Genomic DNA, 234,338 nt, shown 5'->3' with positions numbered 1-234,338 from the left:
TTAACGTAAGAGCAGTCTGCTCCAAACGCGCACTGCCGCATAGTCTCCCAGGTTGCACACGTATATTAAACAGTCCTCTTCGATCCATGATTCCACCGGTAAAAGCCCACTTGTCTCCTCCTCTCTCAACACTAACCTAAAAGGCGCGTCTTGCATTCCCAGTTTAGCAACATCAGCATTTCAGCGCGATAATTCTGTTCAATCAGTGAGTAATTATTCATGTCTAATTAGCATGTGTTGTTTTTTTTATCCTTGTTTGGGTTTGTCATAGATTTGCAAAAGCTCTTCAAAAACAAAATGCGATAGAACCAGCAAGCAGGGTTAAGAATTGTATTCCACTAATCTAATGGAAGAAAACCTATTCTCCCTCTCTATGCATTCATTCTCTGCTGCCATGTATATAAAATCTTAAAACATGCTGTGCTGTGTATCTAACCTAAGCTGTCAGCAATGCCAGATTTTCAGGCAGGTCGAAGGAATGTTATGTTTGTAGACCTGTATTTCACAGGCAGTGAGGTAGGAGATGGTTGGCAACTGTAATTAAAAAAGAAGGATTTTGGCACTGGCACTGCTTTTTTCACCATTCTACTTGAAAGCTGAAATGCATATTGCATGAAGAGCAAAAAGGCAATGCGACTCCCATTGCATTTCAAAAATACATCTGCAACCCCTGTAAACTGCATAAAAACATAGCAAAAGCCTTTAATTACACCTCATAGACCAACAGAAAATCTTTGTCCAACCCTCATGATAATGAAGACGGCATGAATGTCACAGTCTTTAAATATAGTGGAAACCACGAACAAAGCACATTAAAATGGTCCAAAAATCTCAACTGCGCTTTTCCAGTGGATCACTGTGGTCACACGGAAGATGTTATTGTTGGTCAAGTAGGAAACAGAGGCATTATAATAGATTGGTTCAGTGAAGCAGCTGCTGCTCACTCTGTGTGTGTGTGTGTGTGTTGCCTGTGAGGGTGGAGGTGGGCTGAAATGACTTTGTGCTAGAATTCCAAACGAAACACAGAAGACAGCACAGTCCTGTACAGTGTAGGAGGGGATTCCTCCACTTCATTTAGAGATGGTCACGAAGCTGACACAAATCACTGATTTTTTTGCCTCTTTATGTGTTTTGCATTCTAAATGCTGTCCAGTTCTCACAGACCGTGCAGGAGTGAGATAGCATACAGTATAGTGAATACTGCAGGAGAGTAAACATGAAAAATGTCACTCCGTGCAGCTGGCATATCTCATCATCTCATATCATACAAAAGATCCTTGTCATGTCATACAGGTAGACATTGGCATGTATTGTCTTCTGAAAAAGCTGTCTTTGCACGCAGCAGTTCAATTCAACAGCCAAGGCAGTACATGCAGCTGTATTATGGGTTTAATCTGGTCTTTAATTCTCTTCTTTTCACAAGACTCTTTAAATCTTGTTCCCACAAATCACAGGGTGAAAACAAAGGAAAATAAAATTAGCTTTTTTTAAGGAAACCAACCAACCCACTAATTCCAAATTGTCACTAAAAGTGGTCTTCTTCTCAAAGTGTTTCTCAGAAAAGCTCTCCAAAGCCTACTATTTACTAGAAACTACAAAAATAATTGTTCTAACTAGTCATCATTAACACTATAATATAAAATAGGTATTGATCATATAATACACAGATCTGAGTATATATGTAAATGTATGGTTACTGCGAGGGTAAGGGGAAGGCGGAGGCTTCTTTAGGGATAAAGTTAGGCATGAAATGCCATACTCCCATATCATACTTATACAGTAAAAGTAGAAAATGATGAAAATAAAAAATACCCAGTGATTCTTGTGCTGCCTTCTTGGTGTGTCATTTCAGGAATAACTAGCTGAAAAATACTTGTTGCAGATGGAAAGACGGTCATTAAAAAAGCATGTACATCAGGAGTGGATTCCAGAACAAGACTTTGGACCTTGACAGGGACTGCTAGTATCCACAGGGACATTTTTTGTCTTTAACAAGGATACTTTGTCTTCACATATAGGCATTGCCTTGGGGCTTTCCATCCAGGCATACTTACTGAGGCAACTGCTATGTGCTTTGTATTAGACATGGCTCACAAACCCAGGACATGTTTCCAACCCGGCCTCAAGGAATTCACTGTACAGTGACAGCTCTCGTAGCATCACTAGTGCCCTCTAGAGTTCATTATGGAAACTACAATTATCATAATTATTTAGAGGAAAATGAGCAAACAAATGGGGCTGACCACAGAAGTGTTTAAGATGAGGCACTTTGAGAACATTCAGCAATTTTTCAAACCATGGAAAAGATCCCAATGGAAATAGCCAGAGAACAGAGCTGTTGAAGAGTGAGAAAACCCAAATGAGAACATTAAGACCAATGGTCTAGATTGGTCTCGCTTTTAAGAGCGGATGGGTTCCAGAGTATGAGCATTGGGTTTATGATTCAGGAAATGGTCCTGAGCAGAAGAATTAAAAATCAGACTAAAAGGATCACAACATTACCACCCTGTATCTAATCTCAACAGACCTCAAAAGCTCAGCAAGGAGACATCGAAGACAAATCAGGCATTGCTGTGTTAGTGGTGTTGGTAGACCAGAAGGTGGTGCTCTTCACTTTCTGACAACTTTCCAAACCAATGCACCAGTATAGTTATGGGACACTGTGCTGTATCTGTTACAGATCCAGTGCTGCAGTTCTGAAGATCTGGTTAACTCCAGTGTCTTGAATGGACTTGTACAACCTGCCCTCTCTTAAATCAATTTAGGACAACATTTCTCACTTCTCTACCTGAGCTGCTGCTAAGTGGGGTTAATGGCACCGAACAGCTGCCACGCACCACCCAGGCAGGTATCCAGCTGAGGATAAAAAGTGTTATATAAATGGAAGGAATTATAAGAGTAGAACAAGGGAGAAAGGAATAAAACAAGGAGAGAGAGGCAATAGACTCCTGTCAGGAGGCAAAGTGAGGACAAGTTAAAAAAAGCTTGTGAAAGCGTAGCGGAGCTAGTTTGGGCACGGTGACGTCATCGCCCTCCCTGCGTATAGCAGGGACCTCAGCCTCCTGGGCTGGGGGAGGTCTCCTTTAGCTCACTCGGCTGGTTCCCTGTTGCGTTACGCCAGAGACCCGGGTTCGCGCCCAGGTGTTGCGGGACGAACCGGTGGGGTGGAGCGGCAAGGGCACGAGCGACGGTCACAAAAGCTTCTGGAGAAAAAGGAAGGAAGCAAAACCAGGATAACCTGGAAGCAGGGCTTTTTCAGACCAGATGAGAAAGAAGAAGAGCTGATTTCTCCTGCTTCCTCGTGGCAGGATTCTGTTAAGTGCGGGCTGAGTGCTGAGCAAGACAAGAGTCAGGGCTGAGAATAAAGAATCGAGTGGATAGCTGAGGCCAGGGAAGAAGACAGATTCAAGACAACATAGTCAGTTGAATATCAAAAACATAATTTTACGTACAGAGGCACGTGTGCCGTATTGATAGAATCAGAGCATGACTCTAAAGCCTGAAATCAACCAGACTGCCTGTCAGTGCCCTGGGCCAGACTGGAATGACAGCTCCTTGAGAATTTATCCTTAAGATCAGGAAAAACAGTGACAGACAGTTGCTGATCTCAGCTACTGTTGGGTATTTTGCTGACTGACAACAAGTCATCAACTTCATCAAAGTATAAGCAAGAACTTGTCCAGGATAAACCAACACAGCATTATGCCTTTGTTTATACCAAACAGCTTTCTGTGAATAAAAGTTCTGATTGACTCCTCTTATCTGTTTCTTTCTCCATCATGTTTGCGGCAGCAGCACACACACACACACACACACACACACACACACACACACACACACACAGGTAGCTTTCATTCTAGCTGGGCTCTTTTACTTAACTGAACAAACAAGGTACCTGAACTTCATTACACAGAAGCTGGAAGCTACTTTGGATGCAAAATAGATGGAAAAACAACCAACAACATGTTAAGGAACTGAAAACAATTGAAGAGTCCAAATTAATCCCACTGTTAGGTCAGTTAAGAACTTAACCATGTAACTAAGAGCCCAGCTGGAATAAAAAGCAGCAGGTGTTTTGTGAACACCACCCAAGGCCTTTCTGCTAGAGTAGGTCCACTTACAGTATACTGTATATACAGTAACATAACTGTTTATACTGTGTATATATATTACATGTATATATTCTGGCAAAGTGCTGAAAAGTGTCTACCGGTGTTCATGGCAGCTAGACTCTCAGCTGGAAGAATATACGTTCGGATCTAAGGTAGGGACTTCTGTTCTGCTGTTTTAGCAAGGCATTTAAGATTGCTTCAGTTCACCCAACTGTACAAATGGGTACCAATACAAATAAAATAGAAGATAACTATGAGTGATTCAAGAAAACAGTAAAAATCAGTACGTTGTGGTAAAGAAATCATTAAGTTACTAACATGTAACTTGCCTTTCCTAGTTAAAAGGCAAAAAAATCATTTCAACACACTTGCAAAATTCTGTTTATTAAACAGCCAGCAGCTTCACATACATTTTATCATTGTGCTGTTTCCACACAGTTCAGACCAGTACAGTTCTAGAATTCTTACTATCTGCAGAACTAGATGAGATCTGCTCATCCTGCAACAAATATTACTCCACCTGCTATTTTATTAATTCAATGCTTATTAAATGGTGGAAAACAGGAGTGGTTAATACAATAAGTCTGATGAAGCTGTATCAGATCTCTCAGGAGTGACGAAGTCAAAATGTGTGTGTAGCAGCCAGCTTCCTGCAGCAGGAATGCCATTACGTCAGTGACTGTAGATCAGAACAGCTAACACGCAGCAGAACCCCCATTACGATTCACTAAGAATTAGAAACTATAAACAAGGCAAGGGAAGCTCAAAGACATATTGGTGCTGACTCTTAAAATTAAAGGGTATATGAAACTATCTCAGGTTAAGAGGAGGTTAAAATACTCAGGGAAAATGAACTTGTGCTTTATTATACTTCTTGCTGACTTCATTCAAAAATGATGAGGTACTGCTAGTTCCTGAGCCCTGAGCTGCGTTAGTTGGAGGGTTGTAGGTGGAATATAGCTGTATCGCTCTCCACACTGCACTGGAAGTACCACGACTAGTGAGGGGGTGGAGGGAGGTTCTGAAGAACAGGCAGGCTTGGTGAGGGGGGGTCCTGGGTGGGAGTGGGCGGATTGGTTTGCGCCCCCAGGATATCATTAGCAATCCTCTTTATAGCTCACTTTACAAAAGAGCTTTCAGGAAATGCTCCATTCCTGCCTACAGATTTCATTTTTTTTCATATAAGGTTAAAATCTTGTATTGTGATTCATGAGCTGCAGTCGTGCTGTCACTGTTATGTCTTGGCAAGTCCGCCAGCCTAAACACTACCACTATGGCACAGGAAGTGCGTTTTAAATGCAGCTGTCACATTAATTGAAATGGACTCTCAAGTCCCTGCTTAATACACAAGCTGAAATAAATGGAGATCTAAAATTCTGTAGTCTATATGCAAGTCTGGCCCCAAAGTCATTCACATTAAATTGAATTTGGATTTGTGGCTTAAAAACCCACAGCTTAACTATTCATCCACCCTTAGTTCAGTTTAATATTGACAGTCTAAGAAGGAAATGCAAAATAGTGACCAGCATCCTTTTGTGGGGACTGCTGAAGAAAAAAATCATAGCTCTTAAAACTAATTCCAGTGACAAATTGCAAGTTAAACAGAACAATACCAAAAGAAAACTGAGCATTTCTACATCATGCCTCCACTGCAATCTGTCTAACCCAATCCTGTCACATTGAGCGAAGTCACAAACTTTGCTGGATCTTACTGAAAAACTATACCTTGAAAAAATAAAGGAAAATCCTTTTTGGTATGTTTGGCAGCACTGCTCTGAGGATCTAGCAATAATATAGACAATGACTCCAAGACAAGATGATTAAAAGTATAAAAGTCTTTTCAAACACCCAATTAGAGAATTTTCTTCACATAACCTCCATTGTTAATTTAGTTCTTACTATAGAAATGGTTGCCGAGACAAAAAAGCTGTGATTAGTAAAATGCTTATTTTGCATTATTTCCTGTATATACATAAGACCATGTAAGGGTAAAACAGTGATTATAAAAAATACATGAGCTCTTTCCTGGTACAGCAGATACATCATAGAAATTGTTACATGATGCTCCCTTGTGGCTAATGATATTCATTACACCAAGCTACTGATGTAAAAACCAATGCCATTCAAGTTAAAGACCAGGAGTTATCTGAAACAATTAAAAATACTTTTTTATTGTTGAAGCATACTGAAAACCACAACACAAAACTCACCATCCAGTGTTTTATCTCACTTTGTTTTACATTTTTGTGAGGTACCGTTGTTAACAGGAGTATAGTGTGACATGATTTTATACAGAAGTATTAGGAACCTGCGATTTTTTATAGAATCAAGGGAGATTCAATGGATCGAGGGGCAGAATTGATCAAATTGCCCCTGACAAGTTAAAGAACATGTGTTCACTGATTTTAATCTTGCTTTGAAAAGTAGAAATTGCATGGGACTGCCAGTTAAAAGTGCTCTATAAAACCGGATGAGTTTGGACTTTACAACTACTGTACAATCCCACTTCTCTATGAAGATACCCTGTTAAAAGCAGATCTCATCTTCTGCTCAATACAGAATGGAAAGTGAAAGGCATTAGAAACTGGAGTGCTTAAGGGATTAGGAACCTTATACTTCTAGTCTTGCCAACTACTCTTCTTTTTTCTGTATTTCTGGAAACCCTGTGTGATGACACCGGTGACCTCACCTACAGTAACTCCAGAAAAAAAAACTGAACTACAAACTTGAAAGAAACAGGTCAAAGCAAGAATGTCACACTGCTAGGGGCAACAATGTACTATATTCCAAATTCGCAACCATCAATGGAATATTTAGTGTATTTCAGAAATGACTATTTTCAGAGATTTCCAGAATGATGTAGGTTTGAGCAACAGATTTAAAAGGAGGCTAAATCTTGAATCAGCTATGCTACCCCTCCCCCCTTAGGAAAAAAAACTCAGGAGAGCCCTTTCATTGTATCTTTTATAGAGAGGATACGCCTTGCAGACACACCTCTGTGCTTCATAGAACAATGGGTATTTATAATGATTCTGCACACTGCTGGACGAACTGCCAGGAAAACGGTACATAATGGAGAACATGTATCAGGATTCTACCAGCCAGGAAACTACCCTGTTTTGAGGACAACGAAAAGCCCCATGGTGCTAACAAACCCTTATATCTCTTCTGAGCTCTGCTGCTAATTTCTGGGCAACTGCAGAAATCCTCCTTAGAGGATCTCAAAACAGGGACAGAAAAAAACTGCACACCTGTTCCATATAGCTCAAACCAAGCTGTTAAAGCCAATACCTTGGCATGAAACCCAGGATTTTTTGAAGCATATACTCTGGTTTTAAAACCTTAATGAATGTTGTCTGCGAGAGTGCTGCTAGTTAACAGTGACATTTTATAGCAATGCTGTCCAAAAAGATCATTAAGCCAAGGCAAGCAGAGTGGCTTCAACAATACAATCCAGCATGACAAATCTACATTCTGATATACAGCTGCAGTTTTGCCTGAGGTATGGTGGAAGCACCAGTACTGATTCCATTGTTTAAAAGGATGTGATAATTTGCCTTTGCAGTTCAAAGTAATCTAGTGGTGAAAGGGTTAGGGACTATACAGACTGGCAGTGGTTGTAATGCAGTCTCTGTTTCAGGAGATTGAAGGGAAGACATTGTAATCACTAAAACGAGTTTAAATACTAACAGTGTTCAGTGTCAAGTTAAACTGCATTTTTTTGACATGATTAAGAAATTATCAACTGGTAGCCAACACTGAAAAACAAATCCACTGTTTTGCACACTGGGGTTTTGTGGATCCAGGCCACACTTTGGGTAAGTCGTACAACCCGATACTGGACTGAAACGGATTACACAAAAGCTACACATATTCATATATTCTAGGCTTTGATAGCAGGCTTCTACTTGTCCCGGAAAAGAACAGGAAAAAGATATTTGACCATCTAAGAGGGCAAATAAACTGGTTCTGAATATCTGCTTTAAAATAAAGAACTTGGATAACCTCCACATCATGGAAACACCATGTATAAATTCCTTAGACTTGTCATCAGTTTTTGCTCAGTTTGAAATTAAACTGTGTCATTAAAAAAGATCATTAGTCAGTAATCCTCTCAATTAAAAATCACTGATCCAATTCAACGGTAGGCAACTGTGCAGTCTATCACTTCTAGACAAGCTCCAGAATGGTAGCAAGTTTTGAAACCTGTTTCTCAGTGCTGCACCACAATCATTAGAGAGAAACATCTGAGGATTGTGTAGTCCAGTAGTCCAGGTCAGTCCAGTAGGTGCAAGCCTGGCCATTCCCAGATAAGATGAGCGACTCCTGGGACAGTCACGAAGAAAAGAAAAGAGTGGGGCTGTAGCAACATCCTGGGAATTGATATGGAACAGGGCGAGGATGCCGGGTGGATACTTGTTATGAAGCTGGCACCAGCTCTGGTCTGGGTTTGTTTTTGACCCTTTCCTTCTCTGAAAAACAAAGAAATAATGACTCAAAGTTGGAATCCACAGTGAGCAGTATAACAATAAAACCCAAACACATCAATAACATTCTCAGCAGAATAACAGCCAGTTCCTAAGGCACTTGTAGATAAGACACTTTCTCATTTCAACAGAAATACATCTGCAGCATCCTCCGGGCCCTGAATCTGTTCCCACAGTATTTCACAAGGAGTCGTTATTCTCTTTTGATTTTATTAACATAACACAAATTCAATGCGACAGTCAGTTACAAACTCCAAGCCATGGCGGATTTCTCTGCTAGGGCCTAATTCACAACACCAACATTCTTTCATTAAGGAGTTTTTTTTTTTAAATTCGGCCCACTTTATAACCTAACCCCAGCCCCTGGGGAAATTAACAACTATTCAACATTATAAGTTAATTTAAGAATTCTGACTGGAGAAATTGATTTCCTCTCCACTCTTCATCTGAACAGAGGACTGTTTTAATTTTTTCTTGTGCCAGATATTAACAAATGAAATCAAGGCAATGAAATGCAGACAACAGTGAAGCAGCCCACTTCTAGATTTGTAATGCTACGGCTTTAGAAAGTGCATTTAGGTGCATTTGTTCACGATTTATGGTGCAATGAGTGGCTTGCTGTAAAAGGTTTTGAGTACTGGCACCCAGTGACAGTCGACTGCTGTGATACCTGGCTCTTTTCCTGGCACCTCGGGCAGGCGTTCTGAGGGCACATCTGGAAGCTCCACTTCTTCATCCTGTCAAGATGCCCACAGCCTTGAAAGTTACAATCGGCTCCTCTACTCAATTCAATAATCTGGTTATGCATATCCTACCTAGCCTGTGTCCACAAAACCCTCACAGGGTTTCCAAGCGGTCAGCTGAGTTTCTATTGCAAGCTTCCTGAATACTGCTAAGCAGGTGCCATGTCTACACATATGTTCTCTAGATAAATGTTTTGATTTATGTTGTGCTTTATTATCCTTGGGGGCAAATTTGTTTAATGGCTCTTTTAAAAAAAACAAGGGAAACAGACATTAGCAACAGAGAAGAGCTTACAATAGTGTTAATAGTGATACAAGAGATAAAAAAAAGTTATTTTACATTGTTTGAGACTACTACTTTTATATCTGGGTACACAGAGGCATCACCCAGAAGGGAGTAGTGTAAATTCACAAAGGAGGGGGTGAGACACACCCTCCACAATGTTGCTGGCCTTTTTTACAACCCTTTGCTTGAAGAGAATATGTAAATGATGACATATAGTCTTAAAAAGATGTAAAACTTTTAGTAGTAAATATCGGCCTTGCACGACTAAAACATCAGAATATTTATCATGAAGTAATATTTAAATTTAATTTAATTTGCAATTATTGAGAAAACTGTGATGACAAAAGAAAGGTCTTCAATTTCAGTTGTTCTTTAGTTGCAGCTTTAGTCCTGAAGCCTCTGACAAGTTCCCCCACCTCACAATGTGAAGTCTTACAGAGACACAAGCTCTGCACTTAAGTCATGAGTAAGTCTTAAAGATATGAATAGACAGACCTGAGTAATAGCCTCCAGTTCTGCCAGAACTGCATCTTCATCTTCTTGGGTGAAAGAACCTGCCAACATGTCATCAATTTGCTGTAGAAACAAAGACATGGGAAAGCACCACATGGTTAATATGAAATATATTTTTTGTATTAGACATAAATGCAAGTACTCATTTGGTCCCCAGAATTAAGGCTGCACTTCAAGCCGTATTAAAAAAATTAATACTTCTATAAAAATGCAACTTAACTTCACCAATAAATCCATCCAGGATCTCCATTACACACACTAATCGCTGTAATGAAGTGTCTAAAAGAACTAGTTCAAACAGAACAGCTATACAAGCAATAGTAATATTAGCAATATTAATGTAATACCTTGTAATTCAAATTAATGTCAGGCGCTAAGCCATTTTGGTTCATTAACAAAAGGAGAAAAAGAAACAAAAATATTTCACAATAGCAAGAAGCACCAAGACATGTTTTAAATGAGCCATCTGCTTTTTAACTTCATGACAGGGTAGGGTCTTAATAGCCATGCTAATTTTACCCGTTGATAATCGATACTATCTTGAGTCTCATCCATAATGCGTTCCACCTCTTCTATAGACATCACCTGGAAAACAAATCAGTTTGTCAGGTGTGTTTAAGCAGTCATTTTTATGTACAGCAGTGTGTACAAGTACACATTTGATTTAACTTTGAAGGAGGACTCTAATGCTGGAACTCCAGCTATGCTGCAGTGACAAAAGAGATTTACAGTGTAATCCTTTAAGCTCAATGAGACAGTTTGTGTTCTTACTGCAAATGCAAATATACATAGAACCTTATGAAAACAATCAGCTTGATAGAACAGAATGTACTTTCTGGTACAGTAAACAAAATTAAATGCTCAGTGTGAGGTAGTCAATACTGTTTTACCAGGACCAAAGTTCCACCTTGACAGTGCCTTAATTAGGTTAACTTGCATCACAAATTTCAAAACTCAACGTGAACACAATAAGAATCATATGTTCCTATTAAAAATGACATTTTATTGAACAGAGGCCTCTTTGTTATCTCTTTAAAAATCTCCGTCAGACAAACTTTGATAAAAAGCTTTATAAAGAATCCCTTTTTAAAATATTTTGCACATTTACTACTTAACAGCAGATTACAACAAGAAGTGGCCATTTTAGATGCAGGAGGAGAGAGAAATAGCCTTCATTTTCTTGCAGACATGGCAGATGTGTGGCATCTTGAGACACAGAATGCAAAGTCAGCATCTTGCGCCTGCTGGAGTCCAACTGCACTAATGAACACGTTCAAACTGCAGACCCAGACGCCATTATCACCTCAATCACATACACTGGGAATTAATCATTCCTTAAAAGCAGGAACCTTGCACTGCTCAAAATCCTAAATGACTACCCAAAAAATTGTAAAACACAAAGCATAGCATAGGCTGGAATGTTAAAATAAAGTCATTTCTATATAGCAACATTAATGTCTTTTTTCTTTTTCTGCAAATACAAAGACACTTTGGCAGAAAACTATCCAAAACCGCATATAATCCCCTTTTTTCATCCCGGGTCAAGAACCAGGACATGGATATCAGATAAATACCTCGTGCATCTTCTTCAGACACTCATTGCCAACCTTCAATCCTTCGATAACTTTCATTTCAATCTGGGCAAATTCAATGTCTTGAACCTTTGGAGAAAAAAAAGTTCATCTTCATTATACAAATGAAGATTCAGCTTTTTCACAGCGGTCTGCAATTTCTAAATGAAGAAATTTGTATTCCTTTCACTAAAAACATGTACATCATATAAGAAAAACATTTTTCGAGCTGAGATCAAATGAACACGGATTTGATCAAGTTTGACAGTGTCGTAATTTTCCTTTAATTCCACTGAGAGATTTAGGAGTGAGTCACAGTGGTGTACTTACCATGTGCTCCAGATTGCTTATCTGGTTTTCCGTCTTGTCCAGGAGCTGATCCTGGTATCGCTTTTTCTTAAGCAAAAGCAAAGCCTTCCTGAAACAAAATAAGGCAGTATAACTTTATTATTGCTGTATGCATACTAATATATTGTATGAATACATTCTAATCAACAGACAAAACAACAATTGTAATTCATTAAGAATTAAAACTGGATCACAATTTTAAAAACACTATACACAAAAAGGTGCAGCCAACAGGAAGAAACTACATGGGATGAATAATCTACTAACACAGAACGGCTGTAGCTGTATAGCTGCCTTTCATCTGTAATCCTTCCTGTGCTTTTAGTCACCACATATTTTAAATAGGTACTGTAAAAGACAGCCAAACTAAAGCTTTAATATCCCAAAACAAAAGTACCTGTTTGTTATTGGCTTTACTTATCTAAAAATGAACATACTTTGATAGGAAGTTTTACAAAGTGAATAAAGTTTAATCATCAATGTCAAAAGTAAAGTATCTGCACTTTCACTTAAAAATTCACCTCCAATCAGAATGTCCCACAAGAGATCCTCCTAACAACTCCGAGTTTAATATAAAATACTGTGCACTCACTCCTTCTTTCCATCTCTAAGCAGTTGCTTTGCCAGCAGCCTCTCTTTCTCCAGCTGCAGAGAGATCCTCTTCTGGTACTGTTTCAGTTTATCTCTCTGTTGCTTCAGTTGCTGCCAGTGGAGAGAAGTGACACACAGTTGTCAGACACACATTAAGCACAGCTCCCCTTCCTAGGAGCTGTCAATTGACAATCTGTTCTCGGAAAGGCATGATTCCATGATTCGATTTTCAAAATCAAGACAGACTCAACAATATGCAGGACATTGAATTTAGGGAGCAATGTAGTAGAGATGCCAGTCCTCAGTTCTTAAAAATACAGTATTTTTTTAAGCAGAGATTAATGGTCGAAAACCATTTTCTATAGACAAGAAATTATCAAGGGGCAAAAGACAGGCATAATCAATGTTCTTATAAGGCACTTTATGAAACTGCATAAAGTAACATGACAGGCTTTATAAAATATTTAACGCAAAGCAAATTAAATGTCCGATTATGTTGAAGTAACGATGTGAAAACTCCAAAGGAACTCGGACCCTTTCAGAGATCGTTTCAATTACACCAAACTGAGACCTTGGCATGAGGTGGACTCAGCTCCTTTGGGCAAAATAAGTGAGTTCAGTCCATTTGACTCTGAAGAATCTCAACAAGCTGCATTCTTTGGCACCCTCTTTGGAGGAACTGTATCTGAAAGGGAAGGTGTGTGCACACTCTTCCATCCACATGGAAAACACAGGATGGGAGACAGCATGGCGATATCGCAAAGCATGAGGTGGTATTGTAGGCCAAAGAGATGAGGGCTGTAGTCATCTGCAAAGCACAAACTGAATGATCACCCGACACTTCCTTTAATGGATCACAAAGTCTCCAGTGTCCTTAATTGTTTCTTCAGTAGAGACATCTTTGTACAGTTTAATGCACTTTTTTTATATTTTTCACTAAATCTACCTTTTTATGATTTCTTATCTATTGCACATCTCCAGTCATTGTTTACACGTCTGTATTGTTTACATTCAAACTGTCTACATGTTTACTTGCACATTGTCTATTGTTTGTTTGTATATTGTCTTGATGCACTGTTTGCACTTTGTTTTGTTTTTTACACTTGTTTTACAATCGAGAGACTTTCTGTCAGTAAGAATTCCATTGTACCAGTACCGGTTACATATGGCAATAAAGTTCAAGTTCAAGTTCAAATGGTGCCAGAGGAAAACAAGGCCACAAAAATGTAGATTTCTTTGGCAACAGGATGCACTAATGTCCTGGACGCACTGTCTGGTGGCAGGTGATTGAACAGTTCTACATCTGAAAGGCACTTAAATGGAAGAATGAATTCAATGTTAGAAAAATGCAAATTGTTCAACATTATGAATTACACACACCACATTCCTCTGTGAACCGACTTATTTTTGCCGTAAGGTTTATGCGCTAACACCTAAACGAACTAAATTCATTTTCAAGTGACCCAAGTTCGGTTCGGTTGAAAAAGAAATGAATGAAAAGGGAGTCTTAGAGAAACAAGCTGTCAAAACGGCCTGGCAAGATATCCCTAACACAATCCAATTCAAAACATTTCTCCACCTGCTGAGAAATGAACAGCCATTTCGTCAAAATTTGAAATCCAACACTTCAATGCATAAACCTCTTTTAACTGGTCCGTCGGGTTCCTCCACTACATTCTTATACTTCACTATTACAATACTGCATTTCAGCAATACCGGTGTAATTGTCAAGCATGCTAACGCGGTAGTTCTGCGACAACAACACAAGTCTGTTCCGAAAAAAATACATTGCTTTCATCGTCTTTTTTATAAACCAATGATCTATTTATAACGAACACCTAAATCCGAAGCTACCGCCCTGTAAACAAACTAATAAACATAGATAATACTTTAATCGTATTTGTCCTTCATTATTTTGGTCGTGATTGGAAGCCCAACCCAAATCATCTCAGGTCTGTTAACTAATGCTTTCTGTTACCGATCTCTGCAAACTGCCTGACGATTTGTTATGGGGGAGACCTCCACGGCTCCCACTGATTATATCAACAGACAGGTTATATTACTGTAACATCTTCAGCATCTCACCAACACGGCTCTGTCCTGCTCCGTCACTCGAGTGCGTCTCTTTCTGCCGAAAATGTTTCCCATTGCAAAGCCGCATCCCCGCCGCTCTCAGCCCGCCCACGGAACGATTTATAACCGCTAAAGTCCCCCCAACGCTCTCGGTTTTAATTTCATATTAACATAAAAATCAGAAAATCGAGACTTTATTCTATTGTTTCGTTTCAGCAGACTCAGAAACTCCACAGAAGCCGCACCCCTAGCAACAGGAAGTACGGTAGCCGTAGAGTGCGTACACCTCAAATTGAAAGCCGAGAAAAGCAAACTCGAAATACACTGCTTTGCATCCCCGCCAAAGGACCGATTACATAACGTGCTTGCGTTTGCTAACGTAAAGCAAGTTGCTTGCTAAAGCGAACGTTTATTTTTCCCATCCTTCAGCTATAACGTCTGAAAGTTGTCACAGTGGCCTAGTGGTTACTATTGCAGTTCTGAGCAGGTCTGGATTTAAAAAAGAGGGACCCTCTCTACAGAATTTGCAAGTTCTACCTCACAGAGACATGCTGACTAGGTTTACTGGTTGTTACTGTGTGTACTGTATATGTCCTGCAATGAATGTCAGGATGTTTCCTCCTTTGTACCCTTGGCTTCCAGGACAATCGTGGGGTTAGTTTAACGCTTAACAAGAATGAACATCTTTATCTTCGTCGAGCTGGTGAATTTAAGATCTCTGGAATGAACTGGATAGTGGCACTGTGCAAGGTGTACTGCATACACTGCATGAGTATGTCTATTCTTGTCTACTAACCTAATGCCTGATCTTTGCTAAATCTGGCTTTTCCGTTTCCGGCTAAATCAATTCAGTAATATATGAAAACAGTTCTAAAATAATATGGTCTTCATTCCACTTTAGCTCAGTTTAGCACTGAACTGTGCTACACTTTAGCAAAATAAGCCTTATTCCTCTTTATTAAGCTGAAGGTACTGTAATTACCATAAACCCTGACAGACTGAGGAGGTCTGTGATCAGCGTCCCAGTGCTCTGAATCAGGTTTTACACCTCATTAGCTTATGTACAGTACTAGCAACAACAGGGGCTTCTCATGTTTCTGAAAGTTGTATTCTATGAGGACTCACCCACCAGGTTTTCATTCTGCTTTGCTTTCCATTATCTAATGGTCAGCTTCACTGAAGCCAAACATTTAAATAATATTTACCACTGAAAAAATAACAAGAAGAGAGCCTGGTGCAGCACATTAGCAGTGGTTAAGATACTGTAACTCAAGAGATCGTTTGACGGGTAGCAGTAGGTAGGTAGGTCCCTTTCCTGGCCATAAACGCCCATGAGGAATGGGGGGCAAGGGACACCATTTTTCCTTGACCATCCGACACTGGAGGTGGATTAACCCCTGGTACTCACTCGGAAAGCAGGCTGAGTGGACCTGGGGGCCGTGTGGAAGGAATTAGAGCAAGCTACCCCTACCTGGGATTGAACCCAGGACCTTCCAGTCAGGAGCTAGACGCCCTTGCCGACTGAGAAGGGTAGCAGTAAGGTGTAGTAATTGAAAACTAAAAGAATTCTCTAAAACAATATCTACATTGCTTAAAAAAAGAGAAAAATATTTCTATACAATGGTATAGTCACACAAATTAGAAAGAGAGACAGAAAACGTCTGGGTGATTCCAGTAGTCTTTATTAAAGGTATACCATGTATTGTTTTTCCAGCATTGAGAGCACTGACTAGTTTCTGAAGAGAACAGAACATACAGTACACACCCATTTAAAGGTCACCCAGAGAAACCGTGAAAACAAGAGCTTGTGTGCAGTTAAAACAACAACAACAACGATAATAATGGAAAATAAAAACCTATACTGTGTCATATAGGCTATGATGCAGCAAACAAGGCAGTGGAATATAGAACTGTCAAACAGCACAAAGATTTAAAAAATGTTTAATGTCTTAAAATGATAACAATGAAAGATAGATAAAAGCATAACAGCAAAAAAAAGTGTGTTGCTTTTGTAGATGCATATTCCAAGAGCATTTAAAGGCTTACACAAAATTTGCTTTTTTGTTCTCAGGTATCAGTTGTGCACTGCAAAACTACAAAATAAAATAATTTAGTAATCATTTCACAATCCAAAACTGTGTTGTTTGCAAAGCAAATTAATTAAGGTTTAAGGGGCGTTTATTTATCAGTGGTGTGCAATTAAGTAACTTTGCTAATTTTGAGGCACAGAAATATTAAGTTTTGTGATGGATATATGAGACAAAGATCTAGCATTGAGACCTAACCCAGATTTAAACTAAAGGAAAGTTAGCAAGGCAATACAAATAAAACATAAATAAACACAAATAACATTAATACAATCTGGGAATAAAATGCAACATTTAGCTTGCTTAGATGGTGGTGCTATGAACAAAAAAATTCAGGTTGTGAACACAAATAAGTTGCATTTACAAAATAAATCTAATTAAAATCTACAATTAACGAAAATCCTCCCTCACTAAAATATATGAAAGGAAAATACTCACATATATCATGTACAGCAAGATCTTAGATCTTCGATATCATAAAGCAACCAGTTTGCAGGTTTCAGACTGACCACAATCTGCATTCAACACCTTTTCTGCAATGAAAGTAATAAGCTCGGCTCCAAAGACAGACTTGGGGAGGGCAGAAAGCTAAGATCTTAAAATTCAGAGTACCCAAGATTCCAACACTGACACCCAAAGTCCAGCAGACGACACATCCCTCTAACACCGAAAGTGTTATAAATATGAAGGCTTCTCATCTTTGCTTTTGGGAACTCTGGTTCTTGTTGATGAAAAACTGTATGGCAGTCAAAAGGAGGTCATTTCAGTTTTTCATATGCAGTCTAGTCTATTTTTGGGATTAAAAGAAACAGAATAAAGGCTTTCAAATACAGTCAGGCTTGACAGAATGGGAAGATAATATGTGAGAAAAACTCTCGGCTATCTACACATTTTACAGTAGTTGCTCAAATAAAATCAGATGGAGTTTAATGAAGAGTTTTTAAAACTCTAAATTAAATATGCATCCAGTGGAGGCAGTTCAGTTCAACTGAGAAAAACTTTCAAAAATGAACATCTGTCAGCACTTTCAAAATAACCAGAGAAATATATTGAATAAGAGATGAGTTACTGTATGTACTGTGATGTAGAAATCCCATGATGCATCCGTTATGAAGAGAAAGTAGAAAAAGTATCAGTGTTTATATGCCTTAAAATTCTAAATCTAAAAACTCTATTAACAGTAAGATTATATGAAGAGATTGGTATTGTGGGAAAAACAGCAAACATAAAATGCTGGAGTTTTTTTAATCATATAAATATTTTTGCACCTATTTATATTAAAATCCAAAGTCAACATCCTATAGCTGGATGAAAGTTTAGAGATTTTAGCTCATTGGTCCAAAAAATGCAAGGTGATCTTGATGGATAATAAATTGTAATATAGTCACTCAATAGAAAAAATACTACAAAATAAATCACAGGCAAAATGAAATTGAAAGTCTTTACCAAAGCAATATTCTTAGTTCTATTTAGTGCCAACCAAGAATCCAATGCCAATAAATGTTATGCAGCTCTTATGTCTTATGCTACATGTTTTATATAAATGGACATTTTATTTTTATTGATAAAAAGTGATCAGTGCAATTAGAGTTTAACCTTAAGAAATACAAGACTTTGATAATCTACCAAATTTAAATAAATGGCATGAAAAAATGTAAAAAAAAGTGTATCAACAGTATGTCTTAGACATATAGTATGACCGGTTTCCATTAGAATGCACAGGACTAGCAAAAGCTAGCGAGAAGAGAGCTTAGGAATAAAAAGAATTCCCATGACAGAAGCAAGAGAATTAATTCTTGTCTGATTTCACAGGGCTTGTCAGGATGGCTTTTTCAATAAACAACCTATTTCACAACTTTTGATACAACCACCACCAATGTACAAGAAAAAATCTGATCCACTCACTAAAATAAGGACTTTTCCCAGCCAGATAACAACCCTAATTATCAATACATCAAAATTTCAAAACCTAACACTGGATGGGAAAAATAAGTAAAATCTAAAGGCAAGACCCATCTTCATGTTCTTTTTTTATCCCTCACAGGCATTGCAAATGCAGTTTGTCTCAGGTAAATTGTGGAAAAACATTTAAATTTCAGCAATTAAAATTCTAGGCATTTGAAAAATCTAGCGGGTGTGTGACTTTTGTAATGACATCCAACAAGTGATCCGAATATTGATTTAAGGACCAACAAATACAGTATAATTAAGGTGTCTTCATTTAATTGCAGCTATGAAGAAACATGATGGTACTCTGGCATCAAAGATTACGTGCTTTAGCATCATCACACTGCGGGAGGTGATATGATTTGCATGCATGTTATAAGTAACACAATATATTTGCTGGAGGTCTGATCTAAGAGTGACTGTTCCATTCCTAAGAACATTCAATCATCTTAATTGGAACACACTCAAAATAAAACTGCAGCACGCACACATAAGAAAGAGCAGTTTAACAAGACTGATCAGTGCTTGTACTTCCCAATGCTCCTGTCTACTTCCCTCTGTTATGATGGGTCGCTTCTTTCTGCAATATACATCACTTTCATATACACATGTACAAACGTATACATTTATATATTAATACAGCGGCTATACCCTTTGCAGCATATACATCTAGGGTACAGAAGGGTAAAATCACAAGAATTTCACAACAATGTTCCATGACTCAGAGTACAGCGCACAGTATCAAGAGCCACAAGCAACAGACCTGAAAGAAAGCCAGTGTTTGCGGACAAAACATTCACTCAAAACCCAGCTGTTAAAAACAGCTTTGTTTTTAAGATGCTCTTGAATTTCCAAATCAGATTAATTTCTCAGATACTGTATTTCCGTAGTGTTTCGACTGCTGATTAAAAGGTTGTGGGTATCAAGTGTCCTTGCAATTTCTTACTGTTATTTCATAACAGTGGCGTTTTTGTTTCTTGATCTCTTACACAGACCTGAAACATTACAGCAGTACAGGCTGTGGCCCCTTAAATACATGCTTTTTCAAGAGAATGCCTGTCCTCCTATTCTGGTGAGTGAAGAATTGCTTGAAATAACAATAAGAGCCTCCTAAAGCATGCTTGTTAATTTCTGTAGTAGCCTTGTCCTCATACTACAAGGCATGAATGAAGCAGAAAAGGTCCTGTCCTTCCAAGATTACCAGTTTGCTACTTGCATGCATCACTTGCTGTTACTGTATATACCACTGCACGACAATCCAATTAAAACTCAATCTGCTTGTCCCAGAAGCAAAACAGGATGACACTTGTGTTGCTTTTACTTGTGTATTTTTCTTCTCATGTTTGCTTGGGAACTTCTTTCTTGTTTAATCTTCATAACTGTAGAACCAGTTCCTTAGGGAATGACTGACAGACCAAGATAAGCACCTTTTCTGAGAGTGAGAAGTCTTCTTTTTGTAAGAGGCATGTTCAAGTGATTTTTTAGCATGGGAACTGAATATGTATATACGATCTGTTTACCATAGGACATGTAATGATCTAAGATTAAAAGATCTTCTTTTGAAAGTCATATTGTGTTACAAGTGCCATTGTAGTTTGATGTTATGCAGAGCTCCAGTGAGCCTTCATTTGCGAGAAACCTAATGAACAACAGATGACCAAACTCTAATAAAGTTGGGCGGGTTCCATTAATGATTCCAGATCAGGGTAAAAAAATAGGAACGCTAGTTGGCTGCATCATTTAAAAAAAATCTCTCCAATAACATAAGAGAACCAGGTGAAACAGGATCTGAGATAATCTTGGCTATTCAGTACAGATTTAAAGCACCAGGCGATGCAAGTGACTGAAAAATTCCAAAGCACTGGAGATCTAAGATCTGTAAGAACTCATCACAGGCTGAAGTACAACAGAGCTAGGATCCAGCGTAAGTGACAGAAGAAGCTCAGTACTGCAGCTGAGGGGTCACAGCTGATGCACAACGCTGTCTGCATGGTTTGCAGATATGGGCGTGTCCTGCTGAAGTCTCTGCCATTGGAAATGTGTGCTTAAGGACCCCACTTCCTGTTCCTCATTCTCCTGCTCTTTTGCAAGTTCCATGAAGACCTGCAGAGAAGGAAGGAGGACAGATCAGGAATGAAAGCACAGGCTGCATGCAAAAAGAATGAGATCTATAATATCCTATTTCTTCAAAACATTCAAAGTTGTGGAGGCCAAAGAGGGCAGGATTAAGTCATCATCCACTGAGCATCACACAAACGGTATTTCTAACTAGAATTTAAACCTGCTCTGAAGGCATCATCTACAGGAACTGCACACTATGAAATGAGAGGATAAGCTCATTGAGACAACTTCTTTGTACACCTTATAAAAATATAATGAAACAAAACAGCTCTTTAAAAATAAAAGTTTGCAAGAAAACACACCTGAGATTTAGGCAGAACCAAACCCTGAAGGGTTTTGAACTAATGTTGTTCTGCCCCTTTTGTGAATAAATTAAAAAACTAAGTAAATGGTCACTGTAAGAGATTATTCAGCTCATCAATAATTCCTTAAATGAAAGAATGATGAGTAACAACATTCCTAACATTCCTATGGACGGTCACATACCTGCTCAAGGGTAGATTGAGAAAAGTTGTACTCCTCAAATTTAAAAGTCTGCTTTGCTGTAAAACAAAAAAACACACCATTCAATACAAATGACCTAGCTAGTATTTAAATTATTAAAGGAAAAGAATAATGAAAAACTAGAAGCAGCAGATTGTGTCTATCGTATCTAGATGTTTACCTGTCTCTAACTGTAAAAAAGATTTTGCAAGTGATTTTACATCTTCCATGGGGATCTTGTACACCATCAGAGTGGCAAAGCTGCAGGGAAAAAAGAGACATGTTATTCAGCTGGTTTTCAAATGTATTGGACAACTTCTTCCAGTTATTAAGGGAGTGTCACATGGTTCTCTTCTTGGTCCAGCTCTTCTCTCCACATAACAACATTGCTCTGGTAAGAGCCTGCTCATATCTATCTATATGAGCATATAAACATGCTCTTAAACTAGACCTATTTCAGCATCACTAATGATTGATTTTCAGTTTAGAGTTAGCTTTCTAAATCTAAATCATCTTCTATCAAAATCTCATAAAGCAATGCATGCTATTTAATAAAGAATATATTTAAACTGTTCCCTTAGTAATGATCGTAAATATTTTATTGTTAATGAGACAAAGTTGGGAATCTGTCACAGTTTAACTATCTGTGTGAATTGTGAATTTACATCACTCTCCCATAAGGTGCATCACTGATGGGCGTCTATCACACTCATAGTTGTTTCCGTGACTGATTAGCCCTCTCAGTATAGTAGATGAATGTTAAGTTAATGTACGGTACATTACGTTACAGATCTTTAATTGGGAAAACACATTTCAAACAATAATAAAATGCAGTTCCTTTTGCCATACTAGAATTTAAGATGCAGTACTTTTATCAAAGTGAACCCCCGAAGAGAAACCACAGACTTTGGGCACAAGTCGATTTAATTTGAAGTGCCAAACAAGTTGAACAATCTGCAGAAAGGACTGAAAATGTCTACTTGTGTATCTCAGGGTACGTCCTGTTTTATGATTCAATCTTTCTCTGCCTGAAACTTGCACATACTAACATTACCATATCCCCTTAATGTTATGTATACGTTATTGATTGTCCTTAATGTTCTTCACTTAAGTTTCCAAGTATCAATGGTGTCATCCTCTCGGTCATTGTATTAGGTCATCACGAATAAGATTTTTTCTTCATCTGGTAAAAAAAATGACGCACATCTCTAGAAGCATTTTTTCTCATCACTGATCATGAAGGCAGCAGTCATAAAGGACAATAGTGGCTATAAATTATGATTTCTTCTACATACTTTCACAGTTGCATCCTGGGAGTAATCCCTCACAGGGTCACCTGACATGCAATATGGGTCACGTTGGTTTCATCACTGAATGCGATTAAATTCATTCAAGATGTAGGCACTGCCTCTTCCACCAGGACGAGGACATGCAGACGAACGGATCCTGGTGACCCAACAGATCACTGACATCAGCCAGTGGGTTCTCCTCCAGAAGGCCATGTGTCATCACAAGTGGGCCCTTTGTTACAGCGCAGTGTCTTACAGCACAGCCTACCTCTCCTGGCGCGCAGCATGAGGGAAGATTCTCAGGATCTCCTTGTGCAGTAGAGCCACCTGCTGCAGGCCGGTCATCTCCTCTCGGAGCTTCACCTCCAGACTATACCCCCGGCCATACTTCCCCTTCAGGTGCTGGATTGACCCAATACACCTGCAGGACCCCAGAAAAGAAAAGGCCCTAATGTAGTGCTTTTGGAAAACTTAGCTAATCTCTCATACAAAGACATCTACCCAGTGCAAACCTAGCATCCTGTCAGAACTTCTTGACAATCCCCAGGACAGTGCTAAAGTAACTGATGACAAATGATACAATATATGTCTAAAAACATAAGAATATTTAATCATGATAACAGTGAGAAAAAGTTATTTCTCTATTGGTGCGTAACTGTTTCAAGTCCCCATAAGTAAGTTCTTTTCATCTATAATGTCATGAATGACACTCTAAGTCCAAATACAATATAAGAAAACTCACAGTTCATGATAACATTTAGTTACAGTGGTCTTTTTTCTTTTCTATGCTTTCAGGGACAGATTGAATATCACAAGAAGATGTAAAACCCAGCCATGTGATGCATAGAGTGCCAGAAACCTGGAAATCAAGACTCCAGAATGGGAATGCCACACACTGCAGGCTTGTTTCTGTATTTCTAAGAACGGGCAGTATTTCTAGTGGCCCTCCTCAGTCTGTACTCAGTCCCACAGAGCTCACCGCAGCTGTCCTGACACCATGATAGCCACCCGGTCACACACTGCCTCAGCTTCTTCCATATAGTGAGTGGTCAGTATCGCCCCCCGCTGGCGGTTCTTGAAAGCTGTGCGGATAGCTCTCCTGTGGAAAGAACACTGCTCATACAACCGAAGTGCTCACAAGCATTTTAAATACAAAGGCTCGATAAACGTATAACCTCCTTGCCATCGTTAACTTTTTTTTACCTAGTTGAAACACAGATTTCCTTCGTAGCAAATCTGAAAAAATGCTTTTCCATTAACACAAAACAGTACATTTGTGCTCAGATGGACTCACCACATCCGCTGTTTGGATTTGGGGTCCATGCCTATAGAGGGTTCATCCAGAAGCACAATCTGGGGGTTTCCAAGCATACACAGCGCAAAGCACAGCTGAAATGAAAGGACAGAATTAATGGGCGTGCTTCTGCTGCACTGAAGAAACTTTCTTCTGCTTACAATGACATAATGAGGTTTAGCCAAGGCTATGAAGGTGGCAGTTTGAGATGAACTACCAAGACTTTAGAAACTGTATATGATAAAGTTAGTTAGAGCTTATCACTGCAAGGCACTGTGCCCTGAAGAATCCAGTAAACAACTTTGAAGTAATGAGAAAAACCATTAATTCAGGCAATGCAAGAGTTTGTTTTACAGTTCTGATCAGCGTTGACCCACACTCCATGCGAATCTCTGCCTACCTTCCGTTTTATTCCTGCGGAGAGATTCTTGGCCTGCTTGTGAAGATGTTCCTTCAGCTCTAGTGCATTCACAACACTACAGAGAAAACATGCTCTTAGCAGAGAATAAGAAAGCTGGACAAGCTACTATGAGATGATCTTCTACTTCAGTGTCATCTCCAGCACATGATGAAACAATGCTCTTTTCTGTCCTTATTTGTTGCCATTTTGATAATTCATTGGTTGCATTTATGTTCCCCGCCCTTCCCCAATGGAAACGGTTGATATGACAACCTTCCTCTGTTGTATTTGATATTTCTGGCCACTGCTACTGCAACAGCAACTCTATATAACAGTCAGGATTAAGAGCTGAACTCCCTGAAAGCACCGAGGGCAATGCAGGAAGTATGAAGCATACGAAAGGGTCAATTCTGCCCCTGGAGCTCTCCTACTAACACGGCACTGCGGTTGCCTAAACACAGTAAGTCATGGCATTAATGACTTTCACTGTTAGAAAAAATAACACAACATTTTTTCAATAACTCCAGTGATGTCCTCTAATCTAGTGCAATCCTAGTTTGTTTCCAAATGTATTCTGATTGTGAATGACACCCTCAACGCCAAAGGGTTACCGTTTGATGATGCCCGGGATCTCGTGGCAGTGAAGGCCCTTGATGGCAGCGTAGATCTCCAGGTGCTCCTGCAGAGTAATCTTGGGCCAGAGAGGACTGACCTGAGGGCAGTACCCAATGCGCTCCAGGGAGCTTTCCACCTGCCAAAACAATGGCCTGCTGTTAGACCTGCCTGACTGAAAATCATTCCACCACTCTATAATTTTATGTTAAGTAACTGATCAAGGAAAGAGGCCAATAAATAATCAGTAATGATCATCAGCTGTGAATATAATGATATAATATTATAGAATAAGAATAAGACCTGTCCTGCTGTTGGCTCAGTGTCTCCAGCCAGCATGTACATGGTGGTGCTTTTCCCTGCCCCATTAGGCCCCAGCAGGCCCAGGACCTCCCCTGTACACATAGAAATACATTTCCACTCAGGACACTGGCCTCTGTTAACAGCTTATGCAAAGCACACGTGAACAGAAATATGTCAAAATGCCAAAATAATATTCCTTCCTCCATAAAAAGGTAAAAAGAAAGCTATTGCTAAAAATGAACAGTTACCCTTTACATCTTACCCTCTTCAGATTAATGGTTTTATGCACACACATTAGCCAGCACAGTGCCTGAATGAGGGGAGCAGTACTAAAGGTGAAAGTTTATATGACAAAACATTAGAAATAAAGTAAGAAAGTGTTTAGAATAGCAAGATAAGGTTGCCAGGTGTGCACTGGCAATTCTACTTCTGTTGCTGTTAGCTTTAAAAAGTACGATACTGTAGCTGAACCCACCTTTGCGAACACAGAAAGAGATGTTTTTGTTTGCCACTTTCTTCTTCTTGGAGTTGAAATAAAAGCCTTCCCTCCGGCCTTTGTATTCTTTTCTCAGGTCGCTCACCACCACCACCGGCTTCTGAAGGACAACCACATGAGAACATGAAAAGTCCCCACAGATGGTGGCTCAGGCCAGAATTGAACCCAGGACCCAAGAGTTTTGAGGCAGCCGCTCCAACCATCACGCTATCTCCTTGTGAGCACACACCAATTAATCTGATCTTGAAATGTTCATGAAAAGACAGAAGGATAGAAGAAGAAGGCCTGCTTATTCTGGAAATGTAACAATACCAGTAAAGTCTTCACAGTTCACCATTTTTGTAACGGATTATCAAAAAAGAAGCAGCTCACCTTGACAACTCAAAAGCTTCTTACACTCTAAGATGCTCCAGTGAGAATTGTGTTTCAACCCCAACAGCATGGCCACAGAGAAATTTAAAAAACGCACCTCGTCACAGCTCTGACAGGTTAAGGCCTCTTTGACTCTCGCCCTCTCAGCCTGGACATCCTCGTCTTCATTCTCCAGCACCTCTGGGTTTGTGTGCACTTTAACCTTTGCTGTGCTGATCCTGCAAAAAAAAAATCCCAAACCAGAAAAGGAAGGGAAACATTAAACAAGACTTGTACCTCAAACAGCAATTGGCATATTATTTTTCCAAATGATGGGGAAAAAAAGCAAGAAAGGTGACATGAACAACATGAAGAAACCCTGAAGGGGCGATATTTTATTAGCACAATCAGCGCATTCCTCAGTGACACGTGCACTCAGTGCTGGTACCTGCAGAGTGGGTCATTCTTCATGGTGCTGCCCCCACAGTGGATCTCCAGCCAGCGCAGCAGGAGGAGCAGGAGGATGACATGCAGATAGGGCTGAAGAGAACATCAACATGAGCTTCTCTTCACACACACACTACATCAAGTTGCTTGCTTTCCTCAATCTCCAAAGCCCAATAGACAATACATCTCTGTCCACATAAACCATACCTGTATGCATATAAGTATTTCACATCCTCCTGTTTCTTTTATCACAGTGCATTTTAATGCACAGGTGAAACTGGTAAACATACTAACATGAGGACTCAGTGCCCCATTAATTGTTGGAAAGCAACTGCCTCAATAGACAGGAAGATGTCTTTTACTGACAACGAGCTACCAAATAACTTAAATTCAAACATTACATATTTTATTAAAAGAACAGTGGGTTAAAGATAAATTAAAAATGCATTCCTCACCACCACAACAGCTACGAGAAGGTTCTTCTTCAGAGCAGATACGTCTTCATTGGTGGTTACTTCTAAGAAGGTTTCCTACAAAATTATCATAGAGAGGAGCAATGGATCACTGGAAATCAGACATTACATAAACATTGGTAGTGGTTATACTGTACACAGACTGAGATACATAAATTTGGTCACTGAAAGAACAAAGTACAATGTAGTGCCCACCAAACTGAATGTAGCTTCTCAAAAATGGGAGTTTTTTTTCCCCCACCAAGAGCCAAGCCAGACACATTCCCAAGTTTTCATTTCATGCAAAAGCACTACTTTTCTGTTAGGACACTGTCTGTGTCTCCTGATTGAGCATTTGCCTCCACTGACTCACCTTGGTAATGCAGTTGAGACAGCCCATCAAGGGGTAGAGGGGGTTAAAGATGCAGAACGTGTTATGCAGCACTGTGGCCAAGGTCTGGTTCTCATTCACATAGGCCAGCTGCACTAGGGAGGCAGACACCACACACACCTAGGGCACAGCACAGGACCAGCTATTACCCAGCAGAAATCATCAAGTCCTTGCCATTAGATCAAAGACCTGCATCCACTTAGAAATCTACCTAGAAATAATGAACTAATGAACCATAAACCATCAACTAATCAATCTTTTCTTTAACTGTTAGTTCAGCTAAGAACACATTCTCATTTACAATGACAACTTGGAAGAGAGGCTCATTCTAGAGCAACAGAAAAGACACAACACTCGTCACAGAATAAAATATAAAGTTAAAAAATAGTTAAAACATGTACAACACAAATATAAAAAGTATATCCCATTTATTAATCTGACTGTTAATTAAATCAGCTACATACTCAAAGGAAACTTTAAAAAACCCTCAAACACAAGCACAGACACAGCCATAAGGCATGGAGAAACAGCAGCACCCTATGACTGCAAGTAAGAAGTCACGTAATGAACATTGGCACTCACCATCATTGACACAACAGAAAAGAAATCCCGATTGCTCTGAACTCGAGTGAACAGGAAAGAAACCATGTAGGTGAAGAGGATCATGGATGGACCATAGCCAATTAGACATAAAACCTGGAAGATGGAAAGGGAGGGAGTCAAACTGAAGTTATTTTATGATAAAAATCCTGAATCATATGCAAAAAGATACATTAAGCATTACAGCACTTAAAACTAAAGTCTGAGAGCTGTAGAAACAGAGCTACATTCCACACATTTCTGCCTCTCAGGGACCTTTCACTTTTGGTGAAAGTGAAGAAAGGTGACCACAGGTTCAACAAAAGTGACACTCTACTGGTGTGAACTGAAATGCACAAAGAACACAGCCGTCTCCATTTCCCTATCTTGAAGACCGTAATCTAACCTATAGAAGCCACCTATTCCCCCATGCAGATGTAAATTGTCATGGACTGACCACTGGGGCGACAGCTTTGGACTGCAGCAGGTCTGTGGAGTGGAAGGCAAACAGTGTGCTGGTCATGCTGGTGAGGATGAGGTAGTAAAAGGGAATATCAATGGCCGCCTGGCCACACCAGTATGCAGAAGGCAACAGGCCAGAGACACGCAGCTTGGAGCGGCACTTAATCTGTAGAGAGAGGGGGAGAAAAAATAATATGAGATATCATAGAAAGGAATGTGATGTAAAACTACAGGCAACAACAAACTATTGCTCACGGTGTACAGTCAGATAGGCCCTTATGATACAATATCTATAGTTTTCCATCTTTGGATACAAACAAATTACATGTTCATGCAATGGCTGTGCAGGCCTTCCTGGGCTCCAATGGTTACTCTAAAGCACAAGTGGACAATCCTGGTTCTAGAGGGCCTGTGTGCCTGCAGATATTCATCTCTTAACAGGATGAAGATGAATCCTAAACCAGCTGAGCATTGGTCTAATGGGACCAACTGAACAGCTTCACCCAGTCTGTCAGCAGCTGCTGCTGCTTTGAAGAGACCTAGAAAACCTGCAGACATGCTGGCCCTGCAGGACCAGTATCGCCCACTTCTGCTCTAAAGAGTCTTTCTTTTGAAAATGATGATAGGCAGACACTCTTACGGTACCTCACGATCCCTTGTGTTATCCATAGCAAAGTAAGCTGGCATTCCTGCTCCCAGCATTCCCAGCAAAACAGCCTCAATGTAAATGAGAGCATAAGATAGCGTCTCTGGCATTTTCTGATAAAAGAAGGAGGAACAAATTTCAGAAAAGTTATTTTGCTTTCCTTAAGATTTTATATAGATAGCAGTTAAAGAAGATGTTCACATATATTTATCAAAATTAAGTATTGACAACTTAAAAAGCAATTTGAGACAAAGTTGCAAAGTTGGCAAAAACGTTTCTTTCTATTTAGTTTTCCACTTCAGTCAAAGAACTTTAATATTACTCACAAAGTCAAAGGGTTTTGTCCAGGTACAAATTTTACTGGTGTTATCAAAAGCCCGCAGAAGAGCATTGCTCAGGATGTTGACCACGATGGGCAAGGAGTGAACAGTGGTGCTGTTAAACACTGCAGTGTACTCATAGCCCTGGGGAAAACAGAGAATCACACATTAACTGCTCAGAAACCCCAACAGCTAAAGCATCACATTTTTGCAGTATCTAGTTCAATACAAACATCTGGTCATCAACAGCAATTTTCAGTGCTATTGAACTTTAAGTGACATTGACTAGTGAGTAACTACTCCTAGCTGTTACAAAGTTTACTGTAAAATACATTTCTGTGTCTTGATTTATCATGGAAGATTAAACAAGCATAATAACAGATGGTGTGTGTTTACCTTGCGGGAGCCAGTTACATTGATTCCAGCGCTGTGTGGAGCAGCAGCTGTTAAGTTCCCATCTTTCATCAACTCCACTTTAATGTCCTGAGCTTCTAAGTTGTGGACAAAACCTCCTATATCGGAGTCTGTCCAAAGGACAACAACAAAACAGGATAAGCTCCTGCAATCAGCATACCATTACTAATTCAAACGTTTCAATATCTTTCTGACTCCTGGTCATAGATACATAGATGAATTTGAGGTCCTGGATTAAAAAAAAACATCTAAAAGACTTTCAATTAAGACCCCTACGACCTTAATGATTTAAGGTCCATCAATTTCCCTACGGGGTTAATAAAGTATTATCTATCCATCTTAAGATAAAAGAGTCCTAACAAGAAGTCCATGCTTCACTAAACAAGCACCAGATGATGTTTGAAATGAATCATGTGACCTAGACAAGCAGAGTTATGAAACTGAAACAGGGGCCTCATTCAACAAAAAACTATCTGCCTGACTGCTCTCTGATGGCTTCTATTGAGCGGATCCTTAGTGAGGCACGAGACTGGCCTCATTAAGGACACAGATAAAAATAAAATCAGAGGAGAAACATAAATAACTCTAATGCAGGAAAACGATTTCATTACAGCTTCAGATCGTTCTCTGCCCCCCCTCCCTCCTCACCAGTGGTGTTTTGGACCAGCAGGCTGGTGGTGTATTTCCGGGGGGCTTGGTTCGGCCGCAGCAGATAGACATCTGGAGAGAGCAGGCGAGGCACAGCGTTGATCTGGATATTCCCAGTGATCAGAGACAGGGTCAGCACCGAGGCCAAAAAGATCCCAAAAAGAGCTAGGCTGCAGCAGGAAAGGTGACACAGTTTTGAAACCGGAAGTGAAGTATAAGAACAGTCACCTGGACTAGCAGACTACATCATGTACATGAACAAGGAGGAGCTGTTTAAGAAAGCACCATTGCAGCGTGACAGTGTTGTTTCAAAACCAAAAGAAGAACACATACTGGGATGAACCCACTCTTCGGGTGGGTTTAGAACTTGAAGGATTTAACAGCGTTTTAAAACTGAATTAAAAAGTGGTTAAAGCTACTGGCAAGTTAGCCTAATGTCATCATCCCAGACGGAAGGGGGTGGACTCTCACATGTAAATGATGGGTTTTTTCTCCCTCTGCAGGTTGAGGACGTGCAGCCGGACAATGGTGCAGAACTGCTGCTTCCACAGTGCGTGGCCGGACAGCTCCTCAGGCCGGCCGTCGGAGAATGTGAGGAGCCTCTGGTCTGCGTCGTCCAGGGAGGACGCGTCCCCTTCCTCCTCCGCCTGCTCCTGGCTAAACACGCTGTAATCTGGCGGCACAGAAGAGCCGAGACCATCAACTTCCACTTTCAGGCGCAGGAAATGTGCTCATTAGACAGCAAATGAAATGCACAGCTGAGCTCAGGCCCAGCTGGCAACAGCTCAGACCTGCTTGATCCACCTCTGCCTCAGCCTCCAGTTTCAGGAAAACATCCTCCAGGGTCGTCATGGAAACCCCATAGTTAATTATTCCCAAAGAGGGGCAGCTGTCCAGCTCGGAGAACAGGCCTAGTGGTGAAAAGAGGCAGTGAGATGAAAGCAGCAAGGGTGGGTCTGCTACAAACTCACTGTCACTGAGGGGACATCCCTTGAGGGGGCATGTCAAAAGTAAGGTTTATCAGGGAAAATTAACATCCAAGTCTTGCTCTACTCTGGCACCTAAAACTGACCCCCCACTTTCATGCCTGCAAATCTGCATCTGCTATAATGTGTAGAAAACAGGAATAGTCAAGCCGTGGCTTGAGTTGCAGTTTTAGAATCTGCTGTAAAAATTACACTGGGCAAAGTGATGAGAATAAAAGTGATGCAAAGTAACTATGTGAAATTCACATGAAGTACTCCTTTCGTCCAGGTAATAGCTATCAGCACAGGCCATCACCTTAAAAACTCCAGTCTTTCCCCCTGTGAGCTGAGCAACAGAATCATGGGAGCCCTGACCTGAGAATGTGTTCATGTTCTCAAAGGGGAGGGTGTAGGTCAGCTCTGCCTCCTGTTGCCGTGACAACTGTGCTTTGGGAACATGTTGCTTGACCAATAGGGTGACTTGATCGGCTTCACATGTCTCGTTCACTGACATCCTAGACAGAGAAGGGGTGACCACATTACACTCTGCTTCTCTCCCGCAGTTCCTGGCACTGCATATAATGTTTTCTTGAACAATCTGCAAAAATATCAATATTGCCCCTAAGGATGGAAATTCAGTACTCAAAAGAAGTAATTTCTTCGTAGGCTAACCTATAATTTACAATTGTTTTATTCAGCAACCTAGTCAAGATGAGTCAGTCGCATGCTCCCTAACTAAAACATCAAAAGAGCAGTATAACTGAAAGTACTGAAAGTGGGCGAGTTATTTGTACACACCACTAGGAAGAAAAAAACACTTAGAGAAGTTCATTATGATCAAGCTGTGTGTGGTCAAGCCTGTTGCTGGAGCTGAAGTACCTGAGGTGATAGCCGACCCCACATTTGGTTTTGAGGTACAGAGAGGACCCCACACACTTCAGATGCCCGTGCGAAATCACAGCTTTGCGGTCTGCAGAAACAGCAAAAAAATGAGTGAAAGAGAGAAGTGAGAAATGACATCTTTAATTTAATTGGAACTTTTAAAAGAAGGTATGCTTCAGAACATCCTTCTCTCTAAGACGAGAAAAAAAAACTCTTAGGAAAGCTTGAGTTTTTAAAGTTTTAGAAATAAAGCATGATCTCACCACATCTTTCTACACAAGACATTCATTCACACCACCAGGGAATAACATTTTCTAATAGAATATTACTTGCCAACAAGAAAACTGTCTTTCTGTGCTGGAAGCTTTGAATATGTTCCTGTGTGGAGAAAGCTGGTAAATTCAGAGGTTTGCAGCACCAGAGTTCAGTACCTGCTAAGATGTCGGCCTCATCCATGTAGTGTGTGCTTAGCACAGTGACCCGCCCTGCCTGCCGGCTCTTCAACAGAGACCAGACCTGGTGCCGAGAGCAGGGGTCCATTCCAGCTGTGGGCTCGTCCAGCAGCAGAATCTGTTGCACACATATGGCATGGACCGAGTGAGCCAGGGGAATAAAGAGAATACCACAGACTAGAGGGATTAACCTTTAAAACAGCTGCAATGAATGTGAGTTTTCATAATTAAAAAGTCATGGGAATGCACAAAAGACAATGATTCACCCAGAGGAAAAGAGCCCTTCAGAAATGTCTTAGTCATTTGCCCCTAAGTGCACAGAAAACAATCTCATAAGCTAATAAACAGTAAAATCAATGCATAACGCATAACCCCCCCCCCCCCCCAGCCAATCAATTTCACTGCTCCCAGCAGAGTGAAACCTAATAAAGCTTACACAGATCTACTGCAAAGAACCAGAGAAGGTGAGGCAGACACACAGAGGAAAAGAGAGCGACAGGAGAGATAATGACCAGGATGAGATCTAGAGACGCTGATGGCTGATAGAACTTAGGCTTCCACAGCCTGTTTTACCACTCTGACAAGCCAACCTTTGGGTCCCCCAAGACAGCGATGCCCACACACATCTTCCTCTTCTGACCACCACTTAGGTTCTTAGCCTGAGCGTCCATGATCTTCTCCAGGTCCAGGTCCTTCAGCACCTTGGCCACCTGTGGGAGGACATAGACAAATGGACTGAGCTCGACCTGCTGCAATAAAAGATCTGTACAGACGGTCTTTCACCTACAGGGCCACCCCCTGCATTAACCTGTTGCCACTCACTAACCTGTCCAGTGAAATATCAAATGGAATCCTAAAAGAAAGGCTCAAGTTGTGTTGCAGCTCATCTCCAAACCTACATTTCAGTGACCCTCAGTGTAATCCATTTAAATTCAGTGACAGACTAAGAAAGGAATACTGACTGGCATACTCCTTCTGGACTCGAGATATGTTAGGACATGTTATAAAGGAATCTTTCTGTAGTTATTCACTAATTGTCTTCAAAACTGAACTATTAAACAAACGAAAACCAGTCTCTCTCGTCCTGTTTGCCCAGAGAATCTATGAATAGGCTGACTGCCTGTCTCATGCGGACTCTGACCTCCTGGTCGATCTGAGCTGGCGGGATGCCCTTGATGGCAGCGAAGATGTGCAGGTGCTCCTCCACGGTCAGAACGTCGAACATGATGTTGAACTGTGGGCAGATGCCCACCAGCTGCCGCATCTCCAGCTCCTGTGTGATCTCCGACACCGGCGAGCCATAGATCGTGGCCGATCCTTGGAAGACAAGGAAGCAGGGCCACGTCTGACTGATGCTATTAAAGTTTAAAATAAATACACCCTGTCCTTTTTCGCAGGGGAAGACATTCATTAACTATCCGCATATACTGGGAAAGAGCTCTCCCACACCATATATATGCACATACCTAATACATACATACAGTATCCCAACTAACAAAAGAACATGACAGAAAATACAGAATAGCACACTTTTCTTTTATATAAAAAGAATATTGTAAAAATGAACATAATATACCCTTGCAGTTACTGAGTGCAGTCATCTTCAGGAAGACGTGATAAGACTACAGCAATGAACATGACTAAACGTGATGCTGTGTTGATGGTTGCTGCTGAAGTTCTAGTGTCACTAAAGTGATACTTACCTTCTGGCATGGCTAGAAGGATTTGAACAAAAATGCCAACAGAAGGACTGTGTGCGACCAACGCAGATGAATAAAGAACTGGGAAGAGGTCTACAGTAACTGGTAACGTCGGAAAAAAAACATTTTGATTTGAACCTTGGAGACAGTCTGAAAAGGTTCAGGATTCTAAATATTCTAAAAGTTTTAAGAACTTCTCTCAGGCTAGACCTGTCCTGACACCACAAGTGTGTAAAACTGCAGATAAGGAGAAAGGGGTGTATTGCAGTCTGCATAATTGGAATACTACCTAAAATTTGCCAATGTTTAAAATCTAAAGCTATGGGGCAGGAGCGCCTTCCTGTCTCTCTCACCTTCAGTGGGAGGACAGATCCCACAAAGAATATTCATCAGCGTGGATTTCCCTGCTCCACTGTGCCCCAGGAGAGCCGTGATCTGGCCCTCATAGATGTCAAAAGTCAGACCTAAATAGTAAAAGAAAGATAAAAATATAAACGTTTTTCAAATCATTTTGTTTTTAATTACTTATACCCACACAACAACACTTTCTTTACACACTTTACTGAATATCCATATGGTGATTACTGGTGCAGTGACCGGAGAAAGGCTTCAAATCGTAACGCCCTCAAATCCCAGCAAAACGTACAATTTAAAGCACCAGAAAAGCATTTTACGTTCTCCTTGGAAGCAAATTGAAAGGAATATGTTATTGAAGTGATGGTGAGTTATGAAGACCAGAACAATAAAGGAAAACACTTTGTTGTGAGACTGCTATTAACCTCAAAGAGTCAAGCATCTTAGAGCTAGTCAACTGTCCCACAGTACCTCTCAGTGCCTCCACGTTGCTGTCCTTTTCCTTGTAAACCTTCCAGATATTGTTTATTCTGGCAGAAAAGGGAAACAAACCGATGATTTGTACAATCTCTGCAGCCACCCTTGCCCACCTAGCAGAAGGAACTGTACTAAATACATTGTAAATGCAGTCACGCTCTTGGTTTTCAGAGCAAAAAATAAATAAAATAAACTTAATAAAATGAAAAAAGGTCAACCTTAAGTAAAGATTATTTATTAAAAACTGTAAAATTATAGATATGCTATAAAAGATGTACAATGCATATTTTCAGTCTATACTTTGGTTCAGAGTTCTGCATTTCAGGATAAAAGCAAAACCAGCCATCATCATGGAACAGGAAAGCTGCCAAAGGGCTTTTACCTAATGGCCTCTTTCCCCCTGAACTCTGGAGAGACAGGCTCCACCGACTCCAGAGAAGAAGGGCCACCGTTCACCTCACTCTCGTACACAGAGCTCACTTCTTCGTACCGCTTGCCGCGTCTTGACCAATAGGAGGGCCTCAGAAAGTACAAAAAGGACCGCCGCTGCCCAAACTCGCCTGTGCAGAGAGAGATTCTGTGTGAGAGACTTTTGTCTCCTGTACCTTGTGCTTTTTTTCTGGTAACCATACCCTGGATTATTTCTAGTTCATTTGCAACAGAATATTCATTGTTAAATCCATTTGTTGGTGTCTGTTTTTTTTTAATAAAAATTGCATTCCTGTAGAATACTGTGGCTAATTGAAAAATTCTAATAAAAACACGGAAGGAAGGGAAATCACAGAAGGTAGCTCATCTGTTAATTTAAGACAGACTGCAGTTAGATAAGCTACAGCAGCTGAACAGAATGTTAGGGGATCTTCTGCTCTGAGAGACAGCAGCACTGCACTGACCTGGCAGGACCTGGTCCAAGTATAGAGCCAACAGCAGATAGATGAAGCTGTCCAGGACCAGCATGAGCACAGGTACAAAGAGTGGGTGGGGCCCACTGGTCAGGGTAGAGAACACTGCGCCATCACCAACAGCTTCCAGATATACCACCTGGTGCACAACACAGAGCCTTTACCAGCATCCTCACTGCACAACTCATTTACATGGAATGGAAAGCTTGAAATGTAACTAATACATGGACTGAGACTCAATAAATGCAGTAATAATGTGCAATTAATAAGTCAGTAATATGTAATTAAAATTGAATTATTGAATACAGTATTAATAACAGTGTATTAGATAGTCGTGTACTAGATGTGTCCTGTGTTTTCTTTGAACATTACTCAAGACTTTTACAGTCTAACTGTTGGAAGCCATGTTGGTGGACAGCTCTTTTGTCCTGACGATCATAGAGATTTTAATATAACCAAATCATTAGTCTCAAAATAAAAAGGATGTTGACAATGTAATACAAAGCTCTTACACTGCCACACTTAATGATTGAAGATTGATATTTGGAGATCCTGTAATACAGAAATATTCAATCTGTATTTTGCTAACAAAATGCCGACCAGATTAAATTTAATACTGTTAAAATGGTCCTTGTTCTTGGTGTATTTCAATGGAGAGTTTCATAGTGAACCCAAGCAGCATTTCTTTTGTGGTCCTGTTTAAATCAATCTGATGAACATGCTGCAAGCAATACCTGAGCAATGCCAATGGAGAAGGCACTAGGAGACAATAGGCACAGCATCCAGACCAGAGGCTGTGGAAAGTCTTTCATCAGCACAGTGAAGAGGGACAAACATCCAAACATCACGGTAAGCATGGATCCCACAGTGCTGGCAAACTTCGGTTTCTTAAATAAAGGAGTCAGCATGAAGGAGAAGAATATCTAGGGACAAAAAAAAAAGGATTATATAACCCGACTTGCATCGGACACTTCTTGCTGTTCCACAACTAAATATTAACAGCAGGCAGTACTTTATGGGAAATGACAAGTGTTTCTCCTTGTTTTGCTAAGTGCTCAAAAATCATCTACAGACGATGAGATGATTACTCACCGAAGAGATTCCATAGAGGAAGATGAGCAGAAAGATGACAAAGAAGCTGCTTTTGGGAAAGAGAGAGGTGCAAGTGGCGATCACAGCCATCAGGATGGACATGGTGGTGACCAGACCTGCATACAGTAACCCCCAAGACAACCTGCAAAAAAACAAGAACAAGTAGAGACATTATAATTCCTGCTGTGACACTAAAACAGTCATCATGTCATTACTATATGTCTCAAATCATGGTATGGACACCCACCTACTAACAGCAATGAGATGTATACTTGTTCCATACTTCCAAAACCTTTTACTCAGCTATGTGGTTGAAATCGATTTGGGTTTATTAAAAAAAGGCTGGATGAGATTCTCAGATCTCATCCTCATAACTACCCAATGGGCTAAATGGCTCCGTCTAGTTTGTTACCTTTCTTTTGACTCATTATAGATGTGTAACAATCCTAAAAACCTCAAACCAATAGTGATTTTACTCAGTCATGAAATCAAATAGCATCAAATAAATGTTTTAGGGAGCATTAGAATGTGATATCTGCAGACCCAAATGCATATAACAAAGTATATGCTACAAACTTTTCTTCACATGCCTGTAGACACTACAGTTTTCTTCTCATACAGGATGAAACCATGAATAAACAACGTCTCATCAGGGACAAAATTATCCTTGAAAGTCTAGAAGCCCTAAAACGGGAGCAGGTTGGAAGGTATTTAAAAAAAATAGTAGCATAACATATCCAGAATCAAATAAATTTAAAAGCAGTAAAAAAATCTAAAGTTACTAATTATCTATACAACAATTCTTGCTGTATTTCAAGACTGATTGAACGTTCTGGAGTGAAGACTCACCAGAAAGCACTGTCTCGGAGCCCCATCATGGCCATGGTGTCTTTCAGCCGGTGCTCCTTCTCCGCGGCCATGTTGACGATGAGGAAGGAGACGAAGGGCGTGAAGGCCAGCACCAGGTAAATGGAGATGAGGGCATGAGGGAACTTCTGCACCTCTACAGACCCGGGCTGGCCCATCATCACGACTCGCAGGCTGCTCATCTCCTCCTGTACCGAGTGCTGAGTCTTAGCCTGCCGACAGAGGCGCGGTGACGGAACAGGGTAACCAAGACACACTGCTGTAGCATCACCACTCTTCACAGACCTACACAGCCCTAAGAAATGTCTACCGCCGCAAACCCATATGGCAGATTTGCAGACCCCACCATGATTTTACTATGTACATCTTAATGGATTCTGCTTTTGTTTCCGACCATTTCAAGAAGCTGCATGCTTCATCATGCACTTTGTCATAATTTCACTGGCCTTTCTGAAGGATGATTTCAGAAAACACCTTTATATACTGTAGGTCTGCATATTGTGAATGCAGAGGACATTGTGTGTTTTACAAGAACCACTGCAAATGCAGTACATCTTTAAAATGTTCTTTGAAATGCTCTTTGAGTAGGTAGCTGTGTCAACATGCTTTGGCTGCAAAGGAGCCAAATGGTGAAGGTGAAGGCTCATCAGGTGAAGAAGGCTCCACAGCTGAATCATTGTTTCTCTCCTTTATCTTTCAGCATGGAATGAACCTTTATCTGTTCCTTTGAAATGCTATTTTAAGTCTATATTCTTCAACTTTACTTTTCATGATACCATACATGTAAAGGAAAATATCAATGATAAGTCCATGAGTGTCAGACCACTCCTCACCCGTATGATGGCTGTGTTGATGAAAGTCTGGAGATCAACAAACCCTGAGTACCAGTAGTTAGCGGCCCTGCATGACGTGAGGCTGGGGAAACAGCTGGCTGCAAAAGATAAACACTTCTTCAGCTGCAGTTCTGTTCCCTAGGGAACCCTAAACCCTCACTTCACCCTTCACCACATCCCAGGAAGAGCTACACCGGGCTGCTGCAAAACATTTCACATTCAATGTCATCATGTAATGCTAACTTTTATCCTGATCGCTTCCACTTCTGTATTATTGTGGTCACCATGAAATGGTTTTTCTGCCCTGAGATCAGTTAAAAATAAATAAATTCCTGATCTTAAAGGAATACCCTGCACTGACAGGCTAAAACAGCTGAACCTTTTTTGGTCTTAAACAAAGACGACTGTGAGAAGACTTCAATGACATTGGCATTGACATATTCAATCCAGTGGACTTTTTCAGAGTCAACAATGAAATACAAACTAGAGGACACAAGTGGAATACATGTGGAAGTGCATTAAAAACTGAGAACATGAGGCACATTTTTAGGCAGAGTGCTGTGGGAGTGTGGACAAGCCACCCAGCTATGTTGTCAAAGCTAGAATCATGGCTTCTGTAAAAAAAAGCCTGGATTAGAGCCTTAATTAGCTACTAACTACCAAGAGGCCTCTGCTCATCTGTAAACTGCCTTCTGTTTTTATAGTTTTGGGGCGCAGAAATCTGATGATTAAGGTAGACCCATATGTCCGTCCATGCACTTTGAAGAAGCTGCTTATCTTGGCAAAGGCTGCAGCAGACTGAAGCTTTTCCCACAAACATGGGACCCAATACTGGGCTAAGAGTACACAACGGCTCTACTTCTTGGACACCAGCCAATTGCAGGACCATGGAAAAAGTGACAGTTTAGTACACATAAAGCCCTGCTTTTACCTTCTGCACTTTTGAACTTTATAAGGTCAAGTAAGAAATTCAATAGATGGATCTTCCAAAATGCACTCTAAAATCCCACACCTACAGCCAGATTTTACGTCACACCTGCACAGACTGAAAAAGGATCTTTGCATTCGCCATAGCTGGCTTGAATGACCAGGTATATATTCAGCCATCCATTTTCTAACTGCTTCTACCAGTCCGAGTCGCGGGGGAACTGGAGACCATCTAGGAAGCAACGGGTGCAAGGCAGAGAACACCCTGGACAAGAAGCCAGTCTGTCGCAGAGCACACACAGACACAGGCATGCACACACTCTCCCAACAGAGTCAGTTTTCCCAGAAGTCTACCCGTATGTTTTTGGACTGCGGGAGAAAACCGGATAACCTGGTGGAAACCCACATGAACATAGGGAGAATATACAGTACAAACACCACCCAGACAGCACCCCAGGTCCAGAATTAACCGCAGCACTTCAATATTGCTGCCCTACACTGTGATGGAGCAATACTAACCACTGCACCACTGTACTGCCATAAGGTAAATTTCTTAGTTTGAAAAAGAGAATAAACAATACAAGCCGGACAAAATAAAATACTCCCTTACTACTGCACAGACATGAGTTCAGTCAAGTCAGTCACTCGGTTTTCAACACAGACTAGAAGGAGAGCAATACTTTTAGAGACCCATTTTGGGGTTGCAGTCTCTTAAATTCCTTTTTGGAAATACTTCTTTACCAGTGTCCTCATTTACTCGCTCAGTTTTACGGCATCATGTGAAGTTAGTACAATTCCAGTTCAGGTCCTTACCCATGTCAATCACTGACTTGTGAAAGGCAGCCACTATGCAATGGGGAATGAGTACATACAAATGATTCCACAAAAGAAAGCAAACTTTTCAGAGCAGATTTCAGAGTTCACATTATATCTGGGCGGCACCTCTGTACCCACTGGGAGACCTACCAATGGAGTCTGTGTAGTCACTGGGCAGAGGCAGCTGGTTATAGGGGAAGCGTAGCTGATAGGACATTTCATCCACAAAGACCACACCCACGTAGTTGTAGGGATCATACCGGCTGGCATTCTCCAGAGCAGCCTCAGTGTCAAACATCTCCATACCTGCAAAGAAACACATACAGCACCACTACTCAGACTGTTCATTCCATGCACAGCTCTTTCAAATGTTTTTAAGCAATGCTGAAAAACTCCATAAGAAAACACAGACCAGGAGAAGCCACAATTCCAGGGATACAATTTCACCCATATAGTTCCAAACAACAAGACATTACCCACAACAGCCAGTCAAGGCCAGTCGCTCACCCATGCGGAGGTTGCTTTCTACCTCCTCCATAATCTGAATGGTGTAGTTGGTGATGGGCGTGTACCCCACAGTCTTCTCCTGCAGGTAGGCATCATGCTTCAGCTCCGTAGTGCCAATGCCCTCATACGTGATGTGAGGGTTTAGCGTGCTGATCAGAATCAACAAACCCAGGAGCAGCAGTGGCAGGATCAGCTCCTGCAAGAGGAGAAAGAGACGATCTTTCGAAAATGACGAACACTAAAATAGCACCCACAAAAAACACAGAGGCAGCATTGTAAAACAAAATCCAACTCCGTACAGAAATGCAAAGCAATGCTTGTGTACCAGGAAGGATATGCCTTCAAAACATTGTTTATAAAGTTGTTATGACCAATACAATAATATTAACACAACACTACTGATTTGTGACACATAATGACTAGGTTCTATAAAACATTCCCAAGTAGCATGCTTGTTCCAGAAACATATGCACAATCCAAAACACTTAGGTTTTTATAACATGGCCTCATCAATATGTCTGAGGCGCAACCAAAGTCCACTGTTCCAGTTACACTGAAGCAACGTTTATACCTTGCTTAAGTGTTTGTCTAACAAACATGCACAACAACTTTCCAGCAAGATCTGGATATGCTGTGAATGGCACACAGTCCTCTTTAAAAAAAAAACTTTAGAATACATGTTCAACAACAATTGACAAAATAGTATCTGAAGAGCCTTTATTTCAGAAGCAGTCCCCAAGTCTTTGATGCAGCCTTTATTTAAATACAGACAGAATATATCAGACAGCAGTAAATGATAGCAATTGAGGCAGGAGGCGTTAATCAGACTTATTTGAACATCTAGTTCTTTAACCTGTACTGAGTTATAAAACACTACACCCTGGGAAAGAAAAATTGTGAAACCTATTACAATGCACAAGAGCTACAGTATATAAAGAGCTATAAAAATAATAAAAACTCTCTAAACTGTCTTCCATAATCTTAGTTACCTAAGCCTATATTTGGAGCTGGAGCAGCCTTTCAAAGATTTTGTAAACATCACAGTGCATCTTAGATTTGGATGAAAGTCAGCTCAATATAATAGAAAAATAGAAAACACTATTTTATGAGAAAATATGAAATTCGATTGGTCAGCTTCTAATATTTCATTAGATACAAGTCTGTATGCCCCTTTTCAGTTCAGAAAAACCACAAGCGAAACTACCAACAAGATCCTTTCAAACAAGTGTGATTCAGCCACTAAAATTCACGCCCAGACAGAAGTTAGACACAGAAACTAAAAATAACATCAATAGAATAAAAAAAATTCATGGTTAAGTAAAGGCATTTGTTTTATGTGGCAGATGGGTAACAACACAGGAAATGGCAAAAGGAGTATTGAGACAAGTCTCTTACAAAAGCATGGCAGCTCAGTGATCTGAAATACTCCTGGTTCACAGAGGGTTTACACCAGAAATTAAATAACAGTGAACTTTAATTTACAACTCACCTTTAAAATGAGTCATGTCAAAGTACTTTAAGATGGATAAAAAGTACTTAACACAAATCTCTCATAGAAAACATAGACACAGAAGATAGGAACAGTCACAAAATAGCATCTTATAATTCTGGGAAGGCAGCTTTTTAGGGTAGACCTAAAGGCACCCAATGTGACTGAGCTCCCAGTTTCTTTTGGGATGGCGTCTCGGAACTCTGGGAAACAGCCACACAAGGGCCTGTCACCTTGTCACACAACACAGAGGAAGAGCGGGTTGGTAAGCCAAGATCAGTGGAGCGCACGTCAGGGACTGAAACCGACCGCGGATCAGAATCACTTGCACAGCACCTGCAGGCTCTGCTGTTTGGTCCGCCACTTGATCAGCACGTTCTTGTGGAGCAGGCTCTTCGTCTGCTGCCAGACGCGGGCATCTCTCCCTTTTACGGGCAACATTTCTCTCGCATTCTCTCACTGGCCAAACGGGCAAGGAGTCGCGCTCACACTCGGCCCAGCTGCAAGAAGAAGAAAAAAAGGGGGAAAGAGTGAAGAGGAAAAAGAATTACACACACACTTGAGCCGCTGCATGTTATATCTCCATTGCCTGAACTTCAACACTGTGGCACGGGTGTAGCTTTCAATACCTCGCAGCAAAAAACCCAAAGGTACGAATATAAAAATCCGTACTGTAAAAATGTCATTGAATACAAAACCTACCATTCGTGGTTTTAAACCCGCCATCGCCTGTTATTAAAACGGGGCTCAGAACCACCGTAGCTGTAGTGCTAGAAACTGTAGTACTAGAAACGACAAGAAGTAACAATATGAGCTGGATTCTAGTGTATTGTGCACCTCGACCCAGGGGAAACTACATTCTCTTCTCTCTTGTACATCTGTATAAGTGCAGAATGACAATAAAGTGAACTGAACTGATCAGAAAACAAAAACCGTCCTCATAAATTATACGCCTAAAGTGCACGTGGGACACAGCGAGGCTCAAAGGTCACCCTAGCAAGACAGCTGTAACTTCTATCTCAAATTTGCCATTTATGGTTTGCTAGTGTGTTAAGTAAACGCAGCGCCATTGTACACAAAACAGCACCGGGACAAAAAAAATGTGTTTCACGAAGTGCGCAAAGAAAGAAATGAATTGTTAAGACAAGCTAAGGGCAGAGTATTGGTCGCAAAGGAAACAAAATGTTGTACTAGTACAGTATATACACTGACAGCATACTGTTTATCTCTCAGATAACAATGGTATCAAACCCGAGTGTAAAAATCAGAAAGATAAACTTACGGTCTAGTTATCCTTGATTAACCAGCAAACAACGAAAGGATGGGCCCAACTCAGTCCTCAAACTAAAAAAATATCCGATCCTCCTCTTTCAAAAACAAAGTAAGATTCCGAGGAAATTGCAACATTAAAAATGTAAGATGAGTTCGAATATCCTCTGTTGGGAAACCCTTCAAAATAGGTCCGATTGCGTCGGAAGGAAGCTGAAAAGTAAAGTTTGCATCCGAAACCAGCGGTTCGGGACAACGATATGTTCAAACACGCAAGTTAAAAAAAATAGCGCAAATTCCCGTCAAACTGGTATACCAACAAAACAAGGCAAATATTTGTAATATATATTATCACAGCAAGACAATTTGCTAGCTACAAGGAGTGAACAGGAATATGAACTCGATGCACACTACTTCAAACAGAGAAACTGAATTGTGTTCTGTCTATAAAAATTGGTTTAGTCAATAGTGGGGAAAAAGCGGCGATGTATGACATTTTGGTTATTTTAATGTAAACAAATTAGACTCAACCCAACCCTCTCCAGGCTGCACTTTACTTCCGCCTCTGCCATCGTCAGAGAGCCTCGCTCCGGCCAACCGCTGGTCACCAAACTCTTCTGGAGAACCTGATTGGTCGGTACAGGCTGCTGTCAGCCAATAGCTTTACTAGGAAGGGGCTGCTGGGAACTAAGGGAGGTATTTCTGCAGCAGGTTTCTCAACCCCCTTTGAAAAGGTCTTGTGAAGAAGTCTATTTCAGTAAACAAGGATTCGCAAATCAAGTGGAAATCAACAATTGTTATAGGTGACGCCACGATACATGATAAAATATTAGCATCTTTACGGCTGCCAGAACGGGGCCACCATTAGAGAAAGTCGTTTTTACACATATTGCCAGACCAGGTTTGGTTAACGGACGTGTCACTGTGTTTCTATGGACACCCTAAACCATGTCTTGTCCAGCTTATGTACTGGAGGGCCTAGTGTCATAGGGTTTTCTGTCAAGCTGCGTTTGTTAATTAAACAATTAGACGTCTTAGTTAATCACAATGATCAGAAAGGATTTTTTCCTATGATTTTTACAGTTTGGTGAAAGATTTGCCTTATTAAAAGTATAATGGCATTATGGCATACCTATATGGCATTTATGTAATTAAAGTAGACCCATTTTGTAACAGAGAGCTCAGTTATAACAAATAATAGAAGAAACGAGTTTAAAACCCCTACTCTAACCAGTCTGAGCAACTCCAGGTGTCACCGGAGCACTGATGTTAAACCTCTCTTCTACAGTATTTGCAAAACTCAGTGATTAAACTTTTTTTTTTTGCTTAAGTTGTATAAAACACAGCAAACAAAAACATGTCATGGTTAAGAAGAAGATGTTTTGTTATTGCTTTCAAGCAAGGTTAAAGCATTTCTTAAGAACCACCATACAGAGGTGTAATCCTTTTCTACTTTTAATTTATTTGACTGACGCTCTTATCCAAAGTAACCTACATTTTCATCCATGTGTACAGCTGTTTTTTTTTACGGCAGCAATGTGGGTGAAGCACCTTGCTAAAAAGTACAACAGCAGTGTCTCACCTGACTCCGAACAACAACCAGAGCCCTCCCCGTTGCTCCTGCTGCTCTGATTTGATATGTGTACAGATTAAAGGATAAAAAACCTAGTACAGTATTATCCAATTGTGTTGTGACACTCCTGAATGTTGTTTCCTTAATAGGCCTTAATGTTATAGAAAAAAAATTATACATACTGTACAGCCTTAATCAAAAATAAAACAATAATAAAATCTTTTAAAGGTCCCAGTATTATAGGTATTCCAGTATTGGCTTATTTACTCTGTAGGCCTTCTTGCTAGTTTACGTACTTAGAAGCTTTATACAGCTGTTGACCTCTCCAATCATTTTAGATAACTTCACTTAGCTATGATCAGATCATAATATTAGTGATAATATTATTATTTTAGTAGCATTATGAGCGGCACTGTTGGTGTAGGTTTCCTTCGGGTGCTCTGGTTTCTTCCCACAGTCCAAAGACATACTGGAAGGTTAATTGACTTCTGGGAAGACTGGCGCTGGTGTGATCACACTGATCTCTCCGTCTGCGTTCTCAAAGAAGGGTTTCTTAACTCCCATAGCAGAAAGACATCTGAAACAAAAATTATCCTGAAACCGGGTTCACGCCTTCCCCCTTCTCTCAACGACAGATTTGTTTTCGTGAAATCTTCTCTACTCTTGCAGGTTTTTGACTTCACCCCTCCCTTCACCTCTCTCCACTTCGCACCGCCTGAGTGGCCTCTCTGCCTCTGCCCTGCTCCCGCCTCCTCCCCTCTCCCAGCTTTTGTTCTCCTGTGCTGTTTAATCTCTGCTGTCTTCCCTGTCTTTCTCACACCCGAAGACGGCTCCACAGCCGAAACGTTGTGTTTTCTTTCTTCTCTTTTCAGCAGGGAATAAACCTTTCACTTGTCTCTTTCAGAATTATGACTGAAAGCAACTAGAACGGCAGTGTTTTCTAGAATCACAAATGACTCTGCATTGAAATGATTTAAAAAACATTTTCTTTATTTTAATAAGGAGAAAAAAATCACTGTTACAGAGTTTAATGAGGTGTTCAAATGATAAATAATGTACAAAGTAATTGCCAAGTTGGAAAAAACAGGCTTTAATTGCATCCTCTTTATCTATTCGAATATGGTTGCCTAAGGGGTCTGGAGCAGAATATGAAATTGTTAAGCCTCACACTTACATAGGACACTTGTGCAAGTTCAAGCTACAAAAAGTTGTTTTTGCTCTTAAACCAATTTATGAAGTGTGCCCAGACCATTCTGCATAGTTCATATTATGAGCAGGTAACACGTCCCATTGTTAACAACTCTGAAAATGGAATTTTCTGGTCCAAATAAGGGTTTTACAGCGACAAACGGTGGTTGTCCACAGAGCCCATCTCAGTTCTAAATGTTCCTCTTGTTAATCCTTGAGTCTTTTTCAAGGGATAATTTGGAATTAAATTAAATGCAGCTCTATAAAAATATGCTTTTGAGATAAAGCTCTCACACATTTGCATTTCCTGTACAGTTTCAATATAATGACGTGATATTTTTTGACTTTCACATTGACTCAATGTTCGTTACAATGAGCAGTATTACAAAGACAGAACTATGCGTGCTGTGTTTTGAAAGGTAGGCAGAAAGGCTTTGATCAGATTCTTGAATTCGGGAAGGCTTTTCTACAAGTTTTATTTGATTTTTTATTTATTTTTTACAAAATTTACAAAAGAAAGAATTGAAAAAAAGCACTCGTTTTCTAATTACAAAACCAGACAAAAATTGTGACTTCAAAACATTAAAAAAGGCAAAAGTTAAAAGTCAGAAGTGTACACAGTTGTCTGCTTAGGATGAGATTTAAAATCAGTTTATATTTTTGACAAATTTCATATTGCCCCTTAATTTTGTGGTTATTTAAAAATTGGGCTCTAAATTTAGCAGCACAATGACCAGCAAATGTAGAACGCGCAAAAACCTTTTGTCTTGGATATATCTGTCTCTGTATAACACTCATAATCATCGGACTTGAAAGAGAAATCAATGGGTTTGCTACCATAACAAAGTGCAATCAAAAGATTATTCTCAATAGTACTAGAAGTAGTTTCTACATCTTTGATTTTCTAAAATCTGCAGAACAGTTTAATGTTTTCAGCATCTTTGTCACTGCAAACCAGATAATTGTGAAAATGTTCTTACTGCAGTGGGCTGTTGTCTGCTGTTTTATTTAATGAACAAATCTATTGAATGGTTACAAAGGGAGTGAACGTACAGTAATTGTTTTGCATTTGGTTTCGATAAACACATACACGCTTACAATCTGAGCCATTTCAGTTTTATAACTCCACTTAATTGCTGTGTTGAAACAGCAACACCATTTACAAAAAGTCTCTGATTAAAAAGTCACATGTGAGTGAGAAAAGTGTCACATGTGAGTGAAAATGTGTGAAATGTGCTGCACAAACTAATGGAATACTCCCATAAGACAAGACCTTCATCAACAAATTGATATACCACTGCAGCTTGGAGAAACACACCTCTCTCTGACTCGTGAGTGATGTTTCTGAGATGCTGGCCAGGCAAATACTGAAAAGGAGAAGGCACAAGACCTCTGCCTTGAAGTGGTATGACAAGATGGTTCTTTTTTTCTTTTTCATTTGGAGAAGTGCCTTTTGTAACCTGTTTCAAAGACCAGAACCAGAGAGAGACCAGGTTGCTACTGTTTTCATATCTCATCTATGAAAATGTCCAAGGGGGTGCATCTGGAAGGTCTGGCCAAGTCCGTGTGGCTGACAGCCTCATTGACAGGTCTTGCTGAGTTTTAGTGTTTCCGTGTGCGCTGTCCCCCGGTCATGCTAATGTTGAGCAGATGCTGAGGCTGCCTGTGTTGAGCTCCTCGCTTGAGATTCCCAGGGTGGTTGAGGGGGAAGCTGGAGGAAGAGGAGTCAGAGGCAGCTGTGTTTGGCCCTGGGGAAAAAAAGACACAACAATGGGCCAATTTACTATGAGGTCTTGCTCTTTGTTTCTTATTTGCAATTTAGCAGAACAAATGGAGACTACATATTCTAGTCCCAGTACACTTGACAACCATGTGGATGATGGAGCGCTTACAAGCCACAGAATAGAAAAACATTTTCAGTGAAGCTGATTCACCTCTTTGTAATAGAGTAAGATCCACTGTGTAAGACAAAAACAATAAAGCATATAACACTGATACCATAAAATCAAATATACAGTATATACACACTGCAATACTTAGACTATATGTTTCCACTTAAGAAATACCTGAATAAAACTTGCCTTTTGAGGATGGATAAACTAATCAAGTCAAAACATTGAAAACGTCAGGAAAAACGTGGTTATTCAGCTAGGAATCAGGTTGTCAGTACATGAGCCCACCTGGCTGGTGGGGAAGCCTCACTTTGGACAAGGGAAGGACGCCCCTTGCCTGGGCCCGTGGCACAGGGGCAGGCTGCTGGCCGTTGATATGGAGGTGGGGGTCTGAGGTGCTGTCCAGTGGCCGAAAGCGCTGGGCTGTGCTCTTAGACTGAGGGAGCTGAGACAGCGAGAGAGCGACAGAGAATCATGGTGGGCAATGCCAGGTGATCTTGTGCAGAAATACTGTAGGCAACCCTGCTGCTTTACTGTTTTCACATTTCAGGTCTTCTCAGCTATTTCCAGTCACCATTCAGTAAAACTAGGATTTCACCACTGCAACACCCGTGATGCCCAAATTACTTAACCGAGAGAGAAACAGGATCTGCCAGGAACACAGAAGCCAGGCATTGTTGAGGGAGGGGAGAGCCACAGTTACTATGAATTGCACTTGGAATGGATCTATATCAAGATCAGAAATGTACCAAAAACCAACCACAATAAAAATGATCTTCAGAGTTTTGACTAAAAATGTTAACTGGACAGTTCTTTGTAAGTAAGAGGGGAGGAGGGGTTCACCCCTTTCCAATGATGTCCTGTTGTGTTGAATTACCAGTGATGTATAAACATTTTTTTTTCTATCAAAACTTGAATGCTGAAACGGAACCCCTTTTTGGTCAAAGAAGTTAAATGCCAGCAGGAAAAAAACGTTTCCGTGTCCGTTTTTCTGTTCTATATGTGCAGCACTTATATCTTTCTGGTAAGAGAAGGTGTCCCAGATGGAGCCTGAGCGTTAATTCAGTTCGGCCGAGAGGAAGGCTCACCGCTTGCCCCGTGACCTCGAAGGACCTGGACCTCCTCTTGCGGCGCCGGGCCTCGAAGTCGCTCTCCCTGGGGGCGGGCTTCTTCTCGCCAGGCCGGCGGTGCTGGGGCCGCGTCCAGGTGGCCCGCGGGCCTGGTCCCTCTCCGGTGCTGCTGGACAGGTTGTCCTCGGAGGTGGCGTGCTGGAGCTGCGGGCTGGGCCTCCTGTCCCGCCGGGGGGCTGGGCCACGGGGGGGCCCCTCGCTCAGAGACAGGTTGCTCTTGTGTTTGGGGGGGTCCAGGGGTGAGGGTGGCGGCAGCCGCAGCGCGTCTCCTTCCAGGACCTTGGAGCGGCGGCGGGCGGCTTTAACGGCGATGTTCTTCACCCCTTTCAGGATCTGCTGGCGCTCTGCGAGAGAGAGAGGGGTGACTTCTCCACGAAGACAACGGGTTTATTTCTCTGTTTTTAACCTGCACTTGAATTCACTGTAACTGTTATTCAGGGCCGGATAGTGGGATTCGTAGGCCCTCGGCACTTTCACTCCGAAATGTGCAAAAAGAGGGGTGAACGCCAATTGAATTTCGTCCATCGGCATGATGCACTTTAAACTATTCTAGTGCTAACCCACGTGATTGATGGAGTGACCATCACTTTGATACTTCTAGTTTCTAGAACAGCTGCTAAGTAGCGTATGATTACTGATTTGGAGCACCTAGAGTCGATCGCAAGCATGTCGTTTCAGCTAGTTTTTCGTTAGTCAATGGTGTTTCCCACGTTCGTAGGCCCTAAAAATGTTGTAGGCCCTGGGCACTGTGCTTACAGTGCCTAATGGGAAATCTGGCACTGCTGTTATTAATTTATTGACATGCATTGGTAATAATGGGTTCACAATTGCAACTACAGTACCCTTTCATATTAAAAATACCATCCACTAAACTACTGCATTTGACCACTTCTATCTCAACACAATTGTCAGCACATTAGTGTTTGCATCAGTGCCTGAAGATTTCAGCAGGACAGGCTTACAGGTACAGCTGTACCTGTGTTCACCTCCTTAAGTACTCGTTTTTGTGTCACATGTACGGTTTCTAATACAGCAGGACTTTGCACATTCACTTTGTGATGCCTGTGTCGAGACTCGCCTTTGCGGGACAGAGGGACTTCTGCCCCGTTCTCACTGCTCTCTGGAGAGGAATCCAGGTGACTGCTGACACTGTGGCTCAGAAGGCTGTAGCTCAACACCCCATCTTGTGGAGCTGGCTGGAACCAAGAGAGACAACAAGATATTAGACACAAGTGAAACAGAATATTTCAACAGTAATGAAGACCCAGCCTAGTCTGAAATGTTTAGGAGACAGGACATAGTGACTTACTACATAAAGACCACTCTCTATTTATATTCTAAAAATTATTGCTTTAACAGCAGAAAACTATAGTTCTAAGTATCACATTTCAAATGTCCAGGAATCTCTGTTTATAAAATTAAAAGTGAACAGTCTAGGATGAAGGAAAACTTGCTGAAAAAGGCAATACACAGACACTGTAAACTTATTTATCAACGTATAACTTACTTATCCCATTTTACGACACAGAACAAGCTAGAGTTTCCACACCTCTATTACCAACTGGCCTGTGTGTTTCTCTATAACCCTGCTTGAGCAGTCAGGCGAATACTGGATATTCTAGCACAGACGGGCTCACACCTCGCGGGTCCCAGGGCTGCTGATGTGAATTGGAGGTGGCATCATCACCATGGAGTGTTTCATCTGCCGGGCGTGAGGGCTGCTCTTGAACACCAAGAGGCTGTCACTGCAGAAGACAAGGCAGTGTCAGAGCAGCCCCCGTCCTGGCCACTGAGATGCACGGTTCACAAATCTTCCTTTCAGTGCAGAATTCGTTCTGTAATCTAACGAGGTACTTTTCTGTGTGGTATTTTGTTTAAAGAGCTGAATACATAAAACGTTTTGGGGGGATTTTTTCAGATCTGTATGGTACTTATTGGAAGAGCATGATACTCAAATGGTAAGTCAGCTCTGCAGTTGTGAATTCCTCCTTTCTAGAAAAGTCCTTACATTTTGAATCAACAGTGGGCAACACAATAACCTACGGTTTTCAATAGAAGCAGCTTTGGATTTGCAACCTAAAATAAATCAATTAAAAATAGGCAAGGGGGTTGGCTTTAAACCACAAGTGTCCCCTCTCCTTTCTAAAGCAGACAGCCCAGCGTTATCTCTGAGGTCTGTCCCAAAAGGCGGGCCTCACCTCTCAGGCTCGGGGAGGATGGGTATGGGTGGTAGGGTGTGCCTTCGTGACTTTGCTCGGCCGCGCCTTGTTTCAGAGCCCAGCGTGCGCACGCTCTCCTGGTCCGAGTCAATATCCTGTAGGGGGTCGCGACCTCTCCCGGCCAAGGGGATCTTGGGCAGGGACCCCTCCTAAAAAAGCAGAGGTGCTTTAGCCTGGGGGTGTAAAGGGCTGCCTAGACAGTTCAAGGGAGCAGAGGAATGGACCCTGTGCAGGTATGAAGATAATCATACAACATCTCCCAACGCAGTCCAGGAACAGGCTGAACTCAGCAACCAGGAAGGCAATCCAAGGAGAAATGAAACACAAAAAGCAGGGAAAAAGGAAACAAGGAGAGACCAGGAGAGAATAATGGGAAAAGAAGAACTAGAAAATGAACAAGGACTGAAGCACAACAGGAGTAAGAAGTAAGGAAAGAAGCAGGATACTAGGTTCAGGAAAAGCCTTCAGTAAAGGTTCAGTAAAGGTCCAGAGCTGAAACCAGAGGTATACAAGACTAAGTACTGAAGGGAATGAGAGCTCAGTTTATATAGAGCCGAGGAAAGGAGGTGTGGAGCCCTACTGTCGGTCCATGACTGGCTGAAGCTTAATCTGCGTGGTCTGGCCAGCAACCAGTGTTTGAGGTGCCCTCTGGAGGTGAGAAGATAGAACTGTAACATAAGTTTTGCGGAAACGGGCGTGGAGGGGTGAAAGGTGTGCACTCCTTTCAGCAGAGGAGGGGTCTGACCAGGTCAAAAGCTCATCACGGGGCACAGCAAATGAGTCTCAGTGTGCCATGCTGATCAGTGGACTTACTCTTCTATGACACGTTTGGAGGTGTGATCATCACATCCTGCCCTAGTTTTAATGGGTGTGCACTGTCCGAATTCATATTTCTGAACAAAGATGGAGTCCGAAGGATTAATGAATAAGCGCTGCTCAGTCGACTAAGTAAGAGCATATGTTGGCAGTCTACGAACCTTCTAACATATAAGTATACAATATATTTTACATTTTGTCTTTGTAATTTCATAAGAAGACAACAGAGGTCAATCAGCGTATTGGATACAGTATGTTACTAACAGGCAAAGTTTTTCAGGCAAAGGGTATTCTGCATCATTGTTGTAAATCTTCACTGCACTTTCCCCCTCCACAATAATACAACAGTGATGCATTGCTGAAACGCTGTGAAAATGACCTGTGAAGCAAACAGCAGTATGCCAGAGAACTCAGGTCAGCGATTGTCACAGAGCTGGAAACAGAGGTACCTTGAAAGTGCGCACGGTTACTTTGTCCAGGGCCATGACCCTGTCCAGCTTTCTCTCGTCCAGCTCCCTTGTGTACATCTCATACAGCTCCTGCAGGTGGGGAGGCACCAGCAGACTGTGATCTAGAACACAGTCAAAGCAACACCGTCTCAGTGAGTGCTGAAATGTACCGGACGTCTCACAAAACGAGTTTACAGTGTGTGTCAGAATGGACCTGTGTGGACCTGTGTGCCTCTGGACTGCATTCAATAGGCTGTTTGATTCTGAAGGTCTATTTATATGCAAGGATGCATATTAATGTCTGTGTTCACAACGGGGTGTAAATGCACCCTCTGCTATCCTATCCTGGAATCCTTTCAAGTTTCACGTTGACTTTACCTGTCTGAGTTACTATCTTCCTACTCCCCACTTCACAGCCTTCATTTGTCTAATTCTGGTTGTCTGTCTGTCCCCCATGATGACAGGGCCTTCTCTTGCAGAAAGCTCTTGAACTCTATCTGTAAGGATATCCGAGTCATCTTCACCGAGCTCTTCACATCTAGACTGAAACCCTTCTTTTTTAGAAGGGCCTTTATCTTACTGGTTCTGTATGTGCCCCCTTTGCTTTCCTACTGTATTCCGGCTGTGGTGTCACACCTGACGCAGGCCCCACAGCCAAAACGTTGAGTCTCTTTTCTTTTCAGCGCGGAATAAACTTTTACTTGTGCCTTTGCAGCCTGCACACGCTGGCACAGCTACCTACTTGAAAGTTTATTATGCTCTAAGGGTCTGAATGGAGGTTTGTCTTCGCAGGGATCGTGGGGTACCTGCGTTCATGTGCCTGTACGGACAGGACAGTTCCTTCCTGGAGGCGGGAGGCCCTCTCACCGTTGATGAACTGCCTCTGCTGCTGGATGATCTCGTCGCAGAGGTGGCGGTGCAGCTCGAACCGCTGCACCACGTAGTTCTTCTGCCGGATGACGTTGTCCCTGAGCAGGGCGTGGGACTGCATCTCGGCGTTCTCGATCTCCAGCTCGTGCACCTTGCACAGCAGCCCCAGCACCTCCCGCTGCTCCTCGCAGCTCACCCGGCGCGGGAGCAGCTCCTCCAGCCGCCAGGCCCGCTCCCGCAGCTCCCGGAACCGCTTCTCCAGCGCCAGCTACAGCACAGGGGGAGAGGCACCCAGCATGCAGTGAGATTCCGACTGCAGGAAGAAGGCCGTTTCTACTCTCAGCAATGGTGGACAATCGCCACACACTGCTACAGCAATTAGAATGTGCAATTCAAAAGAATAATTGCATTACAAACTACTGTGGGTGATACATACAGTAGTTGCATAAATGGAAACTTTTCATTACTGGATGTGTCAATTGTCCAAAGAAAAAATAAATAGCCAAAATGATTGTCTGGTTATTGTCACTGGTCCTGGTAAAATGATTCGGACATGACTAGAGAACGATCATTTTCACTGCGGTAGTGGGAAGCTATGGAGACGTACCTTCTGTTTCCGAATTTTCTTCTGCTCGGCCATCAGTGTGACCAGGTTCTCCCTCGCCATGGCAACCTCCTGCGTCTCCGTGGCATCAGGCAGCTCCTCGGGGGTGTCCGAGTCCTTCTCGCTGTCCTCCTTGTTGAAGCTCTCCTTGCGTCGTTCCGCGCGCCACTTCCGTGCCCGGCGGGAGCGCTCCTGCTCCCAGCTGTGGGGCGCGGAGAGAGGAGAGGGGTCAGCCAATAGCGAACAGGTGTCCTAATGATGGGAAAGATCACTCTATCCCACTGCAGGGGAGTTCCTGACCACTGGCAGTCTGATCTCATCATTAAATACTGTAAGAGCACTCAGTCACTCTGCTGGGTTTTTATGACAAAACACAGCATAACAAATTGTCCTACCCTGGTTCTGGATCAGATGGAATAGAAAAATAACTCAAGGTTTCCTTCTCATCATGAATGGTAGACCAGAATCTTGACCAGTGGTATAGATTAACCACACTCAGCACCTTAGTGTGTAACCTATTAAAGCTATCTGTGCTGTCACTGAAATGCTTCAATGAAATTTCTGTTAGATAACACTAGATCTCAGCAGGTATCTTTATAGAAAATGATAGGTTTGCAAGTAGAATATGGAGGTTGGGGAACATCACTGAAAATGGTAATGGTAATACCACAAGGTTTAAGTCACTTTCAGAGGGCCTGCTTTTTTAAGGTTTTGCATGATTGCATGAAACCTCTGTAAAGATTACCCTGCATTTCTGTGGAAATCACTTCTAGCCAGAGGTACAGTATTATCATACTTGGGCTTCCTAACCATTTATCTGCAGGGTTTTCACACAATTTGTAACTATAACAGCTTAATTCATCGACGGGAAACGAAGGGACTAGCTGTTGGAAGACCTGTCTCAGAATGGATTGGATTGGATGCTCCAGTATTCCACTACCCCTGATTCCAGGACTCCAGATCTGTCTAGCCTGGCACTGCAGGCTGGAGGGTACTGACTCTGCGATGGTGAGCAGGTGTTTGGAGGTGTCAATCTGGATCTCCATGTTGTTGTTCTCCAGCTCCATTAGGCTCTTGCGGACCTCCATCTGCTGCCGAAAAGCCTCGATGAGCTGCTCCCTCAGCTGCTCCATCTCCACCCGGCTCTGAGAAGAGTGCGCCTGGACCTCCGCTGGGGGCACATGCCAATTAATCGATCAATAACCTCACACACAGCACAGGACAGGACAGGACAGAACAAAACCACCGATCACTCAGCCACAGTCCCTGGTCTCTGTGAGTGTTACAGTGCTGTCACACCCCAGCACGCTCAGGAGAGCTCAGCCTCCCTGTGGTAAGGGACAGGCCTACTGGTCTAGAGGGTGTGGCCCTTGTGTGGGCTCTGGGCTGGGCATGTACAAGAGTGCGGCTCATGGTTCGAGTATACACACAGCCATCGTCCACTACAATCAGAAACGCCACCAAAAATTCAGAATTGTAAAGAAACATTCTACTGATGTTGAACTGTACATAAAACGTGATCAGTTTCAAGTTTATCGTCATTGTACCTGTGTACAGTGCAATGCAGATATACAGGTATACAAAGAATGTATGTGATGGCTGTTCGTCGTGTCCGTCGATGACGGTTGTACTTTGTGCAGCTCATCTTTGAGTTTGTTGTTACATTGATTTTTTAATTAAAGGCATTGATGACAGCAACAATTATAGTTTTGAACCAGCGCACGAATCAAAATCCTTTCTCAACTCAGCACTGTGTTCTGTACGAAATTTCTCTCAGAGGTAAACCTAAAGTAGAGGCTGTTAACCCCCGATCCTCCTGCCTTTCCGAGTGGGTACAGCACCTTTGCAGCTGCTGGGAGGGCAGCAGTGTCTCACCCTGCACGTTGCGGATGTCAGCCCGCTCTCCGGGGGCCTGTCGGCTGGCCTGCTCTGCAATCTTCTTCTTGAGACGCTGAATCTCGGTGCGCAGGTCGGAGATGATGTTGGTGTACTGGGCGATGTGGTACGACACATTCAGCAGGTTCTTTTTCACCTGCCGATCCACACAGCAGAGTTCAGCATTGCACAAAAGCCCAGTATTCCACATACTCAATGAATTTATTCAAAAAATGAACCAGTCCTTGGCCAGGTGGAACACATTGAAATTCTGCAGAAATGCATCTATAATTGAGCAGGAGACACTTTCTTAACACAATCAGCCGTGAGACTCTAAAACAAGCAAACAAGCCACGTTCATCTTTAAAGAAACAACTGAATATTATCCTGAAATAAAATAGCTACTACAAATGAGATACTACAGATACCCCAATCTTATTTTTAACCTTCCTTGTGTTCTTATGTAATAAAGAAACAGCTGGCTTTCTGCTTTTCTTCCTAAACCACATCATTCATGTCTTGACATGCCTCCAGTTTTTCAGGTAATGCGGAACAGACTGCAGAATCAGCACCATCACCACATGCCTGACTCAGGGATAGAGGAGTTCCTTTTAAATAAGCGCTGCAGAACTGCAATAGTCAGCATTTTATATATTACTGAGGGATACAGCAAATGAGCAAAAACAGCAGACATATGTCATAAATAAAACACCCCAGACCAATAAAGGGAGCTCTAATCAAATAAATGAAAAGCCAAAATTGGGCATGTTTGGGCAGAAGCATACCCGCGTGCGGATGCTCTTGGCGCGGTCGGCGTAGACCAGGGTGTTTCGAGATTCCTCAAAGGCGGTGGAGGCGGGGCTTATATGGGCGATCATCACTGTGCGGCTGTTCCCGCCCAGGGAGTCCTGTTGACCACAAAAAAAGGTGGGGATCATGGAAAAGGAGCAGGAGGAAAAAGAAGAGAACCACACAGAGGAGAGGGAAGGAAACAAGACGCGGGATTGAGACGAGGAGGAACAGGCAGTACTGAAGCCTGCCACTCTAGAAGCAAGTAGAAGCTCAGTACTGCACTGTAGAAGCGTGGTGGAAAAGAACTCCTGTATGTGGCACAACCAGTAAAACTCTCACATCAGGCTCAAGTTGTGCTGTACAATGCACTACTGTATAGTCCAGGCATTGCTGGTGCAAACCAGGGTTATACCACAATCTGACAGAAAGGAATCTCCAAGCAGCAATGCACAACTGTAAGTGCCTGATCACCAACATCAGTGATAGATGACGCCTTTCCTGTTAGATACCGTGGAGCTGGCAAAATGTCAAACAACGGATGCCTCCGCAGGTGTGCATGTCAGAGAGGTTTAATAGCACCCAAGCGGGTACAGGAGCCATTGCCTGGCAGCCCAAACTTAAAATAATTGGAGGGTATATAATGAAAACTAATTCTGGAAATAATTCTGGAAATTCAAGAAATGAAGAGAAACTGTAAGATGCACATTTTGTCACAGTTAAAACAGTATATAACTTTTTCTATATTATAAAGGAAGACTCAGTACCTTGAGCAGGCGTGTGAGCTTGCTGTCCCTGTAGTTCACATACTTGTTTCCAGTTTTCTCACTCAGGGCATTGATACAGTTTCCCAGGGCCAGAAGGGAGCGGTTGATGTGGGCGCCTTCCTTCAGCCTCTGGCCACGGTTCTGTGTCTGTGGGAGAGGGCAGGTGTTCACTTCTTTCGGTGCCGTCGTGCACATCACACTACTCAAAACACGAACAGCGGGGGGGGGGGGTGCTATACCACTGTCTCAATCTGCTTGTTTTTCACTTACATGGACACAGCCATTCTGTTTACTTAATAGTTGCATTTAAAGCCCATGGCATATATTCACTTTAACTTTAGAATCTGTCATTCTCACTTTTTGGTCTGTTCTCTTGGCAGTAGTCGATTTCTAAGCAACGGTATGTCTCATTTGCAATTTTGCAATCATTGTTCTTTTTTTCTACTGATGCAATTCACACAAAGCTTCTCATTAGTCATGTTGGAAACGGAACCTCCCAAGAGGCAGTGGCACTAAGGGTGTGAATACAACACTGACCAGAGCAGCTCCTACCCACTAAAGAAAGCAGATTTCCAGCTTAATACATATTTTATTGTTCATTTTGAGGTGCTAGACTTCTGAATTAAATTACCTCAAAAAGCACCCGCAAACCTACAGTAGAAGCATGTGGTACTAGTTTTTAAACTGAACTCAACAAACTTTAGGTCAGGAGGTTACAAATCCTGAAGTATTTGTTTACCAAGCCTTTGCAGGGCATGGAATACTGATTGCATTTGCAGATCAAGTTGATGTTTCCCAATTCAAGCATTGTTAAAGAATTTTCCTGTGGTTTGTCTAAATCTGCCTAACTGCTATAAAAGCTTTAGCCAACTAGCATTATGAATCACTTACAATGCATGATCACACTGGCCTGACAACTTAAATGCTGGATGAGAGTAATAATGTTTGCAGTGACAAGGAAATTTGCATCTCGATTGGCTACTTTCATCAGACTCATACATTTGTAAAAACAGACCTCTTGACCATGGAAGTGTGTAGTAACATGCATATACAGAAAATGTATTCAGTGTAATTGTTTTTGGCAACCCACGCACTCTATGGAATTATGGATTCTCTTCTGTCTATGCAAATATCATGAAAGGAAAAGGCAAAGGACTCGGTTTTATTTTGAATGTACATCTTTGTGCATCTTACTGTGAAGGATCCCCTTAGCCCATCAGCCCATCGTGAAGCCAAAAATCTGCTATCAGACATGTTTTATGATTTTAATGATGGTAAAAATTAATTAGAGCACCATTAATACCTTGATACAAATGAGCTTCAACTCATAACGCAGAAAGGAAAAAGGCAGTTCGCTTTCTGCCAAGCTCAAGGAAGAAGCTATAACCAGGGAGAGCCCCACAAACGTTTTTGGAAGCAATAACAAAACAGCATAATCTGTCCAAGTTCATGCAAATTCACACCTATGTACAACTAAAGGATTTAAACTCCTTTCACTGAAAAATGATTTACAATGTTTAAAGCTGGTAATTTGAGATTCATATCACTCTGGGAAGAAAGCATTTAACTGCTAAAAAACTTTGCATGTTCTAAACACCTTCAATGATGAAACCATGATGGTTTCCAAGATTACATGAATCAGAAAGTAAACAAGAGGCTGTCTGTTAGCATTAAAGCTAACGTTTTAATTCATGGCGATTTAGACAGTGCTACTGTCATGAGAGCCGGGTCAGACTCCTGGGAAATGCGTTGTAAAACACCCTATGCGGGACGGTATAATCCGGAAGTGACTGGAGAAGGACATCAGGGCGAGGAATGGACGGGATGATGGACAGGGGGGCGGAGAAGACTGTGATCTGGTGCATGAGGGGAACGCAGGCGAACGAGTCCAAACAGGGGAAGGCCAATAAGGGAAAACAGGGAGCAGTCCAGGGTCCAGGTACTGGAAGATCCATCCGAGACAAAAATAGGGAACGGGGATATAGGAACCAGGTACTATACATGGGAGATTAAAATTATAACGGGACAAGGCGCTCCGAGCCCTGGACTCAGAGGTCAGGACGCCATGGTGAAGCCTATGCCCTCAGGCCACTGCTGTGCCCGGTGGTAGGTGGGCTACCGGGCGTCCGTCTTCCAAAGCTGAGCTTTGAAAAAGGTAGGAGCGCCCTCTAGAGGAGGAGTGTAACAGCTACATTTGAGATATTCTAATCTGGAATCAGACAGTTTTATTCTGTAGCTGCCCAGAAACCTCTAAATAAATTGTGAGTAATAGACAAAAATTCTGCTGAGAGTGCTATCTTCAGCGCAAAAATGGATAATGAAGGAAGAATTCCCAGTTTACTAACACAATCAGAATGCACAGCAAGGATTTATCTGCAGGACGTGTAACAGGAATCAATCATCTGACCTCCTATAAACTGAAACCTTCCCTGGAAATGCACTGCACTGGCTTACATATTAGAAAAACACATAGAAAACTTGTGATTTAGAAATCTCTTTTTTAAAATGTTTTCTGTCTCATGAGAAGATAGCAGCACTTCAGCACTATGTTCATATTCTGTATTATTGACAATCTGGTAAAAGGATACTGGTTAAAGAATCAGAAGTATCTTTTTACTAAATTCATCCAGCAGGAGTCTCCCTTGTACCCTTTTTAAATACTTGATATATCTAAAACTCATTTGTCTTTCTTTGTCTTGGATCTCATAGAAAGATGCGCAAACTGGTTCGTTGGCTGAATAAACAATACATTTGGTTTACAAACTGGGAGCTGACTAGGGGACCCCAGGTCAGACACTTATCCATTCAACCAGAAAAGCGGAGAGACAATTAAGATTTTAAGATGACGCATAAGTGTAGTCATTTCCAGTGTCATTCTCTGGTTCAAGGAAACAGGGACGTAAATATACACGAGAATGTTATAAAAATGCATACACGTGCTAATCCTTTCAGGGATTCTGGGATTTCAGTTTACCTATAGGAAACTCAGACTCTGCTTATTAACAAAATGTGCAAGAATTGAAAACAAGAGCTGTTTTGTTCATTCCACACTTTATGCCAAGAGTCTCATAACCTCTGGAGAATGCAAATGACCTTTACTCATGTTTCAATGCATTGCATGTCCTGTACATGGAAGGGTCAGATGAGCTTTGAGCAAAACACAGCACTCTGCATTTGTGTTAATGCTCTGATTGCAAAAACACATGACCACATCCATAAAGTTCTGCAATCCATACAGAGTGGAGTCCATAAAGAGTGAATGTATTGGACATGTTACGAAAAGAGGACCTATCCGTGTAAAACACTGCCCTGTACTGCACTGCAGTACGATCTTCAACATTCATTTGCAAAAGCCTATCATGGTTTCCACAACGCTCAAGAGTCTGGTCACACAAAAAGTCCTCCCTGGGGAGAATCGGTGTACCTGCGAGGCGCGCTCGGAGCCGGCCAGGTCGATCATGAAGAGCCGGGCGAAGCGCACCTCCTGCAGGATGTCGCGACAGCGGCTCTGCTGCCGCACGGCGACCTGCAGGACCGCGTGGGAGCGCGAGGACGTCTGGTTGGCGGCCGTGGGCTCCTGCGTGCGCTGCTTGTTCCCCCTCATCAGCAGCTCCATGATCTGGGGAAAGAGACCGCCCTCGCTACTTTGAAAAGGAAACAGCTTTTGTTTCAAGGAGATAAGGAGGAAGAAGAAGAAAACTGAGGAAGGTCACTGTAGACTGCAATAATAATAAACTTTATTTTATATAGTGCCTTTAAAAGGGGCTTCTCAAAGCTCTAAACAGAAGCAAAAAAAAAACACAATGAGCAGAGACAGCAGAACTACACAGTTACAATAAGGGTGTGGAATACAGTAGGAAAGCAAAGGGGCAGACACAGAACCAGTTAAATAAAGACCCTAAAGTAGAAGGTTTTGAGTCTAGATTTGAAAGAACTCAGGGAAGGTGACTCTTTTATATCCATAGGGATAGAATTCCAGAGCTTTGGGTTGTAGCAGAAAAAAAGCCCTGTCACCAACAGAGGGCTTAGGGAACAGACAGGAGACCATAATTAGTCAATTAAAGTGAGGTGCGGAGTAGGACGAAAGTAACTCAGATATGTACTGAGGCGCCAAGACATGCAAACCACTATAAGTGAAGATGAGGATTTTGAAGTCGATACAAAATCTGATAGGAAGCCAGTGCAAGAACTCCAGGATAGGAGTTACTGTATGTGATCACTTACACTAGACCATGCAACTAGACCGTAAGGCTTTTCAATTAGTCTCCTGCTGTCTGTTCTCCTGGAACAGGATGAACATAGAATCTGTTTTTTTTTCTCTGATCCATGGATGTTTGTCCTTGACTATTTGTATTTCTCGTTAGATACATGAGTATCTCATGGTCAGCTGGTTTACAGCCCCCAGAAATGACGGGCAGTAGTGTGTCTAAAGAAGGAAGGGAAATGATATTTGTGGAAAAGTCGCACCTCCCTGGCATTGATGGTGGACACCTCTGTGATTCCTGCCACCTGGATAACTCCCTTGGAATCCTCCCGGAGATCCAGGAATCCTGAGGAGGGGTTCAGCAGGTCACGGATCATCTCATTGTAAATCTGTCAAACAAAAGATACTGTTCAAACAAGGGGTATTGGGAATGCTTCCTGGAAGACAGTCAGAGAGCCCAAGCCCTGAAGCTGAAAAATGAACACCTTCCAGTAAAGCAAGTCTCAGAAAATCAGTTTTTTTTTACACGATTATTGATCGTCTGGTAAAATGCAACATGATGAGACATGGTTTAAAAATAGGGGCTAAACTCATGAAAAATGATACGGTTGTTGGAGAGGAACAGGACATGTTTAAAATATGCTTTGGTCCTTTTTTATATGAAATATATTCTTTTTTAATTGTGTAAGTTCTTTTTTTGTGTTTGTTTCTAAGCACCTTTAAGTGTTGCTTTGACCACATTATAATTTGCTTTCCATTTTGTTTTACGAAAAAGCATTGTTCCTTTCAGCTATGAATACATTTCATTTTTGGACATTACCAGGACATTAAAACAATACAAACACACTTTCACAAGGAGGAGCCTTGTGATGGACCATTGACATCAGAATACAATTTTACTACTGTAGTGTCTTCCTGCCACTTTAAAACCAGCAACCTCCTACACCCAGTGCATTTTCTTTCAAAGCAATTATTCCACATCCACTTCCTTTCATTTCAAGTATATTCCATGCCACCACACTGTGCTTAATTCAAGGTTGATGTAACATAAACAAATCATAGGAAAGGCTCCCATTGGAGGAGCCACATGTTTAATTGATGCTGTGAGAAAAAAGGGAGATGGGAAAGGAGGAATAAAGAGACAAAGGGAAGAGAGGATGGAAAGGCTGCAGATTTGAAAGAGAAAGGAGCAGATGTTTTCCAAAGCAGGCAATAAAACGGCACTAAACTTCATTGAGCCACCAATGAAACTGCAGAACTGAGGCCCAGGAAACTTCAAAACCCAACCTCATGGCCTTAGCTGAGACAGCCACAGAAACCACAGCCTTCGCTGCTTCTGTACTCTAACTGAAATGTTGTCTGCAAACTCATGCAAGTACGTTTTGGGAAAAGAAAGGATCACAAAAGATCCAAATGGATTCTTCTTAAAGCCCATTAAAGAGCTCTCAAGCTCTACTTCAAACTCTATTCAATGAAATTGCTTTTATCCTCTCCTTCTCCCACATTGCCAAGCTCCTACACCTAATGCCCTCTCTTCTATGATGCATGTATCAGTCCTTCTTACACATACCATTCTGAAAACTAACAAGAATGTCATATAAGGCCTGCAACACATTTCCACTTAAAGAGTGTTTGAAGTGAATGAGGAGTAGAATGTAGTACAAATAATCTAAAGGACACCGTTTGGGAGATATTTGCATTTCAATGCTGTATATTAATGTGGAGATATTCACAGTGCCTAACAAATGTACAGTAAAAGGTGCATTGTACTCCTGCGTTACCTGCCTCTGCTTGCTGATAAAACGCAATAACTGCAAATATTGAAATAACCCACACAGTCACAATGTGAGGCTGACGTCTTGCTTTGTAGTTATTGTTTTCTGGCTCTCCTGTCACCCTATCACCTGTGGGGAGATTATCACCTTGTGAACAGGCGTTAGGTCCTCAAACACTGCACATATCACTAGACTATAGGTTGGACAAGCCTATTTAATATTCATCACGTGGATGGAGAAAGTTCAGTACTGACATTAAAGACACAGAGCAATCTGTGGGATGAGGCAAACTATCACACGGCATTGTATTGTAACAGTGGATGTCTTGAAATCATTCAGAAGAGTTTTTTAGACTCAGCTTTTGTAGAAATGGACTGAAAAGATGGTCTCAAAGCCACCACTTGTTTGCAATTTTTCATGCTCTTACAAAGTATCCTATGTACAGTAGCTAATCATAAAATCTGAACATTACTATAAAATCACAGTATCAAGTACAAATCTTATGTGATGACTATTGTCAGTTCTTAAAATAGTGCTAGTAAAACATCTTAAAGTGCTTTTACCTCAAGATATGACATGGAAACACTGTACTGCATGTCATCACTGGTCTCCTCAATGGCTCTGAACAGGTCATTCAGAGTGCGGACGTAGATCCCCGGCTCTTTGTCTGTGCCCAGCATAGTGTAGGTCTTTCCGCAGCCTGTGCACACACACATTTAGAGATCATTCAGAGGAGGAACACATCCGATTTACCCACGCTCACTTTTTCACCAATAAAAAACTTGGCCAACTTATAGTTTACAGTCCACTGTGATGGATTTAGTAGTTGGGCTTTAAATATTGCCACGGTTCCTGAAAAAAAATACTGCTTTTGCAAAATGAGTAAAAGACTAAAGGGGAAACAGAAGAGAGTAGGGGAGCTCTCATCTGTCAGTTTTATCTTGGGGTGAGAAAATGGTTTAGAAAAAGGGTTTTCCAGTTGCGTTCTTGGGTTGCAGCATGGAGACTGTTTCACCTGTGTTACAGTTGACAAAACGAATAAGACAAGAATACATTAAAACCATGATTTACAGCTTTACATTAAATGTTGCCCAGGTTATCCCAAACATATCTTGAGTAGTGCAAGGCAGGTCTTATCTGATCTATTACTGTTGGGTTATGATGGCAGAGATAAAGAAGGACAGCGCACACCTGTAATGAACTGTAATAAGATTTGACAGGCAGCAGCTGAATCAGAATGAGCAGTGAAAGAGCCTTAGTGCCAGATGGGAGAGGAAAATTAAGTCTGGTCTGCTGGTAGATAAATATTGCTGTATTTGAACAGAGCACAATAAAATCTACCGATAGTGCAATTAGTTCCAATTACTCTGACTTTGACCTTATATATATGGTTTGCTAGGAAGATCCAGTGTCCAAATATCAACGTTGTTATAGTTCCCTAGTGATGATGGCTCACGACTGTCACGAGTGTTCATAGAAACGCGGATTCACTACAGGACAGTGGAGCAAATAGAGAATAGAGAACTGGATGGAGGAAGAGATGGAGTTTTACTTTGCTTTCTTTTTTGTGTTCCTGAATTCTGCCAAAATTAAATACCTTTTGAGGGTACCCCACCTGTAGAGAAGCAAGACAAAAGCTAGCCTCTGTGTGAAAAAGATCCACTTTTTCAACCATAAAATGATCAAGCCTGAGAAATCCACAATAACAACACCTAGGAAGACAGAAAGAAATTATTTCCCACAAACCACTTCATTTTGGTTCATAAACCGGTTCAGAATGAGTGCCAATCATTCTACTGCTCAGGTAGCTAATGTCCCACACTAGGTTTCCTATAGTTATCAACGAATGAAACAACTGACTCTGATTTTACTGACTGAGATTGTAAAGAAACATAGTAAAACAAGACTAAATGGCATATCTCAACCACAAACAAAGTGCAAAGACTGTAAAAATGTTTATGGAAGATGTACATTTGGATAGTATTTATCCTATTCTTTTCCATTTAATAAGAACATAAGATGAGAGGAAGTTATTCGGCCCACTGGGTAGTTAGCAGCTAATTGATCCAAAGAGCTCATCCAGATATTTTTTGAAAGAAACCTGGGGATTAGCTTCAACAACATGGTTGGGTATGTTTCCATACTTGCACAATCCTCTAGGTAAAGAAGTGCCCCCACATAGTAGTTTGTGTTTCACTGCTCAAGCTGAAGAAACCCACTGAGATGTCATTGCCCTTGAGAATTTTAAATATTACAATCAACTTTCCTTTCATTATTCTCTGTTCAAGACTCAAACAGTTCAGTTCCTCAGCTTGCATGCCCAGGCCCAGAATGGACCTGGAAGCTCTTCTCCGGACTGACTGCAGAGCAGCAATGTCTCTTCATTAATGTGGAGACAAGCACACAAACACCATACCAAAGGAGAGGTGTTACACTGGGCTTGTGTGCCCTGCAACTTACCCGTGGGACCATAGGCAAACACTGTGGCATTGTAGCCCGAGATGAGCCCCTCGATCAGCCCCTTGGTGGTGGCACGGTACACCTCATCCTGTGAAGGGATCAAGATGATGTAAGAGAACAGAGAAGCACCCCCTCCCAAAAGCAAAGCACTTGCAAATCTAGTTTCTCTGCACATGCACTTGTGTATAGGCATAGGCACATCCAACTGTCTTTTCAATTCCAAACCCCCCCCTCTTGACTCCATCAATCAGAAAGAATGTCTACAATCAGAAGTTAAAGGGTCAACAGACATTATGAACTAGGCATGTGCCAGAACCAGCTCATTTTCTTATAAGACTGTGTCTGAATGGACACATAGACCTCTCTGTTGAGCGCAGGTAATCACAAAAACAGGTTCCGATGCGTGCAGTCTGCCATGCGCTTTCAATTTAAGACACACCATCTCTTTCAACTTTAAACTTTTAAACCCCAACAACTTTCTAACATACGTCCATGCTAACTGTAGGTAAGAGAATGGAAACAAGTGGAGGTTTACTCATTTTTCAATTCCCAATTTAAAACATAGGATTCCATTGTTGTTATTTTGCTTTTAAATGTGTAATACGTCTCTGCATTGGAGATGGTAATAACACTAAGTGAAATGTACCCGAGGACAGACGAATAGCTGACAATTTGTTTTTAATTGAAAACACTCTAGGGACCATGCACACCGCAGAGCCTGATGGTGTGATTTCAGAGTTTAATCATGTTTCATAGCAGCTTATTAGTTTAGAACTGGTCTTAAAAGATATATTATTTGGAAAAGCTGGATTCCTTTGTTTTATTATTTGAAAAACACTGTGACAGACCAAGGGTCAATCAAAAAATATGTAGCAATAACACAGTTTAGAGGTTAAAAGCACGTTAAACATTTTTTAAAATTCTGTAACAAAGATAAAGAGGAACTGCCTGAAATGGAACTTTGTCATAAACCACAGAAATTCAGGAGTGCAGGAGTCATATCTATCAAGGTATACTGTAAATGTAGAGTGCAGCAGATACTAGATACAGTAAAGTCAAGCTAAGATTCCAGAAACTGCCTTGTAACAAGATAAATGTATCAAGTGTCCAGAAGAAGCTGAGAAGGAAATGAATAGGGTGGTGGATCAATGGAACTCAGTGGATCTTTCTCACCTGAGTGGCAGAGTAGTCAAATGCCACGTCGAAGAGGTAGGTCTTCTCCCTGGAGCGATTGGCACGCAGGATGTCATCAGGATCTTCCATTGGATCCATCAGAACTACCATCTGGGGCAAAAGAAAGACAAAGGTCATCCCCACATCACAGCAGGGCTGGACTGACAAGAGGTGCAAAGAACCAGCTCCTGTTTCAAACATAAACAGATCTCAGAGAGGCTTTTCAGTGCCTGAGCTGTTGACACATACAGTAGCTGTACTGCAGAACAAAAGCAAATGCTGACAAAAGCTTTGTAAGACATGCATAATAAAGAAAGCCACACATAAAGAAATGTATTTAAAATGTGAAATGAATGTGCAGGCAAGCTACCCATCTCGACCCTCACAAGTTTAATGACTGCTATTTAATTAAGTGGCAAATAATATTTGTTAGTTTTCACAGAGCCATATCCATGAAGCATTAGACTGCTGGCAAGTGTGCAGAACTGGAATAAATGTACTCAGGAAATGTGGGAGTCAAAAGTGGAAACGGTGAATGGGTCACAGGGTTCAACCCTGGTGACTGAATGAATGTCCTGTGATTGGATACAACCGGCACATTTATGGACCTACTTACCAATGCTTTTTAAAAGCTATTAGTCCATTATCTGCACTTACTTTTAGCTTTACTACCATTAATACACTTGAGCAGAATGCATCTAATAACACTGTTAAGGCTGCAGCATGTCAGTACAAATGACAGGGTGAGAGCAACGTTAATGTTACACAATCCCACTTTCTGAATGCTTGACTGAAATGAGTGGTTTATTTTTAATCAGTTTCATCTTGGAAAAAAAAAAGATGAGCTGACCTTTCTCTTGATGAAACATGTACAAAAAAAAAACCCATTTACCAAATATGAAAATGAAGTAAAATCCACAGAGGTACAGAACTACTCCATACCTCCTTAGCCAAGAGCAAGCAGCCCTTCAGCTGTATAGCCATGGTGCTGTTTGATGACTGACAGAGACTCAGTGCTGTAGGACCTGTTCACTTTGAAGCTGTTCCATTTAAATTCATGAGAAGCAATCTGACTTTTAAAAGACCTCCATTAAACCAAGATACAATGCACACAGCGAGTGACACAAGCGCTAAATGGAAAGGAAAAAATTAAGAGTTTCAATACCAATTTCCAGGAGTACACATTTGAATGAGAAGAACACACAGCATCTACAGTGCAGTTTGCAGTGTGTTTCTTTCTTCCATTCCAAGAAATCAGGTGCAAAAGAGATTAGGTTGTACTTTTTCTGGCCATTTTACACATATGACAACACAGCGACTGTGTTACCTGAGTCACACAGTAAACGAACAAAAGTCAATGCTAGCGGGTAGATGTAAAATAATAGATCATTTCAATAAGTAAAGTGCTCCACACTCTGATCTGGCCACCTTTTCAGGTGGGAGAGATATCTTCTGAAGCAATCTTTCTCAAAAAATGATTGACAATCAAACATAAGTTTGAATATATAATTCAGCCTATTGCTAATTATGAGAGATAAAGAACACTGAAAGTCCATACTATGCAGCATCTCAACAGATCCACTTTCCACACACTACTTGAGTTAGAGTGAAAAGACAACCGATTACGATCACATCATGGCAAAATGGGGAATCAGAAGAACAGTTGTTTCAGGATGCACAAAACAATTTCACGAGGAATGACAGCAGCCGAAAGGTTGGGAGAAATTAGAATCGTTTATTGGGATGTGGAGATTTGGCGTAACCCGCTTGGCTGAGGGCCAACCTCCTGGCCGTTGGACGGGGAGGATAGGACCCCCATGCGACCAACTGGGCAGCTGCAAAGGTGGAGAGGGGGTGGAGGAGGGATGCAGTAAATGAACGAGGAAGAAGAGAGGGTGAGGTTTGATATTTATGGAGACCGGTTGCTTACGTCAGAATTAGTGGGAATTGCAGCAGCTGTGTCGAATGAGCTCGGCTGCCTTCATTCCTCACGAACTTTCATTAAAAACTCCATAAAATATAAGTTGTCCTAATGTAAGTTTCACACATTGCAATCATGTGTTAACATGTTTCAGATCAAATCATCCAAAATCAAGTGTTTTTAGACCACTGGCAGGAGCCCCCTGTACCCCCATAATCATAATGCAATTGATAAAGCTATGTAAGAAATTAAGGGGGAACTTTGGTAAGTTCGGTTTGTTCAAGCCTGAAGGAAAATTTAACCAGGACACTAAGCATAGCCCTACACGTACAAACAGTTCCATGGGATATGGAGATCAAGTAGTCATGACCCTCGTTAAACATGTCACCCTAAGAGTAGCAGCTCCTACAGCACAGTGTCCCTATGCACTGCCCTGGGCATTAGTTTAGAAATTCTGATACAGAGGAAAGAGTCCCACTTACTGGTCTACCAACACCACTGTTTTGTTTCTTACAGGTCTCCCATCCCAGTATTGACCAGACCCAGCCCTGCTTAATTTCTGAGATTTGATGAAAGCAGACTACAAGGCACCCATGCTTCTGAAAAACTAAAACAAGCAGAAAAGAAATGACAGAGGCCAGAGGCTTTAAGTGTTTGTACTGTAGGTCCTCCACTGGATTTGTCAAAGGTATCTTGCAAAGCAGTCAGTCTCTCTTCCTTAGCTGAAAGTGACACACACATTGTTGTACAGTGCTGTGCACAACAACAGGTTTCTACATGACTACAAAACAGGAAGGCGATGAGAGTGAAGTGCTCAAACAGGGGGGATCATTCCCAGGACGGCAGGCAGGGCTCAGACGGTTGCTCACGTGCGGGGCAGATTAAGGCTGGAGATACTCCTGCTCCTTGAAGTCTCCCCTGCCATCTGGTGCTCGACCTGCTTTGGGTTACCTAAGCCAGGGAAACGGGTGACAGATGGTGCCAGGAAGATTTTGTAACGCTAATTTTCTTAAGTGCTCTAATGAGCGCTACACTGTTATCTGTGTGAAATGGTCCATTAGAGTGGGCTACAGCGAGGGCTGATGAATTTGTCCCCACGGTGTGCCATCGGAAAACAGGAGAAGATGTGGTTCAGCTGGCTGTACCCGTTGAGTCCTCCAGTACGTCACAGAGGCCACAGATGGCATCTTTTAAGGCCAAGCAGGTGGTTCTCCAACCATAAAAGGGTAAGGCAGAGCACTGTGCTAATATGCTTTGTCCTTTTTTAATTTTGCAAGGGTAGCACTTAGCTGCTTTTAAATAAAACTTATCTCATGTGAAGGGTTTCATCCAGTTTTCTATTAACATCTCCTCGAGTCTCAGGAGGTTCCGTTAAAACTCTGAAGACATTTGTTATTACACCTAAATGGGTGACAAAACTACAGAAGATCCCTTCTCAGACTCACAGCTGTGGGCAGATTATTGTGTATCCACAACCTTGTCTGACCCAAAACAGGTCTGAACATGATGAATGATGGGCACCTTATTGTTACTCATCAACAGATTTCTGTATCAATATTCAAGTATCACTTTAGACAACTTGTTTTCTTCTCAATACCATCAGTCTGTGAAAAAAAAAAAGCTCCAGTAATACCTATAACAGGCAATCCAGTACAAAACCTAACTAATCCAAACTGCTGTTCTCCATGCCTCTGGTCTTTGTTTAATAATTTATGTTCCAAAACATCTGCATAATGCCACACTGCCAACACCTAAGCTAAACTGCAGCGCACGATTGTTGCAGGTCGGTGTCTCTTTTGCACTGGACTTCCTTTTCAAAAAAATAAATTTTCGTTTCCCAATTAACTGGCCAGATTCATCTGAGGAAGACCTCAGAGATCATTTTCAAATGTGGATTCTAAGCAGGTGGACGTTTTTTTTAGTCCCCCATTTCGGGACTATTTATTTATAAGAGCTATTTATTTCCTTCATTGAGATCCGCATAGGACCTCAGACAGGAAATCCTGTCAGCTGTGACAGACATGTTAGAACAAGCAGGCTGGAGCATGGCTTGGGTAACAGCAGAGGGGCTTCCTTCCATCTGATCGACCACACAGGACATACTGCATGACTCCCACACCCTGGCCTGCATGTCTCCGAGTTTCCACACCAATCCAGCCCACCAGCCATGGGAAAACAGCGGCCCAGACCTTCTCACAGTGCAGCCCATTCACATTCCCAGGGCATTCTGAGTCTTGCAGGCTCAACCCTGGCTTGGGAGGCAAGCTGTGATCAGACGCTACCCATAAGGTCAGGCATTCAGTCATTAAATTTTAAGAATACGAAATGTAATTCTGTCCGACTCTTACAGGAAATGTTTCAACATCTCCCACAGCATTACCAGATTCCAGTTAAGCATAACTGGACAGCAGTGGACTAACCACAATAGAGTAATACTGTACAGTAATTATAGGTGAGTATTTTCGGAGGCAAGATAAAATGATGAGATACATCAGATCCCTTCTCTTATGTTTTTATTAAAGTAACCCAAAAAAACACAGTATTTATTAAGGCCCAGTGAACGCTGTAGTCAGATGTTTTCTGCCAGAAAATGTATTTTGGACAAGATTTTGGCATAGATTATTAAGATAAAATGCGATCTAGTTTTACGAATTAATTTTTTAAAAATCACAATGCGTACGATGATTTCTTACTCTTCCAAACATATTGGCACCAATTCACAGCCAATAGGTGAACACACTGCACCACTAGAAAAAAGGCACATCTGCATAGGAATAAATGTGGTAAAGCTTTGCTCCAGAATTCATATTCACTTGGCAAAATGCTAATGGAAAGGTATTTCCCACCCAGGTGGGATTAAATGTGACCTAATATTTCCCCCTTGGAGGCAATCACAGATCACAGAAAGAAATGCCTGCTGCACCACAGATTCCCATTTACCAAACCAGTGCTCCCATCAGTCACACTCAGCTCAACAGAAAACAAAAGGCCAAACTTTCCTCGCTGTCGCTTGGGAAAGCCGTTTCAGATTTCCTCCCTGGCCAGCGCTCTCTGTAGCTGGCTGCCAGCACAGGTGCAGGCAGGTCTCTTTACTAATTTATGTGCTGAATAAATTGGACGTCAGCTGAGATGTGTGATCTTGCAGGGAGGGAAGATTAATGTGCTGTTGTCGATGTGAACATAAATGAAAAGCAATTTCCTGGTCCCTGGCTACGATAAATAGCTTTAGTTTTCTTTTTAATTAAAGCACTTTGCATCACAAAGCATATTACCTGATACCATATTATTTTTTCTTTTATGAAAAACAACAATGTTTTAAATCGTAGTAACTTGGAATCGGCGAAGGTCAACAGAGCTAAAGGAGCTATTGCACTTAACAGCTTTCAGTCGAGTGTCATGCAGCTGTGAGAATGTTCAGTTTAACTTACTTAACTTACTTACTACATGTAGTTTGGAGGGGTAAAGTCTGTTCAAAATACAGGAATACCCAGACAGACAGAAAATTACTGCCAGTGCACTACCCATTACAAAAATTATTTATAATATATATTATATATTTTTATTTATTTATAATCTTCTCAGGTTAAAAAATTAAGAATAACACAGAATAACACAGTTTTTGTTCTGTGATCTCCTTTACAAAATAACATTTTTCTATAAATGGAATAAAACCATTAATATGTGACACCCATGTTTGCATAACCAGAACCATTTGTCTAGCACAAAACAAATTCATTGAAAGAAATTCCTTACATTTCAGTACCTGCCGAATAACCGAGGTCATGTCATTTTTCACATTACATGTAGAATAATTCATGTTCACAGAGCTACCCAAGACTTCAAAGCACCTAAGTAATTGGAGCCATTATTCTAAACCAGTACATTAAATGTATTGGGTGTGTTAACACTTCACATTCAGTGTTTCAGTTTAGTTGCAGCCACTAGGCAGCACAGTATCATCAAATGCATTAACTCTTTTATAGTCTTATCTGGGGATAGTTTGACCAAACTTTAAGGTGGAGGAGAGGTGTGTCCGGAATTAGTGCTTTATGCTGTATTAGCATAACTTGCCCGGCTGAGAAGAAGAGCAATCTGTCCATGGGGATAAGGCTGTGGAACCCCTCCCTGCATTTCTTTTAAAAGCAATGAGCCAGGAGGCTGCTGCAAGGCTGAATATTGAGTAGATGTGCAAAGCAGGAAAGCCAGAAATGTGATATTTATAAGTAAGTAGGTGACAGTGGGTGAGATTAGGGTTGGACCTCCTGAAAAAAAAACTTGAATTTAAAACTTCAGTAATGATGCCAGTACTCCTATAAGCAAATATGAAGCTGTTTGTTTTGCCCTGAACAAATTGACAAAGGTGCTGACATTTTCACTGCCCATTATCTCTTTCTGTTTCTCAATATGAACTAGCATATTCAGTTACAGGCCAAAATTTATATTCTATATGATACTTTCAAAGTTTACTGGACTCTGATTCATCCTACAGAGCAATTTAGATTGATTTGAGCTGAGACAATAGACGCCAACTTACCTGTAAATACATCAAATAATACTATATGTCTGTGCTTTGCAGGAGAAACACGGTAGCGCAGAGAATCTGGACTAAAATGTAATATTACATCCAACAGCACACAACTGCTTTGCACATGCATTCCACAGTCCTGAGTAGAAGGAGCAGCACATCTTATCAGTGTAGGAGAAGCAGATCAGAGAAATGCCTGGACGTGGAGTAATGATGTGTCATTCGGTGATGAACTGTAGGCTTGGATGGAAATGTCTGTGTGCTAATGATACCAAAACAAAAAATCTTACTACCTTTTTACAGTTGGATATACTGTTTCAATGTCAATGTTTGTGACAATGACAAATGGTCAATGACAATGTCATATGTCAATGATTACAGCATGCAATCAGTTTTATTCCTATGTCCTTTAAACCTTCATTCCTGTTATTTGACTTTGATGGGCATTAGCTATTTTCAATGCTTTTATATATATTTATGACATGGCTATATGGGTAACATAAGAACTCTACAGAGCAATTAGATGTACCGTATTATAAACCTATCTGCAAAGCACAGCCCAGATCCCAAGCTTACTTAGTGCTGCAGTAGTGCAGCATTCATTAACCCTCTGTTAATCAGCGTGACATTTCCCCTGACTGCCAGGAGTAGCTGTCTCGGCTGACGTGGGTGAGACGCAGTGTAGAAGGCAGAGCGCCGCTGTGAATAATGTTATAGTGAGTAAACCCTGTTCGTCTGATGCTCACAACTGCACAAAGGCTAATACGTTTTTTTCCTGGCACTGACCCAGAGCTCACCTCAGTGACAAGCCGGTGGCCGAGCACTGTGCTTTGGCAGGTTAATAAAGGGATTATCCCTCACAAGAGATAATCAGACTTAATTAATGTGCTCTGGGGGCAGGAGTGGACAGGGGACTCATAAGGGCTTCATTATCTTAGCACTTCGGTAATAATAACAGCATATTTGTAGTCACATTTCTCAAGCCACAAGGTACAGTATTACTGGAAATCTTTTTTATGTTTATGTTTGCAGGCTTGTGCACTGGGTCTTAAAGCCATACCTATTTTATTAACATCAATAAGACATCTAACGTTGTCAGTGTGTTAAGTAAATTCAGACAAAATTAATTAGCAAGACAATCGGCAGTCATTTCGAACTCACACTTTACTTCGCATCAGCAAAGTATGAATGTGTAACACAACTATTGAGCAGTGGCCATTCACTCCAATGCTCAAAAAGAAACCTGGATCTTACAGTACGTACTGCAGAATGAAAATGAATGTTGATGAAGGGCATAGAAATCGTTCAGTAATGAACACTCAAGTGTTGAAAAGTGTGGAACTCAATGTCATTCTTTGATGACTTCTGAAGGTCACAGAACAAGGGAGTTCTCTAGGATATTCAGATCCATTTCCATTTTGTATCACCAGCTGCATTACATTCAGCAGCTTTTCAGATGTGAAGGCTATGTCTGGACAGAGGCATTATTATATTATGTCCCCAACTGCCCCAATTTGTATAGGAGTAAATTATATGGAAAACTGGAAAAAAAACAGATATAAAGTTGTCTTCTGTGACATTGGAATTTATCCAGCTTGTTGCTGAATGCAGAGGTTCTACAGGGGAGCCTGGTATTGCAAGAGTGCCAGTAAAAGATAAGTAAGGAGTGATTGCCAATGGTTACTACACACTTACTACACACAAGGTGTGTTGGAGATGATGGATTGCAAAATAATTGATGGGACGTCAAAGTTTACGGTATAAAGTTGGAATATAATGGCACATTTTATTTGTTTAGCCTGATAAGCAAGAAAAATCTGTTTTTGAATGTTTCTGAGTGTTTATTGGCACAACGTGCCTGACTTGAAAATGTAATGTGTTTCTATTTCACATTACCATGGCACTAGATATGTGATTCAATTAATTGATAAACATATCAAATATTCCAAATTAAGGGAAATCTACAATATATATTTATTTTATTTTATTTATATATATATATTTATATTTTTTCTTCATTTACTTTTATTGTATTTTTTGTCTTTTTCGTTATTCATGATGTACAGCATTCTTGGGTTTGGACAGGCACTTTATAAATAAAAAATAAATAATAATTAATATAATAGGTGTAATTTATGCATAAGAAGGCAAAATATAATGTCTAGCTTAAAACACACAGTACTTATTCACTATCGCTCATCTATGCATACAAAAGATCCAGATCATCTGATCTACAGTACACGAATCCTTGTGTTTAAAACAATATTGTTTATATATATATCTTTCCACTGATTACCTTAATCTCTATTCCTTGTGTACAGGGAGGTTACCATGGTAGCGATTTGCTTACACCACCTATTCCTCCTTCCTAGAGCTCTGGGACACCTGTTGCCATTACACTAATAGGAACAGATAGGGTGCTCCTTCAGCCATCTGGACAAGAGCACCTGTCTTAGGGTTCTGCAGAAGGAGGGAGTTTCACACAACACAGAACGTCTCGTCACCAGCTGGCTTCCCTGTGTCTCACACCGCTTGAAAGAAACCAGAACAACAACACCCCCATAGGCTGATAAGCTGATCAGTGTGATCAAAATGTCCCTTTGAAAACCCTTTGCAGGCTTCAGTTTCTGTTCCTGAAAAGACATGTTATCTTGGGTTTCTCCCTCTTTCTGTTTTACTTAATGACTACATTACGACTGAAAGCAGTCGGCACTCTACATCTCCCCTAGTGTTTTACAGAGCAACATGAGACACAGTGACACTCAGAATCCAGGACATCTGAAAGTGAAATTATGTTGATTGCATTATGCTGATTGCAAAATTGCATTTCACGTCTCTCAGCTTCAGACTTTTAACAGTAACCTTTGAATCTCCTCTGAAATCTGGAACAGCTGTTTGCTGATGCACAGCCTTATTCTCTAGGGCTGAGGCAGCACCAGGTACACACCAGGTATGCAGAATGGTGTATCTCCTTTCAGAGGTAGTTCATCAATTTCACCACAGCCCGTATTCAGAGCATACCTGATACACGGTGCTTAGTTGCAGCCTTGTTCTCTTTACATAACCTGTCCAATTTCTCAACTCCAGGCTGCAAGATAAATAAAGCCCAGGGGATTCTGGACTAAAGAAGACAAATCTTCAATGGGATCAAAACACGACTCACATTGCATAACAACGTGAGCTGATCTGATTCTGTCCATGCTGCAATTGAGGAGCCCAGTGTTGATCCAGGGAGTGAAATGCATTTGAAAAATGAATGCAACCAGCTTTAATTTCAATGTATTCCATCATTAGAGCAAAAGAAAAAAACAGTCCAGGACTGGCTTGTTGCCAATGGTATAAAAAGAAACAGCGCTGTTCTTGTTAAAATATAATAATAAAAGTATTAAAAATAATAAAAGTCGTAATTCTAACATAATTTGAAACCTAACAATTTTCAGTAATTCTGAAACAAGAAATGAATGAACCAGCTAACAAAGGATTTCTGATTCAGTCCTTAGTGTTACATATGTAGAGCCTCATTTCTATTCTACCTCATGTCCCTGTCTCAAAAACACATGGAATCCTGTTGCATAAAATGACTAATAAGTATTCAGTAATATTATTCTGAGATTACACTGTAATGGCAATGTGTTTTGGCTTACAAAACCACTATTAACTCACTACTCTTCTTCCCTATGGTGCTATTGATGAAAAGCAGCACATATTTCTGCAATATCATATTGACTAATTACATTTCACAGAGGTATTGAAGTCTATCTGCTGGCCTGTGTGCTTACCTAAGGAAAGTTAATATATCGTCCTAGTTACTCACAAATGCAACCCGTCACAAGATGGAATGACTGGACGATACTTACAGATCTGGTCTGAACCAATACCTGCTTTGCAAACTCCAACTTACAGTAATTGAATCCAAATCACAGACACCAGCACATTAAAACTGTTCTGTTGACATTTTCTTTTCTAGAGCAGACTATGGTAGCAAATGCAAAACAATCATAAGTGAGCTAAAGGTATCCACATAAATAAAAAATGCTTTTTTCTAAGTTTCACATGGTTTACACAATTACAGAAAAGGGCAAGAATCTCACTTTTTATGCTACAAGACTTCTGGTTCATCTCTTTTTTTCTCCATGCACACCCTGAAAGGATGTTGCTTGCCATTGGCATTCACTCAATCGAAAGGCTTTTCCCAAACCCCTGCAAAGGTCACTGCAGGGGTCGGAGGTTACTGTGAGGGCAAGTCAGAGCTGCACAACAATGACAGGCCAGTAAGAAAACAGAGCGTCACAAGCTTGTGTTGACGGCTGTCGAACCACAAACAGAAACAGGGCCTGCGCTGGCTGACAACAGCATGCCAGGAGGCTGATCTCCACTCAGGGCATCCAGTCTGCCAATGAACATGCTTCTCGAAGAGAACAAGTCTGTTCGAATAATGAGCAAATCATTTCAGAAAAAAAATCTTAGATGCAATTCAGTCATCATTGGGTCAATTTAACCATTGTCCACAAGTCATTAGGTATAAGAAAATGTGCAAATCAAGTGCTTTTAATATAATGTGGCATGCATAAAAAATCAATGGTTTCCATAAATTGAACATTTTGGTGACATTACAAAGCACCACACGCAAAGTGAAGGATTTTTTTTTCCCCTGTACTTCATAGATTTGGTTCAACTTTTGCATTACTGTCCCTGGTGTGTGTGTGTGTGTGTGTGTGTGTGTGTGTGTGTGTTTGTGTCTGTGTGTGTGTGTGTGTGTGTGTGTGTGTGTGTGTGTGTGTGTGTGTGTGTGTGTGTTTGTGTCTGTTTGCCCCGGAGTCCTGTCTAGGGTATACCCTGCCTTGTACCCATTGCTTGCCAGGATAAGCTCCAGCTCCCCCATACCCCAAAATGGAAGAAACAGTTAAATAATTACTTCCACAAAGTCATGCCACGTTGGAGGCACTATAAGGACTTACAGTATGCTTCAGACAGAATGCTTCTTGCTTTCAAAAACAATATTCTTTTGAGATTCCACAGTTTCATTACCAAGATTTATCTGTCATCCAGGCTCAGTGAAATGAGAAGATTATGGGGATGTGTACATAACTGCACAGTTGTGCTAAGAACAACTAAACGCCCCAGTACCCAAATCTAAGATAGGAAAGAATTCATGCAGAGGTACAATTAAATATTACAGTTCCCAAACATTTTATAATGCCACGCATTTCCAGACCATTCAAATAAATGGATAGTGACAAAAACAGACTTTTCTTCTAAATGGGAAAGCAAAGTAAACAGCACCAAGTTGAAGATCCACATTTTTGGCCAGACGTGGATTGTAAAATTGATGAGGCTCTGGTCTTAATTTGCACGAGAGCTCTTCATTAGCCCTGCCACTCCCCCAGCTACCCATTGCATAACAGGTATTAAGTGGCTAGATGGAGTAAAGAGGCGCCCAGAGCTCTTCTCTCAATTACACAAGAGCCCTTCTCTGCTCAGACTCACATGGCCAACTCAAAGACAGAGACACAGGCACATGCTGTGGGCTGGAATACATTGTAACTTACAGGGCAAAAACTTTGTATTATGTTACAGGAACAATACAGAAGTGTGTCTTTGCTAATATTGTCACAATGAATTGTAATCATTTGGTTTCTAACCCACCGCTAAAACTGCCTTAGGCCGTGGTACCAAAACTCCTGATGCGCAGGACCATATCGATTAAAAATGAATAACACTGACACACGAGAGCTGTGAAGTGTCACCAGAATCTTTCAAGTAACAGAGAAAGAGTCCTTAGAGGGCTTTCCTTCCTGGCTTGGCCACACGTATTCCCCTTTCCTTAAAGAAGAACTCCAGACAATGTACCATGAAAATGCTTAATGAGTACTACGCACTATAAACCTGGACACCTATTAGTGAAAAGGTAAGCACGGAAGTAATTTTTTAATAGAAGTTTTCATATTTCATGATATCTACTGTACTGTATATACCAGACGTCCCACTCAAGAGAGTTAAAACAAGCTGATCTGGACACCAGCTTCTTCCCTTCACCAGACCTACAGTATCAAATTAAGCCTGCACTATGTCTAGCAAAGCAAGCTCAGACATAAGGCTCAACCTGCTCCACTGCAGAGCTCTTATTAATGTCGAGGCTTCTGATCCACTTAAAAGAATCTGGTTGTGTAAGCAGCTCAAGGCGCAGGGTTAAGACCATCAGTTAGGATAAACAGATTAAACTCCTCTCCAGGAAGGAGCCCTTCCTTCACCCCCTCTTTTGTTTCCCACTCTCCTCTGACTATGGGTGTCACGATCGCTGCTCCCCCTCTTAAGGGCGCTCCAGCCCTTCCTCGTTTTCCCCCATTGTTTACACCTGCTCCTTTGCCCAGCCCCTCTTTAGTTCCACCTTTACAGCCAGACGCAGGCATTTGCCCGAGGCTTCTCATTGAGTCCTGCTTCGTGAGAGCCCGGGGTCCTGCCGCGTCTGGCTCCGTTATGGTTTTAGTTTCCTGTTCCTGATTCCCTGCCCCGCCGGTCCCGACCCGGTTCTGGTTTTAACTTCGGATGGATCCCCTGGTCTTGGTCTCTACCTCCCGTTTTGGATTCCCCCTCTGGATTTACCCTTGGATTGTTCGCCTTGGATTCACTCCCCCTGGACACCTGCACTCCTCGGACACGCCCCCCGTCTCCTGACCCTTCTCCTGCATGACTATTTTCCCTATTGTATCCTCACATTCCGGATCGTGTCGTCCGCATAGGGCCCGGAAAGAACTGTTCGTGACAATGGCGAACTCTTAAGCTATACTGTGACTGACCATCTGACATCAACACTTGTGTACATGGAAACTTGGTTTTTCCAACCAATCCTCTTTTGTTTAGGCTCATTTGTTTATTTATTCTTATGACTAAATTCAACTGCCTTGTGATAACAGATGCTTCTTTAAGGCATTCTGCAGAAGGAAAAACAACTTAGCATATTACTTCTCTGTCCTATTTAAAGAAATGTAGAATTCACCACACATTATTTAAAAACTTGAATAAAAGATAAAGGCTATGTTAGTGGCTTCTGTGAGGATTCTAAAACCTAAAAAATTTAACTTGCATTGTATTACCGTATATACATACATCATTATTACAGTATATCAATGTCTATCTTTTAAGAAATATCCATTTATATGTGCACACATATTTATTTGAATTATTTAATCAGCACCTGACACTAATGTGTCTTAGGCCCATTTAAACCAATCCAAACCTTGATAACAGACCTGCAGTCATAAGGCTCAGAAAGTTTGCTTTGTTGTTGACAAAAAGAGAATCTGCAGACTCACTGTGCTGTGTTATCAGGTAAAGCCCCAAAGGAGCTCTTTATAATAAAGTCTTTGTTCTGTTAGCCCAGATATTCCTCTGGATCCTGAAGCAGCATTTTGTACTTTTCTTTGTTAGAAATTTGTATTGGCCACCTGTTTCTCAAAGAAACCGTTGTGGATGTTTCAATTCAGGACGATAAGGGTTGGGAATCAAAAGGAGGGAGTCGGGAATTTTCGCCAAGTTTCACTAAAGACCCATTGCCTGATTCTCTGGGGTCTACAAACCTGGCTACAGGTGGATGATTTTCTGATTTGCGGAGATGTTTTCCTCATAAAATGCTCAACATGGAGTGCCTGATTTAGCAACAGTCATGTGTTTTTAAACAAAAATGTGTTAACTGGCATTTAAATGTTAGCTTCTTTGGGTAAAGCTTTCTGGTCTGGCTAATGTAAACAAATTAACATAGAAAGATAAAACATTACCTTTCCATATTCAAGTTGTGACTGCCTGGGGCCGTAAAACACAAGACACCCCTCCCTCTTCTTTCCCATCCTATCTGACACATCTGATGTTTCTTCCAAAGGCCTACAGTACTGAAAACCAAACAATGGACCTGACCTTGTCTCTGTGTCGCCATGGAGACATGGCCTACCTATAAACCATTCCACTATGCTCCTGACAGTGTTGCCCGGGCTTTGTGCCCTTTACAGGCTTTAAAACAACAGGAGCTACATCCTGCTACCTCAGCATGCTACCAACAACACAGTCCAGTCCCGGCACTGAGCACTTCATGGGGCATATTTAGAGACCATACAGAATTTTTAAAGATTACCATTAATATCATATCATCCCATTTTGCCCGCTTACATTAGAATCAATTGTCACAGCAAACCTTTATAAGGTACTGGTTATCTGTATGTATGACCCACTGGAATAGTATGTTGAAGAAACATAAAAGGTTATGGTTACTAATCCATAACTGTGGAAAAGCAAAAGTAAAATGGAAATATTTGCTGTTTGTTTTTGGTTAAAGAAGAAATGTACAGAAATATATGTTTCTTCTTCTGTTTCTTCTTAAGACCATCTTTCTCCAAGCTGAGAGACAGAGGTCCATCTGCCTCTTCCTCTCGTATCCTAACTATAGAGAACACATCTTAAGAAGGGTCATTGGAGCCTGTCTTCGTCTTGCTTATAACAGCCTGGACACACAACACTGCTCAGCTCTCCCAGAAAAGCATATCTGACACGAGGAACAATGTAAGAACCCTATCACATATCAATGACACCAAATAAACCTGTCAGTCAAAGCGTGCCCTCAAGAGCTTTCACTTTCCTTCAGATTAAGTTCCCTTTCATAGTTGTTTTTTTTTCATTTCCTTTCCTGAACCTTGTGTGTTTGTACTATTGTGAATTGATACTTTTTGTCTCCATGTACAGAAAGCACAGCAACATGTGAGCAAGCAAAGAATGGCACCAGGAAGTCAGGCACATTAATCAATGAGGACAGCAAACACATACATGCGAAATGAGAGTGCAACTGCTCATTATCAAAACACGCACAAACAAACTCCCACTTCAATACAATGTCAATGTGTCATTAAAATGTGTTTCTCAAGATCCAGGCTACATGTAGGTGGCACACTTTCTCAGAAAGAAATGTAATTTATTAATCACACAGCACACAGCCAAAGGCTGGAGAAGCTTTTGCATTTCAAAACAAAACCCCACTCTGTTAGGATCGTTCCTTTTCACTATTCACAAGGTGTGAAGCAGCCCATCTTTTTCAATTACCAGATCGAAACAGGCAGCAAGCCTCCAAAAGAGTCAGCTTGCATCTCTTTAACGAACTGGGCAAAACCAATCCCTCTGCTTCATTGAATCCATCAACATGGATTCATTAAATCCATCCCATTTTTAGATATTGAACATACTGTGCAGTACTGTATATCTGCCATTATTGATGATATGGATAAGATCAAGACTCTCAAGCCTCAGGATCTGTGCCCAGTCCTGCATAGCAGCAGATGGCGGACGTTTAAGATGATCTTACCCTGCCTAAAATCCAGATCTGCCTGGCTTTAGAGGAATTGTCTGTGCTGCCAGTTCAAACCAGACTAATCTGTCTCCATGCCCTTGAATACAGTTGCCATATTTAATAGAAGGACTATAGGATCTGGTAGTTATTGACAGTGAGTCAGGACCTAACCTAAGGCTGCCCACTCCTGGTCCTGAAGGGCCAGTTTATCTGCAGGTTAACATTTCAACTAACTCTGACATGGCAAAACAAGCTGGTTTCCGGCTTAACTTTGACCAATTTAACAGTGTCTCTCAGCTCTTAAGGTGCTGCTTCTTTGAACACTGTGAAAATGTGCTCTAGAAACAGGATTGGACATCTTCCCAATTACCAATAACCAACAACAATTAACCAATGAAGAAAACTCCCCAATATTTGCTAGGTGGTAGTCCTTCCACTGTTAACGGCTTTTCATATGGTGCAGGTGAACAAATCTCAGTGCAGTCAAACTGGAAAGAGGTGCAGTGTACGGTCTCTTTGTACAGTAGCTGCTGTAAAGCTGAGCTGTGTCAGCTGACAGGGACTGTCACCATGGCAGACAGTGGTCTGTGAGCTCACAGTGTCACAGGAGCCTGGGTCTCATCAAACCCATGATGTAAGAGCCTGTACGATATAGGAACACAACTATAATTGCCCCTGGAACTTGTTCTCCTGGGACTGTCCCAGAGAGAGTTTCTTAAAAGTGTCTGTCAACTCCAGGCAAGCAGTGAGCTCCCCTGCCCTTTACCCACACAACGGTCAATCGTTTTCTTCCACATCTGCTGCTAAAACGACATTGTTGCCAACTGGGACAATCAGAGGTCTGCCTGCTGAAAATCTGATTACACGTAAATGGCAGCATGTGATAACAAATGATCTGAATCTTCTGACTTGGCCTAAGGACATGCTCATTTATTTATATATAGTACTCGTTTATTTGACCCCAAATTAGATGGGAGAGGCAGAATAACAGCACTGTATCTTTTATACACTACATGTACTAAGGGGACAAAAAAAGAGACTCAAAACATTCCTGTTGAGGGATTTTTCAACCGAGCAGTTTGACTGCTGAGGCACAGAAAAATGACACATTGCTGTCACGTTGTGAATCTTCTTTTGCAAATTGTCCACTGGCTTCATAATCCCAAGTGCACCCCACCTCTACCCCACATCATCCCCCACTTCATCACAGCTTTTGTCAGCCAGCTCAACCTGAAAGCTATATCTCAAGAAAACCAACGGGATCAAGTACTTTCAGGCACATCACTTCGGTTAGAATGAAGTGACACAGTCTGCAGTATGTTTGGTGAACATAACACAACACATTTATTTCAGAGCAGTACACAACAGTACACAAGATGTCAAGAGACAGCGTATTTGAGCACCAGAGCTTCGTGGTTGTGTAGTACAGATAATATTGCCACTAAGCACCTTTGACTGGAGATGTGGAATAACTGCAGTCATATCTCTGGAGAAGCACAGGTAATTGAATGTAAATGTCTCACCTGGTCATCTACTTTATGGGCCACTATAGAGGCTGACTCCTCCTGTTCTGCATCACTCAGTGGGCGAATTCGCAGGGCCACCTGGAGACATTTGAAACACAGAGATCAGCACTTCAGCAGCAGGATCGGACTTTCGCATGACAAAGCGCCTCAGTTTTACAAGCTCGTTAAAGTAAACTGGAATACTTTCAGTGAGCACACTGACTCAAATCTTGCTTTCTGCTTAATCAGATCAAGTGTAATGATCTTCTGCATCTATTGTAGAACAAGAAACTTTTATTTATTATTATATTATATGGTAATACTGGCAAATATTTATTTAATTCCAGTTATCTGGTATCATTTAATATAAAGTGTAATGATACTGGAGCGGTCACACATTGTGAGAGAGACATTTGGGACTTAGATGCCCTAGGACTTGTTGTAGACTAGAAAGACATCATGACACTTACAGTATATAACACTTTTCTAGACACTCCACTCAACTTACCACACAGCAGCTATCAGTGGGGAGGAGAACAGAGTAATGAAGCCAATTCATAGATGGGGATTATTAGGAGGCCATAACTGAAGGCCAGGGTGAAATTTGGCCAGGACACTGGATGAAAACCCCTACTCTTTGTGATAAACACCCTGGAATTTTTAACGACGATGAAGGGTCTTGGTTTTACATTTAATCCGAAGGATAGTGCCTGTTTTATGCTATAGTTTCCCCATCACTATACTGGGCATTAGAACACACACAGCTGCAGCCTTAGCTTTCCCAGAAGGTCTCCCATCCAGGTGCTGACCAGGCTCAAACCTGCTGAGCTCCATTGGGCTGCCTGTTGTGAGCCACAGGGTGATAGAGCTGCTGACAGCCAGAAACAATATGGCAACAGGAAGGCGTCTCTGTGGGAAAAAAAGACTCTGGTCCCCTTTTGAGCGTGTTTGCTCTTTCCAGCTAAAAGTGAACCCCCTTACTTACATCCACTCATGGTGTGCGAGGGGACAGGAGTAGAAATAGGGGCTCCCGTGTATGGGCTTGGAGAAGAGGAGTTTGAGGTGTACCGGGTGAGCTGCATCACTGTGTTCCTCTGTCTGGACCCCTGTCAAGCTGTCTGATTCCACGTTTTGCCTGCCTCTTTAGTGTGCTTTGTGCTGTTCTCTACAGCTTAGAAGAGTGCCTGTTCCTAACCCTCAGAACTGACCAAACACAAAGTAAAAGTGTAACATTGTGAAACGACTAAGATTTATTCTGCATTTCTTCCTCAGCCTCATACAAACTCAGCTCGAGCTTGTCTGAAGTGTGAGGCTCAAGGCGGCCTCATTCATCCCTGCCCCAAACGTGAGAATATGTTTGACAAAAAGTAAAATCATCGGATCAAAAAACGTATTCAGGCTAGAGGATAAATAAGCCCAAAGCTGCAATATTTATCATGCGGATAATTTTGCATCCCTGCTGGTTGCTGTCCCTGCCAGCAAAATGTTAAAGGTAGAAGGTTGCAGTCAGGAGAAAAACATGTAAATCTTTGCTCCAGAAATATTTCAGAGAAAAAGATGTCAGGATTTGTTTTTTAATTAAATAAAACTCCCACCATTTCTCTGCATGACAATAGCGCTACTTTTAAAACTAACTAGATTAACTTAAAGAATGGATATCCAGTCCTGGTTTTAGTTCTGTTGCAAGGAGAGATATACAATAGATTATTGTATAACAGCGATTATTGTCGCTGTTGCTAGTTGCTTGTACAAATACTCACACAGCAGCAAAAAGTTATAAACATGTCAATTGAAAAATACGTTTGTGAAGCAGTCAAGGGAGAAATATAAATGTTAAACGAGGGGAGCTATTTTCGTGCTATTTTTACAGTGTGACAGTACCGATGCTTGGAGAATGGAAATATCCATGCATTACTGAAGTACAGGGCAAGAGCACAGGACTGCACTGTAATCGTTATTTGGGCAGTAAGATTAGGAACGAGTTAATGTAAACCTCAAAGCCGTTATTTTAATCTGGCTGCCTAGTTAAACTGATAACAGTCTCTATGCTCAACACGTTTAGCACAAATTCTGAATTACCAGCAGTGTTTCTAAAAGAAATAATAGGAAAGGAAATAATATATAAAGCTTCATTCAGTTGACTTCATAGATACTGTGAATTACGAATAAGGTGTTATTCATGCATTTGACAGCTTGTGTGATTGAGCTCATCCTCCTTAAATGCGTTAGTAATGTTCATACCGCTTACAAGCAGACCTATCACCTAGTATAAAACTTCTAATCTGAAACTTGATTTTGTGAAAGAAATAGGTCTGGCCCAAGGATATTCTCTCTGGGTGCCAGTACAGTAGGTTGTGTTGGTATGGTGCTTCTAATGTAAATCACTTCAGGTTGGCTTTTGATGATCTATTTTTAGAAAGACGAATCTGGATGAAAACCATTTTTTTAAAAAAAAACATTATTTTTCTAAAATGATGCTGTCCGACAAAACTGACTGATCATTTAGGTAACGATCATGTAGAGCATCAATTCTTTTATTTGCATGATAAATTACTGTATAGCACAGCCCATAACAGTAACAGTTCTGACCTCTCGGTCCACGTCTATTCCTCGTTCACACAGGAGGAGTACTGTACGTACAGAACACTTACCGTGAGTTGCTGGTCCTTTGATTCACCTGTGTCTTTCATGGCTTAAAGAATTCGGTAGCTCCCCGCGCTGCCGAGGTCGAGTCGAGTACGATTCTGCTCTACCTTAAGACAAAGACCCACAGGACATAGAAAGGAGCAGCTGCATGGCTGTCCGACACTTGGAACTCCAATGCAGTGGTCGATAAGGTTGTCTTTGGCGATTCCTCTTTGGCTACGAAGCAGTATTTCTAACATTCATGGAGAGTCTCCGACTTCATCACCTGTGCAGCCCGTCCACTTCATTGCTGGGGAAACTAACGCTGCCAGATCCGTCGCTGATTAGAATCGACCGAGAGCAAACACTATAAATTAATAATTTAGTGTTGATAGGTTAGCTTAACTAACCATTGCTTCAAACGTCATCCCAATAGATTTTTTTTTATTATTATGAGGTGTGGAACCAGTTCTGTTCAGTTTTGGTCTCCACCATTCTAGAAAAACAAATCCCACAGTATTTATATGCGAGCTGAGTATGTAGAGTAACAGTAACCGGTCTGGTCAGCGGCTTATCTGTAAACCTTTCACTCTGTCTCCCTCCCCTTTTCTCTCACCGCTTGTGTGTTGTTTTCCTGGATCCCTTAGAGATCGGCACTGAGGTATATGTACACAACAGCAGTCTTCGCAGCCTGACATGAGGTAATTATGCGACGCTCACGCTCAAAGTCAAAGCACCCTTTAAGCTACGAATGCACTTTTGCGCCCTCTGGCGGTAGAACCCGCACTACGGCAGGTCATAAATGTCATGCTTCTGAGCGTCGACTGCAGGTTAGTAATGTTTTATCTCACTGTAGACCTACAGTACTCTACTTACAGTAGGCATTCATAACTTGTCATGGCTTGTAAACGGCTTTATCGGTGTGAAAACATACGCGCCCATCTATCGGGCACTCGGCATTCACGGTGCTCAGTCACAGCCATTAACAGTCTGACACAGGCGAGTGCAGAAAACCAGAGTAAAATCATGTTAAAACTGCTGTACTGTAAATCGCGAGTAGAGTACGCGTTAATGAGCACAGTATGAAACCCATGTTGTGTGTGTGTGCTGCTGGCTCATATCGGTGGTGATGTCGCTGCGCACATAATTCTGATTGTGTAGACTTCAATCTTTAAAAAAAAAAACTGATATTGCGCAGTGCCAGTGCGCCAGAATTTCCTCAGGCAGTACACGCTGCAGCCTCAGACCAGGGTGACGGCGATGTGTCCTCTCACTGCTGAAGCGTCAATGGTACGGGTTAAGCGTGTAGCTTCAGGTAGACGTGGTGTGTATACAGCGTCTGTTCCTGCTGTATATTCACATCTGTTGTGGCGAGGGATTCAAGGACACTGCGACGCTACAGTGACACTTATTAAACGATATCAGGTTGGATCGGTTGTTGCCTCATGTGAACGGTGACTCTCAGGTCTAGAAACAAAGTAGTCTCCCATCCAGGTACTAACCAGGCTCACACTCGCTGAGTTTCAGCAGGTTGCTAGTTGTGATTTGCACAGTGATATTACATTGCAGAATCCCTTAATCACTTAAACTAACAGGCCATAGGCCCCCAACAGAATTCAAATACACCACTGAATGCTTTTAAACTTGCCATCACTTGTGTTATTGGTGCACTTTATTATTTTTTTTATGAATTTGATACTAATCATAAAAATTGAGCACTTACTTGGTTCATCAAGTAAATAACTGAGGTAAATTATCTCCTGTAGTGTGGGCTATTCTTTGCTACCTTCCAAGCTAATTTCTCTCACAATATGTTCTACAGTATATTCAAAATCCAGGCATCAGGTAGGGAAAACAATTCTGTGTCTGTGACTTTCTTGAAAAGTTTTAAATTAATTTTAATATTTTCAAACACTAAACTGCTTTAAATTATTAATAGTTCTGTCTATTGAACAGAAAATAAATCCAGTTATCGACAATAGTACTTGACCAGTTCTGGCAGCCCTCTGGCAACCTGTGTTTTTCTTATAGATGCACCATGCAAACTTTAATTTTTGATTAAAGTTGATACATGACAGTGGCATGTTTCCAGTTTATATGCAGAACCAGACTAATTTTAAGCCATGCTCGACTAAGTGATATAATTTATTTTGTACTACAACAGCATTACTACTAATAAAATAGCATTTCTTCAACACTTTGAATGTAAGAGAATCATTGTATATCAATCCCGAGGATTCAGATGAAGATTTATAAATAAAACTCAACATCATTAGATTAATAAAAGTTTATTTTTTTTAAATATATATGAAAAATGGAGTACATAAATATGTACATGACTTTGGGACACCTCTAGTCCTCCTTTGGGTAAAGTCTGTAGTTTATTTAGGTTCAGAAGACATCTTCCCAGAAGACCCCAAGAACTTGTCAGGAAGTTGAAAACAGGTTTCCCATGCAAAGGCAAGCCACAATACAAAGTGAACATAAGATTGACTCCAACACAATAAGTTACTGTTTGTCCTGTTTTCACACTTTCCTCTGCTGGCCAAATGTCCACTTAGTCCTATTAAAAAAAAGAACAAATTGGAGAGTGTGGTAAAGATACAAAGAAAGTTCAGATGCCTGGAAGCAGCTAAATTAATTTTAAACAACAGCCACATTTTTGATTAAAGGATGGATATGATAATAAACTTCATTGAAAATGTGTATTATTTTCCTCACTTGTACAGATTCTCAATATGATAATTCACTGCATTACAATTGTATATAAATGTCTTTAAGCTCAATAATGTTTTTTTCCTGTTCACTGAGCATAGCAGTGAAATCAAATGCATCTCAGAAAAAATGTAAAAAGTAATAGTAAACACCAACCTTTTCAGTGAATAACAAATAAAAAATTCAGATGTAATAGCTATTGTGACTCAAGGTAGACAGAATGCATTTTATGTCACATTTCATTTAGATCATGGGTTGCTAATGATTCATGAATAATGACCCCATTATACAACATTATCATTCTTTATTCAGAACCCTGGAGATGACCTTTAAAAATAAGATATCCTGTGGCATTAGTAACTTACTACCTTCACAGTTAACCTACTATACCTTCACAGTTGTCTCTTTCTCTTCACATACATCTTTCTCCTGTGGTGGAAAACCATATTAATGAGAGAAATACCAGAAAACATATATTGTATATATAGTTCCATTTGTAGTCAATATATCTCTAAACGGTATAAAAGTGGAGATCAAACCAGAAGCTTGGAAGCTAACCCTCATAGGCTTATACTATGTTTCGTTATACTGAACAACCAGTTTTCATTAGTCATTCAATTCATTCTGCTCACTTATTGTTTGCAAAGAATAAGATGTTTATAAGCAATGAAAGAATTATGCACTATAGTTTGAATAAGAAAAGCAAGATAACATTAAGCTCATGTAGTATTAGTGGTATAGCATGCACTTAATACAGTGTTTTTGTTCATGGAAGCACCATTCTTGTTGATGGAAGGATTATTGATTATCTTACATACAGTAACAGTAATTTTGTAAAGAATTTAAAGATCTATTTATAGAGTGTAAGAGCTAAGGTCTACACAGCTATTTTTTTGCTTCTGCACAAAATGAAAAGAGGTAGGCAGTTTGACTTCCAAGTAAACAGCAGCATGAGGATATAAACTGTTAGAAACTCACTCTTTAATGGAAAGTAAAATTTCCTTGCTTTGGCATGACCCACATCATTAACATTTCTACACTGGTTCTTCACCCTACTGTATCTTTTTATGTCCCTTACCATGTTGACTTTGGATTTCTCCTCCTCTTTCTCCCTCTTTTTGACCTCGGCCTCCACGACCTCGAAGAACTCCTTCTCGGCACGTGCAATGAGGTCCTCCGCACTCTCCTCCGTGTCCACGTCCTTGCTCTCCTCCTCCTTGCCCTGCTCAGAGCGGCTGCGCTCCTTTAGTCGCATCTCACGGTGCCGTGCCTCCAGGATCTTTTCACGCTTGGTTTCCCTCTCAAACATCTGGGTGCAGAAGGAGTGGACAGGGAGGGGAGAAGCACAGCGTAGCTTTAATATTGATATGTTATTTTAGATGATCTTGGATCAACATTCTACTTTAAAATACTATTGCAGAAGGATATACTTTCAAAAACAACAGAGTCAGCTCAGTTTCAAACACACATGAATATTATTGGAGCCTTTAAAATGCTCCTACCGCAGTGGCCAGTGCCTTCTCATTTCTCTGCAAAGTACACAGGCCAGAGGAGATCTCCAGCAGTGTGGCTGTTCCCTGCTGGGAGCCACAGGCCAGGAACCTCCCATTGTCCTGCACTCGCAGGCTGTACAGGGCCTCATCACACACCTGCCAACAAAGCACACAGCTCAGGCCTATTGCGAAACAACTGACAGTGATGTATTGAGGTCTATCTTTAGCACATCCATAATATTGAACCCTCTCACAATCCTTACAGAGAACCATCATCAACGTTTTTATTGCTAGCAGTGTTCAGGGCAGAAGCCATATAGATTATCGGGTCTGGTTTATATTTAGTTCACAATTATGTACTACTTTAATTTAAGACTGAGAGATTTTTTTTTGTCTTCATCAGCCTTTCCTGAAGTAATCTTGTCCACATTCAAGATGAAAATAAAGTATAATTAAAACCCTTACAGAAGTAAAAATAACTTGGATAAGAATAAAATGTACTTAAATTTGAAGATATAAAAAATCAATATGATCTCCTTCCATATAAAAGGGTTGAGATTAAGTTTGATAGATGAATTTTCACAAACTTACTTTTAAACTGAGTGTGGGGTCATTCTGTTTGAACAGGAAGTCCCACACGTCCAGTGTACCATCCATCTTGATTGTAAAGAACACAGAGGGCCTGACTGGACTCCAGCACCCATCAGTCAGATAAGCCATGTGATACCTAAAGGTAAAGGAATCTGAGTGAACTAGAAATTAACCAGAGATGACAGGATCAAAAACAGATGACTGCTGGCACCCTGTGGAGAAAAGGAGCAAATGCAGTATAGCTCTGCTGACATATAAAGCCTGGATTGATATGAATGGGGATTCCAGCTACTTTAACAATAATGTAAATTCTGAAGCAGTTAATTTCTGTACCTCAAAAGTCTTCAAATAGCAAGGGCATTTGAACTATCAAAACATCTAAAACTGTTCTAGGTATATTACAGACTTTAAAGCCTTTCATTCAGAACATCCATATAAAAAAAATAATGTAAGTCTTAAAAAACAGACAGCAAACAAATTACTTAAAAAATTAACAGCTTAATCACCAAATGTGAAGTATTTGAATGAAAATGATAGCAAACAAAACAAGATTTTAACTTTCACACTGCTAAGTTATTGTATAGATATGATTAGTTTTACTTAACATGCAACTTCTCCGTGTAAATATTCTGCAAATGTTCAGTTTGGCTGAATTGAGAGGTCTTTTAAGACCTACAGTATATACAAAACCTGATGTCCAGAGGCTTCTTACTTGGTCCACATGATCGAAGACTCCTTGATATCCTCGGACCAGATACGTGCCGTCCAGTCTGCTACAGTCAGGAAGTTCTTCGGAAAGAAGGGGTTTCTCTGCAGGGAGTAGATTGGCCCATGATGGCCACTGTAGGTACACACAATCTTCTCTGCTGGAGTCTTGGCTTTCCGATTGCATGACACAACGAGCCCCTGCTCTGTTCCCACCATGAACTTTGTGGGCTGAGTGAACAAATAGAAAAAGAAAGCAATGTACAAATTAAACCATTGAGAACTTCCTTCTATGCTAAATATTCTGTTTATAAACACATATGTTTAATTTTATATGGCCCTTCAGAGTGGTTATTTTTATGTTTTCTCAGTACGGTTCATACAAAGCTTACATGACTATTTTTGTAAAGAAGATGATGTGAAGTGCATTATGAAGAAATACTCTAAATACTGTACAAAACACTTAATGGTGAGAACTTTAAATGGGTGAAGTAAAGCTGAGCGAGTCTCACCATAGTAGTTTCAAACTCTAGAGAGATGGCTCCAAGCGCATTGTCCAGATTGCCCTTTTTAGTAGGGTCAAGTACCAGTCTCTCTGTGGGTTCATTCAGCTTTCGGATGTCCCACCACAGAACCTGCCAGGAACAAATAACATTACTGGAATAAGGATCAGAAATAATTCTGATGTTTGGCTGATTTTCTGCAGCATCTGTAAACCTGATGCATTTTTTTAGCATTTGCTCTTAATGTAAGTCGAAAAAAATGTATTATTTCTCAATCTGTGTTAGTAAACATTATCATCACAAATGTTTGAAATCAAAACCATTGCTTACTACAGTTACACACAACATAAATTACAGATAAAGAATATGAGGGCACCTGGCCATCTGTGGAGGCTGAGAAGGCATCCGTTCCTGTCTTTGACTGCAGCCAGATGACTTTATAGACAGGGTCTCTGTGGCTGTGTTCAATGGTGGACATTTCCACTGGATGACTGCCTTTACGTGTGTCCCAGTAAGCTGCTCAGAAACAAGCTGGATATGTGCAACTCAACCTTTACTTTTAAATATTTTTGAAAACATAATGAAACCTTTCAAGCATGGGTAGCATCAATGTATCAATGATGAAACAAATGTTAATCCTACAAAACATGATAAATTATTAGATGGATCAGCAATTGTGAATAACATACAGTGCTGTTCATATGAAATTCATAACAAAACACACGAAAACCTGCATTATGTTTTTAAACCTTCTGCTGTGAATATTCTGTGCTATTTATAGTAGATTAAAAATGCATGAGCTTTGTAAGCACTGAATACAAAAGAAAGACCTGCATAAAACTATCTCACCTATTTGCCCATTATAACAACCCCCAACCAAAATGTGTGAATCTTTAGGGTTGTACTCCAGACAGACTAGTGGTGACACAGGCTTAAGGACCATCTCTGGTTTGTTGGGATTCTCTGTAAGATAGAAGCAGAGGAAGGTTACATACTAGAAAACACAGCTGTACTTTAGCTCTTTTGTTATATTGTTCTGTTCTGCATTGTTGTTGTGTGTTCTGCATTGTTCTGTTTGATGCAGTGTTCCATTGCCTATTGTAAAGAGATAATAGTAGTTTATTACACCTAATTTTAAATATGTTTGTACAATATTGTTGTATTGTGTCCTTGATTAGATTGTCATTTTTTCCTACAACCACCCCTTAATAATAATTGATTAGGTAACCTGGTTTTCTCTGAAGATCTCAAATCCCAAGACTGACCATGCCTAGCCTCCTTAGCTTCAGACATCTGACCAGGTTAGGCCAAAAGGCGGCAATGATGTTGTCAATAACTCAGCATTTGTCATTGGCTTTAATAAGCTAATATCAAATAAGTAAAGAGTAAGCCTTGAACCAGCTGTAAACACATGAATGTTTTAGTTTTTGAAATTGGATGTGGGATGTATTCTATTATTTCATTGTTAGGGGTGAGACATATCTTTTCTGCAGTTAATTTGATACACAAAGTCCTCCTCACCAATGTCCCATATATAGGAGTCAAAGCTCATGTCTTTGGTTGCTCGCTGAAACTCCAGAGAGGAGTAGGCAACTGCTAGTTTTCGGCTGCCATCTGGGTGCCAGGAGAGGCCTGTGGCAGTGCGCTTGATCTCATTTGGATCCCTATCAATTGAAAACATAGAAAACATAATGAAAGAATGAAAAATCAACTACTACAGTACACGAATTTGATACTTGTTCATCAAAATCACTGAAACTGTCTTAGTGTAGTGTGCAGTTTACCTTATAGTACAATACATTTTATTAAAGATTATACCTCCCATTCTCTACAGCTGTTATCATATCATCAATATAATGAATAATAATATTACCTGAAAACATTGATAGTTTTTGCTGAAGGTTGCTCTTCTGTCTCTTCTAATATCTCCTCCTCTTCATAATACTCCTCGTAGATATCAATGGCATTGTTCTGTTTGATGCAGTGTTCCATTGCCTATTGTAAAGAGATAATAGTAGTTTATTACACCTAATTTTGAATATGTTTGTACAACAATAGACTAATACATACTTAACTCACAATATCAGTATATAGTCTTAGGTGCAGTGATTTACTTTATAACACTAAAAACATTATCTTTTAGTGACAGACAAATGTTCTTTCATCCAACCACACTTGACAATAACAATGCTATTTCATACATTCTGACCAGCAAGTTTGTGGGGCAAAATTGAAAATCTGTACTATTTTCCACAAACATAATTTACCCCGAGCACCAGTACTCACGCTGCCCAGCTGCATGATGGTGTTGACATAATTCTCGTCTTTCTCCACCTTCTTTCTATACCGGATGGTTTGTTCCATTTCTTGGGGGTTAACATCCTTTGGCCAGCCCCCCTCTACATGGTTTATGCCTCGGGTTTCTGATTCAAACCGCTCTGTATTCACCTAACAAAAGCCAAGCATCACAGTTTTTAAAACAGACTTCATTGTTTGGTCTGTGCTCAGAGGGTGCTAGTGATATGTATTTTTTGGATTCAAAAATTGTTTTGCAAAGATAAAAGACATTAGTCAGTAGGAAAGGAATCTGAAGGCACCATGCAAGGGGGGGTGTAATCACTATACCAACCTAAAGGCTGAAGGCATTAAGCCAGTTTGTATTATATAATGGGACATGCTGTACCATATCGTATTTGCAGCTACAGTAAATAGATGGTCTCAGCTAAGAGTGTGTAGTAATTTCTTAGTTTTGTCAATATCCTTCCCAGTGTTCCCAGTTTGAACTTGAAAACCTTCCTCTTCTGCTGTTTCTGCATTTTGTCATAATCTGTGCAAGACTGTTTCTTCATTGGCAGCCAAAGCACAATGAGAACACTAAAAGCAAGGCCTCCAAAGATGTGAAATGCACTCATCCTTAACAAAAGCAAAGACAGACCTCATGTTCGGACATCTCCTGGGTGCATTGTGTGGGGGTGTCGCAGGGGTTTCTCTCGATGAAATTGACCGCCAGGCTGGGATCAGGAAGAATGTCCACATGCAGCTCTGCTGGACGGTCTGAAAAGTTACACTGCCGGCCAAACTCGCTGCGCTTTTTCGTATACACGTATACTATCTCCATGGTGCTTGCTGGACATACAAAACACAGTAATATTACATTCCTGTTAGCTTAAAACAACTGATTAATTGAAAATTGGCAACCAAATGGCCTTTAATTTAATACTGAATCAGTCTCCTTAACATTTTAGATAAGAGTAATGTACTGTACCTTAGTTTTTGAAGGTCATTGGACAATAAATATATTTATATTTATATGAGGCAAAAAGGGTAGTTTGAACGTTTATACAGTACATCATATAGAATGTTTTTTTTTCACTTATGAGCACAGGGAGATATTTCATTGTAGATAAGCAACTAAAATAACTGCTTCGTGATTAATACCACATTAAAAGGGTAATAGCACCTGTAATGACAGCGGGCCATTCTCTTTAGAATCATAATTCGTATTCGTATAATGCCGATTGAGGGCACAGGAACACAAATTTGCACTAGGGAATATTTATTTTAAAAAAAAAAACCTGTACTCCTCGACAAAACAGCTATACGGCTGTTAAAATATAATTAATTTGGTCAACATCATACTAATATATTAACATATAAAGATACAGATAAAACAAATGTATTCATTCCATCATTCCCTAACGATCAACACCACATAAACATCTATGAAGTAAATTAACAAATTGTAAAAAAAAAATGAAAAAAGGGTTTTCAAGACGTGCAGGTGTAAGGACCATGTCAGAATAACTACTGTATACTCAAAACATTTAACCGTTGAATTATAACTCGGCGTTTCTCGGTTTTACTTTGTAATATAGATGGCAGCAAGAGAGCATTTAGGTGGGGGCCTGGTCCAAGTCAAGTTTAGAGAGCACTTACAACATTATTTCTGACTCACACTCATCTGCAATCACTCTCATACCTGGTCTGCTGGGTGACGTATTGTGCTGTAATTTCTTTTTCAGTATTTATTTTCGTTTTTTAGGTCTTTTCTTCTCAGTATCTCGAGTCCTGGCGTAAACAGCTCTCGCTGTAGTTTACCGTCTCCTAGCAACAGTTCCACCCTCAAGTACACGTTTCTGGTCACGCTGTGCAAGTGTCTCCTTGCTGGCGTTATATATGATTCGGTCTTTTTCACAAGTATCCTAAATTAATTCAGTAAACGAAAACGAAATGTTGAATTAATAGGGCGTTTTTAAAATATAATCTAAATAAAAATTTTAATTGCGTTTCTACTTTTCAAAATAAACCTTTTGCAACGCTGTTCAGCTAAAACTTACCGTAGTAGACAGAACTACGTTTGTAAGTAACTACCACACATATTACTTTATTTTTGGTTAATCGATACACTATCATGACAATTACAAATTAGTTGTAATAGTGTCTTTACGTCAGGTGTCGTTAAACGTGGTCATAGACACAGAATTATGGTTTGTAGCCGAGTATTATTTCATTATTTGCTAAAAGACTACACGTTACGTTTTACTGGCCTTTTTTCAGTGTTAATCATTACTTAAAAAAAACGATTTTCTGGTTTATAGGGTCTCCAGACCCTGCCTTCAGCAAATTATTCAGGAATAAAACATCACTCAAATAAAAAGTCATTGCTGCGATAGACTGAGTAAAACAATATTATTTTAGGAAGAGGGGCAATAGAGGTTCTAGGTCTTGCAAAGGTTTGTATTATTATTGTAGGTATTAAACAGTGCCTCTGTTTCTTTTCTCTGGGTCAGATTTCTGTTAATTGACTGCCTGTATCGTCCATCAAGCTAATGTATTGTAATTCAGGTGGGTAGCTGCGTCAGCATGCGTACAGTAGGCTTCAAAACAATAGGCAAGACTTACACCAGAACTCCACAGCCGAAACGTTGTTTTTTTTCTTCTGTTTTCAACATGGAATAAGAGACAGTCTTTAAATGTTTTGAGACAGTCGTGCCTTAATTGCCTCACACATGCACACAGAAAAAAAAAAACCCATCAGAGAAACCGTTTTAAAATGTTTTATTATTATTCCCCCTCCTGTGGGGGCGTAATACATAAAAATAAAGCACCACTCTCAACGACTGCAGACGGTGCCGCGATGCAACAAGTTTACATGCAGCAAAAAAAAGGAGAAAAAATACCACGACGGCGCTAAGGATAAAAAACATACCTATACTGAGTCAAACATTATCAGACACTGAAGAGGCAAACAAGATTTGATCGGGGTGAAGGGGCTAGTTCTGCGTTTTCTCCCGTGGAAGACGTACAGTACAGTATTAGCAAGATTAGTATCGTTAGTATCCCCGTCAGATTGGCCCAATTTGCTGTGCTTTTATCATTGCCTTTAAAGTACTGGCATACAGTAACAGTTGTATGCAAACCACATTGGAAAAGCTAGAATCTGGCACACAAGAGAAAAGCACTTGCAGCTGCTCAGGCTGAATTGTAACCTTCCTCTTAAGACCCCATTTTAAATGCACGTAGACACAGTGCCATTTGAGTTTGATTGGGATTTCCTGATCTCTTCTCTTCATATATCCAGTTGTACAGTACGTTCTCAAGTCCTATTTTATTACAGAACACAGAATCAGTAAATGATTTAATTTTGTTAGAAATCTGTGGTCCTAGAATGAAAGAATTGGAGAAAACATCAGCCTGCCCCAGAATCAAATGACCAAAATCAAGAGTTCCTGGCAAGCATGTGCCAGTCCTCATTCACTTACAATATACAGTAGATGCCTAACCACTTGTGACACATGAACATACAAAATGCAGTTATTATTATACATTTTATGTACAAAAACAAAAATCATCATAATGGTCTGGAACAAATTTGAACACTTCAGCATCCAATCAACATTAGGGAAACCTGGCTTTCCCAGACTAAACCACTAAAAGTTAAATCTTCTGCTAGTGTAAGATTCTGAGCCAGGGTTTCAGAATTGAGGCTTGTGGCTCAAGTTTCAGCTCTCGTGTGCTCAGTATTTAATCTGTCAAGGTGATGTATACACGTTTTTTTTAAAGGAAAACCGTTGTATAAAGCGAGAGTCTGCTGCCACTTTTGGAAAACGTACAGTACTTCCATTGTAGCTCTACAATAACATGAGGGGAGTGATGTGTGTGAGACTGGGCATGTATTGCAATCACTCTTGGGACAAAATGTGGTAACACAACCCCACAAATGTAGTGACCCCTGGTAAATAATATTATGCATCTCCACAATTTAAATGATTTTTTTCTACCTGCTTCCTCTAATTCAGAGTCGCAGGGGATCCGGAGCCTATCCCAGCAGGCAATGGGTGTAAGCAGAGTACACCCCCGACAGGACTTGCAACAAATATTCGTTTGAATCTAAAAGTGCAAAACAACTTTGTTTTAAGTCTTTTTTCACTCTGTGGTGATTACCTACTGTATGTGGAACATCCTGCCTAAGAAAGGAAAAAAAATCTGTACAAGTCTGCATGACTACTGCCTTGCATGAACTGAGACTCGCAGGCTCTAGGATACAAAGGATTGCTGGTCCCTGTTCCAGTTACAAGACCTCCATTATGGTCACCAACTGCACTGTGCTTCAATGGGTTCAACAGCTATGCACAGACATTGGCAGTGAATTGTGTGGAAAGTGAAAAGTGTGGAAGACCACAGTTCTTTAGGATCTCAAGTCTGTACAGTGAGTATACAGGTTTAAGAAATTCAAAATCTCACTATTTGTAGGAAGCCTGTTCACCCTTTCCCTTACCTTGTCTTTACATTTTACAGGCTACCATTGTCTGGAATTAGCAGTAAATATACAGTACAGGCTTTGAAAACCTTCCTATTGCATTGTTTCTCACTGTGGGGGGATACATTCTGACAGGGCATTCGAAAGGCCTAAAGGAGGAGATGAAGAGAGAAGCAAAGGATTATCAAGAAATGTAACAGTCGTGTAGCTTCTCAGCTGAAGAAGCAGAGGAAGGAAAGTAGAGATGGGAAGAGCATGCTCATTTAAAAGCTGTAATTTCTAAAACGCGCAGATCTGCAAGTATTGATCAGACACAAAAAGACAAAAAATCTATCAATTTCCCCCCCCCCGGTAAAATCAGATGGAAGCACTGACTCTCTCTATATGAAAGACAGAAAACAGGATTCTGCATTCTCTGGTTCACCCTGAATCCATGTTCAAACTGAGGATAGGTGAAGAAAACAACAAAAATATTTCTATAATGGCACAAAATGCCATTGCTATTGTTAAACAATTACAATATGTCAAGTTCCAGCTTTTTAACAGGCTTTTTTTTTAACTTCACATCGCCCAGTTCTTCTCTTTGTACCATTCTTTGGCACAGAATTTGATGCTTTCAGACATTTCACGTTGACATTGAATTTCTCAAATATTATGCAGCTAAAAAAAATCGGACTGTATGTGAAAAAAGCAGCTGTGTGTCCAGTCAAAGAATATCTTAACTTTTGTCGATATATAAATAACTTTTGTTGAACATTTAGCTTTGGGGCTTCAGGGGGAGGAAAACAGAAAACCTCTTTTTTGGAGTTATATATTTGATGCTAAGTGTTTGTGTGCCTTCAGGAGGCCAGGAATGGTTTTAGAAGAAATGTACTGCGAGTCCGGCTTCCAAACTGGTACCTAACATTCATCTGTTTCGTTCAAGGCATGTGAGAATGGCATGAGGACTATCTCCCTTGTGCAGCCATGCTGGTGGGTGCTGGAGAGAGAACAGACACTCAGTGCAGATTCCATTTCAACAGCGTTGTTGGCAAAGCAATGCCACACACTGCGACACTGGGTGGATTCCTTAGCCATGGAGGTGTAGGAGGGGAAAATGGGAATCTAAGCCTGAAAATCATTCCCAAAATGCCTTGTCTGGTCATCAGTCATAGACAGGTAGGCAGCCCTCATGCTGGGAGAGTACTGAGGAGGAAGAGAGAGAGAAAACAGTTTCATTTATGCATTCATTTGACACCTGATTATTATCTGTGCAGAGCTGTATTATGTCAATGCTTTCACTACACTGTTATTCCTCCAAATTTAAAATCCTTATTTCCATGTTTTACACCGTAAGGTGGAAGCAGCTGGAGCCTGTATCAAACTCATCTTTGGTATCAATGTATGGCAAATCTCCACAACAAAATGAAACTGGGAATTTAAGAGATGTGACGTTTAAATTTTTTTTTTAAGAAAAAGAAAATTGTCATTGTCATTGTTTTTTTTTTCATTTTGGTCAGTAAACATGTTGGATAACACTACTTTTAAGTCAAAATGAATTGTAAGCCTTTATTTTATTCATTAGTTAAGCCTGGAATTCTAATTCAACATACTGGGATAAAATGTGACACAGCCACCCTTGATGGTAGCTCTGTTGGGTTTTGCCTTACTTCTGCCCAGTGATTGGTGGAAGGTTTGAAGTTTAATCTCTGGCCAAGAAGAAATAATAACTTAACAACATGGACTGCAAGGAACAAATTCTAATTATTTACTTATACTTAACAACTCAATAAAAGGTATATTTTTATTTTGAAATATTTCAGTAATGATAATTACCATATGAGTCAGAAGGTGATTCCAGTTTTAGAACACCTTTTTATTCTGAAGATGCAATGGAACTTGCATAATGCTTAAAAGCCCTTAGTTTTCAAATGCAAATGAAATACAGAAGTACCTTTCTTTTGCCTGTGAACATCTGCATTAAGTATTGTTTGGTGGGTGTTTTTTAATTTAAACAGATGAAAGGAAATAGATGTGTTAAAGGCACTTGGGGTACCTTTAAAGTCTGGGATGCTGTCTTGAAACATTCCACAAGACAAAAGAGAGGCCACTTCTGCACCCAGTACAAAGACCTTCACTCTTTTGAACAAGACGTCTTGTCAAAAACATATGCACTATTAAATATATACTGTACTTGCCCTTACAAATAAAAATCTTTAAGATCAAGGTCTGAAGTAGGACTGTGCATTGTTGTATATCAATTCTATAGCAACAGATGACAGAAAACACAGGAAACTAGTCATGCATAAGCCTGTGACAGTTACTATAGAACTGTTGAAAATGCAGGAGTCATGCAAGTCCTGGACACTGTGTCCTACATCAGAGATCACTGCTGCTTTCTTAAAAGAGTTCAGAGAACACTTCTGTAAAGGTGAAAACTTACCCTCTCAGTCTCCAGATAACAAAATAACCCTAATTGTAAACAAAAGTAGACCAAAAGTTTTTTTGAAAAAAACATGCAGAACTATGAGATGGAAACATGACTGCACTACACGATGAGGTGAAGTCAGAACAATGGATTTAGAAAGAGTGGAAAAATTAGTAACTCAAATGGTGCACTTGGAGTGAGACAAAGAAATCCAGAGAAAACTTACTCTTTTTGTTAAATGGCTGAGAGTTTAGCTCCAAAAAAGTCGAAAAATAAAAACAAAGAAACAAACAAAGAAGCTATTAGCTGAAAATATAAAAAGCTGCTTTGCAGAGGGAGGGAGAAAGACAGAGGCAGGGCGTGAATTGGGATGGGGTGGCAGGAAAAAAAAGAAGATATCGGGAGAATCTTTCGGGACATGTCAGAGCCAATGTGAGACTGATTCTGGTTTGCATGTGAAATGGCTCATATTCATGGTGTCAAAGAGTGGGCACAGATCTTGGCATTGCCAGGATAAAAGGAGATAAAAGGCTTTCGCTGTCATGTGAACTTTCCTTTAAGAACTGATGACTTTATAATATAGATCATATATTTTCTTTAAATTTTCTATTCAAACATTTTCAAGTTTAAGAAAATATTCAGTCTGTCTTGTACACATTTCAAATATATGCTCACAATCTCAAACACAAAGGAGTACAGTACATTAAAATATATCATTGTATATAAAATATATACTGTATATATTTAAATATCATTTTTCCTAAATTCTATTGTATCACCTGATGGTGTTACATTGGCTGTAATTCTATTTCTTAAAAAGGCAGAAGGTTATCTCCCCCAATTCAACTATAATTTTTTTGTGCTGTATATTATATATATTTGCATGTTGTGCGATATTTTTTGTTATCATATACACATCTTTCAAGTGATTGTTAAGACGCAAAAAAGTGTAGCACCAGGTCACTAAAAAAGACATTTTAAAAATAAATTGAAAAAATAGAAGAGATGTTCTTTTCCTTGACCACTAAAAAGCACCATTGAGAGACAACTACAGCATATATTCTACTCCACAATTAACATGGACATTGCATTTTGTATACTTTGCTATACTGTACATCATTAATTACAGTAGACCGGTGTGTATTTATTATATTCACAGACTTTTCCAAACAAGTGGAACAGGAAAGATGATTGCCTCTTTATCCTGGTATTATTCATTTTAATTATTTGTTTAAATCTGTCAAAGACAAGCAATTCAGCAATTGTACCTGTATAGATTCAAAAAGGAAAAGTATAATCGCAATCTATTTTCTTTCTTTTATCATTTCACACTTTAGAATGACTGGAAATTGCTACATAAGGGAGAAAAGGCACAAACAGCTGTGCATTGAATTTCTGTACATATTGACTAAACTCAGTGTAGGGGCCATTACCGAGTTCTCTACAGACACAGATAAGATCAAAATAAAGAACGCACCAAGCTTACTGGGTGACTGAAACCCTTATCGAGCTGAAAAACGTCTACACTGAGCTGTAACGAGAAACACTCCAAACTAACCTGCATGAGTGTCGGTGAACGGCAGGAGTGAACCCCAGCCTAGATGTAGGTGATGTGTCTAGCTCTGTGACACTAACACGAAGTGAAGAAATGTTTCGTGCAGCAGACATGAAACAACACAGAAACAGAACGAAACACAGTCTTGACAATTTCTCGCATCTCTTCCATTGAAGATACTGTGGTGTGAAAATACGCGACATTCCCTCATGATCATGACCGCGTGCCTTTTAGGATATACTGTATATGGCTTACAAATTAAGCAAAGAAAAAAAAATGGGCAGTAGATGAGATGAATATCTGTGAAGGACTGGAATGTGTCTGAAATGCACTCCTTGTGTCTGGGAGTGTAATTGAGTGGCGTTTATTGGAGCACAGTGTGGTCACAAGAAGGACTTGGCCTCTGGGGCCCAACGCACCGAAGGGGGTGGCGAACCTCTGCCGATCAGCGGGACGTTTTCATAGCGAGGGTTCCCCCCGAACAGCACCGACTGGTTCCTGCGCAGACCGGGAGAGAGAGAGAGAGATTACTACAGCTGCAGAAGCAGCACTGCAATCCCTTATTCAAACCAGAGCTCTAGGGTAACCCAGCAAACCCCACCACCAAGCCCTCTTTAGTCACTCAAACCACTCAAAGACGCTGCATGCCCGTGTTGCACAGCCCTGCTGTCCGGCTGTGGGCGCTCACATGTACTCGGAGACAGGGGCGTTGGAGACGGCCTGGGCCGGGGGGTGCAGGCTGCTCTGACTCCCCATGCTGCTGCTGTAGCTGCAAAAGCTGTGCATCTGGCCTCGCGTGGGATTGTGGGCCGCGATGCGCCGCGCCTGGGGGTTGAACGGGTCTTCCTCGTCGATGTCATCGTACTCCCGATCCCTGAGGGGAGCAGGCACGCGGCGGGGAAAAACAAAGAAGACGCAGATGAACACCTGGACAGCACAAATGTCAGGGAGCCGCACAAGGTACAGTACGTCACCCGGCTACAGTCCAAAGTGGATTTGTGTTTCTGAGAAGTGTCACGGTATCTGACTCTGGAAATCTTTCATCCCCTCTGCAAACTCGCTCTCAAACAATGTCGAAAACGTCTCTTATCTGTACTGTATTCTCTGCTGGCGACGTTGGTCTGTTTTTGTCGGATTGTTGTGTCGGATCCTGCCGTAAAAACAAATTTCCCCCCAGGGGATAAAAAAGCTCGAAGTGGGAAAAATTGGGGAAAAAAAAACAACAAATTGAATTGAGAGCCTCACCTGCTGGCAAAGTGTCTCCAGGCACGAGGGATGGCACACAGCATGGCACAGAAGGCAAGGGCTGCCAGCAGAGAGAAGAGGCTGAGATAGAGAAGGCCTTCCACCCCGTCATAGCACACACCGATCAGTGCATCCAGGTAGTCCTGCCAAGTCCAACACACACACCGCTTAGCACATGGACACTTCAGTCTGGGGTAAACGGGGCTGAAGAGTTGACAGGCAAGGATTTTAAGATATAATGTGCATGGAACTGCACTCCCATTGAGCCTTGTGTTAACCTGGGGTGAACTGAGATGCTGGGATGAAAGAGAAAAAAAACGTTATCTTTCCCAATCACTTTCAAATTATCCCAATAAGTAGTTACTAGGAATTACATTCTCATTCACTCCTGCATTCCCCTTTATTAGTTAAGATCCCGATTTCAGCCTGAACTAAAGAACCAAATCCCTCCAACCTTGAAGTAACCTAACTGTGGTCAAATCAGGGCTCTAAATGTGGGATGTTTCTGCTCACTCATGAGGCGTGAGAGATTTGGCCTACCTTGTGCAGACCGCGGCAGTCCAGCAGGGCAGTGAGCTGGTGAAGGCTGGACTCTGAGGAGTTCAACAGGCGCTGAATCCCTAGCAGGTCCTTCTGCAGAACACACACAGGCACGTGGCAATGAGGGAATGGGGCACAAATGGCAAGATTGAGGATGCACGTTTGAACATGCTGAAGTGGGAAACGTGCAAACTGCCCCTGTGCTTACCTCAGCAGTGGGAAATATGGGCACAGAAAACTGGAGCAACCCCTGAATTTGGATCTGCATGGTGGTCAGGGACCTCTGGAAAATAGTCAGGGCCTGCAGAGAAAAACCACACAGGACTGCAATGAGCACTTTCCCCAGCAGGTGGCGCCATCATCCCTCTTAACCACTCTGAACTCTGAGCAACTCCAGTGTGAAATTCCTGGACAACGAACCCCCCCCGCCCATATTCAATTGTACAGTTGTAAGCAGAATGCAGAAAACAAGTATAATGTTTCCAAGGGTTATGCTATGACAATTATTATGAAACTGGAAATGAAGGTGAGATATTGGGACAAGGTCCCTCTGCACTTTTGTGATGTATAGTCCTGACAAGAGCGATTTTCTAAAAATACCTATGTTTATCGACCTTGTTGATGTGCTTAAGACTTCAGAATCTAGTGTGTGTGCACCAAGTACTCCTGAAACGATCAAGGGTTTAAACATTGAGGGACTTCATTACATGGCATGAAAGCAAATTAGCAAAAAAAAAAATGAATACAAGAAGTAAATTAGTGTTTCTTTCAGATTTCCAGACTGAAAAACAATTAAACATCTTTAGGAAAAACTGACTCACAAAAGCTTGTACTATAAAGTTCATAATAATGACATTTAGATGTACAAATGTAGGTCAGCTGAATAAATCCAAATACAGGACAGTAGGCTAATGGCAATTGCAGCTTGCTGCTTTGGGACCCTTCCAAACAGAGAAAATCTGTAGGTGTGGGCAATGAATTGTGGAGAGGCATCCAGATATCAGGATCACAGACACGTCACTGCACAGCGGAAAGTGTGTTACAGATCCATGGGGCCTACACATGCAGCATAATAATATCTGAACACTGTACCTGCTGGAACGGATTGGGCATGCTCTGACTGCAGTATAAGTAGTAGTGCACAATATCTGCAAGACAGGGAAGAGATGCGTTACAATGCTTGTTTGACTCCATGCCACAGTGCAGATCCTCAATAACCAGAGCTGGTGTTGAATTGCATGTGCAGGCGTTGGGTCACAAAACTGAATGGAGTGTTCAAAAACCCCTCAGAGGTTTTGATAAAGTCTTGCTCAAGGGTCCACTTCGAGTGGAGCAAGCAAGCATGGACGTCTGGGTCATCAAGTTGCAATTAAGAAGAGATGCATTTACAGCTCAAAATAAGAGGTATGGCTTTCTTTAAAGAGGATGTGGGTGCCTGGGACTAAACGCAGAGCCAAGAGGCTTACACCGCCTCTCCAGGACACTTTATATATGTACTGTAAGATGAGAGCAATTTTGGGATTCATTCAGTTCTCTGAACCAAATAACCTCCTCTTGTTTCCAGCTTTTCCTATCCTATGGTCTTGAAGGGAAGATGCAGCTGGATCATCGTCCAAATAAAAATAATAAACAATTTTATTTGATAACACTCTTTCTTCCTAAATGCATTGGAGCAAGAAAGGCATGAAAAAGGCAGGACAGAAGGATTGCACAGAAGTGGCGTACCAGTGCTGATTTCATTGTGGGTCATGTTCATGATGAACTTGTCAGGAGCCACACAGAAGTCACTGGTACCCTGGGGACAGACAGGGATAACATTAGACTGAGAGGACAGAGGCCGTTTTAATAACATTTGAATAATCGAAGGGTCCCGAAGACCTGTAATGCAAATAAAATACAGGTAATAGTACCTTACCCTTCACCTTGCTATACACATTTGTACTAATCTGTAGAAAAAAAGTACCACTCAAAGTAAACTTTTTCAGAAATTACATATAACGCAGTATCCCCCCTTGGTTTCACTCTACAAATCACCTATAGCAGTGGGGAATTTTAATATAGGCTTTATTGATGCTGAAGGGGCATGGAGATCACAGCTACTGTTGAAGAGAGACATGATCATCTGGTATCGGACATTACATTACATAGTGAAGCAAACCAGACTCAGGGCTAAGACAGAATTGATTTCTTCCTTCTGGAGAAAGCCCTTAATACAATTTAGCAACCGGAGCGCCGAGCCAAGTGATGTAGTCACTTTGTCTTTATTATCTCAAGCCTGAAGGCGTGAAGAGTGAAAGATCTCTTATCCTTTTGCTATGCAGTTTAAATTCTGGCTGGGATATGGAATGCTCAAAATTATCACAATTTATGGGAGGAATCAGGGGGCACATAAACATTTTATTTTAAATCACAGCTGGCATATAGTGAATATGAACTGATTTAACTAAGGCAGGATTTTAGACATTTACAAAGAGCTGAGAGTCTGCTTGATATCTCACAGCAGTAGTGTATCTGTTTACACTAATAAATAACCAATACCTACCAAACACTATGTATGTACAGTATATATGGTGCATACCTTACATCTTTTGAATTTAAAATTTGATAATTAGAGCCCAGGATGTTTTTTTTCTTTTAGCTAAAGGGTGGTGTTTAAGTGGTATTTCAGTGCATTTTAAGGATATATTAAATCCCACTGGTTTAGATCTCTTTCCTGATTAGATTTTAATGTGTAATTTCTTTGTGATAGTATAGGACAAGGCCACAAAGTGTTTGTTTATTCATTACAAGTGCTTAATGATTCCTCAGTGGGCAGTTTGAAATAGGATTAGTGCAAAAACCAACTGTTTGTTTACTGCTGGGAATATGTAAGTCCCACATATACTTTGCGCTGTTACAAGTCAATGGAAGTCAGACTTGCAGCTGGATGGGATCTGGAAAATGGGACTTAAGTGCTTGTGAATTCCCTGAATCCACATTGGCAGACACTCATTCTTTCATTACAGAGCGCAGGATTCAGATTAAAAGGATACAATGGATTAACAGAAATATTTTTTTATATTTTTAAAAATACACTTACAAAATATAAAGATAAATGCCCAACCCCAGTCTGTGTACTAGGGGATGAAGGTTCCCTCAGTGAGGGGATCAAGTGTCTGGACAGGATGAACTGGTTGGCATGTTGGGCAACACAAAATTGCTACCTTCACCTTATTGGCACAAGGTTGTAACCAAGTGAGCTAAGTGGTCACTCCAAACAACTACATAACATTTTAATTCCTGAGCTCCCGACCTACTGATCAAGGTGGAAACATGCAAGGTGAGGTGAGTCCTGGAGTTTGCCTGAAGCAATATGATTGGCTTTCTTCTTTTAGAACTTCATGACAGACTTTATGATCTGCTACAGGCAAAAGCGTGCCACAAATTGTCTTCCATTCACTATAAGTCCAGAGAAATACTTTATTGAAAGTAGATGGGTCATATTTAAATGCTTCTTAAAGTTGTCTGTCAACAGTATGTACCGTATAACAGTTACAGCTGGTGATTAAAATGGAAACCTACTCCTGCACACTCTTTTTCCCTGGTTGATCAATATTTATGACCAGGCAGGCCCCATTGCAATCTGCAGCTCGAAGGTTTTTGAATCTATGGTAACCACACAAGCAGCGGAGCCCCATTCGCTATCTCTCATCAGTCTCAAGGCTCATAATCAGCTTTGCCAAGTGCTACAAACTGTACAAACTGTTCACAGAATGTAATTGGTTTGTGGACAGCTGTTTACGTGCATACATAAGCAATTATATAGCCAGTAAAAGCTAAGAGTGTTTATTTTCTGGCACAAACGTCAAGTAGATGTTTTTAACACAACACTGCCGCCCAAGCTGGTGTTATGGGGATTTATTCTCATAAAAGGTTTTTGCTACAAAATGCCATTAAGGAGGGGAAAAGCTCTTCTGCAGCCTAGCAAAGCAAAACACAAGTCAATGTGGTTATGCTCAGACCACCTTAAGAATTGAATGAATTGAATGAAGGCCTCAAACGAGGACAAAATAACATACAAATCAGGGTTCACAACCAGCAGTACAGGCTGCATCCAAACCTGAGCTTGGTTCCAAAATAATCATCACAATCTCACCACAAACTGCAAACATGGTAAAAGCAGCTCAGTATTATGTTTTGACAAGTCCGGTCTATTATTCTGATCAGACTTTTACTGAAATGAGGTGCCACACAATCTTAAAAATGATTCCTATCGGCACCAAAATTGCTACTCATAGCGGAGTGATGTCTCCTATGTGAAATCCTGAAGGTTACGGTGATAAATTGCATCAATAAATAACTATTATGGCCCATTCACTGAAAGCTGTAATTCGTTGGAAAAAAATCTGTAATTCACTACATATTCATTGCTTTGGGTAACAAAATTCATCAGCATTAATATAAATAAAACCTTTTTCCCATACCTATTGGACTTCACTGTTGATTTTAAAAGGATTATTACATTTGTTTATCAATTGTTTACAAACCTTTTGTAAATGTTAATGTTATAAAGTAAATGTTGTCATTATTTGTTCCTGTTGGAGCTTTGATAAATCAATAACTCCTGTAGGACCCAGCTGTAAGTACAGTGATAATCCACTTACTGAAAGCATTCACCCCCTAACCTCTCCTAAGTTGCATTCATCCCCTGACCTCACTCTGACCTTTGACCCCAGGAAACACTAACTGGATTGGGGGTAAAGGATTGTGGACCAGACTATTCATGCCCATCCATCATCCCATTTATCAAAATGTTGTCTGGATCACTGCCAGATTAAATGGTTTAACTTAATTTCTTGTTTGATTTCTCAGAGGGATAGACTGAATAATAATAAAAATAATAATAATTTTGTCAGAATCATCCTCATTTGCTGGTAATTGAATTTGAATGAATTCACATCTTTTTTTAGAGCATTTGCAAAAGCATAAAATACAGTTGATAGGTTGATTCACACATGAATTGTTCTATTAGCTCAGGAGACTGTATTCAGGGCAGCTAATAGATGAAGGACGGACAAACAGCACAGGCACAGCAATTTCACACAATTTCTGCTCAGGCTAAAATAAGCCTCATTGTTCTATAAAACCCAGAGTGACTTTCATCTATAGCTTGTTTCACATACACTGTATATACAAGAATTCTATTGAAGCAATTCTATGAAGCAAGAGGCATGTGAATCAGTTGTATTGTGGACTAAAGTTGGCTATTTGTTCACCATGACCTTCTACAGAACAAGACCAAAAACATCATTGCCGATTGCATGGATGATAATATCCTGACATGACCTGGCTGACACGAGTTACAGACCTTTGTTACAAAGATATACAGCTATCCCTCTTGAGATAACATAATGATCTGAAACAAGTAATACTCTGTGATTGCAGGTTACCACATTTGGCCTTTACAAAGAAGCAAGACAACACAAGCCATTTGACACTGACATTTTCAAGATATTTCCCAAGCCTGTAATTCCAAGCTCCTTGGAGCTGGTGGCTCTCTCCCTCCCACTTTGCACCTGACATGCGTCACTGGCACAGCTGTCCAGCGGCAAAATCCTGCCAGTTAATCCTCTTGCAAGCATGTGAGATCAGTGTCAGAGACTCAGCCCTTTTCTGTACTATCTGCAGAAGACCCACACTAGTAATACTACAATGCAGTGAGGACGGAATTCTTGCCCACTCAGGCCTGAGACTCAACCTTTTACCAGTTTCCCAGTTGCACGCTCAGAAGACAGCTCCTGGTAAGATTCTTAACGCATTTGCGTACACAACCGCTGACACACCAGGTTTGGACTTTGAGTAGACATCACGCCTCCCCGTACTGTTTCTGTAGCAATGCAAAACGTTAAAAAAACACTTACCACAGCTGTGGCTGTATCTGCCCCCAGTGATGCCCAGCTTAGGATCAGTGTCAGCACCCCGAACACCATCATCCTGGAGACCAACAGATCATAGAGTGAGGACAACAACAGGGGTGCATAAGTGGTCACCACACTGGGCTGCTGTCCATTACATTTTGGTGACTACATATGGGAAGAGATAGTGGGGATAACTGAACAGAGGTTCATTCACCAGTCCATTAACATCTGATGTAGAGACAATGACTACTGCACAAGGTACTGTATCATACAGGTAAGGTGCATGAGAGCACTCCAGTGGTGTTGAGGTTATCTCCCGTCTGTAAAGTATTTATGGCCAATCACAGACATCACACAATGCAGTACTGTACTTAAATAGCTAATATTCTTATAACTGGGTGCTCACATCAACATAGCTGTTCTTGGTAATGCATTTAAAAATGCTCTCATACCACATCCTTCTTTTCTCTTGACAAGAACAGAATCCCCATACACCTGCGCTACCTGTCCGAGTGTGTCCTGCCTTCTTCAGGGTTCAGGCAAGACAACCATCCTCAATTACAAGAAGAAGGGAATGAATGACTGAGAGGAGAGAAAACTAAAGTGTTGTTTCTTGAAAATATCATTGCCCAGCTGTCTCACATCAATGGCTAAAGGGAGCAGATAATCGATAGGTGCCTCCAGATACCATCATCTATCTAAGAGCTGTGTGGACTGTTTGCTTTGCTCTGTGGTCCGTGAAAAAGTCTATATAGAGCGCAATATATACAGTATTACTGTATTAATCTTCATGTTGTAGAAGGATGCACTAAAGCACCCGCAATTTAAGTACGTCAAGTGAAACTAATACTCCATTTACAGGAAGACATTCTGAAGCCTCAACCAGCTGCACACTATGAGGCTACAATATCCATCTTTGACTGTACATAACTGCCTAAGAAGTAAAAAGAATATTTCCCAGATGGAAACTAAAAGGCTGCCAAGTTCTCTCACAAGCGGCTCTGCTCATGCCTAAAAGCATCAAGAAATTGGATTGGAAGTACTTAATAATTAGTCAAAGTGTACACATCCTGGCAAGAAATCAATAGCCATCACACAACATGATCTGAGCTAACTGCAGCCACAACAAGAGAAGATACCCATACTGTTCCCTTGCCTGTAGCAAGCAGCTTTCCATTTTGGCACAAAGCTCAGGTCAATGTACTGTGGATGGGACACCAGATGTTATTCATGAAGTCACTGCCAATTGCAGATCTGCAGACCTGGTTTCCCATAGGCACCAAAACATCTAGTGGTACATAATCCTTCTGTGTAGGCTTAAACTTACCTCTATAGAACTAACTAATATGCCACAACGTTCCCAGATTTATTTTTCTAAAAAAGACTGGTATTGGATAAATCATGAGTATTTATTAGTACTGTTTTGAATCAGTTGTGGAGGAAAAGAATATGTAAATGTGCATTGACCTAATCTTGGATAAAGTCTGTGTTTCCAGGGGAAACAAGGATTGCCCACGGCACAATAAGGAAGATCAATGTGTCAGTGTCCACTGCAAGATGGGCTCAGCTGACTGCAGTCCCTGTCTTGAAGAGACATGAACAAAAATGTTTTTGAACAATTTTCAGGAGCGTGCAAGAAAAGCTGTTGCGCTGCTACCAACACGTAGCAGAGTTGTGGGGGGGATCATTGTGACTGGTCACCAATGAATGTGTGGCATATTGTTATAGGTGCAAAATGCAATCATCAATACATTGCACAATGCTGAACAGGATTATAGTAACAGACTCTGAAGATATCCAGAATATTAACATCAAAAGAGTGCAAGAGGTAAGGACTTGTGACTCACTGGTTTGTGTTTAGAATTAACTTTGTGATTCTAAATACATGGCACCTTAGCGTTTACAATTCTATAAAATTCATATGATCAAAATGAAGTTATAGAAGCTACAGTATATGTAAAACTGGTGCAATGCTGTGGCGTCTTCATATAAATACATTTCTCCTTTAGTAATACCATTGCAAATCCTATAAGTGTCTAAATGCATTGGTCTATAACACTGATGTAGGGGGATGGGAGTTTTTCTCTTGGCTAACCACTGCTTCCCAGACTGAATACATACTGCAAGACATTCATTTCACCAGCGACCATAGCACAATATTCAGCAGTTGACTGAAAGCAGCTAAACTTAGATAAGTTGAAAGAAAGATTACATAAATATCTAAATATATTCTATATTCCTGATAACGCACATCTTCTCAATCATAAAGCCTTTAAAATTCATTCTTACATAATTAGTTTTGAGCTTTTGGGACCATTAGACTAATTTGAACTAAGGGACGCTGGCACTACAATTCAAAAGAATTTCTTTTTCATGAGGACTTGTTTTTCACTTCAAGTACTGTCCAAGTACTGTTGCAGTTAAGCTGTAGGACTACAGACATCGTCGTCTATCAGTATTCCACACCGGCTGATCTCAATGAGCATTAAAGACAGTCCTGGCAAAAACCAAGAGGTACTCACGTAGTGAGAAGCCACCGAGACTGCTTGGCCAGCCCTAGACAGGCCACCAGGCAAATAACCAGGTCCAGAATCAGTAGAAGCAAATAAGACAGCCACCTAGAGGGAGGAGACAGAAATACAATAAACTATTTTCTCCTTCAAAATATTGGCAGAAATACAAATTATTTTTTTCTCCTCTAAAGCATTAAAGTGACATGACAAATTACGGTTTAATGTGTAGAAAGAAGAAAAGCAGTAAAATGAAAGGAAGACAGATGACAATATAGTAAGGGATCCATTTTCCGCAAGGCACTACTTCAAAAATGTCATGGTTTTAGAAAATCTCCACCAGCAGACATGCACACGGGGCTGTTAATGACATCCAGCTCTGGACACAGCCAACAATCTGGGGAAAAAACGTGTCGCTACAATTTTTAAAATGTACATAGCAAGCATTTGTAAGTATTTCCAGTTACAAACCCTTTGTCAGCAACTTAAAATCCAACCGCAGACACAGCCTGCTCCTACAGTTCTGCCCTTTCGTAAGCATGCTTTATCACAACATTCCTGATGAGGATGAGGCAAAACAACTCGACACATTGAACAGAACTGCAGCAATGTTTTACAAATGTATAAATCTTCCACCCACAAAAAGGATGATGTCCTGTCATTGTTCTGTTCCACGAGAGTGGCTCTTGAAGCCTTCAGGCGACCTGATACACCACATTAATTTGCTCAAGATTAAATAAATGACATGGGATATTGATAGCCCTATTACGTATTTTGCAGAAAAAAAAATATCTGCTGATATCGGTTTCCACAGAATTACAGATTGATACTGTAGCACTTACTGCTGATCGTTTTAATCCTTTCTGAGTTCCTTAAATTCCTGTGCCTCCAGAACACAGCAACAAGAATGCCAGATGAGACACACTATCTTTAGTGGCTAGCATGAATCCTGCATTGTATGGATAAGATCAATAGTCTGGTACCTATGGGACTGTTGTACTGACCTGTAACTTCCTCTGAAACTGATGAATAAAAAATGGATGCTAAAAAGTACCCAGGTAACCAGATACTTGTATAACTAACTGTACTGTAGATACCGTATCACAAACTTAGCTTGGGTTCGGTAATTGAGTTAGAGAGGTACGTTCTGTGGACTTCTTTTCATTGCATCGGCTCCTCTCAGCACATATGTCATTTGCAATAAGAGGAAAAATTAATTCAGCTTTATGAATTGGGAAGAAAGCAGTAGAATAACACTGGGCTTTGAATAGAGGTTTAATTGTATTGCAATCAGTCTGCTGGGATTTTCCAGGATTTAAAACAGCTATACAAGACATTTTGGAGGCTTACTGGTTTAAGCATTGTGGACCAGTTCCAAAAGTTAATAATTAATGAGACCAATCCATTTAAGTGAATATTTAATGTGGTCAAAGCTGCACAGAGGTCACTGGCCTTGTTTTTTCTCTTCCCAACTTGCGTTTCTTGAATCAGTTCTCATCACGTTTGGGTAAATAAAGCAACGTAATGACAGCATACATGTAAGCTGGCCATCACAACATGTACAACTGATCTGAATTTGTGGAAATCGACTGTGTTTATGAATCCTAAATCACAGATTTGCACTGGTTGATAGTGAGCCTGTATGTGTGTACTTGGGAGGTTTGAATCATATGTACTGTATATACACTCATGGCTACTGATTTATTTTCCTACAATCCAAAAAAAACAGATACTGGAAATAGTAACAGAGCCAGAAATTGAGTCCATCCCCTCTTGATTTTCTGTGCAGGAGGATGACACCAAATTTACTCTGTTATAAGAATCTTGAGCTGATGATGAAGACAGCAGCTGTTGTGTTAAGAGGTCTCTCTGATCTTCAAATCGCTTTTAAAGCCATGGAGAATACTGAGTCAAATACAGGAGTTTATATTTCCACTCAATGATGAATTCTCCTGCTATTTGAAATAAAACACCTTTATCAATACCAGCTCTCTAGTGTGGAAAAACAGATCTAGCTGTAATAGCCTTCCTCTCTCAAAAGAAAGGGCATTTACAGAACAGTGGGGTTGGTGTGTTATGTACACCAGTGCCACCTGCAGCACAATAGTAAATTACAGCTCTGTAGTTTGAATTTTTCCGAAATTGTTTTGATGAAAAGAGGTCTTCGAATCTCATGAAAAGAAAAATCAAGGTAAAACCCGCAAAATTCCCCATTCTTGCTTTGCACTTGAGATTTTACAGAATAAAAGTGGCCTATAGCAACTACCCAAGGTCCTTATTTTTCCCACTTTATTGACGTTTCTCTTTACTTTTGTGCACATATTCACACAGATACAAACATCCATGGAATACCACACCAAAAAGTAAGACACAAATTAAATTAAAGATCAAACTTATTCATACAAGTAGATGTGTCAACCCCCGTGTCCTGGTTAAATTCCACTCTGGGCTTGCACAGTCTTGTCTCCCTGCATTTTGCAGTAAATAATTTTCAGGGCAGCAGGTGGGGGTGGCGGGTGATTTTCCCCCCCACCGCTTGCTGTGCTGCGCGGTGAAGCTGCAGGTGTGTAAAATGGCTGCTGTGCATCACCCAGCCGGTGGGCACTGCATTTCAGTGGCGGGTGAAGCGGGTACCATTCTGCGATTCTTTGTAGAAATAAGAAGCGCAAATATTACTAACAAGTATGGTGGAACCAGCAAAGGTTAACGCCACGCTGGAGAGTGTGATGGCTGAAGAAGGCTGGACAGCCAAAACGCTGTTCCTCCTTTCTTTGCACCAGGATGGAACAACCTTTACTCGCGTCTTTGTAGGGCAACGCACGCTGACTCGGATCCCCACCCGAGCGTCTAGCAGTTCTGATTATTGTTCATGAACGGCTTCGTCACCTGTAGTACTCCACATAGCTGATCTGGACAGCGGTGGCTGCCAGGTCCACTCTGGTCTGGCCCCACTCTGGCAGGCCCGTCAGCTGCATGATGACGTTGTCAGCCATCTGCTGCATGAAGCGCAGGGTCTGGATGTAGTCCCCACGTGTGGCAAAAATCTCATCCAGTCGCTCCAGGTGCTGCTTCAGGCCCCTCTGCATGCTGTCCATGGTACCCGAAACCTGGGGGGAGACCAGAAGTGTGGCATGAGCACAGCTCGGGCTGGACAGCTGTTACTGTTATAAGAAAAAAGCAGAGAAGGTGGGTTGGACTTAATCGTTTACTTTCTACATACCTGTATCCATACTGTTGCAAAACAGAGGCAAATAATACAATAGCTGTTAATTAGTGGATTTTCCAGTAAGCACCATGACTGAAGCTCATTTCTCATCACATCATCAAAACCTGTGTGTTCCAGAGGACTAGGGTCCTCGAGGTGGGCTTCTTAGGCAGACGGCATGGTGCCAGCCAGGTCTCAAAGACCACCTACGCGTCACAGTTACAGATCTTTGTTTGGGATGTGGAACTCTTTTTAAATGACATTGCAAGAGGGAAGGTGTGGTACAGTCATTACCGCTCTCAGGTGCCTGTCCTGCTTCTTTGCAACACATGTTACTTGTAAAGTTTTGCTTCTACTGCTGTTTCAAGTACCAAAAAATATTTCCAGTTTTTGGGTCGGAAACGTCCTTAAGTCTGCAGAAACAATGATTAGACATCTGTCTTATTCAGCATTGCAAAGAACAGAAGGCAATGGAAAAATGGTCTCTGATGTTTAACTAAAAAATGGTATGCACTTGTTAGTGGTGCAGAAGACACTCAGGAACAAAAGACTTTGTGAATCCCCATCCTCACTTATTCTTTTTTTTCTATTACATGTAAAATCCTTCAAAAATGAACTTACAAGCATATTCCTGGGAGTTTCCATAATATTCAGCATTTCTTAATTCCCCAAAAGACCACAAATTATCAGACAGAGGAACATACTGTACCATCTTTGCACTGTTATTGGAAACTGTTAGTGGCTTTGCACTGTTATTCTAAAATGTTCCTTTTAAGAACAAAAATGGCATTTTCAGCAAGTAATAATACAGTTTTGCACTAATAGAGCACAAAGCGGTTTTAATATAGTGTAATAATACAGTATAACAGTACAGTACCTTATAAGTAAAGTGTTGCAAAAAAGCAAGAAAGGCAAATGAGGGCAGAGAACACCTTGCGTTTTAAAAAGAGTTACACAAAACTAAAGAAAAAGATCTGTAAAATTGGAGCAGGAGGTCACTTTTTAAGGCTCAGTGTTTGAAAGTATGTGACACAAAGTTGGCCGGGAAGGAAAGTCGATAGTTTCGACTGTCGAGCCACAGGCATAGAAGGAAAACAGATTTGCAACATCTTTATCAGTCTCCCAGGGAACTGGACAAGCTGCATGAGTAATGTGGTGTCAGAACGAAAGCACAGAGGACACCCTGGAAACGCACAAAAAGATCCAATTTTACCATGAAGTTTTAAAGGCAAAAAGTTAAGATCTTTTTCGACAAGGATATTCAGAATTCTAAAACTCACAAAAAGAGTCAAGAGGACAAAGTCTTTTAATTTCAATGACAACAATCTGAGAGAATATCTCAGCTTGCCTGGGCCAGTTTACTTTACGGTAGCTCCAGAGCACTGATTAGGGAAAGAGCATGTGATACTCATCCCCTGATGTCAGGGTTTGTGGATCTCATGGGGTCACTTGTTCATTGTCTGAGTGTGTCCCTACGTGGAAGAGGAGGTGCTGGAGGAGGAGACTCGGAGAGGAACTGGATAAAATCTAGAGAAAAGACTTTATTGTTGTCTTGGCCTCTGCTTCTGAATATCGAGGTAGCTCCTTATTTTGTCCTACCTTTGAAGGGGCAGGCAGGGGGCATGGGGGAGTATGGGGAATAATCACCACTCCTTGCCAAATGCCAATAGCATACCTTTAAAGATTCTGCACCACTTTAGTACAAAGACCCCAAACATTATGGGCACACTGAGCACAGATATTCCAAATTCATGATTTTGCAAAGATGCTGGTATCTGTGGAAGACTTGCAGTAAACAGGCATCAGTGTGGGCCCAATGTTAAAATAAAAACAGGAATCTTGTGGTCTTCTTCAATAATGTGTTGCTTTAATAAAACAGTTGCTTGGAATGTATAATGCTAATAGCAAATGTCAGCAAATGGCAGTCAATTTCCTTTTTTTCTACAAAGTAGTGCAACATTTCCCAGTAAAAAAATGGGGTATTAATATTGAGAGCATCCCTGGTTTAGCAAGTACATCATTTTTTAAATCTCCCTCAAGGTCTCTGGGATTTGTCAATAAAAATTTTCATGCATGCATCAGAAACAGATTCATTGCCTACAATGGCCTATGCAAGTTTACTCCTGGGGATCTTATCTTGCAAGTAAAGAGATTTCTCCTTCAAGAACTGGAAACCATTTATTCAGTCACATTGATCGTTTCTCATAAGTGCATCATTTCTTTTATCTGATTACACAGCACTAAGGCAGTTTTAGTAGGCTGTCATCAGCAGAGACAATATTTTTATACTTAATTTTATTTTGACAAGTGTATGATCATGATCATAGAAGATAAAGCCTCCAGCAAATTCATACATGCACTGGAGTTTTGCCTGATATTTAGTTTTTTTAATCACTTTCAATTAATGTTGCTTCAGTGTGGCTTAAAGCAGGCTTAACCATTATCTATTTAAGATGTTTTCAGTAGGCTTATCACTTGTTAATTCCTGGTTAAAAAGTGGCATTTCCTTCAGAATTTCTTTTTTATTTATTTTACATTTAAAATTCATTGCACTTTAATGACATGCTGAAGGGCAATTCCAAATGCAACTCCCTAGGGCTAGAAAAATATGATGCATCTTTGATAATAAAACATGATAAGACACTGGTGTTGAGATAGTACGGTGTCATTTAGTAAGGCATCTTTTAGTAACAAGAGCATTATGAAATAAATGTTACAGCTAATTCACAAAACAAGAGCTTTAAAAACCTCTGCCCGGCGTTGTACCCTAGATCTGAAATCCTTTTTACAGTATTTTAGAGATGTACCTTGAAATATTTCTGTTTCTTTTCAAATGAATAAATACCGCATGATGCTTATTGTGTATGCTTACTGTAATTCTATTACCAAAGCCTTGAAGGAGTACTTGAAATCATGACTAAACACAGGGATACACTCAAGAAACCCATCAATTCAGTCGTCTATAGTTATGGGAAACTCACCCCCTCTTCAGCTAAAAAATATGTTTAGAATTATGTCACTGGCAGACACCCAACAAACCTCAGCTCCCTCATCCAACTGACCTGTTTTGGCAACCTCAGTAACAGGCAGCCATGATATTATAATAGTAAAAATCAAGTCTGGAAGAATGAGAAGAGTGTTTAGCATGGCACTTCAAATACATTGATAAAAATCCCATTTTCTGTAGCATTCTAAAACTCCATTACAATATGAACATCTTAGGAAGCTGCAGTCCAGTTATCGAGTTACAATTTTTAATTATACTGCAGCTGTAGAGACAGAAGATTACTGTGTTTGGATCAGAAGCCCCTCTTTAAAAACAGATTCCAAAAACCGGTTTTCTTGAAGATCACGTCTCCATCCAGCATGTATGTATGGATGTTTTCTTTTTCTCTGCAATGAATTTTCCTTAATTTGGGTTTTGTTTTGCACAAGCACACTAGGAAACAGCATCCCCATTTAAAACCATTGATTCTACCATAGTGGTTAACAACTAAACTGACCGCATGGGGCAGCTGAGACAGTCCTGCGCTTGTTCCAGACCAACTTCAAAGGGCCTTTGTGACTCGTTAATGGCTAATTTCATTACTGGCTGTGCTCTGCATTAAACACTGCAGGCTTTGTGCACAACAGCAGCCATTTTCTTTGTGGCTCTCCTTGCAAACACTCTAGAGAATTCTGATGACACAAAACGACACACATGGAACGATGACTGTCTCCTTGGTTCCCGTTTCTTATTTTTGGTTCCTTTTTGAACTGAGTGTCTTCTCTATTACATTATTTTCCAGGGGGTGGACCAAGAAGAGGAAGGTAAGGACACTGACGCAGGGGTTTTGGCACAAGAATGACTTCCCATTTAAGAGATTCAAGCTTCAGTGTTTAACAGATTCACAGAGTTTTTAATCCCTGTTGATGTAGCTGTGGGAGAGTTAATCCCAGTGCTTTGATTGTGGCTATTGCATTCCAAATCAAAAGGCCATTCCAATTTTTGTCACAATTGTCTCCTGGAGGAACTGTTGAATTCTAGTAGGAGATGTACAGTGCTGAGAAACAGTTTGGGAACCATTAACATAATTATAATTAACATCATTATATTATATCAATCAAACCCTTTTCTTAAATAACCAAAAGGGTGTCTATTTAGCAACACAATGTTGTTTTTGAGTCACAGTGGTATATGAAGTTGAAAAAAAAAATGAGTGAGGTATTAAGACACAGCAAATGTTGAATAAAAAGGTGGTAATTAGAATCAGAGGATTAAATCATTGAGTAACAAGTAAACATGAAGTGTGTTTGGGCAGCCCTGTCCTATATAATGGTCAGAATCTTCAGGAGATTAGTCCTAACCACAGAGGTTAGTGGAAATATGTCATGCCACGATCAAAGGAGAGCTTCAGAGGAAGAGGATTACTAAAAAGCTCAGAAGAAAATAGGTGATTAGGATCAGACACGAGAGGGTTGCAAGAACCATTTCCTAAACATTTGGAGCTTCAGCCATCATCCAAGACAGACAGGACAATATCCAATACCATAGTGGCACCACCCAGGACAGGTCATCCAATCAAATCTTCCCAAGAACAACCTGGAAAATCATCCAGAAGTCACAAAGGCCTTTGTATTAACATGTGGGGATCTGCTTGGCTCTCTCACTGCATGTCAGAGCTCACCAGCCACCAGGAAAAGACTGAATGGGAATGGTTTTCATGGGAGGATAGCCAGGAAGAAACCGCTGCTCTCTAGCAAGAGCATAGCTCACCGTCTCAAGTTCTCTAGAGAGCACCTGAACGATCCTCGAGACTATGGGAAAAAATGTTTTCTGGACAGATGGGAAATTTTAAATTTCTGGTCACAAAGGGAAATGTTTTGTGTGGCAAAAACCAGACACTTCCAGCAGGAAAGACACTGCCTTTCAACAGCAGAACCTCACCCCAGCCAGCACAGTTTGCTGGCTCGGGGCCCCAAAGGCTTGTTGTCATTGACAGAAACATGGTGATGTATCAGCACATTGTGGGGCCCACAGTGAGTCATGCAGCAGGAAAATGACCCTAAACATACCGGGAGATCTACAATGCAATTGTTTGAGAAGAAGAAATTTGACATTCTGGAGACTTAAACTCCATTGAAATGATATGGCAGGACCTGAAGTAAGGTGTTCATGCAATCAATACCTCAAATGTCATAAACACAGTTGGCATCTGACATTAAGCAGGTCTATATGAAAGAATGGGCCCCGAATTATAAAAGGCTGATAAAGAGTTACAGGCTTCTCAAGGAGGGGTCACCACTTACTGAATCTAAGGGGCTCACATACTAATTCACAAGAGAATATTCGCCATTGGATCATTTTGATACTGAAATAATCCTGTTCTACCTTATGTCTTTGTGTTCTGTTTAATCAGGCTATCTTCATCTTTTATTACGACTTCTATGAAGGTCTAAATACGTTTTAGGTCTAACATATATGAGAATACGAACTAACCTAGGGGGTTCACAATCAAACAGAACTATTGCTCAGCACTGTCTGCTTCAGACTCCGTGGTAGGGTACATAGGGATAGAGGCTGACAGCACGTCTAACTGTATTGGGTATGAGTTTAACTTTGGGCAGCATTTAACAGAAAAAGCACTAAAACCATCAGTATTTGAACTGAAAAAGAAAGTCTCCTGTAAATGAAGATAGATGCAAAAAAGCCTATGGGGAAAACATAATTTTATAAAACTGAGATAAGTGGGAAGGTAATACAATTACAGGGGCTGGAAAACAGATGTTGGCCTTTTTAAGACTGGGCTTTTTACTTCACATCTTATTTTTTCACTGCCTCGCGGGACTGTCTGTGTCTGTACTCAGAGGGAAGATGGCTTTCTGTAAGCATCAGCTCATCGACACTGTCTCCAGGAAAGCCTGGGCAAACAGTGGTCTTGTGATCTTCTGCAAGGGAATACAGGAAGGCCAAGTCAAGCCTGCTACTGCCTTCCTGTAGTGTGACTCAAAATTTGTCATGACTTCCTTGTTCCGACATTACACCTGGGTACTGTACCTACGGTAACAGCCTGAATTTGTGAGGGGAAAGGGGGGGTTTCTAATACTTACCAGGCTGTCGACGCCACCCAGCGTGTGATTGGCATTATAGAGGGAGTAAGTCAGCTGGTACACTCCATCATTCGTCTCACTGTTCCCATAGAACCCAACTCCAACCGCGGCGCTGCAGACAAGAAAGAACATGACCATTAGTTTCCCTTCTTTTTTTCTCCCTCCAGAGGACGAGGAAGTTTATCTGATGCAGGCTTACAGTGATGGTTTTAACGGAATCAACTTTTCATTGACTGCCTGCGCTATAGATAAACAGGACGGGAAAATTGCACTGCGCGTCTTTCCATGCACCACAGGTACTGACCGAAACAAAACAGAGCCAGAAACAAGACAACAGTGTCATTTGTGCGTAAAAGCAAACGCAAAAGTTGATGTGCGTCAATCAGCTGCAAATCCCAGGCCTGACTGTTCTCTGTGCTTCCCCCAGCCTGATGACTCTTCAGGGTATACTGTACAGTGTCTGCTCCCAGAGGCCTGTGACCTACTTTCACTTACCGATCATGCTCTTGGGTTTCTACTTCCTGTCTTTCAAGCAATACTGAAATTCCTTAATGCTGTGCAACATCCTAGCACTTAATTAAAGCTTTGTCGTTGTTGTTTTCTGTGGTTTTGTTGTTGTTTCTCCCGTTCTCCTGGTTATGCACCCTTTGCATCTTGACCAGATGCAATTATAAGTCGCGCTGGATACAAGTGTCAGCCAAATGAAGAAACCTTTAAGCTAATTTGAAGACCCCTCTCAGGACCAGGACTTCATTGAAACCTCCGAAAATAACAAGTTCACAAAATGAGACGGATGAAACCGATCCAAGAGAAAAGAAGCAAGACTGAGACGAAAGTCCAGGAATAGTGGGCAAGGTTATGGTGGCGAGAACCATGAACACTATATTTATATGCTGGAGCGCCATGTTGTTATTCACCTCTCCTATAAAAACAGAAAGGATAAAAACTGAAAACATTTTCACACGGCTGAATGAAACCTTACGCAATTTCCCCTGAATATTTGTCAGCATGCCCATCTTGATAAAGAGCTGTGAATAAATAAGTATAAAAATAACCAAAAGCCAGTTTTTTCTTTCAAACTGTTTTCTGTTCAACCATGAATAGGTCCTATGTTCCCTCTGTGGTTGAACCATTTTAGCCTCAGAATTCTCTTCAGTCCAAGACGGACATGAAACAGACAATGTAGATGGATGCCACTTTATAAATAAGGTAATAAATGAGCAATTAGCCTTGAGTAATACATTTACAAAGGATTTATACAGACCTACCTTCAGATAAAAATTAAGTTAAGTAACTGTGCTGGTTTTATTTATTTGAACAAATCTCCTAAATTAAATTTTACTTTCCAGGGGCTTGAAACTACTATAAACATGCAACTCAGCTTTCTTATATGAGAGTTACTACTGTACAAGATGAGTGACAGTCTAGAGATTACCTGCAAATAAATCCCAGGTTCTGAATAATTCACGTGCTTTGCAACTTCTCTTCTGAGTTAAAGTTTGGGAAGTTTGGGAAGCACATCCAATTACAATTTGGACAGGAACAACCACACAGAGGAATGCATTTTAATGAAATATTAGTGTTGAAGAAACTCACACATGCACTTCTGCAGTCTGGTACACTGTCTGCTGACTTCTTAGAGCATAGCAAGCCTATTCACTGTCACTAGCAAAACTGCGGAGAGTTTGCCAGTCGATAAGAAGACTGTAGATATTCTATTGGTGAAACCGGTGGGTTTCAGCATTGTCTGAGGCCTCTCAAAATCTTAATAAATAGTGCCAAAGTGTGCTGGTGATCTAGGGATAAAACACACTTGCTCTGAGCTATGTTTTTCCTCACCATCACCAATCTGGCCTGGAAGCTGGTGACTAGGATAGCGGAACTATGTTTCTTTAAGGCATACAAGAGCAGTGATTGTTCGATTTAAGGCTTTAAAGAAAAATGGGAAGCTCCCAGTTTTACAACAGCAATATTTGGAAACATCTTGAAGGGCTTGCCTGCCATCTGTTCGATTTTATTTTTTGCCTTAAATCAAAATAGAGTTTTATAGCACTTCTGTGCTAATGAGGGTTCCATAGTCATTTAGTCTACACATGCCTAACAGTAGAGAACTTACATATTACAGTATAAAACACAGTATGGGAAATGAGATCACATTTATGCTGAAAAGGGCTGTAAATAAAGAACTTTAAATCACTTTGTACCATAGGGACAACATGATACCACATTACAGCCCAATAAAGACTGCTGGGTCTTTAACAAGCTTCTAAAATTGTAATTCAGAATGAGAGTCAGGATTTTTTCCATGTACAAACAGGAGAATCCGGTGAGCTCCCTAGGGCCAGTCCCTTCTCCACACTGCTGATAATTAGCTTAAGTGTGCATTATCAGAGGCCATGTGTTAACCCTGGTGGAAGATCATTGGCAAAACAGCCCACCCACTATTTATCGTGGCACAGATGAGGGTGGCAGGTGCCTGGTGGTCTGCAACTGGCCATTTCCAGAAACAGATCGAGACAAAAGAGGTCTGACTGCTCCTGTCCTGCTCAGTGAAATTAGTATTCACTCCGATCGCCTTCATTCCTGCTCTTCTCGTACCCGACTGCGTCCCAGACAGAATGGCTGGCAAAGTATCTAAGCGAAGCTTATCACTCTTCTCCACACTGGCTGCTGTATGCAAACGCTGCTTTATCTGAGCCCGGCACTTTCAGTTATTATCCGGCGTGAGAGCGCGTGTGTGCATGTAATCTCTGTTCTCCATTCACCGGACCAATGCAGCACAGGGGCTGAAACTGGTGCAGAAGGAAGATGAAGGGTCTAGTTCCCAGGCCTCAACACAAAGCCTTCGCTCTGCAGATTTTTTAATGTTATGTGCAGTTTAATACTAATGGGAATTGGTGTAACTGTGGCTCAGAACATAAGCAGCGATACTCAAGAGCAGCAGGGGTATTAATTAGGGCTTTACAGTCATAATAAAAGATTGTGATTCATTGATTGATTTCATTATTTTAATCCACTCGTTTTTCACAAAAAACATACATCACAAACAAAGAAGTGAGATTTCTAGAATATTATGACTTGCTTGAATGTGTATGGTTTACCCCAGTGTAGAGCAGTGGTTAGGGTGCTGGACACATAACTGGAAATGTGTAGGTTCAAAAACCATGTGGGACACTGCTGTTGTATATTTGAGCATGAGCACCAATGTACTTCAATCAAATTGCTCCACTAAAATACCCAGCTGTATAAAAACATCCTCCTAAGAAATTAAGCAGCATAGTAATAATAAAAACAGAAGTGTTACACCCAAGGATGGTAAATGTGGGGATTTCCATCAGGACAAAATGTTTAGTCTAGACTCCCAGAGCATACAAGTGACTTTTTGTGTGACTTTCATCCTCTGCCTCTTATTATGGTTCTTATGAGAGACCTGACACCTGAATGAGGCTCCATAGCTTCAACCACTGCATGATGGACCTTATCAATACTCCTGCAAATGCTGCAGCCTTTGCAGCTCAGGTGGTTTGCATCTCAGCTGAAGAAAAAAAAAACAGAATGGCCCCCACAGCATCACATCCTGTGATAGTTTCTAACGTTGAAAACATGACCGTATGAATACTGTCAGTAACAAGAATTACTCCTTCATTAGAGAGAGCTCACTTTATTACCCATATACAATTTCTTGCATTAGGAATTTGTCTTTTTGCACACCACAGCTTGCTCTCCATGTGACACACAGGCACGGAGATGGGGAGAGAGAAGCCTGGGGTCAGAGAGCAGGGTCACCCATTTATACAGTGCCCCTGGAGCTGCTGGGGTTAAGGGCCTTTGCTCAGGGGCCCAAAGGAGTAGGATTCCTCTGCCGGCCATGGGATTTGAACTGGCAACCTTAGCCTTAGCCACAGCACCACCACTCCGCCTGTCTCATTAGTCTTGTTAGAAGACTGTCCTGGCATTTATTTGATGTTGCATTTTACCAAATGTGACCTAGCAACACACAAGTTACATAAGTCCTTGATAAGAGCCTTCCAATGGCCCACAGCGGGCATCACAGACAGACGCAGTCTCTGTGCTTGTCGAGCTTGTGATAGATGGCAAAGACCAGCATCTTTAAGCCTTGTACCTGGAGGCTAAGAGTGCTGCATTAACATCCTCAAAATCACACTTCACTTTGCACTTGAAGAAAAGCTGAACACAGACAGTGACAAAAGGGAAGACGGCTTTCATCTTTCTATATTTAGATCAGGCAGGAAAAAATGAGAAAATTTAGGAGACTAATCTGGATGAAAAAATAAAAGAGATTGTTGTGCAGCAACCAAATTTTTACACAGCTGAAGGCTTCTTTAAAATGCAAGGAATGTCCTTCTAAAACATGAAACTGGAAGACATTCTGCAGAGGGGAATTTAGTCATCGGCAGAACTAGAGTTGTATTAAAACAAATATTGTTTGCTTGGAGTATGATTGGTATTCTTCTCTTCTTTCAGTATTTTCTTGTTGAAAATGTGTTTATGCATGAAAGTCTACACTTTGCCAGAACATTTTTTAGATGCTTTCAAAGTGGTAAAAACATACACCCCACGTCAAATGACAGGTATGTGGCAAATGAATGCAATGCTTCCAAATGACAAAATTAGGAGCAGGAACAGGTAACGCAGGAAGGAAGAAAACATGAATTAATAGCGACGATGACCAGTTTCAAGACAAGAAATTGCCTTGGCCACTGTTTTCTTTGATTTACATTAGCCTAGATTTATTTTGTAGTAAAACAATTTAATTGAATGGTTTAGCTGCCTATTGCCGAGATGCAGAGTAATAAAATATTTACTGACTAAAGTTTTGTAAAAGGCATATTCTTTTGTACAGTTCCAAGGATATACATCCTACCCTACCTTACACAGATATTTTCCCTGAAAAAAATTCCCCAAACTCCTTTCATTTCCTTTGGCACTGTTGCTCTGTGCGTGTCCCCAGCAGGGTCAAAGCTGAGACAGCTAGGGGATTAAGGCATTTGCATCATCACAGTGGCATGACACTCCGTAAAAGAGAAATAGACATTAATGCTAATCAACCATATCAAAGCCTCAATAGCCTTCTGATAGAGTTTATACCCTACCTTGCAAACTGCATTGGCAGAGCTGTTTATAAAGGCCTCATGCATCGCTTGTAGGCATTGTAGTGTCCTCATATCACATACAACAACACAGCACTCAGACTAAAGTGTCTGAAAAGGCAGGACACTGAATCTATTCTAATATCTATGAAAGAACAGTGATGCACCTCAGTAGTCCATCCCAGTTTGTGTTATTATTTCACCAACTACGATTTTATTACTTTTAATCAAAAAGCCCCATTGGTTCGACACTTAAAATATTCACTTTTAAAGCTCTACAACTAACTCACTGGCATGCTGTGAATAATAAGATTTTCTAAACTTTAAAAAAATCAGAGTGCTTTAGATTTCTCTTTAAGAAACCACACTGTGGGTCTGGCACTAAAACACACACAAAAGGAGCAAAAGGACTTTTCACGGCCTTTTGCTCCAGAGCACAATATGCGTCGAACCTGCTTTATGTAACCATAAAAGATTTTTAATTGGAAAAATTTGAAGTTGTCACTCAGTCGAGAGACAGTACAGGTGTGGGAAACAGAAATCAAATAAATGTGTTTTTCATTAAACATTAGTTTAGGGGTGACTAAATGGGCTTTATTCATAAATGAAAATACTAGAGCAACTACAGAACAGCACAATGCAATTAAAGTTTGTGCTGTTAAAGGTTACGCATACTAATATACAGTACTTGTTGTTTGAGACCTTAAAGTATACTGTATTAAAATACACTGGTTAAAGCAAAACCCAAGGTCTGGTATATAAAGTGCACATCAAGGTGCTCTCCTCTTAATTGTTCTTGAAATCTGTCCAAGAAAACTCGTTTTGAAAGCATTTCAGCTATGCATGGGCCTAGGGCTTAGAAGTAAAAACATGGAAGTTATTTTCAGTGGATTCCTAAAGACAATACATTACATGAGCAACACAGAATGCTAACTAAAGATTTACAAGGAGACCTGCAGTGTAACATCCCTGTTCCCCTCTAAGAGCAAATAAAAATGATGGATTCCAGGCAAAATCCCACCTATTAGTCCACGTCTGACAGCCCTAACTGCCTTTCTGTGCATTAGTGTGAGTTTTATGTGCTCTCAGGACCTTCCTTGCATCGATATTGCCATAAGCAAACCCCTTAGAAGCCAGAATGTCAAACACAATGATGGCTCCTCCCTTCTGATGAGCAGAAAACAGTTTGCTAATAACGGTGAATCACGCTCTGTGCATGATGAGCGTAGTGTGCACAGCTGGCGTGCTGGCAGAGGTGCCAATCAGGGTGTCTGTCAAAGTTGCCGGCTGCTACTGCTTTGTAATCAAATTAGGCTCATTACTTTGTTGATGATTCCCTTCTGGACTACCCAGGAAGCGATGAACTTGTCCAATCCAGCAGAAACACATGCACGTGTTCTATCCTGGTATTTCAGTGAGATCCGACCGGGATCATGCCAAGTCATACCCGAGTCTGACCTGAATCTATGCTGTAATTAACACAGCCCATCTGACCCTAATCTACTGTGCACCTGCTAGATTACAATTAGCCTCTCCTAGGAATTCTGGCTTTATTGCAGACCAGATACTAGGTAGCATCTGGTCAAGTATAGTCTGTTTGAAATGTTAAGCACACAAACCTCAAAAATCTGTCCAAACAAGCATTTAGTCTAAATGTCCTGATGAATAACAGCAAGGCTAGAGGAACACTCTATGGGATAACTGAACCTCAGAACTGAGCTAGAGCTTTGAGCTTATTATTGAGATGTTTATTAAATACCAAGCTATTGTTACTAAACGGAACACTGCAGTTACAAACATCCTGAACTCTAGGCTTGTGCATCTGAAGTATCCTCCAAAATATTCCAAGGAAACACCCTGTTCCATGTTCAGTTTAAGATGAACATACCCAATACTGAAAAAAAGATGTTGAAAACGGAGCTGTAAGACAGCTTCAAAGAAACTCAATTATTAAAGACGAAAGCATTTTTTATGTAACTCGGAAATAAACTGCAATGAACAAAGCATCCCGTGCAGTCATAATTAACTGGGAAAAGAGTAATTTTTAGAGTGTGAGGAGGATTTCATAAAATCATCAGGCGCTAACCTTTCTCTAACCTCTAGGAATTCAAGATGTGATAAGTGGTTACTGTGACTAGGCTGCTTCCTCAGAAGAAAGCCTGTAACATGCTGTCAAGAGGATCAGACATCTGCATTGAGGGGGGCATACAGCATGTTAGCATGGTGGTTTCATTGTTTCCGTGTGGCATGAGTTTTTCTCCAAATACTGGGTCCCATGAGGGATGCATCTGGGCCTGCACTCCACCTTAATATCCTGGCCTGTCTAGACTGGATCTGGTCACTGGGAATCAACAAAAGGCCATACACTGTAGATAGAGATTAAGAGGGAGAGTCAATGATTTTAAATGATTAACAATGCCTTTCATAATGCACACCATTTTCCTTTCTGAACAAATGGTATGATATATCAGTGCTGTTATATTTCAGAATGTCCCTACTGTCCAGTAATTTCTTGACCAGTAAAAGATGCAAGATCAACTATGTCTGCTCTAATTGGGCAGGCCTGTTTCATTCACTCAGTAAAGCTCTAGGCTAGAATACAGTCATGTCTTTGGCAACAGAAAGATGCCAGATTGTGGCCTGGCTCCAACTCCATCTTCTTTTTCCACACAAACAGCTTTATGCTCCTCAAAGTAATGTTTTACAGAGGAAAGCTGAACTGACACCTACGGATGGAACATGATCAAATGAAAAACATATTAATCACAGTATTGTCAATGGATTCCAAAACCACTCATACACAAAACATTAAAAAAATACATAAATTACAGAGGGGTACTAATCCCTTTGTCTTAGCTAATTCAGTTAATAGGACCTTCTCTTCCCATGGGGCAAGGGACAAAGACAAGATGTTCTGTTGGTAAATGTTAGATCCACTTTTGTGTAATTCTAAAATGTCAGTAGATCCAGTTTTCTTAAACCTGCATAGTGCTTTCAGCTGCTCTTACTAGGATGTCATTCTCCAAAACAGAAAGGAATGCCTTTTGCACAAACATCCTGTTAAAATTGCAGCACTATTGCACATAGTTCAGTACACAGTGGTTATTTAAAAACCTGATGCAAACAGTAAGACTGGGAAACGGACAAAATGGGGTATAAACTTCACCTTCATTTAGAAAAGGCTGCTCCTCACCCTGCTGGGAGTGCTTGAGTTTATGGAAAGATAAAAAACCTCAGACACAGCTTTCATTCCAAAAACCTCAGCTGAGAGACACAATGAAAGCTAATGAGCCCCATGCTGTGACTTCAGGGTCACATAAAATGGAACTGAGATACTGTACTGAGGTCTGCTTTAGTAGGAAATGCTAAAGGGCCTGTTCTAAAAAAAAAACAAGGCCCATTTCCAAGAAAACTGTCTTCATCCAACCTCAAGGCTTTTATTTCCCTTCAAATCACAGCTGCAGTATGAGTTTAAAATTTAGATCTTGATAGCTCATCATAACACAACATGACCCTTAGTGTCAAGATATAACACCTCACACTACATCTGCCTTATTCTCTAGTTTTCTTTTAACATGCTTTTTAACATACGCATGTTGTAAATATTTTCCTTATACAAGGAAATCTTACTATATAACTAGTTTTTATCTGAATTGAACAACTTTATGTTTTCCTTGGAGTATCTCATTGAGGTCCAGCCTTTACTCCATTTTGTAGAGGGAGAGGAATGGAAGTCTGATCCTGTGTTGGCCTGTTGTTGGTGCCGATTCAAGTTCTCTTGTCCAAAAACCCAGCTCTCCCCCGTGTGTTTTCCAACACTGAAGACAAAAGACTTAACGGAAACCTCCTTAACTGCAGAAGCACAAGTACAAGTTGCATCATAGGCACGGCTTGAAGAACATCCTGTGCAGCACAATGCAACACTGAAGAGGCAGTAACCTCTCCTTTGGGTTCATTCACTGAGAATTTTAAAATTGTGACATTTCTGTCTCTTTCTCCTGAGAAGAAGGCCATAAACAAAGAAACAATCAGGCAGAGTGATTTAATTCAAAACCTCAAAGCCACTGCAGGACAGCTTGGCGAATGGCAGAAGTCAGCCAGTGCAGCATTCACATTTCAGCTGCCAAGAGAAGAACTTTGCCACAAAATGATGAAATCCCCTTCATCAGCAGTGAAAGTTGAAAATGAGGGGAAGAAAAAGTGCAGTTTCCTAATTTGTTACTGAGACATAATTTTGTACTGTAATCACTGCACAAAACGTGCTTCACTGCATTGAAGGAAGGGAGCTGCAAAAGATGAGGACATATGAGTCTCTGTGCACAGGCATATTACATAACAGTGTCACAGCTTCAGCCTGCAAAGGGTTATGAGATTCCCAGTTAAACAGCATCACGCCAATGCACTTAACACTACAATGAACCTTGTCTCAAACTGGAATGTTAATAGGGCTTTAACTCAATCAGCCAGCTCACTAAGCTGACTGTCACGAGATTAAGAAAATTCTTTCTCAATTCAATCAAGCATTACGTAGCTATCATTTGTTCTTTATATTCGCATTATGAATTAATATAATCAATGTTCAGTCCCTCCTCCACTCCGATACTGATCTCCATGCTGATATAATTTCTCTTAATGCCGAAAATTCAGTTTGACTTTGACACGTGGTGGAAATTCACAGATGTGCGTCTTCCCCATTCTTAAAGAATGCTCTCTTATCAGTCAGTTACATTAATACCCCAGATTCTTTTCCTTGTAACACTGGTAGCATGCACTTTACAGGTTTGTTTTTACAGTTTATCCCTGCATTTGCTTCTTTTGCTACACCTAATTTGTTTTTCAGTCACATACTGTAGATTGATGCACCACTGAATAACAAAAGTTGCAAGCTAAACAGCGAGCTTTTAAAAGTGCATAGCTATGGCTTATTTCTTTTGAATTAACTTATCTTTGTACGCAGGCTTCACCACTGTCTAAATCAATCCTACCAGAGGTTCCTTAATTTGACTTTTTAATTCAGTCATTTTCTAGCTGGGTTAGTCCTTTCAAAGTATGTTAAACACTAAATGGAAAAAAAACCAAGTTACCGAACATCGCTCACAATTATAATCAACGAGGACAACAAGGGTAAAGTCTGGGCATTCAAGAGCTAGATAAGTCCTGTTTGTGTATCTCTCTTTTGAGGTATTTGCATTTAGAGGGAATTTGAATTTAGCAAGACTAATTCACCTGGCACGACAGCCTCTCAGTGACTATTCAGCATATAACCCTGCTGAATAAACATACTGCTTTAGACACTAAAGATCTCCCTTTCCTGTTTTTGTGTTATTACATGACCAGTGCTGGCCTCCTGTTCAGTAGTACAATAGTCAGGAAAGCCTAGAAAGCAGAAATACACGTGTACAAAAAGAAGACAGGTGAGAGCTGTCAGGAAGCACCTACTGCAGCTCCTCTACCACATAAACAGCTCCTTAACATCAATCTCTATTTAAATATCTGAAAGCTTTAAATCTAATCAAAGTGATTCCCAGGACCAGATTACCCTGCAAATCCCTTCATAGCTCAGGAGACTTGTAGGGCTGGCATCCTTAAGCAAAGAGAAACAAGAATAAAATCAAGTCAAGGACAATCTTGAGTTTTAAAGCCTCAAGTCTGAGACTTTTCTGGCTTTGCAGCCCAGTAAAGTCTCAAAGCTGAAAGTCTGAAATTTGTAGACCACTGACTACAGCATGAGTAAGGTCCTTGAACAGCACCACTGGGATAGGACGAGTGGGCTGCTCTCATTTGTCATCCTCTTACCAGCAGATCAGGCCAGCGGTGACGGCCGTCCAGGTGACACAGCAGGAGTTGGGCCTCTTGGTCTCCTCCTCCTCCTCCCTGCGGCAGCAGCACAGGCAGCTCAGGTAGATGGCTAGGAAGAGCAGGTTGAGCCCCAGGCCTGCCGCCGCCACACAGACCAAGAATATCAAAGACTGGAGAGGGCGGGAGAAAGAGAGAAAGAGAACAGTGAGAGAGGGGGAGTACACAAGAGTAAAGGAGATCAAAAGAGAGGGTTAGGTGGGCCAAATGGCTTCCTCTCACTTGTAACCTTTCTTGTGCTCTTATGAGAGCTTTAGGGCAGCTCCATGCAGGACATTAGGCCTATCTTGATGTAACAAAAATGCAGCACAACAAACAGGCCTTACAATTCTTCTCCTGCTGTGGGATGCTCGACAGAATTACAGGATGGACTAGAAGCCTGCCCTGGCCTTCACCATCAGAAAGGAGCAGCATAACATCCAGCCACTGTCCCTCTTTGAAAGATGTGAGCCGCGAGCTTAGCTGGCGTCTTCATCTTTGCTTTAGTAGCTCCTGGGTCATATCAGATGAATCCGGGAGTAATGGTGCTCAGAGGAAAGAAAAATATCTGGATGACTATGTGTGACGCTGACCTGAGTCATCTCAAATGAGCAGGGTCTGTGACAGTAAAAACTGAGGTTTGTGTAAATTCATCATTTCCAGTAGGAGTGAGTGACATCTACAAAGACGTTCCTGGCACTGTCACAGTATTGACAGCACACTTCCACTACTGGGCAGCACACTTCTTAACACCCAGGCTTGGACCTTGTGGCAAGTCCTCAAGCAGTCAAATGCATTCACACTCAACTGCCAAGACCTCTCCCTTTTACGGGATTTCAGATATTATCCTTCACACAGGTTTGGAAGTTAAAATGCTGGAAGTACTTTTGTCCTTATAAGGCCATACACAAAGCTAAGCTAAGCTCAAATCCTATACAATATGTGGTCTATCAGGCCTTAAACTTTAACTGCTCCACCCAGGGATTCTCGGCTTGATGCCAGTCAGCAAGACACAAGCTGCACTTCCACTTTAAACGATCTGGAACAAAGAGTTCTTCATTGGATCCAAATCATTTAACAGTGATTCATCCTGGGAGATAGGGAGGGAGTGTGCAAAGTCCTAACTCCCTGGGTTTTGCATCTCAGGATTATCCCTTCCCCAGCCCAAGACAAGAGACTCTTAATCCTTCTGTTCCTGCTCCATCTGTGGGGTAATGAACATCTTGCAGCCACTGAGCCAGTATGAATGAGCACACACTAGCTCGATATGGGCATTCTGTGGTTTAGGAATAAAAAATAAAAAGTACAGTTTACTTGTATTACCTATTTCTATACCAACAAATTAAGCCTTTCAGCTAATTTAACTTTTTGTTTGTAGTTTACCACATTGATTTTTTTTTTTATTATAAATAGCCATGGAATTGACAATGAGTAGCTTGATGTAGAGTACTGTGGAAAATTCCCCGTGTTGCTTTTGAAAACAGCCACAACACTGATCGATTGCACTATCTTAGATGCCTCTCCATTACCAAATGGCTAGAGCCCTGCATAACTTAATTTACTTTCTAGGCAGAAGCGGTGGCATTATTAAAAGCACAGCATCTTGCACAACAGCACCGATTCATCAATGGGCTCAGATTAGTAAACCCCAGTAGTGTTCCCTTGTCCAAGCTGTGCTGTTACTCTAGGTGAAGCGAATAGTGATTTCTGGGAAGCTCGCAGTGGGGGATGGGGGGAGTAAGGCCAGTGGTTACAGCCCCCTGGCAGAGGTGAAGGAGAGAATGCCAGGATGGAGCCCCGGGTTTCCATGGCAACCTCCTGGTTCCTGGGTGCCCAAGCAAAGGGATGACTGAAAGGAGGAATTATCACAGTCCGTTTGAATTAAGTAGCATGTGACAGCCCGCTGAAACACTGCACTTGAGTCTTGTGATTCCTAAGCACTGAGGTCTGTGTGCGAATGTGTGTGTGTGTGTGGGAGGGGGGTTCTTATCACATGGGAGACGGCAAAAGAGGAAATGAGCATGAGAGACAAAGAGAGCTAGAAATGAAAGGCTGGACACAGAACAGTTGTTATTAAACATGGAGCAATGGAATAGATCAACTCCAGCAAGTGGTAAAACTCCAAAAGTACCTTACTGCATGTAGAAAATGGGCCATAAAATCCCAAAATACAGAAGTCATAATATGCACCACTCTATTGCCCTTAAGAAAAAAAAAAAGGAAGCAGGCTTAATATTAAAAACTTGTAGCAGGCTTGTTCCTGCAAAGAAAGAATGCGACGCGGTTCTCATTCTGCTGTTAGCTGTTGTTCCGTGCTACAGCACCTTTAGCAGTTTTTCCCCAGCAAAGTTCCCTCTACTGGGCACTGGGGTGGGGGGAGCCTTCAGGAGGAATCAAAGGAGGAGCTCAGCTCACAAAGAAAAAAGAGGGAGGGAGGGAGGGAGGAAGAGAGAAGAAAGCCTAGGGACGCAGGAGAGAAAAACACAGGGGTGGAACGAAGGAGGCAGGGGGGGGAGAGAGAAAAGAAACGGGGAAGAGAACAAAGGAGCCTATTCTGGGATGAAGGACTAGGAATCTGCCATTCAAAAACCTGGTATATAGTACTTCACTGCCAAATCTCCCGGTTGGCTGTACAAACTCCACCTTATACAATGTGTAACTTTTTTTAATTCAGAATCCATATTAAAATATATACACTGTCATGTCTACTTATAAAATACTCTAGGTCATGAATTCTTACTGACCAGCTTTGAGTGAACAAAACTGTAGGTACACCTGTTAATCCTTTAATACTGTACTTCTACTCCACATTAGACTGTTCATGACTAATCCATTTTGATTGAATAGGCACTTACTTTAACGTCAGACAAAACGGATAAAAATCAAGTGTCTCTGTGTGGCCAGCGATGTCTTCTGTAGTTGTGTGCCCTGGGGCGATAAAAGAAGCATTATCTGTGTCTAACGTTAATGGAATATCAAAAGATAAAAGAAACAAAAATCCCAGACAACACCAGGGGAGCCATTTACCATATCACCAAGACAAAGAGCTGGTACGAGGTGTCCTGTGGGCAAGTAATAATCCCTTCTGGGGGTCTGCTCTAGTCACCCAGCCAGGCTCTGCTGATTACCAGGAGAACTGAGGTGCAGCTGTGACACAGCACCACTGACACTGCTGAAACAAGAACAGCATCGCCTGCTGTCTCCACACTACACACTGAGAATCTGCGATGTCAAGACATGTTTTTCTGGAGAGACCATTCACGTGTAAGATGGAAACTGGTACCAAGAACCCAGATTAATGAAATGAATTAAGAGTTAATCTTAATATGTTTTTCTTACAGGTATCATGAAATCTATTGTTGTAACAGGACAAAACCTTCATTGTTTGCACATACGTGTAGGTCCACATATAGCGTTAATGCTGTGTCTGGACTGTTTCATAGTTATGATTAATTCATATATCTTAACTGAGAAATGAGAAAACTACACAGAAGCCAAGCACAATGCAAAGCAGCTCAGATTCCAAGATTCCAGAGGAGCAGACGTTTGCTTTCACATCATTTTGTCAAAGCGCTGCTATTACATCAGCTAATGTGGCATTCCAAATTTCTGCATTGCAAAACAGGAAGGGAAAGCACCTCTGCTTTGTTTTATATGACCTCATACCAGATATGTTTAATGTCTTCTGTTTTCTTTAATATAAATAAAACATAAGCATTAAAATAACTCTTAATTATAATTCTACATACATTGAAAAAATAATAAAAGTAATATGAACTGAAATGTGCGCTTACATTTTTCCATTTTAACAAATAGTTTTGCATTTTTATTTCTGAATATTATAAGTTATTTTTTTTATAAATTTTAAAATTCAAGTGTACGTCCATTTTATTGACTGCTGGTTTTCACCCTCACTAAGTCTCCATACATATCGTAGAACTATGAAAATATTCATCAACAATTCAAGGGAATTCATGAACAGTGCTTGTCTTAAATGTTGCTCCTGAGAAATGTTGTTAATTCAGAAATTCATTCAGGGCACTTTCATTATACATTCAAGTCTATTTTGAAATGAAGAAAACACTAAGAGAACAATTTGTTTCTGAGCTGTTCAATTCAATTTTACAAACAGTTCCTAACATTTTCTTAGGAGTGGATCATTCAAGATACCAGGTGTTTCTCCTTCTTTTCACAACGTTTATTTTAACCTGGCATCTAATGTCTTATTGATGTATACTGGGGGACTCTTTTCTGACATTTGTCTAGAAAATCACAGAAATCTTGATAGCATGCCAACAACACTGCAGATTAATTATGACAACGCAACACCCATGTTGTAGAGAACAGGAACTGAGAGGAGGTCAGTACAGGCAATGTTTGAAATGCTAATATTGCTGCTTTTAGAACATCTTCTGGGAGATCAAAAAAACCCAGAGAACATGACTACACTAAGAGCAGACTGGAACCAGCAACATAAATCCAGACACTGGAATACTAGACGAGCTACTGCATTAGTTATCCAGTGCTATATGATGATCTTGTTTATGAAAATGTTGATAATATTGGGATGTTCAGGTTTTACAGTGTGTTATGCCCCTACAGTTATTTTAGAATTGATAACATTTTGGCCCAGTCATTCTCTAGTACTCACTGTAATCTGTATGTGAACACAGGATACACATACTGTATTTCAGTGCGCACACACACACGCGGAGTAGATGATAATCTTCTCAGACAGACATATTGCCGTTTTCAAGCAGGAGTGCCTGTGAGCTTTTTCTTTAAACAAGGGCATCACTTCACGCTTCAATGCTTCACGAGCCCAAAATCCACCTGGTCCTTTAATTTTACTCATCCCAGAACTCAAGACCAGCTTGTGTGTAGCAAACCATCTAATCCCTGACTCCTGCTTCACACTGGCAGCACAGTGCATTTGGAGTGCACATTTCAATATGCGAATATTTTCCCAAAAAGAAAAAAACAGCAAAATAACAAATAATAAGTGATATGATTCCTTCATGGTGGTGCAGTGGTTAACATAGCACTGCTGGGGTCCTGAGTTCAGTTCCAGACCTGCGATGCTATCTACATGGAGCCTGTACTGTGTGTTGTCCATGAGTTTGTGTGGGTTTCCCCCACAGTGAGCTCCACTTCCCACCCACAGTCCAAAGACATACTGGTAGGTTAATTGGCTACTGGCAAACTTGACCCTGGCATGGTTCCCCAGAGACCCAGTGTCGGATAAAGCAGTTAGAAAATAGATGGATATGATTCCAAAACAGGGCTGAGAAATAGACTGGATAAGCCCATAGTGTGCAATCAGAATAACAAGACATTTAAACACCTGTATTTATCTCCGAGGATTTTACTCACATACTGCACTACATATTTGCAAGTGTCTGAAACACTCGCAAAGGGGAATCAAAGACACTGTTTCTTTTCATCGTTCACTGTCACACCGCCACCTAAGGGTTTTTTGGTGCACCACCAGTGGGACCCCCTCATCTCCTGTTCCGTCACATTGCCTCGGAGGCTTTTGCAAGGGTGCGCCTGAACGGGCCCATTCCTCACCCACTGATGTGACACCATTCATTTTCAATGTGAAGCTGCAGGAGCTGTGCCTGACTGGGCAGCTGTGAAGGTGTGCCTGGGTAACAGACAGCAGTTCTACACCGGGGAACACTGGGTTTACGACAGTCGAGAGTCTATTCAACACCATTCAGGAGTGCTACTGCGGTTCTACTGTGGCAAGAAAAGAACGAAGAAAAAGCAAAGTGTCATGAACTCTGAATATTAAACAGTTAGAACCAGGACTTCATCAATTAATTAATTTAATCATCAGGATTAGTTTATTAACCATAGTAGAAATGTAGTAGTGTAACCAAAATTAAACAAAGAAGAAGTAAGAATATTAAACATTTGAATATTTCAAGATCACTCTGCAGATTAAACCCTTCCTCCATTTTCTAAATGCTTTATCCAATACACGGTCACAGTGGAGCCATAACAAATCCCTGTAAGCAACAGTCCATCACAGGGCACTCACAAGGGACAAATGCACTCACACTCATTTCAGTGAGCCAGTTAATATCAAATAATAAATAATCCTCACACTTATATAACGCTTTTCTGGACACTCCTCTCAAAGCGCTGTTCGGGTAATAGGGACTCCCCTCCCCCTCCGCCAATGAGTAGCGCCACCTGGATGATGCAACCTTTAATTAATATATTAATTAAATCTTTCATTAACCCAGCAGCACGTCTTCTGACTGTAGGGGGAAACTGTGACACCCGAAGCAAACACGTGGAGAACACACTGTACACAGCACCGCAGGAACTCAATCCAGGGCCCCAGCACTCAAGGCAGCAGTGCTAACCACTGTGCCTCCATGCCACTTGACTCAACACTTCACGAAAGTATTGTTTACAGGTGCCAACCTAGCAATAGAAAAATGAAACGAGAGCTTTGTTGCCTATGTTCAACAAACTGAACTTGCAACAAAAAATGTTGCACTGATACAACAAATAAAATGCTATGGGATATCCATTGAAACCGAACCAAGTGATGAATGCCACTGGTCTGGCCAAGAATATATTTCAGCACAGTTAACAGTGTATTAATGAGCACAAGAATGAGCATGAATTATCGAGACTGTTTTGAAGCATTGTTGCTCATTACAGTTGTGACGCAGTGGCCTGGCAAAATATTAACATTTCCTTTTTTGTTGTCATGGGGATTTTATGATGTGCATCAGTACTGATTCCCAGTACAAAAAATCTCACAAAAAAAGAAATGAGCAGTAATATAGATTTACATGAAAGTACATCTACCGTATAAACATTTGTAGCCCTCATGGCTGTATTAATGTTTACTGACAGTTCAGAAGACTAGCCTCCATTCTAAAGAAAAGCGAAACTACGGAAATAAAATTTAACTAAACTCTGCTTTTAACAGGTTTTGCCTACGGATACAAATGCTAGGATGCTCTTTTCTCACTTCCTTCTTTTCAAACCGTACTCCTGTACATAAGAATATTTGCAAAAGAAGGGAAGCTATTTGGCCCAACCAGATTGTTTGGTTGATAGTAGCTAACAGATCCAAGGATCTAATCCAGCTGTTTCTTGATGGAAACCAAGAAACAAGGTATTGGCATCAACATCATAGCTGGGTGACCTGTTCTGAACCTTTCATAGAGAAAAGGCTCTTAAATCACTGCATCTGTTTCTGCATGTAGTAGGTGGTTTCTCAGGTCTTGAAGTGCTGATGCTGAATCTAGTGGGAAAACCTTAGGAAGCTGACAGCGATGGACAGAACATCTCTAGAAAATTGTCTTTTCCTTTCCATTAGGCAGGAAAAAATTTGGGTGTCTACACATCAATTTGCTTGTTAGCTTTTCCTTTAACCCTTGAGAAAATCATGTAAAGTCAAGTCGCCTTTAAAACACATTTGTAATATGGGACACATTGAAAAGAAACAATATCTTGTTTATTTATGAGAACCTCACAGGGCAACTTCCAGAATGCAGACAACTATTAGTCTATAGAAATATATACCATGCACATTTTAATAATGCACAAATCTAAACGCTACATAATGGTTTCCCGCACTACTGCGGTTGACTTTACACATACTACATACTGTATTACTACTACTAGATCTCCTTTCAAGGCAATTATCCTCATTAAAAATGAGACAACAAAATCAATTTTCTCTGCAGCTTCTGATTGTAAAATGATTGTCATTTTACAAAGAACACTGGCACTCATTAATCTCTCAATTATTTTGCATTTTTTATATTACTGTGAGGGGTGCTACAGATCTTAACAAGGTACATTTACAATGGGATTTAAAGCTTTGATTTGAGCCCAGTTAACATTTGTAATAAAACCTCAAATCAATCTGGTGTGCTTAGGAGCCCGTAGAGAATGATTTCCTTTGGATCCCAGCCCAGTTTGAAAGAACATGTTCAGTACTGGTGTTTGTCACCTTCATATGTGCTCTGTAAAAATGTCAATGCTTATTTCTGGAAGGGTTTTATTATTAAACCAACCATATTATTTCTCAATTCTTTTTTCCTGTCATTAGTAAAAAACGTACGGTTTTCTGTTAAAAATGGCAGAAACAATTTTCAGGAATGACTGAGGAAGAACATTAGCTTCCATCATTTTTTGTTTTATGAAACATTTCACTCAGTTCAATTAGCTACTCCTATCCATGTGAGCTAAATATCCATCTCTTTTTTGCATCTTTTCAAGCATTCTTATGTTCCAGGACAAAATTATCAACATATATGCAGTTCAGAGTTGCTTCAAAAAAATCTTTTTACTCAACTCATCTTGATTATCAACTTTGTGACAACGTCCTTAGAAACAATATGAATTGTTTATATAGATATAGATTATATAGTTCTGGGCTTATTATAGGTCATCTTACAACTCCCTGCCTAGTTTTCACATTTGTTATAAGTAATGTTGTATCAAAAATCAATTAATCCCCGTTTTGATAACAGGCCAATTTTTCTACTAAACACTGACATGCAAATTCAAAAGGAATCATGTAAATAACTTCTCTGGGCTTTTGGTATTCAGTCTGGTTTCCTGGCTGAGGTCCTTATACTGAACTACCTGGCAGAACATTTTACAATGTTTGAACAGGCATTAGCTGGGCTTTGTGTTTTGTGTATGGGTAATTATACCTCATATGTATCATACTTCTACACCACTGTCTTAAATTCGTTGCATGTTCCTGCTGTCTTCTGTTCTAAAAAACATACATTTTTAACATACAAACATACTGATCCCTAAAAGTAACACGCATGGCCCATCTACTGCAGGAACCACAGCAAATAAACCAGAGCTAAGCAGAGAGACTTGGGGCAAAAATCGCCACATACCACTCCAATATCCTTGCAAACCACACAAAGCTAAACAATGGCTGTGGAAAGAAAAAAGCAAACCAATGGTAACTGAAAAGTTAATTTATGCAAACATCCTGCCTCAGGAGAAAAAATACGGCAAACCTGACATGGTTTGCAATCCCAAGTGAAGGCCTACGTTTTCTTTCTATCCTTCCCATAACATCAAATGGCCTTACTTGTGATGTGCTGCACTATGAGATCTCAATCCTAAAAACTGACTTTTTTTAATCAAAACCCATTTAAATGGTTAGGGCAGAGGACAGGTTTTATGTCATCTTCACAACACACATTCATCTTTCAGTAGCTACAGTGTTTAAGAAGACAAGTCACAACACCTTGTTTTTCACCATGTGTCAACACGTCTGATCCTCTGGCATTTTGAAACAGAAGTGTTGCTATTTACCAGCCAATCCTGCTCGTCCCTGTATGATCTACAATACTCAAAAGCAGTTAAAACAAATAGATTATGAATGTTTTTCAGGGTTCAGTTCACAAACATTCAGGCATCGGTATTTAGCTTTTCAACCTGCTTGATGTTAGTGCTCTTTTCCAAGTACTACAATTCCTAAGAGAGAGCCTTTTGTACAGATAGAATTTATTCAAATTGACAAGAAATCCTGAGATCAGGAGCTCCTCTGTCTATTCTGGGTATCACCCATGGCAAATCAATACAAACGCACAGACTGAAAGTAATTCAGTTCCCTGCAAGTTCATAGTTTCTTGATTTTACACACAGCCTATTTAAATCACACTGGCAGCAGTCTTTTAATAAAATCAAGAAGGGAACAGACAAGGAGAGAGGGAGAGAAAAGGAGCAAGGGGGGGAGGAGGGAGACTAGAAAGGAGGAGGTTGGGAATCGTCGGGTGTTCAGAGGCACTGAAGCAAAAAGCAATTTCCAGCAAGCCCCTGACAGCAGAGTTAGCAGAGCGGAAAGGCCTTTTTATTTTTTATTGTGTGTTTGTGTGCCCATTTTCTCACTTATCAGTCTTCCCCATATGAATATTTGCACTCCAAGACCTTAGGTGGTGCTGCAGAAGCACATTATGAAATAGTACTGGAATACTGCAGTGTAATGTAGACCACATTTACCCATTCTAACCTCCATTATAAGCTTAGTTAACTTAATACTGTGGCCTCAAGGAACTCTGTAACGAGCTCAGGTGTAGCTAATTAAGAAAGATCACAGTCAGTTTAGCAGAGCCTGAAGATTAATGCTAAGTAAACCTGATGTTCTTCTAACTCAGCTCTCTTTAATCATACAGTATATTTAGCAGTATGCATACACTATTACTTTTCTGGGGACAAAAACACTGGGGATTGATTCTGGATTTCGGTCCCTTCTGTGTGGAGTTTACATGTTCACATAGGTTTCAAAGTTAGTTCATGGCTGGCAAAGTTAATTGGCATCTCTACATGGTGTGTGCGTGTGTGTGCATACACCCCACAATAGACAGGCATCAAGTCCAGACTGCAGTCCAGTTTTGTACCCCATGTTTCTGGGACAGGCTACAAGATGTCATGACCCTACCATGAATAAGCTGTCTGATAACCGATGTCTGAATTAACCGTCTTCATTCGGTGTATGAGAGTAATTATCAGAGTCATTTTCAACATGAAGTTGGGCAACAACACAGTAGAAGCAATATTTATACACTATTCCCTTCTTCCGTTATTCAGCTATTTCAGGGGCTCAAATGTCTATTTTGCTGTTTTGATAGCTTTGCATCCTTCAAAACAAAGGTAGGATTACAAAAGGCAGAATTGTAAGAGTTTATTCTTATCCAGAGACGTCTGCACTATTCTGCATGATTATGAGTCACTTCTGCATGATGAATTGCCCCTTAACTCTTTCTGACCTTGCTTCAGTGACAGCGTAAGGGAAACAAGGGAGCTTAACACTGCCTAAACTGTGAACCGACGCACAATACTAGAGAGGGAGCAATTTCAGCAATTACATGCATCTGATCTACATATACAATACTAAGATCATCCATCTTGGTAATTCCTGAATATGTGACTGATAAATTCATTTTACCTGGCTTGGGGAAAGTAACTCGGGGAAGTAACAACCAGGATGGAGAACAGCTATCTGGCAGAATTGATCATAAAAGAGAAAGAACACCTGACAGGATATGCAGTTTGTACAGGGAGCTCTGAGGTCTCAGGGAGGAAGGAACTGCTAAAATTAGTGAATCCCAACTGCTCACAGTGGGGCGCTCCTACAGGTTAGCCTCACACAGCAGGATGCCGTTGAGATCTGCACAGCACAATTTAAAGTTCCATCCCCATTTACGAAGCATATCAAGGCACTGATCATTAGGCAGACATACTGCACTATATATATACACAGTACTTTGCTTCAGAGTTGCACTTGGAAAGGGTGATACTGATGCAGCTGACTATTTAATGCATGAAAAATATTATTGAAAGGCATAAGGAATGTGAAAACTGTGTAAAACCGTTACAGTAAAGTAAAGCTTTCTTGGTGGAAATCATCCTAAAAGAGGAATAACCTGAGGGGATTTCGGGTCAGGTGTGAAAGATAAAAGTGGTTACAGGAAGGGTTACAGAATGAAAAATCCAAGATGTATTCACGCATTTCCTTTTGCATCCTTGAGTAAATAAGAGCTGGAGTATCTAGCTGAATTACCCATATAGTAAATATTTACTCCCACTTTACCCCCCTGAGAGCAGATTCAGACTGTTCAGACCACCGCCTGATCTTCAGGATGAAGCAGGAAAGACTGAATCCGGAAAGTGGTGGGGAGAGCATTTTCCTGGATGCAACCATTTAAATCGTCATTCTTGTCTTTGAAAGACATTCACAATGTAACAGGAGAACTGTGTCATTTATCTAAGGTTATGAGCTCGTTTACGAAAAAGCCCTGAGAAGGGTCTCAAGATTCTGATTTTATCTTTTGTTCAAAGGGTTTACAGAAATCAAGAATTCCATTTCTCATTACTTACGCAAATTAGACTAAACTGTACCAAAACCCTGATGTTCTTTTCTTTTACATCATCCAATTGACAATGAACACTGTCTTGAATGAACATATAAAAGACTGAAATGGCAGCAAAAGCCAGCACCATGCTAGAAAAATGTTGCTGTACAAAACATATGTTTGGCTTTTGCTACAGTACTTGTAAAAATCAAATTAATTTGATATGTTTATTTTTCACACTAGTGTGCACAGATTTTAAACCAAGTTACACAATACATACAGACATACAAAAAAGTAACATTCATTAAAAGCACAAGTCAATAAAAAGGTTTCAACTTAGGCTTAAAGAAACTCAGAGATTTGGCCCGCCGGATTTCTAAGAGAATAGAATTATTGGGACGCATATTGGGAGGCAGGTTTTAGACGTAGCTCTGTGTTGTTTTTATAACACACAAAAGTCACTTGAAGTACAGAAGTGTACTGGTTAACCTGTCATGTTGATAATGGGATACCAGTCCCTCACTGCCAGAATGGACAAGTGCCCCAAAACACCAGGCTGCAGTGTGACAGAGTGAGTGCAGTGAGACTGGCAGCTCACGGTGACTCCTGATCTGATTCCTGCACTATCCTACTTTTTCCTCCACTGCTGTAAAAGCCTAATGCAAAGAGACAGCCGCAGGAACAAGCGAGCTGCTGTGCTGCCATGCACTCATTTCCTCTGTAGAAGACCTCTGGCAGGACACAGTAGCTAATCTGGGCTTGGTGATGAAGGTTCGAATTCAGAGTATCAGTTGCCCTTTGGAACACCAGCAAAATGATCCAAAACACATATAGTACTGTACCTCCTTTTCTCAAAACTAGAGCATTTCTCACAAGCAAAGGTACGCTAATCAGAATCACTCAAAGGGCTTTCATCCAGAGCCCTAAGGTTTCAATTTGTGCCTTTGAATTTCTTTCTCCCCTGCAGACCTAAATAATGGTTCAGGATCACCTAAGGATATATATTTTCAAAGGACACTGACACAATTCCATAAAACACTAGGTATATCATAAAACTCCACAGGAGCTGTCTTACCCCCAACATTATCTTGATTTTAATAGCGTGTCTGAAAAAGCAAAACATTGCAAGTTTGGTTCTTCAGGCATGCTATTAAAACAGGAGTCTTCCTAACTCATAAGTCATTTCGTTTTCCCTTCTTGCTCTTTGCTGCAAGCAGCTTTTCTGAGCCTCGGCCTTCTGCCTATTGGGACTGCACAGGAACAGAATGAGCTCCATCTCCCGGAGTTCTGCCCCTCAGAACTGGTGAGGAGCAGGCAGCTTCGCTGCTAAAGACAAATCAGAAGGTGAACCTGCCGCTCCCAGTCACAGCCCGTCAGTCCAGCTGTGTGATATGAATTTCACAGCAGCATAACAGCCTGTCCTGCAGCGTGAAGCACCGCAGTCTACCAGAGGAACATGCCTCGCTTCATTATTTCATGCAATTCCAAATAAAGACAAACCTACCAGAAACTCATTATTTTTCGCGACCTTCCAACAAATGACACAGCCTCACAGCTATTCTACCTAACGCTGCTGGAATCATTCCAGAGCTTCTGAAGGTAAGTATTCAAACCAAAGTGAGTACAATATTCAGAAAGAAAAGAGTTAGCAATCATTAATTGTGGTAGCAGTGTGGAGTAGTGAGAAGGGACTTTGGTCTCCAGCTGGAGGGCTGGGGGTTCACGACTCAGGTGGGATGTCTTGTACCCTTGGGCAACACACTTCATCCAGTTTACTTGTGTAAGTGGATAAACCCAGCTTTAAAAATGGATAGTGATTTGGACAAAGAAATACTAATAATTAAGCTTTATTAACTTTTTAACGTTAAACTGTAGCTCGCCTTTAAATTGCATATTGGCTTCCCCAGTATGACAAGAAAATAAAACTTTAAAAATGGGGCAGCTCACACAACAGTAAAGGGTGGCTAATTACATTCTGAATGGAAGATGGGCTCACCGTTTCATCTAGATTAGAAAGATGTAATCTAGTCGTACCTCATTCCAAAAGGCCGGTTCCTGCATATGAATGCAAGGAAGTGATTTTGTTTATTTATAAACAGCAGCATTTGCTCCGTGTCTGAACTGCTGCTTAAAAGATGAAATAACTGAGCTGTAAAAGTGTCTGATAAGGAAACCACTTGCCCTACATCAGCTCCTCATTGTGGTGTAGAGTGGACTGGAATCTCAGCAAGGTCTTATTTAGAAATTAAATTTGCACTAATTCAAAGGCTCGTCTTAAACGTGAGCTAAAGTACCAGACTATAAATTAAGAAATAAAATTAGTTTTAGATAGCCAGACATTATTTTTCCAGTGTCTCTAAAACCAAGAAGTGCAGAGGAATAGAGAGATTCAGGAGCCCGTTAGCTAAACTCTCAGTAAAGATAGTTAATTATTTCCGACCAAGAAACTGAATTTTCAGAACACTACGATGACAGTTTAAGTTTGGCAGATAACACTGTATTTCAAACTTGCAATAAAAAAAAACAGAATTGACAAGAGATGGAAAAATAAAACGTGACAGAATAAACAACACTCAAACGCAGTTTATTATGGTCTCTTAAGATTAAAAGCTTAAGATGATCTTCAGTCCTGCATTTAACGCTACAGGTCTATCTAGCCCCGGTGAAATCAGCTACAACAATGCAAATAACTTAAAAGATACGATATCAAGTACCGTATTATGTAGCACATGAGTAACACATCGCAATCTGACTTGAACGGATGGGTATGCCCTGGCCTTTGTACAGTAGGCTTGTCGCTCTTTGTGGCTGTGCACGGTGCCAGAAAAGCGTGACTTGTGGGTAGCCCTTAACCCGCGTGACTTGGACACGCATGTGAAAATGCAGACATGCCTGTTAGTGCGGTCCCGCGGAGTCTGAGGATCTGCCGGAGCCCTCCCGACCCGATAAAAACCAAGAACGCGCGGCTGGTCTCCAAGAAACACTGCAGGGCTCCGACTGCTTTTTGTTTCGGGCTAATGTTATTGTCGTTGCGGATGCGGCAGCCCGGGACAGTCTGTGGGATATCAGAATGCCTGTGATGTGGGAGAGGGGGTTACTTTCAACTGACCTGTGCGGTCTGCAGACGAAAATCGCGAGCTAACGAATGCCTGAGTGTATTATTGGTACTGCTTCTGATTAAAACAAATATAAAGCAGACTGGGGCTGCAAAATTAGCCCGTCATTTGCATTTTCAGACACGCTAGCCTGGCGAATTCTGCATTGAATTAGAGATACAGCATTGCACGTGATTGTCTGAGATAGGATCTTCGTGAAGTCGTTTCGCTGGCAAAAACCGCCAGAAAACAATCAAGACAAGGACGATTTCCGAGTCTTCCGAAACTGGTCTTAGCGATATAAGTTATTACAGCAAACAGAAAACAACCTATACAGTTACAATTCGTTTCCCATTTGAGGCCGGTTCCAGAGATTTTGTTATTCGTTTAGAATCAGCCGGAATCCTCCTTCCAGATACTGACTCAAGGTACTAAAGGCAAACGTGCACCAGGTCTGTGTGTGTGGGGGGTCACTGTAACTCTTTAATCTATCACGCCAAACTCTCAATGTTGTACTTCCAACTCCATATCTCCGAACTCATCTGTATGAAATGCGGATGGAATAAAAAGTCGAGTTGCAGCCTATTCTTCAGAGCGGGCACGGCGACACCGGATCCCTGCCTTCTCAAAACTGGAATGAGCGCGTGATCACGGACACCGAAACAATTCTCCTCGCCGTCTGGCCGGGCTACAGTATCACCCCCATGAAATATGTAACACACTCCCCCTGCACGACAAAAGTGTGTGAATCCGACAGACCGCTCCCCTACCCCGCCGCGGCTCCGCGCACACCACACAGCGGCGAGCGGAGCGCCGGCTCGCCTCAGCCGTGCGTACTGACCTGCTGGTAGTTGTCGTCCTGCGGGTTGAAGCTGTTGTTCACGGGCTGGAACCTGAGGTTGACGTGAGGGAAATTGTGCAGCCAGTAAGTCCACCACGGGGCAATGTAATCTACCCGCGCCGTAGACAACATTGCAAAGCGGAGCTACGGCTGTCTACGGTATACAGAGTTTCAGTAGTAAAAGCACACCGTCCGCAAAACTGGAAACACAACCCCAGTCAGCCCCGTCCGCGATCATCAGACAAAACAAGGCATCTAGATGCAGAGGGGGAGTGCGATGCACTGATCGGAAGATGAAGACAAAATTCGGAAAGAGAAAGAAGACGCGTAAAAAGAATACGTGTTTTCTCCCTGCTTAGGAGATTTTTTTTTCCCCTTAAGGTCGATAGAAAAAAAAAAGACGATTTAACCAGTCCTCACTGAGCTCCACGACTTCATTTCGCCTGCTGCCATTCTCTCTCTCTCTCTCCCTTGACAAGTTATTCACTCGGAGCTCCGGCGTGCACGCAGCCCTCGCGGGAACGCGCGTAAATCAGGGGCACGGGATCACGCGTTGGTGAAGACGGGTCGGGGACGTGCGTAACTAGCGCACTGCTCGGTTTATGAGACGGATCCTTGCAGTACAGTTCATTTTTTGTCCTAAAAAATGCTGGTAATACCCTTAGGTGCCCATATACATGAAAAACGTAACTGAAGGTTTAGCTGATGTATAAAAGCCGGCAGTACAGGCAGCTGTATATTGAGGTCATGTTAAATCTCAAAGGATCTGGGGTATTAATGTTCTGTATATTTAATTGACTCCACCCTCTCCATCACAGGAACATAGGAGTATATACGAGTATGTTCAGCGTAGAATGTCCATTTACGCGTATAAGAGACGCGATAAGCAACCAAAGCAGTTTCTAGCAATTGGTTACATCTTGTAGTAAAGCATTAAAAAAAACGAAGCGCTTCGCTTCCATTACAATAGATAGGCTAGCCCAACAGGCTCCCTGGCTACAGACTCATCTTACAAGCATTAACAAGATGATTATCTTCTAGAACGCTGATACAATTGCAAACAAGAAGCCACATCTAGTCGCTAAACGAGCACCGAATTGATCCGAAATTTTCATTCACCTTTGAAAGCTGAAAAGTTTTAAAACTACATAGACTAATCATTAAATTGTAAAACTATATTTTAAATTTGGAAAGTGTGTGTGGAAAGCTCTTGTGTACATTTGTAAGCTTGTTTAGAGAAAATACAGCTTTGAACAAGGTGTAAACGTAAGAGTGCTTTAGGTAGCACCTGATGCATTTAACATTAAATACTGAAACAGTGGCATTGGACTCCGAATTAATTCCACTTAGATCACCTCGCTGTTTTCGCCAGAAGCGTACCCGGTGTAATATCTTTTTTCGAACTTCTGTTCTAACGTAAAAATCCATCGCACTTATTTTAGCATACCGCAAACGTGTTCAGTAGTTGCAACACATCTAGCAGGATTTCAACACCACGCGGATTGCTTTCAGAGGTGCCGTTTTGTCTCATGCAATCCAACCCCTTTCAATTTATTTTTACTGTCCCCTGGACATGAGTAAAACTGCAAGCTGGACTGGACTACTACTACGTGCAGTTACCAATTAACCTCCTGCTGTTCTTTTAATCTAAAAATACCACGGGAACCCAGTTCTGCTTTAGGGACATCTACTGTACATCAGCATTTCTGTTCCAATTGCTGTTCATTGAAAACGAGACAGGGGCTTCAAATAAGTTCTCTGTATACCTCTATTACTCCCAGTTTTCCTGTTAACGTGAGGTAATCAAGCCTATTTGGTTACATTAGGCAATTTGCCTGCAAGCACTCTGCAAATAGTAAACGCAGGATTATACTGCACTGATACATGTACAGTGTAAGAGTATTCTCATGACAGCAGGCTACATAAGAAAAGAAGCAAACTCTTACATAAATTTCATAGGACTTGAATTTTGGGATTAGGAAGGACATATTAAAATATTCACGAATAAGCAGTAGATTAAATTGATGTCTACAGACCAAGACTAAAAGCATCAGAGCTCTACATCCGTCTCATCTTGCTAATTAGGAACCTAACCTGCCAATATGCAGTCAGACACCCATTAGGAAAAGGCATTAAATTTCATATTACAACTTCCTTTATATGTATAAAAATATGGATTCCCAACGTGAAAGGGTGAGAGTAGCACAGGTTAGCAAAGCTCAATACTGCCATCTAGTGGCATAAAGCACATTCATTAGCCAGAAATTCATGTCATTGACAGGAAATCCTACCATATTAAAAAAAACACATTTTTCAGTAAGCTTTTAAAGGCTTTAGTTGAACAAATTCTGAACATTAATTCTGAATACAGGGCAAGCTTCCTTCATTTCAGTGAGAACCTCTGAAAGTAATTCACCTAATAGTAGAATTCATGATGCACTCAACCAGCAGAGACATTGATTAATACACTTTCATAAGACATGCTAACTTCCTAGAAATCTGATTTTAGTCTGTGACCCATGTACTGCACGAAAAAGCACAAGTCTCAACGTCAAGTTTTATTACAATAAATTTTTATTCTGTACATGAAGAGCTCATTTCAGTTCTTTCACAGCCAGACCTAAAAGAGAAAAACAGAGGCACATTTAGATAATGCACAAATTCTTGCTATTCATTTAATTGAGCAGTCAAATATTCACACATACATTTCAACACCAGAGCCTACCCTTAAAATGTTTTCTGGCTAACGATTTGTCGCCCATCTATAATTTTCCTATCATGTCACAATAAGACTGCAGCAAATCCTTTCGTGATGTAGAACAGTATTATATAGAAGGAACAGGTAACGGGTTTATTCCAAGCTGAAAAGAAAAGAAACAACATTTGAGCTGTGGAAGAAGGCTCCACAGCTGAAATGTTGTTTCCTTTCTTTTCAACATGGAATAAACCCGTTACCTGTTCCTCTGCAGCTGACGCAGCTACCTACTTGAAGTATTATACAGAGGCAAAAAAAGTAAAAATGTTATAGGACAGTAACAGGCCAGAAAGGAGGAGGTACAACAGACTTTAAAAACAAAATTCCCTCCTAATGCATGGGCCCCAGTGGCCTGAAGCTTTCCAGTACATGATCACATGGCTGAACTGGTTCTGTTATTTACTAATCACCTACACGAAACACTACCTGGCGAGAGAAATGGGAGAAAAGGGTAATGCAATTCATATAAACTTTTTTCAACCATGTAAATCAGCATACAGATTATACATAAACATCTGAAAAAACTATTTTACAATTTCACATAAGGTATTGTGCATTGATTTCTTTTTACATTCTGGAGTGGTTTTCTAGCTACAAATAACAATTAGATCTACACAGAAATAAGAAATTTAATTAAGTCTTTTAAAAACATCTCTAGCACCCAAACTACAAAGTGAGGATTTGTTTATAAAGCCACAAATCTTTATAAGCCCTTCTTTTAACAGATGCTTCATACCTATAAGGAAACTTTCTCACTGACAAAAAGTCCTCAAAATGTTTTATCAGCTCATCAAGACTTCACAGGTGCTGTTCAGGTAATTCTTCCTGTACTTATTACCCTGAAAAACTTTAGTTACAGCCCAAAAGTGAAGTCAAATGACATCACACTGAGGATTATACTAGATTTTCATGGTCCATAGCAATAGTACTGCTTTCCTGCCAACAAAGAGAGATGGGATCTCCAGTTCTCTGCCTCCGGGGCAAGGTACCTAACACTTACAGCCATTTTCAATCAGCAAAGGATGAATCTCTAAATTAATGACTACAGTTAAGATCAAGTAAAGGTTTATTCCAAACACAACGTTTCGGCTCACGGCCGAAAAGTTGTTTCCTTCCTTCTGTTTTCAGCATGGCACAAACCTTTACTTGTTCCTTCACAGCCTACGCATGCTGACACAGCCTACTTACTTGAACTACTACAGTTAAGGTCAGATGTGTAACAGAAAAACAGGATTAACCATCCTCATTTGGTCACTCAGTTAGTGGAGTGTTTCAGAGGGTTCCTGCAATGGAGTGAATGAAGCCACTCTAGAAGCTTCCACTCTCCAAGCCCCGGAACATCCTTACTGAAGGACAGCGCTCAGCAACACGTCTTAAACCTGAAAGAAGCGTGATCACTCACCAGGTGGGAGAGACTGCTTGAGCTTCTCTGCCTTCTCCTTGTCCGTGATGACAAGGGTGTACAGATACCGGCTGCAGCGCACCTTGAACTTCACATTGTCCTTGTTCTTCTTGATCTTGACAGCTGTACAAGCAAAAGGCAACACTGCAGTGAGTCCACTGAGCATGTAAAAATGTAGTCACTTGCTGAATAAACCGTGAGCAACATGCTGGTGAGATCAGAACAGCCTGAAGCATTACTTGTGTCTTCAAACGTATTTGGGCAAGCTGAATTATTGCCTCATGAAGTGCAATAATTCAGAGGTCAACCAAAACATGTGCCAACACTTACCCATCACAGATGTAAACACTTGTAATCTTTAAGAGGTTTTTCATCTAAACCAGTGATTCTCAAACTCAGTCCTGCAGGACCTCTAAATCTGAGCTCTTAATCACCAATGCTTTCATTTGCTTGATTACATTTCTATCTGTTGCTACACTCAGTCCTTGGTATCATAAATGCACTACTTAAAGCACTGTCCCATTAACATATGAATTTTTATTCAATCTTTCACCAGCCTAATAGGCTGCTCCTATGTTGGCCCAAACTGCTCTAAAGAGATTGATATATGAAGAACAGACATGTGAAAATGACAATGTATCAAACACTCCCACCTGAAAGAGTACATTTCTGAAACACAGAAAGAGGTACAGGGCTGATACCAATTATAAATGCCATTCAACAGCTGTTTATTAAAGCAGATCTTAATAGAAAACTAAAATCAAATACCATCTGAGTAAGAACGTGCCTGGACCAAAACCTAGAAAAGAGTAAAGTTCGGAGCCAGTGATCTAAACTGGGCCCATCACAACTACAGCTCCCTGAAAAGTTCAACTTTTATGTCTTGTTATGCACAAGCACATCACACCTAAGAGATTGGTTTACTCAGTAAAATCCGAGCTAAACGGATTTTGGTGGTGGTGGAGGAGAGTCCCCATTACCTGTAAAGCGCTTTGAGTGGAGTGTCCAGAAAAGCTCTATATATGTGTAAGCAATTATTATTAAACCCCAACAGTCCAAAAACACAATAACCTTGCTCCAAATAAGCTGTACTTACTACAAACTGTTGAAGCACTACAGCAAGTTTCATAAAGCATCCTTTATTCTGGAGCTCTACCATCATGACACACTGACGTGCAAACTGCCTTTCAGTGACAGTTTCCTACAATCTATGATCTCTAGGTTTGGGATTACACTTTTCTAAAAATCCCAGATGATAACCATTCACAACCAAAAACGAGGTACTCTTTAAAGTTCTAGGCTTCGCATCAGTTGATACTGCAGAGAGCGTTAAAACAAAACAGTGGCAGCCTATACACCCTGACTTGAACTTACATTTGGCATCCTTCCTCCTGGCTGTGAGCAAGAAATCCTTGATTTCTTCGATTTTCCTCGGCTGAAATGAATGAAAGGGAAACAAGTGTAAATGCTCTCAGTATAGCTTTAGGCATCAAATTCAGGGATGCAATTTTTTATTGCCAATGCGATCAAGAACCTATTAATGTTTTCGCTGCGCAAAAGTCTGACCAGACCCAGCAGATGTTATACTGTAAATCACACCAAAGGTCACAGACACACATTACAAAGCCGGCGATTAAAATAATAATAATAATATATGAAGAACAGAATCATTTCAACTGTCTGGGTCACGACATAGAGGTAATACTAACACAGCACTAACGTGCGTTAGGCCACTACAGTGCAGCAGGCCATTATGAATTCATAACGTCAGGCTTCACCAACGTCTATACTGCGAAAACATGGGATTAGAAAAGTAAAAATAAGACGCAATCACATGGTAACCTAACATTTGGCTGCACATATTAAAGCAGTCCTTACCATTTTGTTGTATTTGTCGGCTGGGACCTAAACGAAAGACAGAAAAAAGGACGGGATCAGTGTTCATGCAAGTCAAAACTATACAAGATTAACGAGCCATCACAACACCAAAAAAGCATCAGGTTGTAGATAAGAATTGATCATACAAGAACTGAGGGATATGGGTTTAGCATAAATTCATTCTGGTTCGGATGGACTTGGATTAAATTTCTTTTCAAGAGTAAAAACAAAATACCCAACTCACACAGTCGGCCAGCGAAAAGGAAAAGGGGCGGGACTTCCGTTTCATGTTGGTTTAAATATAAACTACGGCACCTTAAGAAGGACAAACAGTGCTCCAAGTGACTTGTTTAGTTGAGTCAGAATAAAAACACTCGAAAACGCCGAATCGGATTATGCACCATTAAAATAATAAAAGTTTTCTAGGAAAATTATAGTACGAACTTAACACAGTAATAACCATGGCAATAATTAGAGTGAAATAAGAAGACGATGGATGAAGAGAATCATTAATATAAGTGAGACTCCAGTTGTAAAGAAATAGAGAAGATAAGTAATCCCTAAATTTGCCACGTAGAGGCAACATTGCGCTGTCGGTACAAACATGATCCATTTTTTTTTACAAAGGCGATGACAATTAAATTTGCCCAATTTTGGTCTGTTGCGACTCGTATTTTTTTAAATTCCCTTTTCCATAGATATAAAATCGGACAATGCATTCATTGTATTGAAGGAAGTTAATCTGTATTTCACTACACTGTATCTGTACCTTCAGCACGTCACTTTTCATCCAAAAGGGTTCAGATATACTCTAAGGCTGTGATACAGATCCTATTCTTACAGAAATGAGGTTGGTCAGCTCAAGCTTCCTCAGAAGTGCTGCATTATGGGAGCCATCAGCCAGTCGCAAGTTTCTCCTTGTATGCTTATGCTTAACGTAATATTTGAACTGAACTTTTCACCTGGATTTAGTTAGACATTACCCTCAGTAACATGTCTGTATTATTGTCCAGGTTTGAATATTGTAATGTAGTGTTTGCTACTGTATCGAAATATGTTCTTAAATTCGAGTTTGTAAGAGCTCACCTGGTCATATTTTAACTAAAATACATACTTTACTTGAGGTTGCAAGTGTTGTCCTGTGAGATTTTGTGAGCCTGGACAAGCACTTGCTTGTTCACTGGTCTATACTATCAGTCCAACTCACTTAAGTGTATCATGGTCAGTTATAAATGATCAATCAAAACAATGCCAAAACACATAAAATCAATATTAAAAAGCTGTAGTCTATAAATTATGTTTCTAAAAAGATACATGCACAGAGTGATTCACTTCTTGTGCTGCTCAGTATGTCTTTATGTCCACACACATTTATAATATAGACTCACACACATAAACCATCTGTAATGCAATCTGCCTGCTTATCGTTGGATGCCAGCATTGTCAGTTTCACATTGAAACTCTGTGTGCTGCTCTCAGACCCTTTAGGAATCGTGTGACCTTTCCAGGCTTGAATGTCAGGGAATCATTCAGCTATACCAGTCACTGTCTTAGCAAAAAAAAAAGTTCTTCAATGCAAAATGTATTTCTTCACATTAAATATTTATGGTATTTAAAATTGAAAACATTTTTCACACTGTAAGTATCACCTGTCTGGTGCCGATTTTCTCTCAGCTTCTAATATCTCTAATGAATTGAGCACCTCGAGAGAAATTACAGGAACAAAACTAGTGTAGGGAGAGGGCAGAGAAAGACTAATGGCCTTTCACTTCTTATTCTTATACCTTGTCATTGCCCACAAAGAGGACAAATTCATATATGCCAGCCTCCTTTGGAATCAAATGACTCATCCAGTTTTTCCTGATTAATTCATCCAAGAGGGCAAAACAGGCAAAAATGGCCACTAGAAGAATACTATCACTCTTCACATTAGTAATATTACACGCAAATGAACTGTTCTGTTGGTTTTGTTGACTTGGCAGATTGTAATTATTGTCAATTAGTTATTTTACTTAGGACTCAAAATAAATTATCTTGGGTGCTGAAGGAAAAATCTTTAAATAAGTACTGAAATGTATTGAAATATTGAAAAGTTTTCTTTTAGAATTCTAAGAATCATATATCCATGGTGGACAGATCAATGATAATGTCATTACAGACACATTGAATGACTACAGGAGATTTAATAATCCCATATGACTATGATATTTGTTTTCAGAAAACAAAAGCAAAATGTCTTCCAATGTTTCCTGTACACCTTTTAACTGTACCCTTCCTTTACAGAAAAATATAGTATGCTCTGCATCTATAACATAATGACTGATATGACATAAATATCTTTTTACTGTCCAGCGTAACATGAAAATCATATGTTGTACAAATTCAATGAGAAAAATACATTAATATTGAACAATTCTAAATGGAATTTTGATCTTAGGGATTTAAAGATAACTCTTTTTGTATTTAAGTAAAGGAGAGGTGCTTCTAAGCAAAGTTAGATCTGAGAAGATGTCAAAGTAAATTGCAGCTTGTCCTAAACCAGTGCAAGCATACCCATGCAGGTGCCTACTGGGCTGTACATTACAGGAGGAGACAGAAGAAAATATAGACTGTCAAATATATTAGGAACAGGACCTGAATCATTCAACGTGTCACGAAAGGGTGAAGACATGGCACTCCATCAACATGTCAATGGTGTTCCACTGGCTAAGAGGGCATGGCAACCTCCCAGAGTTTGGGAATGATAACTGCTCTTCTGTCTCCACTTCTGCTGCTATCAGAAGAAAATTCCGATTAGGGGATTCATTTTCTGAATTCTAAATATAACCCAAAGGTATTCTTCATTGCTTCTCCCTAACCCAGACTTACTCTCTAACTTGACGATAAGGTCATAGCTAGATCCTAAACCATAAGCTTAAAACATCCCTGTACCTAACCAACATTCCAGCTCTGTGCTTCAGTCTATGTTTGACTTTTAGCCTTGTTCTAACTTGAACTCTGTCCTGGACCTTAAAAGATATAATACTAATGCTTAACCTACTTCAAACCCATCCTTAACTCCAATACTAACCCTAGTGTCAGCACTCAACATGACCTGTAGCTTAAACTCCACATGAACTATTGATTATTGATTATTGTATTGGTTATTGAGTAATTATGAGTAAATAAAATTAATACAGTACTGGTTGGATTAAAGCTTTGCAAAGGATTGTCATGGAAACACTAAGTTTGACTACTCCTTCTGTTGACTATAGCTGTAGACATTCAAACCAGTGAAAGCAGACTGAGTGAAATGAAAGCTTTTTCATCTCTAGAGAGAGCAAACATCAAAAATCAAAATCCCTTATACTCAAAGTAGGGTAGATTAAATTTTACCTTAAGTTCAGATATGACTTAAAATGTCACAGGTTTTTGATTCACTGGACATCAATACATTTTTTATTTTCCCCGATACTTGTTAATTGTAATAATTAACAAATGACTAAGAACACAATAGGAACAAATGTAATAATACAAATAGAGTTGCACTTCAGTTGGGGGATTACAGAGCAATAACTTTAAAAAGAAAATGGTTAGAAGGTACAAAAAACACAAAAGAAACACAAAAACGGAATTGAAAAAAAATACGAACTAAACACTTATATTTTATTTACATTTATTGGTTTCTGTAGTTTTGTCCTGAAAAGCAAAATTTGCAGAGGAGCAATGAGTTTCAAAAGCTGTACTATTACTGTTTGTGATTAAATTTCAGGGCAATTAAGGAACATTCCAAGCAAAAGCCTTCCCTTCTTACAAACACCACTAGAGGACGCTGTTGGAACATCTCCCTTTTCACTATTCCTAGATAACCAGCTGAACTACAATTTTCCATCTCTTCAGATACTGAATGTGCATTTTCTCATTGCGACATATTCCACATCCATTCACATTACACCCTTAATCAACACTAATTCATAGAAAACGGGAGACTGCTTTAAGAGGATGATGGTGATGCAAGTTGTTTTTTTTTTCTCCACTCCTTGTCAGATAATCAAATCTAATTGCTGTGCTCAAGTGTGCTTAGTCAGATGCAGGCCGACACTTGCTGTTTCCAATCTGTGACTCATAATAAAGTCTGTCGCCCCGGCTTGTTTTTGTCAGTGTGCAGAACGCAGAGCACTTTTTATTGGAATCTCAGCTGAAAGATGTAGCCTGGCAGTCGTGTTCAATCTAGTAGAAATTGCCAGACAGCCACCCAATATTACCTGCCCCTGACAGCCAATCATATCGCCGACCTCTCTGAAACATTTCCTCCATTCTCCAGGTCTAGACACCTATTTATTTTAAACCATGACCCACACATTGCACTGTCACTTCCTGTCAATTTCTGGTAGTCTCCTGGAAGAGCTACTGGTTTTTGTCATTGCATTTCACATCTCAGAAATCTAGTCTGATAAAGTCCCAGTAGTTTTATGGACCTGCCATCATTTTATGGTAGCCGCATGAAAATTAAGCAACACACTGAAGGGACTATACTGTACCAAAAATTAAGGATACTTTGGGCATCAGGGTATCTTGAGAAAATATGGCGGCTGGCGACTAGGGTTCACCACAGTCAGTGGCCGCCATGTTGTTTCAAGTTCCTATGATGTCACATCTTCAGAGATGCAAGCCTGCAGTATCGGGCACACCCAGAAGACACATCTGTGCATCTGGATGGTGTAAATCCTTTCAAAACAGCTGGGATTTTGTATAATTGATATCCATTCACAATACCTCTTCACTCCCACAACCCCAGGACCTAAAAACAAAGCTCTTCTGCAAAGCTACCAGTTTTGTAAAAAGCTGTTGGTTTTTTTTTCCCCAGGGAAATAATTTCCCAGTTACACTGTCACACGTGATGGGCTAAAGCATTACTGTGGATGAAAACATTAATTGAATCTCTTAGACCTCCCTGTTCTTCATTTCCTTATTGTTGTGCCATCTCTCTTTTTCTTTTCTGTCTCCCTCTATATTCACCTTTTCAGTCCATCAGCCACATCCCATTCTTCCTTGCCAGGGAGGATTAATAGAGCCCCCAAAGCTCTGTGTTGTTCTACAGGCCTGTGGACAAGCTCTACCAATTAGATCAGTGGCAGCCCTAAAACCAATTATCAAAGCAGAGGAAAGCTCAGGGGAGGTGATGGAGATAAAACCCTTACAGATATTTTTTGAGTGCCATGTGCCAGTGTAATTTATTGCCATCTGTGGTGTTGGGGGGTGATATTGGTAACGGTAGTGTTTAGAAACTACCATAGCTTTTAGTTTTTCCTGAGAAAACCCCCAAATAATGCTACAGTATTTAGCATTATGTCAAAATATTCAAAATCGTTGGTTAAAGCTTGCACTGCAAAGCTCCTATTACTGAATCCATGCGGTTATCATGAAATAGAATGAAAGAGGAGTCAGAAGTTAATTCCTTCCATACAAAAGAAGCTCCCCAGGAAACATTTACCATAGCATGTCCTGTCAATGCCAGAGAGGTACAGCAGATTTCTGTTGAAAGGTGCACTGCATACTAATAAAAAACACAATCTCAATCTGACCAGTTTCCTGGATTGGGAAATATATAGTCTACAAAAACTCCCCAAATATTCTACTGACTTTTGGCCTAAAATTAATTGTCACTCAGGGCAACCTTGAGGGCATCAAACTGTCATCTATGAGCTATGATGCTCCTGAAGAACTAATCTGTTCTGTTGTGGCCACCGGCCTATGTCATACATTAACTGCAATCACAGTTACATGGCCCTTTTCAGCATTATGCCTCGCTGCTTTCTATACATTTTTAAAAAGAACCTAACATTCTGTCCATCGATAATCTGAAAACATTACTGCAATTAATGCTGTTTTGTTCAACAAAACGTTTATTTGCATTTGAAATGAGTGGAGCCAAATTCACTTTGTGTTTGGTGCAGATGGTAGAACAGCAAGGAAAAGGGTTCTTCTTCCTTCCCTTTGCTATGTATTTAGATAGATTCATAAATTGTGATGGTTCAGTAACCAGGGGTAGACCAGCTTTCCAGCACACATGTGGAAGCATATTTAATATCCCAATAACTGCCACATGTTCAGAGGAGAGGCTACAGATTGGTGAAATACAGTGGGATTCTTCAGTGACTACTACAAGGGTCTACAAGGTGTTGCAGTAGCATCACTTCAATTTCAGGTCGTTAGTGAACTTGGATTGGACAAAGGCCTGTTCTCATTAAAAAAAATAAAGTGAAATGAATGCCAGGCGTCCTTGTGAAAAACCTGTTCTAGCAGGTTTATTTAACCATCCTAACCCGCTAAGCAGAGGCTTGGCAAATTCTCAGGCCTTGTCTCTTCTCCCTCCGTACTGAAGTGTGAGAGGCTGTTCATTGAGACTCCTGTCAATTATTCATGACAACAGAAAGGAGAGGGTTAGTTCTTGGCAGCCAGTTTGAGTGGCAGCACGGCGAATCTCCGTGGGGACCTGCACTCTGGACTCGTGTTAATTAATAAAGACAGACAGTCCAGGCAGGCCATTAATTACTTCTGCCGGAGTGTGGCTGTGTGTGGTTCTGGGACTTCCATCTCCCATCCCACTCTGGCGGGTCAGCAGGCGCACAGCTCCGGCAGAGGAACGCGGCGGAATCTTTTTCATCTGAAAGTGAAAGTTTTCCAGCTCTGGAAGAAACTCTCGGGGGCTTGTTCCTGAGCACACTGCCTCCCTGCGGATCGTCAGTGCCTGGAAATACACCGTGCTAATGATGCCAAACCAGCAGAGATCCATCGAGGTGCTTGTCAGGCCTTTTCTCATCTACATGCAGCAGTTTATTCTCAAATGTGAATGGACTTTTTTGTTTTTTCCAGACAATTAAAATGATCGACATAACCGAAATGAAAGCATGGGGTGAGTCTAGTTTATTGAAGCTAAAATACATTCAGTTCCTTTCAAAGTATTTTACGGAAGCTTATTAGTGCCAAGGAGAAAAATATTCTTTGCGTTTAAACAACACACACAAAAAAGTTTTGTTCTCTGTGGCACTAATAAGCTTCCGTAGTATTTTTTTTAGCAGCTGGCTTTCTATCTGTTTAACGTCATGGCCTAACCAGTTTTTTTAAGATTGAAAGTTGTCAATTTTACAGTTTATTTTGCATTATTGAGGTGGCCCTGTCTGATGAATTTGAATGGTCACAGGGCTGTACTGTACTGTCCCACACTATGATCACTTCCCTTTACCTTGTGCCCAGTCCAACCCCACTAAGTTGACCCTTTGTCCACTAGAGAACCAGAACCACACAGAGTGTCTTCCTGCCTGGTCAGCGAAGATATTTGACATAGTGCTCAAGACAAACAACCAAAAGATATCAATATGGTAACATCACGATGAACCAGATAACAACTGGAGGCTGCCATTTCCTCTTAGAATGCTATCTAAACGTGAGAAAGCTCTTAATCCATTCTTGTGTAACGGGCATGCAATTATGAATCTTCACCACTAGAGGGCACGGTGGAACAACGAAAACAACTGGAGGAAGACCGGCAAGACCTGTTGATTCTCATGTTCCATCAAACATGTGAAGGGGGCACTGTGGCTCCAGCACAGGGCTTCAGTGATTCTGTTAATAAAAAAAATGCATAGAATGAAACAGATTTCATTTAAAGGGGCCATAAATCGAGAGATAATTTTAATTTGGTTTATCTTGATCAAATGGAGACCCTTACAGAGATATCTTAGGAATTGAGAACGAAGAGCGATAAAGCATTTTTAAGTACAACTCGATAGCGATGGACCTTCATCCACCCTTCATTTAAGTCTCTTTTCCCCCGGCAAGATTCTGAAAGCATTATCGCTGCCTGAGCATGCAGCCTGAAGGGATATTCCGTGAAGGAAATAAAATAAAATAAAATTATGACATTTAATAATTCGGTCCCAGAACCTTTGGAGTTTTTAATTAAAAGTCATAAAGGGCACCTATGGGTAGAACATCTTACTTTTTTATTATAATAATAGTGACTTATAATGATCATAATAATGTTTTTAGTTTCACTTCACCCTTAACTTACTTTCTTACTTGGCTTATTTACTTAATTTACTATTATACGTACTATTCTTAACTTTTTAATAACTTGCTAGCTTTATTTAAATTGTTAACTTATTTTACTAACTTAGCTTACTTACCTACCTTCTTTAATTACTTAACTTAGCTTACTTAGTAACTTTACTTTTTTTACTTTACTTACTTAACTTATTTACTTTACCTGCTTACTTTATTTACTTGCTTGCATAGCTCTTTTAGTTATTTACTTAACATACTATTTTACTTTACTTACGTAAACATACTTTAGTTACTTTCTTACTTAGCTCACTTAAAGTACTGTTATACTTACAGTACTTTACTTACCTTGCATACTTGCTCACTTACGTAATTGCTTACATACTTTACAGTACTTAACTTTCTTCACTTGCTTACTTAGTATCTTTCTTTACTCTACTTAACTTTCTTTACTTAGCTTACTTGCTTATTTTTTCTTCACTTACTTATCTAACTTACTTTATTTACTTAAAGTAATTCCCAAACGCTTTTTTTATTAGTATACTGTACATTATTACATTATTTACTTATGTACCTTTCGTATTTTCTTTCTTTCCTTACTAAACTCACTTACTTATTTACTTAGTTACTTTCCTGCTTTCTTACTTTTCTTGCTTAATTTTTTGTAGAGAAATATATTACGGTTGAACCCCTTGCTGTGTCAAGGTAAGTGAAATCCATGAATGTACAGTAGGTGCTCCTTCACACTTGCAGCCCTAAAGTGTGTGACGTTAGAAGGAGGTTAAGATCTTTACATATTCATATGATTTATATTACGTCAGCTGTTGAACTGCAGCTTTCCAGCTATCTAAACCAGATATGTGTACATTACCTGCCATCTTTATAGAATTTAATTCAAATATAAGCTATCACACTGTAGTCCGGCATGTGTTTCTGTTTATTCTAATTTTTTGTACCGTGCAGCCTGTTGCATTGTTGTCAGTGGGTTCAGCTGTCACCCCTGCTGTCAGAGTTTTAATCTTCGCCCATCTCCCCATCGATCGCTGTGCATGCTAGCGTTTCCACTTGTCTGTTCATCTCCCTGATCACCCGCCACTCTGATTGTCAGTCTTTGCTCCAGCACTTGCTTGCTCATCCAGAAAGCGGGCAGTGTCTCTTGTCGCTCGTTGTGGTCCATCTTTCCATCTGTCCAGTGTAGGACCTGAACTGATTTAGGTTTCTTCCTGAACTGACTGGTGTGCACTCTGAATTTACTCTTTGCTGAGGGAGACAGACATGTGCTGTATGTGACATTTTGGGAATCATTGATCTTTAAGGATAACCTTGTGAGAAACAGATATTGTGCCATGTGTGGGACTATTTTGTAAATGTTCTAATGCGTATGCAATGATCACTTTTAAACACACATTCATGGCAATAGAAATTGACCACAGCTGTACTATACTGTAATTCTTCCTGACTGGATTCAGAGCATCAAGGGGGATACAACTTGTACTGTATATGTCTTCTTGGGAGATCTTCAGAAAATTAGCGTTTCAAACCTGGTTCAATAATGTGCTGAACTGTGCTGTGAGTTCTTGTGTCCTCTACACCAACCAGTCAATGGCCTTAATTACCAGCTCCTGTATTTGGTTCTGTGCTTTTGTCATGCTTATATCTAGATTTTGATTCTGTTTTATGAGCAAGCAACAGGTTTAACACAATCCAGCATCCTTCCTATAATGGTGTGTGAAGAGTTCTGCATAAAGAAACCATTTCCCTTTCAGTCCCCAATACATTTCACTGGATATGTGCAAGCATTAAAGAAAATGCCCATAAAAGTTGCACAAGAGAATTAATTTCTGAAAATAAATATAGGGGAAATCTCTGGATCAAGGAGGGAAAGTCAGCTGAATTGCCCTTGTATGGAAAAATCAATAAAGTGGTTTAGTTTTCACATTCCATTATATGTGATTTCTTATTGCCTCTTCAAGCCAGAAGAAATAAGCTCCAAAAACTAAAAGCAAGTACTTGTAATGTTTTGGGGAAGCCTTACAAACTTGTGCATTAATAGTGTAGTATAAGCCGTACCTCAGAGTGTGAGGGCTTTTTCTCTCTTAACGTGCTCTAATAAGACCTGTCAGGACTGTTGAAAATGTACAGTATTGCTATGGAGAGAGATGGTTCAGTATTTTTTTTAATTGCACTGTTAAATTCACTCTGGTGTAACATTGTGCTGTTTAGATGTGCTATCAGAATCCTTCTCTCATTGCACCTTCTTGAAGCTTCACTAAACTCCATGAAAGGGTTCTTAGTGTTCCTCAAATGAGCACATTATGTGTTTGTGATGCAGAAAACAGGAGTTTTTATTTAATTCTTTCTAAACCTCCAAAGCCTGGTGAATGAATGGGGGTGAAAGAAGCTGACCTAGGGAAGACATTTAATGGCTTTGACCTTTACTTAAGTTGTGCTGACACATTTTTCAGGCATCGTTTTAAACGATGCTGGTTTACCTTTTATTTCAACCTTATGCAAAATCCTTATTTAAAGCTAGATAGTATATGCGAAAGGACAAGGGATGAATAAGTGTGCAAAGAAGCAATTTTAATAGGGTTTACCACTCTACACCAACTAAATACACACTCCTACTTGACAGTCTTGAGGCTAATGGTGCATTATTTATCAGCTGTTGCAGTGCAGTATGTTGTGAAGGTTGTTAGTGTGCATGCATTGTACAACAGAAAGTTAAAGACCAGAACTCCTCTTTCTTTCCATTTGCTGAAAAGCTGCCTTTAATGATTTTACACATTTATGTATTGCATCATTAGATCTTATTTCCAATATAGTTTAAAAAATCACAAGCTCTTTCCTCTAGCCCTTCGTCATCTTAGTGTTGCAGATATTTTCAGTATTGTAATGTATTCCATCATTTACAAGTACATTTTTCAGTTGCAGAATTAAGGCCACTTTTGAAAAGTGGCAAAGCTCACTCCCACACTCTCTTCACTGAGCTGAAGTGTGCCTTCTCAGGAAATAGGTCAGCTAGCAACAGCAATCACTTTCCTCTTTCTGACCACAAGTCAGCAGAGCTCAGAACGAGATGGACCAACCTGCGCCCTGCAGCCCCGAGGCCTGATTGTGCTCATTCTGGCCTAAAAAACACCTTTTCCATTCAAGCAAACATTTATAACTGTAGAGAAAGATGTTTCAGCTTTTGTTTGCTGCACCATCAGCTTCCAAGCAAGTGTTTTGTTGCCCACCAATGTTCTGTCTAATATTTCATGAGTTTTGCAGAGTTGTGGCAGACGTGACTTTTAGTCGCCCTATCTCCTCACTTTTCAGAATCATCACCCACACATGCCACAGCCTGTATTCTAAGCCAAACAAGGCTCTGGGCAGCAGGCAGCTGGCACCTGTCAGAGGGGTTCCCAGTACCTCCCGTTCCCCTGGCTACACTACGAGTCTGTCACAAAGCGAGACAGTCACTCCCTGTCTCAAATCTCAAACATAACCACATTTGTGCCCATTTACACAGCAGGCTAAAATGCACGCAGACTGACACTTTGTCACACAGGCCACCCAATCCCAAAACGATATAGTCTTGAGCTACTTGTGTTCCACCTCCTTCCCCCACAGAATGGCAGCCATGCACATGCGCTTTACCACCAAAACGTAATTAAAATTCATCTGCACTTGGAACCACTGTGGGTAGACAAGAAACGGCAGCTTTGGCTTTGATGATGTACTTGCAGACTGGCTGGGCTACAAACCAGAGGAGATACCCGGCAAGAGTCCTTGAACTGTAAAGCAAGAGGGCACACAATGAAGCCATGAAAGGGCCTGATTACGTCTCTCTGCAATGGGCTCTCTCATTACCAGTCTGCTAGATCTCTGATTTTTTTTTTCTTTTGTTCAGCACTTGTTTTAACCCTTGCCAACTGGACAATACAGTAGCTACACAGAGAGAGAAAAATCATTTTTATGTTTGGAACTGCTGCTGTAGACTATGAAGGGATGTGTGCCTATTCCCTTAGAAGTGGGCAGAGAACCTTGTATGTGCACAATCATGTAGATGAAAGGTTTTGGTAGGACTATAATTATTTAAACCTTACGTGTGTTATTAGTAGTTACCATCCATAATGTACTCGTACTGAGAGACGGCTCTCATTAAAGAGCACAGTGGGGCTGCATGTGGACCATGTACTACAGCACAAGTATATGCAGAGGGTGAGAATATGACAGTACTCTGTGGCTTTAGGGTGACAACAGGCCCAAACCTTCATTAGTTTCCTTTAGATGTTCTGTTAATGTCTGTGTTTGCTGACCCCGTGTAATAATAACCATTCATGGCTTAGGCTAATTTGAATTCCCTTCCCATTATTTAAAGGGTCAGCGTGTGGCTTTATTTATGTATTATATATTTACGTGCAGGCAGCACAGTGGCACAGTGATTAGTATTGCTGCCTCGTAGTGCTGGGCCTTGGATTCAATTCCAGATCTGGGTGCGAGGAGTTCTCCCCATGTTCACAAGGGTTACCTATGGGTGCTCTGGTTTTCTCCCACAGTGCAGAGACATGCTGGTAGGTTAATTGGCTTCAGGGAAAACTGGCCCTGGTGTTAGTGTGTGCCCTGTAATGGACTGGTGTCCTGTCCAGGGTGTATCTGGCCTTGTGCCTGTTGCTTGCAGGGTTAGGCTCCGGCTCCCCCGTAACCTTGTGCTGCATAAAGTGGTTAGAAGATGGATGGATATTCATGCATATATTTATTTTTGGAAACTAAGTTTGTAAGTGGCCGAAAAATGACAGTACATTTCAAAATTGTTATGCATCGCCAGGATCATTAGGCAAACTGTGGAGTTTACTCTACTAACAACATGGAAGTTTGTTGAAGAATAGTGATTTGAGAGGTGATTAAAAAGCTATTACCAGAATGGCTCTCTCAGGTAATTCACAAGGTAGTCATTCAAAGCCTGTTAGAAACCCAGAACTGCATAGATTAAAAAAATAACTATTATTAGATGAAGATATTATGCAGGATTGCCCAATTGAGAATGCCCCTGAAACCACTATCTTGGCAAATAGGCAGCATTTAGTGGAATTGGCTCATTTCTTTTTATTCCTAATTTCAGATGCATTTCACTTGAGTTTATCATCGAGGAAGAGCAGTGTCCTGTGCTCAACATTTCAACAATTCTTTAAGCAATGCAATAGTGTTTATAGTCTTCTGCTACTTCAGGAACAGCTTTGTCTGGCTCTTAAAAGGCAGTCTTGCACTTAGTCAATAACTGTATAGCAATATATCTTATTCTGGAAAAAGGTTTGAGACACAGAGAGTCAATCTGTACATACTGTAACAGATGATTACAACACAGCTTTAAGAGGAAGATATCCTCATGTTCCTCAAATAATGGGCAGGTGTTTTTACATGTTTGTGATTTCAGAAAAACACATTATACTGACAATGAATGGTTCATAGTCTTATCACCTCCCCAGGATTAGATTAGCCATAAGAAGGATTCAGCCTAAGAAATAAAGAGCAAATTGATGCCAGTACACTACACTGCATTCTGCCTGATTGCATGGGATAAATAACAGGTTCTAAATCTTGCTTGTGTGCAAATGAAAATGAGAATGGTAAAAAATAATAATAATGGCAATAATAGTAATAAAGCTGCAGTAATGCCTAATTAGTTTTACATCTCCTTGTTCCATTCCAAGCCTCATTATGTTTCGCAATTGCCATATCACATATTATATATTATAATATGACTAAATGAAGCCATTTTGATGCTTTAACAGAATACTCTTTCTCTTCTGTCTGTCCATCAGTCCATAAAGCCTGTGAACACAAGGAGGCTTAGTGTGATAATGTGTATATGAATGGAGAAGGCTCTGCTATCACAGCTTTGTGTTTTCTCTTCTTTCCTTTTCATTTTCAGTGAGGAATTAATTTTCTGCTTTTTCCTTCGCAGTCCACATACTGATGCAGCTCCTCACTCTAACCTCTTTATACACACACACACATACTGTATGCATCTTATGTACTGTGCTGATAGTATTTAATACTGATTTCTTCCTGCATTCTACACCCAATTCTCCATCCCTTGTCTCCTGCATAAGACATAAATAAAGACATGAGACATAAAAAAAGTTAGTCTGTTCTACATACATTACACACCTTATCAACCTTGGTGTTGCTCCTAGATTATTAACTTTTCATGGTTTTCTCATGTACCACAGTGCAAAAGTTTCCCCCTATGTCTACATATTAAACATTGTGAAGTAATCCAAAGATACCAATAACAGTTATGTTCTGTAAAAGGGACTATAATTCCTGTTTTGTGATGCCAGAGAGGTCAGGCCGAGTTTAAACTGACTGCATTGTCTTTCTACAGTCTGTATTCAGAGAATGCAGTCAGAGTGTAATGTACGGTAGTTCAGACATAAGTGAAGACACAAGGTTTTGTACATGTGGAGCTGTGTGGTGTAAAAAGGGATTCTCATACCCATTCTTCAGGAAAGAGCATAGCACCGGGTTAAAAGGAGGTTCTGAAGTAGAGGAGGGATGATGACAACCAAGCCACTTACATTACCCCCGCTGCTCTAAATCATAATCGTTCCCTACGTCATTTCTCAAAGCTAATTATGTCATGAACTAATCCCCCTCTCCTTGCATTTTGACCCTCCACCCCATTTCCACCTTTGCAGCTGCCCCTTGGCCAGTCCTCGCTCCGCATGGGGGTCCCAGCCTCCTCGTCCTTCTCCAGGGGGCTGGCCCTCAGCCAAACAGATTAAGTCGGATCTCATCTTCCCTAATTTCTCAGTAAACCTCCTCACACACATCTAATTCTTGGGTGTCATTATTCCTTGTGAGCACCGGTTTGGAACAGAATCAGTACAGTCTCCATTTCGGATTCCAAAGGGAAAGACAAACTGAAAATATTGCAGTAACTGACATCAATGAATTAGATGATCCTTTTGGTATCTTTTAATTTCTGTTCACACCAGGTCCTTAACACATGAAAGGTACTGTATATATAGATCCTTGAAAAAAAGGAATACACTTTGCACCTTGTGCAAAGTTTTGTAAGGCTGCTCTGTAAACTCTCATGCCCATGGGAAGGCTGAGCCCATTTCAGCAGCCCCCAGTGCGATTCCCAGCCAAGAGCCGCTCAGTCTCTATTCCCCGCGGCTTGTTCTGTGCCAAGAAAATTTCCATGTTAGGAAATGCGGCAAGTGGCTCGAAGATAACCTTGAAGTCTAGATTAACTGAACGCTATGATCTCTATAGCATTGCAGAAAATCTGGATTTGTTTTCCTTCTAATAGCATTAGAATTTCTTTGCATGGTGAAAGGCCGAAAGCTACATCTGGCATTACAGTTAAATATAAATACATAAGTATTTATATTTACAGTATAACGCATAAATGTTTGTATATCATTTACATTGCTACATTTCACATTTTTAGAATCTTTAACTGATTTAGAGTTTTGTATTATTAAGTAATACATCAGCTGCCCCCTAGCCTAGGGACTTTCAGTTACTTCCAGAGCTGCATTTATTGTTCTGTATTCACAAGCCCCTGGGCTGCTAAATGATGCATTTTGTGCTATTTTTAAACAAATGGTCTGTACAACTGTTGTCTCTGTTGCTTAACCACCTTTTGTTTCACTTGATGTGCCTGCATCCCTTCAAACAGCTCAGGATCCCACCCCATCTCCTCCACGTAATTGTGAGACAACAAGTCCCAGTTCAGGCAAAAGCAAAATCCCCGAGTACAAAACATCTGTAAGAGTTCACCCTTTAAGCTTCACGTAACTCCAAGCAGCTCATGGTTACTCCCCAGTTGAGGTGCTTCCCTGGAAGAGCCAGTGCCTGATCCTTAGGTGTCTAATGAGGGAAGCCAAATAGCTGCTGAACCCTTGATTTTCCAGATGTAGGCAAATTAAACATAGAGACATGAGAGCCACCCGATTCTCTGAACAGACAGGACACATCCTTATAGGGCATCTGGGTTGATGCTGCAATAGATATTAGGTGTGTCAGAACTTTTGTGTGAAATTTACAGCACTAGCACTTTTCGATTAGGGTATTCCAAACTGAAGCCTGCTAAAATTTCTTCTACTTAGTTGATGGGCTTTATAATGACTGATTGAAACTGGAGATATTACCTTACTTAGGGTGGTGCAGTGGCTCTGTGGCTAAGGATCTGCGCCTGTGGCTGGAAGGTTGCTGGTTTGTATCCCGCGGCCGGAAGAGGAATCCTACTCCGTTGGGCCCCTGAGCAAGGCCCTTAACCCCAACTGCTCCAGGGGCGCTGTATAAATGGCTGACCCTGCGCTATGACCCCAAGCTTCTCTCCCTGTCTGTGTGTCTAATGGAGAGCAAGTAGGGGTATGCAAAACACAAATTCCTGATACAAGAAACTGTATATGGCCAAAAAAAGTGATCTTATCTTATCTTACACAAAATCCCTTCTTTCTTTAATGTGATTAATCAGCTATACCCTGATTAATCAGCTATACCTTAGACCTTAGACATTAAAAGGGATATTCAAAAATGTTGTACATTAATTCCATTATGCGTGCTGTTGCTAATGTTGCTAGCCAGTAATCGAGTCATAACACTTCAGCAGAGGGTCTGCACAGAGGATCAGTTGTAAATTTTGAGTAATTTAAAGATTTTTATTACTGTTTTGCTTCCTAATGCCTAATTTAGCCTTTTATGTTACTGTGGTGTAATACAGCCCTAATAGCACATTTCTTATTCATTAGAGATCATTTTGTATTCCTTCAATAGGATAATTTCTGATTTATTTTTTGAGCTAAATGGCATCCCCCATCAAGCCTCTTCAATCTTTTCATCTTGTAGCATGCTGGAGAATGAAACTTGATTTAACCACTCCTTTGCTTTTGTTATTTAATTGTACATGAGCTCCAGGTTCAACTGATTTTTTCGTTTAAAACAGATCATGTAAAAGCCCCCACGCATAGCTGTTAGTTTTTTTCATGTAAAAAAAAGCTTTTCAGCCTGTAATTACCTGCTGCTGAAAGCTTACAATGGCACAGTGAAAAACAAAAGATGTCACAATATTTGTTACCTAACCACATTTCTTTATTCTAATATCAGGATAAAGTCTTGCTGCCACCAGATTCGCTCCACTTGCATTCCAAGGTCTTATAGCAACCTGTTACATGACTGAATCACCTCCTCTCGGCCCTTCTGCTTTGCTCTTAAACGCTGAGGGGTTCAGATGGATATTATTAGACTTCAGACTTCAATATTCATGTTCTTTTTTCCTACCACTTCATTTTCAATCTCCTATTTCATTAATGCGTTCTATAAATTGCATTAGGAGCTGCAAAGAGAAAATAGATTTGCCGAACGTATGTTAAGAAGGAAAGTGATTTCTTTGCTCCTGCAGGTAATTGAATCTTAATTGTTGTGGAACCCATCTCTAATGTGGCAAATACTGCAACTGCATGAACACATCATTACTTCCTCATTTGTCCAGAGCTGCCAATCTGTTAGGAACCTCTGATAATAGAGTTCCTTCAGGAAAGGCTTCTTCTGCTTCATCTTCAATTTAGGAAGAATGCAGCATTCTAAATATAGACTTCAGAAATAATCAATGTTGTAAATAGGACCCAAGCACAGGCCTAACAGTTACACATTATCAGTGAGGAACAAGTAATAGGTTTATTCCATGCTGAAAAAAAAGAAAAAAGAAAACACAACGTTTTGGCCGTGGAGCCTTCTTCAGGTGAAGAAGAAGACTGAAGAAGGCTCCATGGCCGAAACGTTGTGTTCTCTTTTTTCTTTTTTTTCAGCATGGAATAAACCAATCACTTGTTCTTTTGCAGCCTACACATGCTGACGCAGCTCCCCACCTGAAACATTATCAGTGAGGTCTAATGTAGGGTCTTTTAAACAGTGATGATGTAAATTTCATTGGAAATCATTCTAGCTCTAGGATTGCAGAAGATTTTTTTTATTTAATCCTGTAAAGTTGTTTACTAATATCAGCCCTATTAATTTTGTACCTTTTAAAGTCCCGATGTACAGTATATGAAGCTTTGATACATACTGTACGTGTGGTGCTCGCCTGATCACACACCTGCAGACAGGAACACAGGCAAGGCAATCCAATTAGATCTGGGCAAGCATGCAAAGCACTGCACTGTGAGAGCAGTTACTAAAGTCGTCTGGACGGAGAGTATTTTGTCACCCTTATTACTCACAAATATGAACAAAAGCAGTCCTTCGTTTCCTCCTTGGTTTGTTTTACCACATGTAGCAGACAGATCAGACAGGGAATCTTGGAGAATCCCCACTGGATGAAGAACACAGATACAGTTCTGGCTTTGTGAAAATAAATAAAGAGGATAGTCTTGGTTACCTTATGAAGCTATGCTGGAGAACAGTGAATGCCATGTTCTCGGGCTCAGGTTTCACCTTGTGAAAGTGTCTGCTCTTAAAGGAGCTGTCTTCAAGTCATGGATATTTTCCACACCACCAAATCTAATACATATTGTGCTCTGTGCTTTTATTTAACTTAGAGGTTAACCTATTTTTTTACATCAGAAGCATATAAATGCAATTTTAAACAGAGGTTCAGGATAATGTCAAACCCTAACCTTGTCCATTTCTTCCTACCTACAGTGTGACTAAATGTCAAGCTCTTGCTCACTTCTCTATGTGCGTTTTGCCTTCACATCCCATCATTCACCCAAACTCCTCGCCTTCAGCGGTTTAAAAAGGGAGTGGGGTTCCAACAGCTCCACCCTCAAAGACGGCTTTGTGTTCTCCTTAGCCAAGTAAGTTAACTCAATTAGGCTCACTATTTGAATCAAACCTCTTCCCCGACAACAGATGGGATGATACTGGAAAAAATGACATTAGGGCTCAGCTGGATGGATGGGATTTTCAGTGATCTGATCCTGTTTGTGTGACAGTGGGTTGCTTGCCATTTTTCAGACGTCTTGTTCATCTATTCTCATCTATTCTCAGTTGCATTTTTAATTCTAACTCTCAAATAATGTTCTACTGTACTGGGGTGAAAAATAACAGGTAAAAACAAGGTAGTTGCTAGTTCTTTGATACGTCAGCAGTATTTTCAATAAAATGTGACTTTGCAAGAACCCTCCTGTTTCTGTAGAGGAGAATACTACTTTTCACTGAGGTGTTTGAGCAGGAGGTGAGGAGTTTGACAAGTCACAAGGATGACCTCAGTGCCACATGTGTAACGAATGCTGCACTAGACAGTGTGCTATTCTGTAATTGAGATCCTAATGTTGTGAACAGAAACAACATTTCCTCACTGACAGCAGGGAGAATTGAAAATGGAGTGTATTAGGGTTCATTGCAGAGGTGCTGATACTGGAGAACTGAGAACGCAGAGTATTGGTGCTCATAATTAAGATGAGAGGATAACTTTTCAGAGATCATTCTAGGGCAGCAGCAAGTGACAGCAGAGTGCTGCCCAGGCTCTTATTAAAACAGATGCAGGGTGACACGCGTTTGACTGATGGAATAATGTAAACGAATGCATTGACCAGCACATTAAATAACTCTCTCTGATGGAAAACTATGTTTCTAAAATAAGGAAAATCTCGCACAATTTCAAGGTGCTAGATTGGGTTTCTGAAGCATTCGCCTGAGTTTATTACAACTCATTCACGTCTGGCAGCGATCTAAGGCTCTACACATTTCAAGTTGCTCACACACCAAAGATAATTACAAGTCTGATTTTCTTTACTCTACATTGTGCTGCATGTCTCACCACACTGTTATTATCCCTCCTTTTAAATCTCGTATCCACACTTTAACTGTTCTGAAAGTGCAGTCAATTGGAACCAATAATTGCAGAGCAGTGATTTTCTTTCAGTTCCTCAATTTAAACAACAAATCACACTAGGGAACTTCCCCCCCCTTTTTAAAAATTGACCTGGGGCTTCACATGTTCCCCCGTCACAGAAAAAGAAGTTTCAGTCCGTTTCAACGGATCTAAGTCTGTTGTAAGATCAGCTCAGAACGTGTGGCACTGAGGACATTGACAAAGAGTGTTTAACTAACTCCTCCACACTCAGGAACAGGCAGCTTGTAGGCTGCTCCAAGATTTTGATGTATTGATCTGTTTTGACATTTTTAAGGAAAACTGTGTCCCACCTGATTTGCTCTCACAGTTCTCATAGAGAGCGAGTTTGCACTGAACAAACAGGGCACAGAGGATACGGAGGGCCTCTCTTTAGATGTATCAAAATTTGTGTTGTGGAAAGACAGTCACTACTTTTTTAAAGCATTATAAACTGGTAAACGTAAACCAAACTTAGTAACCTTTCCCACAAACTTCAAACTGAAGGAACGGCCTAAGAGTGTTAAACTGTCCGTACAGCATGTTTTGTGTTTACTGCAAGCATAAAACTCTGGATGATGATAATGGGAAAACCAAGCAATGTGTGGTCATGAGTTGTTCAGTTCTAGAGAACCCTTTTCAAAGAAAATGAATGCATTGCTGACAGCATTCTCTAGTGACACACCTCGCATGACAGCAAGCTTGATTTCCTTTCTTATTTTCAGCTAACCAGCAAAAGACGAGGCTTGAACCGGGAATGGAGTGATCTAGTACAAAGTGTACTGGTTGTCTGAGGATGAGAAGCTGCAGCAATATTTTTCTCTCTGTTTTCTGCTAATGTAGAATTGAGAACCAATGTATCTTACAAACAAACAGATATATATATATATATTCTATACACACACAGCTATTTAATAAGGTTGACTAGTCTAACAAGCTCTTCTTTAAACACAGAGCAACGGTCAATCCTAATGCCCTGGAGCGGAATGTAGCAGAAGGGAGAAAGAGGGAAAGAACTAATTAATATCTCTTTAATTAAGGCAGAATGCTGCATTTACCTTGGGTGTTTCTGGGGATTTTAATTAAAATATAACAAAGCCATTATTTTCAGGTAGTGTGTAGGAGAGGAAGAATGGGGGAGGGTGGATTTTTTCCTTGTTGCTGAACAAATGAACACATTTTATTGATGTTTGAAATGGAGTACATTCAATATGAAGACAACCCGGTCTCTTGACAAATCCTCATTAAATGTTTGTGTACAAGACAGAGTCTCATCAGCTGTTAAAGCTAGAAGGACTGGGGTCCAGAATAAATCAGAAACAGACTGGTGCCCTGGTGCGCATGCCCTAATAAAACTAGCAGATATTGTTGTTGTCACACACTCCTCACAAGCTTGTAAGACCTTGGCACTGCTCTATGTAAACCTCATCCCTTTTGAACAAACGGTTTAGTTTTGGAGTAACTTCCCGGTTCGCTGAAGCAAAATCAACTGTTATGGGTGCACGCGACTTAAGACTACACAGTGGAAAAAATGAAAATGTCATGGAGTGGTCATTACTTTACCAGTTATTTTAGTTATCAACCCCTGTTCCTTTTGAAGGCGACTGGAGCTAAACTGGTCTTCTGTAGTTACTGATTGGAAAGAACATAAGAAAGAGAGATGGAGAAAAGGCCATTCAGTCCATCTGCGCTCATTTGCTATGATGATAGCCTGGTCTTTTAGTACTCAGGCGAGGAAAATTAAAAAAATCTTTCCAGATCCACTAACTCAGAAGATCACTCCTCTGTGTGGATTGGCTAAGGTTCTAACAGAGTTCCGAATGGATATCTCCATGATGAAGGTGCTATTAATGAATGTTTGTAACTTATTAAAGTCTGTTTATTGAATAATGTAAAAAAAAATGGAGTCACCTTTCAAATCCTAGGTTCCATTCTAAATAGAGATACTATCAACATAGAGCATGTAACTTTATTGCAGGGAGAAAAACAGTAAATGAGATACAATAGACCCTCACAGAATTCTTTGTCCATTTAAAGCTGGGCCTAACAATTTGCAAGAAAATTACAGTGATGAGAATTCTGGCAGCAGCACAGTGCTCTGAAGTTATTCAAAAGGAATCTTTAAGCTAATAAAGAATGACCTTTACAAGGAGTATAACCCCTAATTTATTTTTCTAATCTTATATTTCTCCCTAATTGCCTGCATGCACATTTATCAGATCTTGGGGAAAAAATGCCCTGAGTATCTGTAACCGGATGACATTTCGCTAATGTTCTCCCAACATGAGCACGTTTTAGTTCTTTCGGTGCTTTTATTCTTAGTACAATTTGCGTGTAAAACATGCCTGATGGATACAAGGGCTGATGTACAACAGGCTATGGAAAATTCATCAGTGCCTGAAATCTTAACCAGTGCAAAGTATTTAAAGAATTTAGGCACTCTTTTGTTTAAACAACATAACAAATCTCCCAATTCCAGGCTTACTCACTGGCATTTAGATTATGAATCTGCTCACTATTTAACATTTGGTTTCATGGAACTCTTACACTGCAGTGCTTCACTGCATGTAGCCACCTTAGATAATGGAAAAGTCCAGATAAATGAGTGAATTAACCAGCTCCCCTAATGCCGGAAAACTTAATACATCAGTGGGCATTTCTGTAAATTAAGTGGACAATAAAAATAAAATACAGCATTACTGATAAATGCAATAGACTATCCAAAGATAATGCTTAGAAGAGAATTTGTTTTCACCGCAGTAAAAGCTCTTATTGATAATAAACAAAACAAGGGTGTTTTTCTCTGCTTAGTTCCAACTTTTTAAAAACCTCATAGCAGCAGTAAGGTCTTTAGTTCCTTACATACAGTACATCTGTTATACTTTCTCATTTCAGGTCTTTTGATGATGATGATAATGCAGAGCTCTCTTTGATTTTATTAGATTATTATTAGACATGGGGCTATCCTGCTTGTTCATTGTTTTAGAAGAAACGATAATATAACTATCCAGTCTGCAGGAAAGCCAGATGAGTTTTTTGCGTGGTAAAGAACCAGAACATTAAAATGTACAGCCATGATTCTTGTATCATAGTAACCGTTACTTCTATAAATCCCCAGCTACTTCTACACAGTCAACTTGGAATGAAGATAACGTATAATGCTGAATCTAAAAGGCATACATCAGATTGAGAAAATAAATATGTTAAGTGCAGCCCTGTGTTACTGTTAGAATGAAACATGCATTAAGAAGGTATATTTCACATTTGTATGTTAACAGTGTCCAGCATACTGAGTACAATACAATATAATGAAAAACATACTGATCCAAGTATCCATTCCAATGTCAGACAGTAAAACCTTATCTTGCTTACTCGGGATGTGTAATAGAAAGCAGGAATAAAGAGTATTAGGAGACAGAATTTATTATTTGTTTGTGGCTTCATAGGGTCAGGGGTGATTCAGCTGCAAGAATGAAATTCTGTGAAGTGGATTTGAGATGAAAGCTTGTTTTAAAGTCTACAGTCTTAATTATAAACAGGTGACATTTGAGGGAAGGATTATTGTTGCTCTTTCCTCTCTATGCCAAGTCCAAATGAATTTTCACATGCGAAATGTGCTCAGCTAGCTGGGCTCAGCAGAAGTCAAACAAAGTCCTCTACACTCTCCTTTATTTACAGCTTTTCCATAACCCCAAGCTCCTCTTATCCAAAGCCTTAAGACAAAATACCCCGACACAATGGCTTTAGCTGTGTACGACACACTACACACAAAAAAAGACCCTGAATATATTACACATGCTCTTGAACCAAGGACGGTGTTGTGTATCAATGTAAAAGCATAAGTGCCCAACGGTATCTTGGTTCCCTCAGCTGTTGTTCTAATGCATATGCCAGCAGCTATATCATCTGCAACTCACAACTGGCAGCCCACTGAAGCTCAGCAGGAGTGAGCCTGGCCAGTACCTGGATGAGAGGCCTTCTGGGAAAGCTAAGGATGCTGCTGGAAGAGGTGTTAGTGTCAGTAGGAGGCGCTCACCCTGCTGTCTGTGTCGGTCCTAATGCCCCAGTATAGTGACCAGGACACTATACTGTTAAAAGTAGCTGTCCTTCGAAGGAGATGTAAAACCAAGGTCCTAACTCTCTCCGGTCATTAAAAGTCCCAGGGTGTTTCCCGAAAAGAGTAGGGGCATTACCCTGGCATCCTAGCCAAATTTCTCATCGGCCTTTACCAATCATGGCCTCCCAATAACTCCCACTGATAGCATCACTCTGTTCTCCTGTGCACTAACAGCTCATGTGTGGTGAGCATACTACTGCACTCTGGCTGCCATCTCATCATCCAGGAGGGGCTGCACACAGGTAGTGGAGGAGGAGGGAAGTCCCCACTACCTGTCAAGTGCTTTGAGTGGAGTGTCCAGAAAGGATTATTAAATTATTATTATATGAGCTCCTATATCCAGCTCAGCCTGCCTGCACCCTGACTCAATCCATTGGTGGTGGGCAGTTTTCTTTTCAACAGAACTAAGGTTACAGTACATCCATAACCAGGTGCACCGCGTCCTGTATTACCAAGGAGTTCTGCAGGTGAAATTCTTTTCAGAGTTACAGCTGAATGCTAAAAAGGGACAATAATGATAAATTTGCCTAAACTGTGATGAAGGTTGTGAAAGAAGAAACCTAGGGGTAAGAGCATTAATCCACTGCAATCCAATAAATCCTCTCTCTTATGCATTGTTTTGTCTTCCATTATGAAAGCTATATGAAGGACTATATGGGGATAGACATGTTATGAATTTTTAAATGCATTTCTTTCTTTACCCCATGTGCCTTTATCCCAAATGACCTCTGGTTATCTACAAGGCTGCATGCTGTCATTTGATGGAAACAATCTGAAAATCAAAAAAATCACATTATGCTGGGAAGTGTGATGAATGCAAGTGCAGACTGAATGCATATTTCCTGAGTGTGTGGAAGCCAGATAAAAATAAAACGTGAAAAAGGTTAATGACATGGGGCAGTTTTTTCAACTGTTTTGTGCAGGCGAAGTTACAACTGGTGATTGTGGTGCAGGATCACGTCCTTGATGGGTCTGAGTTTGAACAAACCTTTTAGTTACATCCAATAACTACAATAACATGTAATAACATGATTATTAATTGTAATACCCGAGTATTATAAGGGAGTAAATCTTACTGGTGAAAATATGTATCTTTATTAATGCACTGAATGAACAATAACATTAAAGTCATTAAATTATACATTCAGAAGGAGAAAGTAACTAGGGGGGGGGGGTCTGCATATGGGTCTTTACATTCCGGTATCGAGAAAAATTAGCCTTGGGTTGATTTGGTTTAAGGTCCAAGAGGGTCGTTCCGTCTCTGGCAGTTTAACTGAAGCCCTGTCACCTTTTTCTCCAGCACTACCTGACAAAGGTCATTGTGACCCCAATTCCATTTTTGTTTTCTGTGTGCCTCTCCGTGTCAGATATCAAGACATTTGTTTTTCATGTTTAGTCATCGGTGCCGTTACTTATTTATTTTGTTGACGAACGACAAAAAACAATAAGACCTTGTTTTTCGAGATGGAGATGTACTGTAATTTCACAGCCTTCCGGGCTTTGAGCCCAAACACAGAGCGGGCCTTTAGGGATGGGATCATCCGCGCAGACGGCTCGGCACGAAGGCACGGGCACTGCTCTCTGCTGGTGGTGACGTGACCAACAGCAGGCTCACTCGCGGGTCGGCTCCCGGCCTGCAGCCTACACCCTCAGCCCTGGGTTTATTTCTTTTTAAAAGTAAGTCTGAAGATGGAAAAAAAGCAGAACGACACAAATGCAAAGAGTGGATTTATATACAGTATATAAAGTGCTTTTACAGTGGAAATGATCTGCAATCAAAAAATCCTGTTGAGAGTTCTATAAACCCCCTATGAAAATAAAGTAGGTTATTATTGAGTCATTTCATAGAAGAAAAATAACACTTCTCAAGTTCTCATATATCGGTTTAACAGTAAAGCCAGGCTAGACTCTGTATTATTCTTAGGAGCGATGTTTCCATGTGCATCATGTTAACATTATTTCATGCAAAGGTTTAAGAAAAACAAAGCCTATTTTTTTAACCAGAACTAAGAAAAAACAACAACATTAAATAATTATTTGTGTTGCACAGAAATATGTAGAGTGGAATCCATTATTTACAAATCTTGGATTTGTACAAAAATTCTATTGCATATTGAATATGGATAATTTGTCTCTCAAAATACCCTAGTGTAAAAGCAAAAAATAAAAGACATTTAGATGAAAATGTCTAAGATAATTAGATATATTATAGATATGCCTGCAATTTAATGTATGCTGTACTGTATATGGACAAATACATTATATAGTTTGGTTTAGATCCACCTCTGGCAGTCAGGAAAAATAATGTAATGTTACTGACACAGTTGGGAAAGTTAGAAAAGGTGCAGTAGATGGACAATCTGTAATAAGCTTGAGCTCTCTGAGACAAGGCTGGAAAAAACTGCATGTATAGAGTTTTTTTTACAAAACACTGTAACAGCTGTGTAAGTGAAACTGCCTTTAAGGATTCTATGATTTTCCTTAGTCTTTTGTTCTGAAATGTTACTTGTTCCAAAGCCTTAAAAACTCAGTCAGTGCTGTCAACTGGGCAGTTATCAAAAGTGTGCCTTTATTATCACAACACATTTTCGGCTTTCAAACTGAATAGAAATGCATTATTTCCCAAATTGAAGAAGCGCAATCTCAGCCCTGCCTGTTCCTCTGGGACAGTGGAATAAAAGGGAAATTTAGGATCAGATATGCCAGGCTTCAGATAGAAACATCACAGCAAATGTATTATTTTTTTATTTTTACTTTTTCCTAAGAGAGAGAGAGAAAAGGGGAGTGAGAGGAAAAGAAAATCAATACCTCATTGTTAGAACCTTGTTCTGTCTAGACTGCCTATGAAAAAACAAAATCCATTTGGTTTCCTTCATCACAATCTGATTTTGTCCTCCTTGTAAATTCATGACTCTTGGCCTTGAAGTATTAAAAAAATCATCATACAAAAAATAACAATAAATCTAAGTTTCAATTTCCCCACATTGAGTTTTCTTTCTTGATTTTTTTCTCTACTTTAAGTTTAAATCAAGGTCATAAAGAGGAGGAGTTCAGATTAAAAGAAGTATTTTTCTACAGTTGGAAGCAGTTGGTTTTTCTTGGTTAAAAAAAACTTCTCCCAATGCAATGCAGCCTAAATCATAGATAAACAAAGCACAGCTTTGGACTTTTTACCTTATAAAGTAGTTTTATTTTGTCATCTTTCACATCTACTGTATGTACACATTTCTTTCTGCACACAAACATCACAGCAAGAAGAAACACTGACTAAGGTGGGAATATTACTAATGGTCTGTTTGAATATGAATCACAGATGCAAGAGTAAAAATCTGTTGAAGTCTATATATAGAAGAGTATATATTGGCATATTCATCATACATTTATAAAAGACCATTTAGAACCGTGAAACTAACCTGGGAGTCTCATCCCTTCGGAAGACATCTGCAGTCTTATGATCACACAGAAACTGGAATAGAAACCTATATAAAGGCAAATGAAGAGACAGGTAAATGTTTTCTCAGGGAAATGTGTTTGGGAACTTTCCATGTCCCCGCTGTTAAATGAGATGAGCTAAGTTAGTAAACAAGTGTTGTAACGAGGGGAAAAAAAGTCATTAGGCATTGACAATGACAGACTTTAATCCAGACTGAATAAATTCACCAGGAAAAAAAGGGAATCTTATAAGTGTGCTTGAAAGCCACTGCGATGAAACAGCTCACACCATTACAGGGAAATGAAATTGTTTTATAAAATTAGGCTGTAAATGAGGTCATTTTAATAGAACATTCCTGCTGCATGTTTATGGACACCTTCACAGAAAGTGCCCTCTCCCTTGGGGATGCACTTGGAAATGAAATGCTGGAAGATGAGGGAGAGGAGGCTTGAGTGAATAATCCTTTAAATGAGGGAAGAGGCGAGGAACCAGGTTGCAGAACGTTCACTGTGGAATGCACATTGTGTCCGTGTGGCTCTGAAAACAATCCGTGTCAATTAAAAGGAGACTATGTTATTCCCCCTCAAGTTGCAAGCTTTGTCCATTCTGAGAGTAGCGCTTTCTGGTGAGGGACAGTCACAAGAGAGCAAGCAGCAAGAGGTTCTCCGTTCAGGGCCTCAGCATGGTGCTGCTCTCTGATTGTGACAGGCTCATGGGAAAGATGGCTGCTGTCTCGAAACGGGAATTAGTGTTTGCTAGTTTGTTTCGATGTAAAGACAGAAATGTTATGAAGGTAGTGAATAACCATCAACTGTTATTTTATGTACAAAAAAAGAGCAAAAATATAATTATCTAATATCTTCAAAACAGAATCACCCACATTCATTTCCCCAAAGGAATCACAGTCGTCAGTTGACACTGCAATCAACAACAGGTCCCTTTGTCTGCTGGCTTTAATCCAGCAAGCCTTTCAATTGCTTAACTGAAAGAATCCTTTAATTAGTCATTGTAACTGACAGTTCTTTCCGGACCCTATGCGGACGACACAATCCAGAATTGTGAGGAAACACTAGGGAAAAAGTCATGCAGGAATACGGGAATGAAAACAGGGGGGCGTGTCCAAAGTGCGCTGGTGCACGGGGGAGGCGTGGCCGAGGCAAACAATCCAGAAGAAATCCAAAGGGAGAATCCAAAAATGAAAGCAAAGGTCCATGGCCGTGTAATCCATCCAAAAATCAGGGATTAAAAACAGGCACCGGGTCAGGACCGGCGGGGGGAACAGGAACAGACGCAGGAAGCTAAAAACATAACGGAGCCAGGCACAACCAGGACCCGGGCTCGCACGATGCGGAGATCAGATGCAGAGCCTCGAGTGAAGTGAGCGCCTGGCTTTTAAAGGCGAACTGAAACAGGGTGGAAACAAGGAACAGGTGCGAGGAATGAGGCTAACGAGGAAGGGCTGGAGCGCCCTTAAGAGGAGGGGTTTGCGGTCGTGACAGTCATTGGTCTTTGAATTAATAGTTTGATTCCTGAGCATTTTATTGTTTGTTTTTTTACAAAACCTGCTGACCAGGTGATTGTCAAAACCTGGACTGGAAATCCTGTGTCTACACGGAAGGGAAGACAGTGAAATATGGGAGCTCTGAATTGACATGCAGCATAGAAGCTAGGCCCCAGGCAGAGTTCCAGACAAGGATGGCCAAGAGACAGTCATTTTTTTTAATCCAAGATTTTATCAGCTAAATTTAATTCTGCTGATCAATACCCCTGCAGAGTCTAAACTCTCCATTTCATCCAACGACTAATTAGAGATATCGACGCCCGTGTGTGGACATGTGATTGGTCGTGTGGCTCTGTGTATGTTCCATGTGTCATCTGTGTGGGTTGAATAGCTTTTGGCATTGCTATCATTACTACCTGTGAGTTCTGAGACATTGTGATATTATCTGGAACAGAGGATGGGACATTGCAAAAGAACCCCAAAGTGAAGGAGCAGACATAACACAGCTATGAATAAGAATGCTGAGAAGGAGAATATCAATGTCCAGAAGACTTTAAGAATTAGAAAAACTATGTGCAAGGTGACTGAATCAGGAGTGAGTGGAAGTGTGCTTCTTGGGAGGGTGGTCAAAAATCGATTTATGTTTTATTTGTTGTAGCAGAGCCTCCAGTGAATGTTAGTCAAGCACTGCTTAGCAGAGCCAAGCTCTTCTGAATGAAAGTGTACCTAAACGGCATAAAGTGTATACAATAGAGTCAAAACGGTCTTTGAGGGAAGCTTCACAAAATTACCAGACAGACAAAGGGTTCCTGTCTCTGAACAAGGCTTTAAGAGTCCCCATTAAACATGTGAGCAGCATGGCATCGGAAACACTTACGTTTGTCTTGAAGCTCTACTGGCGCAGTCTTTTATGCCCCTCAGCTTCATGCAATAGTCCAGATGTTAACTGAACCTAACCACACTTGATGAAATGCTAATGTATGCAAATCATGTGTAATGCACCCCACAATGCTTCACTGGTCATGTTCTACCACTAGAATCGATCATGGCTCCAACCGTAGAGGAGACACTCCTTAGTAAAAATGTAAATCGATTCGTTGTCAGTAGAGAACCACATTCATGCAGAAGAAAAATTTTAAGTCACGCGGAAGCTAATAAAAAGTCAGTACGAATTTTTCCTTCTCTTTTTTGCTCATTTCACATAAAGGCACTGTGCGTGTCAATTTCCACGAAATTTAGTTCATTCAAAAGCAGTCATTTGTATTGTATACTTCAGAAAGGAAGTTGATGGAGCGTTTGCCTTCAGCATTTGTTGACTCTTCTTGCTCCTGTTTTGCGCATGAAACATTACCATACTTAACTGTTTCCACACAGCCTCTTCCTACACTGTTGGCGTGATTTAACTTCCTACCATTCGTGCAATACGTTCATCAACTTTCAACTACCATTTTATCCTTAGAGGGTCACAGTGAGTCGACTAACCTGGCTGGCACAGGGCACCAGGTAGGACCACACACTAGATGGGGCACCAGTCCATTACAGGACACACACATGCCTTTACTGCCACATGCCTTCAGGGGGCAATATAGAAAAGCCATTTAGCTTGACCATCAAATCTTTCGATTGTGGGAGGAAAGCAGAGTCCTATGCTAGAGAAATCCCATGTGAAGATGGGGAGAATATGCTAACTCCATACATTTGAACCCCGGTCCCTGTATTGTAAGTGTAAGTGCTGTATTGTGTTTAAAGATTACAAACAATAGAATGGTTTACAAGCAAAGATAAAAAAAAGACATATCTGGCCCACACATGTTCAACAATCTGCAATTATGTCTGTTCATCTGCAAGATACACTGTGTTCCCGAGGGTATCACAATACTGTATGTTGAGTGTATACTGCTAGGCTGCACAACACTGATATTCCTGATATTCAATGGAAACAAACACCAGTATTGTCATTCACCCACTTTTATGCTTTTGTTATTGAAATGCTCTTTGGGAGATTTCTGTAGTTCATAGTATGAAATCAATTGGTCTGTTGTATGCAGCTCAGTTCAGCTCTAAGTGAGTTTGGCATGTTATGCAGTATCACTCTGAAACAGCGACAAGACACCACAGGAAAGAAAATACTAATAGGACATGTAGTATATGTATTGGATGTATTGGTCTATTAGCTGAAACCCCAGCATATAAGGCAGTAGTGAGTGCTGTTCCAAATGCTTCCTATTTAAACAAAGACTTGCCCCCCCCCCCCCACACCCCTTTCCTCCAGACACCTCTGTCCTTCCTGGGGGAGAGGTGGGAGAAATGAAAAAAACACAAAAGGAACAGCACTATTAATTTCACACAGGCACCTTCACGATAAGCCAACTAGACAGCCGTTTAATTGCAGCAACCCAGAGCCTGCGGCAAGCTCCTTTTGTCCCTAATGGCCTCTCGCAGTGAATACCAAGAAGCTGTTCGCCGTGCACGCTCACCTCTCCTTCATTAAAGCCCAGCGTCTCTGCTGTTCTTCGCTTTGATGAGGGAGGAAAGGCGGGATGGTCAGAGGGGTCTGCCTTTGTTTTCTTCTCCACATCTCCAGCTACCCTTGAGCCAGAATGTTCTTGTCTCAGAGCTCAGCCCTGGCGTGGCTCTTGGGTGGAGGACAGCAGAGGAAAGGCAGGCAGGGGAGAAGAGCGTTTCTCATCCAATGCGGGCGCAAGCTCAACAGGCTGAAGTGACCTGCTGTCCTGTCGCTTTGTCTGTGTCTTCATTTTTTCTCTGTGCACCCCCTTTTAGCGCTGAATTTCAGCGAGAAAAGACTCCTTCCCTGACCCCCCTGAACTGTGATGAAGTTGTAGGCCTTTTTTTTTTCTTCCAAGTAGCATGACAAATGTGCTTTCAAAAGCGATTGCTTTTGGCTTATTTACAGCACTTTCGTTTGAAATGTGAAAACCCACAAGAATCTCTTCTCCCTGCTCGATCTGCAGTGTGCAGAGAGTAATAATATTATTACTAGTACAAATAATATTTAGCAGCTTTCAATTGCTTAAAAGGAATAGCTTTTTGAAAAAACATTCAGAAACATTACTGTAAGGTATATCTGGCTTGTGTCACAGCAATATTTTTTTTGCTTTGCCCAAAATCAACCCTTCATATCATTATGCAGCAGAATTGACCATGTGTTTGAGCAAAACAGTCTCTGATAGGGAACGTGAGCTGGTTTAGTCTGCTGTGAGACAGGTTAGCTTCACCCTGCTGCTGATGTATTACTGTAACAGCAATCCTGCTCAATACAGGAGGAACCACAGGTGGAAATACTGTATGTATGTCTGTGCTTCACAGAGGAGGCAGTGGCACAAAGTCTCATCTGTGAGATTGTGACTGAACTCCCCCAAAGTATGAAGTATGAAATAGGCTAAACCAATGACCATGTAAAATAATGACTGCAAATTCTTAATAATGTTGTACAGAATAGTAGTAGTTGTAGTAACACCTGGATGTTTTATGTGGTTCCTTCCTGTTCTGCAGTACTTTCTGAATTCAGCCTGTTTCTGTAATTCTTTTAACATGAAGCATACTTGGGCTTATAATTACATGAACAGGGCAGAATTCAATAGGGAACTCAGTGAAATTAAACAACATATTCAGGTGCTAATCCTGTGCTGTTGAATCAGAATGCACTTATGATTTTGTGGTTATTTGCTGCACCTGTTTCAGTAATGGACTAAATGTAGAAAAGCTGTTATTATAACATGTGGCAAGGGCATATTGATGAACTCTGCAAGCTCTTCCGTAATGGAGCTGTGTGGCCAAATGCGATGGTAAATGGGTGTTTCAAAGGGTCCTTTCTGCCTGCTTGTCCCCTTAGGCAGGTAATTATAACCCTAAACCTCCTCCCATTGAAAATGTGCCCCATTGCGCTCCTCTTCTCACTCCTGCGCCACACGGATAATCCATTATCCCCACATCACGCACTGTGGCCACTTTTTCAGTCCCATCTTCCACTGGCCTTCCTCTCCTGCATTTACTCAGCATATAATTAACCTTTTTTGCGAACAAGATATTTATTTACAGTTGGTGTTATGTAACTCTTAAATAAAGGTGCTAATGGAGTTCAAATCCTGCCAGTGTTCAATCTGAGTGGGATGCTCTGTTACAAATGCATGAACATCCCTGATTGGTGCCTGCTTTGGGGAGGAGGGGGGGGGTATTTCTGTCATTCTAATCACTCCCCATCCCGATCATACAGGTCCTTTTCTTTTCCCCCGTTGGGAAATTGACTCACTCCGTAGATAATTAATTAGATGTTCTCAAGAGCATACAGTACTAATTCAAGTAACCCTTAAAGCCTATGGTTTTTCTTGAAGGCCTAGTGCATGGTGATTTTGCCTCTGACCAAGTAAGTTGGCTAGATTTCACTAACAGCACTGTAGAAATGTTGAAAGGTCCTGCTGCTGTTAGTCAGAAAACACCAGCTTACTGACTACTCTGATTTTAGAGCCATAAATGGACATCTCATTTTCATCTTGTTAAATGACATCTTTTTATCCATGATCAAAAAGATGCTAATTTCTGGTAAGATTCACAGCCATCTGGTAGTGCTTATTTAGGTTGCAAGGGAAACACGTTTGGACACTGGGGAGGACACCAGTCAGTCACAGGATACACACACAGATGACCTAGAGACCGCAACTACTGTAGCTAGCTTGTCCTTGTGAGTCGGGAGGAAACTGGAGCACCAGGTGATAACACACGTGGATACAGTGAAAACAAACAAACTCCACACAGAGCTGTGAATCTGTATCGCTATCCACCATGCTCTGGCTCCTATAGCAATCCTGCCATATGAAGAATTAAAGCTCAACAGTAAATACTAAATAAAGTAATAACCTCTTCATTTTACTGTATTCTTATTACTGTAAGATAAAGGGAAAACCTGGAGATCATGTTTAGCCAGACATATAATAATACATAACTTAATGGAAAACTAATTTTGACGTAAAATAGGTGATCAGTTGGATATAAAAGGCTTTTTTATACATTTGTTTTGTGTGTCTATGTGTGAAGAGGGAGCGGGTTAAGAAGCTAGATATATTCAAATAATATATCATGCATGTAATTCCTAAGCTTATACAGTACATCTCTTCAGCAACAGTTCAGAGCATCTCAAAGCTCTTTCCTGTAAATGTGTAAATGCAATCAATAAACCCTCTCCTTTGTTCTCACAGGAGAGAACAACGTTAGATGTCCTTTAGCTATTGAAATTCTGCTAGGAAAATGAAGATAAATATGTAGGACATTATTATTATACACAACAGTAAGTCTGCTTCCTTGTGGTCTTCCTGGAATATTCTTTATTGGCTTTTTTACCTTCATTTTGATATTTCCAAACAACTGCAAATGAGCTGTATAGATAAACTTACAGAAATTCAGAAAACTCCAAATCAGCTAGCACACATCCACCGTTAGGTATTTAAAACATAAATGCTGAAAAATTGGCTCAGAATCGGGCAGCCCAACGACACTGAAATTTGCCGAGCGGCTGCACAGCTCTTAAGTATTAGGTTTGAATCCAAACTTGTTGCTTTCTTTATGGTGTTTGCATGTTCTTCCTCGCACACCTGAGTTTTCTCTGGGTGTTCCTGTTTCCTCCTACTGTCCAAAGACAAGCTGTTTGCATGCATGTGCCCTTGACGGACCGGTGTCATGTCCAGTGTAACCATGTCCAGTAGGCTAACTGTGTAAGGATCTGACTCACCTTGACCTTGACCCTTACCCAGAGTGGACGGACAGGCAACTTTAGAATTTGTTTTCTCCTCTCCAGATATCTAAAAGCTTTGGTTTGTTGCAGCTTCACAGCAAGCCCTGAGAATATTCCTTATTAAACAGGCATTATCTAACATCATGTTCCCATCTGCGGGTGATACTCAAAGTTGAAAGTGACTTTAAAATTGCACCCATTGGTTTCCAACAGTCCCACAGAGACATAAAAGTGCTTTTTACAGAGACCATGCATAACAAAACCACAGAAAAATGGCTCCATTCCCTCAACTAAAATAACATCCCGTGTGACACTGTTATTACACTGGAATCTGTGATATGTTAAACCACTTCTGTTTTTGACTTGAAAAGACATGAAATGTCTAAAAGTAAAAAATATGATTTGTCCCCTGAGTGGGCTTTTTTCGGTGAATAATAAAAAGCGATGATGCTGTATCTTACACCACAATTTGCTTCTATTCCTCTTAACCACACAATAGCTTTTAGCATAGTGCTTCGTGATTAAAAATATACTTGTTTGTTGGGCCTACATTTCTCCTAAGCATCTCTATAAGACGGAGTATCAAGTGTTTTCATTCAGTCTGGCTCCGGTCTGGCCCCGACGTTATCTTCATGGGTCTGTGGGGCTGATAGGAGATCACAGGCCTGCACTGTCTGACTCCAGGAAAGACAGGCTCTCAGACTGTGGTTCCTGCAGGATCTTCCTTAATTCAGATGTGGTTGCTCTCTACGGCTCTGCTTTCCTTTTTACAAGTCAAAGACCAAGTTAAGGCTACCGTGCTGAAGAGGCATTTCTGGGAAAATGAGCAAAGACCTGTGGGATATTATTTCATTCTGATTGCAAAACAGTTAATGCACAGAGAGGACTGCTTTGGTGCAGTAGTATTAACCCTTTGTTGGAGCAAGTACTCCAGACTTTTGAAAAAAAAACTTTAGTTTTTTATTAAAAAAGACCCTTTCTGCTTTCTTCAACTTTCTTTGACTGTTGTGAACAGACAAAAATGTTCAAAAGATATCCACAATCACAGAACTGAATGTTAATTATTAATGCGCGGTCATCCTGAATTGACTCCACATGCAGTGCTGTCTAATTTACAACATTTAACATGCATTTGCTTATTAATCAGCAAATTATATTCTGCCTCATGCCTTTCAAATCCCTGTAAAGTGCTTTGTAATTTACTCTGGTCCCTAAACTTGGCTGTCAGAACTACGTATTTGGGATTCATTTAATTTCATGGTTAAATTGAAACAGTTTTCAAGCTGGTGTTAAGGGAGACTATTCCTAGGAAGCAAAGCATAGATCTGTCTTTTTTTCTTGTTTAGAAGCAAGCTCAGTGGACCTTCACAGGAATGAGCTGCACTTTGAATTGTGGATGAATACAACTAAGCCTTAAGCTAACCTGAAGATGTTGATACACTGTGATCTTGGAAGAAATGGGATAATGAGGATTCTGGATCAAGAAACCACTTTCAAATGCAGGAGAAAGACGGGACTAATGTCTACCCTTTGCTTGTAATCTTTCTTGTTTTATAGCAACCTGGGACTGTTGAATATACCACCCCATTAGTGCTATAAAAGCAAACAGAATCTGATGCTAATGTTTGCAAGATGTAAGAAAGAATGAAATGGCTGCAAAATATCAGGATTCAATTGCAACACAGGCCATCATTAAGAGAGAACTGAACTGTCAACTATGTAAAACATCACTGCTTTATTTATTCATCCTAAATAAGCATTCAGCCTCAAATGTTTAAATCAACAGGTTATTGTTTTTCATTGATTAGCCTGCTGTGATGATTTACTCTTTTCTTCTTTTATGAAAATATGATCACGCACACACGTTTGAGTTTACAAGTGTATGCGCATATTTAAATTCTCCTGATGTCTCATATTCTTCTGATGTGGAATGATCGTCAGAGAATGACTGGGTTATTCTGTCCAAAAGGGGTTTCCTGTAGCTACTCTGAGAACAGAAAACAAAGAATATATGCAGATCTTCAGTATGAGTGCCTGAGTCCATTTCTCATTTCTTCCTTTCTTTGGGTTGGTCCCCAGTACTCACACCTCATCCTCTGTCACCCCTTAACAAAGAGCATGACAGGTGGTATAGAAGTGTTCAAAGCATCTAGCTACTGTACATCAGGGAAACATAATCCTTCTGTGTAATACCACTGTTCTCTTCTCAGCACTAACGAGCCTCTTCAGGTTATGAATTTGGAGTGAAAAACACATTAGCGCTGGAGGTAACAGTAAAGAAAGGAAGGATTAATTGCGGGAGAGGCTCAGAGCCAGCGAACATGTGTGCATTTTGGGATTTACCTGACAATGCCTGATCTGTGAGCTTCTCATTACCATGTGTATGGAGTCCCGAGAGGGGGACTGGCTATTTTCGTTTATTTCATTATACATGTGAGTGAAGTTCACTGAGCACAAAGCACTGGGTGTGGGGTGTGGTGCGTGTTCTGAGTGTATTTGTGCGAGTGTGGATTTGAAAAGGTGCAGTAGGTTTGTAACGCTACATGTGAGCCAGACTGGCAGGGTTGTGAGTGTTATTATGAGCTTGTATTGAAGTAAGTCTGTGTCTCTGTACTGTAAGTATCATAGTGTATAGCGTTGTTAGGTCAGTGTGTTTTTCTGACTACCTTTAAAACAATGATTTGTATAATTGTGCAATGTTTGATGTTTTTGTGTAGAATATACAAGATGTCTGATCATGTTCTTCTGTGAGTGTTAAGATGTACAGTTTATTTGGCAGTTTGCTGTACACCTGTAGATTCAGAGAGGAATTCATTGTGCAGACTCTATTTAATACACTGGCACCAGATTAATAGTAACCCTGATAAGGAATATGTAGGACTCTCTGACAGGTAGATGTATAGACCTGATCTGAATTGAAACAACTTTTTAATCACTGACATCCTCCTAAGAATAGCTGCTTGTTGTGTCTATTAACGCTTGTGCTTAGGGCTTTGTTTAGCCAAATAGACAGATGGAGTGAGTCAGCTATGAAGAACAGAAGTGTATCTATCACAGTAGGTGGAGTATACAAGCTCAAAATGTCTTTCTGTGAATAAGGTCTAAAAATGTGGAACTTGCCTGGTCAGTCTTTTAACTTCAGGGGCAGTTGTTAGTCACATAAATTGTAAGAAGTTTCTGGGAGCGTTTAAAAACGTGTTGAGATATTCAGATATGCAGGAGATATGAAATTATTCATATATTTTAATGTCTTGTTCCCCTAAACATTCCAAATGACCAAATAAAATACAAGAGCATTTTCTTCTTGCAGAATAAGTCCCATGATTGTCAGCCTCAGCTCTCTTAATTATTGCGTTGATCCCCTCCAACAAATGCTAAACCAAGGTGTTTAAGACATTATGATCTCTGACTCTTTCTGTTGGGTTTGGCTTCAGTTAGAGAACGATACTGGGCAAAACGTCAGGATAATAGACCATGAATTACGCTGCCAGCATGAACACATCCAGTTTCTCCTGCACTTTCACAACAAATGTAAAATATAAAAAGTACAAGTCAAAATAGTTTATGAGAGGGATTTATACATGTGTAAGTCAAAAGACCATGACAGTTAGCTGTTGGTAGTCTTTGTAGTGATTTCAGCACTGTATTTGGACAGCTCCTTTTCCTCAGTGGAAAAACTTGAAAGTGCAGATTGCAAGGAGCAGGCTCTTGGCTATCTGAAGACACGCCTTCCAGAGCTTCCAAACACCAGGTTTGAAACATGAAAAATGAGTTCAACATATTAAAGATCAAAGAAGAAGATTCTGCAGCAGGCCTGAATGCTGCATAAATCTATAAGATCTGAGTCCAGTGGTTAACTCTCCATACACGTAAAGGTCATTCAAAGAATGAGACAGTCTATCATCACATCAGACTTTAATAGGATTATCTCATATGAATATGGCATAGAATGATCATATCGATATAGATATTTTTTTATGAATAAGCCTCAGGGAGAAGAATCCCATTCGGCCTGCATAACACTCTATTTAGCATCACTATGTTGCTTCACAGAAAAAAGAAAAGAGAAAGTCCTTGAAAAATTTGCCTTCTTAAAAAAAAAACAGTCATTGGAGCCCAAGCATTGCGAATTCAATCAATATCACAAGGCCAGCTTCTTTAGAGATTTTCAGTTTTTTACATCTAGTATTTGTGCTCTCAAATTGCCTTTTTAATCACAGAATGATTAGAAAAAAAAACATTCTACCCAAGGAATGAAACCATAACTACAACAACAACACTCACAACTTTAAACCAAGGTTTAAAGGAAGTAAAGTGAAGTCTTAATTGTGTGACCTACAGTATAAAACAGCATGCTATGGAGGTCCACTCTGAAAACAGGTAGGGTGTCGGTTTTCATTCTGGAACACTTTATAGATAATGAGTTACCAGGGAAATACTGAGCACAGAAATACTATCTAGGTAAATACCCACAGGTACTTTGAAATATTTTAATTATACTTTAGTAATGATACCCTGTCAATTCAGAGCATTTAAAATGAAAAGTGTCTTAGTTTTTTCTTTTACACCAGTCCCCTTCAGTTAAATCAGTCTCCATCTAAAAACCATGAGGATGCATGCTATTGTTTTGTCCCCAGGTGCAATTCCATGAAGATAAGCTGACCTGAAATCTCACTCTGTTAGCAAAAAGATCTAGTCAATTTGGACAATTTTGTTAAATGGTTTCAGCTATACAAACCACAGTACAGGAAATTCAGTGAAGAGCTATTTCATTGTCAGTGTCTTCAATATAATGTCTTCTGCAGGTCTTCGTTGTCTACAACATTTGCAGATGGCAAACGTTTCTGCCAATCACGTTGCTTTGAGGAGACTTTGAGAATTTTGTCTTCTGGATGCTGCTAAGTGCCTCTCTGAATCAAATCTGATGACTTCATACTCCTACGCAACACTGTTTTCACCATTAAGCCAATGCCAGTCAGCATTAACATGCTTATTTACAGTCCCAGTATTATACCGTAGAACACTGAATCATGGTTATCAGGACATTATAAAGCATGACTCAGAGGTTATAAAAGAGGTTCAACAGCATTGTCTTGTGCAATATTAAAGGAACATGAGCAACTATTAACTTTCAGTTTTAACCTTTAGTCATCAATCAACTAAAGTCTAGGGAACTGATGTGTAAATTCCGCTGTCACACTTGCATGGACTCCATGTTAGAAGACATGTCTAACCCTCTGATGATAGAAAAGTCAGCCATGCAGTATGGAAGTAAATACAAATATAGAAAAAATATATTGGGGAATTTCCACTTACATGCCCGTGTGCTTTAAACACAAGAAAACATCTTGTATTTACAACTATTGGCATTTCCAAGGTAAATATTGTTTTCCAGGTTTTGTGTTCCATAAGTGTCCTTTGAAACAAAGCTGTCACAAAATCAACTAACAGTCATTTAACATTTGACTTCCAATTCTCAACATCATGGTTCACTGAAGAAATAGTTGGATGGGAAAACTGTGAAACTCCCCATAATAGGCAGAAACTATTTCTTAAAGAGTTTCACCTTTTAAATCACACTTAAAAGAATGTAAGAAAACCACATGGAGTCTCAAGTTCACCTGGTAAATCTGAAGACATTTCAAAGTTAACAATGTGTGTAACCTGTGAAGGATTTGGCTTTTTAAATGTGTTTTCCAGCGTGATCAGAAACCAGTTTCACTGCACTCTTTCCAACAGCTTTGAAGGTCTTCAAACGAGAACTTGAAATGTTAAAATGAAAAGAATGAGCTAGGCATTTCCATGCACTGTCTCAGATACCAATATTATCATTCATCAGATACCAGAGAATAAAGAACTGCGATAAGGAGGATCTCTTTTCTAATGTGAGAAAGATTTAGTAATGGACTCTTACTAAACATCCCTAATGAAGAGAATGAGATAAAATGCATTTTTCTAAAAAAGGCACATGCATTTAAATCCATAAATCCAATAAATGAAGTTTTCATGCCTTACGTTCTGCTTAGTGTAGTCACTGTCTTGCTTATATATGTATGCATGATAAGTCATACATCTCTATCATGTCGAGAAATATTTAATATTCAAATAATATCAAATAAAGAGGATTATACTGTATCCTCTGTGAATAATAGCTCTGGTGTAGAATCATCTGAATGGAACTGAGTGTGCATAAGGCAAGACAATGTAATGAGCACAACATGTACCAGTATTTTCTTGGTTAAAAAACAGAAAATATTTACAGATCTTTGAATTCTCCCTATGCATATTTTGTTTGTAACCTGAGAGATGTGATACAATGAAGTACTCCTTTTCCTATCGAACATGCAATTATATCTAAAAGCATACAACTTCCTGCTAATCTGACAGGGAGAATGCATGTCTTCAATAAGGCATGCTTGGCATCTGATATAACTGTTTTCCAAGAAACAAACACACACACACTTATTATTATCTACCCTGGTTAAGGTTAAGCTGTCAGGAGAGAAGTATTCATTTTCACAGCACATTACATAATCAATTGCTGATCTGTTTATCTGTTCCTGAATTCTTTTCTGTGAGCTCACTGTTCAATATAATGTATTTCCTCCTTTGTACACTGCAGCATAAAATAAAATTTATGACAACATATTTAATATTTATGCTTATATTTAGTTTGAAAGCTCAACACATTCTGTAATATACCCAGAGAAAAAATAAAGTTGATCACAAACCAATTGGACCAATGATTTTTGCGAGACACCAACAAATTTCCATACTGACTACATAGTACTGGGGTTTGCTTTTAAATCTTTTAAAGCAATGGTTAGTGCTGCAGCCTCACAGATCCTGGTTCCCGGTTTGGATTCTGGCCTGTGGCATCTCTAAATCATCCAATGTACAGTATGTATTGCCCTGATGGGTTGGCATCTCAGCCAGGGTGTATTCTGTCTTATCATTGTCAGGTTAAGCTCAGCTAATTGCGACCCTGTATTGGCCTAAGATATTTTATTGGAATAAACAAATGGATGGATTATCAATTTGTGAAGACAAATCTGGGATGGCTACTGTACATAAAGCTATCTAGCTGAAGTGGTATCTAGTTAGATGCTAGCCCAATTTGAGTACAGAACAGATGGCTGGACCACTTATCAGGTTAGAATTTCTAGAAGATGATCCACAGCTCATGTGACAATGTAGTGTACAAAAGACAGATAGTAAAGATCAGTTGAAAAGCTCAAGAAAGTAGTATGCAGACGATATAGGGAAGTCATTCCAGACAGAAGAAAGGGAGTTGTAGCGTACCATCGAACTTCACCGTTGGATTCCTCCTTGATGAACAGTATCCTATCAGGTATTTGGCACTGAAGGACTTTGACAGCTTTTAGGGAAAGGAGTTGCAATTTCTTGTTGGAGGATCGACTTAAGTCCCTCTGGGCAAAGAGTGTCAATCTTGTTTTTGGCTTTGACTCTTTGGCGTTAGCTAAGAGAGCAGACACAACTGTGGAGGATTACTTAGCTTCTGAAATCACTCTCCTATTCATATAAAGGTTTACTGTATGTGCACCCTAATGTAACCACAAGTAGTCAATGCTGGGGATCTAGAGGAAAGAGACTGGATTCAAGGTGCTGGATTATCAGAACACTCTCTTGTAGGAAATTATTTTCTTTCTGCCCTGTGTTTGTTAGTGTCTTTGAAAAATCTTTGGCTGCCTGTTTATTTCACCCCCACCAAACTACTCATGGAAGATTAAATAAACCTTGTGATTAAGAATTTCCTGAATAATGTGGGTATGCAACTGCTTAACTTTTATAAATTGCTTCTGTTCAAACTAGTGTCAAGAGTGGAGTGACTGAATCATATTGAATATTACATTAACAAGACATTTTTGTTATTATTTTGTTATTAATGAAACTGGTCACCACAGAACATCATAATTTTCCATCACTGTCACAGGGATGAATCATGGTATCTATTGTAGTCCTTCTATACAAAGCACTGGCTGACCTGACAGAACAATAAAAGGAATGGATCCAATCTATTAAACCAAGTATTCAGTAAAGTATGGGCTACATACTTTAGTATTCCAAAGAAGAGTATTCCAGTTCTCCCCATCATTGGACTTGTATTCTGCTGAAGATTTCTTTTTACGCAATTCTTTTGTAATAATGTGCACCAAAGCAGCATGCCTAATTTCACAACTCCACAGGTTAATGACAAATGTCTCATACACTTGTTCTGATATTAATTCATTCTTCCTAGAGCACTTTTACCATGCAGGTTCACATTTGTCTCATTTGCCTTACTGAACCCATAACAAAAATGTTGCTGTGCAATGTAAAATGGAGAGTGTTATTTCCATTTGGAAGAGAGCAGTCAGCAAAAAATCATTAATGCAATGCCACTTCAAATTACCCCATCTTGAGAATTTTAAAGCTTTGACATTTTGAAGGCACTGCTTTTCTATCATTCAATCTTTAAACAATTACTCCAAATAATTGAAAGGCATATATTTGTGTATAGATTAGAAAAGAACGGTCGAATAATCTTAAATGGAGACAGACAGCCATTTTTCATTAACTACACCTACTGTCTGGACTTTGTTTTACCCACTACGGAGTTTTATTATCAAATAAAGTAAGGCTGCACTGAATTCTGCCATTCTTTTTTCCACAACACTAAAATGGAATGAAGTCTACACTGGAGGTTCAGAGCAAAAGTTCAGTCTTACCTCAGCAGCCCTGACTCTAATAATTTACTAAATTAAGAAAAAAATCTAATTGCCACAAGTGTGTCTTTTTCTCCTTTGCATTTGTCTCCTGCATCCCTCCTCCACCCCAGCACCACCTTCAGAGCTCCCCCTTGGGTTACTCCTGGCTCTGCATGGGGGTCCCAGCCTCCACAGCCAATCAGGTTGAACCAAATTTGACTATGAATTAACAGTCAATTTGGTAGTTTGGTTAAATCCAAGGGAATTCGATAGAGAGACAAATATATAAAGTATATGGAGGGGAAGTCTATCCGAGGTTAGATTGGCTGCCCATAACCCTGCTCACCATTGCAAGGAGTGAGCTAGGGAGCTTGTTGCAAGCGTGTAGATGAGGAGGTGGGGCAGACGCAAGAGAGATATGGGAAGAGAAGACCTGGGTGCGAGACTGATGTACAGTAGGTAGGTGAGTGTAAGAGTCTAACCTTTCTCCTGAGTTTCTGTTATAAACTCCATTAAATACTTTTCCACAAATTTAATTTTAGGGTGTTGTTATTCCTCATGAAATCTGAGAAATGCCACAACCATAGTGAAAAGTCATGGAGCTCATGGAGCACACCTTGACTTTTTAGGAAAGCTCTTGTATATCCTCTTTTTAATGCCCTGGAACCCAGATTTGTAGCCATCTGTCTCCATGGAAACCAAGAACATTTGCACGAGGATTCAAAAACACCTCCTGGGCCTCCTATTAATGGGTGCTCAATCCATCGCAGGATATTTAAACCCTGATCTGGTGCTCTGTCATTGAGATACGGTCAAACCACGGTAGATCCTGGTCACCCTGTCTGTCCAGCCAAGAAGTAGACCAGTGGCACAGACCCAGCTCTCCTGTCTTACACCCTGCGAATTGGAGCAGGCACCCTGCCCTGAGCAGCCCTGATAGCTGATTGCCTACAGTCTCAGATCAGCTTTATTTGGTTATCTCCATAAGCCTTTGTTCTCTGATCTACTTTGGCTATCTTGTCACTCTCTGAACCTTCACTCAAATCAGCCTTTTGGATTCTTCAACCTGTCAGCAAGACATGGCTTTCTCCATCTGATCATAACCCCCTACATTGCTTTCTTACATTGATGTTCTTTTTGCTTTTATCTCTTAGGATTCTGTGAGTCTTTTAATGTGCTTCTCCCCTAGAATTCTAACTCTAAAAGTGAGAAAAATGAGTATAGGATAATACTGATGCTGCAAGAGACAAAGATCTTTTTTTTCATTGAAGGTCAATGGACTTTTAAGGTCTATTGACAATCACTGATTTCTTTGTCAGTGGACAACCAGGCTTTGGAAACAGAGTAGATGAACTGTAGTACACAATGCACAGCACTTGCAGGATACAGTAACCATTTTACCAAGTGGTGTTGTCACGATTGTAGTCCCTCCTCCTTAAGGGCGCTCAGGCTCTTTCACTTTGGATTTGATTATGTGCACCTGACCCCTGTTCCCAGCCCACCTTAAAAGCCAGGCGCTGACGTTCATCCTGGCTCTGCATCTGGTTTCTGCACCATGCGAGTCCGGGACCTGGAAGCGCCTGGTCCCGTTAAGGTTTTACCTCTGTTCCTGTTCCCTGTCCGCCGGTTCCGACCTGGTTCATGTTTTAACTCCTTGTTGGATGGATCTCCTGGCTATGGACTTATTCTTGCATTTTTGGATTCCCTCTATGGATTACTTTTGGATTGTTTGCCTCGGCCACACCTCCCCCGTGCACCAGCGCACTTTGGACACGCCCCCCTGTTTTCATCCCCGTATTCCTGCATGACTTTTCCCTAGTGTTTCCTCACTTCTTCGGATTGTGTCGTCTGCATAGGGTCCGGAAAGAACTGTTCGTTACAGGTGTCTATGGTTTCTTTTTACATAGTTATAACTATTCTTATATATAAGAATAGTTAGACAAAGTGCTTTATCTAGTTAGTCATCAAACCTCAGCTTAACACTTTGCTCCATGGTCCTTGAAACAATGACAGGGTTTACATGATCAGTTCCAGAAAATGTGCTGCTATACAGTTCTGTTTTATACATACAGTAGAAGCAATGGAGGAGAGGGTCCCTTTTGAAGCATCTCTTACATTTTTTTTTTTGCTACTGGTAATCATAGTCAAGTTCAGCTTTTATACTAGGAGCTCACTCTCACAGTTCAGATGAGGACTGATTGGCTGAAATGTTTCTGATGGTTCTGTTGTGCAACCAATCAACGCTGGAGGGCAAGTCAGTGCTGTAAAGGAGAAATTTGGATGTTGTGTCAAAGTTGTTTTTCAACCGCATTATTCCAGTTTATATGGCCACATGTAGACTGAGATGTAGATGTTAAAAGGGCACTCTGATTTTTTCTGATATTTGTTTATGGGTTAGACAATAATGATCAAATAATCATAAATGGAGACAGACAATTTTTCTTAGCTGTGAGACTGGTATCTGACAATACCAGTCACTATGGCAAGTGTAGAAAGATCATTTTAAAGTTAAAATTGATCAAAAACTACCTTTGAAGCACAATAACCCAGGAAAGAATGAAAGAACAGGTGAACTTATGTATGGAGAGTGAATGAGCATAGCACTTAAATGTGAAGACTTGACTTGGTGAGCTTGCACAAAAGATGACAAGACTGTAATCTCATTTTAAGTACCGAGTGGAACGAACACAGTCTGTTCTCCAGTACAACAGTAGGCAGACAGTTCTTCTTTTGTTAGAAGAGTACTGTATCAACGAAACAAGGTCAGTCAGTAGTTTATTTATAGTTTTAAGGTGGTTACGTAACTTTTGAAATGTACCAAATGCATCATTTTTTTAAAATATCAATCATCTAAGTTGCGCTGTCCTCCTCCTGACAGGGGACCATTCCATTATTATTACATCTCTAGGGAGTTAAGAAACAGGATCTTGACTGTTGAAATTCTGTGGGATTTAATGCACAGACCTGCTTTAAGCATGAGAAAGCAATTAACACCACTACTTTTTAAGATGCACAGTCTGAATGCAGTCCTTCAGCGAGAGGAATACATGTGATGCAAAGGAGTGCATGTCATGTCACCCGTAGAGGCAATTTTCAAGTGGATGCACATCCAGAAACAGTTTCGCCCATTAAACCATTCATTTTCACTGTGTTTCTTCAGTCTCGAGGCCTCTCGATTAAGGATGAGCGGTTGTCAACATTCGGATATGCACACCACCCTGCCGCATACAATACAATTTGCTATGATAGAAAGCACGGCATGTCGGGGTCTTCCAGAGTCTTTCACAATAAAATCACCATGTGAGTCCAGGCAGCATGAAGCTACAATCAAATCCTGCCAAAGAGAGGTCAGCTCAAAAGAATATATTCAAACATCTAATTTAAAAGAATCAATTTTCCTGGCATGCATGATATTAATCAGAATTCAGTTCTGAAGGTGGGAGAATGGAACAAAAAATCACAGTCCAAGGTAATACTGAAAGAATATTGGCAATCACCCAGCCTTCAGCACCTTGCAATTTCTGGAAGCAGCTGAACGTAGAGAATAACTCTTCTTTAAGACACAGGATGGTAAGGCTTTATGAGAAAGGGTCTCACGGAGAAAAACCTTTAAGAGAGTTGTTAAAGAATCTGGAGACTGGGATAAAATGGGTCTTTTCCGAAGGTCTTTTTGTTATTTATTATTTACCCTCATCCCCATTGATTTAGTGTTTGTAGCATTTCTGAAAATGCTAACTATTACAGCACATAATACTTAACAACACACGCTAAATATTTGTCACTTTGTCAGCATTTAAGCACTGGATTAATAAATTATAGCCTTTAAAGATAAAGATTACAAACGATGCGTTTCCTTTGTTGTGTTCCTTGTTTCCTTTCAAAGCTGAAGACCGCAAAAAATTACAAGCTGTGTGTCTTAGGTCAGTGAAAAACAATGCACTTTTAAAAAGCCTGGGAAAAGACTCCAATTTTAAATTCTTAGTCTTTGAGTGTTACACCTTAACAATAGATATAGTTGTAGCAGGCTCAATCTTGACAGTATTAAGAACGTGGAGTGTCACAGATGTCGGAAGGGACGAACCGTGGAGAGGCAGGAGAGCGAAAAGACCCTATGCGTAGTGGCGAGACGGGGGTTAGCCGGGCTCGGCTGTTCAGGGAATGCCGTATAGAAACCTATGCCCTCAGGTAGCGGACGTTGGGTGACCTGGTGCTAGGCGGGTTTCAGGACATCCGAACATCAATGCTGAGCCAAGGCAGACTGAAAGACCTGGAAATATATAGCCCCAGGGAGAGAGAGAAACACCGGAAGGACAGCAAAGAACCGGAAATGAGAGACAGGACAGAGAAGGAGCGCCCTCTGGCTGCAGAGGGCGTGACATGGAGGTCAGGTCCATTACTAGAAATAAAGCCTTTATTAAAGGACATGACAAAAGGACACGTAATTGACTCTATGGAAAATAATGCAACTCAGGATTCTACACCATGAAGGTTCAATGTGTTTCAAAGGCAAACTATTTCTCATCTTCCACCATATAGTGTTAGTCTAACAAGTATTATATAGAGTATGAAGCTTTTATATTGGTGGATTCCAGGATAGGCTGATAGGCTGTCATTTCAACCCAGCTGCATGCATTTCATTGTAGCACCTGTGATAGCATCTGGCCTGCTGTGCTAATGTGTACAGTATATTTACATTCACATTGCATGTTATTACAGTAAATCTTTACAAAGTGCTTTAATTGGAAAAAAGTACCATATGTATGTGGAGACAGGAATGACAAATCAGTGCATTGGCATGTGAATTTCCCTAAGGTTATAAAAAAAAAGGAAAAGGAAAATGAAAGAAACTGTAACACAAAACACAGGCCTTCATACAGTATGTATTGTGTAGCTCAATGAAAATGTAGGTTCGCTACAAACAGGATTCTGCAGATGAGATTGTGACTGGTCATGCTAGCTGTGGAAGCCTCTGCACATGATATTCTTACCTTTTGGATGTCTTTTTCCTGTGAAATCAAAGGTACGAGGATACCAGCAGCATCCAGGCATAGCAAGGATGTCTTAACATCCATCTCTACACCGCTGTTAAAGGCCCAGCAGGTACACGTTTAAATGTCGATGCTGAGTTAAAAAAATCACACGGCACACCTCTATTTATTTTCACACTGAATCACTATTAACAGAGGAATTGAAAGCAGCACCGGAGTACATTTTAATGCACATCAAGGAAAAGCTTTACTACCAACCACCAAGGAGCAATCAGGCCATAAAACTAAAAAAACAGACTTGTTAGTAAGATAAGTAAAGAAGCAAAGGGTAGAAAAACAAGTTTGAGTAAGCGTCAAGTCTTTAGCTGCCTAATTTACTTAGCTGTTTTAAAATGTGCTGTTATCCTTCAATGAGCTTTAATTACCAGGAATTTTAAGTAGTTTTTCATGTTTAAAAGGTGATGAATTGTATAATTAAAGAGCTAACAATGTAAATCAATGGGGTGGAAAGACAGTGGATAATTAAACAAGAGTCTTCCCAGTGAAAGAAAAAATACAATTGTCTAAGATTGTAGAAAAAAAAAGAGGCAATTATTAGGTAGCAGTTGCACCTGCAATGGGGTCTAATAAAGTTAGGAAAAAAACAGAGGCATGCTTAGTAAAGCAAGCTACTGTACATGACAGAATTAATCGTCAAAGGTCAGGCTCTACTATTTCTGCAGTGTGCTATATTTTCGGCACTTTGTCTTCGACTGAGTCAATAACCTTCGTTCATCAATCAGTTTCTACATGAAAAATGAACATTTCAGGCTTACGTTAAAACAGAAATGTGCGTGGCAGAATTTCTATTCCAGGTGTTAATCACTTACTTACATTCGAGAAAGGCATGATTTGAATTGATTTCCACTGATCTAGAAGGAAGAGTTCTTATTCAGAAATAGAAATTGCTGCTGTTCAGATGCAGTGGACAGGGTCTGATGGAAATTAACAGTAAAAGGCAGATCTGTGCACACAACTTGTGATGCACTATAGGAGCTCATTTAGGTATGGTGCCATATAACTAATGAAATTCAGATAATATACAGCAAAACTGACTGTACGTCTACTTATTCTCCTGTCTTGTCCTGGGTGTAATCACCCCATATTTTTGAACTTGGTAAAAAGTCCTCGCTTATAGTCAAAAGGAAGTATGACACTCCACTCAACAGGCATGACCTGCATGCTTTATGAATTAACTGAGCTGCAGATTCATCCTCTGACCCTGCAATGAGAGCTGAATAATTATGAATTGATTGAATACTTTGCTTATAGACAACAAAGTCGTCTTCCTTTAGAGAACCAGAATTGTTTGTACAATATCTCAACATTCTTAATTTAGGTCTGCCACAAAAAGGCTCGTAAGCCTGACAGCTTTCTGCAGAATCATAATAGTCTGGTCTATTCTGAGATGAAATGCTGCCAGATTAGGGGCAAACAAACATTTTAAATGTCATATTCAGTATACTTCCAACGAGATGGCCAGAATTGAGTTGTAGCAAAGGTCGACATAGCAAAACCACTTTATACAGTAAGTGCGTTTGCAGATTGCATTTTGAAATGGAGCTGTCGTGCAGCAGTAAACTGCAGTGAGGCCTGTTATACTGCAGAAGAAATTTTGCCTCTGGATTCTGCACACAGATGACACAACCTCATCCTTCAATAGGGATCTTTTATCCCAGCTAATACACCACCCAATTAAGCAGCAGTCCACCAGCAACAGAAGAATTATGGGACAATATCTTTCATTGCACGCTTTGAGATTTAATCACCAAAATCTTTTTCTTTTATTTAAAGTCTAACGGGTTCTCTATTATGGAATTGACTGTTTGAGAAGACCTGCATTTGATCGTCACAGTCTTACCCTGCAATGTTGGGAGCCACCCACACTGTGACACCAGTCTCATTTAAAAAAGCCCTGCTACAGTCTCACAAAAGAAACCTCTTGCTGCCACAGCCCACAGCTTTCCTTACCGAACAATGCAATGGAGGCCCTCAGTACCACTGTTCAGCTTGACAGGCTGAAGATCAGAATTGTCCCAAGATTCCATGCAGTCCTTCTTTATAGTCAGAAACATACCTCCCCCCCCCCCATCCCCCTCCTTCAACATTCCAAAAACAAAATTTGACAATAAAAAAAACATTACAGGAAGTAGTGCATGCATGCAAAAAAAAAATCTAACTACTGTACAATTTTGTGTCATATTGACATTTTAAAGTATGAAATTAATCAAACCCAGTGACAGGGCAACTTCCATCGCCTCTGCCTCTGTTCTGCCATGCTGCACACAGAACAAGACAAATAATGAAATGTCTTCCTGCAGAGCACATTTATTTTTTAAGATTGCATGGTATAATGGATCAGTACTGCAGGCCGAAGAAGGGACTGCGTCTTTGTGTTGGGTTTCGTAAAGCACACCATCTCAGATGCATGAGGCCCAGCGAGGCAGGAGGTACTGGTATTTTTTAACGAATTGCTTGGCTGACTCTTGCTCTGTGCGGTGGCAGAGGGGCTGAGGCCTGTCTCTGTTAGAATCTCGGCGTGATTGGAGAAGCCCACGGCTCACTACGTTTCTGTTTGGGCTCCTCATGAGCCCTGGGGGATGTCGGCTTACCTGAACTCGGAATGATGACAGGAGCGATTTGTGAAATCATCAATTTCTTTATTGTTGCCATTGCTGCTTGAGAAACCCTGCGCTCTCTAGGGCTTGTTAACAAGGTTGGTGACTCTACACAAAAGATTGTGAGACACCTGTTTGCATTGAGGAAGCACTAGGTCCCTCTGCTTCTGGAAGTTTTAAAGAAAGGCCATTGGGAATCTGGTGTAGATATTGCTAAATAGATTTTTCGTCTGACTGAAAAGGCTTTGTTAGGAGCATAATAGCATAATTTCATACATATTAAACAACACACAAAGGATAACAAAGGTGTGTAAATAACATTTATGCATTACGTTAGTTCTAGTTCAAAGGCAACCTTGCTTTCTTTTTAATTCCATTCTCTAATGTCAAAATCGACATGCTGTGTGCTCCCTTGTGGAAATAAATGTGGGATCATCTCAGGCAATCTCTGGATGCTGTTCAGTAGCGAACAGAAACGCAAACGGCAAATTCAAATAATTTACAACTTGCAGGGAGGATTTTCTTTCTTTGGAAAATCTGTATCCATTCTTCACTGCAAAAAAATTGTTTTTGCATTTACCTAAATGTTCTAAGTCACCGCTATTGTGTATTTCGACTTGCCTCATTGAACCAATTGTTTGACAGACCTCATTTCTTTCAGCCCCTGAGAATACTGTATTTCTTTCAGCATTATGAACCTGCTCTTTGAACACCTATGTCATCCCCTAAAGCAAGTGTACAGCTATTGAGCAGCCTAATTTACGATAGAGGTGACTTTACAAATATTTGAAAGGTGGGGGAAAAAAGGCAAAAGACAGAAAAAAAGAGATTGCCCTGAGGTCACTGTAGAAACTGGTAATATATTTTTTTATTTTTTGTCCCTTTTACCTTCAATTACACGGGCATCAAAAGCATTACACTGCACATTTCAAAATCAATTCTGAGTGCTGTGATGTTTGTCTGGAGAGAGAAGGGCTAGAGTGCAAGTTTGATTTAGGAGGGTCTTAGAAGAGGGGGGCTTCTCGGTTTTGTACAAATCGCAATTTGGATAGGCTAGCAGATGGAAGCTCGGCAATCAGAGCTCTGCGGTAATCAATTCAGAGACAGACAATGACATGAATCACCATCTCAGAGTCACAAAGCCTCGGCAAAGGGCACTGGCTGGCAATATATCTGAGCCTGTAATAACAGCCCTGCTTTCCTCACTGCCTCACTGTGGCGGTCCTGTAACCCCCCACTGCACCTTGCTAGCGTTGTCTTTTTCGTTTCATCTTCAGTCCTCCGCTTTCTTTTGCTTTCGTTTTCCCCTTTTTTTTTTCTTAGAGACCGCTGTATTGGTTACTAATGAGGAAAGTCGTGGTCGTTAGTTCTGTGATATGCATACTGATTGAATCATACACGCACTGCAACTCCAATAATGCGTGTTGTCTCTCTCTCTTTCTCTCTCAGACACTGCAAGACGTCACACAAGTGCACACTGTCTTGTTTGCCTTTTTGTGTGTGCGTGCTCTATTCTGTTCTGTTTCATTAATGTTTATGATTCAGAACTCCAATCAAAAGGGAACCACTGAGGACAGACATGAAGAAGTAAACAAGGCATGTTAATTTAAATTCTCCATGAAAGTGCTCGGAAAACCTTTTATCTTGGGGAGCTTAGTCATTCTTAGGAATGAAACCTTGATTTGCAAATTGTGAAAGCAGAACTACAGGTACAGTACATAGGAAAAGCAAATACGTTAAATTTTGATTTTAAACAGTACACAGAAGGTACTGTATGGTAGCCTATTTTTAACACTATAACAGTGCATGTACAGTATTCAGCTATTAGGTGTGGTAATGGTAAACTCAACTCCTTTTCCTAACAACAACAACAATAGTAATAATAATAAGAATTTACTTTGAGGTGTGCCTGTCTCTGATCTTCTTGTATTTTAATCTTTAATGAATGCAACACACTGCATCATTTCTGCACATTGATTTAGATTTCTTCAGTATGATTCTGAGGCTCATTGTTTCCACAATATCAGAGGGACTAATATGTTACCAACAGGAAAGAATGAGCTCAAGCATGAAGAAAATGCAAACTGTTGGCAAGAAAACCCCAAACCAGTCTTCTGTTTATCTCACGCTTGGCCACTAAGCTCTGTATGTTTGTCTACATATGGGTTTGCAGTTGGATTTCTTAAATAGTGCTTGCTGCACACTTGAGATTGGACGTAAGAGCAAAGTGAAAATCCCATTACAATGAAGAATGGCTGCTAAGTGTTTTCAAGGAATTGCCTTCAGGGTGAACATAAGCCTGGAATTTGATAAACATGTTCACAGCACATGCAAAGCCACTCAGAAGTCTATGGAGGTGAATGGGCCCAAACAAAAACACACCAAAATTCTCCTCTCCGTACTGTCAAAGCAGCCATCAATTTCACTGCAGGGCACTTGTCTGCAAATAATGACATAATGTGAGGGCTTTTATACAGTTTGATTGCTTTATTGTCTTACTTTGCTGCAGCTGATAGTCCTCTCTGCATTGTGCACCAGCCAACAAAAGCCGGTGCTGTCTATCTTGCATTGCACGGGCCATTACATGGCACAGAGAGGAGACATGAATACTGATTCCTAGTTGTTCTTTCAGTTCCGAAAAAAACCATGAGGGTATTAGTTATAGGCGGAGTGAGTAAACTGCTCAAGGATTTTCTGAATTATCATAGGTATTGATGAATGTCCAGTGCGTGTGTACAGATAAACTTAAACACTTCTTTGAAAGCCCTGATGCATGTTGTTTTGTTATGAGTTAATGTTCCGCGGGTTCTGTTTTTACACATTTATAGAAGAATTTGTCTTTTGTTGTACATCTGTGAGAATTTGCCCAATTTTTTACTAGCTTAACACAACAGCCTCTGTGCCATGTGCAACTTACAGAACAGTTAGAGCACAGTGCACAAGGTACTGGCACCCTTCGCATCGGTGATGCTGCAAGTTAGGCAGATGTTTGGCACATCCCATAACATGCTGTCATACAGCAAGCTAAGGAACCTTGTACACTGGACCTGGTACACTGGTACAGTGGTACACTGGTCCACTGATAAGAGTGTGCCACTGCTAGAACTGTGGATTCTGTTGTCCATAGCATAGGCCGGCCACCTTTAACTAACAGCAGAGTTCAGGGTTTGAACCAGCAGCATCCTGCAATCTATGTGAGAGTCTTGACTGGCTGAGTCATTCAGGGGCTGTCAAAGTTAGCATAGCAGTACTGGCTGACGTTCTTGGTCTTAGCACATTCTTTTAACCCACAGGGCCTAACGAGCTGCTAACATAAAGCTAAGCTGTCCGTTCAGATGAACCTTACAGTTATATCTGCCAACCCGCTAGTGGTCTCTTCACCGAGGGAGACAGCAGCACAATCTGATTGATCAGCTTGAAAATGTTTCTCCTCAATATTCTGTACAGGAAAGCAAAGGGGATGAACTGTTGACAATTCATATCACTTAGCAGCTAGTCGTTAATGCCAACGGAGCCGTTCTGTGAGACTAAATGCATAAGGCTAATTAAATCCGGGATAAAACTCCAAAACACTTCCAATTAGCAGCCTTTTCAGGCAATTAGACGAGAATGACACCTGTAGAGCCAGAACCATGCGTGCATGCTTGAGAGACACAGACGGAGAGCAAGAAAAAAGAGAGAGAGAGAGATGCTAGGAAAGGGTGAGCAAACAAGAAGACTGATGCCTAGGGTGACAATGTATTATTAATGGTATTCAGAGCATGGTTGCGCATTCATCATCAAAGCATTGTCCTGCTGCCACTGTTCCCTGGCAGAGAGAAGCAGGAGTGTCAGGAGTGATGGGATGAGCGGATGAATGACCGCCGGTTGAGCTGTGTGTTGGCAGATGGAAAATAATGAATGGCAAAAAAAGGAAGAGCAGAGTGTCAGCTTTCCCGACTAATGGCTCTGGTGCCTGCATAGCCAGTGATACACAGGAGATTCCATTAACACATCTGCAGTACAGTCTGCACGGCACTCGGGGGTCGGGCACCTTGTCTAGGCTATACAGGGACGCTACTGAAGACAGGGAAGGGCCCTCTCAGTGTGCTATGGGTCATCACATAGAGGGGTGTAAGCCAAGGCAAGCCTTGTAACTTTAGAATTCTATAGAGGCAGTGGGGAGTGTCCTGTAGGATTAGACTGGAAGAACAGGTTTTTTTTTAGCTCTGTAGCAGATCAAGTGAATGAGGGATATGAAGGTTTTGGAACCCCTATGGCAAAAAAAAGGCATAATCCAAAACTAAAATTATCCTTCAACTTGGATCACACCTTCCCCCTTCTCTCAACGACAGACTCGTCTCTTTCTATCTCCATTCGTTTGCAAATTTCTGCTTTCAAAAACTCTCCCCCTGTTCTCCCTGAGTTTGCACACAGTCTCGCCTGCGTTATGCCCATTTCCCCACTGCTCTCCACCCCTCCTTACCTACTCTGTGTTTTGTATTCCTGTCCCTTATTTACCTGCTACTTTGCCTCTCTACCTCATACCTGAAGAAGGCTCCACAACTGAAACATTGTGTATCTTTTCCCTACCTTTCAGCATGGAGTTAACTTTTATCTGTTCCTTTGCAGCCTACGCTTGCTGATGCAGCCACCTACTCGAACATCTTTAATGATGGATATGGCTTGGAAATCAAACTTGGATCCCAAAGGGCTACAGTGTATTCTGTTGCCCATTCCAGCCAAGTGTTTTGGTTATTTAATTGGCTTAATTATTTGATTAACTGGACAAATTTAATACATGCCCCCGGGCTAAGAGTTGTTTCCTAGGTAACTGCTGCTTGAACTCAGCATGTTTCAAATCATGAGCTGGAAAGAGACCATGCAAAATAACCTGATCAATTTGCTTCTTCAAGGGTACAAATGAGGATGTGATCACAAAGATCTTATTCATGGTACTGTAATTAGTGCAGGAACTCTTCAATGGCAGTGGTGAAAACTGGACTTCTAACAACACCTCCTCCTCTACCAGGAACTACAGGGGAGAAGACATTATCACTCTGATGCTATGTGAACTATTAAAAACTTAACTTGTCACAATACAGCATGCCTAGGCTCCTCACTGTAGTGACATCTCTACTGAAAGTCCAATGTTGAATTTCATACGTTTAGAGTAACCATTTTTCCCTAAGCTAAAAATGGGTGACTTGGATTTTTCACTTTATTGCAGCAGGGGAGGGGGGTCTGTGGCTTTTTCACTTTCCCGGCAAAGGAAAAATAGACAAAATCCTTAAAAACCAGTGGGATGCTCTGCAGTTATACTGTATGGATAAAAGCTGTCATGACTGTGTTACCCCAGGCATAGCTGGTACAGAACAGTGCTATCAAGAAAGTGCTTGTCATGTGGATTGACCCCTACCCACCTGTTTTAAAACCTCAACACACCAAGTCCTCCTAATTCACTTGGGAGATATTCCTGAACTGTACGTACATGGATAATGAAAATGTGTTTACTGGGAAAGAGCTTTCCTTTTCCATATATGTGCAGTGGGTTAACCTAATACCTCATGCATATCAACAGAAATATGCCAAATGATTAAAGAACATAACCAGAAATACAGTACTGCACAGTTTTCTATTACAAAAAGGGAAATTATAACAATTAACACAAAGTGTTTAACCTTACTGAGTGCAGTAATCCTCAGGAAGATGTGTTGAGACTACAGTACTGTACATGAATGGGCATGAAGTTCTTTTTGTTTTCTTCTTTCTGATCTATATTCTAAAGTGGGTAAAGGATTTTAAAACAGAAGACAGCAAAGGACTGCGAGTGACCACATTGATGCGTAGCAAATTGAACACAGAAGAGACACAGGTAGCTGGGGAGTAGGAGAGATTTGAAATGTAATGTAATGTGAAGGGAAACATGCATGGGGATTTTGAATTGAACCTCTGGGATAGTCTGGCCTCCGAAAATGCCTCCCAGGCCTGGCTTGTCCTAACACAGTGAGCATGTGAAACCATGGATGGACGAACAGTGGAGATGAGAATTCAGGGGAGTAGTTCATTTAAGGAGCTGATGTCTTTACACAAATGTACTAATGTATCTAAACTGTGAAAGAGCATCACATACAGTATTTCAATCAGGGAAGGCAATGCTTTGCAGCTATTAATATTTGGAATGTTTCTGCATGCTAAGGAGAATTGTCTTCTGAGATGTTCTGTTTTACATATATCAATATTTTACATCAAGAAAAATCTTTCAGCCTATAAGTCTCTATGGACCACAAACTGTCCACATTTAAGCATTCATTGTAAATGGTTTCTCACAACCAAACAATGGATGTACTGTCTATCTTTAAGAAAAATTGAAGAGCTGGAGGGAGCTGTCTATTGGAAAGAAATATATTATTGTGGCTTTTTTTCCCTTTTATTAAACTACACTCTCACGAGTGAAAAAAATAAAACAGCCGAGCAACTTTCTTCCAGGAGTTATTGCTGTGCCCAGGAAAAAGGTACAATTTATTTTAAGCATACAAATCAGTTATTGGGAATGGCAAAAGACAGTGCCATTCAAAAAGTAACAAATAAAGCACATCTGTAAAATATTCAAGCTGTCAAGAATTTTCTAAAGGACTTTCTTTAAAGCAGTAGGCATTACGACTGCAATCTACATAATGGAACATGCTTTTAGTTTGTTTCAATGTTATTGTTATCTCGTGGATTGATCTGTCGAGCATCTATGAAATTATGATGCACGAAACTACTGTTAAAGGGAAAGTGGCAGCAAATCTTTTTAAAGACGTTTGGATAATGCGTAAATAAGCACATGCATGGTGCAGTAATAATTTCTACATTGTGGAGACCAAAATCTTTGAGTTCACAATCTGACTGTCATACCTACTGCAATAACATTACAAATGTCACTACAACTGGTGCCTAAAAGGTGTTGCACTTTTAAATCATAGCTTCCTGTTTAACTTCTTTGAATATATTTCTTAAGTGATTGACAATGAACAATATCATGCCAGACAGGGCACAAAAGCATTTGCTTCAAATAAGAAATAAACTACCTGGTGAAACCCTGTATTGCAGCTATTGGCAGTTAGAGTACTTTTGTGTTGTTGCATATTTGAAAAATACAACTGGGCCTTATTCATTAGTTAATTAATTCAGTTTGTCATTCTTATTTGGTTTTCTCTATCCAATTATTTTATTCAAATAATAATTTCACATCATTTACAAAACTGTCTAGGAGTAAATATTGTGTAATCCTCCAGCCTGAAGATCTCGTGAGGAGCAATCCCTGCAGAAACAAATTTCTTCCATTTTCCCAAAGACGCATATTCTGACAAAAAATGACTCACTTTTTTTCCAGGCTTTGCACACATGCTGAGAAAATTAGCCTCTGTGATTTTAGAATTCATTTTTGTCACATAATTTACCATATTTGATAAGTGCATAATTAAAACAAAAAAAACTGGTAAATACTGAAAGTGACACCTTGCCTATTGAAATGCATATTTATGCAGATTGAATCCTTCGATTCCATGGTCATGATTTGTGCTTATGCTAAAGTGTCGGGATAATGTGCCATTGCCCATCTGAAGAGGAGCGATCAACAGGGCTATATTACCCTGTGGAATACTGATCTCTAATGAAAGTGTCATTACTGCCCAAACCATTGCATATTTATAGTCACACACAATTATTAACTCCATTGCAAAAAAACTAAATTAATCGGCAAAATTAAACCCATTGATGGGATTTTAATTTGTGCTAACTGTGATTTGAACTGATTGTTTCACCTATAAAAATAATTTACAATTCCCTTCATCCACATACAATTCCCTTGATCTACAGTATGTCCTAAATTTCCCTCAGCTAGATCATCTAAATTAGATGGAAGGCTAGCATTTTAATTTGAAGTTGGACTTTGGCATTGCTTCATAGTGGCATTTACAATCCTGTGGAGGCATGTATAGCTTCTGTGTGACAGTACACCAACAGGACTATTAACTAATGCTTTATACCATGAGTTTAACAACTAAAACTAAACTAAATCCCACCAGCAGCCTCAATTTCTTCTCTAATTGTCGTCCTATGTCCCTTCTTACCTTTCTTCTAAAACCACTGGGCAGGCAGTGTGCTACCAAGTCTCTTGCTATTAGCTACTGGAAGCCAAACAGGTACAGTACAATGGGCCGAACAACCTTCTTAGTCAATCAACCCTAGCCTACAGTACATGTAAATGGGAGATGCTAGGAAACTGGGGTGCCCAGTGAAACCCTACCCAAAAATAAGGTGATCACGCAAACACTACAAAAGACAGACAACATTAAATACAGAAGGAAGGAGGCTGTAGTGATAACCAGTACTATGACACTCCATGGTACTGGTCAGCTTATGATGAAATGTTTACGTCAGTAACTATTTTTCAAATTCTGAAAATAAAGAGAGAAGGAATTGTTTTTAACTAGCTGCTTTCCCCAAAATTCCTATATTCATATTACTTAATTTTAGAGACACTTGTAATGTCATGTCTGTTCAGCCCTATATAGGTCTGGCCTTGGTTTGTCTCAATACAATCTTACATATGCCAAGACTGCACAAGCGAGACTTCATTACTGTTCCTTCAAACCGCACACTAGTTCTGTCGCAAGGTTGGGAAACCAAGTGAATGCATTGTATACAAAGGTCTTTAGTCAACCAACACACTGCCATGAATGTGACAGCTCCATAGATTAGGTTCCGGGGAAAGACATAAACAGCATTTTAATATTCCCCCAACAGCACAACACAAGTAAAGGCATACTGAGTGGTCTTGATGTAACACCTGAGGGACTGGGAAGCACTGCAGCCCACAGACGCAGTTAGAGATAAGCAAAAAATAAGATTATGTTTCCTGGTAATTGGCTTAGTGACTGGAAGGCTGCTTGGACTAACGGACGGAGACCTTTTTGCATCTTAAATTAATAGGAAGACATATATCAAAATAAGCTGGACTCAGGGACAGTTGAAAATTGTCAACTAATAATTAGAGCTTGGGAACTACTACCCTTAGAATTTAAGAACTGAAGCAAAAAGAGACAGAGAAATACAGTATGCTTAATAAATCCAAGTCAGAAAAAAACAGTGCCAATCACTGGGTTACAGTGCAGGATTTCTGAGGTACAGGTAAAGTGCCTCAGCTGATGTATTGGGATATGGAAAATAACTTTTTTAGAGGTGGGTATCAGGAAGATCAAAACTAATCTTGGGAATTCAATAAGCGTGCTTAACCAGCAGGACCTCAAGGCAGATACTGTATCATAATTCCAGCCACCAAACCATCAGTGAAAATCTAAATTATTTGCATCAAGAATGAGATAAAAAAGAAGGCATATGGAAAGCCAAAGCAATTCTATCATAAGCACATTTTGTTATGGAAGACGTATAATGGATGTGGAAAGTTTAATTTCCAGCCCACATACGGGCCATACTACCCTCTCCTTCTGGACTCATTGTAATTCCAGGCATGTAGGGTGGCAGCTGGTTGGCGTGGTGTAGGATTGACAGGCAGTGGCACAGGCTGAGTCTGTGCCATCTGACTGCCAGCGGGGGGCAGGAGAGGTACAGAGAGTGAAGACGGGGTAGCCTCAGGGAGAAGGGGGGGAGGTGGGGGACAGTCAAGGAGATGGGCTTTGCAGGGACAACATGGCTATTTCTCTTTTTAATATCAGTTTAGTCCACACCCTAACTGTCAAGCAGTCTCCACAGCCACATGGGCCAAGGCATGATGCAAGGAAGGATAACTGACCTAGATGACACTCCAAGAGAACAATGTTAGGCCTCACGAGGTGCAGAGTCTCCTCCAGAGCATGACCTTTGTCTCACAAAAGCAGAGCACATCAGATGCATAGACATAAGCTAAATGAAACCTCTAACGCCATTAAGGTACTGTAACGAGAGCTGGTCCAGGCACTGGATGATCTGTCATACAGGCCATTTAACAACAAAGATCAGTGTCTGACGGACATAGATAAAAACCCTAGAAGTAAGGAGCATAAATAGTACATCTGGGCTCTTGTGAGTATGATTCCCTCCGGAAGGCAGGAAAGGTGGGTATAATTTGGTGTGAGGTCCATTCGTCAGAGCTCAGTTGCTCACAAACACCCTTGATGATTGGTGCTGCAAGAAAAAAAGATTTTGGCTGAATAGTGAAATCTAAGTACTGGGTGGACCTCATGTATAACATGATTTACACTTATAAAGTGAAGTTGGAAAAATAGTAAATATTTTTAATACTGTTTTCTGCAATTCTATGGAGTCTCTGAATTAAGTATTCCAACCCTGTGTCTTACATTATTCATTTCATTATAGATCATTGCAGTGACTATCTAGGCTGATTGTTCCATAAACTTAGTGAAGACAATAAACACATGTTCAACAAGCAATATTTATTTGACTTATTGACAAGGAATAACACCCAAGAATTAAATGTATTGAATTGGCTGAGCCAAATTAACCAAGGGGGTTCTGCAAAGATGTGGGTGCAGGAGGGGTGCGAACGATGAATGCAAAGGAGAAAATTCTTCCATATGGTATGTCTAGTTTTAAAAAAATGACGTCAGCAATGATTACAAGTTACAGTAGCTGATGATGTCACGCTCTTAAACCTCTCCTCTTAAGTATGCTCCAGCTCTTCCTAGTTTTATTCTTGATTCCCTGCACCTGTCTCCAGTTCCTCCCCCCGTCCTACTAAAGCCAGGCGTTCCTGCCAATCTGGACTCAACTTTGGAAGATGGATGCCAGGAAGCCTGCCTATCCACGAGTCCAGGAGCGACTCGACGGCATAGGCTTCATCACGGTGTCCTGACCTTCTGAGTACGGGATTAGGGAGCGTCTGGTCCCGTGACCCCCCGTTTATTCCCCCGTCCCTCCGCCGGAGCCCGCTCCGGCTTTTAACTCTGTGTGTCAGGATGGATTACCTGGTCTTGGACTTCTGCTACACTGTGGATTTGCCTCAGACTCCTTTGGACTGTTTGCCTTGGCCACACCTCCCCCGAACACCAGCGCACCATGGACACGCCCCCTGTTTTCCTTCCAACCTTTGCATGCTTTTTTCCCAGAGTTTTCTTCACTCCTCCCCTGATTGTGTTGTCTGCATAGGGTCCTGAAAGAACGCTTCATGACAGATGAAGTGTGTTGACTGCTGTCATCCCTCCCATATTTTTATTTTCAACTCCATATTAATTTGTGAATATTGCTGGCAGTGTAGAGCACCAATACTTACATCTTCAGTTGCATATATTCATCTGTATGTAGGCATACAACACGACAAGAAGAAAATCATTTATGCTTTAGTGTTCTACACGGTTTTCAAACACAGTGGGAGGCCTGGATTAATAAAACTGCCACTACCTGTTTCATTTGACTTAGAAGCAGCAGGAGGTAAGATTTGTGTTTCAGTGTGAGAGACCAGCTGCCCTGTCAATCTCAGGAGCACAATCTGTTCTCTGCACTCCAAGATCCTCATTCCTGTAGTGTGTGGAGTGTATTTTTATTTATTCTCATTATTTTAGCAGGTCAGAACTCAATTAAGTTTGCCGATGTGGGTGTTTTTCTTAAATGAGTCTATAAGTCTAAATTTCTATTAAAAAAAGCAGAAATGCTATGAAATTTCATTATTATTAAACACTAAGTGGGTTACAGTTGGTTGAACATAGACTTGAATGTGCTTTAGAAACATGGCACATCACGTTTAATATTATTTACTGAGATCTCATGGACTTTACTTTAATGAACTTTCATCAACTGTGTGATCAGCTTTACTAAGACCAACAACACCCTTGTGTTTCAAACAGTACTAATATCTCACAGGCAACTGAATCCTTTTAAGGAAAAGCAACATTTCTAGTCAAAGGATAAGAGTTTGGAATAACTAAATCAAAGGCACATATATAATCCGTACGTACAATATTCATTCAACATTTAAAACCCAGACAAAGTTGGTTTGCTTTTGCCTGGAAAGCAGAAGAAAATCAGTGCATGATTCTGTCCTTGCAAGACTGGCTCAAGTTTGGAGGGATTGTGTTCCTGGAGATTGGGTGTAGGCCTCTCAGCAGGCAGTGAGCCTTGTCAGCAGGGGGAACTGTGTAGAACAACATACTTTCCTGCCATGCAAATTATAGTACACGGCAGGTTTGCAACCCTCTGGGCTTTTTAACCAAATCAGTGTGCCCCACATAAAGTAATGCATTGCTTTCTAGTGGGTGTGCACAAATGAATTGAGCTAAGGAGAAGGGGGGAGGGATTCATACAGAAACTCTGGCATATTTTAAATCAAGTTCAGAATAAGCAATGAAGGTTAAAAAAAAAAAGAAAAAAAGATTTTTCTTCCAGAAAGGAGCAAGCAAGCAAGGCAGAGCAACGGGTCCCATTGGAAACCATTATTTCTGACAGAGTAATAGGGCTAAAATATATGCATAGGACAAGGGCTCAATTTCTAGGAGATGGAATGTGTTCAGTGGCAGCTGGTGCTAGAGGAAAAGGGCCCAGGTAATGAATTCTCCCTGGCTTGCCTGCTTTATATTTCGTTCAGAATCTACACTTGGATATTAAAAGGTGTCATACCCCTAGCTTGCTACAATGAATCCCGTATGAATGTTAAAATGAATCATCTTCTGTACAAGACGAGGGATGGAGCTGGGATGACTGACTTGAATAGAAAACCTGACTTCGGCAAGAACAGGTACTGTATATAAGTTCAGGGAAGGGAAGCACAGGGATGGGTGGTGAGCTTAATGGGCTCTGAGTAGTCCGAGCACAAAGCCGGCAATTATCAAGCTGCTTTGTCTTGCCTGGGACCAGTGATCACACACAAATTAGGGCTTTTCTGTTTCCTTCAGATGATGTCCTCAATGTCTGACAAATGAGACATTTCAAGATCTCCCTTTGTCACTTTAAGGCAACAATGCGATAAGTTGAAGTAGTTGAGGAAAAAGGAGAATCTGCACTTTCTTGATATCCTGGACTATGATTATTAATCTTACTTTCTAGGAACAGATATTGCAGATTAAGAGTTGCAAAGATTGTGGATCCACCCATTTTCAGTAACTGGTGTATCCCAAGAGAGTCACAGACAACTAGAGCTTCTCCTGGCAAGAACAGGACACAGGGCAAGATATCACCCTGGGCAAGGACACAAGAGCATCGCAGGGCACTCACATGCTTATGGTAGATTGTAGCAATCTGTAGTGTTAGTAACCCAGTACTAATGATTAATATCATCAGTAATAACAAAACCTAGAATGTCCTCATTATATTATATAAATGTTTGATCAATTGACAATGTAGTGTTAATATTTTTTAAATAACAAGTTAATGTTAATGCCATCATATTAATTAATAATTTAATGTAAATAGATTTTTATGCATTTAGCAAATAATAATAGTTTTTAATAATTATGATGTTGAGAGTTGGTATGTTCTTCCTGTGTTCAGGTGAGTTTCCTCTGGGTGCTCTGGTTTCCTCTCACGGTTCAAAGACATACGGGTAGGTTCACTGGTTTCTGGGAAAATTGGCCCAGGTGTGAGTGTGTGACTGTGTCTGTGTGTGCCCTGCGGTGGCCTTGTGTCCCACCCAAGATGTACCCCATCTTGCGCCCATTGCTCGCCAGGATATACCCTGACTCCCCTGCGACCCTGAATTGGATGATGTGGTTAGAAAATGGATGGATGGATTATAAATTAAGTAACAGCAGCCTGTCGTAGAAACATTAAAAAAAGTGCGAAGATAAAAATATACAAAGTAATATAAAATTGATTGTTTTAAGGCACAGAGCTTGAATACTGATTTATGCAATTCTACTGAAGTCAGAATTAAGTATTCAAGCCCTGTGTCTTACATTATTCAGCTCATTATAAATTGTAACAGTGCCTTACTAAGCTAAGAGTTCAATAAAATTAGAAAATGTAATTGTCATATACCGTAAGTGTAAAATGCAAATAATATTTATCATAGTCGATTAGTAAACCACCATCGGTGATGGAGAGTACTGCTTTTTATATCTACAATGGTATAATGTATAGATGTACTGTAGGTACTGTATAAAACAGTACTAGAACAAATTGATTTATGCTCTAGTGTTTATACATTGTATTCAGACACAGAGGGAGGCCTAGATTAATAAAGCTGCCGCTACCTGTTTCATTTGACTTAGAAGCAGCAGGAGGTAAGAATTGTGTTTCAGTGTGAGAGACCAGCTGCCCTGTCAATCTACAGAGCACAATCTGTTCCCTGCACTCCAAGATCCTCATTCCTGCAGTGTGTAGAGAGCATTTTTATTTATTCACATTTTAATCTCAATAGCTTAGAACTCATTATAGTGTGCTGGCGTGGGCGTGTTTCTTTAATACATCTGAGAAGATCATTCTTCCTATTTAAAAAACAAATAATAAAAACAGTTAAATTATCATTAGACACAAAATGGCTAACAGTGGCTTGAACTTGGACAGGGTTGGTGTTTGCTCTCTTCATTCCTCACTATGTCCTCCTGGGTTTTACTTTCATCATGGAACACTGTTATCAGCCTTATCAACATTGCCAAAATCCTAAATTCTGAGATTTGATTTGAATATTTCACAGGCAACTGAATAGTGTGTGTGTGTGTGTGTGTGTGTGTGTGTGTGTGAGATAACAGTGGAAGCAGATGAATGTGTATACACAAGAAAACTGGTTTACGCTCAGGTCAATTCATTATTTTTCTTGACAAATACACTGCACTACTCTTGCAGATGAAGCTACTGTATATGTTATTTACTGACTCACAGAGATGTGGGTGATGTATAGAATATACATAGTAGATACATTACCGCACCAATATATTAACTCATTGACAGCATAGGTGGTAAGATGTTCTTTGAATGATTACCTGCTTGAGAGTGCTTGCAGACAATAAACTTTAAGAGTTGAAAGATCGATGTGTTCTGGAGCCCTGCGCCACGTATTTGTGGGACGTGTTCAAGTGCAATTTGAAACTGTTATCTCAATCTTGGCCAGTGCATAATTGCAAAGCCCACTGATGAACATTTGGAAAACTGATTCCCAAGTGCAGGGAGCTGAAAACAGAAAATCATTTCTTTATTACATCTTCTTTGGCTCAATCTAAATGAAAACACCAAAAATCAATAATCCCAGATGGTTTATGACACCGATTTCAAATATTTTTTGTAAGTTTTACTTTAATTTTGTGTTGTAGAAAGGTTGGCCTACTGCCAAAGTACTTTGTATATATTGCATTCTATTCATATGGAACCTGCTAAATAAACTCTATTGATAAAACACCTTGATTAGGAAATCGTAAGATAAAACAATTTTTATATTTTACTATATAATCAATAATTCTCAGTGGTAGCTATAATGAATCTATTTAGAAATGCCATATCCATCACTACATGAGTGATAGCTGTATAAATAAAGGAGAGAGAAATATCTTTAGGAATGTTGCTGGCAGTTGAAATATTGTTAGTTAGCCTCCAGAGTTCACTCATCCACGATCAGCAGGGTCCAGCAGGACCACCAACTCATAAGTTTCATTCGGACTTGACCCAGACTCAGCCAATCATCTGACACAGCTAAGAGACCATCTAAGAGATTGCTACCATGCAATAGTAGCAACAGCTGCTACAATTAATTGTGTTTCACGACAAACCCATTAACTCAATTAGTCATACCCTGGGCAGCCTGGAACATGAAATAAACTACTACATAGATCTCCAAGACTCTTCTTTCTCATGTTCTTATTTACCATTTGAATGCCTATTACTTTCTGAAGACAGCTATCCTGTTAGACTTGGAATGGATTTTTCTTACTTGAGACATCTTGCTGTTGTTCCAACAAATCTAATGCAACAATTCGCTATCACTGGCTTGCATTACTGCAGGTTGCATGGCAATATGGGCAATCACCCTCTGCATTCTAGAAAACTCTTCCCATTTTGTTTGTTTGAGTGACAGAGTAGATGTTTACAGGAGTAACCATGAAGGATTAGCTAAAGTCTATGAAAGGTAAGACCATTGCTTTGGTGACACTAACATAATGGTGCTGGAGGCCATTATTGCCAGAGTGTGCTTTTTGCTGCTGACGGTAATCTAACTGTACGGCATTACTGTATGTTGAAAATATTTTGAGATGTACGCTTCACAATACTGAATGTCTTAAGCTTGCAACAAGAAGAAAATGCTTGTCTCCTCATAGCAGGAGAAACTGAATACTTTCTCATTAAATTTAGGACCACCAGCAGTCACTGGGCTGTTATATTGTGAGATTTCAAATCCAGTTGTTGGGAATTTAGGGTATTTTTAAATGCAGTTTTTGGGTCCTTTAACAATTTTGCAGATAGTGATGTTTATTGACAGAATGGAGAACTATCCTTCATTAAACATACATTATCTGTGTCCTCTCTAGTTTTTGTCTTGAATCTAGGCTATTATTTCTGACGATTTCTATGTTTATATATACATATTAACCTGTACTACTCAATAAACCTCTTTTGGGGTGATAAGTATACCACTGAGAACCAACTTCAATAAAGTTTATCACTTCATAGCAGGCAAAATCATAATTTGCAGGCAGGCATTCATTTTGCATGCATATATATATATATTAATTTTCCATGGATTATACAGTGATTTACCACAATTACATAGTGACACTTATCAGGGTAAGGAAACAAAATAGCCTCCTTAAAAATGAGTGGGAATGCAATGGGAATCTGCCAAATCATTTCAGGGAAATTAAAAGGACTAAAAAATTATTTAAAAAGAGTGAAATGGTTCCACACTTTTTACCCCTGATGTGCCTCTGAGAAAAATCTCCAAGTTTTGTGTGGCAAATTAAGCACATGCTAACGAGATAAGGCTCCATTAACCAGATGACAGTTTTATTAATATATTCAAAAGTGCTGTACAGCTGTACAACTGTAAACAGGTTTACAGTTAACAGGATTGGTTATGCTCAGAACATTTGGAATTAAACGCCCTCTACATATTTCATAACCTCTGCAATGAATTCAGTTAAAAAAGTCAGAAGGCAGTCCCTAATTTGGAAGAACGTGAAGTAACCAAAGCTGACATTACAGAACATCTTTTAATCAGAACCTTGGAATTTGATCAGAATAATTTAGTGACATTGTTAAATATTTTTTATCTTTCTGCTGCCCTCTTTGCTGAGACTGTTGTAAAAATCACTTGCCACGATTCATAAATTGTTTTGCCATCTTTTGCTGGGGTTGAAACTGAGTGTCCCAAAGACTCAAAGAGGTCTGGGCTTAGACGTGTGTTTTGGATTTGGGACTTGAGCCTTTTTTCAGATTTTTTAGGGATCCCACAAAATCTGAGCTGATAAATCTCTATTGCTTTCCACATTTTTGAAATGGAGATTTTTCAGGTATGATTTTGTGGGATTGGTGTTGTCCGTATTTGGTGCCACTCCAAGCATGATCCACAGATGTGCTACCTGCCTCTGACCGTTTAGTAGGCCTAGAGAACATCCAACAATATCCATTTTTTTCAAGAAGAGATATAATTTACTCAACACAGGATTTATAGAATAATATGTGGTAAATGGATGAAATCGTACACCATATGTTGGAGGGATTTGTAAACGTTTCTGACCCATAGTGTTGGTAACAAACATTCTTGAGAAAGACAAACCTTCAACACTTACCAATCGCCTTTTCATCAGGGTATAGATATGGCATTTTCTTCAACAAAAAGACCTCATCGTCCTTCCTCATATCCCATTCTTCCCACCAACTGTCACAACCATTGGTTTGTAGGAGAGTCCATACGCTGAGGGAAGTCCTTTCTTAAACCCAAAGCATGGGTTAAGTCCAAAGTTTAAGATCTTAAATCTTCATTTCAAACAGTTTACTTTTGGGGTATATTCTACATTTCCTAAATGTTGCTCTTGGGGTGAGATGATATGTCTTTGCATAAGTTCTCTGTAATATCACTGGTCAGGATACAACAAACATTTTTTCCCTTTGTGTACCTGTCACAGATCCTAATTCTAGAAATTGACCATTTTCTAAAGACAAATGGAAGATAAAGTTCCTAATGGGGACTGTCCCCTTTACTTCTTCCCTGACCTTATTGTTCCTGAGAAGCTGTTTCTTCAGGTTTTCATTTTTTTACATTTAGGTCTTCGGCAGAAGTTTATTGCTTAAACTGTTAAGCTTTTAGAAAATACAAATCAAAATCATGGAGCAAGCTGGCAGCAAAAGGTCTTCACAAGAGGCCAGAATAAATGCCTTATGCTTGATTATTTGCATGACCTAATGAGAACATTTAAACTACCCATGCTGTACAAAATCAAACAGCTGCTCTTCAATTGCAGAGCCAGTGCTACATTCTCTTGGTGGAATTGCATGGCATTTTTCTGTTTCTCAGGAGGAAGCTCACTTACTTTTCACTCTATAGAGGAGAGTTCCTCTCATATATTTTGTATTCTCCCTGACACCAACTCTAACTATAGTTTCAGATTGATGCCATCCACATCATTTCTCCTTCCTCTTCTCACTAACCCTTCTCGATTGATTCCAGCTGTAGGATATTATCTGCTTTGTGCCAAGAAAATAAAGCATTTTAGCTAAAATTCTTGTTATCACTTTTCTTTTTTCGTATACAATTTGTTTTCTGAATAATGGGCACATTTTATTGTGATAAAGAAGATTTTTGGGGAATGAAATTCTTGACTTTTTATTCCGCTGGTGGCAGAGATATGATCTAATCTAAAGTTTCCAACTTAAATTCTGAATAAAATTGATTCGAAGCACCATATCCGAAAGGAATGAAGCCAGAAAAATAATTTTCCAAAGCTGCTAGACTTGCCAGCTCTGGACAATTATTGCCAGCTTCTAGCTGAGAGACAACCTGGAAAAATACCTGTTGTGTAAGAATTACTGGGAGAAGATCATTATTTTAGGGCTGGGAAAAAATACTTTCCGGGATTCTCTCACTCATTATCCAGTTTGCACTAACTCTGAGAGGGGAAGAATGAACATCTCAAATGATGCAGATGAAGGCAGACGGACACACAGACAGGATCTGCAATCGCTCATTTCAGATTCTCAGCAACATTAAGATGCACTGGCCATTCTTAAGAGACAGAGGAGGCTCGGTAGTCTGCCAGGTCTTCTCATTAAGCTCTGACATTGTTGGAGGAGGTACATATGCAATAAGTGTACAGCCATCTGTAGGAACAAAATAAAGAGTGCGGTAAAGAAAGAAAAAATGAAAGAAGAATGAGAAACAGTAAATAATGAGAAAAATAAGAGTGAAATCTGGACGGCAGCCTGAAACAATTTGACAAACAGAATCCCTTCAAGATGACACAAAATGCACAGGAGCCTTTGATTGAACCACGAGCTGAGCTCTGCGTTTGCATTGCTTTGCAACTACTGTATGCGCACTTGAGGCGCAAATCTCTAAGACTTCGGGCTTTTTCTCATCAAGGTTAAAAAGCATTTGGCAGAGGATAAGCATAACTATGAGTGGGAGCTGCATTTCAATCTACTGGTAGAATTCAGACTGAAAAATGAGCTGGCATTTGAAGATAGGCAGACGTAGACAGATGGACTTGCTCGGTAGGTCTCAGGAAATTTCAGGGAGAAATTGTGTTTTATGGTAATGAGTAAAAGTATAGCTGTCTGTATTGATGTGAGTTGTGCATGATGGGTGTTCTGTTTAATGTGATATCACACTTTTGCTAATTACTATATTTTCCAGGGAATTTTGCTCATGTCAGGGCTTTCTTTAACTAAATGTGTAGGAGGTTCTTTACAACAGACTTTCAGTGGATCCGTTTCTATCCATTTTTATTTTTTCTAGAAACGCCCAAAAAACTCATGTTTCAAAGTTGTGGCATGCGTGGCAATTTTAAACATGGAGGAGTGAAAGTGTGGAATTAAAAGACTTGTCCCTCTCTGCCTCCAGCAATTTTCAATCAGCAAAAAAAAAAAAGAAATAAAAAGATCTTTTTTTGTGGAGACAAAAGAAATGCAATAGGAATACGAAAGTGAGAACTTGGGCTCACAGTAACTTCTTTTCGGCTTGGGAAGGTTTGTCTGCTCCATTGACAAATCAGCCTCAAGTTAAAAAAAGTAAAAGAGATGGGGGGGGGGGGTGGGTTTGCTGTGGCTGGAAATAAAAAATCAGCAGAAGAACAGTGGAGTCTGACGTTCTCAGAGCCTCCAGTGCCCATTACAGCACAATGAACAAGGCTGTCTGCAGGCTCTTCTTCTTACTACCCACACCAGAGAGGGGGAGCGGGAAGGAATGCCGGAGTGTCTCCTGGAGTCTGAAGGGAACAGGAAGAGGACACAAACAGAATGAGTGAAAGGAATGAGCTGCAGAAGTTGAAGATTTAGGCTGGGGGAGGAACAGGGGCATTTGTGTGCAAGGACAGACACTGTGGCTAAGGTGCAAAACATTTTTCAGCCCACCGGCAACAGATTCATATTGGATTTTGTCTCACAGTCCCATCCCTTGCTTTTTTCAACCAAGCTTCACATCTCTTCTCTCTGCTGCTCTTTTCTTTGTGACAGCTACAGAGCATCTATGTTTGAGTTGCGTTGAGAAAAAAATGTGAAAAGCTGTTTTGGGGATGCCTGTGTGCGTTCTTCAAATTCTTAGAAGAGAGCAAAACAGAACATGAGCTGGTTTAAATTACAGGCTGAAAGAATTCAAAAAGAACGTTTTGTGCAAAGTGCTTCAATGCAGAGTCCAAAAGGCCAATGCTGGTGGCATTTTCATCTTCTTTTGCCAGTCTAAGGCCCCAAAATGTTTGTCTTTAATTGAGTTCTGTGAAACACACAATGTGGGATAAATAACATGACATTCAAAGCAGAAATGTGTCTCAAAGAAACCAATCAACATCTCAGCTATAAATGTTTTTGTTCACCACCACCACATACTGTATACTGATATACAATTAAAATACAACAAATGCTATTGGTTCCAATACTTACATAATTGCATTGAATGCCTCTTTGTATGTAAACAAACATACAAAGGAATAAATACAGTTAATAGAATCAGTTAATGAAATCTAGCAGGGGAAATCTAATTACAGTAACAGGCCAGGTACTGACTTTCACAATAACCTGTAACTTCTGCATCTGTAAACCTGTAAACTGCATCTTAACAAGATTATACCAACAGCCATATATAAGCAGCGTAATGGATACCCTCTAGAGACAAAACAATTTGTGTAACAAAATGCCGGTTTATAGAAAATGGCACATTTGCACACAACTTCAGGGAACCTTCCCCCCAGAGACCGACTGATTCATTACCACATTGGAGCAATCAATCCTTCCTAGCACTCCCATTGCTCTCCCCTCTAACAGGTAAAAAAGGTCTCTCCTGCACCATGAACGTGCCTGAGAATAGCAGAATCTGGGTGAAAATGGACTAGGCAAAATGGTGTATTTTCTGTCAGTTTATTTATAGCACCCTGTACTGTATATACTGTACACTGTTAACTTGATACACCCAAAGATAACCACTACCACAAACACACTTTTGAATCACTCTGCTCATTGGCTTCTTCCTTCAGTGGAGGGTAGCAGTTAGTCTGTGTGGTGTCAGGGAGAAGCCATGATTATGAAGTGAAAGGTTCCCTCAAGCCACCTGCAGATGGAGAGCTGCAGCAGGTAGCCATAGCGATAGGGAGAGTGCGAAGCCTCCATGTTCATTTTGATTAATGGACCTCTCTCTGCCTGTGAGTGACGAATTATCAGAGGGTTGGCTGGCTCATTTATCACTGTCGGTGGCACGCCATGTGGTTTGTTAGAACCGCTGAGCCTCTTCAGACTTCCTTCGCTATCTCCACCCATTCCAGGGAGCACTGGGGTGGTGTGGTGAGAGGGGGGTGGGGGTGGGGGTAGTTTATTTTAAATGCTGTACAGGAATTTGGGAAGGAAATAAATAAACACTCTTGGTGGTCAAGAGCCCAATCTGTTTTATTATTTCTTTTCTTAATGTGAATCTTGTGAAGTGAAAGGGTAGCAGATAAGATTATTCCTGCTGAATAGCACTTTCGCTGATTTAGGGCTTTTCTGGCTGGATAGGTCCATGGCTTCAGTTGTAACTAATTAAGCTCATAGTCAAGGCTGTGCAATGGGAGCCTTATCTGCTGCCTCGTGTAGAGATTGTACTTATAATTGGTGGTAATGAATCCTCCAGAGAGGTGCTTGCACGGGACTATCACCTCTTTTTTTATCCACGCAACCACTGAGTTTCCTGAGCTAGAGAAATCTGCCAGAATGTCATAAGCCTCTGAATGAAAATGACTGAACTTCAATTGACGTTATGCTAAAGGTTCAGTGAACGTGGTGTTGGTGCTTCTCATGAAATTGGAAAGTAAATAAAATCAATGGCTGGGGCAGAGACTTACAGTACAAAAAGCAACAGAGGTGGAGATGTAAGGAAAAGTCACTGCATGGAAACGGAGTGAAGCAGGCTTCAGCTTTTTATCATGGTGATAAACCCTGAAAATCAAGAGCTACAGTACAGCAAATAAATCAGAACTCCTCCATCAAGGCCAACAGTTGTACAGCAGTTAAGCATTTGTGCATTAGACATGTAGAAACGCTCACCGGAGCTTCTTCAGGGGCTCTAAGGAGTGAGGCTGAAAAAATGCACAATAACATGGAGATAAAGGAAGGACAGTAAAACAATGGAGATCTTTCCTGTTTTAGACTAGTTGTTTATAGCCATGAGAGTTTCCTTACTTTTCAATCCAATACTTCATCGCCATGTCAACAAAGTTGATTGGAATTTGCTCTGGTTCAGCCCACATAAAAATGCAGTAAAAAACAACAAAAACAAGCATTACACTTACACATACGCAGTGCATATATTCAATCAATTTAACATCCTAGATCTACATGTGATCTTAGACATGAGGTGTCTAATGGTCTCTAGATAGGTGCTGTTTCTGAACCAAACAGAACTGCATTTGATGCTTTGAAACCTCCTATCTGAAGGGAGAAGATTTAAATACTTTTTCACTGCACATTTGATTAAGCTAGTCAGCAGAATAGGCTGCCTAATCAGAAAGTGCAACAAGGAGTCACAAGGATCACAAATGGAAGACCATGACATGTACAAAGTGGTAAGGAATTCTTACTACAATGTGTAAAGAAGTTGAACAAAGGACGCACAAAGTTGCAAAACGTATTGATACATATGGTCTACAAATACCTGTTAGAGCTGATGTACATGTATCCAACAGGGGCAAGTGAAGGTGTCTGGTTAACTCAGGCTGAGTTATTATCAGTTGAAATTGCTTTGATTCTGATCTGCCGTTGATGTATATAAACTGGACAGGTTTCTGATTGCTCTCAAATCCGGGCAGCTGATAGAGACACGCCTAATTCCCCGGTCTTATTTTGTCGATAAACAGCAGCCAGTAACACTCAATTAGATGGCTTTATTGACTGCATTCCCACGGCTGTGTCAGATGTCAGCAGCGACATGGGCTGCTGTCCGACGTTGACAGTTTCACTGAGATTACCAGGAATGGGAAATTGGAATAAAAAAAAAACTTTTCTTATAAGGGCTTTGCTCTGGAGTGGGAAGGTTAGTAAGCCTGAAGTCAATTTTACTGGGACATTTAAAGCCAAAAGGAGCGAAAATTCTACAAATGAGAGCAAATGACAGTGAAGCTATACTTGTGTTGTGTTGTTTAGTTTCACAACAGGAAAAAAATCTAATTTGCCAACACTTCTCTAGAGTCTAACATTACTGTGCAAACCCACAAAACTCAAACGCGCTCTTTTGCATGCTGCTGATTTAAGTGCAGTGCCCATGGGCTTCAAATATAAAAGGGTTGCAACTCAGCACATTGAGTTTTCAAAATGTTTTTTTTCACCCAAAAGATATTCCACTGGACCTTCCTTTAAAAAAACAACAACGTCCTATCTTTTTGAACGCAGATTATCATACATCTTAAACATGTTTTCGGGCTATGTTCCATCATTTCCTCTAATTATATTTAATTATGACCTGATTGATTTTATTCTACACCTTTTCTGGAACTGACCAGATAGTTATTCACATGTCCCTACTAAAAAAAGGTACATTCAAGCCCGCTGTGTGCCACAATAACAGATTGCCCATCCCATTTGTCTTCTAAAATGTCTCCTAGACATTTCTCAGCAGTCTTAAAACATTACTATTAGAAAAGGTTTGAGTGACTTAATATGTTTCAGAAAATATATTCTATGCATTTCATATTTAGAAATGTTATATGTGAAAAATAAAACTGCAAAGATGCAATTTAATATATAGCAGATGAAATGTGAAGGGAAAGGTTTATAAAACCAGTGAGCATATGAACTAATGGAAACATTATGACAAGTGGCACCATGCCCATGTGAATCCATAAAGATTTTAACTCAGATCTACAGCAGCAGTAAAACCTTTCAGTTCATAAAACAGAAGGAAACTGTTCCTCTCTCAGTACATTCAGAGAAGATCTGGAAGTTAATACAGATTTAATTTTTGTATATACAGCCCAAAATGCATAACATTTTTTGCAATTGTGCACAATTGTTAAGACATGAGCTGCTGTTTGGTTGCAGCACGTGAAATGTGTTTTAGACAGCAGCCACGTCAGTTTGTATTATTTACCTCTTGCAGAGCCAACACATGTGACAAATGAGAAAAATAGTATTTCCATGATTAACTTTACTCCTTAACCAGATACGTGCAAATCTATACCATTCTGGTGCATCTTTACATCAGTGAAAAACCCAGAAACATCATCTTAGCTGGTTCCCTGCTGTCACTGTCGTAGTTGAAAACTTGATGACAAAGACAAAAGCTTCTATCAGGGCTGGAATAACTTTCAGTTGGTTCATATGTTGTATGTACCTTGAAGAAAGAGAAATGATACATAGATTTTCTCATAAACGGGATTTAAAAATGGATTTTTAACTGTATACCCATTCCTTTTAATTTTAAAGTAAGGTGTAAGTACTATTATCACAATTGCTTAAATAAAATCACATGTAAATTTAATACAATAAGACAAATTCAATATGAAGCATGAAGGCAGTGCAGATATTGCTATAAAATCAGAATCTATCTACTGGAGAGATTCCTACCTGGGTCCAGTTTAAATTCTTTTTCTCTAAGGTTCAGTAATGAGTCAATTTGTCAGTTCAGTGCAGAAATCTACTTATACTGCAGTAAAACACAAGCAATTTTAAAAATTATTTCAGAGGCTAGAAAGTAAATCTCATTACTTCACTCAGGGAGAGGTAGAGAACATTTGTATAATATGTAATTACACAAGTAGTCATGAATATTGCATTATCTCACATTTTCAGATTGTTTGTAACATGCATTAGGATCAAAATGAGAACTGGGTAATTTTTTTTTCCCTTTCCCACTGCATCCTCAATTAGAGAAGAAATCTTGCATTACATTCAAACATAATATAAGATTGCATAAGATGCAAGTTTTCCTCAAGTGATCTTTTGGTCTCCCAGGCTGCCAATTTGCACTGGTGTACAATTAAACCTCCAGCTTTTCCATCCAGTAAAATGCAGCAAATTATATCCCATATTGCGTCTTTTGAGAAGGTGAATAGTTTTTCATATTAATCGGTTTTGTTCTCTTTCTTCTAAGAAAATGGTGTTGTCTCATCTGCAAACCTTTCTATATGTTTATATAATATAATCTCTTCACTGTTTCCTGCACTACTTTTATTGAAACATCTGGATCTTTATCAAGATTCTTCAACAGTGGTGGACTACCTTGGGTGCTTGTCTGCTCAAGTAATGTGCAAAGGCTAATGGCACTCTAATTACTGTGGCAGTGATAGGTTGGGGTTTCCTTTTTACTGTTTCTCTGGCTCCTGTGCCTTCTCTTTCTTGGGCTTTGATGCCTCATATTTCGTCAGCTTCACAATAAGTTTGAATTGCATGCTGCCATTCTTCACTAGTGGCAGCAATTTGTCTGGGGTTACAATCGGCCTGGTGCCAAATAAGACCCGCCTGCCACACCTGGAGTCTAGAGACAGACAGGAGAGAACTACTGCATAACAGAGCAGCACTATTTCACTAGTTCTTATGCTGTAGAGCAATTTGAAGAGTATTGCTTCTCTATTTATTTAGCCACTACAGATGGCAGCCCACTTTATCCTAAAAAACTGCAGGCAAGGGTGCAGTTAGAGCTACAACAATTTGATAAATTAAGAAACGCAATTGTCAAAATGCAAATGAGAACGAGTAACTAGGCCTCACTGCTGCCCTCTCAGCTCTCAGCTCAAAATCGTTGCCAAGTAGAAACACGGATAAACTCTGCTCCTAGGGATGATGTAAAATGGGGTCACCCATCTTTCATAGAACAGCAGTTCTAATAAAACACAAGGGAGCCTCGCTCCCAGTACCTTTACAGCAGTAATTTTAATTGAACAGTCTTGTTGTCGAGTTTTCCTTTCTTCAAACACAGCACCCTTTCTTCTTTAGGTCAATGATATAGTATGAGCTGGAAGGCGGTGATCTGCTCCGTAGTGACATTATGACACCTTTGTACCAAAATGTAATCACCCATTTTCACATTCTAGTGGTATAGAATTGCTGTTTTGCTCAG

At 40.4% G+C, this 234,338-nt stretch overlaps 6 protein-coding genes across 7 annotated transcripts; all 6 read right to left on the bottom strand.

Moving 5' to 3' along the window:
- Positions 1–4,477: 4,477 nt before the first annotated feature.
- chmp6b (charged multivesicular body protein 6b) lies at positions 4,478–15,004 on the bottom strand. The gene is made up of 8 exons (XM_088927096.1): positions 14,737–15,004; positions 12,653–12,762; positions 12,043–12,130; positions 11,716–11,802; positions 10,661–10,726; positions 10,124–10,204; positions 9,270–9,336; positions 4,478–8,584 (listed from the first exon to the last, which is right to left on the bottom strand). Exons 1-8 carry the CDS (start codon positions 14,797–14,799, stop codon positions 8,532–8,534), a joined length of 615 nt encoding a protein of 204 aa, XP_088783222.1. The 5' UTR covers positions 14,800–15,004; the 3' UTR covers positions 4,478–8,531.
- Positions 15,005–16,384: 1,380 nt separating this feature from the next.
- On the bottom strand, positions 16,385–44,574 carry abca5 (ATP binding cassette subfamily A member 5). 2 transcript variants are annotated; one of them, XM_088927536.1, is made up of 39 exons: positions 44,012–44,574; positions 43,066–43,229; positions 41,241–41,436; positions 40,884–41,039; positions 38,991–39,088; positions 38,140–38,369; positions 37,291–37,432; positions 36,933–37,121; positions 36,190–36,337; positions 35,679–35,856; positions 35,291–35,349; positions 34,819–34,929; positions 33,907–34,082; positions 33,356–33,475; positions 32,745–32,883; positions 32,311–32,401; positions 31,807–31,946; positions 31,258–31,377; positions 30,938–31,139; positions 30,467–30,636; positions 29,801–29,928; positions 29,411–29,548; positions 29,084–29,197; positions 28,434–28,604; positions 27,980–28,093; positions 27,380–27,517; positions 27,010–27,084; positions 26,556–26,647; positions 26,226–26,346; positions 25,736–25,856; positions 25,261–25,352; positions 24,957–25,096; positions 24,346–24,421; positions 23,946–24,040; positions 23,631–23,750; positions 22,920–23,072; positions 21,544–21,623; positions 21,366–21,421; positions 16,385–20,861 (listed from the first exon to the last, which is right to left on the bottom strand). In XM_088927536.1, the coding sequence occupies exons 2-39, from the start codon at positions 43,168–43,170 to the stop codon at positions 20,721–20,723; spliced, it is 4,935 nt and encodes a 1,644-aa protein (XP_088783662.1). In that variant the 5' UTR covers positions 43,171–43,229; positions 44,012–44,574; the 3' UTR covers positions 16,385–20,720. The 2 variants fall into 2 exon arrangements, with proteins under 2 accessions (XP_088783662.1, XP_088783663.1); XM_088927537.1 differs by having other exon boundaries at positions 19,018–20,861; positions 25,736–25,853; positions 44,012–44,511.
- A 1,962-nt stretch (positions 44,575–46,536) lies between these two features.
- Positions 46,537–88,247, bottom strand: kif19 (kinesin family member 19). Its single transcript, XM_088927341.1, has 20 exons — positions 87,713–88,247; positions 85,080–85,160; positions 67,783–67,893; positions 66,610–66,697; positions 64,713–64,849; positions 62,638–62,763; positions 61,595–61,789; positions 58,171–58,317; positions 57,400–57,522; positions 56,615–56,771; positions 55,739–55,910; positions 54,743–54,941; positions 54,133–54,403; positions 53,266–53,387; positions 51,980–52,149; positions 51,421–51,526; positions 50,860–50,977; positions 49,740–50,125; positions 48,940–49,096; positions 46,537–48,507 (listed from the first exon to the last, which is right to left on the bottom strand). Exons 1-20 carry the CDS (start codon positions 87,749–87,751, stop codon positions 48,362–48,364), a joined length of 3,051 nt encoding a protein of 1,016 aa, XP_088783467.1. The 5' UTR covers positions 87,752–88,247; the 3' UTR covers positions 46,537–48,361.
- LOC148824160 (dynein axonemal intermediate chain 2-like) lies at positions 87,755–96,811 on the bottom strand. Its single transcript, XM_088928173.1, has 13 exons — positions 96,629–96,811; positions 95,980–96,141; positions 95,567–95,688; positions 95,215–95,357; positions 94,543–94,656; positions 94,070–94,209; positions 93,703–93,825; positions 93,198–93,421; positions 92,486–92,621; positions 91,904–92,050; positions 91,480–91,710; positions 90,792–90,830; positions 87,755–87,814 (listed from the first exon to the last, which is right to left on the bottom strand). Exons 1-13 carry the CDS (start codon positions 96,809–96,811, stop codon positions 87,755–87,757), a joined length of 1,824 nt encoding a protein of 607 aa, XP_088784299.1.
- A 1,925-nt stretch (positions 96,812–98,736) lies between these two features.
- On the bottom strand, positions 98,737–151,151 carry ttyh2 (tweety family member 2). The gene is made up of 14 exons (XM_088927679.1): positions 150,646–151,151; positions 134,810–134,982; positions 123,903–124,014; positions 117,494–117,714; positions 114,620–114,715; positions 112,101–112,173; positions 107,926–107,995; positions 107,293–107,348; positions 106,409–106,501; positions 106,201–106,293; positions 105,661–105,803; positions 105,104–105,289; positions 104,835–104,913; positions 98,737–101,638 (listed from the first exon to the last, which is right to left on the bottom strand). The coding sequence occupies exons 1-14, from the start codon at positions 150,775–150,777 to the stop codon at positions 101,558–101,560; spliced, it is 1,608 nt and encodes a 535-aa protein (XP_088783805.1). The 5' UTR covers positions 150,778–151,151; the 3' UTR covers positions 98,737–101,557.
- A 2,050-nt stretch (positions 151,152–153,201) lies between these two features.
- Positions 153,202–156,969, bottom strand: rpl38 (ribosomal protein L38). Its single transcript, XM_088928172.1, has 5 exons — positions 156,925–156,969; positions 156,681–156,707; positions 156,177–156,237; positions 154,803–154,925; positions 153,202–153,265 (listed from the first exon to the last, which is right to left on the bottom strand). Exons 1-5 carry the CDS (start codon positions 156,967–156,969, stop codon positions 153,240–153,242), a joined length of 282 nt encoding a protein of 93 aa, XP_088784298.1. The 3' UTR covers positions 153,202–153,239.
- Between the last annotated feature and the right edge of the window lie 77,369 nt (positions 156,970–234,338).

Source organism: Atractosteus spatula, chromosome 11 (genome assembly GCF_055471065.1).
Source record: "Atractosteus spatula isolate fAtrSpa1 chromosome 11, fAtrSpa1.hap1, whole genome shotgun sequence".
NCBI lineage: Eukaryota > Metazoa > Chordata > Actinopteri > Semionotiformes > Lepisosteidae > Atractosteus > Atractosteus spatula.
This window is presented reverse-complemented; position numbering and strand designations above follow the sequence as displayed.

Bases quoted from the DNA above. Each gene is read 5' to 3' on its own strand.
- chmp6b (XM_088927096.1), bottom strand. From the start codon at position 14,799: ATGGGAAACATTTTCGGCAGAAAGAGACGCACTCGAGTGACGGAGCAG. The intron at 10,205-10,660 runs GTAAAATTAGCA...TTGTTTCTACAG, and splicing joins ATAGTATCGATTATCAACGG to CAAATTGATGACATGTTGGC. The intron at 8,585-9,269 runs GTATCACAGCAG...TTTGTTTTTCAG, and splicing joins GGTGCCAGGAAAAGAGCCAG to AGAAGGAAAGGGTCAAAAAC.
- abca5 (XM_088927536.1), bottom strand. From the start codon at position 43,170: ATGTTGCCCGTAAAAGGGAGAGATGCCCGCGTCTGGCAGCAGACGAAG. The intron at 41,437-43,065 runs GTGCTGTGCAAG...CTCCTCTTGCAG, and splicing joins CCAAACAGCAGAGCCTGCAG to GAGCTGATCCTGCCACTGCT. The intron at 34,930-35,290 runs GTACTGTGGGAC...TTTACTATTTAG, and splicing joins CAACGTGGAGGCACTGAGAG to GTCTGACTTTTGACATCTAT.
- kif19 (XM_088927341.1), bottom strand. From the start codon at position 87,751: ATGAAAGACACAGGTGAATCAAAGGACCAGCAACTCACG. The intron at 66,698-67,782 runs GTGAGAAAGATC...ATCCCTTCACAG, and splicing joins TTGACTACTCTGCCACTCAG to GATGAGGTGTACCGTGCCAC. The intron at 49,097-49,739 runs GTGAGCCTTCCT...TCGCTGTCTCAG, and splicing joins TCGAGGTCACGGGGCAAGCG to CTCCCTCAGTCTAAGAGCAC.
- LOC148824160 (XM_088928173.1), bottom strand. From the start codon at position 96,811: ATGGAGATAGTATACGTGTATACGAAAAAGCGCAGCGAGTTTGGCCGG. The intron at 95,689-95,979 runs GTGAGTACTGGT...TCTTTACAATAG, and splicing joins CCATCATGCAGCTGGGCAGC to GCAATGGAACACTGCATCAA. The intron at 94,657-95,214 runs GTGAGGAGGACT...TCTATCTTACAG, and splicing joins CTCCTATATATGGGACATTG to AGAATCCCAACAAACCAGAG.
- ttyh2 (XM_088927679.1), bottom strand. From the start codon at position 150,777: ATGTTGTCTACGGCGCGGGTAGATTACATTGCCCCGTGGTGGACTTAC. The intron at 114,716-117,493 runs GTGACGAAGCCG...TCCTCCCTCTAG, and splicing joins AGCTATGTGGAGTACTACAG to GTGGCTGTCTTATTTGCTTC. The intron at 107,349-107,925 runs GTACGCCACTTC...CCTGTCTTGCAG, and splicing joins CCACAATGAAATCAGCACTG to ATATTGTGCACTACTACTTA.
- rpl38 (XM_088928172.1), bottom strand. From the start codon at position 156,969: ATGAAACGGAAGTCCCGCCCCTTTTCCTTTTCGCTGGCCGACTGT. The intron at 156,708-156,924 runs GTGAGTTGGGTA...TCTTTCGTTTAG, and splicing joins CCTTTTCGCTGGCCGACTGT to GTCCCAGCCGACAAATACAA. The intron at 154,926-156,176 runs GTAAGTTCAAGT...TTGCTTGTACAG, and splicing joins CAGGAGGAAGGATGCCAAAT to CTGTCAAGATCAAGAAGAAC.